This window comes from Mustela putorius, unplaced genomic scaffold (assembly GCF_011764305.1).
Source record: "Mustela putorius furo isolate JIRA1106 unplaced genomic scaffold, ASM1176430v1.1 tig00000430_pilon_pilon_pilon, whole genome shotgun sequence".
NCBI classification, from domain to species: Eukaryota; Metazoa; Chordata; class Mammalia; order Carnivora; family Mustelidae; genus Mustela; species Mustela putorius.
The window spans coordinates 3,825,088-4,052,271 of record NW_025421377.1 but is presented as its reverse complement, the minus strand read 5'-3'; the positions used below and the strand labels follow the sequence as shown (position 1 = coordinate 4,052,271).

Genomic DNA, 227,184 nt, shown 5'->3' with positions numbered 1-227,184 from the left:
TAAAATCTTTGGTGATTTTTCCTCATTATGCAAACTCTCTTAAAGCAAAATTAAAGAGCAATCTAATTTATCATTACTAATACCTAAAAATTATACCCTTACTTTTCTGATTCTCCATAGATAGATATTTAACTTCCAGAGAAATAGGGCAGAGAGAATCACTGTCTTTTAATGCTCTCGTGCATGTTTATAAGTGATGCTTACCTCATTTTTTACGATAATCTCTCTTGTACTAAGTACTAAGGACGATTTTGTTCTTAAGCTATCGCGGTTTTATTTTTACATAAAATCATTACTTTTAATTCAGTAAAACAGCTAACAAGGAGAATTTTTTTTTGTCTTTAAAAATTTTCTATTTATTTATTTTTTTTCTTCATTTTTAAAAAAAATTTATTTTCAGCGTAACAGTATTCATTGTTTTTGCACCACACCCAGTACTCCATGCAATCCGTGCCCTCTCTAATACCCACTACCTGGTTCCCCCAACCTCCCCCACTTCAAACCCCTCAGATTGCTTTTCAGAGTCCATAGTCTCTCATGGTTCACCTCCCCTTCCAATTTCCCTCAACTCCTTTCTCCTCTCTAACTCCCCTTGTCCTCCATGCTATTTAACAAGGAGAATTTTTTAAAAATAAATTTGAGGGATGCCTTGGAAGGGCGCAGAGCATGACTTTCCTCAAGGAACTGTGACTGCCTTAGTGCCTTAATGTTTAAAAATAACCCTATCTTGGCAGAAGCTGCCCCCTCAAGGTTCTGAAAACCTTGTTTCCAGATTCCTTGGAGACTTGCGCTATCTCTAACTCCCATCATTAAAAGTAACCATCAGTCATTTCTCCCAATCCCAGTATGGCTCTTTCTGCCCACAGGTCCTGTCCCATGAGTAGGGAAGGGGATAAGGTATAGGCAGGAGAGACAGGAGTCTCCTGACACCCCTGACCGGGCTCTGAAACTATTTCTGGCAGCTGGAGAGGCTGAGACAGCTGAGTTAGAGGTAAGGGAACAAACCTAGACTGCACAAGAATCTCAAGGCTTCCCAGTCAGTTCTCAAGAAAAGACTGCCCCTAAAAGCCCTCAGTGGCAACATTTTTGGGAACATTCTTTCCTTTCTGCTCTCACCTTCACTTCTAAACTTTCGTTTCACTTTACTCTTTTGTGTCCACGAGATTCAGTCTTTGACTCTGCAAGACAAGAACCCTGCAATCCTGCAACATCAGGACAGAATTACTCGATCAAATGGTGCATAACTTTTTAGGGCTTTTCATATTTACTCTAAAATTTCCCTTGTTGAAACTTAGGTAATTTATGCACTTCCAAGTATTTTAATCATCATTTTTTTGCTTTCTTATACATAAGATTTTAAGTTTGTTTGCCCTGCTCTATAGATAATACATGTCATGCTTAATAATGTCTTCCAAAAGCCAATGGACTAGTGATCCAGTAGCATTCAGTTAGCATGGTGCTATCCAATAGAAGTCTTCTCCATATAGTAGATGATCATTTAATTTGAGAGCCATTTCCAGGATTACAAGAAGATGAAAAGTAAATTAAAAAACTTGTCCATGAATTGCTTCAAAATATATCCAGGAAAATACTCCCCCCCCCCACAAACTACCATACCATTAGAGTATAAGTAAGAGATATAAAAATAATGGTTTTTGAACAGAAGTATACCTTTACAGTATAATATAAACACTTGCAAATTTTTCCTAAAAATCGTATAGGCTATGAAACTATCACAGAAATTAAAAATATCTAGGGGCATCTTGGTTAAGCATCTGCCTTTAGCTTGGGTCATGATCCCAAGGTCCTGCTCAGTGGGGTGTCTGCTTCTCTCTCTGCCTCCCCTCCACCACTCATGCTCTCTCTCTCTCTCAAATGAATAAATAAAATCTTTAAAAAAGAAATTAAAAATATCTTTAAATCCATGGATGACTCAACAATGACTGACTCTTAAATTTGAGATTAAGAATATATTATTATTTCATAGAGCAACACTTTTCCATGAACTACATTCATCATAAATATTAGATAGCGAAGTAATCTGATTCCAAATGAAATTTAGAATATAATAAATTTATTATATTCTAAAATATATAATATAATATAATTCTATTATATATTATGTTCTAAAATATTCTATTTTATTCTATAAAATAATATACTTATTATATTCTCTTGTCCTTATAGTCACTTAATCAGCAAATATTGAGTGCCTACATGTGCCAGATATTTAAAGATTTTTAGTCTTTTTTTCCTATAAACAATCTTCCATTAGCAATTCCATATTCTACATAGCAAGAGTTTGGAATTTCATGATGCTTAAATTACAAAAGAATATCAAGAATACTAAATCTTTGATATCTGTGGAGACATTTATGACTGGTGAGTGATGCTGGAGTCCTAGAAATGACAGAAATGAGCTGGAGCTTTTCTCTCTCTCCAGTGGGGATATCACCTCCAAACTCACTGTTGGGGTCTGTTATCAAAGGAACGAGACTGAGACAAAGTGAAAGTTATGCAAAGCCTTATTCTATGCCAAGCATTAGAAGTCAGACTGACTGGCCAGGGCCGCCTCCAAAGAGAGCGACCCCCTCCCGATCTCACAGGCTGGTTTTATAGGGCATAACCGCAGACCCAATGTACGTGGCTTCTATTGTTAAGGTGTTTGCTCCTGGAATCGATACCCAGAACCATACCAGGAACTACTGGGGCGTTTATTCCCAGAATGAAGTCCGTGGATGTAAACAACAATATGGCTACTTAGGCAATGTGGGGTTGCTCTGGCTAAGCAGGCCCTAATAGTTAAATAGGTTTTAACATTAGATTGGCCCTAACACTCACCTTCCCACAAAGCTTCCAGATACTGAGCTGCTAGTGTTGTCAGCCTTCTCAAAACTGCGGGTCATTAAGTTCCAGCTGCACAAGCAGTCTCTTTGTCCCCATACCACTTTCAGGCTGACCTGCCTAACGAGAGAGCGATAGAGGGGCGGGATGTTGGGCAGGAGGATAGCCCCACTTTGCCCCCACCTGTGTCCTGGCTTAGGCACATCTCTTTTTAGAATGTGTTAAGAAGGTGGACCCATTCACCTGCTGACCCTTCTACCTGGAACTCCTCCTGGCCCCACTGATGCTTACTGAAGCCCTTTGCAGGGCAATATTTAAGTAAACCTTCTTAAGGTCTGTGAAAATCTTGGCTCCAACAGGGTGCCCCCATCCCTTCTCTTAAACTCTTAAACTCCTTCTCTTAAGCTTATTATAAACTCCTCCATGTCTGGGTGGAACCACCAGCATTCCAGGCAAGACCATTAAGGCATATTCTACTCTACTCTAGGTCTCAAACATCCCTGGTAGGGGGCTCCATTGCTAATACTTGTTCCCTCGGTCAGCAGGCACAGGAGCTAGAATGTGAGGAGAGAGGGAGGTTGGCCAACTTCTAAGCCCCATGGGCTCTCCTTTAATTCTCCCCAGGTTTGAGAAGTGTTTCTATCTTGGATTTTGGTGATGGGGAAGGAACTGGTTTCTCTGAATACATTTGCTTTCTAATTTGTGTGTGTGTGTGTACACGCACGTGCCAGGGGTGGGGTGGGAAGCTTACATTCAGACATTCCTTTTAAACTTAGAAAGCTATCACTCAGTGTCTTTATTTTCACATCCATCCCCAACCACTGCTCTGACCCTATCTAGAAGGTGGCCTCTTGTCTTGCAGCCCAAGGAAGAGCGGGGCTGTAGGTAACGGTGTGGGGAATAAAATACATGGACTAACCATGGGACTCACAGAAGAGTCCCACCATTGAGCTTGTGAATATTATGCTTTGCAAGATGAAATGGTTATGTTGTAGTAACTGAAAATAAGAGGAAAAATGTATTTACACAATGACTTCAGCTATATGAAATGGAAATGTCTGGATAGGAAATAAGACAGAAATGAGGAATACTAAATTGCTAACCTTGGTACCTTTAGAGCTGTGGGATTATGTATGAGATGTTATCTCTATATTGTCCCAAATGCTCATAATTACTTTCATAAATTGGAAAATATAAATTTACCAGAACAAATAGGGAAAAGTCTTTCATTGCTTGCAGGTACACTTCCTTGAATATTCCTTGAAGGAGGAAGAAATAATCTGTATTTGTACATAAAGATCTCATCTCCTGTGGTAAGCCATTGTAGCGTTTAATAACCTTCTTGGTTACAAGTCTTCCTTCCATGTGTCATTGAATGTCTTCTGCTATAGTATTATATAGTGTCTCTGGCTAAATTTATAGTTTCTTGTTTAGTTATGTTACCACTCTGGTTAACCACAAAATAAAAGAATCTTTCTATATTGTACATATCAATAGGGGTTCCTGGGTGGCTCAGTGGGTTAAAGCCTCTGCCTTCCACGGCTCAGGTCATGATCCCAGGGTCCTGGGATTGAGCCCCGCATCAGGCTCTCTGCTCAGCAGGGAGCCTGCTTCCTCCTTTCTCTCTGCCTGCTTCTCTGCCTATTTGTGATCTCCATCTGTCAAATAAGTAAATAAAATCTTTAAAACCAAAACCAATAATATGTTGATTAATCCATTAGTTGTTTATTGAAAGCATTATAAATTGTGTAAACTATCATAATGTATCATAATACATTGGAATAAACATGAACAAGAATGAAATCATATTTCTGTATGTTCTCAGCATCTATCGGACTTGTAGCACATAAGAGACTCCCGATAAATGATTGTTAAATCAATGAATTAAATTTTAAAAATTTTAAATTATGATCATTTACTAAGAATAAAAATGATTTGAAATATCTTGGTTTTTGAAAAATCTCTGGATTAAAATACAGATCAAGACTTTCATATATATATTTATATATATGCAGACCCAAGGTAAGTGGCTTCTATTGTTTACTCCCAGAATCAATACGTGGAACCATACCAGGAACTACTGGAGCATTTATTCCTGGAATGAAGTCTGTGGATGTATTTATTATGTATTTATTTTATTACATAAAATAACATATATTTATATTTATTTTTTCGTTCATTCATTCATTCATTTTAAGTAGGCTTCATGCCCAGTGTGGAGCCCAACGCAGAGCTTGAATTCACGACCCTGAATCAAGACCTGACCTGAGATCGAGAGTTGGATCCTTAACTGACTGAACCACCAGGCACCCCAGACTTTAAAATGTTTTACGGAAAATCTTCCGCATCTACAATGTAAGGGGTTTGTCTGAATGGCTTCTCTTTCACCATCTAGGAAAGTATGCAATTCTACCATTTTATGACTCATTGGACTACAAATGCCCAAATCTTCAAAACTAGTTATTTTTCACATTTAAATATTGTTTCCTTTATCTCAAGAAAAACATTAAAAAAAAAAAAAACCACAACACCTGGCATAGTTAGGCCAGACCTATATTTTCAATGGAAACAGAACAGAGTAGATTCAAAGAGCAGAGCTGTGTGACTAGTCTAAACAGTCCTCACTTGAGATGACAGAATGCAGGCTATTTTTACATGTTGTAAGGATAATTAAAAAAAAATGGTTTTCTGCTTTAAACAGTTTTTCGCACTCCATATTGACTGTGCATATGGCTCGAAATAAAACAGAATTAGGGTATGGTAGAAATACTACCGGGGAAGCTCGTTGACAATCAACAACTTTGAAAGCTTGGATTGTAAAATCACAGAATTTGCCTGGAGAAAGAAGAAAAAAAAATAAAATCCAGCATCCTACAAAATGTTCTTCAGCCTCTAGCCCAGAATTTTGTGTAGTTTCAGCAGTGCCCCACAGGACAGCAATTCAGACCAAAGTGAATCCCATCAGGGCTGTTCTAGTTTGAAGTATCTGCTCTAACATGGGGTAATCAGTTCCCAGTCTGGAGTTCCTGAAACATCTCCGAGGAGGTGGCGGGCAGTTTTAGGGTCAACCACAGAATCTCAGTCTAGAGAGATCCCTTGATATTCTGAACTCGGGTCATGGAAAATCCAGTGGCATGTTTCCCAAAGTGTGATTGTATTGTATTGACTATTGTATTGAAGGTTACACCATTTTCCCTTCCCTCTCCTCTGTGCATGTGCGACCACTGTGTGCTCCGGGCCCATGCTTTCCAATATGGGGCCAGTAGATACATATGGCTACTGAATCCCTGAAAGTGGCTAATCCAAGTAGAGATGTACTGTAAGTGGAAGATATATATCAAATTCTGAAAGCTTAGTATAAAAAAAGAAATGTAAAATATCTCACTAATAATTTTTGTATTATAGGTATAAAAGATATTTTTGGATAATTTGAGTTAAATAAGATACACATACACACTCATAGGAATATTACTTAGCCATAAAAAATTAATGAGATTTTTGTCCTTTGTGACAGCAGGGATGGCCTTAGAGGATATTATGCTAAATGAAATAAGTCAGACAGAGAAAGATAAATAGCATATGGTTTCACTTACACGTGGAATCTAAAAAAACAAACAAACAAAACCCCCCCACAGAAACCAAATGAACAAACAAACAAAAAAACCAGACTCTCTTGGGTGCCTGGGTGGCTCAGTGGGTTAAAGCCTCTGCCTTCAGCTCAGATCATGATCTCAGGGTCCTGGGATGGAGCCCCACATCGGGCTCTCAGCTCAGTGGGGAGCCTGCTTCCTCCTCTCTCTCTGCCTGCCTCTCTGCCTGCTTGTGATCTCTTTCTACCAAATAAATAAATAAATAAAATCTTAAAAAAAAAAAAAAAAAAGCCAGACTCTTAAAGACAGAAAACAGACTGGTGGTTGTCAGAGGGGAGGTGGAAGGGTTGGGCAAAATAATAAAAGGGAATTAAGAGGTACAAACTTCCAGTTATAAACTAAACAAATCACAGAGATGAAAAGTACAGCATAGGAAATATAATCAGTAACACAGCAACAATGTCACAGGGTTAACAGATGGTGTCTACACTTATCACGGTAAACACTGAATGAGATACAGAAATGCCAAATCAATATGTCGTACATCTGAAATGTACCTTTATTATATATTAATTACACTTCAGTAAAGAAGTAAGATATATTAACATTAATTTTGCCTATTTCTTTTTACTTTTTTTCAAAGTGGCCATCAGAACACTTTCCATTATGTGTGGCCTGTGTTTGTGGTGCAGACTGTATTACTCAACAGTGCTGCTCTGGACAGATGGGACCTGGAAAAGCTCCTGCCCATTCCAACACTCCACTCTCACAGCATGCTGGGAGTTGTGCATGGGACCACCAGGGAAGGCTCTGGCTCAGGCAGAATGAAGAAGATCTGTCTGATGGCTGACAGCGCAGGGCTGTGTGGGGAGCTCAGTGCTGGGGGCTGGGGTTGAGTCTGGGGCTGAAAGCAGGAGAAATAGAGGGAGGAAATAACAGATCTTTGCATTTTGTTCTTTTTAGTAGATTTATCTGAGTGACCAAATTAAAAAATGAATTAGTGGAGTTAGGTCTATAGATGTGTGTATATGGCAAATGATGTTTGGTTTTTTTACATCAAAGTGATGGTTTACTTCAGATTCTTTGAGTAAAACCATTGATATTTGCTGGTTTTTATTGTGAATTCTTTTCTATTTCATATAGCACAGGGTTCATCTTTTCTATCACATCAGGAGATAGGTAGCTTTGGGCCACTCAGGGAAGGAGAGAAACTAACCAGGCTGCCCTGCACTGTTTCTTCCTTAACATTATCTACACAGAAGTCACACTCTCACATTGCTTTGCTACCAACACTCAAAGTGCCTACACTTAGGACCTGTGAGAGAACTTGGTAATACGCTAAGTTGTCCTTTTGAATGTTACTATCAGCCTCTGAGGACTCCAGCTGCATTATTATGGAAAGATGTTCAAGAACTTTCTGTTTAAATGGGGTACAAGAATTCTATTGAAGACATTGTTTTTTTTTTTCTGTTCAAGTTCACAATGCAGAAAATTATAAAGGGCAGAAAAACAGCCTTGGGATGAAGGCAATTTTGAAAACAGTTGAGTTCATTGACCATCTTCTTCCACAAGGACAAATTTATTTATTTACTTACTCGATTAGCATTTTGATGAAAGTCCCCCAGCTAGGTGCAAGGTGAAGGCATACAGTAGGTGCTAATTTCATGAACTCTTGCAGGCAATTAAGAAGAAACCTTGGTATAATGTTATATGTTAATTATAACTCCATAAAGAAAAAAAAGAAGAGGAAATCTCATAGAGGGCAATTTCTAGTATATATCTGAAAGTTTCAAAATGGAGAAATTCAAAATTAGCAAACAGGGGAACACATTTCTTTTAAAAGAGAGAGATGTTTGTTTTTACCTCTTAAGATCAAGAGGTCTGCTATCAGTTCTAGCAGACTCCCTAATAAGTAACAACAATGTGTCTGCCTGGCCAAATTTTCCTACGGGCTTTGTTCCCACTATTGTTCAGAAGCCAAGAATTAAGTTGAACTGAAAAAGCCTTGCTTGTTTTTGGTCATCATATTGTGTTATCAATGTTATGAAATAACATACGATGTTAGAAAAACAAAGTACAGAAAGAGGGAGTTCTTCGTAACTGCTTTATTTCTTCTGTATTTCAATTTATACTTGGAGAAAAGGGAACAAAAGAGACAAATGTGTTTCTTCTTTTTAAAAAATATATATAGTATGAAATTCCCATAATTTAGAACTAATTTGGCTGAGTACCTCTGGGAGATGATGGAGAACATGACTTGATCTAAGTTTCTTATATAACCAGTTGCAGCTATTTTTTTAAAAAAGATTTTATTTATTTATATATATACATATTTATTTAAGAGAGAGAGAGCGAGCATGCATAAGTGGGTGGCGGGGGGAGGGCAGAAGTAGAGAGAGAAGCAGATTCCCTGTTGAGCAGGGAGTCTAACTCGGGGGTGGATCTTAGGACCCTGAGATCATGACGTGAGCCCAAGGCAGACACTTAGCTGACTGAGCCACCCAGTCCCTGCATCAGTTGCAGTATTAATGAGTCTATGACACCATGGCATAAGATGCCATAGTCTTTTTTTTTTTAATTAAAAAAAATTAAATTCAATTAAAAATTAAATTCAATTGATTAACATAATAGTATATTGTTAGTTTCAGAGGTAGAGTTCAGTGATTCATCAGTCTTTCCGTGCTGACTTATTTCACTTAGCATAATACCCTCTAGTTCCATCCACATCATTGCAAATGACAAGATTTCATTTTTTTCTGATGGCTGAGTAATATTCCATTGTATAGATATACCCCATCTTCTATATCCATTCATCCGTCGATGGACATCTGGGTTCTTTGCAGTTTGGCTCTTGTGGACATTGCTGCTATAAACATTTGAGTGCACATGCCCCTTCAGATCACTACATTTGTATCCTTGGGGTGAATCCCCAGTAGTGCAATTGCTGGGTCGTAGCGCAGCCCTATTTTCAACTTTTTGGGGAGCTTCCATTCTGTTTTCCAGAGTGGCTGCACCAGCTTGCAGTCTTACCAATAGGGTAAGAGGGTTCCACCCTTTCTCCACATCCTCACCAACATCTGTCATTTCCTGACTTGTTAATTTTAGCCATTCTGACTGGTGTGGATGTGGTATCTCATTGTGGTTTTGGGTTTGTATTTCCCTGATGCCAAGTGATGTTGAACATTTTTTCATGTGTCTGTTGGCCATTTGGATGTCTTCTTTGCAGAATTGTCTTTTCATGTCTTTGGCCCATTTCTTGGTTGGGTTATTTGTCCTTTGGGTATTGAGTTTGTTAAGTTCTGTATATATTTTGGATACTAGTCCTTTATCTGATAAGTCATTTGCAAATATATTCTCCCTTTCTGTTGGTTGTATTTTGGTTTTATTGACTCATAGTCCTTTTCCCATCCAAGTACTAACCAGGCCCGACCCTGCTTAGCTTCCGAGATCAGACGAGATCGGGCGCGTTCAGGGTGGTATGGCCGTAGACTCATAGTCCTTTTCTAAACCAAAATCATCAGCTTTGAGTTCTCATCCATTTACCTGGCAGAAGATTAAAATCTCAGCCCTTATTTAAGCCCTTGTCCTCCCTTTCATAGAATCATACAAGAATCACAGGCTTACATTGTCCCAAGCACTTTGAGAGGGTGCCTTAAACTTAGTCTTTGGACATTGACTTCATTCCCATTGTCGGTTCAAAGGACTGGAGGTAGAAAAACTCATAAACACATCGAATATTGTCCATCATCTGTTGAGGGTTGCTGTATTAGTCTACTTGGGCTGATATAAAAATACCACAGACTGGGTATTTTAACAATACAATAAAATTACATTTTCTCACAGCTCTGGAAGCTGGATATCTAACATCAAGGTGGTAGCTGGCTTGGTCTCTCCTGAGGCCTCTGTCTTTGGCTTATACATGGTCACCCTCTTGCTGCATCTTCACCTGGTCTATTCTCCATGCACACATACTCCTGGTGTTTCCTCCTCCTATAAGGACAACAGTCCTGGAATGCCTGGGTGGCTCAGTTGTTTAATTGTCTACCTTCGGATCAGGCAATGATCCTGGGGTCCTGGGATTGAACCCCTCATTGGACTCCTTGCTCAGTGAGGAGCCTGCTTCTTTCTCTCCCTTTGCCTGCCACTCTACCTGCTTGTGCTCTCTCATTATCCCCGCCCCCGACAAATAAATAAATAAAATCTTAAAAAAAAAAAGACACTAGTCCTATTGGATTAAAACCGTACTTTTCTGATTCATTACTTATTACTATTTTCTTTATTCATTTGACAGAGAGAGATCACAAGTAGGCAGAGAGGCAGGCAGAGAGAGGAGGAAGCAGGCTCCCTGCTGAGCAGAGACCCTGATGCAGGGCTCCATCCCAGGACCCTGAGATCATGACCTGAGCTGAAGGCAGAGGCTTTAACCCACTGAGCCACCCAGGTGCCCCAATTCTGTGTTTTTAAAGACATCTTTCCTTTCTTTCCTCTCTTCCCTTTCCTTCCCTTTCTTTCTGTCTCTTTCTCTTTCCTGGGAGGGTATTTTAGGCTAGGGTGGGCATTCATCAGACCTAAGACAAAGATTTTAATGCAAATGGTTTGTCTGTGAAGGGATTCCAGACAGCGCTCGTAGGGAAAGAAACAAGGAAGGAAAGAAGCGACTAAAAGAGTGTTAGTGAACTGGAGGGTGACTGGACCTCAATCCTATTGGGATCCACTGGGAACATGACTCAGAGTTGTCCCATCCAAGGGCAGGAAAACTGCTATGTACCCTTCAGTTCTCATCCATCAGTTGGGGGTTGTAGCTCCCTGGGGATGTGAACTGTCCTGGCATTTCTGGCCTGCTCCCTATAAAGGAGCCAAGAGCAAACTTTCAGGCAGAAGGTCCCTGAGAGGGGTATCTGGGTGGCTCAGTGTGTTAAGCATTTACCTTTGGCTCAGGTCATGATCTCAGGGTCCTAGGATCAAGCCCTGCATCAGGTTTCCATTCAGCGGTAAGTCAGCTTCACCCTCTGCCTCTGTGATCCCAATCTCTCTCTCTGTTTGCTTTCACTCTAAGATAAATAAAATCTTAAAAAAAAAAAGAAGGTGCCAGAGAATGACCTCCTTCTTCTGGGGGAAAGGTGAATGAGCAGGGGATATATGAGGGACACTGACTGCTACTAGAGTGGGGTGAGGTAGGGAAGGGAAACTAACAGCCCTTAGTTAGGAAGAGGGATGAACTAAGTAGTTTATAGCATGAGGAGAACTGGCCTAGAGGAAGATTTTGTTTTGTTTTAAATTTAATTTGTTTTTAAGATTGGAAGGAGGGGGAGGGGCAGAGAGAGAGGGAGAGAGGATCTCAAGCAGGCTCCATGCCCAGCCTATTGTCCAGGGCAAGGTTCAATCTCATGACCCTGAGATCATGACGTGAGCAGAAACCAAGAGTTGGAAGCTTAACCAACGGAGTCACCTAGGCGCCCCTTATTTTTTTAAAAATCAACAACTTATGCTGCAATATAGTTATTTTAAAAATATTCTATAATTCAAACTTCATATTATTCTAATGGTTCTTCCTTGTTAGGTTTAAATCAATGTAATTTAATATATATTTTTCCCCTCCCCATGGCTTTTTCATTTTGCAGGCACACGGTAAAACATGCCAGGGTCTAAAACTTAAAGGTCTGCAGGACTTGGTAACATACATCCATGGATGGCGTGAACTGGGAGTAATAAAATGGGCTCTGTTGAATAGAGTAGCCGGCATTGTGATAACTGTGCGACAATGCTCTGCCTCAAGGGGGCAGCAGCTACCGATCCTTAGGCAGAATAGGACTGAGGATGTAATTTCAAGGCAAGTTAAGCCTCAGTATGCCAAGTTGCCTGATTATTAACATGGTACTTAATTTAAGATCATAGAGTCTGCAGCCGGGGGTCTGTAGTTAAATCATATTCCTACCAATTATTAACTATGTAACCTTGGGTGAGTTACTTCACTTCACCTCAGTTTTCTCATCTCTTGAATGGGACTAACGATTGTCGTTGTCAACACCCAACACTTAAAACTAGAAACTGACAAGACTGCCTAATTCACACTCTAACTAATGCCCATTGTTCTTATTTCTCATCACACTTTCTTGAGGCCTTGATGAAGGTGTTTGGCAATGACTGGAACATTCCAACTGGCGGGCCAGAAGCGCCCTGATAGCAACAGAATGCCTCAGAAGGGCCTGTTCTCCTTCCCAGCCCATGATCGCTGCTGAACACAAAGGACTCCCCCGCCATGATCACCTGCTCTCTGCGTGTTCTCTTGCATGAACTCCTTGAGCTTCTCCCTATAAAACTCTAGGTGTCCATCCTGCAGGCTAGCTGTTAAGGCTTGAATTTGCCACCTCCTCTGGCTGCTGGTACCCTACATAAATTGCTCCCTTTCTCTTTTCCAAATCCTCATCTCTTGAATTATTGGCTTCTCTCGTTCTCTCTCTCTCTTTTAAAGGTTATTTATTTATTTATTTGACACAGACAGAGAGAGAGGGAGAGGGCAAGCACCAGCAGGGGAATGGCAGGCAGGGGAGAAGCAGGCTTCCTGCTGAGCAAGGAGCAGGATGGATTTGGAACTTGATCCCAGGACCCTGGGATCATGACCTGACCCAAAGGCAGCTGCTTAACCGACTGAGCCACCCAGGTGCCCAGAGTTATTGGCTTCTCTTGCGACGAGTTTATCCAAATTTGTTTGGCAGTGATGTAGGTAAACCCAGCCAGGAGCTATGCATTCACTTCCTGAGTCCCCTAGGGATCTGAGTGGCAAAAAGCCTCCGTGTGCACCAGGGCTTACCTGTACATTGCTTGAGTTTGGTAACATTTATATTGTTGGGATGGTGGAAGGATTAGATGGATCAAGTGCTTAGAACCATACTTAGTATTAAATACTCAAAAATTGTGGGCTACTGTCATTTTCAGCTGTTAATTAAGATTTTAATTCAAATTTCAGTTAATTATAGATTCACATGTAGTTATGAGACAAAACTATAAAGAGATCTCCTATTTCCCAGTTTCCCCCAGTGGTAACATATTGCAGAACTACAGTACAATGTCACAAAACAGGATTGCTTTATTTATTTGACAGAGAGAGAAAGAGTGAATGAGAACAAGCAGGGGTGGTGACAAGACAGATGCAGAGGGAGAGGGAGAAGCAGGTCTCCAGCTGGGTAGGGAGCCTGATATGGGACTCCATCCCAGGACCCTGGGATCATGACTTGAGCCATGACGACTGAGCCACTCTGGTGCCCCTACAAGCAGGATTCTGATATTGATACAGTCAGGACAACATTTCCATCTCCATGAAGATCCCTAGTATTGGCCTTTTTTTTAAATTTGAAAAGATTTTACATTATAAATAAAATGTATATTATTTTAAATATTAAAATTATTATAAATAAAACAATAATTATATTATTATATGTAGAAATTATTATTATCAATTGATTATTTAAATATTAATTTATGTGTATACTTATTAATTAGATATTATTATTATATATTTAAATAAGTAACATGAATTTATTTATTTGAGAGACAGAGAGAGCGAGCTAGAGAGCACAAGTGAGGGAGAAAGAGAAGCAGGCTCCCGGCAGAGCAGGGAGCCTGATGTGGGGCTTGATCCCAGAACCCTGGGATCATGACCTGACCCAAAGGGAGAAGCTTTGACTATTACTAAGAAAATTACTCTAAACTTTGAATATAAGTTTTTGTGTGCACTTAAGCTTTCGTTTCTCCAGGACAAATGCCTACGTGCAATTGCTGAGTCATGTGATCGTTTTATATATATATATATATATATATATAATTTTATATATATATATAAATATATTTTTTATATGTATGGTTTTTAAAGAAACTGCTAAATCATTTTCCTGAGTAGCTGTATCATTTTACATTTCTACCAGCAATGAATGAGTGATCAAATTTCTCTACATTCTTACTTGCATTTGATGTCAGTATGTTTCATTTCAGCCATTCTGATAGTCATTTAGTGATATCTCATCATAATTTTAATTTGCACTTATCAAGCACTTAATCCTGTTGAAGATTGCTTCATATATCAATTTGCTACCTGTATGTACTCTTTGGTGAAATGTCACTTCATGTCTTTTGCCCATTTTTGTATTTGGACCATTTGGTTTTTTGCTGTTGAGTTTTTAGAGCTCTGTATGTAGCCTGGATAAGGAGTCTTTATCAGATATACAGTTGGCACATATTTTCTCCCAATCTATAGCTTGGCTTTTCATCTTTTAACAGGGACTTTCACAAAGGCAAACTTTTATTTAATTGAGATATAATTCATATGACTTAAAAGTCACCATTTTAAAGTATAGACTTCAGGGACCCTTGGTGGCTCATTGGTCAAGTGTCTGCTGTCAGCGCAGGTCATGATCCCAGGGTCCCGGGACTGAGTCCTGCATTGAGGGGCAGAGCAGGGAGCCTGCTTCTCTTTTTACTTAGCATTTTATTTTTCTACTTTAGCACTCAAAACTGGTTGTGTCACTTTCTTCTTCATAGTTTCTGAATTTGAGCTGTACTCCTTCCCTAGGTAAGATGTTATGACTCTCCCACTGTTTTTAATATTTTTTTCTTTGTCTTTAGTTTCAATAAGTTGGATTATGATGTGTCTTAAGCGTGGACTTCTTTGTCTTTATCCTGCATGAAGTTTGCTTAACTTCTTGATCTGTGGGTTTACAGATTCTGTAAAATACGGAGTTTTCAGCTATCATGTTTGGAGTCCTTTTGCAGCCCCGTTCTTTCTCTTCTAATACTCCAAAGACAAAAATGGAAGATCCTTTGTTATAATCCCATAGGACTATGAATGCATTTGGTTTATTTTGTTTCTGTTTTTTCAGACTAATTTCTTTTCTTTTTTTTTTTTTTAAAGATTTTATTTACTTACTAGTCAGAGAGAGAGCAAGCGAGAGAGCAAGCACAGGCAGACAGAGTGGAAGGCAGAGTCAGAGGAAGAAGCAGGCTCCCTGCGGAGCAAGGAGCCCGATGTGGGACTCGATCCCAGGACGCTGGGATCATGACCTGAGCCGAAGGCAGCTGCTTAACCAACTGAGCCGCCCAGGTGTCCCGTTTTCAGACTAATTTCTATTGCTCTCTCCAGTTTGCTAATTTCCTATATCTCAAGCATTCTGCTGAAGCTCATTCATGGAGTTATAAAATCTTGGTTTTTGTATTTTCACTTCTAAAATTTCCATTTGGTTAACTTTTAGGTCTTCTATGGCTTTACCGGGACTTTTTCTTTCTTTGCTGAGGTTTTATATTTTTTATAAAATTTGTTTCAAATTTGTTTGTAACAGCTCATTGAATCAGTTCAATGAGGGCTGCTTTAAAAATCTTTGTCACATAATTCTAATTTCTCTGTGATCTTGGTGTTGGTGTCCCTTCATTACCTTTTTAAAAATTCAGTTTGAGATCTTGTCTCTTGATTTATCAAGTTATTTGGGGAATTATGTTATGAGATTCTGGACTGTATCTAAGCCTTTGTTTTAACTGGCTTCTTCTCACACTACTTTGGCAGACGAAGGTTGGGGGTGGGGGGGTCAATGTCTCCACCATCTACTAGAGGGAGTTAGAAGTTCAGGTTTCCCACTCTTCCTCCATTGACAGTTAAGGGAGGTGCTCCCCATTCCTGCTGGTGGGGTTGGGAGTTCCAGCTCTTTCTTAGGTTTTCAGTGATGCCTCCCGGGCTGAGGGGGTTAGGAATTTCCTATTACTGTTCCCTATGTCACCACCAATGACACTATAGAGTGAGGATGCGTGTGGTCTCAATAATTGGTTTTATATTCTTGTTTGAATTTATTGTGTAAATCTATTTTGGTTTTAAATATGTATAAAATTTTACTAACTTAAGTAATATATAACTAGTTTTATATTTATATGTAGTTAATGGACTAAGGATGAAAATGCTTTGTTTAAAAGGGCTTTATACTCATGGGGCGCCTGGGTGACTCAGTGGGTTGAGCCTCTGCCTTCGGCTCAGCTCGTGATCCCAGGATCCTGGGATCAAGCCCCGCATTAGGCTCTCTGCTCAGCAGGGGGCCTGCTTCCTCCTGTCTCTGCCTGCCTCTCGGCCTACTTGTGATCTCTGTCAAATAAATAAATAAAATCTTAAAAAAAAAAGGGCTTTATACTCTTGATTTGGCTCTGGTTGTGATCTCAGAGTCATGGGATTGAGCCCTGCATTGGGCTCTGTGCTCAGCACAATCTGCTTGCGTTTCTCCCTCTCTCCCTCTGTCCCACACGCTCATGTTCTCCCTTTTCCTTTCCCTCTAAAATCAATCAATCAATCTCTTTTTTTTCCCCCCTTAAAGGCCTTTATCCTTTACACCAGTTTGAGAAACACTGATATGGGTGACTACGGGGCCTGATGTCCAAATCAAGAGTCTCTGGAGATAATCATGTTTCTGTCCAGGTTCTCTCACCCACATGAAAAGGCAAAAGGAGCTGGGGTCACAACACGATGGACAACATACCAGTCTGACACAGACTTCTCATAGATAAGAGAAAAGCAAACTCTTCTTTCAGGCTCTATTAGTTTCCTATTGCTGTTGGAACATATTACCACAAACTTACTAGCCTACAACAACACAGATCTGTTCTTCTACAGTTTTGCAGGTTGAAAGTCCAAAATCAGTTTCACTGGGCTAACATCCAGTTGTCAGCAGGACGGGTTGCCTCTGGAGGCTCCAAGGCAGAATTTGTTTCCTTGCCTTTGCCAGGTTCTAGAAGCTGCCTGCACTCTTTGGCTTGCGGTCCCTTCATCTTCAAAGCAAGCAGGGTGGCATCTTCAAATCCCTTTCTTACCCTCTGACCTCTGCTTCTCTTATCACCTCTCCTTCTCTGACTCTGAAGCTCCTTCCTCCCTCTTGTAGGACCCTTGTGATTACACTGAGCTCACCTGGATGGTCCACGATAATCACCCCATCTCAAGACCCTTCACTTACTCACATCTACGAAGCCTTTTCATCATGTAAGTTAACATATTTTCGGGCTCTTGCGATTGAAGATGCGGACATCTTTGGAGTATGTTGTTAACTTGCAACTGAATCACATTTTATTTTATTATTTATTAATTTATTTAAAGAGTTTATTTATTTATTTGACAGACAGAAATCACAAGTAGGCAGAGAGGCAGGCAGAGAGAGAGAGAGAGGAGAAATCAGGCTCCCTGCTGAGCAGAGAGCCCGATGTGGGGCTTGATCCCAGGACCCTGGGATCATGACCCGAGCTGAAGGCAGAGGCTTTAACCCACTGAGCCACCCAGGCGCCTCCTAAATCACATTTTAAATGACTGACCTTTTCACTAGCAGGTAAGCTCTATCATAATGGGGATTTTTTTCAGGATTGTTCACCAGTGTCTTCTTAGTTTTCTGCTAATACAGTGGGGGGTCACATTTTCATGTCTGTCCCTGCTGAGAAGGCAGCTTCAAAAAGTCTTGGGTGTAGAGCATCCTACGCAAAAGGAACAGCAAGTACAAATACAACATTAGGCCAGAATATACTTTTTATTCATAGTAATAATAATGAATATAACATTTGTTGTGACATTGCTCATTTTATCTCAATTCCCATAAACTATCAAGTTGTTGATACATTGCACCCATCTGAAAAGCTATTTAGATCCTAATCCAAAACATAAACTGGCCAAACCCAGAGGGTTTCACTCAGTAGGTTTCTCATCTTTACCTTTGTATCTCTCTCTTCTGAGTGTTAACTGGTTTTACCTCTGTGCCTTCTTTTCTGACTCTGCAATTTAAAAAGTTTTTGCTTACTATTAAATCAACATAAAAACATTATACAAGGAAATATTAAACACAACAACAACAAACCATGTGGCACCTGGTTGGCTTAGTTGGTTAAATGTCTGACCTGATTTGGATGCAGGTCATGATATCAGGGTCCTGAGAGCAAGTCCTATGTCAGGCTCTATGCTCAGCAAGGAGTCTGATTGAGATTCTCTCTCTCTCTCTCTCTCTTTTCCTCTGCCCCTCCCCCACCTCAGGGGGCAGAGGAAGAGGGCAGGTGGGCACGCTCTCTAAAATAAATAGGTAAATCTTTTTTTTAAAAATATTTTTATTTATTTATTTGAGAGACAGTGAGAGAGAGCATGAGAGGCGAGAAGGTCAGAGGGAGAAGCAGACTCCCCATGGAGCTGGGAGCCTGATGCGGGACTCGATCCAGGGACTCCGGGACCATGACCTGAGCCAAAGGTGGTTGCTTAACCAACTGAGCCACCCAGGTGCCCCTAAATAGGTAAATCTTTAAAAAAAACAACAAAACCCATGATCGATGATTCAAACATTAATTTCTCCGCCAGATTTGTGTGAGTAAATGTGCCAACTCTAGAGTCACACTGCTTTATATTTATTTACATCCTAGCTTTGCCTCTCACTAACAGTGTGACTTTGGGTAAATTACTCAGATCTCCTGGGTTTCAGTTTCCTCATTAGTAAAACAAAAATAACAACCGTACCTTCATCACAGAGCTGCCGTGAAAATTAGATGAATTAAACTGAAAACAAAGTTTGGCACATAGCAACCCCCTCAATAACTATTAATCATTATTCTTTTTTTCAACCCAACAATTTTCTTCCCACACGATTTTTGTTCAGGTGCAATCACAGGATACATAAAGCATTGTGTTCTACTTTTTTCATTTAATGTTCACGTTTTTTTCCACATTCTTATTTTATAAATTTATATATACAATTATATATTTATATATATAATTTATATATTATTTTTAGTGACAGCTTGACATTCCATACTATTGTGAGTTTTGTTTAAATATTTCCTTGTAAAAAAATAAATATTTCCTTGTTATTGTATTATTATTAGTGAAGATCTCATAAGCATACTTTGTATTTGATGCTTTATTTAGCAATTGTTCCTGGAGTATAATTCTTGATTTTGTGTCCAACATTTAAAACTCATTCCTACAGGGGGCGCCTGGCTGGTTCAGTGGGTAGAGTGTACAACTTTTGACCTCAGGGTTGTGAGTTCAAGCCCCATGTTGGGTGTGGTGCATACTTTAAAAAAGCCTCTTTCTTTCCTTCTGTGTAGTTTCAAAGAAGCAACTGCTTTCAGTATATGTTGGAAAGAGAAGCAGATCTATCATACCAGCACAGTGAAGTCATTTTCTCTTAGGAACAGACTGTTGATAAAAGACTGATAAGGTCTATACTGTTTTCATCACTGCCATCATCATTCATTCATTCAACAAACATGTATTATTTAGGCAGGATGGGTTACGTCTTTTTCGAGTAGGAAGAGAGTTATAAAAGAAAGCCAGAGATTAAAAAAAAAAAAAAGTGATGAGTTCTAAATACAAACATCATTTTATTTATAAACCTCCCACGCTAATTCCATGTGTCTTTTAATGCACAATGTGGAATGTAGGTGCAAGTTAAAGAGGCATTTTCTTCTCTCATGGAACTAAAATTATGTCAACCTGATACTGCTCATCTAAACATACAAATTTTACAGAAGCCATGGGGATATCTTGTAAGAAGGGAGTCCCTGTCTCCGAGAAGTGTACATAAATGCCTTTTTCCCTGTGCCTCAATATTATTTTGAAATAAATAAGACAGTAATGATATTGTTGGAATCTTCTCCTTGAAGGCAAAAGGAGAAATCTTTTAAGTCCGGCATGACCACATTCCTTCTTTTGATGAGGGCCTACTGTAAAAACTGAGTTGACCTAAACTGTATTCTGTGTGCTATTAAAGCTACTGAACTTTTCACATATGAAATAATAAAGATTAAATGGTTTTTTTTAGCCCACCACATCCTGAGTTCAGTTTTACACCTTCTCATCCGTGTAGCTGAAGTACTAGAAAAAAAGTCTCTCCTGTTGTCTTTATCTCTGTCTCTCTTCTTATCAACACTCTGCTAAAAACAATTGCCAGCACTCTACTACTTGCTTGGGGAATAATATACCCACAGCAACCACCTACCTACATTGATAACGTAATGAATGTATTCTTTAGGAAACAGTTTAACATTATGGAAACTATTTTAACTTCCATTGATAAGGAATTCTGTTATCTAGGTATTTTGTTTACAGATCCGTTCTCTCTGGTTTTCTTGAGAACTAAGAGGGATAATATAGACATTTTCCTCTCTTTTAAACTTTATGAACGGGTAATACGAGGATCTGGGTTTGCTGCCCTTTCAGTCAGACTTTGTCAACTTTGAGAACCTCGTTTCATTTCCATTAAGCCAGAAATAGGAGCCACCAGAGTACCCAGGGAGCACAGGCAAAGGGAATTGGAAATCAGTTATTTTAATCACCACAATATCAGTTAACCCTTTAAGACAGTGGCTCTCCCACCTTGTTGGGATCAGTTGATTTGATGGAAGTGTTAAGTCCTCTCACTTATACATATATGTATATGAGCATTTTTCTTGGGAGAAAACCAACTTCATTACCATTGTAACTCACTCTCTACACCTGCACATTTTTCCCCCATATAATTTCACCTCTGCTCCCTCTAAAAACACTGCCCTTGAGAAATTATGTCAATCAGTCAACAGTAGTTTCTGAACGGGATGAGGAGAAGGAGAGATGGGGGCTGGGAAGAGAGGGTAGATCACAAAACAGAACTTGACTAGATCCATTCTGAGTACAGGTCGTTATCCTCAAGGCTCCCACCAGAGTGAGAGAAGATTTGGCATCCGAAGGCCTTGCTTCAAATCTGTAGCATCTTCCCACCTCTCCCTTTCCCTACCCAATGACTTAGGTGACTCATTAAACTTCCCAACCCTTAGGATCCCTGCCCCTCACCTTGTAAAATGGAATGTTGTCGGACGTCTCAGGGTTACTGCATGGTCAAAGGAGAGATAACGCATGTTTTAAAGTCCCAAACAAGCAGGAGCCATAATAACTACTAATGTACTTGTCATTCCCTTAGCTTCATATCCAGGTTGTCCCCTCTTTGAGTGATCATGCTTCACTGTCCCCTTCTCAGAGAAGTCTCCAAGACCACTAGGTGCAAAGCAGCCTCACTGTCCCCACCACACTCAATGTCACCACACTGCTTTATTATAGTCAAGACACTTGTCATATGTGCAGTGTGGTTTCATTTTGTACTTGCTTCCTGCCTTTCTCCCCAGACTAGAATAAAAGCTCTTGGAAGCCAGAGCTCTTGTCTTCTTTTCCCCAGAACTGTCATAGTTCACCGCACACGGTGGACGGTCAGATTTCGGTGAGTCAGGATGGCAGTGGTTTAGACGGCTGACCCTCCAGGGGAGGAGTGCCTGGATTTAAATCCCAGCTTTTCAGCTGACTATGGCGGGTGACCTCAGGTTGGTTATTTGGTTATTTAACTTCCCGGTGCCTCCCTTTCACCGCATGTAAAATGGGTGATTCTGAAATAACGTACACTCTATGGAAATATTAATATCTGTTAAATACTAAAACAGTGCCTGGCACGCCGTGAGTCTCCTACGAGTGCTGTTTCCTACTCTTCAGTGAGTGAATCAAGTGTTAATACATTAATAGTGAGGGCACGTGACCCTTTAAGTGTACCAGACACGCGCCGATGCCTCCGGTTTGACAGAAAAAGACTTATTCTTGTCATAAAACTCTCGTTTCGCTCCACTGCACCGTGTCATCCGCCTGACCCGCCACCGCTTAGCGGAAGGGGAGGTGCAGCCCTACCCTACTTGCGACAGAGTCTCCAGTCACCCCCAGGTGACACTGCTCGGGGTTCTCCCGGGCCGAGGCCGTCCCAGACCTCGCGGGGCTGTTGTCCGGGGGTAGGAAGCCTGGGCCGAGGGAGTCCCAGCTCCGCGTTCGGGAACCCGAGGGACGCTCCTGCGACTTACCTGCGCCCCAGCGGGGTCGCGGCTGCCGGGACGCGCCGGCAACCCACTCCCGCCTCCAGTCTCAAAACCTCCGCAGGGCTCGTGGGAACCGGTGCTGCGGGCCGAAGCGAGCGGGGGCGGGCCGAGAGGGGCGGGGCGGGCCGAGGCGGGGCGGGGCGGGGCGGTCGTGGGCGGGGCCTGCGGGCTCCGGGCTCCCAACCCGCGCTGCCCGCGGGACTTCACACCGTCTGCGGCTCCGCGCAGCCCGTGCGCTCCAGCCAGGTAAGGATGCGGCGGGTGGGCCGGGGCGGCCCCGGCACTGCGGGACTCCGGGCGGGAGAGGGTCAGGAACTGGCGCGAGGCGCGAGGCGGCTCTCCCAAGCCCAGAGACCGACCCTCCTGGGATGAGGAAGATTTTCTATTCTTCCTGCCACGGCAGGTGAAGGAGCCGGTCCACTCCGGTCCAGGAAGAAGGGACAGGTGCGCGCTCCCGCATAGCTGCGGCTTCCTGGGCCGCCGCGTCTCCGCCCCTGGAGTTCAGGCGCTGGCCTCTCCCGAGGAGCACCCACCTCCTTTCTCTTTGGGTCCCAGGGCCGAGGCCGCCCCGCGCCAGGTTCAGCGTTGGGTTTACTTCCCAGCGGGGCGGCCAGGTTGGTTCCTCCTCTCTGACTGGGTGGCAGCGCAGTCTCGCTTGAAAGTTGGCACAGTCCGCAGAGACATTCCACGGTTGTACGTGTCCTAGTGCCTCACCCCACCAACTTCACTCTTTTTTTTTTTTTTTTTTTTTTTTTTAATCTGGGAAATTGTTTGAGTCTTGTAAACAGCTGTTCGGTGAAAACATGTATTGGAAAAACTAGGACCTTGATCTGGAGTGTGCACTTCTCCTTGGATCCTAAATTTGCTCTTGATCTGCTCTCCCACCCCTCCCCCCAAGAAGAATAGTACGTTTCTGTGTCCCAGGTTCGGAAACAGTCTCATCTAATGCCATTCTTTGGAAACTGGAATATTTGATCAGAAGGTTTGAAAACAACAGGATGGGCTGGTGGCTAAGTGGGTTTGAAGGTTATCCAAAATAGTTAAGTGTTTTGAGCATATACCCTGTATTTTTCCAGTGAGTGCCCATTTTCCTTTTAGGAAATTCTGAGAATTTGCTCTCTTTGAGATGATTCTCGCCTAAAAAGCTGAGGAGGAAGAAACAACCTCGACACACCAGTGGTTTTCCCAATTAAGTTTAGTATTTAACAGGTCGGTTTGACACTGGTAGCTCAGTGAGCAAGAATCATACGTAATATGGAATATCATGATTTAGACGGAGAAAAGAGAGCGGGTTGTCCTTTTCTTATTTTGTTTTGGACATACTTTTTAGTTCAGTTACGTTTATTCAGTGTTTTGGAAAGACCTATATACTTTCCCTGTACTGTAATTAATCTGATCAATTATTACTACTCTTGCCAATTCATGATGCTTACTGCAATGTGTTTATTTATGTTAATGAGTTTGATTCTTCCCACAAGGGTGTATATGTTTTGATTTCTGGAACTGTATAGGGTAAGTGTTGTAGACACTTGCAAATCAGTGCTGTGCTCTAGTTGGCAAAACCTTTGCTCCACATAGGTCCTTGAACTAAAATGTTCACATCTTCCCAAACAGAAAAAAATATAGAATGCTAATGTACTTTCAACCTGTTTTACTTATTCTGTACTAAGAGAGTCATCATGTTTTCTCAGCAGCTACTACTTAAGGGCAGGGACAATATTTTATCGAACCGTGATAAAGCCCTGAGAATGGTAACCTTTGCTCTGTCAAGTTCAGCCTTGACAGGTGGTTGGAAGGGTCATGGGCAGTGTCTGGCTACTTTTATGCTTGGGGAGGAATTGTCCATCTCCCTGCCTTCCTCTGCATATCTGGAGTGGTAGAAGCCTGAGCCTTGGGGCCTCCAATCACACCTCTGCTTACTGGTTCCTCCAGGTTGGTCTAGTTGGTCCTTCTTCTCCCTGCCCCAGCTCTTCCAGTTTTGTGGCTTCTACCCTGACTCCACCCCTGCCTGGATTCCCACCCTTAGGGAGAATCAACTTATTGTTCAGGACAGAGAGGATAGGTCCACATCTGCCTAGTGCTGGGTCTCCCATGGATGCTTAGTAAATATCTGTTGAGGACAGTGCCACTTGCTTCAAAGCCCTTATTCTCTCGTGTTATTCAGTCTAGAGAGGTAAAGAGAAGGAAGTTGTACTTAGATCAGTAGTTTTAGGGGCCAGCTGCCTTGGATGGATTAGTGTTATAAAGGGAGACATTTGATTCCTTTAGAAAGGAGTGAAATTAGCTCATGGTTGTTGGCAACTGTAAAATTATCCTGTACCATGTGGTTATGGCATGGGGATAACTTCGTTGAAAAGAAGCCTATAAGAGAGGGGCTTAGTAGTTGTCTCAACCTGGACTTGCCTTTTTGTTTCTGCCCTAGCTCAACCAGTCCTTGCTTGGGTTTAATTATAACTATTACCTTCCTCACCACGTTTGGCTGCTCAGAGCTCAGATGGCCGTAGCTACTGAGGGCTAGATGTACAAAATTGCACTTTTTTTGCTTGGGAAAAACAAGGATGGAATTTTGCTGAGTTGTTATTAGGGAGACAAAGCGAAAGCAAATAAATGTAAAAATGCCTGGACATAGAAATCAACATGTGGTTTTTTTGTTTGTTTGTTTTTAAATTTTAACCTTTTAATCTAAATTACATTTTTTCACTCTCCAGAAACAATCCCTTGTAATTCTTTGAGCTGGTTATTTTGGTATTTGCTGCTTGCTACTATTTGAGTTCTGCAGTTTGAAGCATTATCTATTGACTTCTCACTGTGGAAGATGATGATGTGGCTCCCTTTATTTTTCTCACCCCCATCTCAACCACAGCTTCCTTATTTTCCCATCCTTGCAGTAGTAGTTAAACAGTAATTTTGGTTAGATCAATGTTCATAGCTAAGCCAAGCACAAGTTCTTGTTTTCTTTGGAGTTAATCGTTGTTTGTTCATTTATTTAGTTTTGTATGTCTGCATCATTAATTTGACCCAAAACTCTTGGCCAGATTTCCAAAACTTGCCTCAAATGTATCACGTGTTGTCAATTTCATTTTCCTGAAGAAGTTGTTCCTGAGTCTCCTCCTTGCCCTCATCTGGACCAGTTGCCCTCTATACATGGGGACCAGTTGTCACCCTGAAGACCTTTGTCATCATCCTGGGGATCCCCATCATTTCTCTCCTGTTGGATCTCTTGTTAAGCACATGTCTTGCTGCTCTATCTTGGTGAACTCCCTTGTTTTGGTAGAGCACATCTTCATGGAGCTTTTTGGAAAAAGTTGCATAGGATATGCTTTTTTATTTTATTTATTTATTTTTTTTGAGATGATGAATGCCTGGAAATAGCTCTTTTCCACTGACAATTGACTGTTTAGAATTTTAGGATGGGAATTTTGAAGGCATTGTTTCATTGCCTTCTAAGCTACGGTGTTGCTGTTGAGAAATTCAGAACTGTTCTGATTCCTCAGATTTTACCTTTAATTTGTGTATAGTTTACAAGCCTGCTGAGTTTTTTATGGAAGTTATAGAATTTTCTCTTCATCTCCATAATCCTGAAATTTCATGATGCTGTACCTTGGTATGGATCTGCTTTCATCCAATGTGCTGGGCTCTTTGAATCCCGAAACAGATCTTTCAGTTTGGGAAATTTTATTCAATTGACTAATTAATAATAATTTTCTCCCCTCCATTTTCTGTGATCTTTCTTTCTTTCTTTTTTCTTTTGAAGCTCTTATTTATTTATTTGCGAGAGAGAGAGAGGGAGAGAGAAAGAGCACACACAGGGGGACGGGGCAGAGTAGGGGGCAGAGGCACAGGGAACAGCAGACTCCTTGCTGAGCAGGGAGCTGGATGTGGTGTGGGACTCAGTCCCAGGACCCTGGGTCATGACCTGAGCTGAAGGCAGCTGCTTAACTGACTGAGTCACCCAAGTACCCTGTGATGTTTTTTTTTTCCCCAGAAACTCATATTGTTCATGTATTAGATATTTTGGAATAGGCCTCTAATTTTCTTATATTTTCTCCCCTAATATCTATCTCTCTTTTTCTTGGTTCTGCTTTTGGGGAGATTTCTCAATTTTATCATCGAGTCCTTCCACTGAGTTTTTAATAAGTATAATCCCATTTCTAATTATTTTAAATTAGAAGCTCTTGTTTCCCCCTGAGTGTGTGTGTATGTGCATGTGTGTGGTATAATGAAGGAAAGGAAAATTTTTCCTTTACCCTCAAGACCCAGCTGGACTAAGAATTAAATTTCAATGAGACAGATTAACGGGGGAAAAAAGTTTTGTTTCACAGGCACTGAGGTCCAATTATGAACCTGAGACCTAAAGAAATGACTAAAGCAGGCAGTTTTTATATTTTTTAGATAAAGAAACAGTTAAGTCTGTGAAGAATTGACAGGACAAAGAAAATTTTGGGAACTTTAATTAGTAAAGAAATCGAAACAGGATTTGGGTGCTGATAGTAAATGAGTAAAAAGTAACAAGGCTTGTTTATACAACCTTCTCGGATCTAAATTTCCCATCTCTGGCCGTAAGGATGTCTTTTTACCTTCTGGTATGGGAGGGCACCTTTCACATAGGAGATTTATTTCCTGCTTTCAGGGGACAGAGGAGAGTCTGAGTGTTCTTCTTGCATCGGCTGTCTCTTGGGCAACTTTTATTTAAAATAATCAATGGGGGGCGCCTAGGTGGCTCAGTGGGTTAAGCCGCTGCCTTCGGCTCGGGTCCTGATCTCAGGGTCCTTGGATCGAGTCCCGCATTGGGCTCTCTGCTCAGCAGGGAGCCTGCTTCCCTCTCTCTCTCTCTGTCTGCCTCTCTGTCTACTTGTGATCTCTGTCTGTGAAATAAACAAATAAAATCTTTAAAAAAAAATAATCAATGGGCCAAAGTGACACATTTTGAGGTGGTCTCCTCTTGGCCCCTTCAATATCTATTTCTTCTTCTGTTTTATGGTTTCAGTGCTTATCTGTCTTTTCTCTGAGGATAAACTTTTTTTGACGGTTTTATCTTTCCATTTACAGACTCAGTTTCCCCAAGTTGCTTTTGTCTATTTATTCGTTTAGGTCTCGACCTTTCATCTTAGAGGTTTGCCTCCTATTTCTAATACCCTCTGTGGTCTGCTCACGTTTGAGTGGGGGTTTAAAAGCTGAAGATGTGTGTGGCCTTGTAGACTGGAAACTTCCCTGTCTGGTGATCTGGCTGGGGCTTTTATCTGGAGGAACTCTAATATCATTACTTCTTGGGCCGCTGAGAGTCCTCAGAAAAGGCTCTTCCACTTTCTCTGGATGGTGGCGGAGAGCCTGGCTGCCGGTGGTCTGGGAGCTAGGTGGAGAAGAAGGTTGGAAGTCTGAGCATCCACATGTCCCTATAACCCCCTCATGGTGTTTCTAGTAGAACGCCTGAGCTGTGTCTGATGTACCCCGTTCTGGAGACCCTCTCTTGGAGAGGAAGTGGGGGAGAAACTCCAGGTGCTTTTGCAAGGATGGGGAGAAAGCTACCTCCTTGCCCAGAATGGCCAAAGGGATATGGGACATCCAACTGCTTTTTAAAGCAGCTTTCAGTCCTCTCTATTTCTGCTCTCCCCTCTCCCCACAGGCAGTCTAACTGCCTTTAATTATGTAGCATTTTGGAGAAACCATGGTATGAATCGTGTTGTTTCTTGGCTTCCCCTCACCTCACCACGTGAGGTCTCATGTTATCATTTTACAGGGCTTTCCGGAGGGAGGTTTTGCTCAATCTGCCATTGGTGCCTTAACCAACGTCCACGAGAGACCAGTGAGCTTCAGCTATGGTGCTGCACTGCTGTCTTCCTGCCTTGACCAGCAGTAAACTTTCTTTGTCCAATCCAGGCATATTCTCTCGCGGAACCCAGTTTGGACCTCAGAATTCTTCTTCTACCACTTTAAGCATCCACCACCTCCCATTTACCCTTGTCGTGGGAGGCAAAACCTCTAGACCTAGCGTGGGTGGGACGGAGCTTACTGGTCATCGAGCCCTTGTTCCTGTTCTCTAGCTCACTGTGTCGAGGACCCATTCCAGCACCTCCGCCTCTGACTGTCTTACCTTTCAGTGAAACTCCCGGTAAGCCCAATACTGTAATCTGAAAGGCAGGCCTGGTGTTATTGGTGGCTGTGTGGCCTCTAATGGAAGTTACCACTATTTCCTTCTGGAGGCCGGTTTATCATACAATTGCTTTACCAGCAGAAGCATCCTCACTTCCTGTTTCAAAGCTCATGTCTTTCTTGGAATGTGCACCAAGTTCCTGTTTCTGGCTGGGCCATGCAGAAGAAATGACTGATCTATCTGGGACCTCGTGGATGATCAGAACTTTCCCAACCCTGTTTTACCAACTGAATCATTCCTTAGGCTTCTTTAATTCAGTGTGATTTTGCAGCTTTCTTTGCCAGTAGACTGACAATGTCAGCGGGACTTTATGCTTACATGTAGAGGAATGGGGAGAGTCGGCTTCCCCTGAGGGAGGGAAGGCATTTTTCCCAAACCACCTTATCTGTGCAGAAAAAGCAAAGGTGTGTACTCCTGCGGTGATGCGGTGATGCCTATGCATAGGGAGTACGGAAAACACCAGCATCACTGCATCGGAGTGGGTGCAGCAGTGACTTGCTCTCTGGGGGTGACAGCAAAGGAGAAGGTGGTTAGAACACACCTAGCTGGAGCCCCCCATTGTGAACAGAAACGTAGCCAGTTGGAAGACCTGCAGGACTCATTCTTCCCTCAGTGCATCCAGGGCCATCCTTCTCTTTTCTTTTTTTAAAGGATTTTATTTATTATTTGTCAGAGAGAGAGAGAGCAAGCAAGAGAGGCTGTGGACAAAGGGAGAAGCAGGGTCCCTACAGAGCAGGGAGCCCAATGAGGGACTCAATCCCAGGACCCCGGAATCATGACCTGAGTGGAAGGCAGACTCTTAACCAATTGAGCCACCCAGGCATCCCCATTATTTCCTTTTCGAAATAGAACTTTTGAAGCCATTGCAACCTCTCTTTCCATGCAGTATGTTTGTCTCTTATGTACTAAGTGCTTCACCTAAGTTCTTTTTGTCTTCATAGCTGGATCGCAGACTCTCCTAGGGAAGAGTGCAATGCCTAAAAAATACCTGAAGAATGCACTGAATGAATTTTCCAGAGAACTGTGGACACTTAGCAGTTAGGGGGAAAAAAAAAGATATGTGGTCATAGTTATCCAAGTTGGACCCAATAGCCTAAATTCATTAAATTCTAAATTAGACTTTCACTTTACTTTTGCTGTATAGACTGAAATGTGGATCATGTATATTTTCCCAAGTGCTGATAACATTCTTTTTTTTTTTTTAGAGATTTTATTTCTTAAGTAATCTCTACACCCAACTCGGGGCTTGAACTCACAATCCTGAGTCACATGTTTCATCAACCAAACCAGTCAGGCATTGACAACATTCTTAAAACAACAACACAGATTACTACTAGTACTACTACTGCTGTTTTCTCCCTGGCCTGTGTATTTTCTCTTAGCATAGTGTTGTGATTGTCTTGGTTCTTATGGCTAAGAAGAGTGGTTTTTGGAGGAGGGAGGGAAGTATGTGCTGATTAGGTTGTCTAGATGGGTGAGTTTTACATTTAAAAAGGAGAAAGATCTCTTTGAATTTTAGCAGTGTACATATATTTCCTTTTGTAACTACATGTCATTCGTTTTTTAAAGTTAAAAGCTTTTGAAATTATTAGCTTACAGAGTATCAAAGTGACAGATTTTCAGTTGTCTTTTACTGTGTAAGATACTTATAATGTAGAACTCTCTGTCAAATATCCTATTCCATTTATCTGCAATATTTGTGAAGTTCTATCCTGATTTCATAGGAAAAGATTTTAATTTTTCTCTATCCTGAATAGAGTTCCAATAATGTCGTTCTGTTACTATTTCCTTAGAAACTCTCATGTCCTCATGTATCTCCCAGTATTATGTTTCAGCCACAACCTGTGTAATCTCCACATGACTGCCCCAAAAATGAAACTGTGGCTTTTTTTTTTTTTTTTGAGATTTTTAAATTTATCTTCGAGAGAGAGAGAGGGAGAGAGTACATCAGTCGGTGCGGGTTGCAGAGAGAGTGTGAAGGGGAAGAAGCAGATTCTCCTTTGAGTGGGAGCCCAACATGGGGCTCGAAGCCCCCTCAACTTACAGAGATCAGGACCTGAGCTAAAATCAAGAGTTGGACACTCAAGGTGCTTGGGTGGCTCATCCGGTAATCGTCTGCCTTCGGGTCAGGTTATGATCCCAGAATCCTGGGAGTGAGTCCAGATTGGGCTCCCAGCTCAGCAGGGAGTCTGCTTCTCCCTCTGCCCTTGACCCTGCTCATGCTTATGCTGTGCTCTCTCTTTCTCTCACTCCCTCCATTCTCTCCTACCTCTCTCTCTTTCTCTCTCTCTCTCGTGCACGCATGCACACACTCCCCCTTCTCAAATAAATAAATAAATTCTTTTTTTTTTTTTTAAAGATTTTATTTATTTATTTGACAGACAGAGATCACAAGTAGGCAGAGAGGCAGGCAGAGAGGAGGAAGCAGGCTCCCCGCAGAGCAGAGAGCCTGATGTGGGGCTCGATCCCAAGACCCTGAGATCATGACCTGAGCCGAAGGCAGTGGCTTAACCCACTGAACCACCCAGGCGCCCCAATAAATAAATTCTTAAAAAAAGAGTCAGACCCTTCACTGACTGAGCCACCCAGGGTCTCCACCGTCATGGCTTTTTTTTTTCCCCCTACAGAGGAGTGATTTCAAGGTTTATTTTTCTGCGGATCTAATTTAAGTGTGCAACGAAGTTGGTTGTTACCATTGGGGTTGTTTTTGTTTCATAGAAGGCAGTTGGCTTTCTTTTTTATTTTCCTGCCTTGATTGATAAAAATGTCTGATCCCTTAGCCAGGTGGTTAAGCAGAAATACAATTCAACTGAGTTATGAGTGAATGAGATATATAAGTTGAGGTGTGAACGCTTCTTAATTTTTTAAAGGATTGTCAACTTACTGATCACCCATTGAAACCAGTTATAGAAGCACTGCTTTAAAAAAATTCTAGGTCATAGGTTCTGGAGTCGTAGCTGAAAGAGGGTTTTGGGCTCTCAGAGCCGGTGACATATCCTTCCATCTTGCCTAGAGTAAGGATAAATCCTCGGATGCCACAAAGGTTCCTCAACTCTCAGAGTGATCTGTGGACTCTCCCTGCCATCCTTATAAAAAGAAAATGTTATTTTACATATACTAACTATTTAAAAAAAATGTAAACAGTGCTGAAGCCTACAAAGAAATTTATTTTATTTTTTTAAAGATTTTTATTTATGTGACAGACAGAGATCACAAGTAGGTAGAGAGGCAGGCAGAGAGAGAGAGGAGGGGAAGCAGGCTCCCCGCTGAGCAGAGCCCGATGCGGGGCTCGATCCCAGGACCCTGGGACCATGACCTGAGCCGAAGGCAGAGGCTTTAACCCACTGAGCCACCCAGGCACCCCAAGCCTACAAAGAAATTTAAAACAACCCCAAAAGCATTCCAGAGAAAATCTTGGTGAATCCCTTTCAGTCATCTCTATCATCATTTGGCTTGTTCAGAATCTTCAGCAAATTTCTAGAAAATAATTAACTTGAGCACTGCAGGCAACTGTTTGTGTAACTCCAAGTTCTATAATCTTTATATATATGCAATATATGTGCACTATACATATATGCATTTTATATGTATAAGATATATTTATATGTATATATGCAGTTACTTTTTGAGATTATAATTAGTTCAGGCATAAAGTTCTTTGGTAGCATTATTTCATATAGGTATTTTCTTGTAGCAATAATTCTCATTTTTAATAGAGAAGTGATTATCTTGTCAATATATGATATACTTGATATTCTTCCATGAAGCTCCCAACTGTCTTACTGTTAATGCCTCGCTAGAAGGAAAAACAACCTTAATTTGACAATGACAAGTCCTTGGTACACTGTGAGTCTTCTTTAGCATATGAAAATCCTTTTGAAACCTCCCTTTTCAGGGTGCTTAGGTGGCTCAGTCGGTTAAGCTTCTGGCTCTTGATTTTGTCTCAGATCCTGATCTCCTGGTCTTGGGATCAAACCCCTCATCAGGCTTCCTATTCAGTAAGGAATCTGCTTCTCTGTCTGTCTGTCTGTCTCTCCCTCTGCCCCTCCCCACTGCTCATTCTCTTTCTCTCAAATAAATAAATAAAATCTAAAAAAAAAAAAAGAGAGAGAGAGAAAGGGTTAAAAAAAAAAAAAAAAGAAACCTCCCTTTTCCTTACCTCCCCCAGCCCCATAGTATATAGTCAGCCACCTCTCATAAACCCAGTGAAGCAGCTCTTTCTGCCCATGGATCCTTTTTCCAGGCTTTAATAAAACCACCATTTGGTACCAAAGAAAATCAATCAATCAATCAATCACACACACACACACACACACAATGGTATTTTGGACCATTCGTCAATTTTTACACAATTGGGGTTCTTTTCTTTTTTTAAGTAAGTAATGTTGTTATACTTTTTTCCCTTTGGGGGATTATTTTCTTGGGGAGTTTTTCCTCAAAATACCACTTTGGGGTTCAGGATTTCTAACTTCTATTAGTCATCCTCAGAAGGGCACAAAAGAATTTAAAAAAGCTCACTAGCTATATAAAGCTATCTAAAGGTACTCCTGGGTGGCTCAGTGGGTAAAGCCTCTGCCTTCAGCTCAGGTCATGATCTCAGGGTCCTGGGATCGAGCCCTGCATCAGGCTCTCTGCTCAGCGGGGACCCTGCTTCTCCTGCTCTCTCTGCCTGCCTCTCTGCCTACTTGTGATCTCTATTTGTCCAAAGAAAAAAACACCAAAAACAAAAAAACAAAACAAAACTATATAAAGTTTCCATCATTCTCTTTTTTGACCTTTCAGATCAACTGTATTTACTTTGTGTGAAGACACAAAGTTTAGGGGGAGCTAGTCAGGCTATGTTATGCACCAAATTGTAGATCAGATAATAAAGCCAGAGTAACCCAACAGGTCCATTTGCAGAGGCTGTGTTCCAGTCGGTGATGTCTATAGCTTCGTTTTGTTTGGTTGGATGTGGTAGGAAAAGTTTCCAGGGATCAATAACAAAAGGTGGAGAAGTCGTTATGGTATCTGTGGAACAACATTTGACCATGGTACCTGGCCTAGAGTTCATGAACCTTTGTGTAAGCAGGGGAAGGCATTATAAGCCCACAGGGAGCTCCAACCCGCCCACCCATTTCCCCATTCTTGGACTGTAACAGGAAGTGTGGGGGCGGGGGGCGGGCAGGACAACCAGCAATGTGAGGGAATTTTGCGTTAATATCTTTCTTGATAAAGAACCAGAGTAGAGTGGATTCCTATTCATATTTTTCCTTGACATCTTCCTGTCTAATGTTTAAAGCTTGGGCTAGATTTTTAAGTCGGCTATTAACTGGTGTTATGTTCCCATGCCTCAGGTTTTCCACCTATTAAGCAAAGCATAATGACACATAATTAACAGTCCACTTCAGAAAGATTCATGGCCTAATGCTTGTAAAGGACTTTGAGCTTTTCAGAGTGTTTTATACACATTCATGAATAATGAGATGACTTGCTCTGTTTAGCAGAGGGCATCTATATTATGCCCATTTTACAGATGAGAAAAGTGAGCCTCAGAGGATAATAGCTTCCTGAGAACAAGAGGGTAAGTTGAACGTGCTCTCCATGACACTTTTCTTGAACTTTGTGGAACAAATGGAACCTAAAATAAATTCTGCCGTGAGTGTGTATGTGATGGGAAAGTGGATTTTACACTTTTTAAGCAAATACAGCCTTTTGGGGGGGGATAGGCATAGGCTACTCTTTTGTCAGGGGTGATCATGTTTGACACATTCACTGGAGTTCTTAAAGAGCATTAAATAATTATGGAAGCTAGATATAAACCATGATTTTTGTTTTTCCGTATTTTATTTATTTATTTGACAGAGACTGAGAGGGAATAAGCAAGGGGAGCGGCAGGCAGAGGGAAAGGGAGAAGCAGATTCTCTGCTGAGCAAGGAGCCTGATGCAGGGTTCGATCCCAGTACTCTGGGATCATGATCTGAGCCAAAGGCAGACGCTTAACCTACTGAGCCACCCAGGTGCCCCAAACTGTGATTTTCAAAGTAACTTTGAAAAGACTCCGCACAAAGGTTGTTAAATAAAATGAGTCAGTGGGAGTTTGGAAAAAAATGTTTTTCTGAATCAGCAGTGAGGGGTGGGAACAAACAAAACAAAGGCTAGGCAAAGATAGACATTTCCTCGAACGCAAATGTTAGTAAACTAGTCTAATTATTATTTATTTAAAAAAAAATGAACAATGTAGAAGAGGGAATACACAGTGTAAGGTCCCAAGTCACAGTCAACATGAACATATTGGGACACTAAAAACCCAACTGCTGGTCTCAAGTCCATTCAGTGGTGAAGAAGGCATTTAGGTAAAATGAATTTATTAAATGTATATGCAGATGGGCATTCTAGTTTTTTGTTTTTGTTTTTGTTTTGTTTTTTGTTTGTTTTTGTTTGTTTGTTTGTTTTTTGAGCAGGGAGCTCAACCAGGGAGCTTGATCCTGGGATTCTGAGATCATGACCTGAGCCAAGGGCAGACACTTAGCCGACTGAGCATTCTAGTTTTTACTCAAGAAAGAGATTCAGATATGATTGTGAACTCTTAACTGAAGAGATTCACTAAATGTATGACTTGGAACAAAAAGGCTAGTTAAATCTTAGGTATTGCTACAAATAATTCAGAAATGTCATTTTACCTATTTTCAGATTACAGCATCTAAGATAGTTTCATCAATGTACCCTAAAGATGTAATGGACTTAGAGAAAAGCAAACATATCTGTTGGTGGCAGAGACAATTGAGTAAAATACTCTCATTGAATCCTTTGGTCCAGAGAGATAAACACGTAGGAGATACACGGACAGTTGCGCCCTCTGATGCCATGGCAAGTGGAGCTCGGTGACACAGGGAGACCATTTGTTTGTACCTTCTGTTCCCAAACATTTTACTACCAGCCCCCAATAGTTAATGTTTTTGAGCACATATTTTATGTGCCAGACTCCCTGTGGGGCTCGTTACATGGTTTAGCTCATTTAATACCCGTCCCTACCCCCATAATCCAATGAAGCAGGCAAGATTATTTCCAACGTTCTACAGATGAAGAGCCAGAGGCTCAGAGATTCAGGGAAATTTGACCTAGTGGTGGAGACAGAGTTGAGAACAATACAGTCTGGCTCAAGAGGGTACAAGCAAAACACACTAGGTGAAATTTATTTTCATAGTATATATTTTGTGTAGCTCAATATAGAAGAAACATTATAATTTCACCGTGTAATCCTACAATGATTATTAATGAGATGTCAGAAACAGCTCAGGAGCTTTATGATGAGTAATAGGACCCAGGATAGTGCAAGGCCAGGCAATGACTTCCATAGTGCGTGGATGCTGTAAGATGTCGTCCTACCAAACAATAAAGTTGCAGCTCATAGAGAAACATTTTATACTGCTTCAGTTTTAAATTTTAAATTGAAATGAACTAGAATGAAGTAAAACTAAAAATGTGGTTCCTCATTGGAACTAGCCACAGTTCAGGAGCTCAGTAGCGATCTGTGGCAAGTGGCTGCCATATTGGATGGTACAGCAGAAGTTATTCTCTGTCTCCAAAGGGCCCTGGACTCCCAGACACTCCATCCCCACCCCTCTACCCTGACCTCTGTGAGTCCCTAACTCAGCTTCCTTGCCTCTGTCCAGGGCCAACATGTACAGTTGTACAGGTTATGCACTGTAAAATTCTGGGATGTCATTCACATTGGAGATATAGAAGATTTGTTCATTTACTGTGACAGGTTATTTGAAAATGGAAGTAATTATTTTTCTTTTTGGAAGTAAAGTTCTTAAAGGAACTTTTTTCTAACTCATGCAAAGGCATTTTTGGGGAGGTGATTGTAGTTCTTCTGTTTCTGATGTAGGAATGATGTTAGGGGTCAAAGCCGATGGCCAAGAAAGAATTCTTGAGATGAGATGTCTTTGGTGCAGAAAGGTAGTTTTATTAAAGCATGGGAACAGAACCCGTGGGCAGAAGGAGCTGCACTGGGGTCATGAGGAGTGGCCCATTATATACTTTAAAGTTGAGAGGGGATTAGGGATAGTGTAAACCTCTCTGGTATTTTGGAAACAAGGTTTCCAGGACCTTGAGGGGGCTAGCTATTATTAGGAAAAGGTCATTTATTAGTGTTTAGTAAAAACCCTATCATGAGACTTTTCAGATGTATATCGGTAGGTCGTGTGCTTGGACGATGATTGCCAACATGTATCTTGGGGGGTAGAGATGAGGTTTCCAAAGGAATTTTTTATGTTAAAGTAGACTTACAGGATCCTAGGGGTTAGGCTAAGATTGCCTTTTGCCCTTAGGAAGTCTTAACATCGAGGCAGCTGGGTTCCTAGAGGAATGTCACTTGGCCTTGTTCAAGGATTTGTCAATGGGCTGTAGGTAGTAAGGAAGCATAATCTTTTCTCTTCTGCCTTTGTTTCCCACATGGTATCTTCTTAGCATTCCAACAGCTGGGCCCAGGCATTATTCTCTTGTTTTCTCAGCCCTGAAAGTAATGAAGTAGCGTTAGTCAACCCTTCCCCTGCCCCCCAAGTAATGTCACACAGAATTACAGTCTTCCTTGTAGTTTACCTCAGAGCTGTATGTATCTTATTCATGAGCACAGTGGGTGCTCGTGATGGTGTTATTTATTTAAATACTGATTTAAATAGTGTTCTTAGTGTCACTTAGGCCCTTGCATTGTGTCCTCAGTTGCCCTTAATGAAACTTGACCCAGAGCTGATTATCCAAGTGCTGACAAGGTTCTCTCTTTCACCGAGTCACAATTCACCCTTCATGTGGTACCCTTGTTCTAAATAATAATAATTGTCATTATTGTTAATTATTACTCATAACAGCTACCATTTATTGATCACTTTGTGTCAAGCATTGTGTCTATCTAGCAATTTATGTGCATTCTTCCATTCACTCTTTCCAAAGATCTCTAGGAGGTAGGTGCTATTTTTATCCCCATTTTATAAGGAGGAAACTGAGGCACTGAGAAATTAAGTAATTTACTTGAGGTCACACAGCTAGTAAGTGTCAGAGCTGAAATTTAAAACCAGTTCTGTCTGACTTCAAAGCCCTATGATGTGGAACTGTTGGGGTTCAGAGCCTACAGCCAAGAAAGAATTCTTGAGATGTTTTTGGTGCAAAAAAGTGGTTTTTATTAAAGCATGGGAACAGGACCTTTGGGCAGAAAGGGCTGCCCCAGGATTGTGAGGAACGATTGATTATATACTATGGAGGTGTTGGGGGTAAAGACCAAGGGAAGTTTGCGAAATGACTATCATATGCAAAAGACTCACAGGATCCTGGAGTCCTAGCTATTGGCCAGTTAAGGTTGTTTTTGCCTCTAGCAAGACATTAACCCTAAGATCGGGAATTTTCTGGAGGAATGCTCTGCTTCCTGTCTGCCTCAAGTGTTTGCCAACGGGCTCCATAACACAATAAAAAAGAATGGGAAAAAAATTAAGGACATTTAATTTTATCTACATTTCTTTCTGCCTCTGCTCCCCACCTCACTTCTACCCTTTAAGTAGCGGGACTGTGCATCTCTTTTGTTATCTGGGGACCGACGGACAAGTGACTACACTGCAGTGGACTCCAGATTTTCTTGCCTGGACTTCCTTTGGGGAACTTCTCTGTCCACAGTTCCTGTGGTTTGGGTGGGGTGGACACGGAAGCCTGGGGTTGGTCATGTGTCTTGTGGCCTATGGGAGAAGTGCCTCCATCTGACCTGGTGATTGGTTCAGAGGTTAGCACATGACCCAGCTTTGCTCAGTTAGGCTCCATTTCTGCTCCAGTTAGGAAGGGAGGCATTCTTTTCCTGTGGGATTTTTTTTTTTTTTTTTTTTTCTCTCCTGCTAGAGTGATCTAACCTGGAGCTCCTGGTGGCCATCTTTGCCTGCTCTATGGGGGAAGCTTTTTGAAGTAGAGAAAATGAATGAAGCTGGCCGGCAGGGAGACATGTCACTGAACAGTGGTGGGAGCACAGACAGCAGCATTTAAACTTCAGGATTCGGGGGTGCCTGGCTGGCTCAGCCAGTTAAGCATGGGATTCTTGATTTTGGCTCAGGTCATGATCTCAGGGTGGTGAGATCGAGCCCTGCACTGGGCTCCCTCAGTTTCGCCTCCCCTACCCCACCCCCCTTGCGCCCTCTCTCTTTCAAAATAAAATGAAATAAAATAAAATAAAAAGAAAAACCACCCAGGATTCAGATGTGCCTGAAGCAGCTCAGCCCTGCTTGGTTTTGTGAGCCAGTACATTCCTTTTGTTGTTGTTGTTGTCTGCTTAAGTGGAAGTTATTTGCAATTGAAAGAGCCATGCCTAAGGTACAGACTTTCCAGAGGTGAATAGATTCCTCATTGCCATTCTTTATCTACCCTTTGGATGAGCCCCCTCATTCTTGGGTCTTGGTGCCTACTGTTGCCTGTACCTTGCCTGGAGGCCTTTGATCCCTAGAAACTCAAGGTACTCATCTTGCTTTTTCCCTTTTAGGTCTCTGAGCTCTGTCCTAAGGAAAGGAGATAGCACACCCAGCCCCTTCTCACTACTTTCCCCTACCCTCCCACCTCTCCCCCCCCATTACAGAGCCCACACACAAGGATAAGTATTATGCCATGAGTGCAACATTGGAGAAATGTGTTCTTCGTAGACATTACAAAATTATTCATCAACCTACTTTTGAATGCTGATCAAAGACTGTTGAGTGCTTAACTCATCTGGCCTCTGACACTATCTGGGACTTCCGCCAGTTTAGGCCTAGCCTTTGCCTCTTATCCCTGGTTTCCTTGGCTCCTAGCCTTTCTGATCAGCTCTCTCCTAAATGCTCTCAACTCCCCTATGATTCTGAACTTCCATTCTTCTGCTGGCTTCCTTCCTAATCTTTCCTACGGTCCTCCGAGGGCCATTGTTCCACTGTGAATCAACACTCCCACACCCCAGCCTCCTCACATGATGAGAAGCTCTCTCTGCTATAGCCTTCTGGCTTCCCTTTGCTGCTTTCCCTTTTAGAGATAAAGCCCTTCATGCACGTACCCTCACGGACTTTCTTTTTGCCACCAATCTCTTGGTGGGTCCCCCTGATAACACTCACCTGGTTCATGGTCTTCTCTGCAGACTCTGCCATCTCTTCATTCTCATGCACAACTGACTTGACAGTTCTGCCATGAGGCTGGTTTGAGGGAGTAGTTAATTATGGCAGGAGTGGAAAATAGGGAGATTTCATGAAAGAGTTGACCTATGATCAGGACCTTAAAAAAATGAGTGGCATTTCAGCAGATGCTCTTCTAGGCAGAACAACCCAAGCAAGAGCATGGAGGTATGAAATGGCCCAGTGTGTTTGCTTTCTCAAACACTGGGAAATAAATGGTAGGAAGTGTGTGTGGGGGGGGACCCAGATTGGATCTGACGTGATTATATTTACTTAAGATTAAGAAGTGGCTTTAAAAAGAGTCCAATATAGAGAATGCAAGAGATAGAACAGTCTTTATTATAAAAGGGAGAAGAAGTACTTTGAAAAGTTGCAGAGGTGGAATGATACTGTAAGTTATAAGATGGAGATATTGGGCTGTTTAGAAAAAGGGAAGATGAGTAGTTAAAGCAGTTTAAGAAAGTTCATAAGAAGACTAGGGATGTAGAGAGAAGAGATAGTGGAAGAAAAAAATGGAAAGATTTGCAGAGCAGATGGGTTATAGGGAGACAGGAAACAGGGCAGAGTAACTGGGCAGGGCATCTGCGGAACGTGGAGGCCCTGCATGGTGCTGTGAGATTTGAAGGTGGAGGAAACAGCTCAGACCAGATGTGAGTCAAATTAGTTGGCCTTTTATGATGTTATATGTAAAGAGCAAGAGAACTTGTCTCTTTTATGGTGGCGAAAATGACTGGAATTATCTAAGCATAGCATGTTTCTCAAACTGTTTTATAGAATACTACAGCTCTGGGAGATGTTTAAGGTTTAAGGGCTGTGTTTAAGGAGTGAGATCTGTGATCCCATAAGGCTGGGAAAGGCAGCATTCTCTATGATTCACAGAGCCTGTCCATGTAGAAAAGGCTGTGAGGAACGCACGTAAGAAACCAGTTTGGCGTTGTGCAATATAGCTTGGCCCAAATATATGTGTTTGTTCATTCAACAAGCCTGTGGTAAGCACCCCTTATGATAGTATGTTTTGTTTTGATTGGGTTTAAATACATGCATTTTAATTTTTCTTTTTAAATTACAGTTGACACACAATGTCACTTTCATTTCAGGTGCACAAAGTAATGATTTGACAACTCTAGGTTATGCTATGCTCACCACAGGGGTAACGACCATCTGTCCCCATATAACAACACCAACGACTATATTCCTGATGCTGTGCCTTTCATTCCCATGACTGACTTATTCTATACCTGGAAGCCTGAACCTCCCCCTCCCCTTCACCCATTTTGCCCACCCTCCCAACCTCCTGCCCCCCCGGCAACCACCATGTACCGGTTTGTTCTCTGTATTTATGGGTCTGTTTCTGCTTTTTTTGTTTGTTCATTTATTATTATTTTTTTTGATTTTACAAAAAATGTAAGAGTAAAATCACATGGTATTTGTCTTTCTCTGTCTAACTTATCTTACTTAGCATAATACCCTCTAGGTCCATGTTGTCACAAATGCCAAGATTTCATTTGTTTTTTATGGCTGAATAATATTCCATTGAGATTTTATATATATATCTTTATATTATATAATTATATATTATGTATATTATGTATTATGTATAGCGTATTATGTATATTATGTATACTATATATTATATTATAACATATAATATATTATATATATGGATAAAGATTATATGTGATCTTTATCCACTCATCTATCAGTGGATACTTAGGTTGCTTTCTTTTGTTTTTATTTTTGTTTGGTGGGGGGAGAGGCAGAGGGAGAGAGAGACTAATCTTAAGCATGCTCCATGCCTATCATGGAGCCTGATGTGGGGCTCAGTCTCACTACCCTTGCGATCATGACCTGAGCCAAAATCAAGAATCAGTTGCTTAACTGCCTGAGCCACTCAGGTGCCCCAGGTTGCTTCCATACCTTATCTATTGTAAATAATACTGCAACAAACATAGGGGTGTCTATATCTTTCTGAATTTGTGTTCTTGCTTTCTTTGGGTAAATACCTAGTAGCGGAATTACTGGATTGTATGGTATTTCTAATTTTAATTTTTGAGGGACTTCCATACTGTTTCCCACAATAGCTGCACCAATTTACATTCCCCCAAATAGTGCGAGAGGGTTCCCTTTTCTCCACATTCTCAATACCACGTGTTCTTTCTTGTCTTTCTGATTTTAGCCATTCTCACAAGTGTGAGGTGGTATTTCACTGGGGTTTTGATTTGTATTTCCCCGATGATGAGTGATGTTGAGCTCCTTTTCATAAATCTGTTAACCATATGCTGGTACACTGTGGGCACTGCCCCTGGTCCTATGGCAGAGAATAAAAGGAGCCAGTGTCCCTGCTTTTATGAAGTTAGGGTCTGGTATAATCTAGTAGGTCTTAGTGTTCTGAGAAATACAATTTGGGAATCTGGAGTTAAGGTATTTATGTATTCCTGTTTGGGCTCTGGAAGGGACTGGAGTGATAGGCTGCCTGCTTGTCTCTCCGTCTCCACATCTCTGTATTATATCAGTTCCTTCACCTCTTGGCAAACTGTTTCCTGCACCTCCTGCCTTGGGCATGGACAGAGCCGATGACAAGTAACTTTCAGGTCTGGGAAGTTGGTGACTTGCCTGAAGTCACCCAGCTAGTAAGTGGCAGAACCAGAGCCAGACCCCAGCTCTACTGGCTCTAGGTTCTATGCTCATTCCAGTCTTGGTGAAAAGGGATGATTTGATATGCCTGAAAATTGAAAAAAAAAAAAAATTCAATAGACTGAACACATAAAGTGAGATGCTATGGATTATGCCAAGTTAATTAACAATGGTAGAGCTGCCTTAGGTATCACCACCACTACCGCCACCATTTTTGAGTAATTGCCATGATCCATGTACCATGAGAAGCACTTTAGATATATTTTCTTATTTAATTTTTATGTCAACTTAACAAAGTGGCAGTTGTTACCCCAGTTAACAGGTGAGGACACAAGCTCAGAGAGGTGAGTAGCGAGCCCATGTTCACAGAGCCAGGAAGGAGCAGAGCCACACTTCCATACTAGGCTGTTTTCAGAGCCCAAACTCTTACCTTCATTTTCTATTAGGTGAAATATTTTCACCTAATTAGGTGAAAATATTTTCACCTAATTAGGTGGAAATATTTTCACCTAATTAGGTGAAATATTTTCTCTGCTTCTAGACTTCTCTGCCAGAGTCCGTCTGTCTTTTCTCTCTTGCCGTTTCATCTTCCCTAGCTCTTTCACCTTTCGAAAAACCTGATCTCAGAAAGGATCTGATCATTTATTCTGTAAGTCAGGTAGCATTCATCAGCTATTTAATGAGCATCTACTATGTGGAGGAAATGCTGAGGATCCAGTGATAAATATGCAGACTATGTTTCTGTTTGTGTGGAACTTCCACTCAGTGGGGAGTGCATACAATTAAAAAAAATCAAGAAAAATGTCATGTATTGATAAGTTTTATTTGTTTTCTCAGTCACTCATTTGAGTACAGTTGGTATGATCAGTATCACTTAAATCATCAAAACAGAGGCCTAAGAGTGACTGGTTATCTACTTTAGACTGGGGTCTCAAGGGAAAGCTGTGTGTAAAGAACAGGAAGAAGACTTAGGTGGTTTAGTGGGTTGGGGGAAGAGTGTTAACAGACGTAGCTGGATAAGTAGGTGGTATGTTAGGTTAAGGAGATGGGGTTTTAGTTTAAGGGTGGAGAAGCTATTAGAAGATTTAAGTAGGACTGAGGACATGAATCGAATTATGTTTTTATTTTAATTTTAATTTTTTTTAAAAAAAGATTTTATTTATTTATTTGACAGAGAAAGATCACAAATAGGCAGAGAGGCAAGCAGAGAGAGAGAGAGGGAAGCAGGCTCCCTGCTGAGCAGAGAGCCCAATGCGGGACTCCATCCCAGGACCCTGAGACCATGACCTGAGCCAAAGGCAGCGGCTTAACCCACTGAGCCACCCAGATGCCCCTGTTTTTATTTTTTTAATTTAATTTAACTTTTTAAAAATGTTTATATTGATTGGCAAATGGAAAAATGATTATAAGATATGGAAAGAAGTAGTGGATTCATTTTTAAAAAAGATATATTTATTTTAGGAAGAGAGAGCGCGAGCATGAGTGGGAAGGGCAGAGGGAGAGAGAATCTGAAGCAGACTCTTTGCGAGCACAGAGCCCAATGTGGGGCTCGATGCAGGGCTTACTCTTATGATCCTGAGATCATGACTTGAGCTGAAACCAGGAGTGGGGCACTTAACCGACTACACCACCCGGGTGCCCCAGGAAGTAACGTATCTATTAGGAGGTTATTGCAATAGTCTTGACAAGGCATGGTGGTGGCTGTATCAGCTATTGCCACAATAATGCCATGTAACAAATATCCCATCAACTCAGTGGCATTCAGGAATAAGGATTTATTTTTGCTTATGAGGTGATAGGAGAGCTGGGTAGTTCTTCTGACGTGGTTTTGGCTCAGCTGATCAGGGTCAGCTAGGCAGCTCTGCGATATTGCCTTGGTTCTCTGATGTGTTGGAAGGGCTTGCTGACGGCTATCTCGGATGGCCTCAGTGGAGATGGCTGGGGCAGCTCTGCTCTCTGTGTTTATATTATGTCCCTCTAGTAGGCTAGCCTGGGCTTATTCTCAGGCTGGCCCAGTCACAATCTCACACTGATTGCAAAGAAGCAGAAGGGAGTAGAAACCAGCAAGCAGGTTTTAACGCTTTAGCTTATGTTAAGTTTACTACTGTCCTGTGGGTCAAGGCAAGTTTCCTGGGCACACCCATAGTCAGTGTGGGAGGATATTGCCAAAGGCCAGAGACACAGAGGTGTGAAAAGGTACAGAGAGCTATGAAAAGTCAGGGTCCTGAGTGCAACAGATTGCACGAATGAGAGAAAAGTAAAACCTTAAATGTTCAGATGTAGGGTATTTTGGAGATGCAGTTCAAAGAACATGGTCATGAATTAATTTTGAGGTATGAGACAGAGGAATGAATCAAAGGAAACTCTCTGATTTTTGACTGAGCAGCTGGGGAGGTGGTAAAGCCACCATCTAAAGTCTTCTTAGATGGCAAAGACTGGGTTAAGAATAAGTTTTAGGGGAGTATTTAGAGTTCTGTTTTAGACATGTTATGTTGGAGATACCTATTGGATATTCAAATGATGACATCAGGTTTGCAATTGGATGAGTAAGTCTGAGGTTCCCGGGGCCAGGGTTGGAGATGTAGATTCTGGAATCAGCAACATGCAGGTGGCCTTTCAAGCGAGGCAGCTGGGTGAGGCCATCCCTGAGGAGAATGTAGGGATGAAGAAGGAAAGCAAGCTCTGGTACACAGCAGTGTTCCACAGTAAAACAGAGAGCAAAGCAGACTGAGAAGGTATGGCCTCTGAGATTGGAAAACCATCCAGGCAACTTTGGTGTCACAGAGAACTGAGAGACACTAAGTGTTTCAAGGAGAGAATGGTCAGCTGTGTTTGAACACTGCTGGGAGGTAAGATAAGAAGTGAGAGGTGTCCACTGGGTTTGGCCACAAGGAGGTCCTTGGTGACCTCAACAAAGGCAATGTTGGTGGAATGATAGAGATGGAAGCCGATGGGAGTGGTTTGTGGAAAGCACGTGAATGCATCCTGTCTTTCAAGAATTTCTGCTATAAAGTGACTCAGAAGGGATGTAGTTGTTGGAGGTGAATGTGGTGGGTCAAGGGAATGGTTTAGGTTTGGGAACCCAAGTCGCTATGCCAAAGGGGGTCACTGACCCACAGAGGAGATCATGTTCACAGTAGGGAGGGGGAACTGCAGCCCAGAAATATTCAAGATGGCAAGAGAGGCTGGGCTTGAGAATCATAATAAACTTCAGTCAGTGTATTACCTTCTTCAGGGGGTACTTGAGTTCTGTATTTTATTTCTGGTTTTGGGAACGAAAGGGTATACCCACTATTGGAAAAGTTCCAGCCATCAGCCAGGGTCGGGGAATATGAGCACTGTTGTCAAACTAGGCAGACTGAATGCTTCTGTATCAGGCTCACTCAGGTGCCATTGTAGAGGAGAGACCTCTTTGGAATTATTCTGTCTCTGGAGGTGGTGCTCAGTGTTTCTTATAATGATAGTGAAGTTTTTTAGATTTTGAGATGGGTAGCAAGTTAAGCAGGTCCCAGACAGAGCTCAGAAGGGAATGCAGATGAATGTGCCACTTCCTTGTCCAGTAATACTAATAGAGGAACCAATGACACCCAGCAATATGGGTGTAACCATTTATGCATGAACTAGAAAACTTTAAAGTGATTGGCTAATGCCATTCAGTAGATCCTAGACAAGACATGCATTCTGGAATTCTAGCCGAGTGACAGAAATTTTGCTTTTTATGTTTTTCAAGCCAGTGTAAGCTAAATTTTAAAGTGTAGTGTAAAGCAAAATGTATTAAGTGAATGGTAATTTAAAGTGTATTTTGTGTAAGTTCAAGTACATATTTGGTGGGATTTAAGCAATATTTTCATATAATTAAGCAATTATTTTCATCAACCCTCCTGGGGCATATCTTCTGTGTGTAGTGGGTGCGGATGGTGGTGTGAAAAATGCAGTACCCCGTCTTAGAGTGTTTTGACAGCTTTGGAAGGTTTTTGTTTTTTTTTTTTTTCCCCCAAATTCTTCAAGTCTTCTTTGTTATTTCCCTCATTTAAAATATTAGTATCTACTTGTTCAATTCATATTGTGAACTGAGAACCACATCTGTCACCACTCTGCCTTTTTGGGCTTTCTGACTTAGCAGAAATAATACTGAAAAGGACACCTGCCAGGGTCTTAATTCTTATATATAACAATCTGATGAATGTTAGCTCAGTGTTCATGGAAATATCATGGAGTCAAGAAGCAGGACTTCAATCAGATAGTTGGAATCTCAAAATGTAAATGCTTCTTGTACGAAGCTATAGATCTTTGGAAACTGTTGGTGTTTTTTATTAGAGTGGATTATTCAGGGGGGGTATATCTGAAAATACTTGGCAGGATTCATATTAGTCTTTAAAAACATTTTACATCAGATATACTATTTCTATCTGTTCTTGACATAATATTAAAATTTCTTTCACATATTGGAGTATAAATATTAAACAGAATTTCATTCAATTTTTACCAAAATTGAGCTTATGATAATATTGAACAGATACAGACCAAGGATCATATTACTTATTTACTTGTTTCTATACTTTATTCCTATTTCTTGAGTTAATAAGCAAGTAACCTTGCTAGCTTACTCCACAAAGAAATGCTTTTATAAGGATATATTTACTATGCTATTATCAAATGTTAATATTAGAAAGAGCCAGGTGAGGAGTGATATTATCATTTCTTCCTGAACTTCTATTGAAGGTGTATCATGTAATATCTTTCATTATCCTTTACAATCCTGTAAGCTAGTGTCTCTTTAGAATTTAATCACAGTAGGGGCGTCTGGGTGGCTCAGTCATTAAGCGTCTACCTTGGGCTCAGATCATGATCCCTGCTCAGCAGGAGCCTGCTTCTCCCTCTCCCACTCCCCCTGCTTGTGCTCCCTCTCTTGTTCTCTCTCTGTCAAAAGATAAATAAAATCTAAAAAAAAAAAAAAAAAAAGGCCAATTAAAAAAAGTTTTTCTTTTGGCAACTTGGTGTATCTCTTATAAAAAATTCCTATTCTGTGAGCCTTTATATTATCCTTGGCTTCCTAGATTTTGAGAAGGTCTAAATTTAATGCACAGTTGCAATAAATGTCTTAGTTCCAGTTATCAATGTATGGTAGAATTGTAGCATATGTGCACTTGACCTAGGAGAATTCACCTTTGTGTGGGCCAACAAAGAAAAAAGAGAGAAAAGAGACAGTTTGAGGATGGTGGATGATTCTGTTCTACTCAGTGAACACTGGAAGATGTGTGCACTTACTTTGCTCTCTTCTGAGTTTGCAAAGGTTTTTCAATGAGCATCTATCTCACAGTACTGGATGGGCCTTCAGTAATTAGAGAAAAGTACTTTTTCACACAAACTGTCCTCTAAGTTCAAGCCAACTGATTTATCTAATACTAAACCGAAAACGCCCAAATCTTTCTTTTTTCTGTGCTAGATTGTTTGCAAAAAGGCCTCCATAATTCCCCTCCCTGTATCTACTCCATGTTGGGTAGTCACCTCTAATTCTGACTCTGGACTGGGTCATGTGACTTGCTCTGGCCAATGAGACAGTAGCACAAGTGAAGCATTCAGAGACACAACACGTGTTGTGTACTAGGGCTTGCTCTCTGACAGCTCACGGATTCCTGAGAACTATACGAATAAACCCAGCTTGTCCTGTCCACATGGACGGGAGCTCACGTGCCCCTAGCTGATGGCCTGCAAGTGTCCGAAATGGGAGTGTGTCCATCCTAGACGTCTGTGTTAGAATCGCCTTCCCCACCTACAGAATCATGGGAAATGAGACATTTTTCTTGTTTTTGTGCTACTCATCATCAGTGGCGTTTTTGGGTGGTTGCTGTTTTCCTCAATAGCCAGCAGTTACAACTTGCAGTGCTAGTAGACATTTCTGCCGATGCTGCTGGCCTTCTCTGGGGACCATGTGTCAGCCTCCTGTGTGACTGTCTTCTGGTGAATAGTCAAGGCTAACTCTGACTATATTCACTTTTTGCCGTATGTGCTTACGTAAGAATCAACTCCCACATAAACTCTGCTTCCACTCTGGTGTTTTCCTGCCTTTTGGTTTCTGATTTCTGCTTTTGCTTTTAATTCTTACCTGTATATTGTTGACATGTTGTGCATGGATTTGTTCTTATATTTCTTTTATTGAGAATAAAATTCACTATTTAAACCAGCTTGAAAGGGTACAACGCAATGGTTTTTAGTATATTTACAAAGTGGTGGAAGCATCACCACTAATTCCAGAAGGTTCTGTCACTCCAGAAAGAAACCCCGTACACCCGATTCTCTCCTCATCCCCTCCAGACAGTTATGTATTTTGGTGTCTGTATGGATTCGCCTATTCTGGACATTTCATATATATGGAATTAACACCATATGTGGCCTTTTGTATCTGAATTCTTTTACTTAATGTAATGTTTTCAAAGTTCATCTACAGTATACCATGTAGCAGTACCTCGTTCCTTTTTATGGTGGAATAACATTTCATTGTATGGATATATATATCCATTTGTCAGTTGATGGACATTTGGGTTGTTTCCAGTTTTTGGCTACGATGAGTAATACCACTATAAGCATTCATGTGTGAATTTTTGTGTGAAAAGAGGTTTTCAGTTCTCTTGGGTATATACTTAGGAGTGGAAATGCTGCATTATATGTTAACTTTTGGGTAACCGCTGAAATGTTTTTCACAGTGGCTACAGCATTTTACATTTCCACCAGTGTATGAGGGTTACAGTTTCTCCACATTCTTGCCAGTACTTCTCATTTTCCCTTAAAAACATTACAGCCATTCTAGTGCATGTGAAGTGGTGTCTCATGGGGTTTTGATTTACATTTCCCTAATGACTAATGATGTTGAGCATCGTTTCATGTGTTTATTGGCCATTTGTTCATTTTCTTTGAAGAAATGTCTATCTAATGAAATCTTGCCATTTGCGACAACGTGGATGGAACTAGAGGGTATTATGCTTAGCGAAATAAGTCAGTCGGAGAAAGACAATTATCATATGATCTCCCTGATATGAGGAAGTGGAGATGCAACATGGGGAGCTTGGGGGGTAGGAAAAGGAGGATCAGGATCAGGAGGGAGACAAACCATAAGAGACTCTTAATCTCACAAAACAAACTGAGGGTTGCTGCGGGGAGGGGGGTCGGAAGAAGGTGGTAAGGTTACAGACATTGGGGAAGGTACATGCTATGGTGAGTGCTGTGAAGTGTGTAAACCTGGCCATTCACAGACCTGTACCCCTGGGGCTAATAATACATTATATGTTTATAAAAATATATATATTTAAAAAAAAAAGAAATGTCTATTTAAGTTCTTTCCCATTTTTAAGTTGGGTTATTTTTTGTTGTTCAGCTATAAATGTTCTTCATGCATTCTGGATGTTAGACCCCTATCAAATATATCATTGGTAAATATTTTCTCTTATTCTGTGGGTTGTCTTTCACTTCTTTGTGTCCTTTGACATACAAAGGTTTTTAAGTTGATGTAGTCCACTTTATCTATTTTTCTTTTGTTGCTTATGCTCTTGATGTCATATTTAAGAAACCATTCCCTAATCTAAGGTCATGAAAATTTACAGCTATGTTTCCTCTTAAGAGTATTGAACTTTTATTCTTATGTTGATCTTTGATCAATTTTGAGGTCATTTTTGTGTATGGTGTGTGTGCCAAAGTCCTTCATATACCATTATCCCAGCACCATTTGTTCTCTCTCATTGAATTGTCTTGGCACCCTCATCAAAAATCAACTGAGCATAGATGTGTGAGTTTATTTCTGGACTCTCAATTCTATATTGTTGGTCTGTACATCTATTGTCATTATCATGCTGTTTGAAATACTGTAATATTGAAGTAAGTTTTTTGTTGTGTTTTGTTTTTTTAAAAATTCTTATTTATTTACTTGACAGAGATCACAAGTAGGCAGAGAGGCAGGCAAAGAAAGAGGAGGAAGTAGGTTCCCTGCTGAACAGAGAGCCTGGTATGGGGCTTGATCCCAGGACCCTGAGATCATGACCTGAGCTGAAGGCAGAGGCTTAACCCACTGAGCCACCCAGGTATCCCTGCAATAAATTTTGATAATGGGAGTGTGGGTCCTCTGGTGTTTTTTTTTTTTTTAATTTTCTTTTTAAAAGATTGATTTGGTGATTCAGTATTACTGTATGAGTTTTGAGATCAGCTTGTCCATTTCAGCAAAAAGAGGGCAGTTAGAATTTTGATAGAGATTACATTGAATCTGACCATTTGGAAAAGATTGCCATTTCAGCAATATTAAATCTTTCAATCCATGAATGTGTGTATCTTTTCTTTTATTTGAGTCTTTAAATTTCTTTCAATAATGTTTCGTAGTTTGCAATGCACAAGACTTGTACTTTCTTGATTAAATTTTGTTCATGTATTTTTATTGTAAGTTCTTTCAGTTTCTCTCTGGATGTATACTAGGTGCAATTATATATCAATAAAAATAAATGTTTTTAGTGTAACTGTTCAGCTATTTAATGTGGCCAGACTCTTATTCCAGAAGTCTGGGAGTAAGGATACTAGCTTTCTAGTCTCAAAGGTATTAACATCATCATCATCATCATCATCATCATCATTATTATTATTATTTCAGTTACGTTCTCTTTTATCTATTCATTTATAAAATGGTAGCTGCCAGGGTTGCTTCCACTAAATCGTGCTACTTAGCCAGGAGTTCCAGTGTAAGTAATTGGTGGCGTAAGATCATGGAGGGCAACAGAGTGAAAGAAATCTTTAGGGGCTGGGTCGGTTGGCTCAGGTTATGATCCTGGGATGGAGCCCTGTGTCTGGATCCCAGCTCAGCGAGGAGTCTGCTTCTCCCTCTCCTTCTGCCTCTCCCCCTGCTCTTGCTTTCTCTCTCTCTCTCTCTCTCAAATAAATAAATATGATCTTAATAAAGAAAGGAAAGAAATCTTAAGGGTAATGTTGGAAGAACCACTGTTTCTATCTTTTGCAGCTCTGTCAGGAGACAAATTAAAATTTTGATAGTTTAATATATCAAAATGTATGGACCTGCCTTCTAAATATGGTCGAATTTTCTGTTTTTTTTTCCAGACAGTAGTAATATGGGGAGCAGGTGGGTTTCTGGGATGTCAAGCTCCTAGAATTTCAGGGCTACTGACCGTTAGTGATATCCGCTTTAGGGCACTGACATCACAGCGCCCTCGGAGCCAGGAGGTTGCTTGTTTGCATTTTTGGTTCAGGGCAGAGAAGTTTCCTCTACACCGTGAGTCTCACTCTTATATTTTAACAGGGGCTTCAGGATGGGGATTGATGAAGACCTTCATTAAAGAGATGAGAGCAGGATTGCTGGGGGGACATAGTGTCATTTGACACAGGACAGATGTAGGACGCCTGGGACTCTGTGACACCTAAGCTGTAGGCTCTCAGCCCCTTCAAAAAACAAAACAAAACAAAACAAACACAAAACCCTTGCATGGGGCAGAATTAATCCTCAGGAGCATCTTGGAGTGAAAAAGGATCCTGTTGATTGATAATTTGTGATTCTAAGATCCTGCTGATTTTTAAAAAAAGATTATTTATTTGAGAGAGTGAGAGACAGCAGGAGCAGGGGGAGGGGCAGAGGGAGAAGCAGGCTCTCCACTGACGAGGGAGCCCCTTGCAGGGCTCGATCCCAAGACCCCAGGATCATGACCTGAGCCGGAGGCAGATGCTTAACCGACTGAGCCACCCAGGCATCCCAGATCCTGTTGATTTAAAATGCAGATGGATATACTTTTGATAGGAGGTTTTTCTGTCAAGTCTGTCCAGTGACAATAAGAGCAACTAAAAATAGTGAAAGGTCTGAAGTAGATCCTTCCGTTGCCTTTGAGGTTTGGCCTCTGAAGTAAAACCCATCAAGGCGTAAATAAATTGAAATCATTAAGTCCTGAATACATGTTGTGTTTCACTCAATATACTGGATGCTAGATCATGTCAAGTATTGTATTTTCTTGTACTTCATTTGTGTAAAAGTATTCAGAGGAAAAAAAAAAACCCAACAACTTGGAAATACGGTTTTGAGAAATTTCTGTGAAACAAATGATTTATATGTCTGTGTAACACATGTATACACACACATATAAATATATATACACATATATTAACTAATTGTTTTATGGCGCTCTCTAAATATCTGTACTGCTTATTCAAATAAACTTGATTTTCAGAATTTCATATAGCACTGGAAAGAAATTGGGCATCAGTTTTTTCTTAATAGAAGATGATTCCCCAAATAATGGAATTTCCAGGCTCACTGAAATATGTGATCCTCTGTTGGCCAACATGATATTGAGGTTTAATGCTCAGGTATCACCCTAAAAGAAGGATTTTGCTTCGGGGCACCTAGGTGGCTCATTTGGGTAAGCGTCTGCCTTTGGCTCAGGTCATGATCTTGGGATCCTGGGATCAAGCCCTGCATCGGGCTCCCTGCTTGGCAGGGAGTCTGCTTCTTCCTCTCCTCCCAACTCATGCTATCTCTCACTATCTCTGTCTGTCTCTCTCTCAAGTAAATAAGTCTTATATTTATTTATCAAATATATTTCATTTATCAAATAAATTTATCAAATATATCAAATATATTTATTTGTCAAATCAATCAATCTTTAAAAAAAGAATTATGTTGCTTCAAAATCTTTGTATGGTTAGGGGATGTTTCTGAATGAGAAACATTTGTTCTGGAGAATATAGCAGAAAGTGGTGGAGCGTGTGATTCTTGATCTTGGGATCATGAGTTTGAGCCCCATGTTGGGTGTAGAGATTACTTACAAAAATAAAAATTAAAATCTTAAAGAAAAAAAAGGAATAAGCAAGCAAAGGTGAATCAGACCTGCAAATACAGAGAACAAACTGATGGTTGCCGGAAGGAAGAGAGATGGGGGTTGGGCAAAATGGGTGAAGGGAGTGGGAGATATAGGCTTCTGCTTATGGAGTGAGTCAGTCACAGGAATAAAAGGCACAGTGTAAGGAATATTGTGATATTGTAATAGTGATATTGTAAGAGTGATGTGTGGTGACAGATGGTAGCTATACTTGTGTAGCATAATGTATAGACTTGTGAATCACTGTGCTGTACACCTGAAGCTAATGGGACATTGTGTTCCAACTATACTCAGAAAAAAAGTCATTCTTCCATAACTTAGGCTATTTTCTGTTTACATTCTCTTCTTTACTAACAAAACACTGAAAATTAAACCTCATGGTGGAGAGCCACTATAAAACTTGAAAATGACATGGGAACACATGCCATTTTTAATTTTTAAAAAAGCTTTTTTTTAGATAGGCTCCACACCCAGTATGGAGGCCAACATGCAGCTTGAACTCAATGACCCTGAGATTGAGACCTGAGCTGAGATCAAAAGTTGGGTGCTTAACTGACTGAGTGACAAGGCACCCCCTCCCACTTTAACCTTTATTTCCTGTTTGCAGTTGTGATTAAAATCACACAACTTTTTTTTTTTTCCATTTTGATGTAATCTCTAAACCCAACATGGGGCTTGAACCTAAAACCCTGAGACCAAGAGTCTCATGCTTTACTGACCGAGCCAGCCAGGAGCCCCTAAAACCAAACAACTCTTAAGAAAGAATGTTCATATGCTTTATATGGGGAAGTCATTATAAGAGGTGAACATTAGTGTCTACTTTTATTCATGTGTTGATGTATCTCTAGCCAACTGTCAAAATTTGGTGCACATGTCATTTCTTCACTGAAGAGGTCCACAATACTTTGAAGAGAGGTCATTATTTCCTCTTTAGTCATCACATAGAAGTGATTTCTGGGGGCTATTAATGTTCTAAAACTCTTGGCTTATATCACTTTTATAGCCTTTCATAGACTATATTGTGGCTCTTTGTTTTTATGTCCCTTGTTCTAATGCTTCCCTACAGCAAAGATCATGTCATGTTCATCTTCGTAATCCATACATTATGGCTGTGCAATAAATGTCAGGAGGCATGGTCACGTGAATGCCTGAAACTCTTCTCGTGAGCTCATGAACTGTTGGGGCACATGGGTGGCTCAGTCGGTTAAGTTATATTACTTTGACTCAGGCCATGATCCCAGGGTCCTGGGATGGAGCCCTGTGTTGGGCTCCCTGCTTAACAGTGTCTGCTTCTCTCTCTCCCTCTGCTCCTCTGCTTCCGCCCTGCTTGTACACACTCTCACTCTGAAATAAATAAATAAAATATAAAAAAACCCAAATTAGCTCTTGATCTGAAAATGGTGAAAAGAAGGATGTGTGAAGAAGAGGAAACATTTAAGGGAAGGGAGAAGGCTGACAGATTTAGAAATGAATGAAATGAGAGAGAATGGGGTGGTCAAGAATGATATAGTATATTATATGCCCCAGTTGTCTGTTACTGTGTACAAACCACCTGAAATGTGCACACACAAAACAACAACCATTGTATCACATGGGTGGATTCTGTATGTTAAGAATTGGACAGTGCAGTGGGAATGCCTTGTGTCTACTCCATAATACCTCCTTTCTTGGAAAATTTGATAAGCTGGGAATGTCTTGGACATCTTGGGGCTGGAATCATCTGAGAGTTCTATCCCTCATCTGTCTGACTCCTGGGCTAGGATGATTTGGAAACTGGGCTCAGTGGGAATTCTTCACTGGAACGCCCATATGTGGCTTCTCCACGTGGCAGGGGCTTCTTTCAGTATGGTGACTAGTTTCTAAGATGAACTGTCCAAAGAAATCCAAAAGAACCAGACAGGAGATACTTGGCCTTTTCTGGTTCAGCCTCAGAGATCTTATTTGTATCTCTTCTGCTGTCCTATATGAATCAAAGGAGTAAAAAACCCACTCAGATTCAAGGCGAGGAGATCTAGATCCTGACTCTCAGTGGGAGGAATGTCAGTGAATTTGCATCTGTTTCTTAAAACAGCAGCATTACATTATCATACATGGGCCAAATTATGACCATGTTGGGTAGAGCAAAGAACAGGAAAGTATATTACCAACTTACTTCATTAGAGATGGGATATACGAGAAAGGTCATTGGACATTTTCCAAACAATAATTAGAACATGGCTTTATATTCATGATACTTTTTGAATGTAGTTTATAATTTTTATATGTTCCAAGTGATATATGAAAATATTTTCTTTGACATTAGCATTTTTATCAGTTTATTATTATTTTTTTCTCTTTTAGAGATCAGGTATATAATACTTGGCATTTTAGTTTTTGGAAATTCTCCATTAACTGAGTCCCACAAGCCTTAGCAGTAAGGGTAAATACTTCTCTGGGCAAATTTGTCTTCTTGCTTTAGGGAGCTCTGTAGTTTCAGCTGTGATGCTGTTGTGATCTTTCTAATGATTCTTTTAAAAAGGCTTCAATTTGATTGTACTCTCTTGACTGCCCACTATGCATGGTACTTCATTAATCTGTACAGGATTCTCCTCTTATTGTGCTGTAGACTCAAAAAGCTAACTTCTACTTCCATGATATTTGAACAGGGAAAAGGAAAGGAAATAGAGAAGAGAGAGGAGTTCTAGCAAGAACGAGTGTTGCATGGATTGTGATTTTATGCTTGGCAGCCGGAGACGCATATTCTCATTAGAAGAGCTTTTGTGATGAGCTAGGTTGAGGGTGCCATAACATCCTCTCGAGGAAGAAGAGCCCACCATGCCTTTTCTACTTCTGCCTTTTCTCTCCTTCCCTTCTCTTCCTTTTTTTACCTTTTCTCTTCTCTTTATTACCAGTTGCGAAGCGTTGGATAACAGGGATGTAGTAAACCATGCTATTTCTTTAAGCATATTTTAGAAACGTTTTATTGTGGAAAATTTCAAACACAAACAAAAATAGGATATTCTCATGAACTCTGTTATGTCTCACCCAGCTGTAGTAGTTATCAACTCATGAACAGTTTCATTTTGCCTACATCCTTGTATTTTCCTTCAATTATGAAGCAAATCAGACATTAAATCTCTAAAATTTTTTAGTGTGTATCTCTTAAAGATAAGAACTCTTAAAAATACAATCACAATACCATAATCACACTTCAAAAAAATCTAAAACAACCAAACACTATCTTAATATTATCAAATCCTAATATCATCAGACAAATCTTACCAGCAACCTTCACGTCACCATTGCTGCAGTTATCTCTTACATTCTTTTTTTTTTTTTTTTTAAGATCTTATTTATTTATTTGTCAGAGAGAGAGAGAGTAAGAACACAAGCAGGGTGAGTGGTAGGCAGAGGCAGAGGGAGAAAGCAGGCTCCCCGCCATGCAAGGAGCCCAATGTGGGACTCGATCCCAGGACCCTAAGATCATGACATGAGCCAAAGACAGGTGCTCAACCGACTGAGCCACCCAGGCATCCCTATGTCTTGCATTTCAACTGGCTAAGATGTCTCCTAAGATTCTTAAATCTATTGGGTCCTCCTTCAGCTCGCTCTGTTTCTGTTCTTGAAACTTTTTAGTAAAGCAAATTTCTCACTTCTTAAAAGCATTGAGTGCAACAAGGGACGAATGTGTTGGTATAGATGAATACTTCGTATCAAAAACAGTTTAGGAGGGCCTGGGTGGTTCAGTGGGTTAAAGCCTCTGCCTTTGGCTCAGGTCATGATCCCAGGGTCCTGGGATCGAGTTCCGCATTGGGCTCTCTGCTCAGCGGGGAGCCTGCTTCCCTCTCTCTGCCTGCCTCTCTGCCTACTTATGACCCCTGTCAAATAAATAAATAAAATCTTTAAAAAAAAAAACAGTTTAGAATACCATAGCTAAGGAACACATATTAGTATTCGAATATTTTATATATAATTTCCAAATTACTTTTTAAAATATTCTCATGTTTTCTCCCAGAAAGAGGTGCTAGAAATCTTCTACCTACTTGAGAGGCTTGTTATGCATGGCATGTTTCCACTGGTTATTGTTTCTCTCTGAAGTTGCAAGAAGCAGAAAGAGAAACATTTGTTGCCTCAGGGGAAGAGGATTAGTGCCAGAATATTGTGACTTAATGTGAATCCACTTACCTAGCATAGTAAGTAGTAAAAGAAAAAAAAAAGCACATTATTATGATTCAGACGTTTTCCTGAAAAATAAAGTGAAAGCATGCGTGGCACCACTTAAATTATAATTGCTAGCTCTTAGAACAAAGTGTGAAGCAAATTTTAGTTGCTTCCTTGAGATAATTCATCTGATGAAAATGCACAGCAAAAAAATTTGATGACCTTTACTTTACACTTGAATTTGCCAGCACAGTTCTAAGGAAGACCATTTTCTTTCTTTGCATTTGAAAGTTTTATGAGTTTTTACAAAGGTTTTCTCTGGGAGGTAGAATAAAAGTAAAGGCACTGTAACAGAGAAACCATTACATGTAGCTTCTGGAATACAACAGAGGTACATTTCTCTCTTACAAAGTAGTTGAGTGAGTCTGGGTTGATGGGGCAGCTCTGCTCCATAAAGTCATTCAAGGACCAACATGATGTCTTGAACGCTTAAGGAAAGTTGTTTGTTAGGTGCACTTTCCAGCTGGTAAGAAGGTAGAAAATGCCCCAAGTCCAGGGAAAGGAGCTTGTGTTTAAAGATTAAAAAAAAAAAGAAAAATTATTAGAGAGAGAGAGAGAAAGCACGAGCAGGGGAGAAGGAGAAGCAGACTCCATACTGAACAGTGAGCCGATACAGGGCTTGATCCCAGGACCTTGGGATTATGACCTGAGTCGAAGGCAGTTGCTTAATCAACCAAGCCACACAGGTGCTTTTTTTTCCTTTTTTTTAAAGATTAAAAAAAAAATTATTTATTTGATAGAGAGAGAGTAGCTTGTGTTTACATTGAAGATGGCCCACATATTGCTTCAGCATATACCCCTTTGGTTTTAACTACGTGGCCGTACCCAACTATGGGGAAGGCTGGGAAATATCTCTAGTCCAGATGTCCATGATGAAGGACAGAATAGGTGGGGCAGGTACGGAGGCAGGGAGGAAGAAAAAACAGTTTGTCACAGGGTATACATTTTTTAAAGATTTTATTTATTTATTTGACAGCGAGAGAGTGAGAGCGTGAGTGATCATGGGCAGGGGGAGTGGGAGAGGGAGAAGCAGGCTCCCCACTGAGCAGGAAGCCTGATGTGGGGCTTGATTGATCCCAGGATCCTAGGATTATGCCCTGAGCTAGAGGCAGACACTTAACCAGAACCATCCAGGTGCCCCTGTCACAGTGTATCTTAGTATTTTAGTTGTAAATCAGGTTTTGATACCTCAATTGTGTTGTTTCTTCTTATTATTTTTACAAGCTAACTATAATGGTGAGGTCCTCATTTGCCAGTGGCGTTGAGTATGATCAAAGCAAATCTCTAACATCACTCTCGTTATTGACTTCTTGAAGTCCCACATCTTTTGAATATTTGATACTACTGACTGTTAACATCCCCTCGTTTAGTGAGACGGAATGACCAGCAAAGAAGCAGAACCCTGTAATATGGAAGGACTATTTGATTGAGGCCTTCGTGGTCAGCTGATGAATGAGTATTTTCAAGGGCTGACAACTGTTACTTCTCTCTAGAACCACTGAACTATGAATGTCCTGTATAGTAATTATACTTGTCAATACTTAGAGGTATTACATATGGGTTCTTTTCTCAAAGCTTCTTTTTCCATTGGTTGCTCTTATCTCTCTCTTTTTTTTTCTTCTTTTATACCAGTGGGGAGGCCTCCTACCTCCAATCACAACCAAAGACCCCAGGGGGAACCTGCAGTGTGAGACCCAAACTTGTCTTAAGGAGGACACGTTCAATCAGTGCATATACCTGTGTTACATGGACAAAGAGAAAGAACTGTCCTTGGGACAGCACTGCTTAGTCGATTTCCTGGTTCCCTTGCCCCAGTCCAAGGCCTTACTCATAATTAATCATTGAGTAATGCCTTAATCAATATGGCAGTGGGCTGGGGTGGCAGCTATGTTACCAGGAGAGATGAGGCAATTCAGCTGGCTTCTTTAACTTTTGCCCTTTGACCCATGAAGTTTCCTCTTCTTTTTAGATGTTGTTAGTACTAAGTGATTATGGCTTTACTAGGTGTTTTGTTTTGTTTCTTTTAGAGAGAGAGAGAGTAGGTAAGTGCAGAAAGTGGGGAGGGAGAGGGAGAGATAGAATGTTAAGTAGGCTGTATGCCCAGTGTATGCTCAAGGGGTGGGGGTGGGAGGTCTCCATCTCATGACCTTGAGATGATGACCTGAGCGGAAATCAAGAGTCAGGTGATGCATGCTTAACCAACTGAGCCACCCAGAAATCCCTACTAGATACGTTGGCGGTTACATTCCTTACTCGTTCAGCTTCAACAGGTCAAGTACTCAAAACTTTGTAGTCTACTACATATCGGTGAGCTGAAAGGAAGAAGAGTTAAGATTTTAAGAATATACATGTTGTCTGAGCACAAGATAAGGAAGACAGAAGGCTACAGTGTTACTTTTCTTCTCAGAGCCAAAGTGCTGCCTAATCCGGGAATAGCAATGTAGAATGTACTCTTTATTCATTTTGTTTATGTGATTGAAGTCGACCTAACATGTTTTTTTCTCCTGCTTGTATGACTACTACTTAATTCCCCCATTACACAAGGAAGTTGGGGCTTATGCTGAGATTTTACATTGTAGAGGAGAACATGATTACATTTGTTTTATAATAGCTACCTATTTTTGGTACTTTGGAACTGAAATATAATCTACAGATCCTCTTGGCAGGCAAGAGCATTTGATTTCTCAGATAAATGATGTTTATTCATGCTGGATTTCTCAAAATCGCAAACAGAAACTTTGTCATGAACCAATGATGGGAAGTGTAATAGGAAACGTATTCTGATGTAGAAGTTAGGAAACCAAGTTAATACTCTAATCATCTTAGGGCATTGGCCAGAATTGGATTGAATTACATGCTATTAATGATTTTGTAGGTAAAATATTGTTGGATATTTGCAATTTCATATGATTTAACCTAGTAAAATGAGAATTTCAACAACAATAAGTCACTCTCTGCTCCTTCCTGTAAGGAGTTTTTCCTTTTCCTACGCTGATAGCTAGGCTGTTTGTTTCTTGTTTACTATGTTCTTTACCATCGTATCATTTGGTGAGTCATATTCTCCTTTGTTTTCATCTGTCTTTGACTCCCTTTCTGGGTTAGCATCTCTGTTCCTTTGATTAAAAATATTATGGAAAGTTGTATGGACTAGAACGGTCAGCCCTAGTATCTTATTTAAATAAATTTTAAAAAACCCCAACCTCCCCCCCTTTTTTTTCCTAAGGCAGATGCTTTCATGATGAAAAGGGTTCTAAGGTCTTTTGGCTAAAATTGCCAGACCATGAAATTGAGAGCCATTAGTCTGGTACCCAGTTTTCTAACACTCGACAAAGAATATAACTTGGTGGTTTGGGTTTCTCATTTGTGAAACAGTGACAGTTTCTCTTATCTACTTCAAAATACTGGTGTTAAGTATTAGTACATAAGACTAATGTGTTAAGCTTTTTAAACTTAAAAAAAACTTATTTAAAAAAATTTTAATTGAAGTATAATGAGTAAACAATGTCGTATTAGTTTTGGTTGTACCACATAATGATTCAATATTTGTATACATTGTAAAGTGATCACCATGATAAGCCTAGCTAACATCCATCACTATACGTAGTTACATTTTTTTTCTCCTGCTGAGAACTTTTAAGATATATTCCTTAGCAACTTTCAAATAGGTAATACTGTATTATTAACTATAGTCATCATGTTGTTCATTACATCCTTAATTATTCTACAACTAGAACTTTGTAGCTCTTTTTTTCCCCCAAAGATTTTATTTATTTATTTGACAGATAGAGATCACAAATAGGCAGAGAGGCAGGTGGGGGGGGGGGGAGGAGCAGGCTCCTAGCTGAGCAGAGAGCGCGATGCGGGGCTTGATCCCAGGACTCTGGGATCATGACCTGAGCTGAAGGCCGAGATTTAACCCACTAAGCCACCAGCTTTTGATATGGTTCACCTACCTTGCCCATCCCCATCCCCCACCAATCTGTTCTCTGTATCTATGAACTTGGGGTGGGTTTTTTCTTTTTTTTAAAGATTCTGCATATAAATGAGATCATATGATACTTATCTTTCCCTTACTGACTTATTTCTTTTAGCATAATGCTCTTGAGGTTCATCCATGTTGTTGCAAATGGCAAGATTTCATTCCTTTTTCTGGCTGGGTGGTATTCCATATATGTATTTATATATTTATATATATATATATATATTCATTCATTCCATATATATATATATATATATATACACAACACAACTTTATCTCTTCATCATTCAATGAACACTTAGTTTTTTGGTGTCTTAGCTACTATACATAGTGCTGCAATGAACATAGGGTGCAGATATCTTCTTGAGTTAGTGTTTTTTTTCTTTAGATAAATACCCCAAAATAAAATTGCTGAGTCATGTGGTAGTTCTGTTTTCAGTTTTTAGGGGAATCTCCATTCTGATTTCCACAGTACCTGTGCCAATTCACATTCCTGCACGAGGTTTTCCTTTTCTCCACATTCTTGCCAGTACTTGTTATTTCCAGTTTTGGTTTTTCTTTTTTTTTTTTTTTTTATGATAGCCATTCTCACAGGTGTGAGGTGATATTTCATTATGATTTTGATTTGCATTTTCCTGATGATTAGTGATGTTGAACAACCCCTTTTCATGTACCTTTTGGCTAACTATATGTATTCTTTGTAAAAATGTCTGTTCAGATCTTCTGCTCATGTATTTAATCAGATTTTTCCTACTGAGTTATATGAGTGTCGTATTTATTTTTGATATTAACCCCTTATTGGCATTATGGTTTGCAATTTTTTTTTCATTTTTTAAAAATATTTTATTTATTTATCAGAGAGAGAGAGGAATAATGAGCGAGCACAGGCAGACAGAATGGCAGGCAGAGGCAGAGGGAGAAGCAGGCTCCCCGCTGAGCAAGGAGCCCGATGTGGGACTCGATCCCAGGACACTGGGATCATGACCTGAGCCGAAGGCAGCTGCTCAACCAACTGAGCCACCAAGGCATCCCCCTTTTTCATTTTTTAAAGATTTTATTTATTTATTTGACAGAGAGAGACACAGCGAGAGAGGCAACACAAGCCGGGGGAGTGGGAGAGGGAGAAGCAGGCTTCCCTCTGAGCAGGGAGTCTGAGGCAGGGCTCTATCCCAGGACGCTGGAATCATGACCTGAGCTGAAGACAACTGCTTAACTGACTGAGCCACCCAGGCGTCCCTGCAAATATTTTCTCCCATTCAGTAGGTTGCCCCTTTCATTTTGTGGATAAGGTTTCCTTTGTTGTGCCGAAGATTTTTAGTTTGATGTGGTCTTGGTCTTATGCTTGGTCTATGCTTATTTATTTTTGCTTTTGTTGCCTTTGCTTGTGGTGTCATATCCAAACAATCATCAAGACCTGTGTTAACGAGCTCAGGGCTTATGTTTCTCCAAGGTTTATGGTTTCAGGTCTTATGTTTAAATCTTTCATCCATTTTGAGTTCATTTTTGGGTATGGTGTAAGACCGTGATCCATCTTCATTCTTTTGCCTCTGGCTGTCCAGTTTTCCCAGCACCACTTGTTTGAAGGACTGCCCTTTCCCCTTTGTATATTTTTGGCTTCTTTTTTATAAATTAATTGACTGTATTTGTGTGAGTTTTTAAAATTTTTAAAAAATTTAAATTCAATTAATTAACATATAATGTATTATTAGTTTCAGAGGTAGAGGTCAGTGAGTCATTGGTCTTATAGGATACCCAGTGCTTATACATCACGTGCCCTCCTTAATGTCCATCCCCTGCACCCACCTCCCCTTCAGTAACCCTCAGTTTACTATGATTAAGAGTTTCTTACGGTTTGTCTCCCTCTCCGATTTCATCTTGTTTTATTTTTTTCCTCTCTTCCCCTATGACTCTCTCTTTTGTTCCATAAATTCCACATATGAGTGAGGTCATACAATTGTCTTTCTCTGGTTGACTTATTTCACTAAGCATAATACCCTTTAGTTCCATCCACGTTGTTGCAAATGGCAAGATTTCATTTTTTTGATGGCTGAGTAATATTCCAGTGTGTGTGTGTGTGTGTGTGTGTGTGTGTGTGTGTGTGTATGCACTCATACCACCTCTTCTTTATCCTTTCATCTGTCGATGGACATCTGGTTCTTTCCATAGGTTAGCTATTGTGGTCACTGCTGCTATAGACATTCGGATGCACATGCCCCTTCGGATCACTACATTTGTATACTTGGGTTAAATACCCAGTCGTGTGATTGCTGGGTTGTAGGGTAGCTCTGTTTTCATCTTTTTGAGGAATCTCCATACTGTTTTCCAGAGTGGTGCACCAACTTGCATTCCCACCAACAGTATAGGAGGGTTCACCTTTCTCCCCATCCTCACCAACGTCCGTCATTCCCTGACTTGTTAATTTTAGCCATTCTGACTGGTGTGAGGTGGTATCTCATTGTGGTTTTGATTTGTATTTCCCTGATGCCGAGTAATGTTGAGCATCTTTTCATGTGTTTGTTGGCCATGTGTATGTCTTCTTTGGAGAAATGTCTGTTCATGTCTTCTGCCCATTTCTTGATTGGATTATTTGTTCTTTGGGTGTTGAATTTGATAAGTTATAGATTTTGGACACTAGTCCTTTATCTGATATGTTATTTGCAAATATCTTCTTCCATTTTGTCAATTGTCTTTTTTGTTGTTGTTGTTGTTGACTGTTTCCTTTGCTGTGCCAAAGCTTTTTATCCTGATGAAGTACCAGTAATTAACTTTTGCCTTTGTTTCCCCTGCCTTTGAAGACATGTCTAGCAAGAAGTTGTTGTGGCCAAGGTCACAGAGGTTGCCGCCTACATATTTGTGGGTTTAATGCTGGGTTCTTTATTCTATTTCAATGATTGATATGTCTGTTTTATGCCAATACTTACTGTATTGGCATAATATTATGCCAATATTACTGTATATAACTCTGTATATTAACACTGTATAATAACTGTGCTGGGATTTGAAAAAAACTTATTTTAAAAAAAAGCAGTACTTTATTCAAGGTATTGTGACTAATCACAAAGATGATGACTAAAGTCATCATCAACATGTGTTTGGTGCCCACCATGTACACTGGGACATGCCCTACACATTTTTAGGTATTAAAAAAAAAATATATACTTTAATACTTGAACTTGACAAAGACATATATATATACTGTTTAGATTTCTATAACTTTGTGGTATAGTTTGGAATCAAGGGGTGTGATGCCTCTAGTTTTGTTCTTTTTAAGATTGCTTTGGCTACTGAGGTCTTTTGTGGCTCCAGAGAAATTTTAGAATTGTTTGTTAAGTTTTCCAAACTTTTAGTAGTCAGCAGCCAGGGTAAACAGAATAGTATTCTTGTGGGACAGATAAAAGGTCTTATGTTGCAGCTCTGCCTTTTATTTAAGAAGATATTTGCAACCTAGAGTTGGTTCCTTTGTGGTTCTTCTGAATGGATCAGCTCTTTTTCTTATGGAGAATGGCTGGGAGAGTAAGATGAGGAACTCTGAAATTTTGTTTTGTCTTTGTTTTCTAATGTAGAATATTAAACCTATTACTGCCTTCACTCAGAACATCTCCCTTCAGATTTTGGTATCGAAAGGTTGGTGTGCCTCGCTCTTAGCCATGCCTTGGAAGTCATAAATTATTTCTGTTGAAGTAATTTGCTTTTAGCAATCTCCCTAAACTAGAAGGCTGGAAGTGACTTGTTATTATTATTATCCTTCGGTTCTCCCTTTCCTTCCGTGAGAGAGGCCACGCAGTGTAGTGGTTAATAGTGTAGGCTTTGTGGTTAGGCTGCCTGTTTTAAAACTTGCTCTTATTCTTGCAATGTGACTTGTAAAATATAAATAGTAATAGTACTGACTTGAGAAGGTTTGTTGAGAGAATTACTTAATACATCGAAAGTGTTTAGTGTTTGAAATAGTGCTAACACATAGCAAAATAGTAAAAGCTTGATAATGGTGATTATAATAACTTTTAATATTTTTCTGTATAAATAGTAATTCTATGGGCAATATGTCCTGATTATCCCATGGTCTGCTTATCTCTCTAGATTTCACTGATCTTAACAAAAAATCCATTGATCTTTTAGGACAATTGATCTTTATTTTTAGGGAAAGCTACTTAACTACCTTCTCTATTTTGGTCTAGTTTTCAGAGTATTTCACAAATATGTGTTTCACGGTTTGGAGTTAAAGACCATTATTTTGTTCATTGCTTGATGGGATTATTTCCCTTGGTTTTCATGTTTTGTTTCAATGGAGTTTTTTAAGGGACGAGAGTAGAGAGCACATATCTTTACACTGTTCTCTTCCAATATTTCTAAGAAGCAATCACTTATGTTGTTTTATAAAATATTTTGTATTTTTATAAATATTTTTAAATTTTATTTTATATAGTTTTATTTTGTTTATATAATATTTCTATATATTTATAAAATATTTTTGTACTGTCAGTCTCTAAGTGACATACTTAATTTAGTTGCCACTTCTTGCTTTTTCTGTTTAAGGTATGATCTGTTAGCTTCCTACTAGTACCGTGGAGGACAGAGCTGTCTTCCACAGTTATTCGCCCATCCACACACACATTTCCTGCACACACTTACCCCCAATATATTTATATTGGTAATAAGAATTTTATTTTTATTTACATAATTATGAACTCTGGAGCATGATGTGATTACTTTTCCTTTTCTGCACACTTTTTTTTTGTTGTTTTCACTGGAATTCATTGATTTATTTTTTTAAGTTGGCTAAGTTTTACTAATTCATTATAAATCTTCTTTCAGTGCCTCCAGGTTCATATCCTGGAAGAATTTCTTCCAAGAACCTGCTAACTTGATCCAGTGTTGACCTACACCTAAGGTCATCTTAGGATTTCCTTTTACCATCCTCTAGGAGATGCTCCTTACCTCTCTTTTGTGTTGGAACCCTTGTTTTCTGGATTCCATGTGTTTTGTGGCTTATTTTTTATTTTGGTAGACTGCATTCTCAAGTAGCTTTTTGAAAGGGTAAACCAGAGAGAAAAAGTTTAAAGCCTTGCATGTTTAGAAAGTGTCTTTCTTCTCCTATTACTGCATTGATAGTCTGATTAAACATAGTTTTAGGTTAGAAATCAAAAATTTTTTGAATTTTTCTCCATTATCTTCCAGCTTCCGATATTGCCTTGATGATTGCCATTCTGAAGTGTGAGCCTTTCCATGAAACCTATGTATAAGCTTGTTGAATCTTCTGTCTCTATGATTTTGAAATTTCATGCATTGTGCCTTGATTTGGTTCATTTTCAATATGAAGATAAACTTCCACGTGGGGAAATTTTCCTAAATTTCTTCTCTGATTAGTTTCTCACAGTTTTCTTTGCTTTCAACTTCTGGAAGTCCTCTTTTTTCAGACGCTGAACTTTCTGGATGGGTTCTCTAATTTTATTGTATTCCCTCCGATTTTTAATGTTTTTGGCTTTTTTTGTTTTATTTCCTGGGAGATTTCCTCAACTTTATATTCTATCTCTTCTGTTGAGCTTTTCATTTCTTCTTATTTTTTCTTTACCAATGCTCCTCTTTGTTGGTTTCTGTTCTTTATTTTGGCTGTATCCTGACCTTGTTTCATGCACGCAGTATCTTCCCTTAGCTCTGATTTTATTACTTTTTTTTTCTTTAACATTTTCTTTTCTCTGCAGAGTTTTTGTTTCCTCCAAGTGGCTCCCCCCTCCCCCAATTTGTTATTTGATCTTGAATTCATATTAGAATCTTTTCTTAGGGGTTTAATGATTCTTGGCTTTTTCTTATTCATGTATTGGGCTCTAAAAGTCCATTGGAAGCTTTGTGCTCTGGTTGGAACTTGCTGACTATGGACTTTCCTATAGGGTAATCTGGCTGGGCCATTTCTGGGCCATAGGATCTCCCCTGTATCTGTATCTGTAGGTCTTTACTCTTTAGTCTGGTCCTTATCTAGTATTGTGGAGTCAGATGGGAAAAGAGAGCTGAGCAATCTCAACATTGAGTAATTTAAGCCTGTATGGGTTCACTTAAGCCCCCCTTTGCAGTGTGGTATCCCTAGCCTCAACTATTTGTAGTTTCTCCCAGTATAGAGACCTTCTGTATTATAAACCTCCTAGGTTTGGGGGAGGATTAGTCACTTGGCTGTATGGTATGGGAGAGGGCATGTGGACCCACCTTATACAGACCTACAAACAATCCTTTTCTTCTAAGTCTTCTTTACCATCACTTATAGACATGCCAAGTTCTGCTGATTCTTGAGTTATTTGGAGGCTTTGTGGCACACATTGGGTTGTTTCCAGACATTATCCTGGCTGGAACTACCACATGTTTACTTGCTTTTAGTTTCCCAAATTTTGTTGAAATCTCCTGTTCTGTCTTCTGTTTCCATGAGAGTTAATTCCTTAATGGTGACAACAGCAAAAACAAAGGACTGATTTAATGGGATTTCAGGAGAGAGCTAATGCAACTGTGTACATAGAACACTCTATCTTCAGTTGGAAGTCTACATGAAGAGAATATTCCTTTATTTTTATCTTTGTGTCCCTTAACAGTTTTCTTTGACCAGGATTTCCCTTGAAGCAATGAATTATTAAAATAACAGTGAGCTTTTAATTATATGGTGGGGAACGGTGGAGAGAGCCCTTCACTTGGAACCAGGAGACTTTTCTTCTAATCTTGGCTTGGGTGACTTTAGGCCAGTTGCTAAGCTTTTCAAAACCCCAACTTTTTAATTTGTAAAATGAGTGAAATAGATGATGTCTAACACTTATTTCAACTCAATTGGTATCTTCTTTGTAAGACTATTTAATATCACTTATAAATCAGATAAGGGGATTTTTTTTTCAATGCATTTAACATGTTGTATTTTCTCCTGCCCCTGGAGGTTGAGACTTTTGCTTCTAAAACTGCAGATGAGCTCCACCTCATTTCATCTTCCAAAAATCTGCCTTTTATTTGGAAACTACGGTATTACTCACTGGCCTGGGAACTATACATCTGCATATGGCCCGTTTTCTAGGGCATAGCTTGCTTTTCATTTACAATCCATTCTGTAAGTTGTCACTTTTGCCCTGCATTGAAAATGTGTTACACAAAGATGAAAAGATGATTTCTTTTTTTTTTTTTTTTTTAAAGATTTTATTTATTTATTTGACAGAGAGAAATCACAAGTAGATGGAGAGGCAGGCAGAGAGAGAGGAAGGGAAGCAGACTCCCTGCTGAGCAGAGAGCCCGATGCGGGACTTGATCCCAGGACCCTGAGATCATGACCTGAGCCAAAGGCAGCGGCTTAACCCACTGAGCCACCCAGGCGCCCCGAAAAGATGATTTCTGAAGTGGCATTTACACATCAACTGTTTTCTCAGGAAAAAAAAAAGGGGGGGGGTACTAAAATTTTAATTTAGAATAAGGAGGACCAACTGAGATGCAAAAAGAGCTAGAGATTTTCTTTGGAGCAAGAACTTTCCCCTGACTTCTTAACTTAGAATAACTGATGGCTTCACTGGGTCCGTCATCCAGCTGCTTTTTGAGAGGCTGCCCTAACCACCAAGAGTGCTAGAGTTACGTTGAGAGCCCAATCTTTTCCTTTAGGATAGCAGTTCTCCAGTCTACCTGCATATTAAATCATGATGCCCTGGACTCCACCCCAGACCAACGGAATAAAAATATCTGGGTGTGAGGCCTGTACATTTCAAAACATCTCCCACCTTGATTTTTAAAATTAATTAATTAATTAATGATTTTCTTGTTTAAGAGGAGCGGGGACAGGCAGTGGGGAAGGGAGAGGTTTTTTTTTTTTTTTTTGGTCCTACTTCAAGGAGTTGTAATACATTTAGACACATTCATGTAATCTCTACCCCAGTTGAGACATAGAAAATTTCCTCATATTCCCACCTGGTCTGCCTCTACCCCACTCCCCATCCCTGCACCCTGCATAGGCAACCATTTTTCTAATTTCTATAACCATAGATTAGTTTTTGCTTGTTTTTAGACTTTATATAAATGGAATCATATACTCTTTTGTCCATATATATATATGGGTCTATTTTTGGACTCTAGTCTATTCCATTAATTAATTAGTTAATTAATTAATTTCCTTCCAAATATTTACTTATTTTTAATTTAAATTCAGTTAGTTAACATATAATACCTTGTTGGTTTCAGAGCTATAGTTCAATGATTCATCAGTCTTACATAGTACCCAGGGCATTTCATCATATGTCCTCCGTAATGTCCATCATTTGGTTGCCCCCATGAACCCTGCCCCCTGCCACAAACCCTCAATTTGTTTCCTGTGATTAAGAGTCTCTTATGGTTTGTCTCCGTCTCTGGTTTATTTTTTCCCTCTCCTCCCCTATGATCCTCTGTTTTGCATCTTAAATTCCAAATATGAGTGAGATCGTACGATACTTGTCTTTCTCTGGTTGACTTACTTCACTTAGCACAATACCCTCAAGTTCCATGTTGTTACAAATGGCAGGATTTCATCTTTTGATGGCTGCATAGTATTCCACTGTGTGTGTGTGTTTATATATACCACATCTTCTTTATCCATTCATCTATTGATGGACATCTGGGCTCTTTCCATCGTTTGGCTATTGTGGACATTGCTGCTATAAATATTTGGGTGCAGGTGCCCCTTTGGATCACTACATTTGTATCTTTGGGGTAAATAACCAGTAGTGTGATTGCTGGGTTGTAGTGTAGCTCTATTTTCAACTTTTGGGGGAGCCTCCATACTGTTTTCCAGAGCGTTTACACCAGCTTGCATTCCCACCAACAGTGTAGGAGGGTTCCCCTTTCTGTGCATCCTTGCCAACATCTGTCATTTCCTGATTTGTTAATTTTAGTCGTTCTGATTGGTGTGATGTGGTATCTCACTGTGGTTTTGATTTGTATTAGGAAGAGAGAATCTTTTTCTTTTCTTTTTTTTTTAAAGGATTTTATTTATTTGAGAAAGAGAAAACTTGAGCAGAGGCAGAGGGAGAGGGAGAAGCAGGCTCCTGACTGAGCAGAGAGTTCAGTGGAGGGCTCCACCCTAGGACCCTGGGATCATGACCTGAGCCAAAGTCAGCTGCTTAACCAGCTGAGCCACCCAGATGCCCCTAGGAAGAAAGAGTCTTAAGCAGACTCCCTGCTAAGCGTGGAGCTGGTTGCAGAGCTTGATCTCATGACCCTGAGATCATTACCTGAGCCAAATCCTAGAGTGGGAAGGAAGTGCAACCGACTGCCACCCAGGTGCTGCTCCCTAGGTGATTTTAATGTGCATATACGGTTGAGATCTTTTTCCTTAGAAGCTTTAAAACTAGGTGAAAGTTAAAAACTGTACGTTAATTGCTATAGAAAGTGGAAGACTATGATAAGTTCTATGATGAGTGACGTAGAGATCATGGGTGCATGAATTGGAAGGCATTTAATTAATTGGAGTCATCAGGAAAGACTTCATTAAGGAGGTAAGTTTTGAGCTAGTGGATTTTTCTTACCAACTATTCTGACTGGGTATGGACTATTTGAAGAGCATTGGAAGCAAAGATTGGTTGATAGGTTATAGCCAGATTGTGATTGATTGCCTAGTGCTATTATGGGAATTTTGACTTTTTCCTGCAGGTGGCAGGGAAGTTTTGAGGAGGCATTCAGGATTTCTGGTGAATGAAATGGTATGATGCAAGGTGGTATCTTTGACGATTGATTCAATGGGAATGAGGAGTGTGTTGTTTGAACAAAATGAGGCAAGAACCTGTGGAAAGAAAAAGCAGTTGGAGAGCTGCTGGTCCAGATGTTAAGGATTTAAACTAGGAAAAAGGCAGTGGAATTAAAAAAAATAATGATAGTAAACATTTCTAATAGGGTTTTCATAATAAGCAACTTCTTTCCCACATCTCATTAAACCTCACAATAACCTTGGGGGTATTTATCTCCATGTTTTATAAATGAAGGAACTTACATACAGAGGTTAAGCTGTTGTGAAGTAATCTTACAGAAATGGGGGTCCTGACTGGATATGACAGATCAGTAATAGGGAGTTGCAGGGATTCTTCCAACTTTCAAGGTTGGATGTGGAAATGGTAGAATTCCAAGTGGCTAACTCAGTGTCAAGGCTCTGGCTCTGCTCTCAGGTAACCACTTGTGGTTTTTTTTTTAAAGATTTTATTTACTTATTTGACAGACAGAGATCACAAATAGGCCGAGAGGCAGGCAGAGAGAGAGAGAGAGAGAGAGGAAAAGAGGCAGGCTTCCCACTGAGCAGAGAGCCCGACATGGGGCTCAATCCCAGGACCCTGGGATCATGACCTGAGCCAAAGGCGGCTTTAACCCACTGAGCCACCCAGGCACCCAGGCACCCCAACCACTTACGTTTTTTTCGTGACTTCTGTTACCCTATGATTTGATGTGCAATGACTGTCATGTGCGGTGAAGGGCAGGGAAGAAAAGGCTGCTGTCCATTTGATTTCTATCAAATAAGAATCTTCATGTATTTTCTGAGTAGTTTTGGGTTTTCAGATAGTTAAACTTTGTTGAATTTTAGAAGGCTTAGTTTAGGTGTGGGGTATCCAAATACATGGCTGATGACTTTGTCCAGATGGGTTCTTCCCTGAGTCTGTTAGTTGTGACCGGGTGGATTTCCTTTTCTCTTGTGGTTGAGGCAGGAACCCTAGGAAAGAGAACTATGAAGCATGGTGTAGACATTGGAGAACATCCTCATGGCTGTGGTAACTAGGATGTTTGATCAAGATTACATCTTTATCAGAGCTGGAGACTGACCCCCTACCCACCACTGTGGTAATTCATTCTGTTCACAAGTCCCCCAGGTCCATGTGATCATCCATCTCAGGTGCTAGGGTCCCGAGGCAATTTAAATACCAGCTTCAATCAGCCATGGAGATGATGAATGTACTTTTTCATCTGAGATATTTGTTTCCCTGCAATTAGGTAGCAGAAGAATGTGCCAGAAACCTATGGGATGCTGGGGGAGGTACAAAGGAGTGACTCATCATCGTGGCAAACCTTGATTAGATTTCTTGTGAAATGCTGGGTTATGGAGGAACAGGATGAGCCTGGGGATGAAGAGAGGGTGAGCTTTTGTGCCCTGGGCAGTTTCAGTCCAGGTGCTAGACTAACATTCATTAGCTCCAGCTGTGATGCAGATAATTCGGCCTGAAAACATCTTTGGAAAATTAAGATGTCACATTTTATTTCAGCTGTTTTTCACCCCCCCCTTCTCTTTAGAATACTGGGATCTTCAATGGCAGGAGACAGAGTGATCAGAAGACCGAGATGAATTTTAACACTATTCTAGAAGAGATTCTTATTAAAAGATCACAACAGAAAAAGAAGACATCACCCTTAAACTATAAAGAGAGACTTTTTGTGCTAACAAAGTCCATGTTAACCTACTATGAAGGTCGACCAGAGGTAGGAGACAATAAAAATTTACTTTGCTGCTTTCTATGTTGATAATATTTAATAATATTGTTCCCCCTCTGCCCTCCTCTCCCAATCTTATGGAATAAATTTCAGGCAAATGAAGTTAAGGTAATAATTTGTTATCATTTGAATGATAAAGCTTAGAATAGGGTGAGAAATTCTTCGCAAGTCTCTTGATTATGGTGTAGTATATATGGGTGTGCATTTTCTATCAGCCTACTGAATTAATCTATTCAAGAAAACAGATTTCCACATCGGTTTTAGGTCCTTGTGGAATTCATTAAGTATATTGTATACACATGGCTTCTTCCCATAAACGACTGTATTATGTGTCAAAATCGACTTTAGCCCATATACACTGAGTCTGTGTCCATTGCTTTATATGAATAGTTCTTCATCCTTATGTGGAAATTACTTAAAAGGGATTTGATGGAGCCAGCACATTACTGAGGCTGACCAGAAGCAGAACTGTTCAGTGTTTCTTATGATAAGCAGCTACCGCAGAGTGCCTTTTATGGGAGCAGGGAGAAGTAACTTTTTTTTTTAAACTTATTTTTTATTTATTTTCAGCATAACAGTATTCATTATTTTTTCACCACACCCAGTGCTCCATGCAATCCGTGCCCTCTACTTCTAACAAGCTCCTCTGTGAGCATGGGGCGTAGTGAGGGCGTGTTGCTAGGCGGCCAGCTCCTGGCTTTTCAGTTGTTTTAGTCTCTGGTTTTCCCACTAGAGGAGGCCTGTGAATGTAGGGTTGCCTCTGGCCAACCTTGTTTTCTCCTGATATCTTGAAAATGCAGCGTCTTGTCCTGCCGGTCCAACCAGCTCCTCCCTACTAGAAATATTCTTGGATTCCAGGGAATGACTGGAGAGTGTTGTCCCTTTTGTCCACATGCTGTTGTCTGGTTGGTTATGGTGGGATTTTTGGTGATCTTATTGTTTGGTTTTATTTAATTCTTTTTTTTTCCCCCTACCTAGAGTGCCTTCCTGAGAAATTGATTTATTTTTTTTCAGTTGTTTGGCTTGTTTTTGTTTTTGTTTTCTTACTCCCACTGGTTTCTCTGTGTTGGTTCCCCCCGATTCAGAGAGAATGGCATCATTGCTTCTTTCTGGTTGTCCTTAACTCTGTTAATTGCTGTTGTGGCTTGTTGTTGTGACTTGTGGAATTCTGCAGGCTGATGTAATTTAGGACTAAACTCCTTTATCTTCCTTTCTAAATTGCAGAAATTAAGACCCAAATTTGAAAAACTTTTTGAGTTGTAAAACTTGGCCTAAGATGAATCTGGTTTTGGTCTTAATTTATCCTAGTCACTGTGACTTTTTTTTTTCTTTTTTCTTTTGGCATTTTTGGGTGCACAAATATCAATATGTTTATTTATGTGGGGTTGTCCTGGTCCCTGCTGGGAGTATGTTTGTGTGTGTATGTATGTGTATGTATATATATATGTACATATATATATACATGTGTATGTATATATATATGTACATATATATACATATATATGTATATATGGCATATGTGCTATATTTCAATTATTAAATCTGAAAAATTCAGAGTTCCAAAAGGCTTTCAGTTAAGACTAGAAATATGAACTATTTTAAAATCTAAAATAGATTTTAAGGGAAGACAAGACATTTTGGTATTTGGTAATTATTTGTTATAAATTGAACTTAATGTAGTAAGTCTCAGAAAAGAATAGAAATATAACGACGAAAGTAGTAAAACGTGGTAGCTTCTTAACCAAAAAGAGCCTCAGAAATCAATATTATCTGCTTAGAAATATGGACGGATCGAGTTGAAATATGTTGCAATTGTTAGGTCACTTTGAAGATGGTAAATATACAAAGTTTAAACTGCCCTAATTGCTTGAGGTTAAATGGAATAAAGAGAACAGTGGGACCCCTCTTTATTTTAGAACCTGGCCCACTGTCTTGCCTGGGAGGAGCCTTAGTCACTATAAGAACCGGAAAGGATGAATGTGCAACTTTTGTATCACCATAAGCGGGATTGGAGGAGATTATGCTGAGTGAAATAAGTCAAGCAGAGAGAGTCAAGTATCATATGGTTTCACTTATTTGTGGAGCATAAGGAGTAACACAGAGGACTTTGGGAGATGGAGAGGAGAAGGGAGCTGGGGGAAATCAGAGGGGGAGACAAACCCTGAGAGACTGTGGACCCTGGAAACAAACTGAGGGTTTTGGGGGTGGAGGGTGGGGTGAGCCTGGTGGTGGGTATTAAGGAGGGCAGGTATTGCATGGAGCACTGGGTGTGGTGCATAAACAATGAATCTTGGAACACTGAACAAATAAAATAAATGAAAACCCAAAAAAAAAAAAAGCCACAACAAAACAAAACAAAAACAAAAACAATAATAATAAAAAGAACCACAAAGGACAGAAAAATACCCAGCTTCTGAAACTTAGCGACACTTAGCGTCAGGGTCCACCTCCCTTCTGGCTGCTGATGAGCCCAGTGAGCCTCATCCTGCTTTCACCCCTACTCCTGCCATGATCCCCCTGGATTCTTTTTCTTAGGGACAGACGTTCGCTAACATATTTAGGACTTTCTGCTTGAAATACGGTTGCAGATTTGTTTGCCTCTCACAGTTAAAAATAAATCGTTCATAGTAAAAAGTTAGGAATTTTAAAATAAGAATCTTAATTTTTGTAAAAGTAAAAAAAAATTTTTTTTGGCCATCCTGGGCTGAGTTCCTGCCTGACAGGTCTCTCTGCCTGGCTTCTAGGTAAGCCCGGTAGCACCCCACTGTCATGTTTCTTCCCTGTTTCAGTTATTCTGGTTTCCATCTCCCCAGCCCTAGAAGCTGTGATCCAAAATTGCTGTGATATGGGTAGCTTTTAAGAATCAATAGGTATTTGAAATATAATATTTTTTTAAAAAAATGTAAAACTAGAGGTGGATTAGAAAAACCATGGGACTCAGAGGTTGGGATAAATAGCCCTAGAGATATTTATTTTAGTTGTTCATAGTTCTGTTTTTAAAAGAAAAACTGTGGGTAGGCTATTCATTGATCTAGGCACCGTGATCCCTAGTTTCTTCATGGCAATTAAGTGCCATTAATGCCTTATTAAAACTCTTAGTTAATCATAATGTGACTCAGACATGCATCCTCCTGTGGTTCTCTGAACCCCAGCTCTTCAACATGATGGCAACAAGCGTTTCTATCTATTAAATATAGTTTATTGTGCTTTTCAAAGTATGCTAAGGAATTCTGTTTTAGATGAGGAATCCACTCAAGCTGTGTCTTCCAAGTCTGATATTGGCAAAGATGTGTTTCGATTTCTGCTGTGAGCCATTCTTTGATTTGTACTCCTTGCTCTTACTGTCCTCAATTAGCGATGGTTTCTGCATATTCTAATGAACTGAGAAGAGCCCTTCCAGGAATTGATGTTGTTTGATCTCAGTCAGAATAACAAATAGAAAGAGGACCTGGTGAGGGTGGGGGTTGGGGGTGGGGAGTTTGGGGGGATGAGGGGAGAGGGGTTCGTAAGTGATCTTGTTCTCTGGTCTGGGAACAAATGACACATGAGTTAGACACCACCACCACCACCACCACCCCCCGCCCCCCGGCATGTGAGGGAAATCTCCATGTGGACTTGAGATGGAATTCAGGGAAGAGCAGGAGCTTAATCAGGAAAAAGGTTTATTAAATAATGGTGAGAAAACAAGGAATGGAGAGATTTCTAGATGGTGAGATTTGGAATAAATAAATTCAAGTAAATTTATAGTTACTTTTAGCTAAGAAATCAGGAACTATATATTATTTATTTTATTTTATTTTTTGAAAAGATTTTATTTACTTATTTGACAGAAAGAGAGAGAGAGAGAGAGAGAGAGAAGCAGGCTGCTGGGATCCTGGGCCAGGACCCAGGGATCATGACCTAAGCCCAAGGCAGATGCTTAACTGACTGAGCCACCCAGGAGCTCCAGGAGCTTTTTATAATTGGGCTTTGGTACTACTAATTTGGGTCATTTGTTGTCTATAACACTGCTCCAGTATGGAAATAGTTTATAAAGTTGAGGAGTAGAAAGACTGGTTTTGTCAGGCATCCCCAAGACTGTCCCCAGGTTTGGTAATTCATTAGGAGAACTCACAGTGCTTGGCATATGGTTGTCTTCATGGCTATGATTTGTGACTATGGAAGGAGTCCGAGCTAAATTAGCAAAGGGAAAAGGCATGTGGGGAAAATCTAAAGGAAACCAGGCACAAGCTTGCAAGAGCCTTTTCTCACTGGAGTCTTCCAAGAATGTACAGAATTCTTCTAGCCTTCGATTGTGACAATTATGAAATGCTGTCTACCAGGAAAGTGCATTTAGAGACTCGGCACCCAGGGGTTTTGTTGGAGCTGTTCACATAGACGCTCTCTCTATCATGTACCAGAATTCCAGACTCCAGAAGGAAACTAGGGGTTCAGCATAAACCATATTTTTTGTACAAACAGCTTGGGCACAATGAGCTCTTTTTATCAGTGCTGGAAATAGTAGGAGCCTCTCAAAGCCCAAGTTCCCAGATGCCAGTCAGGGGTCAGCCAGGTAAGCAGGACTTTCTCAGGTAGCGGTCTCTTAGGACCATTGTCTGTGCTTTAGGAGTAACAGTGACACAAATTATTGAGTATCACATACAGGCCAGGCACTGGGCTAAGTACTTTACACATATTATTTCCTTTATTCTTCAAAACAAACATCTTATTAGTGCCCCCACTTTAAAAATGAGTGATGCAAGGCTTAGAAAGTTTAAAAACTTGGACAAGGTTATGCACTAGTGAATCATGGGGCTATTTCTTTAAAGCTTATCCTTTTTTTTTTTTTTTAAAGATTTAATTTATTTATTTGACAGACAGAGGGAGATCACAAGCAGGCAGAGAGGCAGGCAGAGAGAGAGGGGGAAGCAGACTCTCTGCTGAGCAGAGAGCCCGATGCAGGGATCGATCCCAGGAAGATCCCTGAGATCATGACCTGAGCCGAAGGCAGAGGCTTAACTCACTGAGCCACCCAGGCGCCCTAAAGCTTCTCTTTGAAACAACCTTGAATATTGGGAAAAAAGTCTATTAGATTTCTCTATAACACAGATAAAGCTTTATTTTAAAGCTTTTGAGAATTTTAAAAAAAGATTTTATTTATTTATTTAGAGTAAGTGGGGTAAGGGGTGGAGGGAGAGGGGGAGAGAGAATATCAAGTTGACTCCACACCAAGCACAGAGCCCAATGTGGGACTTGATCTTATGACCCTGACATGATGAGCTGAAATGAAGAGTCAGATGCTTAACCAACTGAACTACCCAGGCACCTTGAGAATATTTTTGTTTACTACTTTCAGTTATGATTTTTTAAAAGATTTTATTTATTTATTTGACAGAGAGAAAGACAGCAAGAGACAGAATCACAAGCAGGGGGAGTGGGAAAGGGAGAACCAGGCCTCCTGCCAAGCGGGGAGCCTGATGTGAGCCCCGATACCAGCACCTTGGAATCATGACCTGAACCAAACACAGACACTTAATGACTGAGCCACTGAGGGGCCCGGTGCCCCTCAGTTATGATTTTTTAAAATATTTTCTTTGAGTTAGAGAAAATTAGCACTAGGCAGGGTTTTTTGTCCTGGCTCAGCCACTGTCTAATTGGACTTTATAAAACAATATTCTTCCTCCCATATATCTCTCTACACTCTTAATTTTTTTTTAAGATTTTATTTATTTATTTGACAGACAGAGATCACAAGTAGGGGGACTCAGGCAGAGAGAGAGGGAGGAGGAAGCAGGCTCCCCGCTGAGCAGAGAGCCCGATGTGGGACTTGATCCCAGGACTCTGAGATCATGACCTGAGCCTAAGGCAGAGGCTTTAACCCACCGAGCCACCCAGGTGCCCCATCTCTCTACACTCTTAACGCCTCCTTCCTCATTTCCATTTCAACCCAGCACACATCCAGTCTTTTACCTAATGCCGTGACTTTTCCCTTTAGTTACAACCTTATTGAGGTTCCCAACTCCATTCTCTTGATGGATTACTGCCCTATTTGATTCTACTCTTGGACCTTAATATTTTATTCATGCAGCCATCATGGGGATATTTCAAACTTGTAGCTTTGTATCTTCTCTTGGATCAAGTGAAAACTCCTTAGCTTGCAGTACAAGGTACGTGATGCCAGGTTTCCTTGTCTTCCCTCTTTCCTCCTCCCCCTCCTGCTGTGTCTTTCACGTTGTGCCTTTCTTAATGTTGTTCCGTCTACTTAGAGCGATATGGTCTTCCTACAGCCTGTGAGGATTCATCTGTCCATTCCACTATCTATTTTATTCATCAAAAATGTGTTGAGTGCCTAGCAAAAAAAATCTTTTCTTTAAGATTTTATTGATTTATTTATATTTTATTTATTTATTTGACAGAGAGAGATGCAGTGAGAGAGGGAACTCAAGCAGGGGGAGTGGGAGAAAGAGAAGCAGGCTTCCCGCCAAGCAAGGAGCCTGATGTGGGACTCGATCCCACGACCCTGAGATCATGACTTGAGCCAAAGGCAGAGGCTTAACCCACTGAACCACCCAGGCACCCTGAAAACTCATTCTCTATTGGCAGTTGAGTTTCCTTGTTTCTGAGGGTAGTTTGCATCAGCTCCTTGTCTTGTGCCTCAGTTTCCTTTCTTGTGTCTCTTCTCTCACTTCTCATTCATATCTGTTTTCTTACCTACTGTCCTAGATCTGAGTTTCCTTATCATTAGTCACGTTAAAGGCCAAGAGGCAGGTCTGAAATCTTAGGATCTGATTCATTGCCCTTAATTTGGCAAATTAATCTATTTTCATATAATCATACTCACTGTTTTTTTTTTTTTTTCCCCTCTAGGAAGTCGAAACCTATTTAAGACAGAAGAGGGGCTAAAATACAATTCCTAAAAATTTCTGGCTAACTTTTTATTTTGCTGTGTTTCAACTTACAGAAAAGTTAGAGGAATAGTACAAGGAACTCTCAAGTAACTTTTAATCAGATTCACAAGTTTCCTCTCATTGTTGCCCTGTTTGCACTGCCATCTTTGTCTCTGTCTCTCTCTTCACTTGCCTGATGGTTACTGAACCATTTGAGAGGAGGATGTAGACATTGGCCCTTTTACCACTAAAAAAGTCTTTGTGTATTGTGTAGGAACAAGGCCATTCTTTATAACCACAGTATTATGACCAAAGTCAGGATGGTTAACATTGATATGCCCCTGTTATCGAATCCAGAGTCTGTGGTCAAATTTCATTCATCATGCCACTGACGACTTCATAGTTATTTCTCAACTTCCTCCCCTTTCCAAGTCTGGGATCTAATTGTGGGTTATGCATTACATTTGGTTGGTCAAGACATAAAGGTTTTTTTTTTCTCTTTTCTTATTTATTAACATAAAATGTATTATTAGCCCCAAGGGTACAGGTCTGTGAATCGCCAAGTTTACACACTTCACAGCACTCACCGTAGCACATACCTTCCCCAATGTCCATAACCCCATCACCCTCTCCCTACCCCTCTCCCCCTGGCAACCCTCAGTTTGTTTTGTGAGATTAAGAGTCTCTTATGGTTTGTCTTCCTCCCGATCCCATCTTGTTTCATTGATTCCATTCCTACCCCCCAAGCCCCCCATGTTGCCTCTCAACTTCCTCATATCAGGGAGATCATATGATAATTAAGACGCTCCTGGTTTGCAAGATCTAAACTAACTGTGTTTTTTCATTGATTATCTGTATTAGGATGAGACAAAGAGTCCAAGGAACATCAGTATTTTTTGGTCAGAAATGGCATTACCTAGTTTATTTTATTTGTAAGACTTAGCTCTCAGCAGGGTGGTACAGTTGGTTAAGTGTCTGACTCTCGGTTTCTGCTCAGGCTATGTTCATGGGATTGAGCCCCACACTGGCTCAGTTCAGCATCTCTGTCCCTCTCCCTCTGCCCCTCCCTGGCCATGCACACTCTCTCTTTCTTTAAAGTAAAGAAATTAATCTTAAAAAAAAGAAGACTTAGCTGTCAGCAATTTTTAGTGATATCAAAAAGTCAAATTTCCCTCAAAGTTTTATTTAGCACTTTTTCCACTAAATATATTCAAAAACCCTGCCATAGGCACTGAAGGCAGTTAGGAAAAGACCAGTTTCCAGAATGTTTGGAAATGGCATCACTTGAAATAAACATAGTGTTTCTCCTTACTTTTATTCCCCCCCACCCCACCCCCCGTCTGTCTTGAAAGAAACTTCTCGTAACTCGAAATGTGTGAAACTTCTTGCAGTTTTTGAAAAAAAGAACTATGTTTGACATCATGATTTTTGTAACATGTGAGTTTTATTTTTCTCTTGTTGCATCATGAAGTGCTGGGTTGGGGATTCTTAGAAGTCTTTGAAGCTACTTCTGTAATTAGTAGTTTCTAGTAAGTGTTGGAGAAGATAGTTATGATAGCACTTATCTTGAGGGACAGTTAAAGAGACCAAATTATATGTGTGGAGGAAGATTTGGTGGCACAAGTGTAGATTCCATAGGTTTTAGGGGTGTGGTAGATGTTGGGGAAGGGTTGGAGGCCTCCACTTGGCCAAGATTGGAGTATGAGTAAGGTTGGGCAAGGAGTGCCCATTCCACGCAATGGAAGCAGCATGTGCAAAGGCCCTGGGGGTATAAGGGAATTTCGTATGTTTGTGGATCTGTTCTGTTCTAGACTTATATAGATTTCTGTAACTGGCAATTGGCCATACAAGGTGATAATTAATTTGTTAATAATAAAGAAGAATGATATGATTTCCTTTTACTTTATTTAGAATCATACAATTTTAGAGCTTGAAGGTATTATAAAGAATGCCCCCCCCCCCAAGTTTTTCACTTGTGGGAATTGAAGGTAAGGAGACGATCTGCTCAAGTTCACCCAGTCAGCTGATGGCTAAAACTGGACCAAAACTCAGATCTGAATGTTTCTGAGTTAGTCTCTGATTATCCTGTCTCAGTTCTGGGAAGGATGTATTTGGGTTGCCGGAGTAGGTGAGAGCACTTACACACCTGGTTATTCACTTACACACCTGGTACAATATGGTTATTCACAGAATAGACACCATCTAGTCACTGTTCGGGCACCTCTGCTTAAAAATACTGATGTCTTCTCTGCCTTTGCAGCTTTGCCTCTTGTTGCACGTAATAGTTTCCTTCCCTTTATTTCTAGCCCTCCCCTCCCCCTGCCTATCAGTTATAAGCATCTTGCTCTTTTAAAAATACTGTTAGGGGCACCTGGGTGGCTCAGTGGGTTAAGCCGCTGCCTTCGGCTCAGGTCATGATCTCAGGGTCCTGGGATCGAGTCCCGTATCGGGCTCTCTGCTCATCAGGGAGCCTGCTTCCTCCTCTCTCTCTCTGCCTGCTTCTCTGCCTACTTGTGATCTCTTTCTCTGTCAAATAAATAAATAAATAAATAATAAAGATACTGTTAAATTTATTTGTATTTTATTATTATAGTGTTTTTTTCCCCTCACAAATGATGTAGTTACCTCTTTGAAGGCAAAGTTTGTTGCCTCATAACTGAAATGTTTCACACAATGCCTTCCACCTTCCAGCTTCTCAAAAAAGCTTTCATTGGCAATAATTACGATGGTGGTGGTTGGTTAGTGTTTTAGGGAAGCAAAAAGATCCTTAGAGACATTGTGATAATTACTTCTTATTTTGTTTCTTTTTCTTTTTTTTTAAGGAGATGCATTATTTAAGTTTAGAAAAAAAAAGTGTCCTTATTTGCTATTTATTAGTGTTACCCTCTCCCCTAAACTAAAATGTGGACATTATTTGAAACAACTAGACCCTGAACTATCAGAAGAAATCATACAGCGACTCGAGAAAGTGAAACTGCACGTTGCATTGTTTCTGGGTGGTTTAAGACATGCTAGGTCTCAGACGTTGGTTGGTGCTGTTCAGGCGCACGTGGAGAATTATCTGCAAAGGGAAATTAGAAACACCTGTGTTGTTGGGCAACTGATTGTATTAGGAGAACTTCTGCCATTATGAGCCTTTAGGTTTGGGGACTACACTGTACTTCCGAGGTAAAATATTAAAATTTGCCGGTTCCAACTTCAGATAATGAAAAACGCTGTTATAGTCTATATTACTAAAGCTCTTTTACCTTTTTAATGTTTAGTCATAGACCATTGTCTATAATCCTTGCATGACTCTGCATTACTAAACACCTAAAGTGAAAAACTGCACCAAATGCAGTTGTTTGCAAAATAAAATTCAATGAGTAAGTAAGAGACTTAAATGAAATCTCTAGTAATTTTTAATTGATTGTGGGAAGGGAATTCCTCCTGATTATCCTAGTTGTATGAGAACACTTCTTCCCACTCTATCTTTATTGCACATAACCACGTAAGTATAGCTTTTCCTTAATTTGTCTTGCCATGACAAAAGGTACATGGGGAGATACAATTCCCTGCTCATGAGATTATAACCTGAATTTTTCTCATTTTAGAGGACTATGTAAATCATATATACAAGTATATTTATAAATTATATATAGAATTATATAAGTTATAGAATTTATAAATCATGAAGAATTATAGATTTATTAAATATATTTAATATGTTATTTATATATTTTCTGGCAGAAGAGGGGCCATAAGTCCATACAGTTATTTGTCATGTGGGCCTCACATCACCTGTTTTAGTTCATTCATTAATTGTACAGCAAAGACTTCCTGAGTATGTATAGTAATGCTAGAGATGGAGGAATTAAAAGATGCCTGATTCTGGCTTTGTGAAGCTCACAGTCTCATTAAGCTCTAGTTCTACTTCTATGGGTTCGTGATGACAGACTTTCTTACGGTGCATCTGCTCTGCTGTGGAGCGGGAGTTCCCATCCTCCGTGCTCCACTGTTGTGTGCCCTCTCACCTATGACCCTTGAACTTCAGTTGCCCTTGGGTTTCCACGTGTCAGTGGGGGTAGTTGCACATACAGGATTTCAGGGTTTCCTTCTGTTCTTCAATTTTACTTCATTTAGATTTCACAAAAGTACCAGGGTTTTGCAGGCCTGCTTGCAACCTTCTCTTTTCTGTAGTATCTCCATAAAGTGTATCTATAGGTAACTTAACACGTTTATCCACCATTTATTTTACAAGTGAAGAAACGGGAGACAAAGTCAGGCTGCCTTCTCTGAAATAATGTCCCATTTGAGTAGGTGAACCAAAATGTCTAATCTTTCTGGCTGACATGCTGCTATCTGTTAAACCACACTGTGCTACTGACCGCAAAGGGGGACTTCCTTAAACACAAGTCCACTGACCACCTGTATGCAGAGTTTCCTTCCTCCTTCCCTGCTTTGGCTTTATGTAGAAGACCTTGAAGAGGGAGTTCTTTTCACATTGTTGGTTTGTGTTTCTTTCTTCTTCACTGCCCCCCCTCCCCGCCCCCCACCGGGAGGTGGTGGGAGTCCTACACATGCAAGTAATTTCATTTTGTGGAAGAGAGACCTCGGAGAAGAAAATATTTCTGGAAGTAGTTATATGAAAGAGGTTGAGGGGCGCCTGGGTGGCTCAGTGGGTTAAAGCCTCAGCCTTTGGCTCGGGTCATGATCCTAGGCTCCTGGGATGGAGTCCACATTGGGCTCTCTGCTCCACAGGGAACCTGCTTCCCTTCCTCTCTCTCTGCCTCTCTGCCTACTTGTGATCTCTGTCTGTCAAATAAATAAAGGAAATCCTTTTTAAAAAATTTTATTTATTTATTTTCAGCATAACAGTATTCATTATTTTTTCACCACACCCAGTGCTCCATGCAATCTGTGCCCTCTCTAATACCCACCACCTGGTTCCCCCAACCTCCCACCCCCCCGCCACTTCAGATTGTTTTTCAGAGTTCATAGTCTCTCATGATTCACCTCCCCTTCCAATTTACCCCAACTCCCTTCTCCTAACTCCTCATATCCTCCATGTTATTTGTTATGCTCCACAAATAAGTGAAACCATATGATAATTGACTCTCTCTGCTTGACTTATTTCACTCAGCATAATCTCTTCCAGTCCAGACCATGTTGCTACAAAAGTTGGGTATTCATCCTTTCTGATGGAGGCATAACACTCCATAGTGTATATGGACCACATCTTCCTTATCCATTTGTCCGTTGAAGGGCATCTTGGTTCTTTCCATAGTTTGGTGACCGTGGCCATTGCTGCTATAATCTTTAAAAAAAAAAAAGAGGTTGATAAAGGTTATACGTAGATAGTAGCTCTTAAGAATTTTTAAGTGGGTTTGGTTAAATAGTTCTTTTTAAAAATACTTGAAATCGTTCTTCCCAGAAAAAACTCAGAAGAAACTCAATTCAATGTGAACTTACAATCCCAACAGGCCAGACCAGTGTCACAGCTGAAAAGGACCCCCTATAAATCTTCTATAATGTATTATTAAGTCTGTTTTTAAACATTTTTTTACAAAAGTAAACAGATTTTTAGGTTAATTCAGCCCTGACTAGGATTGATTATAGTACATCATCAAAATAAATGGTAGAGATTTGAATTTTCTTAGGAAAAGATGAGTAGCTTTATGTTAAAGATCCAGTAAGTAAAAATTCAGATTTTTTTTTTTTTTTAAAAAAACAGGGTCATTCCTTTATTTTCAGATGTCACATTTAGTCACTTTCTAAGGATAGAGTTCATGACTGAAATAACTGCCAGGAAACAAAACCAACATCCACTAGATGAAATAGTATATTTCCTGAGGTTCTGGAATCGTTAATCAGCAATTTTCTGTTCCCTCTTGATTATAGGAAACTGCAGTCATTTCTACAGCCCATTTCCAAATTAATAGAATTTCTGTGTGTTAGAGAGTAGGAGACTAAGACTATGGACTCTGGAGCCAGATTACCTGAGTTCAAATCCTAAATTTGTTACCTTTCTAGCTGCAGGACCTTGGACAAGTTACCTAACCCCTATGCCTCATTTTCCTCATCTCCTAACTGGGGAGAAAGAAGTACTGCCCTCACAGGTGTTGATGAGGAGTGAGCAGATCACCAAGTGTGTGAGTGGTCAGGACAGCTCCTGGCATATAGTAAGTGGCATATATATAATCGCCAGCACTTGCTGTAATGCCTATACACACAAGCTACGTCCCATGGTCACCCACCTTTGTCTTTTTTTGTATGCGTCTCAGGGTGTTCGTTCCTGCATCTGGCTTTTCCCAGATCTAGACATTGTTGCAATAAGCACAGCAGATCACATTGTTGTGATACCGTAGGATCACAGTGGATCCACTCTCTAAATCGATCTCTGTTGCCTGCAGTTGCATTTTGAGGTTGCGGTAAGTGGCAGAAATGTGTACCTCCAAGTAGGGCCATTTCACATTCCAGACATCGCAGAGCCTGTGTTGGTAGAACTCTTATCGGGGACCCTCTGCTGTGAATGTTTTCCTCTGGACACTTGTCACCGGGGCATGTGGCAGCGTACTGGTTGTGGGAAATGTACTTTTCCTTCTGATCCTTCACTTTGGTGTCTTCCAACACCAGAGGTGGGTCTTCTAAGAAGAGAAAGAAAAGTAAGCATTAGAGACTTAATTCCAGGGCCCTTTCTCAGGTTCCTGGAAGGACCCTCACTGTTTTGTATTTATAATTTTGCACTTAAAAGAAAGAGAGCCTTCTTCTTAAAGTGCATAAGCTTCCAGCCGCTCAAAACCTGGATCTGTTTCTGCAGAGCACAGAAGACTTGATTTGTTCTAATATCTGATGATATCTATAAATTCTGCCAGTGAGATACCCACAGACATCTCTGCTGCATAATACCTAAGAAATAAGCACATTTCTAATTGGCTTATGTTCTTAAAAGTCTTCCTTTCAAGAGCAAAAAGATGGGTGTCTACTTCTGTTGTTTATTTCTCTTTCTTACTTTCAGAGTTGGTTTTAAAAGTACCATACTGGGGCACCTGGGTGGTTCAGTGGGTTAAGGCCTCTGCCTTCAGCTCAGGTCGTGATCCCAGGGCCCTGGGATTGAGCCCTGCATCGGGCTCTCTGCATAGTGGGGAGCCTGCTTCCTCCTTTCTCTCTGCCTGCCTCTCTGCCTACTTGTGAGCTTTCTTTCTGTAAAATAAATAAATAAAATCTTTAAATAAAATAAAATAAAAGTACCATACTTTTTGTGTTAAATGAATTCCCAAGTGTTTTATGGTTAGAGTTACTCTGGTGAATTGGTTTTCATAGTGCGTTTGTTTTAATTAGGAACTGTTAATATGTAATCAAGCTCTTGATCTTTACAAATCTGTTGTGTAACTGACCAGTATACTGGGCAATTTCTAAATATGACATAGTGGCCCAACTTTCTTGTGTCAGCTTTGCTACCAAGTGTTATTTTTCTATTAAATTTAATCCAAATCCTGAGAAGAAAGCAATTTTTAAAAAGTTAACAAAAATAAAAGGATTTTAAATTCAAAATAGGAATATACAGAAGGGTGGGGTTAAATATTTCTTTGCTGAGCACGTTCTAAACTGTGTGTGCTGGAGGGAAGTATTCGTGGGGAATGGTAGAAGAACGTACATAACCAATAACCGTGAACTTTCTGAATCGACTGAAATAGAAAATTTAAAAGCAGAGAAATCTAGATTTGTAATTCATAATCACTATCAACTGGTGGAGTAATGAGGTTCAAACCCAGGCCATTTGACTGGAAGTTCCCTAGACCCCTCTATACTCTAGCTTTCTAGCCAGGCCCCCCCCCAAAAAAAAACAAAAAAGGAAAACCCAACTTTTTACTTAAATCAATAAACTTAACAAAAATATTTTAAATTCCTTTTTGTGGCAGATACTGTTCTAGGCTGTAATGACACCAAAAAGTATAGACAGCAAGTGTCCTGTTCTCACGGACTTATGTTTTAGAGGAGAAAGATAGACAGTGTCCAGATAAGCGAGTACATATCTCCCACCTGAAGGAAAGCAAAGCAGGATGGAAGGAATGGGGCCTTGCATGCCTGTTTGTTTGTTTGGTTGGTTTGTCTGCTTGTTTTGTTTTCTTTGGTAGGTGATGTTGTGGGGGGGGGGTGGAGGTTTTTTTTTTTAAAGATTTTAATTAATTAATTAATTAATTAATTTCACCAGTAGACAGAGAGGCAGGCAGAGAGAGAGAGAGGAGGAAGCAGGCTCCCTGTGGAGCAGAGAGCCTGATGCGGGGCTCCATCCCAGGACCCTGAGATCATGACGTGAGCTGAAGGCAGAGGCCTTAACCCACTGAGCCACCCAGGTGCCCCAGGATGGAGATCTTAAGAAGAGTGAGGCAGGCCCTCTGGAAACCCTGGGGTTTGGGGGGAAGCCAGGAATGCAAAACCTCGAGAGGGACATCCGGTGCTTCCTTATCCAGGAACAGCAGAGGGGCTGAGGGGCTGAAATGGACATGGGCGGGGGGGGGGGGGTGAGGAGGGTGTGGTGGGGGAGGAGGCCAGAGACCTTGTCAAGATCACACATGGATGGCTTTGTGGGCCATGGAAAAGACTTGGATTTTTTAAAAAATTATTTATTTATTTATTTTTTAATGCGAGAGGAAAATTTTAGAGGGTTAGCGGGTTATAAGTGGCCACTGACAAAATTTGGCCCTTTCACATCAAGACGCAGGAGCACAGAGGAACATGAAATGGCAGGGAGAAGGTTAAAGGTCGAGTTTTGGCTCTGCTAGCCAGTTCGACCTCGGGAAGGTCGTTAATCCAGCCACTGCCCCAGTTTCTACCTTAAAATGAGGAAATTGGATTTTTATGAATAATTCACCAGAATCTTTTCCATGACCACATTTGATTCTCAGATCTGAAAATAGTTATGAAATGTCCACATATATTGGCAGTGGTTGTTGGCTATGGGGAAGAGGAGACCCTCCTCTCCCTACGTTCTGGTCAGACTTTGGAGCTTCCCTCTTCTCAGCCCTGAGACTCACCCCTGCCTCTGAGCAGCCATGGTCTGGTGTGCGGATAGTGGTGTTTCACTGTTTTTTCAACCTGCATTTCTCTGATTATTGTAGAGGATGAACAAGTCTGCATAGTATAAGGGTCCACTGGCATTTACTCTCTGTTGAGGTGTCCTTTTGGATATTTTTTCTCCTTTTTTCACTTAGGTTTTCTACCTTTATTTATTTTTAAAAGCTATAACATATACATTCTGAATCAAACTCGTTGTTTGTATATGTTTTGCAAATACTTGTTTGCACTTTGTGGCATGTCTTTTAATTCTCCTAATGCTATTTTTTTTTTTAGTAGTAAAATACAGATGAAATTTACCATTGTAACCATTTTAAACTGTACAGTTCAGTGACAGTAAGTGCGTTCATCATGTTGGGCTGTAATCACCACTCTCTGGTTCCAAAGTTTTTTTTATCACCCCAAATAGCAATCTTGAGAAAGTTCTGCATGCACATTGAGAAGAATGTGTATTCTGGTGATTTTGGATGTAATGTTCTGTAAATATCTGTTAACACAAGATGCCTGGGTGGCTTAGTCCGTTAAGCATCTGTCTTTAGCTCAGGTCATGATCCCAGGGTCCTGGGATCAAGTCCTATGTCAGGCTCCCTCAAGCCTGCTTCTCCCTCTGCCTGCTGCTCCCCCTGCTTGGGAACACTGTCTCTCTTTCTCTCTTTGACAAACTAAAAAAAAAAAAAAAAAAAAAATTTGTTAAGTCCATCTGGTCTAATGTGTCATTTAAGTCTGTTATTTGCTTATTGATTTTCCGTCTGGATGTTTCTATCCAATGATGCAAGTGGGGGTATTAAAGACCCCTACTATTACTGTATTTCTGTATAGTTCTACTTTAAGTCTGTTAATATTTGCTTTGTATATTTAGGTGCTCCTATGTTGGGTACATGAGTATTTATAAATGTTATAGCCTCTTGTTGAAATGGCCCCTTTATCATCACCTAATGCCCTTCTTTGATTCTTATTATAGTCTTTGTTTTAAAGTCTATTTTTTCTGAAGTAAGTATGGCTATCCTAACATTCTTTTCGTTTTCAATTTGTGAATCTTTTTCTATCCCTTCATTTTCAGTCTGTGTCTTTTTTTTTTTTTTAAGATTTTATTTATTTATTTGACAGAGAGAGATCACAAGTAGGCAGAGAGAGAGGAGGAAGCAGGCTCCCTGCTGAGCAGAGAGCCCGATGCGGGACTCGATCCCAGGACCCTGAGATCATGACCCGAGCCGAAGGCAGCGGCTTAACCCACTGAGCCACCCAGGCGCCCTTTTTTTTTTTTTTTTTTTTTTTAAGATTTTATTTATTTATTTGACAGAGAGAGACACGGTGAAAGAGGGAACATAGGCAGGGGGAGTGGGAGAAGGAGAAGCAGGCCCCCAGCCAAGCAGGGAGTACAATGTGGGGTTCAATCCCAGGACCCTGGGATCATGACCAGAGTCAAAGGTGGATGCCTAAGGACTGAGCCATCCAACTACCCCTGTGTCTTTACATCTAAAGTGAGTCAGTCCCTTGGCTCCAGTCACTGGGCCACTTCCAAGAACTGAGTGGCCTTCTCCTCAAGCCCACTTGCTTCCTGATGCTCCTCCCATGCCTGCCATCTCCTGCCACCACCTTCCACAGGCTATTTCCACCCAGGAAAAGGAATCTTTTCTTCTGTCTGCTATCTGGAACCTCCCTTCTTTTGACCCCTTTGATGATGCAAGCAAGGGTGAAAATCTGCTTCCTGCTGGCACTGAGGATTTTATCCATATAAGAATTCAACAGAGAAATAGCAGGAAGACCCTTACTACTATCCAACGGATAGCTGATGATCATGATAAAAAGAAACTATGAAAGCATTCAAGAAGAAATCTGCTTTTAATGGTACTGTAGTTGAGCATCCAGAATATGGAGAAGTAATTTAGCTACAGGGTGACCAGTGTAAGAACATACGCCAATCCAGAGAGATTGAACTGGCTGAGGATGACCAGCTGAAGGTTCATGGTTTCAAGTGCTTTTGGCTCACTGAAGCTTAAATGAGGATTTCCTTGAAATGAGTAGAATTTCCCTTCTGTCTCTTGTCACAAATTTAAAAACCTCACAGCTTGTATAACATAACCATTTGGGATCTGCCTTTAACTTGGACTAGTGTAACTTCTTCATGCAATTAACGGAAAAGAACCAAAATGAAAAAAAAAAAAAACCCAAATGTGAGTTTCTTATAAGCACCATATGGAAAGGTTTTGTTTTTTTAATCCATATAGTCACTGCGGTCTTTTGATTGGAGAATTTAGTTCATTTACATTTAAAGTAATTCTTACACATTTAAAAAAAAATATTTATTTATTTATTTGATAGACAGAGATCACAAGTAGGCAGGGAGGCATGCAGAGAGAGAGAGGAAGGGAAGCAGGCTCCCTTCCAAGCAGAAAGCCTGATGCGGGGCTCGATCCCAGGACCTTGAGATCACGACCTGAGCCGAAGGCAGAGGCTTTAACCTACTGAGCCACCCAGGTGCCCCTAAAGTAATTCTTGATAGATACATACTTATTGCCATTTTGTTAATTGTTTGCTGGCTGTTTTTGTAGTTCCTTTTCTGTTCCTTTTTTCTAATCTTGCTCTCTTTTATTTGATGACTTTCTTTAATGGTTTACTTAAGTTCCTTTGTCTCTATCATATATGTATTTACTATGGGTTTTTGCATGTGATTATCATGAGCCTTATATATATAATAACCTATATGTTATAAGTTGATAACAACTTATTTGATCACATTCTAAAACTCTACATTTTTACTCTCCACCCATGCTTTATGTTTTTGATGTCTCATTTTACTCCTTTAATCTTATGTATCCCTTACTAATAGTTGTAATCATAGTTATATTTACTACTGTTGTTTTTAAATCTTCGTACTATATTTTTCAGTGATTAACCCACTACCTTTACTATATATTTACCTTTCCAGTGAGATTTATTCTTTCATGTTTTCTTGTTCCTAATTACTACCCTTTCTTTTCAGCTCAAAGATGTTCCTGTAACATTTCTTGTAAGACCATGGGATGCCTGGGTGGCTTATCACTTGAGCAGCTAACTCTTGATTTCAGCTCAGGTCTTGATCTCAGGGTCCTGGGATAAAGCCCCACTTTGGGCTGTGTACTTTATGAGGAGTCTGTTTGAGATTTTGTCTCTCCCTCTTCCTCTGCCCTTCCCCTTGCACTCTCTCTCTCTCTCTCTCAAATAAATAATTAAATCTTTTTTTTTTTTTAAACCCACATTTCTTCTAAGGCCAGTTCAGTGGTGATGAATTCGTTTGGCTTCCGGTTGTGTGAAAAACTCTATCTCTCCTTTAATTCTGAATGACTTTGTTGGGTGGAATATTCTTGGTTGGAAGATTTTTTTTTTCAGCTCTCTGATTTTTTTTTTTTTTGTACCATTCTCTTATGGACTATAAAGTTTCTGCTGAAAAATCTAATAGTCTCGCTGGACTTCCCTTGTATGTAACAGAAAAAAAATTTTTTCTTCCTTGCTGCTTTTAGATAGACAGAGATTATATCACATCTTTAACTTTTGATATTTTAATTATAATGTATCTTGGTTTGGGTCTCTTTGGGTTTATCTTATTGAACTTTGGTCTTCCTGGCTCTGGATGCCGGTTACACTTCTCATTTTAGGGAAGTTTTCAGCCATTATTTCTTTAAGTAAGATTCTGCCCCGCCCCCCTCTCTTCTGGGATCCCTACAATTTGAGTGTTAGTCTATTTGACTAGGACTGTGTATATTTGCTTACTTTTGAAAGCTGTTGTCTATGAGTCTAGCTTCCAATCAGCTTAAATCTCGGTGCTGAGATTCTCTTCCTCTTTGGGATACTGACAAGTCTTGGCACACCATCAACTACTGGGAGCTATTAAAAATATAATAATCTGCTTGAACAACCACAAACAAGATCTAGAACAAGGTTAAAAGACAAAGTTCATGTCCTACATGACACCACTCCTTTAGACCTAGGAAAGGTGGACATTTCACCTACTGCATAGAAACAAAAGAGAGAGTCAAAAAAAGGGAAGAGAGGAATATGTCCCCAATTAAAAAACAAAATAAAACCTAAGGGAAAAGTCTTAATAAAATAGAAATAAGTAATTTACCTGATAAAAAGTTGAAAGTAATGGTTATAAAGATGCTCATTAAACTGGGAGAAGAATGGATGAACCCAGTGAGAACTTCAATAAAGAGATAGGAAATATACAAAAAAATCAAGTGGAAGTCATGGAGCTGAATAATACAATAACTGAACTGAGAAATACACTAAAGTGATTCAACAGCAGACTAGATGAAGCCGAAGAAAACATCAGTGAACTCAAAGACAAGGCAGTATAAGTTACCTTATCAGAGCAACCAAAAGAAAAAATAGTATTTAAAAAAGTGAAGAGAGCTCAAGGGACAACAGCTTTCAAAAATATGCAAATATACACAGTCCTATTGGACCATGAGCATAAGGCCCACTGTTCATCAGAACCAGGCTATCTGGAGGTGTCGTTTAGACAGCAGTTGCAAAAACTGGGGCTCTAGATGAGTATACAAGCAACTTTCTTGGGGAAGTTTTTTTCTGGGATAGATCATATGGTAGAAACAAGTCCAAATAAATGTAAGAGAATTAAAATCATATCAAGCATCTTTTCTGATGACAGTGGTAGGAAAGTAGTATCAGTTATGTGAAGAAAACTGGAAATTTCACAAATATAAGGAGATTAAACAACAGGCTACTGAACTATCAATGGGTCAAAGAAAAAAAATCAAAAGAGAAAAAAATACATTGAGGCAAATGAAAATAAAAATGTAACATATCATAATTTATGGAATGCAACCCAAAAAGTTCTGAGAAGGAATACATAGTGATAATTGTATACCTCAAGAAACCAGAAAAGTATAAAATAAACAGCCTAACTATATACCTTAAAGAACTAAAAAAAGAAGAACAAATGAAGTCGAAAGTTAGAAGAAGGAAGAAAATAACAAAGATTACGGCAGAAATAAAAGAAAAAGGACCAAAAAACAGTAGAAAAGATCAGTGGAGTTAAGAGCTGATTCTTTGAAAACAAAATCAACAAAACTTTAGCTAAACTCATTAAGAAAAAAGAAGGCTCAAAGAAATAAGATGAGAAACAAAAGAACTTAATAACTGACACCACAGAAATACAGAGTATCATAAGAAACTAATATGAAAAATTTTATTCCATCAAATTGAACAACTTAGAAGAAATTAATAAATTCCTAGAAATACACACTGTACCAAGAATGAATCACGATGAAATAGAAAATCTGAACAGACCAATTACCAGCAAGGAGATTGAATCAGTAATCAAAAACTTATCAATAAACAAAAGCCCAGGACCAGTTGGCTTTACTGATGAATTTTACCAAATACTCAAAGAAGAATTAGTCTTCCTTCTCAAACTCTTCCAAGAAATAGAAGAGGAGGAAACTTTTCCAAACTCATTTTAGGCCCACATTACCCTGATACCAAAACCAGACAAGAATATCACAAGAAGAGAAAATTACAGGGCAATATCCCTCATGAGCATAGATGTAAAAATCCTCAACAAAATGTCAGTACACTGAATTTAACAATATGTTAAAAGTATTATATGCTGTGATCAAGCGGAATGTATGCTAGGGATTCAAAGATGGCTCAACATCTGCAAATCAGTCAGGATGATAGGCCACATTAACAAAATGATGGATAAAAATCCTGTGTTCATCTCAATAGATGCACAAAAGGCATTAGGCAAAATTCAAATTCCATTTATGACAACAAGTCAAGGGGACACCTGGATGGCTCAGTTGGTTATGTGTCTGCCTTCTATCAAGTCATGATCTCAGGGTCCTGGGATTGGGCCCTGTGTTGGGCTCCCTGTTCAGCGGGGAGTCTGCTTGTCCCTCTCGCACTGCCCCTCCCCACATTCAAGCTTGTGCTCTCTCTCTCTTTAATAAAAACAAAACAAAACAAAAAGCCCTCTCACCAAAACAGATATAAAAAGAATAAATCTCAGCATAGTAAAGGCCATATATGACAAGCCTATAGCTAACATTCTACTCAGTAGTTAAAAGCTAAAATCTTTTTGTCTAAGATCAGGAACAAGGCAACGATATCCACTGTCACCAGTATTACTCAACATAGTATTGGAAGTCCTAGCCAGAACAATTAGGTAAGAAGAAGAAATAAAAGACATGCACATTGGGAAGGAAGGGGTAAAACTATCACTATATGCAGATGACATGACATTATATACAAAAAAACTCTAGAGTCCTTAAAAAAACTGTTACAACTAATAAATGAATACAATAAAACTGTAGGACACAAAATCTATACAAAAAAATCTGTTGCATTTCTACACACTAATAAAAAACTATCAGAGACATTAAGAAAATAATCATATTTAAATTCCATTAAAAAGAGGGCCCTTCAGGGAAATACAAATCAAAACCACAATGAGATAATCACCTCACACCAGTCAGAATGGCTAAAATGAACAAGTCAGGAAATGATAGATGCAGGCGAGGATGCGGAGAAAGGGGAATTTCCCACGTACACTGTTGGTGGGAATGCAAGCTGGTGCAGCCGCTCTGGAAAACAACATGGAGTTTCCTCAAAAAGTTGAAAATAGAGCTACCCTATAACCCAGCAATTGCACTATTGGGTATTTACCCTAAAGATACAAATGTAGTGATTCGAAGGGGCGTGTGCACCCTAATGTTTATAGCAGCAATGTCCACAATAGCCGAACTATGGAAAGAGCCCAAATGTCCATCAACAGATGAATGGATAAAGAAGAGGTGGTACATATATATATCATGGAATACTATGCAGCCATTAAAAGAAATGAAATCTTGCCATTTGCGACAACGTGGATGGAACTAGAGGGTATTATGCTGAGCGAAATAAGTCGATCAGAGAAAGACAACTATCATATGATCTCCCTGATATGAGGAAGTGGAGATGCAACGTGGGGGGTTAGAGGGTAGGAAAAGAATAAATGAAACAAGATGGTATTGGGAGGGAGACAAGCCATAAGAGACTCCTGATGTCACAAAACAAACTTAGGAGGGCTGGGCACATGGGGTAGGGAGAGGGTGGTGGTGTTGTGGATGTTGGGAAGGGTATGTGCTATGGTGAATGCTGTGAAGTGTGTAAACCTGGCGATTCACAGACATGTACCCCTGGGGCTAATAATACATTATATGTTTATATTTTAAAAAAGAGGGTGCCTGGGTAGCTTAGTCAAAGTGGCTGTCTTCAGCTCAGGTCATGATCCCAGGGTCCTGGGATTGAGTCTGGTATCAGGCTCCCTGTTCAAGCTTGGGAGCCTGATTTTCCTTCTACTTGCTTCTCCCCCTACTTATGCTCTCTCTATGTCTGCCATATAAAAAAAAAGTTTTTAAAAATAGATTTTATTTATTTATTTGACAGAGAGAGAGAAACAGTGAGAGAGGGAACACAAGCAGGGGAAGTGAGAGAGGCAGAGGGAGAAGCAGGCTTCCCACCAAGCAGGGAGTCCGATGTGGGGCTCGATCCCAGGACACTGGGATCATGACCTGAGCCAAAGGCAGATGCTTAACGATTGAGCCACCCAGGCGTCCCTGTCATATAAATAAAGTCTTAAATGAAATAAATTACATCAAAAAGAATAAAATTCCTAGGAATCAGTTTCACCAAGGAAGGAAAAAAAAAGACCTGTCAGCTGAAAACTACAAGACATTAATGAAAGAAATTGACGATACAAATAAATAGAAAGATATTCCATGCTCATGAATTGGAGAAGTTAATATTATTAAAATGTCTGTACTGCCCAAAGTGACATATATTTAGTGCAATTCCAGTCAAAATTCAGTGGCATTCTTCACAGATTTGGAACAATCCTAAACTTTGTATGGAAACACAAAGCCAAAGGGGATTGAGAAAGAAGAACAAACCTGGAGGAAACATGCTCCCTGATTCCAGACTCTATTACAAAGCAATAGTCATCATAACAGTATGGCACAGGCATAAAAACAGACATAAAGATTATTAGACCCGAATAGGGGCCCCCAAAATAATCTTACACATGTATGGCCAATTCATTTATGAAAAGGAGCCAAGAATACACACTGAGGAAAGGACCGTCTCTTTAATAAATGCTGCTTGGAAAACCAGAAAGCCACATGCAACAGAATGATATTGGACTGCATCCTTACATCATACACAAAAATTAACTCAACACGGGTGAAAGATGAACATAAGACCTGAAATCATAAAAATCTTAGAAGAAAACTAATCCTTGATATAGTCTTGGTAATAATTTTTTGGATATGACATCACAGGTAAAGGCAACAAAACCAAAAATAAACAAAGGAGACTGCATCATGCTAAAAAACTTCTACACATCAAAGGAAACCATTAACAAAATGAAAAGGCAACCTACTGAATGGGAGAAAATATTTGCAAATCGTATAAATGATAAGGGGTTAATACCCCTCATCAAGAATTATACAAGAATATATACAAGAATATATAAAGAATTCACACAAGTCAATAGCAAAAAAACCAACAAAAACAAAAAAACCCAATCTGATTAAAAAATAAGCAGAAGATCTGAATGCATATTTTTCCAAAGTAGATATACATGGCCAACAGGTACGATGTTCAACATCACTAACAATCAGGGAAATGTAAATCAAAATCACAATGAGATACCACTTCACATCTGTTAGAATGGCTATTATCAACAACACAAGAAATAACAGGTTGGTAAGGATGTGGAGAAATGGGAACTCTTGTGCTTTGTTGGTGGAATGTGAATTGGTGGAGACACTATGGAAAACAATATGGAGGTTCTTTAAAAAATTAAAAATTTAATTTAATTAAATTTAAAATTAAATTAAATTAAATTAAATTTAATTTAATTTTTAAAAAATTTAAAAAATTATAAACAGGGGCGCCTGGGTGGCTCAGTGGGTTAGGCCACTGCCTTCGGCTCAGGTCATGATCCTAGGGTCCTGGAATCGAGTCCCGCATCAGGCTCTCTGCTCAGTGGGGAGCCTGCTTCCTCCTCTATCTCTCTGCTTGCCTTTCTGCCAACTTGTGATCTCTCTCTGTCAAATAAATAAATAAATTCTTTTAAAAAATTATAAACAGAATTACCATATGATCCAGAATTTATTTGGGGTATTTATCTGAAGAAAAAAACCACTAAGAGAGGTATATGCACCCCATGTTCACTGCAGCATTATTTACAATAGCCTAGATAAGGAAACAACCTAAGTACTCATCAATGGATGAATGGTTCAAGAGGATGTGGTCTGTATATACAATGGAGTATTACTCAGCCATGAAAAGAATGAAATCTTGCCATTTACAGCAACATGGACAGGCCTCGAGGGCATTATGCTAAGTGAAATCGATCAGAGCAAGACAAATACTATATGAGTTATAAAACCACCACCCACAGGGACAAGAAAACCAAGCTTACGGATATAGAGAACAGATTGGTGGTTGCCCAAGGTGGGGGTTAGGGGTGGGAGAAATGGGGGAGGGGGATGAAATATTTAAAGTAGTTTAAAAATAAAGTGATCAGGAGCAAAAAAAAAAAAAATCACAACAAAACTTAGATTCATAGTTTCTCGTATTTTACATAAATTCATTAAAGCATCTTTTGAAAGTAAAAATGAGCTGCTTCCCATAAAATCTGGGAGATAATCCATTGGTTCCTAAATTGCAATAAAAATAGCATTTCCTTTATAGGGACACCTGCACATCCCTAGAAGTATTTTTTGTTTTGTTCGTTTTTATTTAGAAAGAGGTTTAGTTAGATTCTTTGCTAATTCTTTTAGTCCCTAAATTTAAATTACTAAGCTCTACATACAACATTATGTACTTTTACCTCTAGCATTTGAGAGTCTCTATGACAAATGGAAGAATCAGGAGTCAGTAAACTTGGGGTCCAGTGCTGGTTTGGTCTTCGGGGACCAGGGAGTCACATTAATTATTCTGAAGCTCAATAATCTGTGCCTGAAGGGCAGAGGCAGGGGGAGTACCATCTTCTTTACCTATTTCACACAGTTGTGAAATCTTACTAGAAAATGGTACTGAAAACATTTTGCATCTTTAAAAAAATAGTTATCATTATTAATGCTCATTTGATCGTCATTACCAATCATTTTGAAAAGTCAGAAAATTAGATCATATACATCCAGATGGTACAAAATTACATAATTAACGCTTGAAAAACTGCATGGAGCTTTGGTCCTTCCTCAAAACAGAAGAAGAAAGAAAAAAAATCTGGAAGCTATCAAGAAGGTCACTAAAGTGAAGTTAAAACAAATAGACTAATAAGCCTTATAGAATCCGAACGTCTGATCATACAAGGAAGGCCAGGAGCGGAAAACAATGGATTTTAAAAAAGGAAAGGAAGAAAGGAAGAGGAGGGGAGGGGAGAAAGGAAGGGGGAAAAAAAAAGAAAAAAAAGGGAAAGAAAGATCATAGGAAGGAAGGAGAGGAAGAAAGAAAGAAAGAGGAAGGAAAAGAAAGGAAGGAAGGAAGAAAAAGAAAGAAAGGGGAAGGAAAAGAAATATGGGGTGGGGGGAAGGTCGGTCTTCTGCATTAAGCAGTCAATCCCTAATCCCCCTCCTCCCCCCAACCTCTGGCAGCCACGAATCTGCCTCCTGTCCTTATGGATTTGCTATTCTGGATATTTTATATAAACAGAATCATACAAGATGCTACTTTTTGTGTGTCTGCTTCCTTTTGCCTAACATAATGTTTACAAGATTCACTTACATTGTAGCATGTATCAGTACCTCATTCCTTTTTACGGCTAAATATTCTATGACGTGGATATACCACATTTTGTTTACTCATTCATCCATTGATGGATATTCAGGTTGGTTTTAACCTTTTGGCTATTGTGAGTCGAGCTGCTCTGAACATTTATGTACATGTTTTTGTGTGGACCTACGTTTTCACTTCTCTTGCTAGGTCATTGGGTAACTATGTTTAACATTTTGAGGAACTGCTAGACTATTTTCCAAGGGGGCTGCAATATGTCATATTTCCCCTAGACGTGTGTGAGGGTTTCATTTTCTCTACATCCTCAGTAAGGCACTTGTTATAATATGTTTCATGATTCTAGCCATCCTACTTAGTGTGAAGTGGTAGCTCATTGTGGTTTTGATTTGCATTTCCTTTATGGCTAATAGTGTTCAACATCTTCTCCTGCAGCCTATTTCTTTCTAAAATGCATATATGCTTGCTGTCTTTGGTTAGGCAAAAAAACCCCTATCTGGCAGGTTTTATTTATTTGATTTTTTTATGAAGTATTCGGTAGTGTAGTAAATATCTAGCAATTGGCAGTCAAGGAAGAAGTCCTGATTTTCAGCGTTTGCAAGTTTCTGCGTGTAAATACTCCTACTGTGGCAGATTTCCAGCCACCAACGTAACATTGAAAGTGGAGCGGGGAAGTGAGATGCACGGTAGGCGCCCATGAACTGGTATGAGCTGACTGTTGCATTGGTGGAGTGAAGTGAACTTCATGAGGGCTCCCTGGTGTTGTGCAGGATGGGCACTGCACAAGTGTAGGGCTGCCATTCACATATCAGTCTAAAGGGGAAAGGATATAATGTCATTGAGTGTCTACCATGGATTTAATCTTCACCAGTCTTTTGAGGCAGATTTTCCTATCTTATTTTCAGAGAAATCTTCAGTTTAGAGAACATGGTGACTAACTCAGTGATTCCCAGCAAATAGGCATCCATGTTGGGATTTAAATCAGGTCTGTCTTACTCTAAAACTTTAACCAGTTCATCAGCTGCTTTGGAGGGATAGGAGTGTTTCCAAGACCACTCCCAGGCTCCATTAATTGCTGGGGGTCTCACAGGACTCACCATATTGTTGTGCACGTTACCACCATTTGTTACAGCAAAAGGATAAACACGAAATCAGCCAAGGGAAAAGGCACATGAGGTAAAGTCCAGAGGAGATCAGACACAAGCTTGTAAGAGCCCCTTCTCAGTGGGGTCACATAGGACATGCTTCAAACCTCCAGCAGTGATGGGGCCTCTGGGTGGCTCAGTGGGTTAAGGCCTCTCCCTTCAGCTTGGGCCATGGTCCCAGGGTCCCGCATTGGGTTCTCTGCTCAGCAGGGAACCTGCTTCCCCGCCCCCTCCCCCCACCCCCCCGTGCCTGCCTCTCTGCCTACTTGTGATCTCTGTCTGTCAAATAAATAAAATCTTAAAAAAAAAACAAAAAACAAAAAACCCTCCAGCAGTGAGCTGTGACCATACGCAGAATATCCAGAAGCTTACTGGAGACTTACTCTTTGCCCAAGGTTTTTATTGGGGACTGGCCAGTAATACAGGCACCCTCTGCCCAGCACATACCCAAATTCCAGACTTGAGAAGGCAAAAGCAGGTGCTCAGCATTAGCTATATTATTTGTACCAACAGTTTAGGCACAATGAGCCATTCTTACCGGTGCTGGAAATGGTGGAACCTTCCCAAGGTCCAAATTCCCAGACGTCAGCCAAGGGCCAACGGTAGAAACACAAGGAGGCCTTTCTAAGAATAGCAGTCTCAAGCCTGCTTTGTTAGCTCTTTTCGGCGCACTAACTAAATGCAAAAATAGGAAAGAAAATTGAGAAAGTCCAAAGATGATGCCTGCTTGTAACTTACGATGTCCGCCTTCCCCTCCCAACACCTGCTGGGTACAACTTGGTGTATGGTGGGTTTCTAATAATGGCTTCCTGAGTTGTGCACACCCTCGTTTTGATATGCAGCTTCTGTGTGTGTGGGTGCATGTGGGCACACTGTCTGGAAAGCTTCTGTGCTTGAAAGGTTCTCTTCGTTGACCCAAATCATGCTTAATCATGACCGATTAGCCCAGACATCCCACTGTCGCTTCATAACCAGACTGAATTCTCAGCAAGTTTCTCTCCTGAAAGGCCTTCATTTGAAACACTGAGGTTTGCAATTTGTGTCTCCAGTGGAAATACGGTTTCTTTTGTTCCAATGCCCCAGACACACTGCTTCAGATTTGCTTTTACATCAGTGAACTTTGACTAAAAGTAGAACAGTTTCCTACACCTGACCTCCTCTGTGTCTGGGTCCCATGTTGGGGGGGGGGTCATACTTTGCTCTGTTCCTCTGTTCTCACGGGTGGAATTGTCCGCACGGTATCCTGTTGTCACAAACACGTTCAAGGGGGCCTGGCCGTAGAGGAACAGGTCTGGGCAAGAACTGACCAGGATACCATGAGCTGACTAAAACCTGGGTTCCTTTTTTTCTGGGTTACCAAACAGATCAGTTAAAGAAAAGAAAAACAGCTTACCTTCTCTTTGGCCAGTTCCTTCAGTTTTCAAGTGAAGTAGAACTTCTTTTCCTGCCTATGATTTTGCATAATAATTGTTTTTTCCACTAACGAATGTAATGGTTGGAAATGTTCTTTTTTAGAGTTAAGAAAAGCAAATTTTCTGCATAGAACAAGAAGCATGGGTTCTGATGTTAGACAGCCAGTGTCCAAATCCTAGGCTCTGACATTCACTAGTTTATATGATGCGAGACTAACAGGAACCTTAAATACTTTGCAACAGTTTCCTCATCTGTGAATTGGGGACAATAGTGGCTACTACCTCGTAGGGTTGTTAGGAGACTCAGTTGAGATACGCATCTAAAACGCGCACTAAAGAAAATGTAAAGCAAAATCCGTCGTAGAGTGAGCCTTGAAGAAAAGTTAGTAATGCTGCTGTTACTGTTAAACTCTCGGTGTCTGTAAAAATCTGTTCTTTCTTTCCGACTGCTTATGCAGATTTGAGTAAATTAAATTCCTTACAGTCTACCCCACACGCCTTTAAAACTTTGATTAACATTGGAAAATTTAAGATAATTATTTGAAGGATGTTCCAGGGTGGATGAAAGCCTGTTCACCAGCCACCAATTGCTGGAATCGGGCCCCTAGGACTGCACCTGACTCTGCCTTTGTGAGCTGACCAACCACTGACTGGGGTGGGGCGGGGGGGGGCAGGAAGGAGTCTACTTTTCCTCTTCTTCCCCTGGAATGGAGTCCCCTCTTGCCAGGCCAGACTCTGAGAACATTCTTCTTTCCCTCTTCCTTTCTCCTCTTCCCTTTTCCTTCTTCTTGCCTGTCTGTGTCTCTTAGATCCTGCTGATTTGTTCGTACATCACCCATTGGAAGTGGTCCCCGTGCCCCTGTGATAGCCCTGAATCCTCCCCCCTTTTTTAAGATTTTATTTTTTTATTTGACAGAGCAAGAGAGACATTGAGAGAGGGAATACAAGCAGGGGGAGTGGGTGAGGGAGACGCGGACTCCCTGCTGAGCAGGGAGCCCAGTGTGGGGCTCCATCCCAGGACCCTGGGATCATGACCTGAGCTGAAGTCAGCTGCTTAACGACGGAGCCACCCATGCACCTGGCCCCGAGCCCTTCTTGTTCATGCAATGGAGAACCGGCGTTTATTTCCTACTGTGAACTTCCTTTCTGTCTGCTTGCCCTTGTCTCCTTCAGGAGTTGATGTTCCTCGAGGCTCTGTTCTGCGGACTTTTCTCTCCTTCTGCACTTGCTCTAGGAGCCACCATCTGTTCCAGGGCTGTGTGCTGATGACATCTCCAGTCTATATTTCCCAGCCTGATGTCTGTTCTGTGGTCTGAGAGTTTTCTCAGGCATCTCAAAGTCAACATGTCGGAAAAGAAATGCAAGATGTTCCCGCCATTTCTAGCTCCGTGATTGTACCACAGTGTACCCAGGTGCTTGTGCTGGAGACCTGGGAGTTGGTCTAAACTTACCCTTCTCCCTCACCCTCTCTCATGTCTGGGCTCCTGACAGGTTTTGCCAGTTCTGCCTTCTAAATGTATCTGTTTTGCCCTTCTTCCCATGTCTTTACCACCGTGATCCAAACTGCCATTGCCTCCTCCTGGGTGAATACAGTAGCCTCTCTATCAGTTAGGTTTGACTTAGGCTACCTATCATCCGGGACTCCTCAACAATAGTAGCTTATAGAAAATAGAATTTTTTTCTCTTTTAGTGTTGTGGCGTGGGGCGGGGGGGGGGGGCGGTGCATGAGAAAATGGGAAGATGGGAAGCAGGCTATCCTGAATGGGCATGGTGGTTCCAACCCCGGGATCTTGGGTCCTGTCTTTCCCTTCTATCATCTTAGCTTATATATTTTATTTTGGCTCAAGATGGCTGCTGGAGCTCCAGCCATCTCGACTGCATTGCAGGCTGGAAGAAGCAAGAAGGACAGAAAAGCAAGAAAGGACTTCTCCCATCTGAATTAGGTCCTTTTTACCAGCTTTCCCTAATGCCCCGCACGGGGCTTCCGCCTACGTCTCATTGACCACATTCTAGCGCCATGGCCATGCCTGGCAGCAAAGGGAGCTGAGAGAGTCTGTTAGTCTCAGTGTCAATGTATCCAACTAAAAGTCAGGGTTCTGTTACTGATGAGAAGTGGATGCCGAGGACAGACAACTGGGGATCTCTGCCACATCCCAACGGGCTCCTCTTTTCACGTGTGTCCTCTCCAGGCTGTTGTTCATAAAGGCCATCGTGATCTTTAAGGACACAAAGAAGATCATGTCCCTCCCCTGTTTAAAGCCCTTCAGGAGCATCTCATTTCCCCAATTCAAATCTTAAAAGTCCTCAATATGGCCTGGGGTCCAACAGCCTGTCCGCTTGTCTCTGTGAATCGGTAGTTCCTTCCATTCCTTATACTTAGTTCATCGTTCCAGCTCCGCGGTCTCTCTGTTCCTTGAAGGCATCCCACTCTCTTCTGTCTTTACAGCGTGTTCTTCTGCTGTGTCCTCTATCAGGAGTCCATGCCCCCCTCCCTTGACTGGCTGGACATGTTCTTTCAGGTTTGCAACGTAAATGTCACTTCCTTAGTACAGTCTGTCTGGTCTTCCCTGTACAATAGCATCTTTCACTTTTACTTTGTATCAGCTGTCTCTAATAAGTTATTGGTGCAATGATTTTTTTCAGTCTTTCAGTCTCTAATCTGTAAACTTCACAAGGTCGGTGAAGGCATTGCTTAGCAACCTGTGGCAAGTAATAAATGGTTATTGAGTGACTGAATGGGATTCAGGTTCAAGGATGTATATGATGGATTTATTTTGACTCATGCTAAAGGTATGTAAAGAAAGACATAAGGAGAGTATCTGCTAGGCAGATACTCAGAATCAGGCACCAGTAAGACATGGCAATTAGAGAAGTACATCTGAAATCATCAGCTCTAGTCCATTTAGTGCTGTTTATCCTACAGGGAGGCAACTTCCTGAGGGGCTGTTCGGGGGACTTTGAAGCCAGACAGATCTGCTCTGAATCCCAATCTGTCATTTACCAAGCTGTGATATTGGGCAGTTGATAAAACTCTTATTTCCTTCTCTGGAAATGGAGAAATTACCTATCCTGCCAGGATATTTGTGTGTGAGTATCTGACAAATGGGACTCTTACAAATTTTTCTGGCTGGTGGGTTAAAAAAGCACCTTAAGAAGGACAATATTTCTACTTTATAAAAGCTGAGACAGTAGAGAACATTCTATTACTTCCTGGTCATCCTGAACGCACGTCCCTTTGACAGTGACAATGAAGACTGCTTTTTGGTCTTAGGAGGTGAAGGGCTTTGGAGGCTCTTGTAAACCTTTTTTCTTTCTTAATTTACAAAATCTTCCATAATGCTTACCAAGTATCAGGCAAGGACTTACGGGCTTTATAGTCATTAACTGCAATCCTCTTAACTTTGTAAGGAAGACACAGTTATCATTCCTATTTTATGGCTGAGAAACTGAAGGACCGAGAGGCTGAACACCTTGTTCAAGATTATACAGCTAGCTGCTAGTATGTGGCAGAGCCAAAAACCCAGCCCCACTGCCTGATTCTCTGAACCCTTCCACGGCATGGCTTCTGGGTAATTTAGAGAGACTTTCTGGCTCGCTAAATGTAGATTTACATAGGGATCAGACTGTATTAATCTGTATGTTCACCAGACCATAAGTTAGTCTTTAAGCAAGCTTAACAAACCGGTAAAAGTGTGTTATTGTAATATTACTATTATCCTCTCTTTGGAGGAGAAACTTTGATCAAATTTTGACCAGATATGCTCTCTGCTGTTGTGTGTTAAGGCTGTGAGTTACCAGAGATTAACTAGTTTCTAACGTGAAAAGGAAGTGCTAATATAGTTGCTTGCTGATTCAGTGTTGGTTTCATACTGAAAGGCAGAACTAAAATAACAGTTTCAAAGAGTAAAAATAATACAGTCACATGAAGCAGCAACCGTCCTTCTTAAAAACAGAATGGTAAAACCAACGAAGTAAAGGTTAATCTCTTTTTTTCTGGTTGGAAAGAGTCGATATTGGTAGATACTGATCCGTTCTATTGTGTCCTGTAATTTTAGGGTACTGGTATTTGTCAAGGCCCAAGAAAACTCTCATTAATATCATTTTAGTTTATAAGTCAAATTTGACATCCTTCTCAGATCTTTCTTGGAGTCTAGAAGGTAGGTCTGAGGGACTTTCTTGGAACAGGACTCAAGTGGCTTTTGCTTTTATTTTCCCTAAGGTTTAATATGGTTTTGGGAAAAAAAATATTAATAGCTAAATTCATGGAGCATTTACTGTCTGTCAGTTTGTTCCAAGAGCTTAACATGATGTGACTTTCTGCAATCTTACAACCAACGTATGAAGTTATTTGCCGTCCTTCATTCCCATTCTATTGCTAGAGAAATGGCAGCACAGAGAAGTTCAGTAACTTGGTCAAGGAGACAGCGTAGAAGTGGCAAAGCCAGACTTGGGCAGTCTGGCTGGAGTCTTTGCTCTGATGCAGGAAGAGCTTTGTTACAGAATCCTGCTGGTTCCTAGCCAAAGGAGATATGAGATATGTAAAAAAAAAATAATAATAATAAAGTGGTTCATCCTTTTTAAAAAAACATTTGTCATAAGCCTAGCCAGTTTTTCTTTCTCCAGAGATTAACAGCACACCGAATCACAGAGCCAGACTCAGCTTTCTGTCTTTAGCAGCAGGGACACTTACGTGTTAAAATATAATCCCTTGAGGCCACAGTTTCTCCTTGCCTGGAAGACTAATAATGTAACTCCTTAGCCCCACATAGAAAACCATTCATAATATGATCCGCCTCAGCTTCTCGATTTTCTCTCCCACCTCTTCCGCCGGCCCTGAGCGCATCAGATCGCACCACAGGCCGACGGGCTTACCATCCTCAAACCTCCCCTGCTCTTTTACAACTACCAGCCTTGGCTTGTGACCCTCTTTGTAAAGGCTTCTCTCCTTTCTTTGCTGGGAAAGCTCTTATTCCTAACTCGAGGCTCTGATCAAAGAGGCACGCACCTCTTCGGGACAACCTTCTGGAAGAATTAACCTCGTGTTCATTTATGTCCCACTGCATTTTGTTCAATGAAGAACTTTCCACATTGCCTTATGAGTGATCATTTCTTCCCAGTCACTCGGAAATTCCTGAGGCCGAGAGCAGATGCTACATAAATGTTGTCCAGAAGAGTGAAAGGGGAAGGTGGTGTAAGGGAGACAATGGAAGGTGTGAGGCGCTTTCAGTTCATTCCTGACTTTGTTTATTGTCTTGTCTGTGCGCCGAATGAGACTCTTTGATTTGAGGACATAAACAGTTGCGTGTGACCTGCTTCCTTTCGTAACCTGTAATAAAAAATTTACAAATCGCGAAGTTCACAGTCCTGCAGCTATGAAACATGCAGCAGGGAAGGAGCTATCAAGTTGGTGATCAAAATAGAGTATGAATTAAAAGAGCTGTTATTGTTCTAGATGAGCTGTCCAATTTGTAAACGTGGCTAACTTAAATCTAATTCAAATTCCAACATTCTCCTGATCGTCAATACTGATTATTGACTGGGTTCTGATCACGCTGGGAGCTGACGGTGATCACGCCAGGAGGGCCCCGTTCCCATTCTCATGCGCTGTTCCGTCTGTTATGGGCATCGGGTGCCTCCCAAGAGCCCCACAAATCCTAACTGTGGTTATGATTACACAGACATTAGGAATAGTACAAATGGTTTGAATTTTTGAGTGTGAGGTGTATGAGTAGGACTAAAACATACTAAATAATACAAAATGTATTAACCCAAATGATCAGAAATTACCACTATGTGATCCTTTTGGACTGAACAATTTCCTATGGCTTGATACATTATCTCAGTGAATTGCTGAGAAAAGCCATCTCTCTTGCTGAATCCACTTAAAAGCCTGTGCCTGGTAGTATGAAGTTTTCAGATGTGCTCACTAGAGTTACGACAGCAGCTCCTGTGCCTTCCTCAAAAGCCTTCCAAGGCTGGTCGCTGTCTAGGTGGTATGATGTACTTCCAGGCTTCCAGAAGGGAGGTGAGGGAACGAGGAAGAGAAAACCCAACAGATACTGTCCGCATTGCAGGTGCTGGTGGGCTCGCAGAGAGTGGCCTGGCTGTTTGGGCCATGGGGCTCTTATAACTGGCGTTGGGAGGCATCTCTTACAATGTATTATGCAACATACATATATATACACAGCAACTTTTGCTAGAGTACCTGAGAGTTAATTGCATTAGCGATAGCAAACTAGGAGGGGATAAAGGGTTTAACATGGCCCCCAGCGGTGAGAGCCAATGAAGAGCGTGGCAGGGCAGCCTGGTATTGTGTGTCTTCATTTGTTCTCAGCCAGTTGTTTGACCTCAGTGTCACATTTACTCAGCTGCAAAATGCAGATGCTACAGAACTGATCACTTCAGCAGGGTCCGCAGTTCTGTAATTAATTATAAAGTAATGTGAAATTGATAGATGCAAGAAGTTGTGGAAATGGGACCTCTAAGAGGTCCCATTACGTGAACATCGGGGATTGTTTTCCCTTCTGAATCCAGTGTATACACTACCACAAGTGTAGCCAGAGCTTTATTGGTAGTGATTAAATAATGCGATCATCTGTACTTTTTACCGATTTAAAATGGATACTTCTTACATTCTCACAAAACACTTTTCATAAGTAGATCCTACAACCTTGATCAGGATTTTTTTTTTTAAAGATTTTATTTATTTATTTGACAGAGAGAGAGAGAGAGAGATCACAAGTAGGCAGAGAGGCAGAGAGAGGGGGAAGCAGGCTCCCTGCTGAGCAGAGAGCCCGATATGGGGCTCGATCCCAGGACCCTGGGATCATGACCTGAGCTGAAGGCAGAGGCTTAACCCACTGAGCCACCCAGGCACCCCTTTGATCAGGATTTTTAAAACTGTAGGGGCACCTGGGTGACTTAGTCGGTTAAGCATCCAACTCTTGATTTCAGCTCAGGTCCTGATCTCAGCGTCATGAGTTCAAGCCCTTCATGGAGCCCACTTAAAAAAAAAAAAAGCTTTAAAAAAAAATGTGATGGGAAGAAGTATTTTTTTGCCTTTTATTACAGAAAGTTTCAAGTGTAGTTAAGAGTAGATAGAGAAGCACATGACCCCCATGTCCCCAGCACTCGGCCGCTTCACGCCACCTCTGTCATTGTGTAGTAAATCCTGCCCGCTCCCATTACCTCACAGAAGTTGTATTTTTTCTTCTACAGATGCTTCAGTGCCCATCTTCAGAAGATAGGGAGTACCCATCTTAGATAGAACCTTAATGCTCTCATCCCAAAACATAGCAACACAGCTTCCTTGATGTCATCAAACACCCAGTCAGTAGAAGAAATTTTTTTAAAAATGTGTTTATTATTATTATGCTCTGTTAGCCACTGAATAGTACATCATTAGTTTTTGAGGTAGTGTTCAACAATTCATTATTTACGTATAACACCCAGTGCTCATCATGGCACGTGACCTCCTCAATAGCCATCACCCGCTTACCCCCTCCCCACTCCCCTGTCCCATCTGAAACCCCCAGATTGTTTCCCGGGGTCCGTTGTCTCTCATGGTTCGTCTCCCTCTCTCATTTCTCCCTCTTCAGATTTCCCTCCCTTCCCCTATGGTTCTTTGTGCTATTGCTTATGTTCTACATGAGAGTGAAACTATACATTAATTGTCTTTCTCTACTTGACTTACTTCACTTAACATAATCCCTTCCAGTTCCATCCATGTCAATGCAAATGGTGGGTCTTCATCATTTCTGATGGCTGAGTAATATTCCATTGTATATATGGACCACATCTTCTTCATCCATTCATATGTTGAAGGACAACTCCGGTCCTTCCATGGTTTGGCCATTGTGGCCATTGCTGCTATAAACATTGGGGTACAGATGGCCCTTTTTTCTCTACATCTGTACCTTTAGGGTACATACCTATAGTGCAATTGCTGGGTCATAGGGTAGCTCTCGTCTTAACATCTTGAGGAACCTTCATACTGTTTTTCAGAAGACATTGTTTTAGAAGTAATTTTATTTATAGAAGGTTCCCAGTTGAGAGGTTGTATAACAAATGTTTTCTGTAAATTATTTGCAACACAAAGAGAATATTCCTATAGAAACCATAGTAAAGGAATGATGAGTACCCAACAGGCCCACAGAAACCCATGGAACACGTAATGAGGCCACTCTATTTTTCTTTGAGTATCTTTCTGAGGGGAGAGTTGATAGACAAGTCCTCTTCTCTTACTAGAGACCTTGCACTAAGTCTCACTCTTTTTCTTTCTTGCCATTGTTCCATCTCCCCCCCACCTCAGCCAGTCTTCCTTCTACTTCTCACTCCCATCCCCACCCCCAGGCTTGGGTAGAAGCAAAAGGAAGGCATTGTTCCCAATTTGCCTGATTGTCTTTGTTGGGAGGCTGGTGTGGGGGAGGGGGAGACCCTCATAGAGAAGCTGCCATTATATGTCCCTTAATGTTTGGAGGTATTTAGAAAACAGACTGCTGTGTGGTCCTCTGAACTCTAGAGAGAACTAGAGAAATGTAGAGGGGTCCTGTAGAAGTTTATTTAAAGACTGAGCTAATGTTCTGCCTTTGCAGGACCCTGTTCAGTTGTAAATAATTCCCATTTCCAGGTCATGGCGGTATGATGCATCTCCGCCCTCCACTCATGGCAGATTAGGACAGAGGGGTTTTTCTTAGTGGAGGAACTGGTCAGGGATGAGCAGGGAGGAGATGAAGTTCGTGAGGGTCCTCTGTGAGCCTCCCAAATTGTCACCTGCCCAGACACACATTCCTACCTCTCAGACGCAGGCTGGGATCCTGGGGTGAGGCTGTGGGGCAGTTGTCCCAGGGCTTTCCCACCCCCGGGGCTGTCGTTTTCCTGGTCATCACTCATCAGTCCATTAGGCCATGATGGGGATGCTGGGGGTGGTGGGGGGAGGAAATTGTGCCCCTCTTGCTGCAGTTACTGGTCCCGACCGCATGCACAAAGCCACACAGTGCGCCCTGTGTGTTTACCAGTCGCCACTGCCACGCACCACCTATCCCGGAAACTGCACTTTCTATCCTGCCCTGTTAGCTGTCTGCAGCTCTCGCCCATCTGAAACTCACAACACTTCTCGCTCTTGAGTTCCTCTTAATAAGAGATCGGGTTTGTGTGATTCGAGGTATTTCCCCTTTCATAAAGATCGACAAAGTGTCAGTAAAAAAAAGCCTGCACACGTACTGTGTCCCTTGGAGAGCCACGCACAGACACGCACACGCACACACGTACACGCGGCACTCAGATTCCTGGTACTAAAGTGTGAAGCCACTAGTCGGTGTTAACCATATAGAAGCAAGAACTGAAACCTAGGATGGGGCTTCCTTCTCTTTTGCTGCTTAAAAAACCAGACAGCAGACAGCTTTGCAGTGACATATCCAATGGTTGCCATCTGTGGTTGAGGAGGGATCCCTTGACAGGAGTTAGGAGTGTCTTCGATGGGTTGTGTAACGTGACCTTTACTCCACTCTCTGGGTGTTCCCCGGTGCAGCAGAATGCTTGCGTGGAACAGGGGGGCCGGGGAAGCAGGGTGTCTTCGGTCCCAGCGATCTGGGCATGCCTGCAGCCGCTGGAATGGCGTATTTCTGAGAGGGCTGTGGCAAAGATAAAAGGAGCCCAGTTCTTCTCTGAAACAGTAGAGTCCAGTGGTGGTTCTGAGCGAATAAGGTGAAATGAAACCCAGGGAAGCCTTCCTCTCCGCTTCGCTGAAGCCCTCCCTGTGCACGCAGGTCCTTGTTCGTTCCCTGACTTACTCTGCCGAGTCAGCGAGCCCCTGCCCCGTGCCAGGCTGTCTGTCCCATGCCAGCGATGCTGGAGGTGCTGGGAGGCACTATGCCTGTCCCCTCGGTGCTCCCACTTGGTGGCCTTCATCTCGCCTGCCTCAAAGAAGGGAGGAATGAGAAAGGAAGAAAGAAGAGGGTAGGACTGGGCACCAACTTTGGGAGAAGGTGTAAAATTAATTTCATTTCTCTACCGGAAGTTTATTTAATGTTGGAAGAATTGGACGGATGGATGAGTTGTTTCTTAATGGGAATAAATGCTAAGGTAGAGTCTTCATTTAAATGAGAGCTGATTGATTGCCTACTTCTGGCTCGTTATAAAGTGAAGTTCTTTTGCTTAATCTTCATGCCCATTTTTCTCTTTTGTTGTATTTGTTGGTTTTTCTTTTTTCTTCTTACTTATTTTTAAAAAGATTTTACTTATTTATTTGCGAGAGAGAGAGAGAGAGAGCATGAGTAGGGAGAGGGGAGGGAGAGAAGCAGGCTCCCCACTGAGCAGGGAGCCTCATACGGGGCTCGATCCCAGGACTCTGAGATCACGACCTGAGCTGAAGTCAGAGGCTTAACCCACTGACCCCCAGGTGCCCCTAGATTATCTTTTTTAATCTATGATTTAGAGCACTAAATTATTAGCAGAGAAGGTCCTAGTTTCCAAGTTTTCCCGGATTTCAAGCTTCCTGAGGGCAGGGGCCCTATTTTCTTTAGTATTACTGAGATAGCAATATACAATAAACTGTATATATTTAAATTGCATTATTTGATAAGTTTTGGTATATGTACACATCTGTGAAACCATCACTGTAGTAAAATAATGAACACACCCATCATCCCCCAAAGCGTCCTTGTGCTCCTTTGCCTTTGATACCTCTCCCTTTATTCCCACTGTCCGAGGGTATTACTAATCTGGTTTTTGATGCTGCAGATTGGTTTCCATGTACTAGTATTCTAGAATAAACAGAGTCATATGCCGTGCACTCTTTCTAAACGGGCTTCTTTTCACTCATCTGATTAGTTTAAAATACAACTATTTTGTTGTGTTGATATTATATTTTATATTATTACTGAACAGAATTCCACTGTATGGATATACCACTATTTGTGTATCCATACACCTGTTCATGGACATTTAGATTATTTCCAGTTTTCAGCTATTAAACATAAGCAGCTATGAATATTCTTGTGGGACAGTACCTGGCACGTGATGCTGTTTAAGTGTTAACCTATTATTGTGTCTATTATTCAAATATATTTATTATTAAAATAACCTATTATTGTGTTTATTGTTCAATCATTCACCCAGGAAGTCTCATCATTTTATACCCGAGCCATCAGAATCAGAGCCCAAATTCCAACACCGAGTTTCATATAAGTTCATATTTCCCAGTAAAACATATGCCCTAGACACCTGTCTCAGGAGTGAATGTGTCCAAGTGAGAGGTCTGCCCCAGAATTCAAACATTGCTATAGAAACCCATTCTCTGTTTCTGCATTTTCTGTATCTTACCGGCAAGGAATATTGAAACTTTGTGGTATAGGAACAAATAGGTATTTGGGGATTCTGCAGGAATGCGTATCTTTGAGGAAAGAGGTAGCTGAGAATTATTTATTTATTTTAGAGAGAGAGCATGTGAGAGTACGAGGGAGTAGAGGGGCAGAAGGAAAGAGACCTAAGCAGACTCCCTGCTGAGTGAGGAGCCTGATCTGGGGGTCGGTTTCACTGCCCTGAGATCATGACCTGAGCCAAAACCAATGGTCAGATGCTTAACCGACTGAGTGACTCAGGTGCCCCAGGTAGCAGAGAATTCTTATGTGTCATATTTATGAGGTTTTAGCTGAATACATCCCTGTGGATTGAATCTTGTCCTAACTAAGTCAGTAACTCCAGAGTCCTCTTAACTCAGGGAGTGGGAGGTATACCAGGCAGGCCAGGTGTTGGAGGAATACAGTAGTAAGTACAAAGTAACAAAAATCAAGGCATGCTACCATTGGAAACAAAGAGATAATTTAACTCCGTGTTGTCCATACTCCAGGCATTGGGCATCCCACTGACATGATTTTGGCATATGTTCCTGCCATCTGTGTAGTATTGCTTAATGTTTCCTGTGGATAATTTCATGTCTTTTTTTCCATAAATACTCTTAATTTTGAAAGGAAACTGTATCCCTCAGTAAGTGGAAAGCCATTAATAAAAAAGATGCCCTTCAAGGGACGAATGGATAAGGAAGATGTGGTCCATATACACTATGGAGTATTATGCTTCCATCAGAAAGGATGAATACCCAACTTTTGTAGCAACATGGACGGGACTGGAAGAGATTATGCTGAGTGAAATAAGTCAAGCAGAGAGAGTCAATTATCATATGGTTTCACTTATTTGTGGAGAATAAAAAAAAGCATGGAGGATATGGGGAGTTAGAGAGGAGAAGGGAGTTGGGGTAAATTGGAAGGGGAGGTGAACCATGAGAGACTATGGACTCTGAAAAACAATCTGAGGGTTTTGAAGGGGCGGGGGGTAGGAGGTTGGGGTACCAGGTGGTGGGTATTAGAGAGGGCACGGATTGCATGGAGCACTGGGTGTGGTGAAAAAATAATGAATACTGTTATGCTGAAAATAAATAAAAAATAAATTTAAAAAAATAACCATGAAACTAAATACAATAAAAACCTATGTTGGTCCAAGTTCCACCTAAAGCCACGACAGATATGGCCATAGCATACTTTGGGAAACACTGGTTTAATCCAACATGTTTCCTTTATGGATAAGGAATCGGAAGTATGAGTTAGCTGAGATGTGGGATCTTCTTCTTCTAGAAGGTATTTTGAAAGGTAGCTAACTGCTGTAACATGCATCTCCCAAACCCAATGCCTTAACACAATAGAAAGTTCATTTCTTACTGACATTACATGTAACTACCCTACACTTTTGATTCAGGGATCTCAGAACCTTCTAAATTGGCTCTGTTGTCTTTTTTGTTTGTATTTAAGGACAGCTTTATTGAGATATGATTCACTCACTTAAATTCTATAACTCAGTGATTTTCAGTAGGTTCACAGAGTTGGCAACTATCACTCCAATCAGTTTTAGAACATAGTCATCAACTCAAAAAGAAATCCCTTTTCTTAAAAAGGATGTGTTTATTTATTATTTGAGAAAGGCAGTGAGAGAGAGAGAGAGAGCGGGTGAGAGCATAAGCGTGCTCAGGGTGAGGGGCAGAGGGAGAGGGAGAGAGAGAATCTGCAAGCAGGCTCCCTGCTGTGCATGGAGCCAGATGCAGGGCTTGGGCCCAGGACCCTGAGATCATGACCTGAGCCAAAATTAAGACTTGGATGCTTAACTGCCTGAGCCACCCGGGTGCTTCCCCAAAAAAGAAATTTTAAACCTATCAGCATTCCATTGTCTGTTGGTCTCCTGAATCTTCCACTGGATTTTCTCATCCAGCTGGATCACAAAGGAGGAGATATGGACCATGGAAGATGGTATGCAAGGTTTTAGAGGACAGGATGTGGTCTCACATCACTCCCGCCTACACTCCCTTGGCTAGAGTTCATTCCTGTGCCCTCATCTATATGCATGACGATGAGAAAATACAGTGGAGCTGGGCACCCAGGAAGAAGAAAACATAGCAACCTGAGCTCACTGGCATCATCTCTGTTCCAAGAGATTTGTAATCTTGGAATTTATTAAGTCTGGAATTCCATGAATTTGGAAGTCTATTACATGAAACTTAGGAAGGATCCATCCATATATATTTATTTCTGCCTAACTTATTCTAATTTTTACTAATTTTAAAAATTAAACCAGGTAGATCCCTTTTAGACTTATTTCAACACACATACCTTAGTTAGTTTTGCTTTCAACTGTGATAAACATATCTGGTAATAATTTTTAGAAGTGTTTTTGAGCCACAACAGGGATTTGGGGAGAGGATTGCCACAAGTGTAGAAAAGTCCTAAGAGGGAATGGCTACTCAAGAAAAAAAAAAATTTTTTTTTTAAAGATTTTATTTATTTATTTGACAGAGAGAAATCACAAGTAGATGGAGAGGCAGGCAGAGAGAGAGAGAGAGAGAGAGGAGGAAGCAGGCTCCCTGCCGAGCAGAGAGCCCGATGCGGGACTCGATCCCAGGACCCTGAGATCACGACCCGAGCCGAAGGCAGCGGCTTAACCCACTGAGCCACCCAGGCGCCCCAAGAAAAAACTTTTTAAATACAGTGAAAAAGTATCTCCAGAAACCTTATGATTGTTTACATTAGCATTGTCTTACATGAAGATTATTCTGTGAGTTCAGAAATGAAATTTTCTGCCCTCAGATTCTTTATAATTTATAGCAGTTTTTCAACATCCTGTTTTTAAACTAGATGTTATGTTAAAAACCATAATTGAACCATGTTTGTGTAACTGCTGGCTTTTTTTTTTTTTTAATTTTATTTATTTATTTATTTTTTAGTGTTCCAAGATTCATTGTTTATGCACCACACCCAGTGTTCCATGCAACCCGTGCCCTCCATAATACCCACCACCAGGCTCACCCAACCCTCACCCTCTCCCCTCTAAATCCCTGTTTGTTTCTGAGAGTCCACAGTCTCTCATGGTTCATCTTCTCCGATTTCCCCTAACTCACTTCTCCTCTCCTTTTTCCAGTGTCCTCTGTGTTATTCCTTATGCTCCACAAATAAGTGAAACCATATGATAATTGACTCTCTCTGCTTGACTTATTTCACTCAGCATAATCTCCTCCAGTCCTCTCCATGTTGCTACAAGAGTTGGGTATTCATCCTTTCTGATGGAGGCATAATACTCCATTGTATATATCGACCACATCTTCTTTATCCGTTCGTCTGTTGAAGGGCATTTTGGTTCTTTCCACAGTTTGGTGACTGTGGCCATTGCTGCTTTTAACATTGGGGTACAGATGACCCTTCTTTTCACTACATCTATATCCCAGGAGTGCAATTGCAGGGTCATAGGGTAGCTCTATTTTAAATTTCTTAAGGAATCTCCACACTGTTTTCCAAAGTGGCTGCACCAACTTGCATTCCCACCAACAGTGTAAGAGGGTTCCCCTTTCTCCACATCCTCTCCAACACGTGTTGTTTACTGTCTTGATGATTTTGGCCCAAAATCATCATGTAAGTTGATATGTCATTGTGGTTTTGATTTGAATCTCCCTAATGGCTAATGATGTTGAACATTTTTTCATGTGTCTGTTAGCCATTTGCGTGTCTTCTTTGGAGAAGTGTCTGTTCATGTCTTCTGCCCATTTTTTGACGTGATTATCTGTTTTGTGTTTGTTGAGTTTAAGGTGTTCTTTATGGATCTTGGATATCAGCCCTTTGTAGTATCATTTGCAAATATATTCTCCCATTCCGTGGGTTGCCTCTTTGTTTTGTTGACTGTTTCCTTTGCTGTGGAGAAGCTTTTGATCTTGATGAAGTCCCAAAAGTTCTTTTTCATTTTTTTTTTTCCTTTGCCTTTGGGGACATGTCTTGAAAGAAGTTGCTCTGACTGACATCAAAGAGGTTACTGCCTATGTTCTCCTTTAGGCTTTTGATAGGTTTCTGCTTCCAGTTGAGGTCTTTTATCCATTTCGAGTTTATCTTTGTGTATGGTGTAAGAGAATGGTCAAGTTTCATTCTTCTACACATTGCTGTCCAATTTTCCCAGCACCATTTATTGAAGAGACTGTCTTTTTTCTATTGGATATTTTTTCCTGCTTTGTCAAAGATGATTTGACCATGGAGTTGCAGGTCCATATCTGGGTTCTCTACTCTGTTCCACTGGTCTGTGTGTCTGTTTTTGTGCCAGTACCATGCTGTTTTGGTGATCACAGCTTTGTAGTAAAGCTTGAAATCAGGCAATGTGATGCCCCAGTTTTGTTTTTCTTTTTCAATATTTCCTTGGTGCTTTGGGGCCTTTTCTGGTTCCATACAAATTTTAGGATTGTTTGTTCCAGCACTTTGAAAACTTCCAGTGAAATTTTGATCAGGGTGGCATTGAAAGTATAGATTGCTCTAGACAGTGTAGACATTTTAACAATGTTTTTTCTTCTGATCCATCTTTTTGTGTCTTCTTCAGTTTCTTTCATGAGTGTTCTGTAGTTCCTCAAGTACAGTTCCTTTACGTCTTTGGTTAGGTTTATTCCCAGGTATCTTATGGTTCTTGGTGCTGGCTTCCTTATGTAAAAGTTCTGAGAGGTTTTGTTGATGTTGTTGTTTTGAGTTTTTTTTTCTTTTGTAGTGTAAAAGCACAATAGGAAATGTAAAGCACCTATGTCAATGGTTATTATAAGTTGTTGAAAAGGGAGGAAAAAGTGTTAGATGCCAAGTTTTTGTTTTCACTTTCTTTTGTTCATCACTAGAATTTACCCCTTGGTAAAGAGGGGGCATTTTATCCTACCACCATCAAGTTGGAAATGCCTTTGAACTTTATGTATTCTACTTCTCCTGATGCCGGAGAGGTCTACGTCAAGACTGTTCTCAATATCCACAAAAAACCTTGCCAAATCCATCCTGGGCATTTCCTTGTTTCTTGTGATTAATGTGTCCTGTTGCTCTTAGGCCCATTTTTTGAACTGTGTCCTGAGTAGAAAGGGAAAAGAACGACCCTCATGAATAAAATAGACCTGTGGCTCGTTGGAGATTTTTTGTAGACTGTGTCCTTTTCTTTCCTTTTCTTTTTAAGAGTTGCCTGGATCTCTTAGCTGTGTGGTATTGACTCATCTGAACTTTCTTTGTGGACAATTATTGTTCTTCTCCTTAACCTTAGCAAATGTCTGCTTGTAAACTCCTTAAGACCAAGACATTTTGAACTTGTGTATCTCCATTATGGTTCTTTGGTATCTGTGCTTGCCAGCGGTAGAGAGAAGCAGAAATCTATCTTGATGAATATGGCTGAATGAGGGACCTGTCCCGATGGAATGCAATAAATATTAACAGCAACTTTGAGGCTCCCCATTTGGCAAGGACTGCAGGTTCTAGGAATTTTAAATTTTGTGTTCTTAACTTGATGGCAATATTATACACAACTCCCCCAGCAATATAACCTGTGTGTGCCCACATATGTATGATAAATACATATGGGTTTGTACACACACACACACACACACACACACACACACAACTTTTTGTCTCCATTTTTGGAGTACTTCCTCGTCACTGAATGACCATGTCAGCAGCCCATCTTTTTTTTTAATCGTTGTGGCCTATTGAGAAAGAGCAGTGGCTGATCAAACACGAAGTGGTTCAGTAGTGCCACATGGAGGCCTAATGCTTGGATGGTGCTGTGTGTTCAGTAAGCAGAGGTTCCCTGTAGCTGAAATGGAGAGAAGGGGTGGAAGTGGTAGTCACATGGCCCAGAGTAATGCAAGCTTGTACAAGTCAGAACTGTCTTCAGGGCAGAGTTTCAACTCCAGCGGATGCCCATCCATCACATTTAAGTAATACAAAAAAATCTTATTTTTTGTATAGTTTTTAAGAATTTAATTTGTGAACTATCTTTGTCTTAGGGGTATTAAGAGCTATAAGCATAAGAAAGTTCCACTTATTTTATGTGTGTACTTAAGTGATATCATGTTACTCAAGTGGGTGTTACACTTAAGAATTCAAGATTAGAATTAGACAAGAGTTCAAATCCTGGTTTATTGTGTGACTCTTGGCAGTTAATTATACCCTTTATGTCCTGATTTCTTCATCTGTTAAATGGGATGATAACTGTTTTCATAAAATGCTGTGAAGGTTCATTGAGTCACCCATGCGAAGAGGTGGACACAGTGCCTGATTCAGAGTGAGTGCTCTACAGTTGTTAGATTTTGACACAGGATAATTTTATTTTTTATAAGAAGAGTCCAGAAATATTCCAGCCTGAGAGACCTGGAGTCAGGTAAATGCCTTTGCGTTTTTGAGAGCTCTGGGCTCAGTCTCTTGGGCAATCTTGTAACTGCTGGTATGATCAGTTTCGTAACAACTTTCCAGGGTTATGGTGAAAGCTAATTAATGGTGAATGCTGCGTTTAGGGAATGACTTCATATGCCAGACACCGTGCTTAAGCATCTGTGTGCGTTATCTTTATTTCTGCTAAAAGCTTAGCAGAGTGAATAGTAGTGTCGTATTCCTACAGACAAGGGAACCTCAAGGGAACCGAGAGGGAGGGGACAGAACTTGCCCTAGGCCATACAGCTTCTAAGCAGCAAAGTCTGGTGGCAGGGTCTCCCTGTTTCCACAGCTCCTTCCGCCTTCCTGAGATCCTATTGCAATGCAAGGATGACTCATCCAGCAAACTTCTACCGTGGCCTGCGGCTGGGAGGAGCCACCTTAGGAATAAAAGCTGTGATGGGGAAAAGGGGAGGGGTCATTGGCAATTCTGGAGGAAAATCTTGGAAGGTCTTTCACTGTGCCTGATGGGGACTCAGAGGCCTGGGGAGTCGGGTGTAGAAGGAGGACACCAGGGTGTCCTGGAGATAAACTGCTGACTTCCCACATTGACCTGGGGCCAGCCCTGAATGCTCGTATACACTTAGAAAAAAATGTTATTTCATTGATTTAGGATTGATACTGATATTCATAAAACACTGAGTTTTCTGGAAATTAAAGGAAAACAGGGTGTGCCTTGAAAGCCTTGCTGGGGGACAGGATCCCTGCATTTACTTCCCAGTTCTGCCATTCACCGGACATGTAGTTTTAAGCAACTTAGAATTCATCTCTAGATCTAGTTTCCCCATTTGTGCTGCTTTAGAAATGTGTAAAACGACTATTACATAACTCATTTTCAAAATTGGTTAAGTGTATAGAGGGTATGCAAGAGAGGAGAAGTATGTATCCTGTGTTTTACACACACACACACGCGCACACACACACACACACACACACACACAAAATCTTGTGCGTCCTTTGCAGACCGGCTCAGCACAGTGTTGAATGAATGTGTGCTAAGTGCCAGGAAGATTTTTCAGCTTGGATGATTCAAACAGGAGTAAGGCGATGTCTTGGCTTAATTGTGATTTTCAGTTTGGTGAGCACGGTGAAGGCTGTAGTTATGGAGGGCACGTATTGCATGGAGCACAGGGTGTGGTGCATAAACAATAATTCTGTTCCACTGAAAAGAAATTTTTAAAAAAAAAGAAAGAAAGAAAGAAAGAAAAGGGAAACGTCACATGAAACATGTAAGACCTTGGATATTTCTCCTAGGGCCACAATAGTAACAGTAATGTATAGCATACTTCAGTAATTATGAAGTAATTTTCTTTTTTTTTTTAAGATCTCATTAATTTATTTGGCAGAGATCACAAGTAGGCAGAGAGGCAGGCAGAGAGAGAGTAGGGGAAGCAGGCTCCCTGCTGAGCAGAGAGCCCAATGTGGGGCTCCATCCCAAGACCCTAGGACCATGACCTGAGTCGAAGGCAGAGGCTTAACCCACTGAGCCACCCAGGTGCCCCATGAAGTAATTTTCTTATTGAAGAAATGATAAACAGTCTGAATGGAGAAAACACTGTATGTTCTATGTCCCTTCTCTGTGCTAACTGTTGTTCACCAGCGTGTGAAGACCAGGTGTTAAGGGGGCAGGCACATGGTTCTTTCCATTACTCTTAGGGTTCCCTATGGCAAGTCTCTTCCTTGACTTTGCCTAACCTCCTAGGCTTCCCTGAGGTGTGGCTAGAATAAGGTTCTACTATATATACACACAACATATGTGTTGAGAAAAGCAGAGTTCTCTTTACTATAAAGAAAATGATCGGCACTGCTGAATACGAGCTTCATATTGTCAGTTCCCTCCAGACATTTCCAGTGGGTTGTCCAGCTGAAAAAGCATTTCCCAACACTGTCTCAAACCTGGTTCTTCTGTGTTCCTTGTGGTGACTCATGGCATCGGTGTCTACTGGTCACTCAGATTCAAAATCCTGAGGTTTCCTAACTCCTTCCTCTCTCTGAATCCCCACATCTAATTGATGCCAGAGTTACGTGGACTCTCTCGTCTAATGTTCTGGTGTCCCCGCTTTCCTCACCTGGTTTACTGCCATTGACCGGGTTCATGACCTCGTCAGCCCTCACCTGAAGACTGCGGCAGCTCCTGGCTAGCCTCGCTGTCTCTATCCGTTAGTCACCCCTGCCATTAACAATGACCATTTCAAAAGCAAACCCTAATACAGCACTCTTCCTTCCAAACTGCCTAGTCTGGACTATAGACATCTTCCTAACTTGGTCCCAAATAACCTTTTTGGTGTCATTTCCTACACTTCCCCGTGAACCATTCTGAACCACTATGGATTTTTTTTTTTTCTGTTTCCTAAATGAGTGCTTTATTGCTTCTGCTGCCTGGAATTTTTTCTTCTACTTTCTCTACAGGAAAACTCCTACTTATCCTTTAGAAACCAAATCATAGTGGCACTGCCTTCCTGAAACTTCTCAACTCCTCCTGGTCCAATCTGCCTGCTCCATAACACACCGTGAATTCACAAGAGTTTGCCATTATCTGATTCCGAATCTTGCCCCTCTTCTCCTTCCACTGAGTATATTTTTGTGAACTCCTCTTAGGGAGACCCTCAACCCCCTTGCATAACTTTGAAGTTGTGGCACACAGGGCTGTACCTGGTGTCTGATCAGTGTTTGCTGGTGGGGTAGATAAAGTCATGCACAGCAGCTTATAATTGAACCTTTGTCTGCAAACCCCAATATTGGTACATGAATAGATCGTATGTCCCAGAACATGAATTTAGGGGGCTAAGTCCATCTAGTATGTAGGCCATTCTAAATTTTCCGATATAGATTGACGTGTTTTTATTTTTTTAAGATTTTATTTACTTATTTGACAGAGAAAGACACAGCAAGAGAGGGAACACAGGCAGGGGGAGTGGGAGAGGGAGAAGCAGGTTTCCTGCTGAGCAGGGAGCCTGATGCGGGGCTTGATCCCAGGATTCTGAGATCATGACCCGAGCCAAAGGCAGATGCTTAATGACCGAGCCATCCAGGTTCCCCTAGATTGACTTGCATTTAACAGCTGCATTTAATAGCAGGGGCAGGTGGTGAGTGGAGATGGGTATCTTGGAAACAGACCAGCCTACTACTCAAGGACTAAGAGTGCCGGCAGGTGGTAAATGACCCCTGAGAACAATGTTGGGAAAACTCCACATCCGAAGTGATTTTCTCCAGGGTTGGGAGATTAAGGGTCATTTGATTTTCCTTGTGCTGTTAGTATTTACTAAGGTTTTGACAGTGAACATGTGTGCCTTGTTAATAAGAGGATGGTGCTCTGTCAATTTCTCCCACGCACTAGCTGGCACAGACCCCAGGAGCAGGGCAGGGATCCTGTCTGACCAGACCTCTTAATGCTGTGCAGTACGTTCTTTCCTGGTTAGCCCTGCTCACCTTTCCATCTTGCCTCATGCACCCTGTTTCAACCACACTGGTCTTTTTTTTTCCTATTTATTTATTTAATGTAGCCAACACTTACAGATATCATATTATAGGCCACACACTATTCTAAGCATTTGGCAAATACTAACTCATTTCGTTCTCATAGCTGTTATTATTCCCGTTTTACATATGAGGCAACTTCGCGGTCATCCTGGATTATGTTTTTCTTCATCTGTGCTGTTTACTCCCTCTCTTTCGTGTGCCCTTCAGCTCCTCCCAGTCACATACTGGAATTTCTTTTCCAGAATTGGCATTTAAGGTTCGGCTCCTCCGTGTCCATGCCATCTTTTTCTTTATAGACAGTGCTTACAACACTGTATCATAAATACTGTCCGTCTTGGGCAAGTCAATTAATTTGAGTTTCTTCCCTCTGTACGCTTCTGGTCATGTTGCCTTCACCGAGTTTGAGAGGATCGAATGGCCCAGTAGTTGTGAGCTAAATGCTCAGGAAGTGAGCTTCCCTGATCTTGACCGTGTGTTCCTTGACACAGCTGCTGACACAGGACAGGTGTTGTCTGTGGGACGCTGAAGGGGAGGGAGAGTAGGAAAACCCAGGATGACCCAGAGTCAAGGCCATTCAGGGAGAAGAGAGTGGGGGCACTTTCATATGCCTCATCGGGGTGTGAGTAGATGACAGTTGAGGAAGGACTGTTGGGTGGGGGTCACTGGTGACGTTTTTGAGACTGGCTTAGCAGGCGGTGGTGAGGAGGAAGTAGACAGCAAGTAGTTAAGGAGGAGGAGTGGGTGGGAAGGAATGGAAGGCTGAGGATGTGAGCCTCTTCTCCTCCAGGAAGGGAAGAGGAAAGCGAGGGCAATAGTAGGGCCAGAAGAAGGTTCTTGGTCTGGATGGGAGAGGCTCGAATGTGTCTATAGGTAGAAGGAAGTTTCTCAGGAAAGCACGGGTGGGGACAATGTCATTCTGTCTACTCTGGCTGAAGCTCAGTCCATGCTCAGAATACCCGTTGCCCCCCACTTCGGGACTTAGCTCCATTAAAACTATTACTTGTTTGCCGCTGGGGTATCCCAGGGTCCACTAGGCTTTGGGGTCAGTTGGGGTCCTTGTTGAATATTTAACCTGTCTGAGCTGCAGTTTCCTTAACTTCTCCAAGAGACAGGATGAAAGAGAAGAAAAAAAAAGATAAATCTTAGAATGCTTTTGCTCTCCAGAAGGAAGAAGTTGAAGGGTGTGTTGGTAGGATGGCTGCTCTCTTCCTAAAGCAGTGAGGGAGCTCGCCTGCTGGGACGAAGGGAATGGGAAGGGTTCGGAGCTCTGATAAGACTGACGTTCTCCATGGAAGCCACCAGGTTCTCTCCATGAGTCATAGACAAAGGAGATGAGGAGAAGCATAGGGAAGAAAATTAGGATTATCGTTGACTTTCTGCAACCTGGTATGCAGGAATAGGGAAGGTGTGGATAGCACTGGGTACCGACAGAATTGTCAAAGGATATATGGGATTTGTGCAGGGGCTGGGGGAGAGAGGAAAGAGAGAGAAAGAGGATACTATGATGAAATGACCTCCAGGATAGACCAAGTCAGCTGTCAGATGGGCACTAGTGACCTGGGAGAGGAACAGGTCTGAAGGTCTTATAGTGACAGTAAAAATGTAAAGCAGGTTCCTGGGAGCAGGATAGGGGCCCCAAAGGTTGTGACCAGAGGACAATTTTAGACTATTCAATGAGGGAATTTCGAATGACTAATGACAGGGGTTGGCTGGGTCACCCCAAGCCTTACAGTGTTCTTCATTTCTCTACCTTCCCTTCTGGTCTTTATCGTATGAATATCTACTGTCTTCTTCCCAAAGGTAACTTTCACCTTTGCACAGTTTTTCATGTGGAATATATCAGTTAGCATTATTCAGTAAACATTTTTTATTTCCACATTGTGTTTGTGATGGTTTTTAATGGGTATATTCTATCAACTTACGTTTGTATGTGCTACTTTGTAGTCTTGTGGATTTTTTCCTTTGGATGAATTCTCAGGTGTGAGATTACTGTGCTTAAGGGTGGAGGGAGGTCTTGATATGTCCTTAGTTAATTGCCACTGGCAGAACTGCAATAAGCAGAGAGGGCAATCGAGAAGTAGAATAGAATATCCCACAATAGAATCTGAATGGAAGTTTTATATGAATATCTCAAGTCCGCCTCACATCCTCCTGAGTAGAAAAAGTAACTGGCTAGAGTTTGTATCTGTGATCAAGTACCTGGAGGTTTTTTATTTATTTGAGAGGAAGAGAGACAGTGCAAGTGGGGAGGGGCAGGAGGAGAGGGAAAGAATCTCAAGCAGATTCCATTCTAAGCATGGAGCCCCATGTGGGGCTTGATCTCACAATCCTGAGATCATGACCTGAGTTGACATTGAGAGTCAGATGTGTAACAGACTGAGCCACTCAGGGGACCCTCAAGTACCTGGAGTTTTGCTTGATTTGGTCTTGGATGCTATTTTGTCAGGGGTTGGGAATGAGTGCTGTCATCAAGTTGTCGAAGAAATTGAAAAGATACATGCCTGAAAGGGGTTGGGGACAATAAAAGGGAGCCCATTTCTTTCTTTTTTTTTTTTTTAAAGATTTTATTTATTTACTTGACAGAGAGAGATCACAAGTAGGCAGAGAGGCAGGCAGAGAGAGAGAGAGGAGGAAACAGGCTCCCTGCTGAGCAGAGAGCCCGATGTGGGACTCAATTCCAGGACCCCGAGATCATGACCCGAGCCGAAGGCAGTGGCCTAACCCACTGAGCCACCCAGGCGCCCAGGGAGCCCATTTCTGTGCTCTAGAGTGTTTTGGAGGCAAGGACAGGAAAATTTAGAAATAAACAGAAATAGTTATTTTCACACAATACTGTTATCTTATTACAATTCTCACGATGTTAGTATTTTGAAGAGTTTTGACAATAAATGGAGACATGGTTTAGGAAATTATTAAGAAAATTGTATTATTTTGAATCAGTGATTTCATTAACAAATATTTCTTTTAACTACATTTTTTCTTGTTATGATTGTAATGGTTCTCCCTTTGTTTTTCTTTGAACAGAAAAAATACAGAAAGGGATTTATTGATGTTGCAAAAATCAAGTGTGTGGAAATAGTGAAGAATGATGAGGGTGTTGTCCCCTGCCAAAATAAATATCCATTTCAGGTAAGCTGGCATGATTTTTTGCCAGAGAATAATTTAGTTTTGCCTACTATTTGACATTACAGCTTCCTGCCGTTGCTTTCGTGGTCGATAATTTTTTTTTTTTTCGCTTTAGTGAGGTGCAATTGACACATAGGAATTGTGTATATTTAAGGGGTACAGCGTGATGTTTTGGTATATGGATACATTGTGAAATGATCACAGTTGAGCTGATTAATAGATCCATCACTTCATATAATTACCACTTTCTTTATCCTCTTCTCTTTTCTTTCCCTCCGTCTCTTCCTTCCTTCCTTTGAGTCCTTAAGACCTACCCTCTTAGCAAATTTCAAGTATACAGTACAGTACTGTTAATTGTAGTCACTAGGCTCTACACTAGAGTTCCAGAACTCATTCATTTGCTTCACTGAAACTTTATACTTTGTGACCAACATCGCCCCATTTACCCCTCTTCCCTGTCCCTGGCAACCACCACTCTCTCTGGCCTCTGCTTCTATGCATTTGACTATTTTAGATTCCACAGGGAGTGAGATCATGCAGTATTTGCCTTTCTGTGTCAGAAGGGGGGTTCCTAGCCTTGTTTTTCTTTTTAGCCAATCAGGGAGTTTCTGCCTTGTGCCTCTGATCAAAGGTGAAAGGACAGACCACAGAATAATTGGGTTAGTTTCCCAGGCAGAGTTTTATTACTAATATTAAGAATACTAAGAGTACTGGGGCGCCTGGGTGGCTCAGTGGGTTAAAGCCTCTGCCTTTGGCTCAGGTCATGATCTCAGGGTCCTGGGATCGAGCCCCGCATCGGGCTCTCTGCTCAGCAGGGAGCCTGCTTCCTCCTCTCTCTCTCTGCCTGCTTCTCTGCCTGCTTGTGATCTCGGTCAAATAAATAGATAAAATCTTAAAAAAAAAAAAAAGAATACTAAGAGTACTAAGAATAAGACTTTAGTTGCTCACCAGGAGTTACCTCTAAAAGAGGCATCATGGTTCACAGTTTGGGCTCAGGATCCTGGTTTTCTGGATCATCAGCTAGATGAGATGGGCAGGTTATCTAGTACAACGTTAGGGGGTGTCCTATGCAGTGTGTTCTGTATGAATGGTGCCTTTTGGTGTTACACAGGAGTGGAAGGTCTGGGGGTAAGCCTTAGTCTCCTCTGTAACATGTAAATATGATGCCTTAGTAGTAGGATTAACTGAGTTAAATATCTGTAAAGCACAGATAGATCTAGAGTTGGGATAGTGTTTAATGAAGTTAGCCACTGCCGTTATTTATAGTGGCAAAAGGAAGGTACAGCGGTAACATTGACAGGGTAGTCCGTTCGTGTAACATAGGATTCAGAAAAATGCTAGGTTAGAATAATTCTTCCTACACCAAATTTACTTAAGGATCTAAAATTAGTTAGATTGCAAGAAGTAATGATTAGTGAAGCATCTTGGTCTCTCTCTATATTTTTTCTTCTATTAAAGCTCAGTCCTTGCAAAATGTATATCCGACTTGATGTAGACATGAGGAAATACATATGCTTTTGTAGGTTCTTTGGATCCAAAGTAAATGACTTTTATTTGATCATTTCAGAATCATTTATCGATGTCTCTGGTACCCAGGACTCTGTGCTAGTCAGAAATGCTGTGTTTAAGTATTTCTCATCTATTCTATCTTTTGTTTTACTTTAGGTTGTTCATGATGCTAACACACTTTACATTTTTGCACCTAGTGCGCAAAGCAGGGACCGGTGGGTGAAGAAGTTAAAAGAAGGTAAAACTCATAATGAAATATTAACTGTACATAATTTTAGGATATAACATTGTTATCACTGGAAGAGAAATTCAGCTAATGTATCTTGCATTTAGAATCCTTTAATCTACAATAAGTGTTTTTCTGAGGACAGTCGGCTACTGGGATACATGATGAAGACAACTTTCTTTTTTATAACCTGATTCCTTTAGAAACTGTACACATAGTTTCTACAGCATGCACGCTTTTGGAAAAAAAAAAAAAAGAATGCATGCTTTCATTTAATGACTAATACATTTAACGATGAGGAAGCACTGGACCTTTTTGATAACAGGATTTTATTTTCTGAGACGTGGGCTGTGTAGTCACTGTTTGGTGTGGATTGACGACTTGTGCATAAAGTGTTTCCATGAGTGATTTGTACTGCTGGGTCCTCATCCTGCAGAGCAGAGTGGGGTGAGCTGACTTGTGTGCTTAAGCCTCATGGTACAGCAGAGGTCACTTCTGCTAACAAGGGCGTTTCATCAAAATAAGAAGGTGAAAGAGAACCATATCGATTTTCTGAATGCTGTGCTGTATGAGGTTATGAAAGTGTCTTCATAATAAACGTAGCATCTGAGAAATAAAGAATGATCGACAGTGTTACCTACAAAACGTTCTGTCATCCATTTTATCTCACTAGTCACTTAATGTGTCTCTGAATTACAGAAATAAAGAACAACAATAATATCATGATTAAATATCATCCTAAATTTTGGGCAGATGGAAGTTATCAGTGTTGCCGACAAACTGAAAAATTAGCACCTGGATGCGAAAAATATAACCTTTTTGAGAGTAGTAAGTATTTATTTTATTTTATAATGATATTATGTGCAGGATATATGCACTATTGGTATAGTGTGAAAGTGACTTGGTTTTGATTTTGATGTTGGTTAACTATGACCTTTACACCTTCTCGCGCTGTGGGAATGGAGGGCGGGTGTATTTTGTATGAATAATTATGTTTATTTAGCAGTGGGGCCATCTCATGGAATCAAAAGGTCTATTTTCAAGAGCTTTTATCACAGTATGGAAGCCTGCTCAAAATGACTCTGTTAAAAGTATGAGCTTAATGTGGCACCATTAACAGCTTGTTTCCTTTCAGCTTTACCGAGGTAGAGCTGGCAATTAAAATTGTAAGATATTTTCAAGTGTGCATTGTGCTGATTTGGTATACGTATGCGTTGTGAAAGGATTCTTCCCATGGAGTTAAGACATCCATAACCTCACATGTTAGCCTTCCGGTGTGTATGTGTGAGAATATTTCAGTTCTACTCTCAGTACATTCCAGTTCTGCATTAATATGCTATCAACTACCGTCACCAGGTTAGACATTAGACCCTCAGACCGTATGCATCTTACATGTGAAAATCTGTGCCCTCTACCAACAACTCTGTCTCCCTCCTCCCAACCCCCATCTCCTGGCAACCACTTTTTTTCTTTTTTTTTTTACTCTGTTACTAGGAGTTTGAATTTTCTTTTTATTTTAAATTCCACATGTAACTGATCCCCTGTGGTATTTGTCTTTTTTTTTCTGTCTGCTTATTTCACTTAGTACAACGCCCTCTGGATTCATCCATGTTGTTATGCATGGCAGGATTTCCTTCTTTTTAAAGGCGGGATAATATTCCATTTTATTTATATATATTATAAATATTATACAGTACATTATATATACACACTGTGTGTCTTTATCCATTCATCTGTTGATGGACATTTAGGTTGTTTTCATACCTTGGCTACTATGAATAATACTTCTATGAATGCAGAAGTGCAGATAATGTCTTCAAAGTACTGCTTTCCCGCCCTTTGTGTATATACCCGGAAGTGGGATTGCTGAGTCATACGGTAGTTCTATTTCTAATTTCTTTTTTCTTTTCTTTTCTTTTTTTTTTTTTTAAAGATTTTATGTATCTATTTGACAGAGAGAGATCACAAGTAGGCAGAGAGGCAGGCAGAGAAAGAGAGAGGGAAGCAGGCTCCCTGCTGAGTAGAGAGCCTGATGCGGGGCTTGATCCCAAGACCCTGGAATCATGACCCACTGAGCCACCCAGGTGTCCCTCTATTTCTAATTCCTAGAGGAACCTCCATACTGTGTCCCGTAGTGGTTGCATTCCTAGCAGCACTGCACGAGGCTTCCCCTTTCTCCACACCCCCCCAGCATTTGTTACCTCTTGTGTTTTTGGTAACAGTCATTTTGACAGGTATGAAGTGATATCTTATTGTGGTTTTGATGTGCATTTCCCTAATGAGGAGTGATACTGAGCCTCTCTTAATGTACCTGTTGGTCATCTGAATGTCTTCTTTGGAAATATGTCTGTTCAGGTCCTTTGCAACATTTTTGACAGTTTTTTGAGTTTTTTGGCTGTTGAGTTCTATGAGTTCCTTATATATTTTGGATATTAACCCCTTATCAGGTATGTGATTTGCAAGTATTTTCTCCTCTTCCATGGGTTGCCTTTTCATTTTGTTGATGGTTTCGTTTGCCCACAGGAAGCTTTTTAGTTCGTCCTAGTCTCACTTGTTTACCAAGAACAAGATAGGGCCCCAATCCCTCTGGCATTTATAATCTATTCCAGAAGGCAGAAAACAAACCAGCTTCGAAAGCACTTTAAATTGTTCCCCGCAACAGTGTTGAAAGCAACATGCACCAGAGTGAGAGTCCAAGTGGAGTTCTCATCCATGTGTTCTTTTTCACTTCTTGTTAAAGCTCTCAGTCATTGGTAGATAGCATTTTGACCTATTTTTGTTGTTGTCATTTTCAGGTATAAAAAAAGCACTACCTCCAGCACCAGAAACAAAGAAGGTAGGAGGTCTTTACCTTTTGGAAACATTTACAGTTTCTTTTAAAAAATTTAATTAAAAATTTTTGTGTGTGTGTGTTCCAAAATTCATTGTTTATGCACCACACCCAGTGCTCCATGTAATACGTGCCCTCCATAATACTCACCACCAGGCTCACCCCCGCACCTCCAAAACCCTCAGTTTGTTTCTCAGAGTCCACAGTCTCTCATGGTTTGTCTCCCACTTTGGTTTCCCCCAACTCACTTCTCCTAAGTCACATGATTCTGCCCCACTTTTTCATATCAGAGGAAGGTATGCTGAGTATTTTTTTTTTGGTATCAAATAATATTAATTTAATTATATCAGATTATCACTGGGGCCCTCTCCTCGTCTGGCATTTTGCTTATATTTTGGCCTCAAGAATTATAGAAAAGGTGTGGAATTTAAAGGAACATTAAAGGAATATTTCAGTCTTCAGACCACAGTATCAGGACGAAAAAGTAACTTAATGATTTAATGATAAATCATTATTGATTTAATGATATATCAATGACTCAGTGATTTAATGATATGCCTTTGAAGAGTGGGGTATGGTTGGAAACACATGTACTTGGGAACCACTTCATACCTGATCCAATGTGAATCTGGTATGAGTGACTTTGGGAGGATTACTTAAACCATTGTTTCTTGTAAAATGGGAATTATATACTCTATTTCATGGGCTCAGTATTAAGAATAAATGAAAAAAAGTGTGTTAGGTACTAAGTGCATACCTTTCACATGGAAAGCACAAAGAAATGCACATTGCTCTGATGGACAGGAGACTTGATAGAAGACTCACCCCCTAGTGTGTGTTTTCCCCTTTCAGGCCATTAGAATGGTGGGTCCACCTTTAGTCTTCTGGTTTCTACTCACATATTATCTGTAGCTGTCCCTGGAAGGGTAGCCCTGACAAGGAGCAAAGGCTATCTGATGTTTAAGGAGGGGTTTTGCTCATGCCTTATATTCCGAAACCATGCCTTATATTCCGAAACCCACGAGACGTCCAGTAGCACCAATGTCATCAAAGTCACGGGAGGGTTCCCCAGATTTTCCTAAGTAGACTTGAGGTTTCTGCTTTATTCTCTGTTGCTGTGTGAGTCATTTAGTGTTTCACTTCACATCTAGTTTCAAACAGAATGACTACATTTTCATGTGTTGTCTCCTTTTCTCAGCGAAGGCCTCCCCCACCAATTCCACCTGAAGAAGAAGACAATAGTGAAGAAATCGTTGTAGCCATGTATGATTTCCAAGCAACGGAGGCGCATGATCTCAGATTAGAGAGAGGCCAAGAATATATTATATTAGAAAAGAATGATGTTCATTGGTGGAAAGCAAGAGATAAATACGGGTAAGTGTTCTCTCTGTGTGGGTGGGAATTAAGTGCCAAGTGAGACCAGGACTGTCTGTAATGATCTTGTAATGAAACTAGCTCAGTCAACAGTAAGTCAAGTACACATCATTACTTTGCAGTAACAATGTGTTCTTTGTAATGACTCAATAAATGTAAATGGATCCACCACTTCTTTCCAGAAATTAGAATGCATTACATTGGTCTCTTTCTCATTCGTTGTATGTTTAATTAGATTATTTTGATCTTGGGAGAAAGACATTTCAGGTTTTTTTCCCATGAGGTAAGTAATCTTACATTTCTCTAAGAGAGAAAATATGTGTGTGTTTGCGTGTGCACACATACATGCATGAGTATATATGTATGAAATATGTGTATAAAATACATATATGCATATAAATGCAAGAATTTTTAAAATGGGGCACCTGGGTGGCTCCGTTTATTAAGCATCTGACTCTTGGTTTTGGCTCAAGTCCTGATCTCAGGGTTGTGGGATCAAGCCCCACGTCAGGATCTGCACTCAGTATGGAATCTGAGATTCTTGGCCCTCCCTCTCCCTCTGTTCTCCCCACCCCCCACTTAAGTGCACATGCTTTTTCTCAAATAAATAAATAAAATCTAAAAAAAAAGAAATAAATTTTAAAATGAGCATGATTTGTACAAGATATTTTTGGATTTAAAGGAAGAGTCCTTTCAATTTTACTATTTGATAAGTGATGAGTAAATATGGATAAATGTAGGGGATGAGTATCTTTTAGGCTTCATTAAAGAAACTATATCCTGCGTTTACCTCTGAAATATAATCCTGTTTATATTCTGAGTTCCTGGGGATAAAAAGAGGAGGACTTTTTGTCCTGGACAGAACATACTCTCCCTCCAAATCTGCTTTCTCACCTCCTTGCCCCATCTCCCAAGTCCAATTCTCTGTTCCTCGCTTCACTTCTGGACTGATTTACCAGTCCTCCCAATTATTGTTGTTGTTGTTGTTTTAGAGTGTTTAAAAGTTAATTCAAATCATTCTGTCATTTTATCCCCGAGTCTAACTACGAAAGATGTTTTTAAACAACTGCTACGTCATTATCATACTTAATAATAATTAAAAAAATACCATCTGTAGACTTTCCGCTAACATTTTCAGGACTGGAGAAAGACTACAAATGAAAGCCCACATATCATTTGTCTAAATATTTTGAAACCCTAAGTCAAGCCGACAAACTGGTGAATAAAATAACATTTATCCTCCCACTTAACAAACGTACCTTCAAAATGACAAGGAAGCAAGGTTTGAGTTAGAATCCGTGCCAGAATATGACAGTGCATAGAGGGCTGGCTCTCTGTGGTCCTCTCCTTCCCTGTTCCCTTCTACCCCAGCTCCATCCCACATGACCCATGTGGACTTCCCAGCCATACATCCAAGCTCTGTCCATTTTGTTTGCAGAAGCCAGTCCACAACTTGGTCACCCGTTGGACTTGGGCTAGAAGGAGTTACCTATAACCAGCATAATTTGCTTTTCAGAATATAAGGTGGAAAGGTCTGTGTTGGCCTCAGCAAGGGACAGAGAATTTTGGGGTCCTAGTTACCCAGATGATGTTCTAGAAGAGGGCTGAGGGAACATAGACTTTAGCATGCTTTTGAAAGTGTAAGGTCATGGCCAGGGCCCCTCTGGTCAAGGTCTAAGGATGGTATTGATTACATAACTCCATTTCCCCCCTGATTAAGCTCTAAGATGTATTTCTGCAGTTTAATTAAGACTAAAATCAGGTCCACGTATTGCATTTTGGCTTGGCCATAGGTCTCTTGTTCTACAATTGTCCCCATCCTTCTTCTTCTTCTTCTTCTTCTTCTTCTTCTTCTTCTTCTTTTTTTCATTTTTGATTAATTGATGAAACCAAGTCATTTACCCTATGAAATGAGCCATAATCTAGATTGAGCTAATTGCTTTCCCATGGTATCATTTAATATGTCTCCATGCCCTGTATTTCCTATAAATTGTAGTCTAGAGGCTTGATCACGTTAGAAGCTGATATCTGGTTGACTCACTTCTAATGACGTTAAGATCACTCAGTGGTCCAGGTGACGATCAAGTCCTTCATAAGGGTTCCACCTAATGATTTTGGCACTCATTAGTGATTACTGCTTAGCTCCTTGAGTTCACTAGGGATTGTAAAATGGTGATTGTCTAACTCTGTCATTCTGTCTGCATTTATTAATCCTCTAGGGAAGAATTGCCCCATCAACCAGTTCATTTAGTTTGTGCATCAAAAGCAAGAGAAATGTTTGATTTCTTTCCTTTTAACCAATTTTCAGCACGGTGGGTTGGTGACTGAGCTTCCTCTAGTGATAACAATGGTAACCAATAATTGTTTGAAGAGTTACTATGGATGCATATTGCAACCATTGTGGTCATTATTCTTTTTGATTGAATTGACCCATTGTAGGTCAGTGGTACCTGGTTTGGGTTGAAACTTTTTTAATCTTTCTTAGCTTTCTTGCTTTCTGGGTAAAATAAGATAGCTCAAGTTCATGTGGTTATTTTTCCTGGCCAATCCTTCCATGCACCATTTTTCTAAGGAGTGCTGGCTCCTTTTTGTGAGATAGTGTTTGGATAACAATCAGAGTGCTAGGATTCTAGAGCTATATATATGTATGTGTGTGTGCGGGTATGTGTGTGTGTATTATGAGTTCCTACTACTAGTTCAAATTCAGATTTAAGATTTTAAGGGTTTTACTCAATTTTTAAAATTTTGTGCATGGTACGGCTTTTATCTTACACTGAAAATCTTGACTCCTACCAAGATTCTACCCTTTAAGATTGCTTCCTTTTTAATTTTTTTTTAATTTTAAGTTTTATTGAAGTATGATTGACAAATAAAAGTTACATATATTTAAGGTGTACACCATGATGTTTTGATGTATGTATGTGTTCTGAAATGATTTCCAAATCAGATGAAGAGAGCCCTCTTTTGACATAGTTTCATTGTTTGTGAGTGTTTGAGATTTTCTCTAGCCATTTTCAAGTATGATGGCTTCTTCAGCTCTAATGAGTTTAAGTGTCATTTCGGGTAAAACTGAAGTTTCCTTGGCCTCACACAGGCCTTCTCATTCAGTTCTCTTGGGGGAATGACCCAAGAATTCACCTTTTTAACAAGTGTCCTAGATGATGCTGATGAAGAAGTGAGGGGCTCCCTTCTGTGAAACAGTGTTTTACAAGGACTGTTGGAGAATTGGCAAGATGGGTACTTCTATCTGACACTCGAACTTTTTTGAAATAGTGATTTCTTTCAAACATCCCAAGAAATTATGAATTCAAGAGAAGCATCATGGAATATTAGGAAGGTCTCAGAACCTAGTCACAAGTTCTAACCCTGTTACTGGCTAGTTTTGGGACCTGGAGAAAGTCCCTTAATCTTTTTGTAAGCCTTGGTTTCCCCACCAGGAAGTAGGGACACAACATTGTACCTGCCTACCTCAGAATTTTAGGGAAGGTCAAATGAGGAAGTACTTTGTAAAGCATCAAATACTATAGATATATTGAATTATTGGGGGTTGACTAGTTTTTCTTAAAACTTTAGGCAATACAATGCTTTAATCTTTTCATAAAGGCAGTACTTTTTCTTAGTAAAATAATTTCAGTTTAACTAAAGTATTTTCCTTCTTTCCAGGTGTGAAGGATATATCCCAAGTAACTATGTAACAGGAAAGAAATCAAACAACTTAGACCAATATGAGTAAGTAAATGGTTATTTTATCAATGTGGAGAACCAGAAAATGTTTTCATTTTCCTAATTATGTAAGTCATGGATATCTTTCATTAACTCAGTTGTCTAGAGTGGTAAAAATGTTGTGAGAATTAGTTTCTACAGTACGCGTTACCTGAAGGTACTATGTAGGAATGGAGTTACACGGGCAAATATAATTGAACCGATTTTAAACAAATCACAGCTCAGCTGACTTTGACATACATATTATTGTTCATTGACTCCAGAAATCAGAATATAATTTCTAAGAGTGGCTTTTAAAAAAACATGTTTGTGGGGCTCCTGGATGGCTCAGTTGGTTAAGCATTCACCTTTGGCTCATGTCATGGTCCTGGGATCTCGGGATCGAGTCCCATATCAGGCTCCCTGCTCAATGGGAATAAAATAAATAAAAAATAAAATCTTTTAAAAAATAATAATAAAAAATTTTTAAAAAATGCTGTTTGTGGGGCACCTGGCTGAATCAGTCAGTAGAATATTAGTGACCCTTGGTCTTGGCCTTGTAAATTTGAGCCCTGCATTGGGTGTAGGGATTACTTCAGAACAAAATCTTTTAAAAAAAGTTTATTTTTTATTATTTTTATTATTTGCTATAATAGCAATATATGGTTGCTGTTTTAAAAGTGTTTGAAAATATAAAAAATGTTAATAACAACAATTACTCATAAATCAACTAGAGTTGACTTCTTAACATTAGCATTTCATTTCAATTTTTTACTATTTTAAGGCATAGAGTCATGCTGTGTATGTGTTGTATCCTCTTTATTCTACTTCACAGTATATTGTGTGAATTTTCCTCATGCCATTAGCTATTCTTCAAAAACATTTTCATAACTGCCTTATAGTTCACTCAGTCATAAAATCATCAAATACTTCCCGAGACTTTAGCCTGTTTGAGGCACTGTGCTAGGCCTTAACGGGCACAAGCAGGCACACGGCACACCGATGTACAATAATTTATAAAGGCATTTTCTTATTTGTATAGCACTGTGGTGTTTAGCACCTTTGCTATATAATAATGACTGAGATAACCTCTTTTTTTATATCTCTAAAAACTTATGGACTGGGCTAACAGCTAGTTAGGACTCCTAATGCCTGCTGTCAGATTGCTTTCCAGAGAAGGCAATGGGCGTAGTATTTTTATGTCCATTAGCAGAGCCTGGCCAGGTTTTAACGAGAGGCTCATATATACCAAAGAGACTTCTGTGATCATTCTGGGGTGGTCATTCTGATACTTTATTCACTTTTTAAAAACACCACTGCCGCCATCAAGAAAAAGCTGTCTTGACCTCTGTCCGTATCACTTTCTGTAATATGACTATGCCTTAAAATGTAGAAAAAAAAGATTAGTAGCACTCTGTGATGTGTTGTTTCGGAAACAGGTAAGGATATAAAAATATGTAAAATACGTTGTGGTTTTGCTTTTAAATAAATTTTAGGAAAATACAGCAAAATCCTTGGAATTAGGGAAGGTGCTAAACAGCAAAAACTTGGACCCAGTTTTATAGTGATCTGAAACCTAACTGATGAGTTGGGGAGGGCTGTGCTCGAAGCCAGATAATCCTTATCTAACTATGAGAACTTCCTCATGGGATTACAAATAAGCATTTTATGGAGGCTATGATTCATCACCATGAGTTTTTTGGATTTATCTTAGTTTGGAAATTTCCTCTCTTGTAAGAGACTCTCCTCCTTCTCTGTGCGGCTCAGTGAATTTGCTGAGTACGGTCTCTGCTGTGGGACTCCCCAGCCCTCTGCCCAGGGTCAGGAATTCCTCATGGCATGGACTGTGCCTCACTCAATGAGAAGGATGAAACCTCTTCTCGAACCTCTTCTCGGCGTAGACCATCAAAGATCCCCTCTCCTCCCACTGTCTGTCTATGCCAAGATTTGTCCTGTTCTTTTGTTCTTCGCTACAGCCCATGCTGTAACACATCCCAAAGGTCCTCAGGGTTAAAAAGCCTTTTGCCAGCTATTGGATCAACAGTTCGCCTGCTGTTTGTTTGGGCCTGGGAGTTCCAGGCAACAGACTGTCCACAGCAGACTGTCCATAGGGCTGGACTCCGTGTTGCCGGGCCTCAGGCTCCCACGGCTATCAGAACCTGCTTCTGACCTCCAGACCCACGTAACAGTTGGAGGTAGAGACGGTCAGAGGAGCTGTGCAGGAAAGAAAGTGGGATCGTGATGTTGGTGAAGACATGTTCTTGATGGAAAGATATGAAAGGGCCCTTAGTACAGGGCAAAGTCTAGGATAAGGCTTTTAAGTGGGTGGCTCAGGAGGAAAGGGTCAAAGAACCAGCCAAGATTTATAGCTGGTTGGTTGGTTTCTGTTTTTCCTCCATTTATACTGGTTGCCTTCCCTTTGTGATATACTCAACATATCCTCCCCAAGAAAGCTTGGCCAGCATCTGAACTTTCCAGAAAAGATTGAGTATCTCCAAATCCCCTTTTCTTCTCTGTTCAGACACTACTCTGAAGTCCTGTTCTTCCGGAGTGTGTTGACATGACTAGCCAATCTGAAAACCTCATTCCCGTTGGGTTTTGCTATCTAAGGATGGACTGACCAGTTACTTGCAAATCCCAAGCCATTCTTTTCAGATGTAGAGGGAGTTCCCCCATCAAGGGGCACTAACTCACCTCCCTCTCACAGAGACCTTTCTGGGACGGGCTGGGAAGAGGTTCGGGGGCTGGCATCTGCGCCCGAGCTCCTGCTCACCATGTGGGCTCCTTTATGTCTGCCCGTGAGTAGCCTTCTTCCTGCCAAGATGAGCTCAGCAGATGCACCCCTGTCTTTCCCTTCTCGCCTGGTGAGAATTACCACAAAAGAGACAAAGAAGCCACGACAGACCATTGGGAAACACTCACCACGAATTGATTCATCTCTTTGTCCATCACTCCTTCCTCTGTCCCTTCCTTCAACAGCCTCTTAAAGGTCTGAGTTTACATCCTAAGGAGGGAAAATTCCCTTTCAGGGAGTCTGCAGATGCTTCCGAAAATGACTGCTTTGGGCAGGATTTCAAAAAGCCCGTCTGCCCTTTCCTTTTCTTTCTTATGTCCTTTTTCCCTTCCCAGAAGCTGTGAATATACTAGATGAGGAAAGAGCTTCTTTCTCTCTCTGAATATCTTCAGCTGAATTTCCTCTTGAGGCAGCATTACTGATTCCTTACATCTGAATGTGAAACTAAAACCTCTCTTGCTTATGCTCGCTGTGAAGATACGGGGTTGGGTCTTTGTGGTTTATAAAGAGAATTGTTTTCCTTAATCTTTCAGGTCCTGCTAGTTTATAATATACCCCAAGAGCTCCAGTTGCCTTTCCTTAATTAATTTTTATGACTCTTTTTTTTTTTTTGGCATTCTGACAAATGTTTCTTGTTATCAGTGAAGAAGCTTAGTGACAGAATCCATTCTGTTCTCCGCATTTACTGTATCTTTCCACTTCATTCAGAAATGGATTGATCACACAAGTGCACCTCTGTTAAACTTGGTCTCAGTTCCTAAAGTGGAGTCTGCAGCAATGAGATCTTAATGCTCATAATTCTGGTTAATCATCTCAGACTCCAAGTAAAATAACAGTTGTCGTGTTGAAATGGACGTTTTGCTGTTATGAGTGCATAGAACAATCTAGATTTTTAAAAAAAGATCTTATTATTGTATTTTGGTCATTGTAGTTTTCCTTCCTCAATCAGAGAAGGCCTGTATGTTTGCTTGTCTCAGGGTGTTTGCTGGGTCAAAAGTAGGTGTCAGTTCTTTTATAGAAGGCTGAACCAGTGGTAGGAAATTCAGATGCCGGGAGGGACTAGTCTGGTATCATAACATTGGAAGCCTCAGGAAATAGGACCGTGGTGGAGGGTTTTCTGCTCACTAAAGGGCATCTAAAACAAACAGACCAAACAAACAACAAAAAGCTTAAAACAGAAGGCCAGAGAAAACAGTCTGAGTTCATGTTCTTTGGCGTACTTACAATCTCATGAAAAGATTGGTCTGGGGAAGCAGGGAGATGGCAGAGTATTTCTGAGGATGAGGTGGGAGAGGGCAGTTTCCATCTTTCCTTGGGAAAGATTTTCCAAGGATTAAGAAGGGCACAGATCTGCGGGGGCTCGTTGTGTAGCAGGACCTGGTGGGACGGGGGTGGGGGGCAGGCGCTTCTACTTGACTATGGGGACATCCCTGCAGTAGAGGCTCCAGTGACCCCCAGGGGTTGTCTGGAAGACCCAGGCACCTTTGTGAAATTCAATGGCGGAGCCTCCAGAATGACTTGAGTTGAAACCTACAGCCTATTGGTGGGATGGGGGCTTGGGGTAGGATTTAATTTGAATTATATACAATAATGAAAGTAGGGTGATGTTTCCCATAAGTTAGAATTTGTGGAGTAAAATTCGTTCTTGCTCTTATTTCGAAATTGGAAATGATTTTTCTACTAAATAATGAAGAATAGCTTAAATAAATTATGACATATCCATACCATGATGCACAAAACTAGTTTGCTTGGTAAAGATGTCTGTCATCTACTGTCATAAAAAAATTCTGGTTATGATCTAGCAGGTGGAGATTGATGCCACTTTAATTAAAAAAATATGAGGGGCGCCTGGGTGGCTTGGTGGGTTAAAGCCTCTGCCTTTGGCTCAGGTCGAGATCCCAGGGTCCTGGGATCGAGTCCCCAGTCAGGCTCTCTGCTTATCAGGGAGCCTGCTTCCTTATCTCTCTGCCTGCCTCTCTGCCTACTTGTGATTTCTGTCTATCAAATAAAAAAATAAAATCTTAAAAAAAAATATGGGGGTATTTGGGTGGCTCAGTGGGTTAAGCCTCTGCTTTCAGCTCGGGTCATGACCCCAGGGTCCTGGGATCAAGCCCCACATTGGGCTCTCTGCCTACTTGTGATCTCTCTCTCTCTCTCTGTGTCAAATAAATAAATTTAAAAATATATGAATGATGGCATATGTGCATATCATCATAAAAATGTGGGTGGAAAAAGTCTAAAAGTATATCCAAATGTTACTGGTGGTTGCCTATATTACTGACATTATGAGTAATGTCTTATTCCTGTTAATTTTATTTATTATTGATGAGCAGTATTACCTTGTTAATCCTAAAAAGAATAAAAAATAATTTAAAAAAGCCATGGCTTTAAAGGGACTTCTTTTTCTGCCCAGGTGGTACTGCAGAAACACAAACAGAAGCAAAGCAGAGCAGCTCCTCAGAAGTGAGGTAAGGGTTTGTGCTTGTTTTGTGAGTTTGGTTGCAGTGCAAATTAATTGTAACAGGTCTCCGAGGGGTGATTTCACATACCTGGTTCTAAAGCCTCAAAAAATACTGTGATGCAAGTGGTTCTTTTTAATCATATAAGACTAAGGATCCATACACTCTTAGTTTCCTGGGGTCACCAAAACAATCTACCACAAACTGAGTGGCTTAAGCAGGAGAGATGTATGGTCACATGGTTCTGGAGTTAGGTGGGCGTCTGAAGTCAGGATGCCGGCTCGGTTGGCTCCTTCGGAGGGCTGTGAGGGAGGGATCTGTCCGAGGCGTCCTGCCTTGTTTTCTCTCCACACACCATTGTCTCTGTGTCCAGATTTCCCTTTCTTGTAAGGATTCCATCACTAGATTAGGGCCCAGCCTACTGATCTCATTTCAACTCGATTCCCTCTGTAACTCTCCAAGTAAGGTCACATTCTGAAGTACTGGGGTTTGGTACTCCAACGTACCTTTTTTTTTTTTTTTTAAAGGTTTTATTTATTTATTTGACAGAGAGAGATCTCAAGCAGGCAGAGAGGCAGGCAGAGAGGCAGGCAGAGAGAGAGGAGGAAGCAGGCTCCCTGGTGAGCAGAGAGCCCGATGTGGGGCTCGATCCCAGGACCCTGGGATCATGACCTGAGCCGAAGGCAGCGGCTTAACCCACTGAGCCACCCAGGCGCCCCTCCAACATATCTTTTTTGAGGGGGAAACAAACCCCCTACCTATCTAGCTACCTACCTAGCTGTAGGTAACAGCTAATGCATGGGTAACACTTTCTTTCCTTTCCTTTCTCACCAGCTTATTATTTGCCACCTTGTTTTTAGTCCTTAAATGTGTTTTTCCCAGGGCGCCTGGGTGGCTCAGTGGGTTAAGCCTGGGCCTTTGGCTCAGGTCATGATCCCAGGGTCCTGGGATCGAGTCCCGCATCGGGCTCTCTGCTCAGCAGGGAGCCTGCTTCCCCCTCTCTCTCTGCCTGCCTCTCTGCCTACTTGTGATCTCTGTCTGTAAAATTAAAAAAAAAAAAAATCTAAAAAAAAAATGTGTTTTTCCCTTTTGTTTGAAGTTACATATTAAAAATAATTTATATTACATGGTATCTTTTATAAATGGAAGTTTTAATAACTATTTATTTGCCTTTAGAGATAAAAGTGTCAAATAATAATAAATAATAAGTGTGCTTAAATTCTCACACTTGAGAAAAATAAATGAAAAGATAAGATGTAGTACAGAAGCCGCTTCAATGGTCTGAGGAAGGAGACCTGAATGTAGTTGCAGCTTTTCTAGTCTCTTTTCTAGTCTCTAATCTGCAAGATTAGGGGGGGTTGGATTAGAGGATGGCCCATACAATTCTCTATGTTTATGATCTAGTTATCCTACTTGGTAATAGTTCTTCATTTTAAAAAAAATATATTTTATTTATTTATTTGGCAGTCAGAGATCACAAGTAGGCAGAGAGGCAGGCAGAGAAAGAGAGGGGGAAGCAGGCTCCCCGCTGAGCAGAGAGCCCTAAGTGGGGCTGGATCCCAGGACCCTGGGATGGTGACCTGAGTCAAAGGTAGAGGCTTAACCCACTGCGCCACCCAGGTGCCCCAGTTCTCCATTTTTAAAACCCATGCTTTCTCATTTTACCTCCTGTTCATTACCACCAGTCAAGGTTATGGTGGACACTGATTTCTGTAGTTTATGTTGAGAGCAAAAGCATGTCACTGCTTGACTCAAATGCTGTTTTATCACACCTGCTCCCCAACATGGTCCTCATAGGCTTCTCTGGTGGCCCCACAATGAGAGGCAGCTGTAGGGGAGTCAGTATCTGGAAAGCCTAGGGTCCAAATTTTGGCTCTGCTCCTTACTAGCTGTGTGATCTAGGGCAAGTTTTCCATCTTCTTTGTGCCCCTTTTCCCTGCCTGTGAAGTAAAGCAGGGATAAGGGAAGAACCTGTCTCATAGGACTGTTTTGAGGATGAAGTAAATCCACATATCAGAACATACTAAAACAAAGTAAGCTTTCAATAAATATATGGTAGCTGTTACACTTTTTACAGATTGGTGAGCTATTAGGATCATTGCTTGTACCTAATTGTTTTTATCAGATTTATTTGTGGGACTTTGTTTAATTCATTGTTTTCATAATAAAATCTATCTTGTTTTTCAAATGCTCAACACACTGTCATCTTAAAGCAATTTCAGACCTGGAGACTGATGGTGGGGTTATTGGTGGAGGGATACTGGAGATCCCTAGCTTCTGTTTCTTGCTGTTTGGCTTAAAACCTGATGAGAACTTATATTTTAGTCATTCTGTGTTTCATCTTTTTGGTTTTCTCTGGCTGTGCTCTCTTGTGCTTCTGTCTCTCCTTTCATGAACAGTGATATTTCACAGCAGTTTCCAGGGGGATTAAGGATTTTTTTTTTTTTAAATGTTCTTATAAAGAGCACGGAGATATTTACAGGAAAAATGCTATGTGGATAGAAAATGATATTGAGTCAGGATTCAAAGCTTATAGCAAATATAAAAAATGTATGAAATGAAATCCAGTTATTAAGAAATACATTTTTCAGGAACTGTTTCCCCACATGTCCAGAACCGAAAGGAATTGCAAAATCTTGTCTATTGGTTCTGAAGGGCCCTGAGCAATATCTTGCTGAAATATCTCATGCTGGTGTGTGTGAAGGTTTGTGATAGTGGGGAATTGTGAGAGTCCTTTCTTGAACTCCTCTCAAAGCACAGTAATGTGATGGGGAGTCATGTAGGTGTACCCTGTTGGTAAGCTGTGCTTCTCCAAAGAAGGTTTTCTAGGCAAAAAATAATCATGAAATTGTAAGATTAGTTTCTTGAATTTTCTCTATGGCATGATACTTGTTACTGGATTGAAAAATTTTTCCTAACTTTGATTTTAGGATAAAGAAGGTGGTTTTATGGTAAGGGATTCCAGTCAACCAGGCATGTACACGGTCTCCCTTTATACAAAGTTTGGAGGGTAAGTTCTCCATCAATCATCTCTCCTTAAGAGTTTTTATATGAAGTTCCTATATAGTTTGCATGGATTCCTAATTTTCAAAAAATATGCTGCGTTTCAGCACTAAACAAGATCTAAACTTGATTTCTAAAGTCTGTCCTAGTTTTTGTATTCATACTTCCTATACTTGGTAATTTTTCTTATGGTTTTCTGTGTGTGTGTGTGTGTGTGTGTGTTTATGTTGCAAATGTCTATAGAAACTTTGGCAACATTCAAGAAATAATTCCTGTGCCCCGAGCTAAACACTAAGGTTATCACAGTGAACAAAGTAGGTACAGACCCTGCCCTCCGATAGCTTTGTGGGGGATTCAGACAAGCAAAGAGGCAGTTATGGTAGTATGTGAGTAGGTCCTGTGCTCAGAGAGAATGTGTGTATGTGTGTGGGGGATGGTACACAGCCCAAAGATACCCCCAGTTCATCACAAATACAGTCTGGGACATCTAGCTAGACCTGATACATCATGAGGGCAGAAGTTGGAGGGAGAGGAAAGAGTGTTTCTGACTTAGCAAACTCCCCAGGCCCAGAATTGAGTGAGGATATGATAAGTTCTAGGAACTGACAAAAGCGTCTTATAGCCGGAAGGGGAGGGGTGGGGTGAGGGAGGAAGGAGAACCCTAAGAGATAAAAGTAGAGGTCAGCTCACGTCAATGTCAAGGAGCTTGACTTAAAGAGCAGAGGGAGTTCCCTTGAAAGGATCTTTAGCAAGAGATGACTTGAGGAGATCTGTGTTATTATAAAAAGATATCTAAAACAGAATTTGCACATTTTTTATAAGTCAGCTTATTCACTTTTGGAAGCTCCAGACGTCTGCAGGTTTACATCAATAGCAGGGACAAAGAACCTTAGCCAGACAGGAACTATTTTAAGACTTTTCACTGTTGGCAGATGGAATTGGTTAATCTTCTCTTTCATAATCTCTTGCAACGGCCAAGTATGTCATCAGTGACCCCTTTAAAAACTTCCACCTGTTAATGTGAAAGGCAAAGCTGGGAAGAACATGGGGAAAAATAAAGGTTGTGCAGAGACTAGAAGTGGGTATATGTAGGGACCTGTTGTTGCTGGTGGAAAACATCTTAAGAATGAAGTTACGTGATTCTGACTTGGCACTAACACATTTGGATTTTTGTTTCAGCGAGGGCTCGTCAGGTTTCAGGCATTATCATATAAAGGAAACAACAACTTCCCCCAAGAAGTATTATCTGGCAGAAAAACATGCATTTGGTTCCATTCCTGAGATCATTGAATATCACAAGCACAACGCAGCAGGTAAGGGAACTGTTCAAACATTTTTCAAATAGAGGGACATTGTGATGGGTTCTTCCTTGGGCAGTTTCAGTTTATAGTTAATTGCAGAATGTGATTAGTCTAAAATTATTGCCTATTAAGGAGTTGAAACATACAAAGAAAAGTGGAAATCATGTTAAGTCTTGTAAAAAGCTGTCTTGATTGTAGGACATGAGATACTCTTGTATACGGTAAATGTTCACATTTCTGGGATTTATACCCTTGGTACCGACAAAGACTCTTTGCTTGACCAAGCTTTAGTTGGGCTCTGGAACCATCTCCTAGACCCATTTGTGCACTTTCTTGTAAAATCCAGTTTTAGCAAGAACTCTGCTAAGCAGCTTAAGCAGAATTCCCACCTTGACATCTGATATCTGCTCACATTCAATATCTGATCAAGTTCCTTATTTTCCACCAGGTGAGGTCTCATCAGGTTGGCTTGTCTTCAGCAACTTCCTTTTAGATTGGTGTATCCCAGAAGCCCGCACTCCCCAGCATTTCTTTATTTTATTTTACTTTTTAAATTTTTATTTATTTTTATTTTTTATTACATTTTTAAATTGTCTTATTAGGATATAATGTATGATTAGCCCTAAGGGCTCCCCAACATTTTCTTAGTCATTTTCCGTCCACTGACCCCAACACTACTCCGTGGCTGTCAATCCCCATTGGTCCACGCTATATTTGGAGTTGAGTCCAATCTCTCTTGAATTCTAAAATCCGATTGCAGTGGTCCCTGTACCAATCACAGTGGTCGTAAGTAAAATCTGCCTTACCATCTTTCGAGGTTTCATTGAATAGTTTCCTTTCTTTAACTGTATGAAGCTAAAACCCTAGATGTGTCTATGTCAGAGTTGTCATGGAAGCTGTGAGACAAGCCCAGGGTTTAGGGCTGTACTATTGGCTTCCAAAGACTGATCATGTCCTGGGCAAGTTTTCCATCTTCCTGAATCTCTGCTATACTTACTATCGGAGTGGGAACAAACCAAACGCCAAAAAACAGAAACCACATTCATGCCCATGCTCTCAGATAATGATAGAAACTGTTATTAGGGTATAATTTAAATATCATAAAAATCACCCATTTAAAGTGTACAATTCAGTGGTCATTAGTATATTTAGAGTGGTGCCAAGTATTACCATAATCTAAGAACATTTTTTAACTTATTTATTTATTTTTATTAATTTCTTTTCAGCGTAATAGAATTCATTGTTTATGCACCACACCCAGTGCTCCATGCAATCCATGCCCTCTATAATACCCACCACCTGGTTCCCCCAACCTCCCCCCCCCCCGCCCCTTCAAAACCCTCAGATTGTTTTTCAGAGTCCACAGTCTCTCATGGTTCACCTCCCCTTCCAATTTCCCTCAACTCCCTTCTCCTCTCTGTCTAAGAACATTTTTATCATCCCTAAAAGAAATCTTGAATGCATCACTGGTCACCCCCCCGCCCCCTTTCATCAATCCAGCCCCTGGCAACCAGTAATCTATTTGCTGTCTCTACAGATGTGCCTATTCTAGACATTCAAGATAAATGGAATCATACAGTATGTGGTCTGTTGTGACTGGCTTGTGTGACTTAACATTATGTTTCTGACATTTGTCCATGTTGTACCTGTATAAGTGCTCCATTCTTTTTCTTGACAAATAATCAACTGTGTGGTTTGTTTTTTTTTAATCCATTTCATCATCATTCATCAGTTGGTGGACATCTGGCTTGTTTCCACATTTTGGTTGTTAATAATAATGCCGTTGTGAAAATTTGTCTATACGTTTTTACATGAAAATATCTTCTTCACTTCTCTGGGTGACTTCCCTGGGAGTGAATTTTCTGGGTTCTATGTTAACTTTATGTTTAACATGTGAGGAGCCACTTTCATATCAATTTATACCCCAAAGATCTTTTTTTCTTATCTCTTATTCTGTTATATTTTAGTATTCACATTTCCTTCCTTTCTTTCTTGATTTCTTTCTTTCTTGCTTGCTTGCTTGCTTTCCTGTGTTTGTGTGTTCTTGTATAATTTTTATTCTTCACCATTATCAACCCTGGCGATCAATGGGGTGACAGATGTCGCAGCCAGATCGCCCTCACATCCATCTTCACCATTATCTAAGTTCACTCATTGAGCAGACACATTTTGGGTGCCTATTACATGGCAGGAACTGTGTCTGGCTCTAGGGAAACTATGGTGGACTAGAGAGTTTTTGATCCTGGCTCTCTCAGCTCTTACCGTCTGGTGGGGGAGACAGAGAAGTATGTAACCATTTAGAGTTACCGTGAGGTATGCTGTAACGGAAGAAACAAGGAGTGTTGTGGGGGCTCACGGGAGAGACATCTGCCTTCCTTCGTATTTAGTGCTATAAGCAACTTACATTAAAGTGTCTAACCTACTTCACCGATTTCCAAAGTGGTTAGTATTCCCAGTTGTTGGCATTTTATTCCATTTTTTCCCCAAATTTTTATTTAATTCTAGTTTGTTAACATATGGCATAATAATTGGTTTCAGGAGTAGAATTAAGTGGTTCCTCACTTACATACAACACCCAGCGTTCATCCTAACTGCCCTCCTTAATACCCATCACCCATGGAGCCCATCCCCCACCTCCCTCCATCAACCCTCAGTTTGCTCTCTATAGTGAAGAATCTCTCTTTCTCTCTCTCTTTTTTTTTTTTTTAAATTTTGTATGTTTATCTGAGAGAGAGAGAGAGTGCATGGAGTGGGAGAGGAGCAGAGGGAGAGGAAGAAGCAGACTCCCCACTGGCAGGGGGCCTGATGCGGGGCTAGATCCTGGGACTCCAGGATTATGACCCTAGCTGAAGGGAGATACTCAACCAACTGAGCCCCTCAGGTGTCCCAAGAGTCTCTTATGGTTTGTTTCCCTCCCTCTTTTTTCCTCCCTCCCATATGTTCATCTGTTTTGTTTCTTAAATTCCACAGATGAGTGAAATCATATGGTAGTTGTCTTTCTCTGACTTACTTTGCTTAGCACAATACTCTAGCTCCATCCACATTGTTGCAAATGGCAAGATTTCGTTCTTTTTGATGACTGAGTAATATTTCATTGTTCATATACCACATCTTCTTTATCCATTCATCTGTTGAAGGGCATTTGGGATCTTTCCCGAGTTTGGCTACTGTTGATAATGCTGCTATAAACATTGGGGTTCACGAACCCCTCTGAATCAGTATTTTTGAATCCTTTGTGTAAATATCTACTAGTACAATGGCTAGATTATAAGGCAGAACCCTTTGAGGACCCACATACTGTTTTCCAGAGTGGCTGCACCAGTTTGCATTCCCACCAACAGTGTATGAGGGCGTTCCTTTCTCCGAATCCTCACCAACACCTGTTGTTTCCTGTGTTGTTAATTTTAGACTGGTGCTAAGTTCTGACTGGTGTGAGGTGGTATCTCATTATGGTTTTGATTTGTATTTCCCTGATGCTGAGTGATGTTGAGTATTTTTTCATGTGTCTGTTGGCCATCTGGATGACTTCTTTGGAAAAATGTCTATTTATGGCTTCTGCCATTTCTTAACATTAAACTAACTAGATTAACATTAAATTAACTGGATTAATTTGTTTTTTGGGTGTTGAGTTGGATAAGTTCTTTATAGATGTTGGATACTAGCCTTTTATCTGATATAACATTTGCAAATATCTTCTCCCATTCTGTACCTTTTCGTTTTGTTGATTGTTTCCTTTGCTGTCCAGAAGATTTTATCTTGGGCACCTGGATGGCTCAGTCAGTTAAGCATCTGTTTTTGGATCAGGGCATGATCCCAGGGTCCTGGCATCTAGCCCTGCATTGGTCTCTTTGCTCATCGAAGAGCTTACTTCTCCCTCTTCCTCTGCCTGTGGCTATGCCTACTTGTTCTCTCTCTCTTTCTGTCAAATAAATAAACAAAAATCTTCAAAAAAAAAAAGAAAAGATTTTTATGTTGATGAGGCCCCAATAGTTCTTTTTTACTTTTCTTTGCCTTGCCTCTGGATTTTTGTCTAGTAAGAAGTTGCTATGGCTGAGGTCAAAGAGGTGGTTTGCTCCCTGTGCTTCCTCTGGGATTTTGATGGTTTCCCATCTCATGTTTAGGTCTTTCATCCACTTTGAATTTATTTTTGTGTATAGTATAAAGAGTGGTCCAGTTTCATTCCTCTGTAGGTTGTTGTCCTGTTTTCTCAACACCACTTGTTGAAGAAACTTTTTTCCTTTGGACATTCCTTCCTGCTTTGTCGAAGATAAGTTGGCCATTATAGTTGAGGGTACGCTTTTGGGTTTTCTATTCTGTTCCATTGATCTGTGTGTCTGTTCTTGTGCCAGTACCATGCTGTCTCAATGATTACAGCTTCGTAATAGAGCTTGAAGTCTGGCATCACGATGCCTCCAGCTTTGCTTTTCTTTTTCAGCGTTGCTTTAGCTATTGGGTCCTGCTGTTGATAGTTTGGAGCCCCATATTTATGCTAAGATTACTAGTATTGAGTTATTCAAGGTGAATCACTTTAATTTTAATAGATTACCATAATTCCCTTTCATAGTTCAGATCATATTTGAAAAGAACACGAAATAATAATTGATAATAGCTGTTAGAAACTTTTCAACATTTTACTTATATTTTGCCTTTTTAAAGATTGTATTTATTTATTTGGGGGAGGCAGAGGGAGAGAGAGAGAGAAGCAGATTCCCTACTGAGCAGGGATCCCAGTGTGGTGCTCGATCCTAGGACAGCAGGATCATGACATAGCCAAAGGCAGACACTCAACCAACTGAGCCATCAGGCACCCCACCTTTTAACATTTTAAAAAATGTGTGAGACTACGCTAGCTAGCTGAGTGCTTGGTAAACACTGCGGTATTGAAAAGACAGTGTTTGTTGAGTGAATAAAAACATATATATGTAAAAAAGTTTTTTATGTCTCATAAAAATATGAAATTGTTAATTCAAAGAACATCATCTTCTTCCTGCCTGCTTTCCTTTCTTTTTATATTTTGTTAGCATAGAGCAGAGTTTTGTGTGTACACACAGGATGAGCACTAAGTGGACGAATGAATGCCCTTTATACATGAGTGTCTAAGTTTAGAGCTTTTACATGCAGAATGATTAAGAATTAGTTCAATTTCGGGGATTCTGGGTGGCTCAGTGGATTTAGCCTCTGCCTTCGGCTCAGGTCATGATCCCAGGGTTCTCAGATCGAGCCCCACATCGGGCTCTCTGCTTCGGCGGGGAGCCTGCCCCCCACCCCCGCTCTGCCTGCCTCTCTGCCCACTTGTGATCTCTGTCAAATAAATTAAAAAAAAAAAAATCTTAAGAAAAGAATGAGTTTAATTAAAAAAAAAAAAAGAATAAGTTCAATTCCAATGCTTTCTCTAACTTGCAGGACTTGTCACAAGACTGCGGTACCCAGTCAGTACGAAGGGGAAAAATGCTCCAACCACTGCAGGCTTCAGCTATGGTAACTCATTTTTGTAGTTGCCCTGACTAATTTCCCTTAGAAAAAAACATCCGTTACCGCAAGACCAATTGAGATGTTTAGAAGTCCACACAGTAGAACTGTTTTTATCATTGTATAGTATGGGTTTTTAGATGATTGTACTTGTAGCTATGGAAACCCTAGATTTTCTGCTTTCATCCTTATTTATAATTCGGCAGAAAACTTTCTCTTAGTGAAAAATAAACATTACCATGTTATTTCTACAATAAATCAAATCCTTTTCTGGCTCTCAGCAGCTTGATTGGTTACTTACAGTAAAGTAAGGATGGAGGAAATAAAGAAGACCTCCAACCTGACTGTCTTGGTTGCTTCTAGCCAAAGCCTTTTAAACAGAAGATTAAAGGAGAAAGTATTAGGATTTTGTTTTTTTCTGAGTATCTTTAAGCTCTATTATTATTATTAGCCCATTATTTAGCATCTTCTTGCCTTCTCTTGTTCACTTTGGTTATATTCTGATGGCTTAGTAGGGAGGGAGTACGTCCTCCCCAGGGGATGGAAAGTCACCGTTTGCAGTTTGGGTGTAGGTGGCAAGTCTGTTCTATGTTTAACCATATTATCCTGTGACTTTGACATTGACCCTAGTTGTTGCTTCTCTGTTTCCCACTGATTGATGCTGCGTTCTCCTTATTAAATGTTACCGCTTCCCCCCTCTGTCTCACAGAAAAATGGGAGATCAATCCCTCAGAGCTGACCTTTATGAGGGAACTGGGGAGCGGACTGTTTGGAGTGGTGAGGCTGGGCAAGTGGAGGGCTCAGTACAAGGTGGCAATCAAAGCCATTAGGGAAGGTGCCATGTGCGAGGAAGACTTTATAGAAGAAGCTAAAGTGATGATGTAAGTTACCCTGTTCTTTCTGGTTCCTCTTTTTGCATTAAAAAGTAGCCTCCCACCAGCCAATAGCCCCGCAGGCTTCTTTTCCTATGGTAACTACGTGTATGCATGACTTCTCCCCCCAGGAAGCTGACACACCCGAAGCTAGTACAGCTGTACGGTGTATGCACCCAGCAGAAACCGATTTACATTGTTACCGAGTTCATGGAGAGGGGCTGTCTTCTGAATTTCCTCCGACAGAGACAAGGTCATTTTAGTCGAGATGTGCTGCTGAGCATGTGTCAAGATGTGTGTGAAGGCATGGACTACCTGGAGAGAAACAGCTTCATCCACAGAGATCTGGTAATCTCGACCGCCCGCATTCCCATTCACTGGCCGCATTCCTTTGTAACATTGGGGCAGCAAATGAACGATGATGAATTAATATCTCTGTTCTCAACGGTGTTTCACCGTTATCTTTAAACTTGGTAAATTTAACTTGCCTCGTAATTGAACAGAAAACTCTTGATCACATCTGATACATGTAATGCATAATTACATAGGCAATTGCATTAATAATACATAACTACCTAGGTCATTGTTTCTAAGCAGCTTACTATATATTAACTATTTGATCTCCATAAGAATCTCATGTAAGAGCTAGTCACAACAGTCTTTCTTTCTTTTTTTTTTTTTAATTTTTTTTAAGATTTTTTATTTATTTGACAGACAGAGATCACAAGTAGGCAGAGAGGCAGGCAGAGAGAGAGAGAGGGAGAGAGGAAGGGAAGCAGGCTCCCCTGCTGAGCAGAGAGCCTGACGCGGGGCTCGATCCCAGGACCCTGGGATCACGACCCGAGCGGAAGGCAGAGGCTTTAACCCACTGAGCCACCCAGGCGCCCCCACAACAGTCTTTCTGACCATTGTTGTCTGATAGAGAAGAAAATTAGCTTTAGAGAAGGGAAATGACTGACTGGTCAGGTGATAAATGGGGAAGTTAAGGGTTGACTCCTCCTTTCACTAAATCCTACACTCTTTTCCACCTCACGTGTTGTAAGCGGAAGTTAGAACAGAAATTCTTGCTTTATTTTCCTGATTTCTGAAGTCACTGGGAAACCATGGAGGCCCACATTAACGGCTGAAAATACTAGAAAAGGGAGTCTATTATTGATTCTAAAATATTGTGATGGAGACACTTCTTAATTTTTCCCCTCCCCTACTCTGTCTCCCTGTCTCCCCCATTTTTTTCTTTTCTTTTTCTTCTCTGCTTGTTTTTCTCAAATATGTCTATTTTCAGCCTGAAGACAGAACTGTCAGTTTCTGTTAAACCTTGAAGATGATTCTTTCACCAAAAAGCTTGTGATTCTCTACCTGGGACTTTTTAACATGTTTTAATTTTAACTTTCTTGTCATAAAGCATGGATTCATGTCTTCTGGAATAGCAGCAAAGCATTAAAAAAAATCAAATAATCACTTGAAGCAGGTATTGCTTTTATAGGAATTTAACATATATCAACTCATAGAGTCATTATAATAACCCTAAGAAGTAGGTATAGTTATTATTCTCACTTTACACATGAGGAAACTGAGATATATATATAATAGGATAAAATTACTGACCAGTAGTCAAGTCTACTGTGGAGTCAGGATTTGAACCCAGGGAATTTGGCCCTAGAGTCCACACTATAGCTACTGTGTGCTGCGATCTTCAGACTTGGGGCATAATAAAGAGCTGATTGACTTTCAGTTGTGTTTTAGGGTAGTTATCTAATCTCTCTTGGGTTCTTTTTCTACATCTATAAATTGTGGGTGGGTTATAATATTGGTTTACTCACAAGACTGTTCCCCACCCCCCATCTTTACTGAGCCATAATTGACAAAATTGCATGTATTGAAAGTAAAGAACATCATGACTTGAGATATGTATACAGTATGAAATGATTATCAAAGTCAAGTTAATTATATCCATACCTCACATGCAGGGAGAATGCTTAAGGTGTGCTCCCTTAGTAAACTATAAGGAAGCAAAGAAGTATTATTAATTATAGTTATCATGCTATCCTTCAGATCTTCAGAACATACTGAGTTCTACATTTTTTTTTTTTTTAAAGATTCCATATACAGGGCACCTGGGTGGCTCAGTGAGTTAAAGCCTCTGCCTTCAGTGCAGGTCATGATCTCAGGGTCCTGGGATCCAGCCCTGCATCTGGCTTGATCTCAGGGTCCTGGGATCAAGCCCTGCATCGGGCTCTCTGCTCAGTGGGGAGCTTGCTTCCTCCTCTCTCTCTGCCTCCTTCTCTGCCTACTTGTGATCTCTGTCTGTCAAATAAATAAATAAAATCTTTAAAAAAAATTTGTAAAGATTCCATATACAAAGGATATCGTAGAGTATTTGTCTTTCCATCGGGCCTCTTTCGTTTAGCATAATGCCTTCCAGGTTCATCAGTGTTGTCACAAGGACAAGATTTTTTTTATGGCTGAATAATATGGCACTGTATAGATAGACGACATCATCTTTATGCGCTCATCGTTGATGGACAATTAATTATTTTGTAGCTTGGCTATTGTTGGTAATGTTCCTATGAATATGGGAGTTCAGACATCTCTTTGAGGTACTGATTTCATTTCTTTTTCTTTTTTCTTTTATTTTTTAAAATATTTTATTTATTTATTTGACAGAGATCACAAGTAGGCAGAGAGGCAGGCAGTGAGAGAAGAGGAAGCAGGCTCCCTGCTGAGCAGAGAGCCTGATTCGGGACCTGATCCCAGGAGCCCAAGATCATGACCTGAGCCGAAGGCAGTGGCTTAACCCACTGAGCCATGCAGGCGCCCCCATTTCTTTTTCTATATAGTTGGAAGTGGAATTGCTGGATCATATGGCAATTTTACTTTTAATTTTTTGAGTAAACTCTGGCCTGTTTTCCATAATGGCTGTAGCAATTTACATCCCACAAATAGTATACAAGGGTTCCCCTTTCTCCATTTTTTCTTTCTTGACAACTTTTGTCCTCTCTTGTGTTTTTGGTAATAGCCATCCTGACAGGTGTGAGGTGACATCTCATTGTGGTTTTGATTTGCATTTACCTAATGAAAATGATGTTGAACACCTTTTCATGGACCTGTTGGCCATTTGTGGGTTGTTGTTGTTTTTTTTAATTGTATATTCAGGTTCTTTGCTTCTTTTAAAAATTGGATTATTTGCTTTTTTGGTATTGAGTTGTGAGAGTTCTTTATGTATTTTATATATTAGCTCTTTATCAGATGTGTGGTTTTACAAATCATTTTTCCTATTCTGTAGTTTCCCTTTATATTTTGTTGATTGTTTCCTTTGCTGTGCAAAGGTTTTTATTCTAATGTAGACCAATTATCTATTTTTGGTTTTGTTGCTTGTGCTTTTGGTGTCATATCCAAAAATTCACCAGTGAAACCATCTGGCGCCAGGCTTTTCCTTTGCAAGACTGTTTTAAAGATTGCATTACGTGACTGGTGCAAAGGACTCTGTATGGTACATGTGATATAGATAACATTCATTATTGTTATTATGCTCAGTGATGGTAAAGAACACGTCTGTCATTTTGAAAGTTGTGAACTAAGCATCTTCCTCTTTTTCTGAACTTTCAAAACTGATGAAAATCGAATGCCTACATGAGTGTGGCAGACTACATCTGTCCACACAGACCATATCTGGGTGAAAGCAATTCTGATAATTTTAGGCTTATGATATTGACATTACCGTGGTAGGTTTGTGTCACCCCTGAAGGAAAGATTCTGATGCTCCTATCGTTTGGGCAAAGAATGCTGTTGACCATGACGTGAAGTAATAATGAGGTATCCCTATAGCAAGATGGGGGCAAATCGGGGAACTTCAGAAGAGACTCTTGGGCGCCTGGGTGGCTCAGTGGGTTAAGCCGCTGCCTTCAGCTCAGGTCATGATCTCAGGGTCCTGGGATCTAGTCCCGCATCCGGCTCTCTGCTCAGCGGGGAGCCTGCTTCCCTCTCTCTCTCTCTGCCTGCCTCTCCATCTACTTGTGATTTCTCTCTGTCAGATAAATAAATAAAATCTTAAAAAAAAAAAAAGAGAAGAGACTCTTAAAATGCATTCAGCAGGAATAATCTCATATAAGTGGAATTGCCTCATGCAGAGAATAGAGCGCTAGAAATGTCAGGAAAAAAATGCATCTTAGCCCATACTTTGTGGCATTAAAAATATTACCATGTTTTCCTCCTGAGAAATACTATGTCTTTTTCCCAAACTGTTTTCTTGAATTTTGTGCTCTTAAAGAATAGGCAAGAAAATATAATTTAAATAATTCAGAATTATATTTGACCAATTCCATATGACATATCACAACATACTGGAAACATTATAAAAGACAAGGTGAACTATGTTACACATGGCTGTTTTGTTCTGCTTTGTTATGTTTTTTGGCTGAGATTGGGATGACCAATTACTGAGCAAAGCTGTTGGGTGAAACATCGGTTACCTATCACTTTGATTATTGTGTGTTATTAAATTCACCTAATGAGAACCTGGATTAAGTACTTCGAGAGATGTTGTCATTATCAATAAGAAAATCTGACAGTTTAATAAGAATAGAAATGGGAGGGGAAGAAAGTAGTTTGACCTTCTGAGTCTTCGTTTAGGGATGACAGTTGGCAAAGTTATATAATTGTGCCTTAATTGCACATATGACTTTCTGACCTCTCTTTCTACTCATTTTTTCAAATATATGTTGGAGACATTTCCACAGGAATAAACTGAATTTATAAAAAGACGTTCCCACCTTCTGTAAATGTTGACTGGGTTATATTAAATTTAACATAAACAGAATTTATATTTTTCTACTTTATAAAACTTTGTAACTAATACACCATTGAAATGTTGTTTTCCAGGCTGCCAGAAATTGCCTCGTTAATGAGGCCGGAATTGTAAAAGTATCAGATTTTGGAATGGCAAGGTAAGGCTGAGTCTATGTAAATATTTTCTATAAATTTCAGGTTTAATTAATATGTACCTCTGAAGGTTCAGAAAGCCTGATTTTTTTTGGTTTTTTTTTTTTTGCAGTTTGTGTCAACTTCTTTTTCTGAAGCTTATTGAAGAGCTGTTTTTAAACCACATCTTTTGTGATATTAGCAAAATATTTGTAGTATCCATCATTTTCATAGGAAGGCTAATTGATTTTTCTGCTTTTTAGTGTGTTTTTGATGGAAGGCAGTAAAGTAAATTAGATTATATTTGGAAAAGTTTCCTTGCTGAACCGATCTGTTTTACTGTTATTGTGAGCTTTTTCCCAGGTGACAAATTGTTGGGAAATTATGACTGCTTTATGCTTTATTATGAGGCATCAGATGATAGTCACATCAGCTTGTAGAATCAATAAACATGGGGGTGGGGTGGGGGTGCCTGGGTGGCTCAGTCATTAAGCATCTACCTTCAGCTCAGGTCATGACCTCAGGGTCCTGGGATCAAGCCCCGCATGGGGTCTCTGCTCAGCAGGAAGCCTGCTTCTCCCTCTCCCACTCCCACTCTTGTGTTCACTCTCTTGCTGTGTCTCTCTCTGTCAAATAAATAAATAAAATCTTAAAAATCTTAGAAAAAAAAAGAATCAATAAGCATGGGAGTAATCTTCAGTGATGAAGTATAAAGGAAATCTTGTTAGCGGTTCTGAAATAAATAAATTCATTAAAAAATAGAGTATACATCGTGATGTTAGTTATACTGTCCACTAGGTGGGAGTATAGCCTGTTAAAGATTCTACTTTCATTTCTCCCTGGCCTGGGTTAGATTTCTGGAGTCTTTTGTTTTCACAGAAATGCGTTTAGGGGTAAAGTTCTTAGAATACCCAGTCTGTTGTGGTTTTATTCTCTTAATTTTTATAATTTAAATAGAGTGTTAGATAAGACCTTTAAAAAGTATTGTTTGTCCTTTCCCTCCTCTGCGTCCATCACTCATCCGTATGTCCATCCTTAAAAATATGAGGTGCTGGGGTGCCTGGGTGGCTCAGTCGGTTAAGCTTCGGCTTTCGGCTCAGGTCATGATCTCAGGTCCTGGAATTGAGCCCTGAGTCGGGCTCTCTGCTCAGCAGGGAGCCTGCTTCCCCTTCTCTCTCTCTGCCTGCCTTTCTGCCTACTTGTGATCTCTGTCTGTCAAATAAATAAATAAAATCTTAAAAAAAAAAAAAATGAGGTGCCTACTATGTACCAGGGTGTTAGGTTGAATGACAGCAGGAATAAGGCATATGAGCCCCCGCCGTACACAGCTCATATTCAGGAAGAGAGAGAGAAAGACCTGAGAGCATCACAAAGAGAAAAACAAAGTGATGTGACCGAGAGGCAGTCAGTGTACCAAAGCCTCAGGCCCACAACACTTTTTTTGTTCAGCTTGTGAGCCAACAATGTTTTCCAATTTTTTTTTTCTTTAAGATTTGATTTTTTTGAGAGAGAGAGAGAGACAGGGCAACCGAGATAGCAAGAGAAAGCTCAAGGAGGGAGGAGAGGGAGAAGCCGACTCCCCTCTGAGCAGGGAGCCCAAAGTGGAGCTTGATCCCATAACCCTAGAATCATGACCTGAGCCAAAGGGTGTCGCTTAACTGACAAAGCCACCCAAGTGCCCCTGGTTTTCCAATTTTTAAATGGTTGGCAAAAAGTAAAAGAATTTTAGGACACATGAAAAATATCTGAAATTTGGGGCGCCTGGGTGGCTCAGTTGTTAAGCATCTGCCTTTGGCTCAGGTCATGACCCTAGAGTCCCGCGAGCGGGCGCCACATCGGGCTCCCTGCTCAGCAGGGAGCCTGCTTCTCCCCCTCCTGATCTCCCTTCTCGGTGTCTCTTTCTCTCTGTCAAATAAATAAATAAAATCTTAAAAAAAAATCTGAAGTTCAAATGTCTGTGTCTGTAAATACTGGGACACAGCCTCACTCATGATGTGTTATCTATGGCCACTTTCACACAATGAAGGCAGATTTGGACAGTGGTGACAGAGTATATGGCCTGAACAGTAGATCATCTTGTCCTTATTGATCATCTCGTCCTTTACAGACAAAATGTGCTCCCCCTGAGCTAGAGGTCATGTGGGGCTGGGGAGGTGGGTGGACTCTGAGTGATGGCACAGACGGGGTGATGCTCACTACGTCCGGGCTCTGGAAGACATCTTGGAGACTGGGATATTTGGATAGAGACCAGAAAGCCCGAAGCAACCAACGAGGTAGAGATCTGAGGATAAAATATCCCAGGGGGAAGAAACAGTGGGTATGAAAGCTTGAAATCTGGGACAAGCCTGGGTCACCTCAGCACCAGGTCACACAGGCTGGGTTTAGCTTAACATGAGAGCAGGACTGTTGCCTGTCGGAGCAGAACTTACCCCGTGCTCTTCATGTGCTTTTTGTGAAGACTTTCCTCTGACAGGCTGTCCTCCCGTTTCCCATGCTGGGTTTTTACACATCTGGCTTTCAGAAAATCTGTGCTTCTGCCTCAGCCCCTCTGGAACACTCAGACCCCCTGACGGACAGGCACGTTGATCCCACTCACAGTGGCTTGTTCCCATGCATCGGGGAAGTTGGTGCGATTATATGGCTGCGTTCTCACAGCTTTTAGAAATTAGCTTTGGGCGCCTGGGTGGCTCAGTGGGTTAAAGCCTCTGCCTTCGGCTCAGGTCATGATTCCAGGCTCTTGGGATCAAGCCCCACATCGGGCTCTCCGCTCCTTGGGGAGCCTGCTTTCTCCTCTCTCTCTCTGCCTGCCTCTCTGCCTATTTGTGATCTCTGTCTGTCAAATAAATAAATAAAATCTTAAAAAAAAATTAGCTTTATGTGTTCATATACTACGTAAGCACATTCCTTTTGTAAATACGTATGGAGCACATTACAGAAAGGGCCTCAGTCTCCATCTCTACCTCCCGGATCCAGAGTCCTCCCCAGAGGTAGTCAAAGTTCTCAGGCTGTGTGTGTCCTTCCAGAAGGACGTAAGTATGTGTGCATAGCAAAAATTACAGAGTATCGTTTTGAGTGTGTGTGTGCGCGTGCGCACGTGAGGGAGGGATGTCATGGTATATAAATCCATACTCCTCCATTTACCTCTGTCATTGTGCAATTTGCTTTTTTCACTTGCTGTGGGTTTAACTTGTACCCCGTGTACTCGTGGGGGCCGAGAGCACATGTGCCTCCAAACACTCTGCACCACTTCCTTTAGAGCAGCTCTGCTTTAGATGTTTTACGTGTGGGGCCTTTGGGTTACATTTTGTTTAAAGAACAGAATTGCTTACCAAAAAAAAAAAAAAAAAAAAAAAACCTTAGCCAACTCTTTTATTGTGTCCTGCCTCTATTGCCTCATAAAAAAGAAAAACACACAGAAAACGGAAGTGCAGCTACGAATGTTACCATGTATCCCTCTCAAGCTGAGAGGAAGATGGAAATCACCAGGCGTGGCCACGGAGGCAAACATTTAGCTTCAACCGGATGCTCGTTGGACTTCAGTCAACTGTGTTTTTGATTCTAAGAGGGGGGGAAAGAAGGTAAAGAACATGTAGATCATAAACCAGAGGTGTAAACCTGTGGCGTGTCTTCCTTTAGGTATGTTCTGGACGATCAATACACAAGTTCTTCCGGTGCAAAATTTCCAGTGAAGTGGTGTCCACCTGAGGTGTTTAACTACAGTCGCTTCAGTAGCAAATCAGATGTCTGGTCATTTGGTAAGAACACGGTCCATTTTCCCCCAGCTCTAATCTGAACCGTAAGTGGATGCATCCTTTGGTGATCCTTTATCCTTTTCTAGGTGTTTTAATGTGGGAAATATTCACTGAAGGCAAAATGCCTTTCGAGAAAAACACCAACTACGAAGTGGTAACCATGGTTACGCGGGGCCACCGACTCTACAGGCCGAAGCTGGCATCCAAACATGTGTATGAGGTGATGCTGAGATGTTGGCAGGAGGTAAAGAAAAAAAAAAAATGTTGTGCTTTCCTTCTCCCATCCAAGTACTAACCAGGCCCGATCCTAGTTGTGCTTTCCTTCTGAATCTTGAAAACACTTAGGGATCTGGGCTTGGTGGATTAATCATGCGTGGTCTCTACAGCCTAGGGAGTTAGTGCATGTGTTACACGATTTCAAACTAGGTAGAACACCAGCCCTCTCAAGTCAGTTCCAAATAATGGGAAGAAAAAGGTGAAGAAGCAGAAAATGATAATAATTAGGATCATAAATTCAGGCTGCCGTCCCTCTCCCAAGCGGAAGTCCTGTCATGGTTGCCTGAGTCCGGGATACGGGGAATGAGTCCTGAGAAGCAGCTCTTCTCTCACTGGACTACTTGTAGTGTTGAATTATTACGCTTTCACCAGAGGGGGTTTCTTTCACCAAACCTCAACTTCCCCCAGATCTCTTGACTCACAGTCTTTGGAAGTTTTCCTTCCTGGTGTATTGAAATGGCACCTTGTAGAAAAGATGAGACACCATAATAATTTTTGAAAGATAATAATATTAGCTTTATTGTGTGATAGGCACTGTAGTAAGTGCTTTAGATATACTTCTCAAAACAACCTTTAGAGGTGCAGAGATTTTTACTATAACCACTTTGTGGATGAGGAGACCAGGGCTCCTGAAGTTGGCACTTGCCCAAGGCCATTTTGCTACAGAGAAGCAGAGCCCATGCTTTTGGTCTCTTACTGTAATGTCTCCAAAGGAACACTGATTGGGGTGGGAGAGGCCTGGGCAGGAAGTGTTGGTGGGGGTAGGAGAGGACAGCGTGAGAAAGGCAAGGCAGTGATAATGAGTGTGGTGTGCGTACAGGAGGGTAGAGATTGTTCTGATGGAGCAGAGAGCCCACGTGAGGGTTTTGTGGAAAATGAGATAGAGTAGCAAGAGGATGGGAGAGGGCAGGTTATAGAGGGCAGCGCAAATTAGCAAGACTTGATTTTGCAGGCAATAAAGAGCCCTGTTAGATTCTTGAATGGAGACACAAAAGGAATGTTATGGAAATGTGTGTCCACCAACAGTACATGTAGGTGAGGGTAGACCCATTTGGAGACACCTAAGTGTTCAAGTCCCAAAACAAGGAGTGTCTTACACTTGTGTGCTATGTTATGTGAGTTTGAATGTGAGAAATTATTTTGGGGTTGGATTCTGGAACCCACAGTTTCTCTTTGATTTTCAATTGTAGAAACCAGAGGGAAGGCCTTCCTTTGAAGATTTGCTGCGTACAATAGATGAACTAGTCGAGTATGAAGAAACTTCTGGAAGATGAGTGGTGTTTTGACCCATGGCTTCCAGATTCCACAGCATGAGGAAGAAATGGCACTTTGTGGCTAACTTCTAATTTATTTAGCACTTGGACATATAGACAGTTTTACTTACAAAGTGGAAAAACCTAAAGCATTTGCATCTAGACCAGTCCTAGTTCTGGGACTGAATCTTTTAGGTTATGGAAATGTTGCCTGAGAGATGGTGATTAAAAACACTCACTTTTTTCCATCCCACAAATATTTGAGTGCCCACCACGTGCTAGATACGATGCCTAGACCCCAAGGTTTTCCCATTTTAGGGGTATATATGGGGCCATGTTGGCTGATGTCCGTGGAAGGTCAGGATATTTGGGAAGGGAAAGGGAATTAGAGCCTTTTTCCTGCAACCTTTCTCTTTCCTTTGGCTTCTACAGAAATCTGGGCCTGAGGCATTGTCTAGAATGTGGGTTCTGGATGAATCAGAAACCCATCTTGGATAAGTACCCCTCTTCTGTTTTGAAAACATCTGTTTTTCAAGACTGCCATTAGTATTACATTAAAAAATATTTGTATGCTGTATATATTGTAAATATATATAATATATAAAGGTATATATTTATAAGAAACGTGTTGTCTTTTATTTAAAAATTTTAATTCGGTAATGTATGGACTTACCTTTTTAGGACTAGGGACTATGCCTTGCAGCTGTCAGTTTCTCTTCCCCTGGAGATCAAATATTCCTTACTGAAGAAAAGAAAGTCTGGACCTTTCTACCATTAATGCCTCCTGCCACATAGGCAGGCATGTTTGGGAGTGCCTGTCTAATTTCAACCCCCAACCAGGCCTATGTTTGGGTGGAGTGAACCTGCCCATGTTATCCATCACTAATTGGTGTTAGGTAAAAATGGAACTGGGGCAGGGCGCCTGGGAGCCTCAGTCAATTATAAGCGTTCACTTTCGGCTCAGGTCATAATCCAGGGTGCTGGGACCGAGTCCCACATTATGCTTCCTGCCCAGCAGGGTGTCTACCTCTCCTTCTCTGCTTCTCCCCCCACTCATACTTTTCTATCTCTTGCTCTCAAACAAATAACTTATAATAAAAAAGATTGAACTAGAAGCCATTAATGATTTTCTACATCTTCAGAATCTGCCCCAAGACACAGATGCTGTGAGTGGGGGTGCTGGGCTCTGGGGCAGAATGCTGAGGTGACATTCATGACAGAGCCCGCCCCCACTGCAAGCAAGACCCAGGGGCAAGCGCAAATTCTGGCAGAGACCAGGACAAATGGAGAGCCTGGTGTGTAGAGCTGTCTCCAGATGGGTTTCTGGAGATCTGGTTGGACTTGGGTTCCTGGATCCGTGAGATTGTCTGGAAGAGCCTCACAGTAGACCCTATGTTCAAGTTTATTTGAGTGCGTTTCTGACCGTTCTCACGATCTCTGACCAAGACTCCAGCTGAGCTGGAAACTTCATTTCTCACGAGCCCAGAAGAAACAGTCTCTGTTATTGATATGACAGGCCATGTATTGCCACACACCTTTTTTTCTTTTTGGAGTTTTTTGTTTTTGATATTATGAGGGTAGAAAGCTGAGACACATACAACACAGGGCCTTACTGTAGGAGTTTCAGCAGCTCTGGGCACTACCATGGTGTCCCCGGGGCCACAGGTGCCGTGGGAACACAGAGCTGTCCAACTGGCTGCCCTGAGCGGTACCTCCCTAAGACCCTGGAGAACCATCTCTTTCCTTCTGGTCTGTCCATCCACGGAAAGCTATCTTCTATCCTTCCTTCTCCTCCTTATAATGAAAAAGAACAAAACAAAACAAAAACCCACCTTGAGTCTCGTCACAGTCTGTTTGCCACTTTCCTCCTCATCTTCCTGTTTAACCGTACCCCCATCTTACACGCACCCCCCCCTTTTAACCGAACTGTAGCTCCTTCAAGGAGTTGGCCATACTCGTCATACTTGAGGGTGAGTGCTGTCGTTTAGATCTTTCTCCTTCACCTGGACTCCTCCCACACCCCCGTCCTGTCCCATACCTCCCTTTTCACCTGGAGCAGCCGTATTCCAAGTGCTGGGGGGTGCTGAAGAAACGTGAGGACCAAGTACAGTTCTTGTACTCATCGTTGCGCGCACTTCTGATGGAAGAACAAGACGGTTGCTCCCTTGTTCTTTTGGGAACAACTTTTTGCAACATTTGGGAACATCTCCTTCAAAAGAATCTTTACATTTTTCACCCAAACGTAGCAGAAGGTTTTGTACGAAAGCACAAGAAAGGCAAAAAGTGAAGTAAAAATAGAAGAATCCACCCAGAACGCTTCAAGAGATCTTAATCTATAAAGCAGGAAGTAGGAAGGGCAACATGCACATGCTCTGTGCCCATTAGAATTGTTCCCTTTAGTTTTGATTTTTGATTATATTTTCCAAAGGGATGACGTGAAACTCCTAAGTACATTTTTTTTAAAAATCTATGTTGCTTTTGTATTTCTCAGCCAGGGCTCAGTCACCTTTGAGGTATATTATTGAATTGGCTTTCTATCCCCACAGGGAAAAAAAAAATGAAGTTTCCATAATATGGTCCTTGAAGTGTCAGTCCTGAGTAGGAGGACAGAACATTCTAGACTTTATACTCCAATACCTAGAATCGAATTCTGCTTCTACCACTAACTGTGTCCCTCGTCCTATCTGTGGGTCGGTTTCCTTCTCTGTCCAGAGAGGGCAGTTTGATTAAGTGATTTTTTAGGTCTCTTGCATGAAAATTTTGTGACTTCTTGAAACTGGCGTTTGCTGGAGTCACCCACACAGTTTGGAATGAGGAACCAAGGGCAGCCGCCCTCAGAGATCTGGATGGAGATTACTGAGCTTGCTTATATAGGCCATTGGGTTGTCATTCACACACTTCTCTGAGGTTTTTAGAACAGGAAAATAGGTGGGGTTAACTCTGCTCGTGAGAAACACCTCGGGCAAGCTATGATTTCAGTTAAAAGATGTGTTTTTGTGACTGGAGCGTCGCTGAAGAACTGAAGGCTGTCTGGTGTGCTCCCTGCAGAGTCACAGCCATGATTCTTTCCACCTGTAAGTAAGATGGCTTCGTCCTTCCCCTCCAGGGCTGGTTCTGGGCATGTTACTTAACTCTTGATCGCCAGACGATGGCACGATGCTTGTGCAACTTTCAGGAGAGTTTCCCCCGCTGTTGTGATGGGGTTTTGTGTGTTATTCAAACCACCATTGTAGTGATGTAATGTTGGCAAATGCTCAGCGTGGAGAAGGCAAAGGGAAACAAAACAATGTCCTTCATTCTGTGTGTGCATGGAAATGCAGTTTGAAAAGTGTTTGTTTGTAGGGCCATATGGAATGGGAAGAGTGCCTAGCTGAAGGCTGGGAGACCCAAGTTTCAGCTTCTGGATTGGCTCGGTGATTAACCTTTGGCCACTTCTTGTGTCAGGTCCTTCTCTGTAAAACGGTACCCTGTCTCTGTCCACCTGCCAGCAAGAGAGCATAAACACTAGCTAAAAATGACACATCCTTCATGATCTTAATTTTGGAGTTGCTGTGGAACACTGTTAAGGTCCACGTACAATTTTGAAAATGCTTATTAATTCAGCTCTATGAGGGCCTTATACACAAAATATCGTTAGAACTCAAGGAAGGAAAATGCTGTCTTTGAATTTAATTCTGGATGACTAGAGGACCCAGCTTTAGCAAAGCCCAGTCATATCAGATTAAAGCCACCAAAGACGAGCTAACAAAGCTTTTGGCATTTCTGATTTTTCAGTGGCAAAAGGAAACACTGGTGGCAATCTGTCAATGTCACCTGCTCAAGCCACATCACCTCCCAGGACCCAACCCTTGATGGTAGAATCTGTAAAAAATAAACCAGGCTATTCCAGTTGTACTGACCTGAATATAACTTACAGTCTTGATCCCCTCATAGACGAAATGGGGCTGCCCGTTATCAGAATTACAGATTTAACCAGAGCCAAGCAGAAAGAGCTAAGAAGCAACATTTTGTGTCTCCCACCACCCCCTGATGGTAGAACGAAGGTGAGCAGCGACTTAATCATCTTTTTATTAAAAGCTGTGTGAGCACCTGTACCTCATTTCTCCTGAGGTTAGAACCAGAGAAAAGACTGTAAATTTTAACAGGAAAGATTTGGTTATATATAAAATAAATAATGACAAGGGTTGAGACAGGATTAGTTTGCCAAAGGGATTAGATGAGAGACTCCCTCTCAGCGGGGCTATTGTGAGGGTCCTTCTGGCTGGCCCGGAAGGGCATGGATTTGATGAACATTCACCATCTCTTCCAGCTTCTGGTAATTTGTTCCATGTAACTATCCCTTGTTTATTTCTGCCATAAACCCCCCTGAAGACATGGCTCTATTTGCTTCTGGGTAAAACACTTAAGTGTTTACCATTGATGAAAGAAAACCAAGAGATGCCTCCAGGTGTATTCCTGCTCATCAAAAAGTGTCTGTATGTGTTTGCCAAGCCAGAGTCATTTGCCAAGTATGTTTGTTGTTTTAAGAGCTGTCATAGAAGTCTCGCCTGATAGGCTGCTATAGCGGAGGAGAGCATGGAGAAGGTGAGATATTGGTCGGACTGCGTGGTGGGGAGAGCCTGAGCGAAGTATTAGAGTGCTGCTCCCGTGAAGCTTAATTTGTGAAACATCACTGGGTATGGTCAAGGTTCCTACCCACTAACTGTGGTCCTGAGGACAGAGCAGCCCAGTAGCATTATTTAGAGGACAAAGCCCAGGGAGAACGAGGAGTTTGGGAAACGCCCCTCTTCCTTCCCCCCTACCTCATTTTCACCTGATTTCTCTGCCTTTCTTTTCTTCCCAATTTATGAAGTAGAAGGGGGGAAAATGATGTATATGAATGATTCTTAAATCTTAGTGCACCTGAAGCATGGATGGGATACTGACAAAAATGGTCCATTTCCAGACTCCCCTCCCTATAGATCTGGGGGTCAGGTATGCACACCTGATCACATGGCCTTTCTAGGGCCCCTATGTTTGAAAACCCCTCTCATTCCTTGTATTTGATTTCTACACCAACCCTACCAAGTTATATTTCTGTCTTTACTATTTTTTAAGATTTTTTAAAAATTTATTTGACAGACAGAAATCATAAGTAGGCAGAGAAGCAGACAGAGAGAGAGAGAGAGAAGAGGAAGCAGCTTCTCTGCTGAACAGAGAGCCTGACATAGGGCTCCTTCCGACCCTGGGATCATGACTTGAGCCGAAGGCGTAGGCTTAACCCACTGAGCCACCCAGATGCCCCTTTACTATTATTATTAATATGAAGATAAAGAGGGCAGCTGCACAGCGACCTCTAAGATGGCCCCAGTGGTGTCCACCTCCCAGTGTTCACCCCTTATGCAATCCCTCTCCTCGGGTCTGAATCGTACCTGGTAACTCACTTCTCATGAGTAGAAGGTGATAAAAGTGGTAGAGTGTCTTCTCCGAGGTGAGGTTGTCTAAGGACGGTGGCTTCTGACTTCGTGCTCCTGGGCTGTGTCTTGGGTTATTGGCTGCCAGGCCGTGAGCGTTCTCAGGTGGCCTGAGGAGGATCCCCGTCATGAGGAATGGATGCTGGCACCATGGCTTGCCGACAGCCATGAAAGCAAACGTGGAAGTGGATCGACTCAACTTGACTCCAGTCTCATGAGCTTCGTGAATTTCTCCACCTTTAACTCTAAGCACCCACCTAAGCCATGCCTGGGCTCCCGACCCACAGAAACGGTGAGATAATAACGATTTGTTTCCAACAACAGATGATGAATTCGGCGGCCAAAGCAGGAAGAACCGTTGGACCAAAATCAAACATGGCCACTTCTACCATTATTTTGCCTCCTGTTGGAGGTGTTCCCCTTGACCAAACATAGAGAATTTCCTCAAGTTACCATGAACACTAGCAGATCTGTCTTTTGTTTTTAAACAACTTTGATCCCCCTGTTACTGCCTAAAGTCTGTCGTAATAATGATACCGGGGATGACGACGTCTGTGAGTTTCCATGTCTCCCAGCATGCTGAGATCCCCCCCACTGTTCCTCCGCGAAGCCCACTGGCCAGTGTCATCTGTGCACTTCCTGCCACTGAGGGTCAGTGGACTCTGCTTCCGGCACAAGCGCCAACCCCGTCAGCAGTTCCTGTGGCTGAGCACTTCATATCACGAGCTGGCTCCCTGTCTTGAGTGTGATATTTGTGAACTCATCACGAATTCGGAGGTCACAGACATCAGTCTTCTAGAAAATTCTGCTCTGAGACCTGGGGGCAGAACGGAGTTGTCTGCAAGACACTCCGTCTGCCTCACATCAGCTCATTCCTGGGGGAAAAAAAAAAAATCAATCTTCTTACACAGAGCAAACAATGGCTTCAAGATGCAGGAATATTTGGTGCCTTCGGGGGTGCTCTGGCTAGGATGGGATCAGATGTGCGGTCTTCAGAGAGGCTCTGCCTTCCCTCATCCTTTATACGCCCTGGACACCATCACCCCTGCTGCCCAGAATCCCACCCAGCTTCTGAGGCTTCTAGAGGCTCCTCACTCCTTCCCCACACCCATGGCCCCCTCGGGCCCCAGCCTGGCCAAGTACCCCCAAATGTATCAGTTGACTGTCCCAGGAGCTGGGAACTTGTGTTCTGTTAGGATCCCCTAGAAGTAGCTCTTCCTCTTACTTTAAGGGAAGACTCAAGATGATGTCAAAAACAGTTTGGGGCTTGACATAGGGTTAACTTCTTTTGTCAATACAAGCGAAAAGACTGACCTTTCCGGTGACTATCCTTTCTTAGAAGCAGGGACATTTTAAAATCAAAAGGAAACACCCTGGAGTGTGCTTCTAGAATTCCTCTTAGAAGAAGCGTCTTTTTAATATCAAGGGGAAGTGTATACACAAGGCAAGGATAATTTAATAGCTCAAATATATAGAGGGCATACACTCAGAAAAAAGGATAGCTTTCTAAACTGAATAAACATTTCTTGGAAAAACTCAGTGTCTGACTTCTTCCCTCCTTCCTTCCCGTCCTCCGTCCTGTCTGTCCTGCCTTCTTCCTTTCCTCTTTCCTCCCTCCGAACCCCACTGCTGTGGATTCTTGGTTCAGCGAAACTTTTCTGAAACCTGATCAGAGGTAGAATTTCACGCTAAAGGAAAGCTAGCTGGGTGTCCCCCTTCCCAGGTGTCATTGGTTAAGTCCATTAAAATGTGTTTGCTTTTAAAAGGTCCTTAAGAAATAGAATTTACGATCATCATGAGGACGTTGGGTCTTTCTGGGAATTTCTGGCAACAATGGCACCTAGCTTGCAGTGAACATCGAATCAATCACTCAGAGCCATTTCCCCAAAGCCACAGGCTTTCATTTTCCTCCATGCCCTTCAGCTGCACACACAGCTGCCACCAGAATTCCTCGCCTTAAAACCACAGCCTGGAACGTGTGGGTTGGGCGACTCAACTAGCCCGCCCCCCAGGTTCAAGACAGCTCTCGAGACCGAGCCAGTTCTTTCAGTTTTCAAATAAAAAGCAGCCGCCATCTGCCAGTGATGACCAAATTCAGAAGGAATAAATTTCACTTGAGGCTCTGATTCAGAATGAAACAGTGACGTCGGACATGCCAGGGGATGAAGGTGAGGTTAGGCTGATGTAAACCTCAGAACACTAGAAACGGAGGGAAAGCCACCAACTTTGCTTCCCAGAGGGCTGGGGCCACAGCCTTGTATCCGACAGGTGTTTGGGAGCTGGGGGAGGCGACCTTGGAGCTGTTCTGAGAAATGGTGCTTCTCACATTTGCTCCCTTCCAGTGCCCCCTGGTGGAAGCCTGTTCCCCCACAGCCTCGTTGTGGCCACCCACCCCCGTCCGGAGGCGCCAGGAGCCTTGTGCCAGGGAGACAAGTGTGGAAAAAAGGATTCCCAGGAAGGAACATGAGCCCCAGCTCAAAGGGGAGGTTGGACTGCCTAACCCATGAGAGATGTGTCATTCCGAAAGGTCACAGGGATTACACCAGGACGTGGTGCCCTTTTCCTGATTTGCAGGGACCTGGGATATAATTAAAGATACTTGCCAGGGGAATAAGAAGCAGGTGAAAAGATCAGCGCAGGCATAAGCCTGGGAGAGGAAGCACCGGCTGGCTCCTTCCTGAGATAATCCTCAACCCTTCCAGCGGGCAAATAGTCATTGCCCATCTCTGGGGCATTTTAGTCTCTCTGGCAGGGGCCTTTGATATGCACGAGCTTCTGCCTAAACCCGGAATTTTCCAAAGGCACAAAAGAGTTTTCTCTCTGCAGGTTAATTTCTCTGCAAAGCATGGCTTCCAGAATCCCAGGTTGCCTACAGAAGTGATTCTCCATTTGTTCACTGACCTCGAAAACCTGGGTGAAGCTGTGAATCGAAAACGACCACAGAACTAATAATCACGGATATCTGCTTCGGAGGGAATTGAAATTTCAGTCTATAAATAAAGATGCCTAGTGGCTTGGAAAGTCATGCCAAATGAGGGAACACCAGGGAACTAATCGGTGTTCACACACACACACACACACACACTTTCTTTTTTCATTTACTGAACAATTATTTCTCGGGCAGCAACTTGCTGGGCAGAAGGAATGGAATGGTGAACAAGGCAGAGGTTGGCCTTCCCGCCCACAGCTGCTCCTGGTTTTCCAGGGAGAAGAAAAACCTTCTCATACTTAAATCAGTGGCAGCATAGGTCTGTGCCTTTGCTACTGAATCAGGAAAAATAAGTATTTTTGAAAACACTGATTCCGAAATCGTAGACTGCAGAAGAGAGCAGAGGTCACCCTGGGGATATTTTGGGGTTTGTAATCTACTCATCGGCTTGTAGTCCTACAGGTGAGTAGGGGAAGGCCTTTGCCTAGTGCCTAGATATCTTTCCCACCTGCTGAGTGATACCAGCAATTCCTTCTGGAAGGTTCTGTGTATTTATTTATTTATTTAAAAGATTTTATTTATTTATTTGACAGAGAGAAATCACAAGTAGATGGAGAGGCAGGCAGAGAGAGAGAGAGAGAGAGAGGGAAGCAGGCTCCCTGCCGAGCAGAGAGCGCGATGCGGGACTCGATCCCAGGACCCTGAGATCATGACCTGAGCCGAAAGCAGCGGCTTAACCCACTGAGCCACCCAGGCGCCCCAGTTCTGTGTATTTAAATTTAAGGTATTGTGATAGGTAATTTTATGGGACACCTTGGCTGAGTCATGTTGCCCAGCTGTTTGATCAACATAATTCTGGATGTTTCTGTGAAAGGGTTTGGGGGATGAGGATTTAAATCAAGATTTAAGTCAGTGGTCTTTGAATAAAACAGATTACTCTGCACAATGTCGGTGGGCTTTGCCCAATCAGTTGAAGGCCTTAAGAGAATAGAGCCTGACCTCACCCCAGCGAGAGGCATTCTGCCAGCAGACCGCCTTTGGACTTGAACACAACTCTTCCCTGAGTCTCTATCCTGCCAGCCCACCCCATTAGATTTTGGACCTGCCAGTTCCCACAGTCTTATGAACCAATTCCTTAAAATCAGTCTCTCTCTTCACCTCAATATAAGGGTCATGCTTATAAACATGAAAATGCCTTCCAAAGAAGGACTACAGTGTAGCATGTTTCCTACTGTATCTGTTTATGATATCATTGATCCCTTACCAACAGTAAGTTTCAGAGCCTCTCCTGAGAACTGTTTGGGTGGTAGGGAGAGACAGAGCCCTTGAGAGTCCTGAACGGTGGGAACATCTGCCTTTGAGTCAGGGGTGGAGAGTCCGCTCAGGACAAGGGAGTTGGGAGCAAAGAATCAGCTTTGGCTTGCTTGGCCTTATTCCCTTGTTTTGTCTTCAGAGGGAGAATCACATCTACTTACATCTGTTTACCTTAAAACATAGCCTGTGAGTACCTGACTGAGTTCTAGGGAGCTGGCTGAGGGAACAGGTTGGGAATTAAATGAGTAATCTCTATGATTTGGGTGCCTCAGCTCTGCTGTCTTATTTAATCTTCTCATCCGTAAGGATAGTCTTGTTCTGCTTCCAGTCTCTGAGCCAAAGTCTCTGGGCTTGAATTCCGACTCAGCAGCTTTTTAATTCTGTGACAAATTACTGAACTTTTCCTTCTCTTAGCATTTTCACTCTGTAAAATGGGGTAATAACAGGACCGATTTCAATGTTTAGGGAGTAACTTAGCATAAAATGTAGTGAGATCTTAGTGTAGAGCCTGCTTACAGTAAGGCCTATGTTGGGGAACTGCCTTTCCTAGAAGGTAGGTTTCATTCCTATATTTTCCAGATAAGGTTGCTGAGTGATTGGCCAGAATCACATTGTTGCCACAAGAAAATGGAGCCATAAAATTAACAAGTCAGGAAACAACAGATGTTGACAGGGATGTGGAGAAAGGGGAACCCTCCTACACTGTTGCTGGGAATGCAAGCTGCTACAGCCACTCTAAAAAACAGCATGGAGGTTCTTCAAAAAGTTAAAAATAGAGCTACCCTACGACCCAGCAATCACACTACTGGGTATTTCCGCTAAAGATACAAATGTAGTGATCTGAAGGGGCGTGTGCACCCGAATGTTTATAGCAGCAACGCCCACAATATCCAAACTATGGAAAGAACCTAGATGTCCATCAACAGATGAATGGATAAAGAAGATGTGGTATATATACAATGGAATACTATGCAGCCATCAACCGCCCCTCCCCGAAATCTTGCTATTTGCAATGACGTGGATAGAACTAGAGGGTGTTATGCTAAGCAAAATAAGTCAATCAGTGAAAGACAATTATCATATGATCTCCCTGATATGAGGAATTTGAGAGGCAAGGTGATGGGCAGTAGGGAGGGAAAAAATGAAACAAGATGGGATCCGGAGGGAGACAAATCATCAGAGATTCTTAATCTCAGGAAACAAACTGAGGGTTACTGGGGGTCGGGGAGAGAGATAGGGTGGCAGGGTGATGGACATTGGGGAGCGTATGTGCTACGGTGAGTGCTGTGAATTGTATAAGACTGAGGATTCATAGACCTGTACCCTGGGGCAAATAATAGATTATATGTTTAAAAAAAAAAAAAGTTAAAAAAAAAAAAGAAGAGAAGAGAAAAGAAAAGAAAAGTAAAGAAAATGGAGCCATGATTTGACTGCAAGTTGGTCTATACCAAAACCCACTTACCCCCATGCGCTGTCCTAATACGGAAAAAAGTCCTCAAACACCAGAGAGGGTTTCACTCTTTCATCTAGCATCTCAGGGATTGGTGCTTTATTTTGGATAAGTTACTTCTTTATTTAATGTCTCTGGGACAGAGGGTTAGGCTTATGACCTATAAGTACTAGCCAAAGCTCCGGAAGCCATTCTTGTCAACTTCGCTGTTCTACTTAGTCAAAAGGTTGTGGTCAGCCCTGCTTGTTCTGTGGCCAGCCTCGTGCTGTGCGATGTCCTGTGGTAGAATGAGCTACTGAAGAGTAGAGCCCAGGTGGGGTGTGGTGGTGTGGGGGTATGGGCGAGGCTAATTTATTGAGTTCTCTGTGTGCCCGGCAGCCGTGCTGGGGGCTCTGGGAAGCGCTGTCATGGAGGAGATTACAGTGTGGTTCAGTGGTTCTCAAAATCAAGGGATTTTTGTACGCCGCTCCCCCTCCCCCACCCCAACCCCGGGACATTTGACAATCAATGTCTGGGAGTGTTTTGGTTTTCACGACTGGGAAGAGGAGGTGGATGTCAAAGGAGGGAGGGGTTGCTGCTGATTCTTGGTCATAAAGGTGCTGCTGAAGAAACTGTAGGGCACAGGACAGCATCCCCCAACTCCCCAAGAATCATCCAATCTGAGAAGTCAACTGTGGGGTGACCGAGAAACCTATGAGAGATGGAGCCTACGCAAAGATGGTCCTTGAGATGGCCGTCTAACGTGGTGCCCAATTACGAGCCACAGTGCAGGACAGATCACTTGTGCTCTGGGAGCCTGGAGGACCATTAGATGGGAGTGAACTGCAGTGGAAGTCCTTTTCAGGCTGGAGGCAGGAGTGCTGGGAGTGACTGTGAGAGCAGAGCAAGGGCAGGAAGCTGGTGCGTGAGCAGTGGTGAACGTGGAGAGTTGGGAGTGGAGCTGGCCAGGTTATGGAAGGCGATGAGTGTAAGAGAGGGTATCCTCTTGGGGCGCCTGGGTGGCTCAGTGGGTTAGGCCGCTGCCTTTGGCTCAGGTCATGATCTCGGGGTCCTGGGATCGAGTCCCGCGTCGGGCTCTCTGCTCAGCGGGGAGCCTGCCTCCCTCTCTCTCTCTCTGCCTGCCTCTCCATCTACTTGTGATTTCTCTCTGTCAAATGGATGGATAAAATCTTAAAAAAAAAAAAAAAAAGAGAGGGTATCCTCTTGATGCTGTATGTAGTTGAGAGTCTTTTCAGGAGCTGAGGAAGGAGAGCAGTTGGCTGAAACAGACTTTCAGGAAAATGGACTTAGAGGATGGATCGAAGGAAGGGATGCTCAGGGGCAGGGCTCAGAGGCTGGGACTTCGGCCAATTCATTCAGTCACTGAGCGACACTGTGCCCAGAGGTTGAGAGAGGAGACTCCGGAGTCGGGCTGCCTCGGTCCGATCCTGGTTGTCCACTTAAAAGCTCTTTGACTCTCAGCAAGGAGGCTCCTCTCTGTGGCCAGATTCTTCATCGTAAAGAGGCAATCTATTTAACCCAGGGTTAAGTGAGGAGTCAATGAGTTACCACAGATGTGGGCTGATGAGGGCTTGGATAAGATTGGTAGCAGGGAGAGAAAAAGGAAAGAGCCAAACAATTTCAACAGACTCATGGCAGATGGGATACAAGGGACCGGCTTCGGGCAGAATCCATTCTGTGCTGGAATCATACTCAGACATGCGAAGATTAGAAAAGGGGATCCAATATAGGTTTTTGTTTTGTTTTGTTTTCTTACGAATATGGTATTTATTTGTCCTCCCTCTGTCAAACCCTGAGCCAACCACTTTCCCTGGGGTGTATGGGAAAAGGAACATGAGGGCAGATGAGACACAGGAGAAAGACCTATGGGGAGGTGGAAAAGGTTCCATCACATGGTGAAGGGAGTGAGAAAGGCCACCATCAGGCAAAGGAGCCCTACGGCCACCAAGTGGGCAAAGCCCAGAATGGCGTAGGAGAAGAGCTGTTGCTTCAGAGAGGGGTTCCTGGCATAATCAAAATGAGGCTCCTGAGCACAGCCCCAATTCTAGCCCCACAGCCAGCCACTCCTACCATGACAGCCCCGGCCCCGATGCACCTGGCTGCTGTGTCCGTGTCCCTTGTAATGGCACTGGCTCAGAAGCCGGGTCTGGGAATCAGGGAGTTCAGGGGGGGGGGCGGGGGGCTGCCAAGCTGCTGAGACTCTCATCTGTCAGCGTCTCTGGTGGTTTTAGCACCGGTGCAGACAGTGGTCGGCTCAACCGCTGAGAGGTGTTCTTGACCAAGAAGGGGTAGAGAGGAACTTTGCACAGGTGCACAATTTCAGGGGATGAAGGGCTGTGGCAGGAGAGCTGCCCCCAGTGCAGAGAGGACAGAGAGGGGTGTGGGGAGGGCTAGGATAGTTTTCTTATGGGGGCTCATGAGGAAGATGAAAATTCCAGTTGGGCAAAAGGTAAGTCAGTGGCTGAATTAGAGAAATAAAAAGTTTTTTAGGAAAAAGTTTTTTTTCCTAAAAGTCACGTACATGTAAAAAATTCTTAGTCCTGGAATGGGTCCTTAACTATCTAACCACAGGTCTACCTGATTTTCCGGGGCATTTTCTCTTTTTAATCTATAAATTTCAGTTTTGAAATATTTCAAGCATTGGGAAAAATATAGAGAATAACATAACCTGCTTGTGATTATTCAAGGAGTAGAGTGGGTGTTCTGAAAAGGTTTTCATTTGATGCTTCTTCAAACTAATTCCTTGATGTGTCCATTCACTCAACAAATATTTGTAGGATGCATATTAAATGCTAACAATTTCTAGAGCCTCTTGAGATATAACTGAACAAAATAGACAAAGATCCCTGTTTACATTCCAGTAGAGGAGACAGACGGTAAAAAAATAAAATGAAATAAAATAAATAAATCGATCACATAGTACGCAAGAAGGTAAAAAATGCCATCAAGAAAGAAAGAAAGAGGGATGCCTGGGTGGCTCAGTGGTTTAGGCCTCTGCCTTCGGCTCAGGTCATGATCTCAGGGTCCTGGGATCGAGCCCCACATCGGGCTCTCTGCTCAGCGGGGAGCCTGCTTCCTCTTCTCTCTCTGCCTGCTTCTCTGCCTACTTGTGATCTCTGTCTGTCAAATACATAAATAAAATCTTAAAAAAAAATAAAGGAAGTAAGGAAGGAAAAGAAAGAAAGAAAGAGAGGAAGGAAGGAAGAAGGGAAGGAAGGAAGGAAGAAAGAAAGAGAGAGAGAGAGAGAAGAAAAAATGAGCAAAGTAACAAATATCCAAGTCGGGGAGTCAGGGAGCAGGGGGTGGCAGCAGTCATCAATCAAGGCAATCTTCATTTAGAAGGTAAGATTGGAACAAAGACTTGAAGGAGTGGCAGGAGTTAAGAAAATTGGATGATAATTCTATTTTTAATTTTTTTGAGGAGCCTCCAGGCTGTTTGCCACAGTAGCTGCACCAACTCACATTCCCACCAAGAGCACACGAGGGTTCCCTTTTCTCCACATCCTCAGTAATACTTATTATTTCTTATCTTTTTGATAATAGCCATCCTGACGGATGTGATGTGGCATCTGTAGTTTTGATCACTTCCCTGATGGTCAGTGATGTTGAGAGCCTCTTTTCATGTGTCTCTGGAAAAATGCCTATTAGATCCTCTGCCAATTTTAAAATCAGATTATGTGTGTGGGGGGGTTGGTGTTGAGTGATACAAGTTCTTTTATATTTTGGATATGAACCACTTATCCAATATATGATTTACAAATATCTTCTCCCATTCAATAGTTTGCCTTTTTATTTTGTTGGTGGTTTCCTTTGCCACGCAAAAGCTTTTTAGTTTGATGTAGTTTTCTTTTACCTTTTTTGGGTCCTTTCCTGATGACCCAGTAATTTCACTTCTGAGTATTTACCTGAGGAAAACAAAACCACTGATTTGAAGAGATAAATCCACCCCTATATTTACTGCAGCTTTATGTATAATAACCAAGATAAGGAAACAGCCCAGGTGTCTACTGTGGTGACTGGATACCCAGACTCGATATCCACTGTGTATCCAGAGGACTGGATAAAGAAACTGTGAGATATAAATATATAACTCAGTGGTGAGAAAGAATGAAATCTTACTGTTCACCCACATGGGTGGACCTGGAGGTGATTATGTTAAGTGAAATAAGTCAGACAGAAAAGACAAATATCATATGATTTCACTTACATGTAGACTCTAAAACACAAAGCAAATGAACATACCAAAACGGAAACAGACTCAGAATACAGAGAACAAACTAGGAGTTGCCAGAAGAGAGAGAGGTGGAGGCACAGGCAAAATGGGCGGAGGGGATTATGAGGTACAAAGTTTCAGACATGAAATAAGTAACTCACAGGGATGAAAGATTCAGCATAGGGAGTTCAGTCAATAATACTGTCATAACACTGCATGGTGACAGACGGTAACTACACTTACTGTGGTGAACATTACATAATGTATGTAATTGTTGAATCACTATGTTGAATACCTGAAATGAATATAATATTTTATGTTGATTATACTTCAATAAACTGCGGGGAGAGCAGGCCTGGCGTGACTCAGGAGCAGCGAGGCGGGCAATGTGGGTGTGTGACGTGAGCAAGGACATGTTGGACAGAAATGAGGGGCAACGGGAGGCCAGTTCACAGAGAGTTTTATAGGCTAGTGTGAGACATTCAATGAAATGGGGAGTCTTTGTGGGATTTGGAAACAAGGAGCAACATGATCCAACTTAGGTTTTCCATTAATTACTCTGGCTGCTGTGCCAAAATGAGACCATAGGGAGTTTAAGGTAGAAGTGGGAAGAAGTCAGCAGGCTGTAGGTATAATCCAGATGAATGATGGTGGCTTAGGCCACGGTAGTAACAGAAGGGTAGGAAAAGCAGTAATATTGTGTGTGTGTGTGTGTGTGTGTGTGTGTGAGACAGAGAGAGAGAGAGAGAGGAAAAGAGAGAGTTTTAAACCATGGTGAAATATACATAACATAAAATTTGCCATTTTAATTATCTGTAAGTGTATAGTTCGGTGGCATTACGTACATCTGAATGATCATACAACCATCCCCACTGTCCATCTTCAGACCATTTTCATTCCAAACTGAAACTCATGAATACATTTTGAAGGCAGAATCAACATGCTTTCATACAGGTTAGACTGGGGTGTGAGAGAAAGAGAAGAGTCAAAGACAACTCCAAGATCATTGACCTGAGCCACTGGAAAAATGATCTCGCTACTGATGAAATGGAGAGGATGGGTAGAGCAAATCTGGGGAGGAAGGAAGAGAAGGAGTTCAGATTTCTTCATGTGAGCTGGAGGTGTCCTCTAGACACCCAAGTGGAGAATTTGAGACTGCATTTGGGTATGCAAATCTGGAACGCACTGGAACTGGATAGAGGTATATATTTGGATGTCATCGTGTCATTGGCAGATAGATTGTTTTTAAGAGGAATGAGATAATCACAGGAGTGAATGAGACAGAGAAAAGATCAAAAGCTTTGGAGCAGGCTATTTAACCCCAGGCTGAGAGGGTAGGAAGGAAGAGAAGTAGCAAAGGAAACCAAGAAGAAAGAAAACCAAGAGAAGAGTGTGGAATGCTGCTGAGAGGTCAAGTAAGATGAGGACATCCAGTTCACCATGGGATAAGGAGTGCGTAGGTCACTGGAGACCCTAGCAAGAGCAATTTGGGGGAAGTAGTAGGAACAAAAGCTTGACTGGAATGGGTTAAGAGAAAACGAGAGATGAAGTGGAAGCAACAAGAAAAGGTGAGTCATTTCTAGATTTTACTCTAAATGGGGAGCAAAACTGATCAAGGAAATTATATCAAGAGTAGTTTCTTTTGTTTTTAATGGGGAAAGTAGCAGCATATTTATATGATAATGGCAATGATCCAGTGGAGAGGGGAATGGTCATACAAGAGAGGGAAGAAGTATTTTTAAAATGTTGAATTTGAATACCTCTACGTGAGGCCATAGCATTTTTGTCACATTCTAAACCGTAGTCTGACCCACTTCATTCATTTGTGTAACCTACATTTGACTTTGCATCTCTTGGCCTGGATAGATACAGATCTATATGGGGCTCTAAAACAACACTGGAGTCAATTGGCAAGAATGTAAACTAGATCCAGTCCTGCTAAAGTAGACAGAGCCCCTAAGTGCTAACGCACCCTCTTTCTCAGAGTGTTTTGGTCATTTTTTTTCATGCAGATACTACCAGAAAATTGACAGAAGCTGTTGAAATCCCAAAACTTAATAATACATAATAAATATAGTGCAGATTTGGGGGGCTCAGTAATTTTATTTTAGTGTCTAGAAATCAACCTTGGCATGGTCCTTGGAAAATGGGTGATTTCTGGTTGCAGGCAAAAGATGAGAGAAAATTATTAAGTCAAGGGTGAGTGATAAAGCAGCAATGGGAGGAAAGATGAGTCTTCGCTGGGCTTAGGCTGGAACTATGTCTCCACAGTGGAATGAGACATTTACCACTGGACCACCAATGTTTCTGTAGCCCAAAGACTGAGTATGATAATGTCCAAGTCAGAGACAGGCAAGTAACTAATGCATGAACCTAGGTTTGGAAGGTCAAATTCTGTGAAAGGAAGGGAAGCTGATATAGCCTTATAACTGTTTGAGTATCTTTATTCTTATCTATCCTATACCCCTAGAAGGATGATCCATAGGGATCAAATATGGTAGCCAACCTCCATGATGGCTAAGTGAGCCCAGCCTCTTGGTATTCTTTCTTCTCCACCTTGCACTGGAAACTTAATCTGTAGGGGTTGGATCAACATGCTTCCAAGTCCTGGCTTCTGGTTGGATTACACTAAAGGGGAGTCCTGGGAGGAAGTTATGGTGAGGTTGCCTTGAGTTGGTTGTGTCTCTCAACAGCAGATTTTTGCTCCTATCAAAGAGATTTTGGCTCTACTTGTCTCTTTCTCACTTTCCTGGTCCTTTTGGACCTAGGGATGGTGTCACTTCTAGTACTCCTGGACCCAGCTTCCCTTACCTCCATCCACACCTTTGTAATTAGTTCCTTCGTGTATGAACCCTTTTAAAATTGTTCTAATTTAAATATGTCATGTTTCATATTGGAAACCTGACTAATACAGTAATTGGTATCAGAAGTGGCTCCAGGAAACAGAGTCAAAACTAGATCTGAGATTTATCTGGTCATATTATTTAGAGGTCCAAGGAAGCCTTATTGCTGGGGGAAATAACTCAATTATAATTACTCGAATTATCATTATTGGCAGCCTGGAATGAAGGGAAAAATGCTAGCTATATGGAAATCCTATAAAGTCTCAAGATGGAAATCAGAGCACAATCCCCTAGGAATTAGAAGTGATGCCTCGACACTGTGCTGATAATTATTTTTAACTTGAAAAGTAGCTGCTGGCTTGCTACTGGTGAAGACTGAATGGTCAACCATGGATCATGAAATATTTATGTGATTCAAACCGCCTGTCTTAAATTGAGTGTTATCTGATTCAATGAACCATAAAATTAGGCAGGAATAGCAGTACTCCATCATAATATGGAAGCCGTGTATTTGAAAGTAGGCCCCAGGAGATCTAGAAGGCTCAAGATAGCTTCAGGAGCAGGTGACTTATACTCACATAGTACCTGCTCTTTCTGCTTCTCCTTCAACGCACACAAGAGGCCTCAGGGGAGTTCCTCAACAAGTCTCATGTATAGATAGATCTGAATCCTGAGCACAGATGAGTGGGAAATAAACAGCCATCATGCTATAGCCACATTCAGAGGTCTCCTGAAAGATGATGCTGAAATGAAATCCTCCCAGAACTTCAAAAAAGTTTGTTTATACTTCATTAGGAAGATAGTCTGAGATATTGACCTACGATAACTAACTAGTGATGGCCCCCCCCCCCAAAAAAAAAGTTGGTTTGCTAGTTGGGAACATGGAAGGTACAAGGTCAGGAGACTTTTAGCAAGGTCTGGGGAGAGAATTATGGCTGAAACTCTTGGAATGGGGACAGAATGGAAAGATAAAGTCAGAGGTCTACAAGATGATACATTCCGTTAGCCTGTTTTCAGTTTTGTTTGTGCTTCTTCAATGGTTCTCTGAATACTCTTAACCATGGTGTTCCATGATTCAGAAGCAGCTGGCTTATAGGACAGAGGAATGGCCAGCTAAAAGCTCAGTTACTACTATGATGTCTGGGAGATAACATCTTGCAATGTTGGAGTGGTATCCTATAGGATGCAGTGAATGTCTTAAACCAGCAACAAGTATAGAGCCAGGATGCATGAGTTGGGGAACTAAGGAGAGGTATTTGGAGTGGTCCCTCTCACCATCTCATCTAATAACCCACTGCAATATTGTTCATTTTATCTGTGACCTTGGGGTTGGTGGGAGGCAGATTAACCTCTGCCTCATAAAGCTTCTCAAAGGGGTTAGGTATGATTATCCTGTTTTGGCAGATAGGAATACCAGAAGTTGAGATCCCCCTCTGGCCATTTTGAGATTCCTTGTGCCACTGAATTGGAAGTATGGTGGAAGTATGACTGTACTGACATCACCTGGTGTTAACATGATGGCTGATGAAACTCCATTGCCTCCCCTGTTTTGGGGGCACAGAGTAGAGGCTGAGGGTAGACTGCACTGGGGCTCTTCTGTTTGTACCCCACTTCCATTTTCCTGGGACTTGGGAGATGATGTCTAATTTAATCTTCTCAACAACCCTATACCAATAGTAGGTCTTCTTGATTACCCTCTTCCCATACACCTGGGACTGTTCTAGGTTCTTCCCAGGAACTGGTTCAATCAGTCTTCCCAGTAGTCTTACATGCTAAGTATCTAATTGTTCCCATTTTACAGACAAGGGAACTTAAGTGCAGAGCAGTTCAGTAAATTCCCCTGATTAACCTCTGCCTCGTAAGGCTTCTCAAAGGGGTTAGGTATGATTATCCTGTTTTGGCAGATAGGAAAACGAAGACTTAGAGAAGTGAAGGGACTCATTGCACATATAGTCACCCACACAGCGAGGATTCAAACCCAAGTCTGTCTAACCTCAGAACTCATGTCCAACATACTCTTTGCTTCCTTAATTCTTCATTGTCTGGTGTCACGATGAGAAATCCAGGTTCTATGAACATAAAATATTAAGTAATAAAATATTTAAAAATATTTTTAGAAGAAATATGATGGACCTAATTCAAAATCCATGCTAACAGATTTCCTAGGAGAACATTGCTTTTGGAATCCTATTCTTTTATGCATTTATTAGCTGACATTAGCCCCAATCAAGGTAAAGTAGAATACAGTGGTCATTGTCATTCACAGACCGAGGAAATGCATAAACCAGACCTGGGGAGAAGAGCCTGAGACGGGAAACCACACTGGTCAGGGTGCCAGTAACTTCTTTTTGCTTTTGAGACAGTTTCTCACCTGCCACCAGTAAAGGGGGGCAGAGTCAAGACCTAGCATATGTTTCATCATTCCTATCGCTCCCTGGGAATTTCCTTCCGGAAATTTCCTCCTTTGGACTAGCACCACTGACCTCATCTAGCGAATATCATGGACTTACGGCTCTCCCACAATGATCTGCTTTTCAGATAATACCATCCAGTCGATTTTCTGTTGCTGTTGCTGCTGTTCCTTGCAGAAGCGGTGAGTCTACTTCTGAGGGCAACTTCTTGGAATTCATTCATTTCATTTCTTTATCGTCTGTTGCGTCTGTGTCTCTCTGTATCTGCTGTTCCCTTTGTCTGGGAAACCCTTGCCCCACTTCCTCCCTGCTGAGTGCCTAGTGATCTAAAGGCATAAGTAAAATTTCAGGTTTTCAACCATCTGTCCTGGTTGGATCCCTTGGACATTAATTGCTCCTTCCATTGCATTCCCATAGCATGTGGCTTGGTTCTGTATTTGATATTTATTTTGTGTATGCTCTTTGCTTTCTGTGTTCCACTTAATAATTTTTACCCTTTAAGTGCAAGAATCCTGTCTTATTTATTTGAATACCTCCTGCCCCCAATGATCAGAGTCTCTTGCACTTTGATGCCCAGCAAACGATTGTACAGAGTAAATGCGAGGTACCGTGAAAAGAGGAACGGCTAGCATTTAATGGGAGTGTCCTCTCTGCAAGACTGTGCTAAAGGATTTGCATTTATTAGTTCAAGTAACTCTCAAAAACACCTATGGCCTTTCTAATCTCCATCTGACAGATGAGGGAACTGAGGTTTCACCAGCTCTGGTTTGGGAGTGGGACATGAGGTTTCACCGGCTCTGGTTCGGGAGACGGACATAACAACGTTTCTTCAATTTTATTCCATAAAAACTCCACATGCTCTTCGTACCACTAGCTCCTCAGTAAGGAAAATGCAGTTCTGGGAGGTGGTAACTTGCCCGTGGGAAGTCTTCTGAGTAAGAAGGGAGTTGGAAAGAGACCTGGAGCTTCCTCTTCGTTTCATGAGTATTGGGGGAATGCTTGGATAACCCGAATTCAGGTCATTGTTGGTAACATGGTTGTTTTTCAATCTCAGACAAGTCAGAACACAAATAAGCCTGAGCAAGGATGAAGAATTTCCAGAAAAATATACACGGCATCGCAGGCCATGGTTCAGGGAATTGCCAAGCAAGAAGCGAGTGAGTATCATCTTGATGAGGGGGAGGGAACAGAGGAAGCATGTGTTTTTAGGGACTAAGCTCCTCGAGGTACTGTTTGTGGCCACACGCAGAATCTCATGTCATGCTCGGTGCCTGAGGAGGGCTTCATAAACACCCAGTGAATGAATTCCTTAGAAGAGAGCAAAAGGAAAAAAAAAAAAAAAAGACCATTTAAATTAGCCTACTCTGCTATGTTTTGGCAGAACTTGAAACCAGACAGGGAATGGGGAAAAATGTCTTCTGCCATTTTTGAAAGCAGGAGTAATTTTCAGTTCACTGTTGGAGGGAACCGTGTTCTTAAGAAGTGTGATAAGCTCAAACACAGATCACAGCGTGTGAAAGGGAAGGTCTGTTTGTCATTTTTCAAGAGAGAAAAACCCATAAAACAAAGTGAAACTATTGGGGGGGGATTAAATTTTAAGAATGTGGCTTAAAAAAACATGCAGGGGCACCTGGTTGGCTCAGTCCGTGGATCATGCGACGCTTGATCTCATGGTCATGAGTTCGAGCCCCGTGTTGAGCATAGAACTATTTTAAAAAAGAAAAGAGAAACATCCGCTGCAATGCTGGCAAGAGAATTTGTGATCTTGACAGCTTACAAAATGCTGAGTGTGTTGCTGGATTCAGAGGTTGTTTTATGGTCATATCCTATATTTATCCCACTCTGGTTTTTGCTCTGGTGAAGCCAGAGGGGAGAATTGGGGCAGCAGGGGAATATATTCTATCTCTATTCTTTTTTAGTGCAGATGACTAAAACAATAGTACAGCAAATCACTCCTTGGTTTTTACAGTCCAACAGAGACCACGGGCAACCATCGAAACGTAAGCCACTGCCTCCCCTCCCCCCATCCGAGGTTCCCGAAGAGAAGATCCAAGTAAAGGCACTGTATGATTTCCTGCCCAGAGAGCCCTGTGATTTAGCATTGAAGAGATCAGAGGAATACCTCATACTGGAGAAGTATAACCCTCACTGGTGGAAGGCAAGAGACCGTTTAGGGTAAGAACCGTGCCACGGTCCTTATCGAATTCCTCTTCGTTTATCCTCTGAAGACTTCTGAAGCAGAAAATCTGCGTTATGGCTCTTTTTCTCTGGGTTTAGAATTCTTCCTTCTGCATGAGCAGAACCGGTCCCTACACATTCTATCTGTATGAGAGAGCACGACAGCATTGCGATTTCAGGCAGAGTCACAGAACTGCAAACACCTGGCTTCACATCCCCATGCTGTCACTTACTGCTGTATGTCCTTGGCCAGTCACTTACCCTGACTGAGTTTCCCTCCCTCCTTCCTTCCCTTCCTTTATTGAGATATAATTGACATATGACATTATATTTATTTCCGGTGTACAATGTAATAATTTGATATATATGTATATATAAATGAATGATCACCACAATATGGGTAGTTAATATCCATCACTCCAAATAGTCAACAGCATTTTTTTTCTTGCCATGAAAAGTTTTATGATTGACTCCCTTAGCAATTCTCAAAATGCAATATAGTATGCCACCAAACTGTTCTCTGTATCTCTGAGCTTATTTTTTTTAATTAAAAATTTTTTCAGATTCCATGTATAATTGAGATCGTACAGTATTTGCCTTTCTTATTTGACTTATTCCACTTAGCATAATGCCTTTGAGATCCACCATGTTGTTGCAAAAAGCAAGACTTTCTCCTGTTTTATGACTAATTTTCTGTTGTATATATATATATACACACACACACAATGACTTATGACTTATACATACATATACATACTTATACATAAGTTATACATAACTTATAAAATTATGACTAATTTTCTGTTGTGTATATATATATATGTCTTTGTGTCATTCATCCATCCATCAATGGACACTTACGTTGTTTCCATATCTTGACTATTACAATGTTGCAATGAGCACGAAAGGTACACACATCTTTTTGAGTTACTGTTTTCATTTTCTTGAGATAAATAGCAGAAGTGATTACTGTATTGTATGGCCATTTTATTGTTAATGCATTTTTGTTTCTTTATTTGTAAAATATGGGAATAATGATTTCTACCATATGGGCTTTTTTCCTGATTTACACTTTCTTTGAGTATTTGAATTCTTTTTTTCTGTCAAGCTCTAAGAGAGGAACAGAAACAGTATCTCGCTCATTTTCCCATTTCTGCAATGACTAGTTTTGGAAGTCAACATTGCAGTACTTGCTGAATTAAACGGGTAGGAAGAAAAGACCTTGGGGTGCAAACAGACGTCACTGTGTCAAGGGCAATGGGTTGTTAATACCAGGCTAGAATCCGAGGTAGATGCTCTGAGGGGGATCTGGGCTGCCTGGGGGAGAATGCTGGCTTTTGACTTCTATTCTTCATGATGATTTGGAGATGATAAGTATCTAAGTATTAGAAGTAGCTAGATTACATACCTCTTTCTTTAATTATATTTTCCTGATGATTTAGCCCTCTTGCCAGTTTTTAGTTTTGACTTAAACATGTGATGGACACTTTCCAGTGGGAAAGAGGTATGAGTAGGCTCAGGACCATGTAATTAGCCCTTCTGTGAATTGGCATTGGCATGACTCAGACTCTTAAAAAAGATAATTTAATTTTTCATTTCAAAGTTAATAAGTGAATATTGCTTTTTGTAATATGCCACCATGATAAACAATGCCTCCAGACCCAAGCACCATTATTCACTTAGTGAGAACCTTCCAGAAAATTTTCATTGCACTTCCATGTACATACTAAAATATACATTCTTGTTTGCAGATTTAGTTCACATAATTCTTTTTTTTTTTTAAGATTTTATTTATTTATTTATTTGACAGAGAGAGATCACAAGTAGGCAGAGAGGCCGGCAGAGAGAAGGAAAGGAAGCAGGCTCCCTGCTGGGTAGAGAGCCCGATGTGGGGCTTGATCCCAGAACCCTGAGACCGTGACCTGAGCTGAAGGCAGAGGCTTTAACCCACTGAGCCACCCAGGCGCCCCTAGTTTACCTAATTCTTATCAGGCTAAATGCACTGTTCTTCATCTTGCTTGGATTTCTCAATAATGTCATGGAGATCTTCTTGTGATCTTTAATTTCATATTTCATTGGTGAAGGTATAGAAAAAGAAAAACCCCTACCCTGCTGATGGATGTGTAAATTGGTATATTTTCCTTCAACAGCAATTTGCTGTATCTAAGGGGAGATGCACATACTTAGTGACCCAGGGATTTCCCTGTTTGGTATGACTTAGAGAAGTACTTTTTCTGGTGTACAAGGACACATGTTCATATGTTTCTGAGTGACAATGTTGTAATAAGGACATGGCTATCCTAGCATGTCTATTCTATCTATTTTGCAGCAATTAAGAAAATTAAGTTGATATCTTTGCTGTTGCTATGTTTATCATCTAGTCACTGTGATACCCCAATGACCTCATCAGTGCCGCCTTTCCTCTTTGAAAAATCTAAGTGTTCCAAAACATCTTAAATTACTTCCATTTTAAGTCAGAATCTTAGTATTTATCATACAAGGATTTTGGCTGAATATGGAAGTGAAAAATCCTTTTTTTTTTCCTTTCAGCAATTTAATCAGTAAGACGAGTTTGATTTCCCCCATGTCCTTGAGATTTTAAAAGGATTGCTGTCACGATGATGCCACAGATATGCCAAGCATTTTGATTTTTGCTTTGTCTTTTGTTGTAGGAACGAAGGCTTAATCCCAAGCAACTATGTGACTGAAAACAAACGAAGCAATCTGGAAATATATGAGTAAGTCTCCTCCAAAATATGCCCTCGTGTCGATCTATGAAAATCAGGTACATTTGGGAGGCTTACAAGTATACAAGCTGGTTTTGATCTACAAAAGGAAAAGAAAGTAACACATTTGGCTGCTTTAGTTTGAGAGATCTTTGATCCTTATAATGGTTGATTCAGAAACTTCGTTTTCTTAAACTTCTTTTTGTTTTGTTTTGTATGACAACTTTTTGGGGGTTTAACAGTGACTGCATGGAAACCAAACATGCATCTTGGTCTTGTTTTACTCTACGTCCTAAGTGGAAAAATAACTATTCCAAAAATAACCTTAGTTTTTTAATGAGTGGTAAATTGAACCTAACGCAGAGACACACGACTCTATTTTGGCTCATGTTTTGATACGTTTTAGAAATAGCTGAAGATGAGAAGTAGGCTAATGCTGTAGGTTGGGGGGAATTTTTGGTGTGTTCACTAGGGTTCTACTCAGAAACCTATTTTGGGGGCACCTGAGTGGCTCAGTTGGTTAAGCAACTGCCTTGATCCTGGAGTCATGATCCTGGAGTCATGATCCTGGAGTCCCAGGATGGAGTCCTGCATCGGGCTCCCAGCTCCACGGGGAGTCTGCTTCTCCCTCTGACCTTCTCCTCTTTCATGCTCTCAACTGTCTCTCTTTCAATTAAATAAATAAATAAAGTCTTAAAAAAAAACCATTTTTTATACAATATATAGATTTGGAAGGTGGAGATCTTAGAATCACTTTTCTAGAGCCCGACTCTGCAGATCAGAAACTCAGGTTGTGAGAGCAGTTTATAAGCAGAGGGTGGCAAAGCTGGGAGTAGTCCTGGTCTTTTACAAATTCAGGTTTGCTTAAGTTTGAGCCCTTGACTGCCCTCTCCTGCCCTCCCCCAGTTTAGATACTCGCTTCGCAATTAGCATATGCTTCCAGTCCCATCGCAGGTGTGGAGGGGTGATGTGGCTTGAGGCGTGAAGACAGGTGCTTCTCAGAGAACCAGGCAGCAAATATAAATTGAATGAGAACCAACCCCTCCTTCCCAGCCCCTAGTTGCTTGCCTTGCAATTTAAATTTAATTTAAGCCCACCTGGAGGCCAGACTCAGCCTGGCCTCTCTCCCTAAAACAAATCTGAATCTAAAAGTATTGGTGGGGTGGTGGGGGTGGGGGGGTGTGCATATGTGTGTGCCTGGATGGTTCAGTGGGTTAAGCCTCTGCCTTTGGCTCAGGCCATGATCCCAGCATCCTGGGATGGAGCCCCACATCGGGCTCTCTGCTCAGCCCGGAGCCTGCTTCCCCACCTCTCTCTGCCTGCCTCTCAGCCTACTTGTGATCTCCGTCTGTCAAATAAACTAATAAGGAGGGGCGCCTGGATGGCTCACCCACTTGAGTGTCTGACTCTTGGTTTTGGCTCAAGTCCTGATCTAATGGGCTGTGGGGTGGAGCCCCAAGTGGGAGTCTGCCTGGGGATTCTCTCCCTCTGGCCCTCCTCCCACTCGCATGCGCACACGCACACACACGCCCATGTTCTTTCTCTCTCTACAATAAATCAATCTTTAAAAGCCCTGGTGAGGGCGCCTGAGTGGCTCAGTGGGTTAAGCCACTGCCTTCGGCTCAGGTCATGATCCCAGGGTCCTGGGATCGAGTCCCGCATCAGGCTCTCTGCTCAGCAGGGAGCCTGCTTCCTCCTCTCTCTCTGCCTGCCTCTCTGCCTACTTGTGATCTCTCTCTGTCAAATAAATAAATAAAATCTTAAAAAAAAAAAATTACCTAAAAGCCCTGGTGAATAATGTAGACTCCATTGGAGGGGACGAGGGGATGACTATAGGACACATGACACATCCGCGTGACTTTCCCAGGCTTCTCTATGAGCCATTTCTGTTCTCTCTCCCATCTCTCTGCTTAGTACCATCACAGGTCACTTCTGTCTTCTCTGTCCTTCACTGTTTGTCATGCCCCCCTCTCTTGACCTGAGTCGTTTAGCCCTACTGAGGTCTGGCCTCTACTCAGTAAGACAAAGGCCCCAAGTGACTGAACACACCGTCCTAACACAACAGTTTCACAACTCTGTTCCCTCACTGCTAAGTACATACCCCCTGGATGGCTCGCCACTGCCTCCATCTGGAGCTGCCCAGTAGGTCTCTTTGAAGGTCAGGTCAGGGGAAGTTCTGTGTGAAAAATCTCCTTCTGAGAAAAATAAGACTTTTTTCCATAACATAAACCCAGGTCAGACTTTCCAAGAGAGTAAAGGAGATAGGTGTGAAAGTACGTAACACAGTGCTCTGTAGTGAGTAAATGGATGTTCACCAACCAACAGTGTGACTTTCCTTCCTTTCATTATTAATTAAGTTGTTGACTGCTTCCTTAGTCTAGACGAGGGTTGGAGTTGACCCTTAACAGCTTGTTCATATTGTAAATATTGGGTAATTTGAATTAAACTACCCCAAACTTAGAATAATCTTCTCATTTTCTTGGCTTTGATTTATGTGTCTTTAAAGATAATCTTCTTTAATTATCTAATTGTGAGAAGATTAACTTTAATTTCTGTTTCTTTTTAAAGGGTTTATTAAAATATAGATATAAAAATTATCAATATAAGTTGCTAAAATATATAAATATATCCATCACTTACTATGTGCCAAGCACCATTCTAATGACTGTGTAGAAATTATGGCCCCAGGTTGAAAACTGTAGGGTGGGGTTAGAAATGAGAGAAATCTGGGTTCAAATCCTGACATCCCTGCTGGCTAGAGCTTGGGCTCTGGGCAAGATTCCCTAATATCTATAAGCCTCTCAATGATATGAAAACTGTGAACTGTGATACCTGTCTTGTGTGAGACATAGTCAATATTTGATACATTCTAGAACTGTGAAGTTAACAGAAGGGCATTTCCAGTTTGCCTGCTATCACAGAGGCACCACATTTCCTAGTTACCTCAGCCCCTGAGTCACTCCATCTATTCAATCTTCATTTATTGTTCACATACGATGTGCTGGGTGTTAGCTGTTCTGGCCCCTGGAGATACAACATGTAACACACAGAAGCACTCCCTGTTTTTGTGGAACTTACAGCTTCGTGGGGGAAATAGACATTAAACAATAACCTCAAATTCACAAACAAAATTTGAAATTTGAAATTGTGGTGTCATGGAGGAACAGTAGGGGACACTGGGAGAAATCAACGGGGAAGGCTAAAAGCTGAGGACATTGGGATGGGGCAAACCCTCGGAGGAAGTGACTTGAGGTCAAGTCTACTTGAGGAAGTAGAAGGCAGTCGGGAGGGGCTGGGGGGAAGGAGTGCTGTGTTAGTGGGATTTTGACATCTCAGGGGATCCTTTATACTTTGAAATATTTATGGATACTTTGGTTAAATTAATATCCAAATGATCAAGATTACAATGTGAAAACCTGGTTTTCGGTAAGCCTTCAAATCTTGATGCGCTGTTTATAAATCTAAAAAATTAAGAACAGTCACCTTAATTCAAGCCCAGCAAGACGTGTCCTTAAACAATCAGTCCTACTTATAAGCTCAGTTAATTTAATTTCCTGAAACATTTCACTTGCCTTAATAAACTTGAATGAATTCAATTTTCTGTTTAAGTATTTTACATGCCTGACAGGGACAAATTTACAATTTCAATAGCCCTTTGTAAGTCCATATAGGATCCTGGAAATCTAATAAATTAAACGTGTATGTGGTAAGCCAAATTCTTGTAACCATACAAATATTAAAAAAGTCAAATTTCCTTAAATTTCAATTTGTAAGTTTGAAATTATTTATGCATTTAAAAATCAGAGGCAAAAAAATATGTCAGATTCTCTTAAAATAATACTTTATTTTATTTTTTTAAAGATTTTATTTATTTATTTGAGAGACAGAGAGAGGGAGGAGAGAGAGAGCGGGAGAGCGAGCACAAGTGGGGGGAGGAACATAAGGAGGGGGAAGAGCAGACTCCCCACTGAACAGGGAATCTCCTGTGTGTCTCCAACCCAGGACCCCGAGATCATGACCTGAGCTGAAGACAGATGCTTAACCAACTGAGCCAGTGAGGTGCCCCAATAATAGATAGTTTAAATATCAAACATATTGCTTATGCTGAAATTTATGGAAATATGAGTCTCATTAATTGCATTATCTCTATACTGAAAGCTTCATTTTCTCAGGGGTAGAAATGACGAAGAGAAGCAGATTTACCTTCTTAGTTCTAACAGGTTTTCTAGGTTGAAAACTCAAGACCACAATACTGTTACCCGTTGACTCGAAGACTGAGACAGGAAGACCCTAGACTTACACATATACAAGATATTTGTACTTGGCAACAGTTGGACATGCTGGATGGTTTTCATACGCCAGTAGATCCCCACTCCAGACCCTCTGTCCACATCATTCAGTATGAGTTTTATAATCAGTGTTGTCTAGGTATAAGAGTTGAAGCCTTACATATTGAAAAAAAAAACAACAACCCACAAGTCTTCTTTCACTATCTGATTTAACCAGAAGAAATTCTGAAACACCATGACCCCACCTCTCCTATATCCTATCCATCTATTCTTTTTTCTGCCTGTTGAAATTCTGCATTATTTTAAAGTATATTAAATTCATCATATACTTGATTCTGGTTCTCTCTTACTACTTTGAAGTCATTCTAATGACATTCACGTATGGATGGATTTTCAACTTATATTTAAGCAAAATTAATATATTTGCTTATATTATTTATCATTATAATAAGTAAGTACAAAGCAACAAAATTAACACTAATGTGGTTGCAGGTGAAAAACATAAACAATTTATGTGAAGTTTTTAAAAAAAGATTTTATTTATTTGAAAGAGCCGGAGCATGGGCACAACGCACACGTGCGTGAGTGAGGGGAGGGGCTGAGGGAGAGGGAGAAGCAGACTCCCACTGAGGAAAGAGCCCCATGTAGGACTCGATCCCAGGACCCTGAGATCATGACCTGAGCCAAAGCCCAACACTTAACCAGCTGAGTGACCCAGGCACCCTGTCTCACTTATTTTGAAATAATTTTTTTCTTTGTACAACTAGAACTCTCAGACTCATTCTGAAAGTCCCTCCCTCAATAAGAATATTCATTAAAAGGCCTGAATGATATTCACAGTCCAACATCGCAATTAACTCCCATTCCCGCTAGTGATAAGTAGTCCAATTATTTCATCTAGAATCACCTGTAATCATCCTCTCTTCTCTATGCTTTATCTTTTTAAAAGTTTATTTTCAATTGAGGCCATTAGTATTTTTAATACCTCACCATTCTAATTTAATGGCAGCTTTTTACGATTGTAGGTTAGTCCACAAGATATAATAGATTCCGTCCTCAAAGTCAGATAGAGGAGTTTCATGTAGCTACCATTTTGCCTACCCACTGTGACAATGTATGGTTATAGATGCATCCTTCCTTCCACTGTCCCCAAAAATAACATTTATTACATTAACTCCTTTTTAAAATCTTACTTTGAAATGAAACCTTTTCCATTTGTTTTCTCTCTCCTTTGTTCTACCCATTTCCTCTCTCTTTCCTGTACAACATTTGCTTAATGACAAAGTCTTGTCCTGCCAGACTAGGGGTTTCAATTATACTCATTCAATTATGTTTACTCTGCATGGTTCTGATATTCTAAAGTCATTTCATGATATGTTTCATACAGAGGAAACAGCAAGATAGGAGGCCGAAAGGGGCTTGGTGAATTTGAGGAAGGAAGGGATTCCAATATGGCCGAAGGTTAGCGTGTGGAGAGAACAAGCAGAAGGATAAGAGGGTGTCTGGAGTAGGCAGGTTCTAGTTGTTCCACTTATGTTATTGAACCCCTAATTTTAACTACAAGTTAACATACTTGGGGGAGTCAAACGGGTCCAAGTAAGTTTTAACTTTGGAAAGGTAACATGGCATATCTAAAATCATGCCGATAGGAAGTTCCTAAGAGCAAAGAAATGGGGATTTGTTAGTTTGTCTACCAAAGTTCGGTAAATGTTTATTGAAGAGGATGACTTCTTAACCGCATACCCTTCATGAAAATTTTTAGGAGATTAAATCACTCCAAATCATATACTAAGTATCTGTCAGAAAGTTGAATTGAGATATGATAGAATAAGCTATATATGGACTTACAATTAATAAAATTATTATACTAAATTAACAATACATAATAGTAATATTGTCATTTATCAGAAATAAAAAACGCTCAGCTTTCTAAAATCAATTCTGTAGTAAAGTTCTTAAAAATAAAAGGAAATGAAGCAGAGTTTTTTTCTGAAAAAATAGAATATAAAATTTTAAAATTATTTTTATTGCTTTTACAGGTGGTATCATAAAAACATTACCAGAAATCAGGCAGAACGTATTTTGAGACAAGAGGTAATTCAGTTTTTTCATGAATAACTTGTGAATATTTTCAAAATTTCTGAGAGAGCTACATTGTAAAGATCTGACCAAACTAAAAAGTTCTATTACTTCCTGTTCTTTACAGTTCTAAAATATATGTTACAGCTTTATCTCTATTACGCATTTTCCGAGAAGTTGTAAACCAGATGTATTTGTATCAGCTCATGTTTTTCATTGACTTTCATTGTAACTTGAGCAATGTATTTTTCCTGAAATGATTTCAACTCCAACATACTAAAACTTCTCTTTCACTCCAAAGTGCATTCTGCAGGACAAGTCTATTTGGAATTCCCCATATATTTCTGCATCACAGACAATAAAATATATACTCTGTCTTCATGAGCATAGTTAAGGCTTCTTAAAAACACAGATACAGAAAAATACTGATGGCGGCTCTTTCTTTGTTCTTTGGGAACAAAAAAGGAAGAGCAGGGTAGCCAAAACATCAAACTCAGATCAAAACTGCTCTTTTAGGTCAAAGCAAAACAAAACTGCATACAGTTTCCAACGGACGGTAAATATGAACTGTGGGCAAATGTAGAGTCAAACCTAGAAACTAGGTAAGAGGTATATGTGTCACTTTGCCCTCCTGTCGGATGTTGAGGAAATCTAGAAATATGAGTGAGAAAGAAATCAGTTCTGTAACGAAAAGTCAATGCCAGTAATGGCTCAAGACCCCGGGGAGGTCCAGTGAGTAGCGGGGGGTTAGACAAAGTTTGAGGGACACAGACTCGATCTCAGCTGGCAGGCAGGGGATGGGAGTGGAGGGTGAAGGCCAGGTGTGGCTTCACTGGCTAGGAGGGAATGGGACACACCAGCAAATGTGGTACCCACCTGGCATGGTGACAGCAGGTGGCCTTCTGTAGAGTGATATTAGTAGGTCTAGAATGGACAAACGATGTTATGACAAGTAGGAAAGAGAGATTCTTCAGGAAGCCAGAACAGAGCCAGGGGCTGACCTTCCTAGAAAACAGGGAATTATGTAACAACCCCCCCCCATACCCATAACCCAGACAGCACAAATAGCAACATTTGGCCATAACATTCATAAACAAAATAAAACCTAGCAGTTGCAATTGAAACCTATCCCTTCGCTTCTCTGTTCTGTCCCTGCCCATTCTCCAGAGGCGATCACAATAGAAGGGTGTGCACCCATTATGTCCAATTGCTTATATTCTTACCATGTATAGGTGCATTAATAACCTACAGTGTTGTGTGTTTTACTGCTTGACATAAGGGAGATCATGTGTATGTTGATTTTTAATGAAACATTGTATTTCAATTTTACTTCCATGGATACATGAAGAATAAACACATTCTTTTCACTGTGGCATTTCATTATATGAGTATACCAAAACCTATTGCTAATCATTCACCTTGTATCTAACTTCTTAGTATTATGAACAAGGCTGCCAAGAACTTCTGTGTACGTATTACCTTGTACAAAAGGGCAAGGGTTTCTTTCGGTAATACCCAGAAATGAGATGGCCAGAAACTCTGTGCAGACTTAGCATTACTAGATATTTTGAAATCATGACTCAAAGTACTTGTACACATTTATGTTCTTACAAGGAATCTGAAAACTGGTCCTCTACGTTCTTGTCAACAGTTGGTAGCCTCGTATTTTGATTTATTGGAAAATGGTATATATATATTTTAAAATGTGCATTTCCTTGATAAGCAGTTCAGTTCAGTGACTTTTCATGTGTATGCTAGCTTATTGGGCTTCCTTACATGACTGCTAATATCCTTTGCTCATTTTTCGATAGTTTGCTTTTGTAGCTGATCAATATGCATTTTAATTAATTATTTATTTTTTTAAAGAGGCATTTATTTATTTATTTGACAGAGATCACATGTAGGCAGAGAGGCAGGTAGAGAGAGAGAGGAAGGGAAGCAGGCTCCCCGCTGAGCAGAGAGCCCGATGATGCGGGGCTCGATCCCAGGACACTGAGGCCATGAGCTGAGCCAAGGTAGAGGCTTAACCCACTGAGTCACCCAAGCGCCCCTGATCAATATGTATTTTAAAAGTATATTCTGAATCTTTTGTCAGTTGTATGTTACCACTATGTTCTTTTGATTTTTGGCCCTAAATTTTTTTAATGCTCTTTTCTTATTTTAAATTTTAAAATAAGTTAGTGTCAAATTTCTCAATTTCTATGATCTCTCTCTTTTTTAGCATAATAAATTCTTCTCTCTCCTGATGTCTCAAAGAAAATTTATATTTTCTTTTAAATGGTTTAAAGATTTACTTTTAATATTTAGGTTCTAATATGTTCAAAGTGTGTATGTGTGTGTGTATATGTGTGTGCTATTGGTGTGGATAGTTTTAAAAATATACATGTTTTCCCTATATATCTTAAAATATTTGTGTAATTTGTATATTTTCTATTTTTTTGAAAGTACCTGGATTAAATCCTACTTGGTCAACGAGGCGTTTAAAACATATATATTGCTAGTTTGAGTTTCTTAATACTTCTTTAGCATTTGTCCTGTTATGTTCACAAGAGGTCTGGCTTTTAATTTACAACTCTCTTTGTTTAGTTTTAGTATTAAGGCTATACTAGCATCAGAAATGAATTGGGACATGAGATTTTGTCTCTTCTTACAATTTTTAAAATAGTTTATATTGAATAGAGGTTATTTGTTCCTTGGAGTTATATATATCTCTAATAAAATAATGTGGACATGCTGCTTTTTCAAACAGATATTTGACTACTGATTTAATTTCCTTTTCTTCTTGAGATGTTTGAGAACTTACATTTGCATGGAGAATTACTTACTTTATTTTCTAATTGATTGCATAAGTTTTTATAGATGTATCTTATAATTTTATTTATTTCGTATTTCAATAGTATATTTATACAGTTTAAAGATCTAAAGATTTTGAATTTTCTTCTATCCTTGTCCCCAAGACACCAGTTCCATTTCCCATCAACAAACTTCTATTATTGGTTTATTTTGTGTCCTTTCAGAAATATTTAATACATACACCAGTAGAAATATATTTTCTTATATTGTTATTCTTAGGCATATGGTACATATTATATATATTCTTGTGTATATTACTTTTTTCACTCAGTAGTATGTGTTGGGAAGGAAACTGTTCACGTCAGTGCACAGAAAGTGTTCTCATTCATTCTAGAGCTGCATAATATTTCTTACTCTGGACATATCACAATTCATTTAAGAAATTTAATGGAGAGCTGGACTCTTGGTTTCCAATTGGTTGTGATCTTGGGGTTGTGGGATTGTCTGCGTGGGACTCTGCACTTGGCTGGGAGTCTGCCTCGGATTCTTCCCCCCCCCCCACCCCTCCCCATCTTGTTCTCTCTCTCTAAAATAAATAAATAAAATCTTAAAAAAATTAATAGGAATTTAAGTGGTATACACTCTTTTGCTATTAAAATGGTGCTGCCATAGGTAGCTTACCTATACATCTTTTCCCATTTATGGGAGTATACATGTGGAATAAATCCCCCAAGGTAGAAATTCTGGATAGAAGGGAATGTACATTTCTACTTTTGGTAGGTATTAAAGTATACTCTATAGGAGTTGTACAATTTATGTGCCTCCTAAAAATGTAAGAGCGCCCATTTCTTCACAACCTCTCCAGCAAGTGTTTAATGAAATGTGTGGCCCATTGTAACCATCAGTGTGGGTTTTGTTTACATCTCTCTTATCCCAGGAATGCTAAGCATTTCTGTGCATATAAAATTTTATATATTTGTATCTCTTTTTCTGTAAGCTGTCTGTTCATATCCTTTGCAAAATTTTCTGGGTTTTTTTTTTTTTAATGATTTCCTCATAATCTGTAGGGCCTATGTAGCTACATTATAGAAATTAGCTCTTTGTGATATGTGGCAATACTTTTCCCAGTTTTTCAATTGAGGTATATATATTTGGTCATAAATAGTGCTTGAATTTTATGTGTTTGAATTTATCAGATAAATTTTTATAAAGCTTCAGGGTTTGTGTCAGGTTGGAATTATCTTACTCACTCTGAGCTTATAAAAAAATCCCCATGTTTTTTATTACTTTAGGGGTTTTATTTTTTACATCAACATGTTTAATTCATTTGTAATTATTCCTGATGTAGAGTGAGGTATGGATCTGATTTTATTGTTTTTCTGGATGGTTACCAAGTATCTATCTTTTCTGTATTGATTTGGGGGGCCACTTTTATCATAATAAACACAGCTCCTGTGTTGGACTACATCTGGACTCATTTCTTGGTTTCATTGATTAGCCTGTGTATTTCGGTGATGGCCTTACAATATTTCAAATACTGAGGCTCTCTTTGTGTGGCTAGCTTCCCTCATTCTTCTTTTCCAGAAATACTCTGGAGATATATTTTATACATATGAACTTCATAATTATTTTGCCTAGTTTTAAAAAGCTTCCTGCTGGTGCATTAAATTTACAGAGTAATTTAGGGAAAATTGTTTGGGCATTACAAGTCAGTAGTCCTTGGGGGTCAATTTGTTCTGGGACCCGGATATTAATGATTCCTATAGAAAAAATTAAAATGAAGTCTCTGCTTCAAACAAAAATAAATCTTGGATGGATTGAAAAGAAAACCTAATGAGAAAAGCAAACATCTTTATATTCTTTAGGAGCATTTAACTGAGTTATTTTAAAAGATTTATTTATTTACTTGAGAGACATTGAGAGAGAGAGAAATTGCATGTGCAGTGGGGTCAGGGAGCAGAGGGAGAGGGAGAGAAAAACTCCACGCAGACTCCAGGCTGAGCACAGAGCCCAGCATGGGGCTTGATCTCAAGACTCTGAGATCATGACCTGAGCTGAAACTAAGAGTCAGTCAACTGATTGTGCCACCCAGGTGCCCCCTTAGGAGCGTTTTAAAGTTTTCTTCATATACCTCTTACACATTTATCTGTAAGTTTATGTAAGGCTTTCTTATTTTTTTGTTGCTACTATATAAATAAATAAATAAATAAATAAATATATATATATATTTTTAACTTATGAAAGCTCTTGAGTTCTGTGAATTAATTTTGTAACAGAAGACTCTGGTGAATTCAAAATTTTTTGGTAGTAGTTTTTTAGTTGGTTCTCCTGAGTTTCAAGTAGAACCTTATCAATAGCAAACAGTGATGATTTTAACTCCTTTTTACAATTTAATACCGTATTTCTTGGTGGGTTTTTGTTTTTGTTTTTTTTTTTGCCTCTCATTTAATCGCATTAGCTGGCATCTCAGAATATTAAATCCCAGTGCTGACAGTGGGCATTTCTTTTCCGTGATTTCAATTGGAGTGATTCCCACAGAAAGCATAATGCTGGACTTGGGACGGATGTAAATATGGACTATTGTGTTAAGGAAGTACATATATATTATGATTTTACTGAGAATTTAAATTCTAGAGGTTGAAATTTGTCAAATGCCCTTTCAACATCTATGGTGATGTTCATGAGATTTTTCTCCTTGGATCTATTAATTATATTAATAAAATCCCTAATATTGATTACTTTTTCATTCCTCTTGGTCATAGTATACTATTCTACTGTGCTACTGGATTCAGTTTGTTAATATTTAATTAGGATTTTTGAGTAGACATGAGTGAGACTTGTTAGTATTTTTCCCTTTTGTACACAATATTTACTGTGTTGTTGGTGTTGATATTAAATCTATTTTATATACAAATTTAGTTTTTCTTCTTTTCACATGCTCTGGAATCATGCAACATCACAATATGTCTCCATAGAGTGTTTTTTTTTTAAAGATTTTAATTAATTTATTTATTTGACAGAGAGAGAGAGATCACAAGTAGGCAGAGAGATGGGCAGAGAGAGAGGGAAGCAGGATCCCTGCTGAGCAGAGAGCCCCATGCGGGACTCAATCCCAGGACTCCGAGACCATGACCTGAACTGAAGGCAAAGGCCCAACCCACTGAGCCACCCAGGCCATCCATAGTGTTTTAAATGTTGTAGGTCTTTTAAAATCTTATCCATTTTCCCATTCAGTAGGTCCATTAACATTTCTAGGTCTTCTGGAATGAATTTTGATAAATTTTATGTTTTGCTAGTTAATCACTCATTTCATTCAACTTTTCAAATGTATTGTGTGGATTCAAGATGATTCTTTCATTTTTTTCCTGGACCTTGGTGGCTTATTTTCTTAAAATATATTTTCCCTATTATTTACTAATTAGATCAGTTAGCAAGTTACCTATTTCATTGTTTTTCCATCTATAACCAGATTTTGAATTTAATGACTAGTTCTGTTATATTTTTGTTTTTATAATTGATTATTTTCTGCTTTTGTCTTCATTCATCTCATTCTTCTACTTGACTTGGTTCTTGTCAACGTGTTGAGGTAGATACATTTATTTTGTATTTCCTTTGTTTACTGTTGTAAGTAATAAGACAGCACTGTTTGAACTATGTGGCAGTTTCTGATATGTGACAGGTCTTTATTATTTTCTAGATGTTTTCATTTTTACTTGAGTTTCCTTAAGTTATATAAAAGAGAACTTAAAAATGTAATGCAGTAGTAGCTTTCTCCTTTGGGGCTTGTTATTAATTTCTATTTCTATCGTTGTGTGGTCATGCCTTGTTTGCACTCTCTGCACCTTGAAGAGGAGGTCACTACCTAGACAACTTGATTGAACGCATGGTGTCTATGTGTTTGTGTATATGTACTCCCTGCATATCTACTGCACATACAACTTGGTTTTTTACCTCTTCATCTTTTATATCTTCTGTCCTCTTTGATGTGTAACACAATCCTTGGACGTGGTAGGAATTCAATAAAAGCTAGACTTTTATTATTTTAAAAGGTTATGAGAGATTTTCTTAATTTTGAAGTTTGACCAGAAAATGAGGCTTGTTCCTTGGTCAGCATCTAGCAGGAAGGAAAGACTGTGCTCAATGTGTCGCACAAACTTTGAGGGTCACACCTTGGTGTTGGCTTTGGGCAGTTCTCGGGCAAGTTGTTGGCACTTCAAAAGTGTAGACTTTCACACGTTTGGCAAACTTCTGAGATACTTCCCTCTCCACAAGGGTAAACATGCTCAGTAAAGGTGGAAAAAAAAATTTTTTTTTTACATTTATCAAACAAACAACACAAACCAAACAGTCCAACATTCAATGTCATTTGAAAACCATCTACAGCTTTACTGGGGTTTCCCAGAGGATGTCCGTGGGACTCCAGTTCATAATCGAACATCAAACTTGTAATATTCTTCTCTCCTGCTGATTCTCTTCTTGTCTCTCCCATTCTCTGGAGGCAACTAAAATCCCTCCTCTGCTCTTCTCTCCAGATGCTCCCAAAGCTTATTCTCTCTCCATCCCTGTCATGGATTCTGCTCATTTTTCCTCCTCCCTGCTTTTCCAGATGTATGTCTTGCTGCTTCCCTCACCCCATCTGCCATGTTGTATCTTTTCTTCCACAATACAAGCTGCCAGTCTGTCTTACTGTGCTTCCTGTCCATCAATGATGTGTGTCTATTACCCTGATCATTATAAAGAAATTACAAAATGGGGTACAAGATTGTCAAATGCAGGATTTTTCTTAGAAAAATCCAGAACGAGGTTTTAAAAATACTCATACATTATAAATTTTTATCCCAATTAAATGTTTTTGTAGGTAAGACTTCTTAACATGTAAGGGAGATAAGATTGCATGTATTTGTGAAAATATTCTCTTCCATTTGTAGGAAGTCAGTAGGGTTTGGTTTTTATTCCTGAGACGGAGGTTTGTTTTTCTTCCTAAGAAGGACTAAATTTGTACAATGAATTGCTTTGCAGTCAAAAGAAGGTGCATTTATCGTCAGAGATTCCAGACATTTGGGATCCTACACAATTTCTGTGTTTATAAAAGCTAGAAGGTAAGCAACTGTGATTTTGATCACTTTAGAGGTAAAAATCCTTGGGACAGTCTTATGGAGACACTTGTCACACGGAGAAAGAGATATCACAGAACAGGAGACTGTTGGCCCGGAAGTTAGTACAACTGATTGGTATGAGTTGCCTTCCTAACGAGCTCTGTGTGTGACATTGATAAGTTAATGGGACTTGTCCCACCTCCTTTCCTCAACCACAAGGAAGTTGGCTTGGTGGTAGCAGGTAGTGGCGGTGCTTTCCTCATATCCCTTGGTTTACCTTGGGGTTTACCCATAGAGTGTTCTGCATTGAGAAAGCTTCTTGTGCCTTCCTACTGGAGGGTGTTCTCTGGCTGTGGGAACTTGTGGTCCCCAAGGGTAGACTTGTGGTGCTTGAGAATTAGCATCCTAAGAGTAGCCCTCCATCAAGGAGGAATGGAAGATTAGCCTTTCAGCTCCTTTGGATTTTTGTGGGACAATTCTCAGACGTGTTCCACAGTCTCTCGGGGCTGCCCAGAGTCCCCGTAGCTCACAGCAAACCCGTTTATCAACATACTCTGGGTTTTCCTCCTTTCTTTGTTTCATATCTCCTTACGTCCTTCACAGTAAAATTATTCACTTACTGAACTTATACTGATATTCAACAAATACTTATAAGTGTCCCTAATGGGCTCTTCTGTTTTGGACACTGGAGTTGTGCACTCAACAACTTTGGCTGGAGTTATGTTCGAATCTAAGGACCCAGTAAGATGGCTCAGGAATTTAGCCAGTGGTGACGAGGTACTAGTTGACTAACTAGTCAACTAACTAGTTGACTAACTGCAGCGTGTAGTGTCCCTAGGATAAACGTTTCAGAGGTGGAGTCCTGTTGCTTCACGAAATTTGACTAAGTTTCAAAGTGGTCTTTTGCTTGTTTACTAATTCACATTCTATTGACTGTAGGAATATGGAGGCTACCATCAAACATTACCAGATTAAAAAGAATGACTCAGGACAGTGGTACGTGGCTGAGAGACACCTCTTTCAATCAATCCCTGACTTGATCTGGTATCACCAGCACAATGCGGCAGGTAAGTCAGGAGCTTCAGGCTGGGAGAGTCAGGGAGCCTGGCCCCCCAAAGCAGGCAATGCGTCTTTGGTCTCAGACACTTTAACAGGAACGAATACCCCTGCAGAGATCTGTAAGTGCTTGAAATACAACCTGTGTTCTGAATAATTCTCCTCATTGATGCTTCTTTGTTTTTCTAGTCAGGGGCTAAGAAGTAGGTTTATTTTTTTTTTACATTTCTGCCAGGTTAGAAAAATGATAGCTGGGAGAAAAGCAAAAGGCAATGTAATCCCAATGCATTTGTTCTGGAAATTTCCATAGGGCTAAGTGTAATGGAATTTCAAGTGCCCTCAATAATCATGCTTCCTTCTCTCTTTGCCCCCATAAATTCACTCTCTACTTCAATCGTACAGAAAATAGCCCTTACATATCTTATTCTCTATTCCTTCCTGTTTTGGAGATTGCAAAAAGTTGTATAGGACACAGCTTTTCACAGTTAGAATTTGACTTAAATAAAGCAGAGGCATCATTTAACCCCCTTCCCCAGGTGTTGTTTGCAGTAGTTGTTAATTTTGCAAATTTATCTATGGAAAGATAACAGATTCCAGAAAGTTCCACCACAATTATAATCACAGCTCTGGCCTTCAGTCCTCCCCCAACCTGTCCCGGACCACTTTGAACACAGGGGGAATCTTCTTACCTCAACATTATAGAATTTGGAACCCACTGTAACTTTTCATATTATTTTGATTTGTTGCCATACAGTACTTTTTAAGATTTCTCTCAAGAGAAGTTGTGTTGACCAAAAAAAAAAAAAAAATCCTCTTGAAAAAGGACCACTTTTCCATTACACTAGTTCTAAATATCAAGAGTAAATCCAAGGAAGTTTTTATCCATTTTGGGGATGAGTCCACATGGATATTCCAGACGGTCTCTGGGAGTTTGGTTAGACGGAAGTAGCAGTGGGTCTGAGTGGGACCAGGGAGGAGGTATTCGTTTCTAGAGATAGAAACCCTTAGAATCAGGAGATCAGTTCTGAGTTTTTTTCTTCACAGTCCTTTTTTCCTTCCCTTCAAAGAAAAAGTTTAAGAAACAGAGTGCTTATGCTGGTGTGGTTAAAAAAATACTAAGATCAGGATGTGCTGACATGAAGAGATGTTAGTGATAAGTTGTTTAGTAAAGAGAAAAAAGTGCAAAGCAGTATATGAGAATAGAGTTCCACTTTTGTAAACAAAAATACACACATGTGTGCATAGAAAAGTTCTGTTGAAGTTTAGTTAATAATTTTTAAACTGAAAAGATTATAACGAACTACAAATTTAATGTTTGCCTCTGGGAAATGACGTGGGGGGGGCGGTAAGGGAAGCTTTTATTTTCTGCCTTATGAGATTGCTTTAGGGTTTGATGTTTTTGCTACAGTGTACATGAATTATTCTTATAATGCATAAAAGATCACTTTTTTAAAAGATTATTTATTCATTTATTTGACAGAGAGAGCCATCACAAGTAGGCAGAGAGGCAGGCAGAGAGAGAGAGAGGGAGAAGCAGGCTTCCCGCCAAGCAGAGAGCCCAATGTGGGGCTCGATCCCAGGACCCTGAGATCATGGCCTGAGCTGAAGACAGGGACTTTAACCCACTGAGCCACGCAGGCACCCCAAAGATCACGTATGAGAAGAATAAATGAAACAAGATGGGATTGGGAGGGAGACAAACCATAAGTGACTCTTAATCTCACAAAACAAACTGAGGGTTGCCGGGGGGAGGGGGTTTGGGAGAAGGGGGTGGGATTATGGACATTGGGGAGGGTATGTGATTTGGTGAGTGCTGTGAAGTGTGTAAACCTGGTGATTCACAGACCTGTACCCCTGGGGATAAAAATATATGTTTATAAAAAATAAAAAATTAAAAAAAAAAAAATAAAAAAATAAAAAGAAAAAAACTGGATCAGGGTGCCTGGGTGGCTTGGTTCTTTAAGCGTCTGCCTTCAGCTCAAGTCATGATCCTAGGGTCCTGGGATCCAATCTGATGTGGGGCTCCCTGCTTCCATTCCCTCTGCCGCTCTCCCGCTTTTGCGCTCTCTCTGTCAAATAAATAAATAAAATCTAAAAAAAAAAAAAAAGAGAGAGAGAAAAAGTGATTTAAACAAAACAACAACAACAAAAAAGAAAAACTTCCAAGTATAGCCATATTTATTAGGGAGAAAAGCAAGTACAGAAGATATAAGAAAATAAGAAGATGGATGATAAGGGGAAGGGAATGGGATCCAGAAACAGCGATGTTTATTGAAGACTTACTTTGGGCCCGTCCCTATTCTGAGCATTTTTAATGTGTATTTATTTATTTAATCTTCGGAATGATCCTGAGAAGTAGGTGCTGTTGGTAGCTCTGTCTTACAGATGAAGAAACTGAGGCATGGGTGGTACATATGTGTACCATTTGTGCTAAGATTTGAACTCAAAGAATCCTTGAGACCATTAGAACCAATGAACCCACTGGCTCCAGAGTCTGCTCTCAATGACTGCGGTAGCTTCCAGAAAGACACAGGTCATATCACTGGAGGGTACTTTGGAGGGTCCAGTTTCAGAGGAGGCTGTGAATCAGAGCCCATGACAATCTTGTTGACTTTCTTTCTTCTGGTCAATTTAGTCATGACAATCCATCTCTTTCCCAGAAGTAAGGACAGTGCCAAGAGAGTGACTTCTTTCCATCAGAGAGGTCATTCAACTACTGGTAGTAAATCACAGAGTAAAATGTTTAGCAAATAAGAACTTTGAAAATTAGAAGAAAGTGTTAGGGTCTTAAAGAAATTCCTCGTTATGTTCTATATTGAGATCAGGTGTGTAGAGTCCCAACTCGATGAGGACTCTAACTTCAGCTAGGTCTTCACTGTTAAGTATCCTCTCCTGTTCTCTCTTCAAACTTTTACCGTTCTTCTCAAGGCCCCTTTTCCAATATTATTCATTACCCTATCAACAAACCCCTAGCTGTCCACTTCATTAAGAAAACTGAAGCCACCTGTCATGAATTGCCTCAATCTTGTCCTCTGGCTACCAAGCTGTCATCTTTGCCTCACTCCTTCCAGTGGTAGCAAGGCTGAGCCTATGCTCCTGTTCCCTCCTCTCCTCTCCTGCTAGGACCACCAACCGTTCACTCTTCCTTTCTCTCCTGTATCTCATCCATTTCTTCTTACTTTCTCCCCTAACCCTGTAAACATCCTTAAGAAAAGTCAAAAAACAAAGCCCTCCCTTGGTCCTTTCTTCTTTTAGATATTGGTCTTCAAAATCACAATTTTAGAAGATCGTGTCCACATCCATTGTGTCCATTTGGTCATTTGCCACTTGCTTTTCAAATGTCTGCAGTCTGGCTTCTGCCTCTGGTGCCTCCATTGCCCAACATCTTACCAGTGACCCCCATATTGACCTATAGGGTGATGCTTTCTGTTCTTCTATTTTTCAAGTCCTCTGTCACCCCTTGAAACTCCCTGCTTTCCAGACATTTTGACATTGCCTTTTCTCATTCTCGAATTCAGATCATTCCTTAAAGTTCTTCCCAATGGGTCTTACTTCTACTCTTCCCTTAAACATTGGTATTCTTCAGGGATCTGTCCCTGATCACTCGTCTCCTCACTCTAGACTTTTCTCTTTGCAGAATTCTTCTGCCCGATAGTCCCAGGCACTTGCAATCCTACGGGCCCTGAATCAGTGATGGTATGGAACTCTTCATCTTAACCACTGCTTTCGCTCCAAACCTACTCTTCCTGTTGTCTATTTCAGATAATAGTGTCAGCATCCTGCCAGTTACAGGGGCTGGAAACAGGAGTCACAAGAGATGATCTCATTATCCTTAATGGATAACTTCTTTCCTCCTCCCCTTCCCCTCTGTCTCCTCCCCTTCCCTTTCCTTCCCCCATTCTTCCCCTCCCTCTCTTTTATTACTCTTCCCCTTCCCCTGCCTCCTCCTTCTCCTCCTTCTCTTCAGTTATTAGAAAACTTTCTTTTATTGAAGTGTATTTACCATGCAATAGTATATTCAGTGGTTCAACGTTTATATAGTGATTCAACATTTATATACATTGCAAAGTGGTCACCACAATAAATCTAGCTACCATCTGTCACCATACAAAGTTATCACATATTATTAACTATATGCCCTATGCTATACATTGCATCCCCTACAAAAAATTTATCTTTTAATCTTTCCTTATTTTGCCCAACCTACCACCCCCAGCCTCTTACTTTAGCAACCAACAGATTGTTCTGTTTCTATGAGTATGTTTCTGTTTTGTTTTGTTTTCTTGCTTTTTTTTTTTCAGATTTCACATAGAAGTAAATTCATACAGTATCAGTCTTTTTCTCTCTGATTTTTTCACTTAATCTAATACTTTCTAGGTCAATCCACGTTGTTGTAAGTGGCAAGATTTTATTCTTTCTTATGGCTGAAGGCTATTTCATTATTCCAGCCATATATTCTTTATCTGTTCATCTATCAGTAGACACTAAGGTTGCTTCTGTATTTTTTCTGTTTAAATAATGCTGCAGTGAACATAAGGGTGCATATGTCTCTTCAAATTAGTGGGTTTTTTTTTTTTTTATTTCTTTGGAGAAATACCCGGAAGTGGAATTGCTGGATGGTATGGTAGTTTTATTTTTAGTTTTTTGAGGCACCTCTACACTGTTTTCCATGGTGACCACAGCGTTTTGTATTCCCACCAACAGTGCATGAGGATTCTCTTTGCTTTGCATCTCTTTACTTCGCCAACACTTGTTATTTCTTGTCTGATTGGTACTAGCCATTCCAACAGGTATGAGGTGATACCTCATTGTGTATTTGATTTGCATTTCCCTGATGATGAGGAATGCTGAGTAGCTTTTCATGTATCTGATGACCATCTGTATGTCTTTTGGGGGAAATATCTACTTGGGTCCTCTGTCCATTTTTTACATTGGATTGTTTGGTCTTTTTTTTTTTTATATTGAGTTGTTTGAATTCTTTATGTATTTTGGGTATTATTTCTTTTCAGTCATAATATTTGCAAATACCTTCTGCCATTCAAGTAGGTTGCCATTTTGTTTTGTTGATGGTTTCCTTCACTGTGCAAAAGCTTTTTAGTTTGATGTAGTCCCATTTGTCTATTTTTGCTTTTGTTGACTTTGCCGAATGAGACAGATGAAAAAAATATTGCTTAGACTGATGTCCAAGAGCTTATTACCTATGGTTTCTTCTGGGTGTTTGATATTTTCTGGTTTTACACTTAAGTCTTTAATGCATTTTGAGTGTATGTGTTTGTGTGTATTTGTGTGTGTAGTATAAAAAAGTGGTCTACTTTCATTTTTTGCCTATAATTGTCCAGTTTTCCCAGCACTACTTACTAAAGAGACCTTTGATGGGGATCTTTTCACTATTTATGTGTTTGTCTTCTTTGTCAAAGATTAACTGACCATATAAACTTGGGTTTATTTCTGGGCTTTCTATTCTATTCCATTGTTCCGTGTGTCTGTTTTTGTGCCGGTAACATACTGTTTCAATTCTTATAGCTTTGTAGTATAGTTTGAAATCAGGGAGCGTGATACTTCCAGCTTTTTTTTCTCTCTCAAGACTGCTTTGGTTATTCAGAGCCTTTTGTGATTCCAGACAAATTTTAGTACTATTTGTTCTAGAACTTTCATTTAATTATCAAGTGCAATGAATTTCATATCCAAGTATGTCTCATATAGGTTCTTGCTTCTCTTTGTCTCCCAGCGCTGCTCTAATCATTGCTCACTTGGACAACCATAATGGCCCCTTAACTGGTCTTGCCTTCAATGTTGACTTCATCTCAATCCATCCTCTATGCTGACATCAGAATGAACTACCAAAAATGTAAATTTGACCATGCTTCTCCCTTATTTGGGAACTCTCCATGGCTCCTTCCCACTTGCTGGATGATATAATGTTCCCTAACATGGCTTATAAGACCCATCATAACCAGAATATTACCTACGTCTCAAGTGTAATTTCTTGCCTCTTCTATCTCTCACCTTTTGCTCAAGTAGCACATCCTGCTTATCTCTATGTATCATCTCATGCTTTACTTCTGCCTGGGCTGTTCCTCACAGATTCTCTTCATGGGCTAACTCCATTTGTCGTATTCATCTCAGGGATCATTTCCTTCCAGAAGACTTCTTTGAATCCAAAAATGTGTGAGGTGCTGTGTCTTAGAGCGTCTTGTGTTTCCCCAGTCCAGGTTCTACTCCTTTTATATTAGAATTGCCTTTCTCTGCCTGTGTCCCCTCACTGAGATGGAGCCCCTGAGTACAGAGTCCTAACCTTATTCATCTTCGGTCCTCCAGAATCTTGGAGATCTACCTAGAAGACTGTCTTGCTCACAGTAGGCACTTATTGATCCTTTTTTCCTTTCTCTTCTTTACACTGGCCACATTTGTTTCTGTCTTCCAGACTTTGCACATGCTGTTCCATCTGCCTGGAAAGCTTTTCTTCCTGATCTTTGTAAGACGACTCCTTGTCAATGAACGTCAGCATAGCTGTCATCTTGTCAGAAAGGCCTTCCCTGAACACCCACTCGATAGAAGCTGTATTGTATCTACTCTGCTTACCCCTCATCATCGTCTGCTTTTTCTTATGTGTGTGTGTACTTGTTTATATTTTCTTCTCCTACTGAAATGTCAGCCCTACAGGAACAGGGACCATAACTGGCTTATTCACTGCCTCACTGCTCTGTCCCACTGTTTGGATGGTGCTTGGCACAAAGCAGGCTCCAAATAAACATTAGTCGAAGAAATAAATAATAAATGTTTGTTGAACTAAATTGAAATTGATGGAGCAGAATACTACAGGCTGACCCAATCAAAAGAAGTCTCATTTACTCTACCATGCTCTTAAAAAAAAAAAAAAAAAAAAAAAGGAAAAACAAAACAAAAAACAACCCAACTACTCTCAAAAAGTGGGGTCAGGAAATGGGTACACTTAAACACTGTTGATGGTTAAATGAATCGGTACAAGTTTTCTATATGTGCTTTGATCAAGAAGTCACATTTTAAGGAATTTATTCTAAGGAGATAATTTGAGAGGTACCTAAAAATTTATGTTCAAAAACATACAGCATTGGGGACCTGGATGGCTCAGTGGGTTAAGCCTCTGCCTTCGGCTCAGGTCATGATCTCAGGGTCCTGGTATCAAGTCCCACATCGGGCTCTCTGCTCAGCAGGGAGCCTGCTTCCCCCCAACCCCCACCCCAGGCCTGCCTTTCTGCCTACTTGTGATCTCTGTCAACTAAATAAATAAAATCTTAAAAAAAAAAAAACCCATACAGCATATTTTATAATAGTGGCATCTTAGAAATAACTGAACTCTAATTTATAGTCACTAACATATATCAATGGCATATTGAGTATAAAACAGTTTCTAGGAAAACATGTACTTTTCTGTGAAACATATCGAGTGTTTATATGTTTTCAAACACATATATAGAGATCTTTGCCAAGGTGTTCACATGAATGATAACAATGCATCTCTGGCTGCTAAGATTTTGTGAGATCTTTTCTTCGTGTTTAAATTTTCTTGGATTTTAAAATGTGTGCCCAATGAACAAATATTATTTTATGAAAAATGGGGAAAATAAGTAAATAGACTCATGGAGAACACTTTTCCACCTAACTTATTTGAAGACCAACATCATCATCTAGTACACTGGTTTTTTTCTTTTATGTTAGTAAGTGCCGATTAAAATGCCGATTTCTGTCTCTCCCCAGGTCTCATGACCCGTCTCCGCTACCCAGTCGGACTGATGGGCAGCTGTTTGCCAACCACAGCTGGCTTTAGCTATGGTAACGTATGCACGTGTACCCAAGGGCGACATCGAGTCCAGCAAAGAATCGACCCCAAGTTCCCTCTATGTTTCTTTAAATTCTTAGCTTTTCTGAGATGTCTAGATAGGTTTCCTCTCAAAGTTTAAATCCGCCTTCTGAGACACTTAAATAAAATACATGCATCTCACAAGAGCAATTTAAACTTTGGAAGGAAATGTTTTGGTTTTGCTTCAAATTTCATTATACAGTAGCAGGAACGCTTGTGATAGATTACAATCCTTTTTGTTTGGCAGTTTGAGCTGTTGCTGACTGGGTACCATGATGACCGGGAAATGACTGCTGTCCAAGAGAGAACTGCTACAAAGAGCCACCCAGAGTGTCCCCTTCCCCTTTTATTAAAAATACAACCTGTAGAGGGCGCCTGGGTGGCTCAGTGGGTTAAGCCTCTGCCTTCCTCTCAGGTCATGGTTTCCGGGTTCTGGAATCGAGTTCCACATCGGGCTCTCTTCTCAGCAGGGAGCTCGCTTCCCTCCCTCTCTCTCTGCCTGCCTCTCAGCCTACTTGTGATCTCTCTCTGTGTGTCAAATGAAGAAATAAAATCTTAAAAAAAAATACAACCTTAGAAAGTTTAATTTGAACTATTTTTAGCAGATGAATATTTGCAAATCTGTAAGAGTAAAGAAGAGCCAAAGAATTCTGTTCTGTAATTTGGTGACACTTTATTCCCTTAAGTTTCTCTCATTAATGAGAAACAGAAAATACCTAGATAAATGATGACATCATTATATAGTGTAACAGATAAGCAGGACTCAGGCTCTCTATTTTAACTGGGATGGGAGAATGATTCAGGGTATTATGGGTCCTGGGTTATTCCTCTGCCCTTAATACTATACATATAATAGAAGTTCTGTCATTAACCATTAACCATTAACCATTAACCATTAACCATTATTTAGGTAGAGCATGGTCCTGTTTAATTTTTTAAAAGTGGCCAAAATTAACAAAACAGCAAACAACATGTGTTGGAGAGGATGTGGAGAAAGGGGAACCCTCTTACACTGTTGGTGGGAATGCAAGTTGGTGCAGCCTCTTTGGAGAACAGTGTGGAGATTCCTCAAGAAATTAAAAATAGAGCTTCCCTATGACCCTGCCATTGCACTCCTGGGTATTTACCCCAAGGATACAGATGTCGTGAAAAGAAGGGCCATCTGTACCCCAATGTTTCTAGCAGCAATGGCCACGGTCGCCAAACTATGGAAAGAACCAAGATGCCCTTCAACAGACGAATGGATAAGGAAGATGTGGTCCATATACACTACGGAGTATTATGCCTCCATCAGAAACGATGAATATCCAACTTTTGTAGCAACATGGACGGGACTGGAAGAGATTATGCTGAGTGAAATAAGTCAAGCAGAGAGAGTCAATTATCATATGGTTTCACTTATTTGTGGAGCATAACAAATATCATGGAGGACAAGGGGGTGTTACAGAGGAGAAGGGAGTTGGGGTAAATTGGAAGGGGAGGTGAATCACAAGAGACTATGGACTCTGAAAAACAATCTGAGGGGTTTGAAGTGGCAGGGGTGTGGGAGGTTGGGGTACCAGGTGGTGGGTATTATAGAGGCCATGGATTGCATGGAGCACTGGGTGTGATGAACAAATAATGAATACTGTTTTTCTGAAAATAAATAAATTGAAAAAATTAAAAAAAAAACAAAAAAAAACACCACTCAAAAAAAAATAAACTTCTTAATTTTTTAACATTTAGAACAGTGCACAACTCATAACTCTATAGCTCAATTAGTTTTGCCTGGTTTTGACTATTTAATATGAATGGAATGAGACACCGTGCATTTGTATCTGGCTTCTTCCTCTTCCCCGGTGGTGTTGGGTGTGGCTTGCTCATCTCCGCTGGGGTGTTGTGTGACATTCACGACTATACCACAGCTGATTTACCAGTTTCCGTAGATGGCCATTTGGGTTGAAACCAATTTTTATCTCATAAATAACATTATTATGGACATTCATGCATGTCTTTGGATGAGGTTCAGTACACGTTTAAGCTCCAACAATGTTAGCTGTACACTTAGGAGTAGAATTCTTGGGTCATAGAGTATGTGCACACTCAGATTTGGTTCATTTTCCAAAACGCTTATACCAAATTACACTTCAATCAATAGCATATGGGCTTTCCAGCTGTTCCACACTTTTACCCTTGCCAATATTTAGTATTCTTGTGGATTCTTGTCTTTAGTTTTCACGTTAGCCAATCTGGTGTATGTACTAGTGTTATCTCGTTATGGTCTAAATTTGCATTTCCCTGATTACTAATTATTTTGATCAGCTTTTAATAGGCTTAGTGGTCATTTGGGTACCCTCTTTTGTGAAAGATACTCCATTCAAGTTTTCTAACCTTTAAAAATGTAGTTACCTGCCTTTTTCTAATTGATTTTTTCATATTCTGAATAGGAATTCTTTACAGGTGACATGTTTTAGAAATACCTTCTCCCAATCTGTGGCTTACATTTTCCCTCTCTTAAAGGGGTATATTTGATGAACAGGATTTTTATGAAGTGTAATTTGTCAGTATTTTCCTTCATGGTTATGTTCTGTTGAATAAATTTATGTCAGTATTAAAGTCATAAATATATGCAGACCATGTTACTTTTAAAACATAAAACATACCCTACTATTGGGAGGCCGCCTTTACAATTTTTTAAAAGGCATTATTCGAAAGTTCCACCAGATGGCGCTGTTACTAAGTAAAAAGAGACCCTAAAAAGAAAATTTGCTCTTTGAACTGTTTTCAAGGGGGTTATTTTTAAAAGTTCTTTTTGCCTCATTTGGCTTCTATGGAAGTGAAATATATCATAACACAAATTTCACTTCAAACATATACTTAGAGACGTGTGAGTTAGAATTGTAGCATTGGACCTATTTATGAGGGGAAATTGTTAGGCTTTTCGCTAGGAGAAGGCGTGAAGACAGGAAAGCCCTTTAGGGGTGGGAGTGGACAAAGGAGCCACAGAAGAAGTGATGTGGGGGGAGGTGGGGGAAAACAAACGTCCTGTGCCTCACAAGTTTACTCAGAAGGACAAAAACAAATGGGGACATACATATTCTTGGGGCCGGATCTAATTTTGGTAGGTTTGGTTCAGAAAGACAAAGCTTTGCCTGCCTTTCATTGTTTCCAAGCAAGTCAAGTTCATATCTTTTTTTTTTTTTTAAAGATTTTATTTATTTATTTGAAAGAGAGATCACCAGTAGGCAGAGAGGCAGGCAGAGAGAGAGGGGGAAGCAGGCTCCCCGCCGAGCAGAGAGCCCGGTATGGGGCTCCATCCCAGGACTCCAGAATCATGACCTGAGCTGAAGGCAGAGGCTCAACCCACTGAGCCACCCAGGTGCCCCTCAAGTTCGTATCTTTAAACTTGAATTCTGGAATTACACATGGAAACGACCATGACAGCGTTAAAAATGGTTGCCTTTCTGCTCCCCTCATTCATAAAAATGTTAACTTCTTTGTAAAGGAATAGAGTAGGTCTAGATCATTTTTGAATCTCTTCTAGCTCTAAAATTTTTCCCTACTCGTAACACGATGTTTTCTTTTTCTAGAAAAATGGGAGATCGATCCTGCTGAGCTCGCTTTTGTAAAGGAGATTGGAAGCGGTCAGTTTGGGGTGGTCCATTTAGGTGAATGGCGGGCGCACATCCGGGTGGCTATCAAGGCCATCAGTGAAGGCTCCATGTCGGAAGAGGACTTCATCGAGGAGGCTAAAGTGATGATGTGAGTATGAGCCATGCCAGATAAGCAGCATGCGGCATTCTGCTGTCATGGAAAGAACATGGGTTTGGGAGCAATCACACTTCGATGTATACCACAACTTTACTCGAGCTTGTGTGGCGTCCCTTAACTGAAAAATACATTTTATAAAGGAGAAAGAGAAATCAGACAAAATATTCATATACAAGATATCTATCTACGGGTTAAAATCATGTGGAGATTCTCTGAACGCCTCTTTTCCACTACCTGGTAGTGGTCTTGCATGCTAATCATAAGGTAATATGTCAATTAATCACTCATTTACATTATTTTAGGGTAAATAATCTCCCAGAGTCATTGACTTTATTTTGCCTCTCTGAATGAAAATAGGTAACATTTCAAGTTACTTTTGACTAACAGAGAAGTTGGCTTATTAGGCATCTTCTAAAATTACAAACATTAACTTGAATATTGTTTTCCATGATGTCTACTTGGCTTAGCAAGCCTTTAGGGACTGAGTGCTATACTCCAGAAGAAACAATAAACTTTTGAAGTTTAGATCACTAAAAAGTTCTGTCTGTATTTTAATAAGCAACATTCAAGGACATGTGTGTATGTGTGTGTGTTTGTGTATGTGTATGTGTTCGCTAAATACAGAGCAGGGTTTCAAGTTGGCAAGTGTTTTTGGTCTCCAACTTTATCTAAAATTTCATTCTCAATGTCTTTACTTTTAGAAAAAAATTTTTAAGGATTTTATTTATTTATTCATGAGAGACAGAGAGAGGGGGAAGCAGAGGCAGAGGGAGAATCAGGTTCCCCGATGCAGGGCTCAATCCCAGTCCCCAGGATCATGACCTGAGCCAAGCCAGACGCTTAACCGGCTGAGCCACCCAGGAGCCCTATTTTTTTTAGAATTTAATTTTCTTTCTTTCTTTTTTTAATGCATCAATCACAGTTTCCTCCCTTCAATCTGTCTCAAATTTTCATCTGAGCAGCTGCGGGCAGGAAAGGTGGAACTCAAGGAACAGGAGCTCTGTTAAGACCCAGGCAAGGAGAAGTGGCCATGAGGAAGCCAAAGGCTTGCTTGCAGGAAGAAAAGCAGAAAAAAACAGAATACGGAGCACGTAATATTCTGTACCTGCAGGAACTTGGGGAGTGCTGCTTGAACTCTTGACCCCACTTATGCAGCACGTACAGTGGAAAGGAAACTGTTCTACTTTCTCTGTGGTTGGGTTCATTTTTCTCGAATCTTGATGTTGAAGATTACATACGTAGAGTTGGTAAATATTACCAGTTGCGTCTCCGCGCTTTAAAGGGCAAAAATGAGTCTGCTAACTGGTGTGTGCTTTTTCTTCAACAGGAAATTATCTCATCCCAGGCTGGTCCAGCTCTATGGAGTGTGCATACAGCAGAAGCCGCTGTACATAGTGACCGAGTTTATGGAGAACGGCTGCCTGCTGAAATATGTCAGGGACAGAAGGGGAGCGCTTACCAAGGAGATGCTGCTGAGCATGTGCCAGGATGTCTGTGAAGGGATGGAGTATCTGGAGAGGAACTGCTTCATCCACAGGGACTTAGTAAGTTGGACATAAATCGGCCGATTATTCTCTGCATGACATTGGGAAGATTATGACTATTGAGAATTTTCAATACTTGTTTTAAAGATTTTATTTCCATTTGTCAGAGAGAGAGAGAGAGAGGGAGAGCACTCACAAGAAGAGAGGAAGAGGGAGAAGCAGGCTCCCCGCTGAGCAGGGAGCCCAATGCAGGGCTCGATCCTAGGACCCTGGGATCATGACCTGAGCCAAAGGCAGATGCTTAACCAATGGAGCCACCCAAGAGTCCTAATGATTTTCACTCTTTTAAATAAAACACTTTTGGCTTAGTTTCTAAATGCTTTCCTATTCATATAATTCTCTGGGAAATGGAGCTCTTTTTTTTTTTTTTAAGATTTTATTTATTTATTTGACAGACAGAGATCACAGTAGACACAGAGGCAGGCGAGAGAGAGGAAGGGAAGCAGGCTCCCCGCTGAGCAGAGAGCCCGATGCGGGACCTGATCCCAGGACCCTGAGATCATGACCCGAGCCAAAGGCAGCGGCTTAACCCACTGAGCCACCCAGGCGCCCTGGAGCTTTATTTTTAATGGCCCCTTGATGCTGTGGCTGAGTGAGGCGCTGTTCTAAATATGCTTTCAGCTGGTTAACTACCGCACTTATCAACTCGCCAAAACTAATTTACTTTTCTTTCCTCTCACCTTCCCGCTCTTCTTCCATTACTTCCAATTTTCTTCCTTTCAACCAATAATCAAATATGTGTTAAGGGCCCATATTGGCCAAGTGTTCTCTGGGGCATATGGTGGTGCAGATCAGGTTCTAGGGACTGCCCCCCCCCCCCACCCCAGGTGAGGGTGGTTTGCTTGTAACAGTATCACAACAGCATTGCTGACATCACTGAGGAGGACTAGAAATGTGAAATCCTTCTGTGCTGGAATGCTCTGAACATTACAGCCTAATAAAAAAAAATTAAAGCTTGTCTTGCCCCCTGTGCCCTGTTGAGTTCAAGGGGCAGCCGAGATTCAGAACCACTGCTCCAGAGGTGGACGGCCTGGGTTGAAATTTGGCCTTTGTTTCTTGCTAGCTGTGTGATGTTGGGCAAGCTAGTCAGCTAGGACCCGGTATGAATTGCACCTTCCTCCTGTGGGCTTGTTGGGAGGATTACATGAACTACTACATGTGAGCACTTACAGTCGCTCCTGGCCTTATAGAGGAGCTCAGCAATGCTATTCCACAGCGATAGCCTTTCCATACCCATTTGGACCATCACCCTCACGGCACGTTTCCCAGACTCTAGCATGTGGTAGCTATTACACAAATTTTTGAAGGGATGAATACGGCATTAATTCCCCTGACTGCGGCTCAGTCTTTCTTGACCTGATTGGATTAGAGTGTAGAGATTAGAATTCAGAACTTCGTTGGGTGATGGTCCTGGTCATTCTCTTTACTCCAAGTGGCTTTTCTCAGATTCCCCCCATCCTTGGTTTCTTCCTCCGTTGCCTTCTTTTGTGTTCTATTTTATCCATCTTGATGCCATTTAAAATCTGCCAGCGAAGCCTGAGTCTTTTCCCCCTCAAGGGCTTAGCTTGTGGCTTGGCTTGGAGATTGTTGCTAGTATTTGTCAAAATCTTGCAAACTGGCTCCTTCTGGCTTACCATTTTAAGTTCCTTGTTTTTGTTTTTAGACTAACTGAAGTTCATATCAGCTTAGAAGAGAAAAAAAATCTATCAAACTGTTGAATTACATGACGCTCAATAACCAATTCAATGACTTTCTTTAATGAAGCTCTCTGAAAATGGATTATTTTGGCCTCATATACGTGGTCTCCGCATTATTTAAAAACACATACTCTTTTAAATGTTGGGGTTCATCATTTAATGCCTCTTGATATAGTCTTCCTATTTATCAAAGATACTTGTTGAGAAGGATTTAAAACTTTTAAAGGAAAATATAATTATAAAAATATTAAAATTAAAATATAAAAATAAAATTGCTTTTTTACTTTTTGTTATTTCTTTGAAGAATCCTTAAAATACATCTTGAGGGCAGATATACTGAGTCATACGTAGTATCACAGGTATTCCCTGGAAAACATGGCTGCTCATAGAGAAGTCATGTGGGACCCCAAATACAGTAAGGAAAAGGCAAATAGAAACTCTTTAAAGAAAGGCGATATTCAAATGTGGATTCTTTTCTTCTTTCCATAGGCAGCAAGGAATTGTCTGGTCAGTGCTGCAAGTATAGTAAAAATATCAGACTTCGGAATGACGAGGTACAATATATACAAATATTTTTTGTTTACTCATAAGAGGGAATCTTACATCTGTCTACTAACAAACCAAAGATGTCAAGAGCATTGCTTTTTTTTCCTGGGGAAAATCTTGATGTGTTTGCTTGGCCTGTAGCCCTGCTTTGAATTTTAGGACATAACCCAATGTTAGCTGTGGGCTAAATGGGTGCTTTGAACTATTCTTCGGATCTTTTCAGTTACGCATAACTTAAAAATTTTCAGAATATCTCAAACTACTCGTCAGATGCATGAAGTTGAGGAAAAAAGCTTCTGTGATATATGTGTATTTCTGAAAGATAAAAGAATACATTTGTTTAGCTCTGACTTTTCCATACCATTATCATGCACGTCTATGATCAATTGTAGCGGTTGACTTTAAGACTACGACTCAAGTGCAGAAAATCTAACCTCATTCTCTGAAACACAATGCCATTGATATTTTGAGCACCCCTTCCTTCAGGTTGCCAAAAGTTCAATGCCCGTGAATTCAGAATATCTCTGACTCACTTCAGGGTCAAATTCAAATTCTGTTTGTCTTCTTCTCTGAATGACTTCTTCTCTGTATGACCTCATGGGGCTATGTAGTGGAGAGGGCATGTCTGGTCCTTGTTGTTAGCCACTGACAACTGGTACCCCTTGCAGCAAACATCCTCCTGTTTTGTCCTTGGCTGGACATCTGCGTAGGTGGCTGCTGACTCATCCCCAATCTCTACTGCAAGATGTTGTCATTCTGGCATTCTCCATGATTAGAACCCCCCTGGAGCTTTCCAAGGTCCTATTTGCTTAGACACATCCACAACTATTGGCTTTCAGGAATCTTTTTGCTTTTCTTGGGGCTTGACCTGGGGAAGAGGCACAGGCTCTGTTTTGCTCTTGAATCCCAGCAACCTACTGTGGGGACTTCTTTCCCTGCCATGTAAGTGGGGCAGTGCTGTTAGGGTGCAGGGGACAGAACCCTGCCTCAGTCACCCACTACTGGCTAATACTCCTCTCCTTGCCCCTTGTTCTCTCCCACCTCCCAGCTCCAGAGGTTCAATGCTAGAGGAGATGGATGGATGGTGTGTGGGGGGGGGGGGGGAGAATCACTCTTATTTATGAGTCTTTCTCCCCAAAATTTTATTAACAGCTCAGTCCGCCTCCTGCTGTGGAAAGCTGAGACTTTTGAAACTCAAAAGCTATGAAAAATGGCTCTTTCTCTTTTGTTTTCTATTAGTCACTCTTTCCCTTAGTAGGATGACTTCTGGTGCAATAAAACAGTTAAAGGTGGGGGATGGTAGGGTACATGGGGAAAAAAAAAAAAAAAGAGAGTGTGAGAAAGCTCTAATTAATTCAAAGCTACCACACTGCACACTCCAGGGGCTACAAGTTAGTTATCATTCTTCTCTCCAGATTCTTCTCCCCAGAGTCCCTTACTTGGTGTTTCTGCCTACAAGTCTCACAAGAGAGAGGGTTTAATATTTTTGTAGTTTTTAGAAGGAGGTGATAGTTATTACTGATCATATAGGACCATCTTAATGCATTGGACATTTTTCACATCAAATGTATTATGTTCAGTATGCTTATTTCCCCTTTTCTCTGCCTCACAAAACACATACACATGAAGAAAAAAGTTAGACATGCAACTTTGAACTTATTTGCCATATATACATATTCTTTTAATTTCCTTTTTATAACCCTGGTTGTTAGAGCACTCAGCATGTTCCTTTGCAGAATTAAGAATTTGTCATAACCAAAATAATCAGTGGGTTCCTGATTTCAATCCGTTTTGGATTGAAGAATTGTTCTGGTTTTCTGAGACCCAAATAAACCCAACTGAGGCTTGGTTTGGGGAGGAATCACTGTATAGAAAGAATACTTTCCCATTTTGGTAACAAGAAGAGAAACTTTTAGAGGTAAAAATATTTCTCTTTTAAAGATTATTTATTTATTTGAGGGAGAGAGAAAGAGAGAGAGAGAGATTGAGTGGGTAGGGGTAGGGGTAGGAGGAGAGGGAGATAGAGTCCTCAAGCAGGCTCCCTGCTTAGCAGGGGTCTCAATCCCAGGACCCTGAGATCATGACCTGAACCAAAATCAAAAATCGACCGCTTAACCTGTTAAACCACCCAGGCACCCCTGGTTTTTTTTTTTTTTAGAACTTAAAGTAGACTAATGGGGTTTGAATTAAATAGAACTTGGAGGTAATTAGCACAATGTGCTTTGAATCTAATGACCTTAGGTACGTTTTGGATGATGAATATATCAGTTCTTCTGGAGCCAAGTTCCCCATCAAGTGGTCCCCTCCTGAAGTTTTCCATTTCAACAAGTACAGCAGCAAATCTGATGTCTGGTCATTTGGTGAGTAAACTTGATATTTATTTGATGGAGATTGATTTAATAAAATACCAATCTTTTTTAAGCTTTGATTTCCTCGCATGATGTGGCATTCTAGAAAGGTCTTCTTGTAACTATGCTTCTGTCTTAAGTGTTCTAAGCACATCTAGGCTGTCTTTGCAACTGATACCATTCACCTTCTTATATAAGTCTACCATGCGGATCGTATCCTTTCCCAATGAGCATTTGCAGGAAAACCGTAATAGAGAGTCTACTGATCTAGAAAACAAATGCAGCCATCTTTTTTACACTACAGAGACTTGCCAGGAAAATAGATCTAAGGTGTCACTGAATTTCGAGTGTAATTAATCAACTTCATTTCTAACTGCTAAGCAACACCACCACATTTACTTCATTACCTTCTGATTTTGTGGAATTTAGATGTTGGCCTCCTTGGGAACTGTCAATTGGAATTTATATTGTGTAACATTCTTCATCGAGAAAGAGATGTTGTAGACCCCTGTCAAGTGGAGTCTGCTCTTAGAGTTGATTTTCAAAAAGTGGCAGTCAGTTTGCAATAAGCTATCCATTCTATTTTGCCCAGACCTCGCTGGATAGCTTCTTGGGTTCAGAGAGACCTCTGCACTTTCAGAAGGGTGTGAATTTTATTGTCCACATAAGGTTAAACTTGTATCATTGATCTCATAGCTCTCCACTGACTTTTGGTAGTTTCAGCAGGTGACATTTTACATTCTACAGGGGAGCAGTCAAGTTGTGAAATGAACAATCAGTAGCACAGGGTTGGTTCATGTGGTTACAGAGCAGTTAGAATTTCTGAGTTTTACCTGACCACTTGTCTCTATCATCCATGGGACAGTGAGCTGCTTAAGCCCAAGGACTGGTTTCTGGAGTCTTCTGGCTCTAGCATCTGCCTGGTCTTTAATCAATACATAATACATTTTCTTAGAAAAAGTGAATAATTAAATGAAGTTCAAATGGGAACCTTGAGGGAGTTTCACTAATCAACCAGTCAATGATTATAGAACATAAGCCCCTTCTAGATATTCTGTTCTACCCAGCAGTCTCATCTCTCAGTGGGAAGAGGGAAACACATGACTTCTATTGGCTGGTAAACTCTTGGCCACACAATTCTGTCATTTTTCTATGGAATGGCAAAGAGGCCTGTTGATTTCAGGATGTGAAGACAGGAACATACTTAGGAATGAACACGTTGGCAGCATTTTCTTTCACTCAGGAGGCAGTCAAGACCAATGGAAAAGAAAGGCATTGTTTCCACTTGGAATATTTTCAGGTTGTAGGCCTGTTCGAAAATGAAGACACACATGGTCCCATTCCTAGATAGAACTCCTCTCATTCTGGGTGATTATAATTCAAAGGCTGAAAGAGAAAAATAAGGCCTTGCAGTTTAAAACAGTTGTTTCAGTTTCAAGTAACCTCTTGTTTACATGCATTTCGTGTGTAGGAGTTTTGATGTGGGAAGTGTTCACAGAAGGAAAAATGCCGTTTGAGAATAAGTCAAATTTGCAAGTCGTGGAAGCCATTTCTCAAGGCTTCCGCCTGTACCGTCCTCAACTGGCTCCAATGTGCGTCTATGAAGTCATGTACAGCTGTTGGCACGAGGTGAGTTCTCCCTGCTCTCCAGAGAAGGTCGGCAGCCCCAGCATCTGAGAACAGACCTGAGTGGGACAAACATGACCCCAGGACTCCACCAGCGCAGGAGAAGGAGTCTGTTTCTTGATAAGAATCCCTAAGAGCCAGAAGGGCTATTTCTATCTGAAACTCCCACTATGGAGTCATGAACCCATTTTGTTTTTAACCACGGCCATTCATCTGAGGAATTCAGAGCCTTTTTCAAATCTTCTTTGTCTGAGATTGGTTCTCCGCGAAACTCTTGATGTGACTAGAGCCTCAGCAGTGAGATGTTTCACTCCCTTTGACAACCGGGGGGTGGAAACTAAGGGTAGAGTCAGGTTTGGTAAATGTCTACACGGAAAGAGAAGGATGTTTATATTTACTTCATTCCGCTATAAGTTGTCTTGCTTTTCCAAGGCTAACTCTAGTGGGTTTCATCTCTTTTTTGGCACTTCAGACTCCTGATATATTAGGAATAAAGGCAGAAAGTGTGCCCTGAACTTGTAATTGGGAACTTCTCTCTTGGGGTGGGGGGTGGGGGCGTCAGTCCAGCTTTTCTTTCTCTTGAAATGCCAACACTTAAAATAAAGCCAGACATGTTCCGTCTTCTCAGGGCACAGACCCAACTCACGTCTCCCCTTCATATCAGACTCCTCTGTGACCTTTGACAGCTTTCTCCTTCCAGCTGACAGTGTCCGTGGAGAAAAAACCCACAGTGGGATGAGGAGTTTCCTCCCAGCTGAAAAAGCAATCACTTGATTCGCAATCCACAAGCACTGAAACACTCAGTATTTTAAGAGCCATGTCCTTGCTCACATTTTAAAGAAGTTTTAATTTTATAAAGATCCTTGATGTCTGAAAATATTTTACATATAGTGAACTGCTCTGCGAGGAAATCTTAAAAGATAGGCAGATGTTAAGTGAGCTATCAGTAGCAAATGGCTATCTTAAGAGCTTCTTAGCAATAACAGCGTGGATAGCTTAGAAAGATATATTGCCTATGGAACAATAGACATGTACAGGTGCATAAAATATAATAGTTATTAAGATTTCATTTATCTCTGGAGAGGAAACAGAAAAGGGAATAAATCAGAGGCTGACAGGAGGCCCGAGTAAATGATGTCAGTCTCAAATCATGGTCAGAGCATTGACTAAAACAATGTTTTTGGTTATGCTGATTTATTTGTTTGCAAAAGGGAATTTGCCTACAACTTTTTTTTCATTTATTTATTTTCAGCATAACAGTATCATTATTTTTTTCACCACACCCAGTGCTCCATGCAATCTGTGCCCTCTATAATACCCACCACCTGGTACCCCAACCTCCCACCCCCCCGCCACTTCAAACCCCTCAGATTGTTTTTCAGAGTCCACAGTCTCTCATGATTCACCTCCCCTTCCAATTTACCCCAACCCCCTTCTCTCTAACTCCCCATGTCCTCCATGCTTTTTGTTATGCTCCACAAATAAGTGAAACCATATGATAATTGACTCTCTCTGCTTGACTTATTTCACTCAGCATAATCTCTTCCAGTCCCGTCCATGTTGCTACAAAAGTTGGGTATTCGTCCTTTCTGATGGAGACATAATACTCCATAGTGTATATGGACCACATCTTCCTTATCCATTCATCTGTTGAAGGGCATCTTGGTTCTTTCAACAGTTTGGCGACTGTGGCCATTGCTGCTATAAACATTGGGGTACAGATGGCCCTTCTTTTCACTACATCTGTATCTTTGGGGTAAATACCCAGGAGTGCAATGGCAGGGTCATAGGGAAGTTCTATTTTTAATTTCTTGAGGAATCTCCACACTGTTCTCCAAAGAGGCTGCACCAACTCGCATTCCCACCAACAGTGTAAGAGGGTTCCCCTTTCTCCACATCCTCTCCAACACATGTTGTTTCCTGTTTTGCTAATTTTGGCCATTCTAACTGGTGTAAGGTGATATCTCAATGTAGTTTTAATTTGAATCTCCCTGATGGCTAGTGATTGTACAACTTTTTAAGGTAATCTAAATGCCCTAACTGCTTAGGCACCTTTAAATTTATTTATTTTATATTTTTTAAAGATTTTTATTTATTTGACTGAGAGAGATGCAGTGAGAGAGGGAACACAAGCAGGGAGAGTGGGAGAGGCAGCATTTTCCCCGCTGAGCAGGGAAGCGGGGCTCAATCCCAGGACCCTGGGATCATGACCTGAGCCAAAGGTAGATGCTTAATAACTGAGCCACCCGGACGCCCCAGGTACCTTTAAATTTAAATGTTATCATATTATCCTTCACACACACACACACACACACACATACACGCATGCACACATGCACTCTGACACACACATACTGTTTCATATGCTCTACTACCTATAGAATGTCAGCCTTCTCTAAAAACTCCAGAAATTATTCCTGAAACCTCAAGGAGAACTCGAATGTGTGTTTCCACACCCTTCAGCTTGGTCCTTTCCACTGGGCCCCTCTGTTTAGGAAGCACTAAGGGTGGTGTCTCCCCACAAACTCTGCTGCCAGTGGTCTTCGAGAGAATGTGGCTACCACAGGTGGTTCTATTTCCCATGGGTTTTAAAGATGCCAACAGTGTTGTCTTTTCCTCCACATGGAGCCAAAGCCAAACCCACATCCCACGGTGAAATAGGAAAAATGTTCTAATCCTTGTGTCTGTGACCGGGGCTTTTGTTGACTGAGCCTTAAGATAGCACAGAGGGACCTGCAAAGTCCCTTATTAAAAAAAAAACAAAAACAAAAACAAACAAAAAAAAAAAACACGCCTTTTGCTTTCTGACTGAAATCCTTCTTTCTCCAGCGGAGCAAGTCTAGTGAATAACTGGGCAGAGCCTGAGAGCCTAGAAGTCTGGGTTCCCATTCTCTCCCAGCTCTTCTGTACCCCATGCCTATCACGGCATCCAAATAGATCTCTAGGGCAGTGCTGTCCAAAGGAACTTTCTGTGGCCATGGAACTGTGCTATGTCTGCGCTATCCAATATAGTGCTCATGCCTGGCTATTGAAGAACCGAAAAGTGGCCAGTGTGACAGAGAACAGAACTTAAAAATGTATTTAATTTTAACAGTTTAAACCGAAATGGCCTCAGGTATATCGGGTTTGCAGCTAAAGTTGTTTTGTCAGTGCTCTGTACTCTTAAAATTTCACTTATGCTTCGCTCAACTACCAGGCATGCCCGGTGTGTCAGCCCAGATAACTTTCTCTTCCATCTGCTAGTGTGTCTCAGAGATGGTATCTGAGCGACTTTCAGGCTGAGCTGACCGTCTCTGTTTCTCTTTTCCAGAAAGCTAAAGGCCGCCCTACATTTGCTGAGTTGCTGCAGGTTCTCGCAGAGATTGCGGAAACCTGGTGACCTGAACGGAATGGCAACCCAGAGGATCATCTTGCAAAATTACCACAAAAGGAAATCCTGTGTGGGGTCACTGATGATGAACACCTTCCTTTAGAGTTGCTGACTCTTGAAAACAGTGCAGAGATCACCGGCTTTTCAAACTTTAAAATTTAAGAATATCCTGGCAGTCATTTTTCCACACGGATGTTGGAGAGGGACTTCCAAACTCTCCCTTTTTTTTTTCCTGTCCTATTTGTTTCCCAAATGTGAAGAAAGGAAAAAATTCTCCATAACCTTCTTCTTAGTGGTTGCTTCTCATGAAAGTAGCCCTGAGAACCACTTAACGGTAGATGAAAACCTGACCCGTTACAGGGCTGAGAATATTTCTTTTCGGAAGAGGAGTGACATTCCTTACCTCAGTGGCTTGCTAAAATGAAGACATTCTGCTAACTCATGGATTAAAGGAGCCTTCTCTGCAGAATTTAATGCTTCTGAGCTATACAGATCTTTGTGGAAAATGCCTTTTTATAAGCCACATGAATGTGAACATTCTTAAACTCTTGTATAATCTTCCTTATGTTATTTAACAAATTGGTTTTGCACATATATGATAATTTTGGAGACAGTTTCTTGTATTCCAGTTTTTTTTTTTTTTTTTTAAATAATATAGGCATGGAGCCCAATGTGGGGCTTGAACTCACAACCCCGAGATCAAGTTTGGACCTGAGCTGAAATCAAGAGTGTGACACTTAATCAACTGAGCCACCCAGGTGCGCCACGGTGTTCCAGTTTTAAACACTGTGAAGACAAAGTTCTTTGAACAGGACCTGGTGACTTTCCTGTTTCCAGCAATACCCATTGTCAGGGTTAGTTCAGAACCTGAATTCCAATGCTAAAATTTCATACTTTGTGTGAAATTGAATGGTTTTAAAGACTTTTTTTTTAAATGTGCAATGTATATGTTTTATTTTATTTTCCTCATAGTGTAAAAGAATGCTTATTGCACAGTTAGGTAAAGAAAAGTTATATATTTTGAAGATTTCATGTCTTTTTTAAGTTAAAGTCTTAAAAATTTTTTTTGAGTTTAGTTGACATACAGTGTGATATTAATTTCAGGTGTGCAACATAGTAATCCAACATCTTTGTGTGTTCTGCTGTACTCACAAGGGTAGCTACCATCTGTCACCATATAATGTTATTACAATATCATTGACTATATTCTCTACGCTGTGCTTTTTAGTCTCGTGATTTATATATTCCGTAACTGGAAGTCTGTATCCCCCACTCCCCTTCACCCATTTTGCCCATTTCGCTGTCCCCTTCCCTATGACAACCATCAATTCATTCTCTGTATTTATGGGTCTGATTTTGCAAGAAGCCTCATTTGGTTGGAAAAATTACCTCCAGTATCTTTTTAGAGGATTACTTGTTTTTTTTTTCCATAAGAACAAGAGGAGGCAAAAACAAGATATCCGATTGTTACCTCAAGCTCCATTATTTCCGAAGTCCAGGGCTTTGAGTTCAAGACAAAGTAAGCGTAGTCATAATTAAACCTTAATTTCTCATGCATT

General features: G+C 40.9%; 3 protein-coding genes and 2 pseudogenes across 8 annotated transcripts; 3 read left to right on the top strand and 2 right to left on the bottom strand.

Annotated features, from left to right (window-relative positions):
• Window positions 1-17,757: 17,757 nt before the first annotated feature.
• Window positions 17,758-39,587, bottom strand: LOC106007083 (artemin-like). The gene is made up of 5 exons (XM_045079921.1): window positions 39,555-39,587; window positions 27,575-27,660; window positions 22,296-22,499; window positions 18,153-18,212; window positions 17,758-17,918 (listed from the first exon to the last, which is right to left on the bottom strand). The coding sequence occupies exons 1-5, from the start codon at window positions 39,585-39,587 to the stop codon at window positions 17,864-17,866; spliced, it is 438 nt and encodes a 145-aa protein (XP_044935856.1). The 3' UTR covers window positions 17,758-17,863.
• Window positions 22,436-162,667, top strand: TEC (tec protein tyrosine kinase). Of its 5 annotated transcripts, none has more exons than XM_045079716.1 (18): window positions 22,436-22,556; window positions 72,528-72,713; window positions 126,236-126,340; window positions 128,003-128,084; window positions 128,826-128,900; window positions 130,868-130,908; window positions 132,101-132,276; window positions 135,940-136,005; window positions 141,186-141,240; window positions 144,162-144,241; window positions 145,414-145,547; window positions 150,939-151,013; window positions 151,714-151,885; window positions 152,008-152,224; window positions 156,755-156,819; window positions 160,430-160,548; window positions 160,632-160,789; window positions 162,012-162,667. In XM_045079716.1, exons 2-18 carry the CDS (start codon window positions 72,576-72,578, stop codon window positions 162,093-162,095), a joined length of 1,842 nt encoding a protein of 613 aa, XP_044935651.1. In that variant the 5' UTR covers window positions 22,436-22,556; window positions 72,528-72,575; the 3' UTR covers window positions 162,096-162,667. The 5 variants fall into 5 exon arrangements, with proteins under 5 accessions (XP_044935651.1, XP_044935649.1, XP_044935652.1 ...); XM_045079714.1 differs by having other exon boundaries at window positions 128,772-128,900; XM_045079719.1 differs by lacking the exon at window positions 22,436-22,556 and having other exon boundaries at window positions 72,631-72,713; window positions 128,044-128,084.
• Window positions 90,061-90,902, top strand: LOC123392029 (annotated as a pseudogene).
• Window positions 162,668-164,963: 2,296 nt separating the features above from the next.
• Window positions 164,964-226,838, top strand: TXK (TXK tyrosine kinase). 2 transcript variants are annotated; one of them, XM_013062706.2, is made up of 15 exons: window positions 164,964-165,148; window positions 182,815-182,869; window positions 183,742-183,844; window positions 184,657-184,862; window positions 187,538-187,603; window positions 193,920-193,974; window positions 201,772-201,851; window positions 202,788-202,915; window positions 210,642-210,716; window positions 214,314-214,485; window positions 215,822-216,038; window positions 218,225-218,289; window positions 220,523-220,641; window positions 222,101-222,258; window positions 225,566-226,838. In XM_013062706.2, the coding sequence occupies exons 1-15, from the start codon at window positions 165,061-165,063 to the stop codon at window positions 225,632-225,634; spliced, it is 1,656 nt and encodes a 551-aa protein (XP_012918160.1). In that variant the 5' UTR covers window positions 164,964-165,060; the 3' UTR covers window positions 225,635-226,838. The 2 variants fall into 2 exon arrangements, with proteins under 2 accessions (XP_012918160.1, XP_004764986.1); XM_004764929.3 differs by lacking the exon at window positions 164,964-165,148 and having other exon boundaries at window positions 177,091-182,869.
• LOC123392043 lies at window positions 175,109-182,764 on the bottom strand (annotated as a pseudogene).
• Window positions 226,839-227,184: the final 346 nt, after the last annotated feature.

What these genes read in the sequence shown, in the direction of transcription:
- TXK (XM_013062706.2), top strand. Translation starts at nt 165,061, where the DNA reads ATGTGTTTTTGTGACTGGAGCGTCGCTGAAGAACTGAAGGCTGTCTGG. An exon ending in TCAGACTTCGGAATGACGAG is followed by an intron (nt 218,290 to 220,522) that starts GTACAATATATA and finishes TAATGACCTTAG; the next exon opens with GTACGTTTTGGATGATGAAT. An exon ending in TGTACAGCTGTTGGCACGAG is followed by an intron (nt 222,259 to 225,565) that starts GTGAGTTCTCCC and finishes TCTCTTTTCCAG; the next exon opens with AAAGCTAAAGGCCGCCCTAC.
- TEC (XM_045079714.1), top strand. Translation starts at nt 72,576, where the DNA reads ATGAATTTTAACACTATTCTAGAAGAGATTCTTATTAAAAGATCACAA. An exon ending in AAAATAAATATCCATTTCAG is followed by an intron (nt 126,341 to 128,002) that starts GTAAGCTGGCAT and finishes GTTTTACTTTAG; the next exon opens with GTTGTTCATGATGCTAACAC. An exon ending in GAAGAAGCTAAAGTGATGAT is followed by an intron (nt 151,886 to 152,007) that starts GTAAGTTACCCT and finishes TTCTCCCCCCAG; the next exon opens with GAAGCTGACACACCCGAAGC.
- LOC106007083 (XM_045079921.1), bottom strand. Translation starts at nt 39,587, where the DNA reads ATGGCAGAGTCTGCAGAGAAGACCATGAACCAG. An exon ending in GACTCTCAGCGGCCCAAGAA is followed by an intron (nt 22,500 to 27,574) that starts GTAATGATATTA and finishes TCCCGCGGGCAG; the next exon opens with CGCGGGTTGGGAGCCCGGAG. An exon ending in GCGACCCCGCTGGGGCGCAG is followed by an intron (nt 18,213 to 22,295) that starts GTAAGTCGCAGG and finishes TTTAAATTGCAG; the next exon opens with AGTCAGAAAAGAAGGCACAG.